The sequence below is a fragment of the Chelonia mydas genome, chromosome 12, assembly GCF_015237465.2.
Source record: "Chelonia mydas isolate rCheMyd1 chromosome 12, rCheMyd1.pri.v2, whole genome shotgun sequence".
NCBI classification, from domain to species: Eukaryota; Metazoa; Chordata; order Testudines; family Cheloniidae; genus Chelonia; species Chelonia mydas.
In genome coordinates this window covers 9,660,252-9,948,609 of record NC_051252.2, presented here as the reverse complement: position 1 = coordinate 9,948,609, position 288,358 = coordinate 9,660,252, and the positions used below count along the sequence as shown (strand labels likewise).

Sequence of the window (288,358 nt, the reverse complement as noted above, 5' to 3'; positions counted from 1 at the left end):
TCAGGAGCTCCTCAGAAAAATGATAGCATCTCTGGGATTCAAGTGGAGGAAAAAACCTACAAACTGATTGACATTCTCCATCCCACTGTGGAAGGAAAAGCCCTGCCTATCAGCAAGGCCATTATGCAGCCAACCAAAACACTCTGGCAACCCTCTTCTTCCATTCCACCTGTTGACAGACAAATGAAACATAAATACCAGGTTCTATCCCATGGGTCTGAGCAGTTCTATATACATCCCACACCTGGCTCACTAGTAGTGGCCACAGTGAAGGAGAAGAGCTGGCAGGGACAGGCTAAGGCTACTCTCAGAGACAAAGATGCCAAAAAGCTCAACCTGTTTGGTAGAAAAATTTATTCTGCAGCGAGTTTACATTGCCAATCACCATTCTCCATTGTTGCAGGTTGACTTCTTTAACTGGGAGACAATATTTCAGTTTGTGAGCAAGCTGCCAGAAGGTTTCAGAGAATAATTTTAATTACTCATTGCTGAGGGCCACCTCATCTCTCAGTCAGGCCTACAGGTTTCTTTGGATGTGGCAGATTCTGCAGCCAGGGCAATGGGTGAGTATGGGATTCCTATGGGGGTGCAACACAACTGAGGCATGTGCATTGTTCTCATCAAAACAGATGTGGTGTTGCACACGCTGAAGGACTTGAGAGTGGTTTTGAAATACTTGGGCCTTTACACTCTGGTGATGAAGAGGACAAAATATTGTTCTCAATACCAACCTAGTCAGTAGTATTACACCTTACATCAGGCCGTCCAATCTAAGAGAAGACAAAAGTACCAGATGGAGATCGAGGACTTCTGCTTCCTCGATCTCTTCATCTTGGTATCCCAAGGCCTTGAAGCAGCTGATTTGACTCTTGTGTCAAGAACAGCATACTCCCTTGAGCTGGATCTTACTGGCCCTTCCCCACCTTTCCAAGACAGGTTTTCCTATTTCCCGCACAACTGGCCTTCCATCACCTCAGACAACTGGGTGCTAAGCATAGTGGAATCAGTATATACACTGTATTTTATTTCTCTCTCTCCTCCCAGGTCCTCCTCAGGCAAATCTGTACTAAGACAAAAAATGCAGACCCTATGTTCTTTGGGAGCCATAGAAGAGGTACTCTTCTATACCGAGGCAGGGACTTCTAATCCTGTTATTTTCTAATACCCAAAGCCAGGAGAAGTGTCAAACCCATCCTAGACCTTTGGAATCTCAACAAATACAACAAGAAAGGTTCTATATGGTAGCCCTGGCTACGATTATCTCCTCCCTGGATCCAGGATATAAGCACACTGCCCTTGGCTTACAGGATACCTCCTTCCATGTGGCAATCCTTCCTGGCCACAGAAAGTTTCTGAGGATTGTCACAGGAGACAACCATTATCAGTTCACAATCCTGCCTTTTGGCCTGTCATCAGAACTTGAGGTTCTTTACCAAGCACATGGCAGTAGTGTCAGCTTACCTTTGCAAAACAGATCCATGTGTATCTTTACCTGGACAACTGATTGGTTTGCGGTTGCTCCAGACACCAAGCACAGGCCGCTGTCCATCAAACTCTGCATCTGTTTAATGCCCTGAGCCTAAAATTAAACAAAGAAAAGTTGATGTCACCTTTGCAAAGGATAGAATTAATCAGAATGGTCTTGGACTTGACCTCTGCCAGGGCCTTTTTGCCTCTCTCAAGATTTCAGACCATATGGGACCTCAGTGCATTCCTCAAGGACCATCCTCAGATCACTGAGAGGAATTGCCTTAGGCTCCTAGGTCATATGGCTACGTATGTATATGTGACATCTACAGATGACTACACCAGCACCAGAGGAGGAAGGAGAACTGGTTACTTTATGGGAGGCAATTGGCTGCTGGCCACCAAGGTGAAGAACTAGTATGTTGTACTTGCAACAGGAGGTGAGGAGTAGATCAAAAATAGGAGGCTTACAGCCACTGCACCCAAGAGAAGGAGGCATAGAGTGCTGATAATCAGTGACTTCCTTCTGAGGGGGATGGAGGCATCCATCTGCCGACCTGATGATGTGTCCCAGGAGGTGTGCTGCCTGCCTGGACCCTATGTCCAAGACATTATGGAAAGTTCGTCAAGGCTCATCAGTCCCTCTGACCACCATGTCAGGCTGCTCATCCACGTGGGCTCTAATGATACTGCCAGGCATAACTCTGAGCAGATAACAGTGTCTGTAGGGGTCTGGGAGCTGGGATGAAGGGGTTGTGTTCTTATCCATCCTCCTGGTTGAGGGTAAGGGCCCAGGCAGGTATATGCACATCCTGGATATGAATGTATAGTTGTGCAGATCATGTCGGTGGGAGGGCTTCAGCTTCTTGAACCATGGGATGCTGTTCTGGGAAGAGATGGGGCCCACTGACTAAGATGGGGAGAGCATCTTTGTGCACTGACTAACCAACCTAGTCAGGAGAGCTTCAAACTAGGTTTTAAGGGGCCAGGTGAGAAAAGCCCACAATTAAGCATAAAAAAGGTGACTTTAACAGAGGGCTCGTTGTTTGGTGGGGATATAGAATTTTACAGTAGGGTCCTAGGATCAACAAGAGGGAAATCGCCAGGGGGAGTCTGCTCAGCATCTTATATGTCCATACACAGATGCAAGGAGTATGGGGAATAAACCCAGTAGAACTGGAAGTATTAGTACATATGCTAAATTTTGATTTAATTGGTGTCACAGAAACTTTATGGGATAAGTCTCATGACTAGAATATTAGTATAGTGGGATATAGCTTGTTCAGGAAGGACAAGCAGGATAAAAAGGAAGGAGGTGTTCCATTATACATGAAGAATACATACACTTGTTCTGAGGTCCAGAAGGAGGTGGGAGGCAGACCAGTTGAAAGTCTCTGGGTAAAGATAAAAGGGATAAAAAATAGTGGTGATATCATGATAGTGGCGTACTATAGACAACCAAATCAAGAAAAGGAGGTGGATGATGCATTTCTAGAACAAATACCAGAAATATCCAAAACACAAGATCTGGTAGTAAGGAGGGACTTTAACTATTCAGACATCTGTTGGAAAAGTAATAAGGCAAAACACCAATTTTCCAATAAGGTTTTCAAATGTCCTGAACATAAGAACAGCCATACTGGCTCAGGCCAAAGGTCCATCTAGCCCAATATCCTGTCTTCTGACAGTGGTCAATCCCAGGTGCCCCATAGGGAATGAACAGAACAGGTAATCGTCAAGTGATCCATCCTCTGTCGCCCATTTCCAGCTTCTGGAGACAACTTTTTTCTTTTCTTTTCTTTTTTCAGAAAGTAGAGGAAATAACCAGGGGGGATAACCATTTTAGATTTGATTCTGACCAACAGGGAGGAACAGTTAGTGAATCTGAAGTTGAAAAGCAATTTGGGTGAAAGCGACCATGAAATTGACAGATTTCATGATTCTAAGAAAAGAAAGGCATGAGAGCAGCAGAATAAGGAGAAGGGACTTCAAAAAAGCAGATGTTAACAGATTCAGATAACTGGTAAGGTTTAAGTCCCATGGGAAGGAAACCTAAGGGGAAAAAGGAGTTCAGGAGATCTGGCAGTTTCTAAGGAGACAGTATTAAAGGCACAACTGCAAACTATCCTGATGTAAAGGAAGACTAGGAAGAGGCCAGTATGGTTGCTTCAGGAGCTCTTTATTGACCTGAAATCAAAAAGAAACCCTACAAAAAGTAGAAACATGATGAATTGCTAAGGAGGAGTACAAAAGAATAGCACAAGTATGTAGGGACAAAATCAGAAAGGCTAAAGCACAAAATGAGTTACACCTAGCAAGGGACATAAAAAGCAGAAAGAAGAGGTTCCTTAAATAAATTAGGAGCAATAGAAAGATGAAGGAAAGTGGAGGTGATGTACTTAGTGGGGAAGGAGAGCTAATAACTGAGAACATAAAAATGGCTGAGATGTTTAATGCGTATTTTGCTTCCATCTTCACTGAAAAAGTTAATGGTGACCAGATACACAACACATATTACCAACAAGGGGAAAGGAATGCAAGCCAAAATAGGGAAATAAAAGATTAAAGAATATCTAAATAAGTTAGATGTATTCAAGTCCGGAGGGCCTGATGAACTTCATTTTAGAATACTGAAGGAACTAGGTGAAGCAGTCTTGGAACTATTGGCAATTATATTTGAGAACTCATAGAGGCCAGCAGCATCCCAGAGGACTTTAGAAGGGCAAACGTAATATCTTTTTTTTAAAAAAAGGATAACTAAAAGGACCCCAGGAATTATAGATGACTTTGATACTTGGAAATATTCTGGAACAAATTATTAAACAATCAGTTTGTAAGCACCTAGAGGATAACAGGGTTATAAGGAATAGCCAGCCTCTATTTTGTCAAAAGCAAATCATGCTAAACCAACCTAATTTCCTTCTTTGACAGAGTTCCTTGTCTAGTGGATAAGGGGGGAAGAACTAGATGTAATAGGTCTGGTTTTTAGTAAGGCTTTTGATGTAGTCACACATGACACTGTTGTAAGCAAATAAGGGAAATGTGGTCTAGTTGGGTGCACAACTGGTTGAAAGACCTTACTCAAATAGTAGTTATCAAAGATCCACTGTCAAACTGGGAGGCTGTATCTTTTGGGGTTCTGCAGAGGTCAGTCTTGGGTCTGGTAGTACTCAATATTTTCATTAATGACTTGGATAATGGAGTGGAGAACATGCTTATAAAATTTAGATGACACCAAGCTGGGAAGAACTGCAAGCACTTTAGAGGGCAGAATCAGAATTCAAAACAACCTTGACAAATTGGAGAATTGATCTGAATTCAACAAGAGGCAGTTCAATAAAGAAAAGTGCAAAATATACACTTAGGAAGGAAAAGTCAAATGTACATCTACAAAATGGGGAATAACTGGCTAAGTGGTAGTATTGCTGAAAAGGATGTGGGGGTTTGTGGATCACAAATTGAATATGAGTCAACATTGTGATGCAGTTGCAAAAACAAAGCTAAAATCCATTCTGGAGTGTATTAACAGGAGTGTCCCGTGTAAGACATGGGAGGTGACTGTCTGCTCTCCTTGGCACTCGTGAGGCCTCAGCTGGAGTTCTGTGTCCAGTTTTGGGTCCCACACTTCAGGAAGGAGTTGGACAAATTTCAGAATCCAGAGGAGAGCAAGAAAAACGATAAAAGGCCTAGAAAACCCTGACCTATCAGGAAAGTTTTAAAAACTTGGCATGTTTAGTCTTGAGAAGAAAAGTCTGAGAGGGGACCAAATAACAATGTTCAAATACGTTCAGGGCTGTCATAAAGAGGACTCTGATCAATTGTTCTCCATGCCCACTGAAGGTAGGACAAGAAGCAATGGGCTTAAACTGCAGTAAGAGAGATTTGTGTTAGATAATAGGAAAAACTTTTTGTAACTGGAGTAGGTTTCCAAGGGAGGTTGTGTAATCCCCATTACTGGAGGTTTTTAAGAACAGGTTTTTAAGAACATTTGTCAGGGATGGTCTAGGTTTACTTGGTCTTGCCTTACCACGCGGGGGCTGGACTAGATGATATCTCCAGGTCACTTCCAGCCCTACATTTCTATGATTCTGTGACAGGCTGCATCTCAGAACGTTGCAGGCATGGCCTGAGTAAGCCTGTCGTCCTCAGATTCACCATATAGACAAGTTGGTATGCATTCCAGAAAGGATATTATAATCTCTGACCTGATGGATCAACAGCTGCTTTTCAGTATGTTATGCTATCAAAGGGATTGCGCCTCCTGACAAACTCACAGCTCACTCAGAGCACATTCGGTGTAACATTTGTGGCACGCATCTCAATTATGGATATCCATCTGCACGGCAGTGACGTGGTCTTCCATTCATACATTCACCAGACATTATGCACTGTCTGCTGCATCAAGGGAAGGTACACGCATAGGGAAAGCGGCTCTACAGTCCCTCTTCCAATGAGATTCTGAGCCCTGCTGTCTGGAATAACAGCCTGAGCATCACTTACAGTGTAATGGACATATGCAAGCACGCAAAGGAGAAAAATGGTTACTCTCTCATAACTTGTTCAAGATGTGTTACATATGTCCATTGCACAATCCACCTCCTTTCCCAATGCAGTGAAGTCTACTATTGGCTTCCAGTACAAAGGAACTGAAGGAGAGGGGGGTGACTCCACCTTTTATACATTATTTTCAGAGCATGAGGCACTTGGCTGTCTGCAGGGCCACTCCAGCAGGTACCACTAGGGAAAACTCTCTGGCACCAGTGCACAGGTTGTATACTCACCTATAGTGTAATAGACACACACAACACATCTTGAAGGAAAAATTACAAGAAGGTGAGTAACCATTTTTCCTTTAAGATGTCTCAAATTAAACTGAGGCACCCAAAGTCGCTAGTCATCTTTGAACATTTAAGTATGAATAACCATTCTGATTTTTTTAAGAGCACAGGAATTCCTTTGCATCACCTACCTTTTTAAAATGGATGGTTCAGGGGTTAGGGCCCTAACCTACGATTTAGGAGACCTGGGTTCAATTCCCTACTCTGCCACAGACTTCCTCTGAGATCTTGGGCAAGTCACTCAGCCTCTCTGTGTCTCAGTTCCTCATCTGTAAAATGGGGATAGTAGCACTGCCCTGTTCATAGAGGTGTTGTGAGGAAAATAAGTACATTAAAGATAGAGGGCTGTGCAAGTACTGTAGATAGAAGGTTATTTTCAACATAACTAATTGCATTTCATAGAAGACTAGAGACACTATGTCCTTCTGGGTGGGTTGCAGCATCTTTCCAACCTCAGTGCTGCGTGAAAGTCCCTTGTATCTCTACAGCAGAAGCGGGTACTCAGCTGCTTTGCTGTTTCAGGAATTTACAGGAAACATCACAGTGTGTGTTCAGTAATAAGTGTTGTGCATCCAGTGTTATTAAAGTCTTGAAGCCTGTGACATTTATTTAAAAATATAGCACTGGCAATAAAGAGCATTAACCTGCGTTTTTAAGCATGTTGCTTTTATAACATAATCTACCCATGATTATGAAAGTAGGCCTTGTTATGAGCCCTGAGGGGATGCAGCTTAAGTACATGTGTGGGTAGGAGGACAATACAAAATTGATTATTATTAAAATTATTTTTTCCCTGGAAAGCCCATAAACCTCTTTGTTGTTTTAGCCTTCCAAATATACTATTGAGAGCAACACAGTGGGGGAACATTTGAACTGAACTGTACCCTATTAGATAATCTGTGACTAAAGTACTGAAACAGGAATGTTAACCATGAGGTTCCTGGCTCTTCTCAGCACCAATCAACTTTTGTTTCACAGCACTTCATCACACAGTAGATTCCGGATAGATTTCTATACTTGATAAAAGATAATATGTAGACTGGCATTGAGCATTAGTGACTGCAAAACTGCGTGGGCTGAATGGCATTCTTGAAGAGACCCAGCTATGGAAAAACTGCTTAGAATTGGTTGACTCAAATTGTTTGTTGCAATGAATTACCCAGGGAACTTCACGCTTTTTTCTATTGGAGACTTGTTTGCTGATTTGATAGATTGATTGATTGTGTGTGTGTAGACAGTGGGTCCTAAGCAAGTAGTCAAAGTGAACATTTCATAATTTCTGGTGTGTGGTTGGTTGCCCATGTCATATAATGTCATTTTTCCTGCCTGACTGGGTGACTGAAACTGGCTGAATAGAAGGATAACAAATGGTCAACAGCCAACATTCTTTTTCACCTAGGGAAACAGGGGTTGGTATTAAAAACGGCCATTCCCCAAACATTTGAGCAAACAAAACCTGCATGTGAGAATGTTTGTTTGCAAATGGGAAATAAGAGATACAAACAGAGTCAAACAGAATAGCTATTTGGAATCCGAACAAAGGTTCGCAAACATGGGGTTTTAAAAAAATATTTAACCAGCTTTATTTTGTATGTCCTATCACAAAGACAAAACTAGGAAGTATCTGTTTTCAGGTGTGTCTAGTAAAGAAAGTTCTGAGTGCTGCAGAGAATATTCAGTGTGACAATATTTAACCTAATAATTAATGTTTGATTTTAAAGAGAGGATTTCCTTCTTGGACAAAGTTTTCAGAACATACCAAATTTAAACACTAATCCGTAGCATTTGCGTATTGCTGCTCTTTGTTTTTCTTTCTCTTGTAATTTTAGTGGTGTATTTATACATGTATGTTCATATGTGTATATAATATATATCTTGTACATGTACATAAAAGTCATGGAAAGGCTACAGATAATTATATACAAAGAATCATGTTCAAGAGCCCTTCGAATAGAAGCAACCATGCTTAAACATGAATGTTTCTAGGCTGCTGTTTATCTAGGTTGGAGTTTTCAAAGAAGCCTGTGAGACTTGGGTGCCTAAGTCCTTTACACTCTGAAAATTTCAGCCCTAGTGAGGGCATGAGCAACAGCAACATCTTACTGCCTTTACTGCTCACTATCTGTGCCTCTTTGCTTCAGCGAAGTCACAGGGCTCAGCTGGTGATGGAACAGTCACTTCCAAAGATCTTAATCACAAGGTGATGAATTCGTTGCATGCTCAAGACAAGATGTGCTAGAAGGAAGAGAATTTTCATTAGAACATATCTTCAATAGCAATACCAAAGGGAACAATTAAAAATGCTGGACAAGAAAAAATGTCCTTTGGTATGATGGTTCATAGCTTAGAGACTGGATGCTTAGGCAATTGCTAATGGGCAATCCAGCCTTTTATCTCTGTCATCTGTTCAGTCCAGCACAGGCAGTTATACCCAAAAGTTGAACCAGCTGAAGGCTGTTTAGTGCCCCATGTGAGTTTATAGTCTCCCACTCTAGTCCTCAATAGATAGATAGATGTCTATCACAAAACTATTTAGCATTGCCTGCTAACAGTGAAGGAGCATGGAGATAACTACCTTCTCACCCTCAAAAAGGGCTCCACAGATCATGGTATAGAAGTACATGTATAATATACAGATTTGGGGCATGTCTTTCAGTGGCTGGACCTAAAGATTTTAACAGCCTGCTACATGCAGTCAAGGGAGTTACTCCTTTAGGTCACTTTGTAGTAGCTTGTACTTTTGGTTCTGAGCATCCAAGTTTGTTCTGTTCATGAAAATGGTTTCTGCATGTATGTGGCCATGGCACACTGGACTTTCAGGTATTTCATGTACTGTGGATACACTTCTCTGTGTTCTCTGTGGATACACTTCAGTTCCTAGTGCTGAAAATCTAGCGCTTGTCAAAAGCTAAATTCACATGATATATTAGGACTAAAATTAAATAAGGGTTCTTCTTTTGGCAGGTTTGCTCTTGTGTTCGCTCCAGTTTTTGTTGTTGTTTTTTCAGTCTTATTGGTACACTTGGTGAACCCAGCAATAATTATCTCAGATAGAAATCTACTGTGTTTGACTCCCATTGACAGTGAAGCTCATTAGACCCCTATTATAATTATTACCCTCTTTATGTACACCTTGTTAAACACTTAAAAAGCTAGGATTCCAGGGGATGCTGTTTTAAGAATGTATTTAAATGATCAGGTTGAATTATGTAAGGTGCTTAACAGTATGTTCCCTCCACTTCACTTACAATTTTACAGAACTCAGGATGTTTAATAATCAGTTACTCTGCCTAGCAGTGCTCTGATGCTCAGTATGCATTTGCTTCATTAATGCAAATTTGTCTCTGGAAATAATCCCTGTAAAGGCTGTGTGGGAGATCTAGGCATGACCAACAAAGGGCTTCTTTACTTGCAGCATTTATATGAGTGTACCTGATAGGACCTGCAAAATACAGCACAGGCCAGGGCAGTTCCCAGCAATGGCACTGCACACACAACCATAACAACTATCGCAGAGAACTGTTATGGCCATTAAAAAGCCAACAGATGTCACTTGGTCACTATCATTTTAACCTATTCAAAGTACAGTGAGACAGTCAGACCACCAGTAGGTGGTAAGGGTGGACTTTTTTAATGGCAACCACTTAGATGCCAAATGGAAGTGCATGCTCAACGTTAGGTTTGGCCGAATCTGATTTTTTTTAATATTATTTCAGCAGCAAATAGCGATGTTTATTTTTAAGCATTTTTTAGATTTAAATTGATGAAAACTTGCACAGTTGCATGAAATTGTGCGTGTGGTGGGTGGGGGGAGCCAACATCACATGTCAAAATATACAAAGTAAATTTCCTTAATTCAAACTCTAGTACATTCTCAAGCATTATTTTCCTTACTTTGCCTATCTGTACATTCAGATGATCATCTGTGGAAATATTTTGTCTTCAGTTTGTGTGTACAGTGAAATTACTGTTTATTGGCATTTACCAATACAAATATAATCCTCTCAAGCCTACTCATAATGGAATGGGAGTTCCATTTCCACTTGGTTTCATGACCAAGGTATCTTATGGCAGAGTTGAGCATGTGACATGCACAGCTATCTATCCTAATAAAGAATCTGCAAGGATTCCTTAATACTTTTAGAGATGCATTTCTGCTACATAAATTGACTCTTTAAAAATTATATGGGGTCCCACATTTACCACAGCTTGGTGATTTCCAGATTAAATTTGTTTAGTTATAAGTAAAAACTTTCAACACTGCAAGCTTGTCACTGGATTTGGAAATCCGCTATCTCTATGGCTCATGCGTCACCAATAATAAAGATTCTACAGGGAAATGCTGCCCTCATTTGTACCTGCACAAACCCATTAACTTCAATGGTGATTTGCAGATGTTACTGAGGGTACCATTTGACGATAATGGGCCACACAAATGGCCTGGTAAATTTTACGTAGTTGATTATTATACTGATGATCCACATGCCAAGAAAAAAAGATCAACTTCAGTCCCAGAGCTGTGCTGGCTCTGTAGGGGCTGATTAGTAAAAACAGAATTTTTCACATTAAACTTAGTTGCTCTGGCTCTGAGTATACACACAGAAAGCAGCCCTGTTGAATAAAAAGGTGCCATTTTTACATTGTCACTCTTTTGACCATCGTCAAACTTTAATCCACCACCATCACTTTTTCAATTAAATAATTATACTACCAAGATATTGTTTTCCCAATGGCTCCTCTTCAATATCATTACAGCAGTAGAACCGCAATTGAGAAAACAGGGGTCTGGGAGATGTTTGTATGCTAAAAGTTCTGTGAGGACCATACTGTTCATATTGGGGATAAGCCCGCGTCTAAATGAAGATGCAGATTTCCAACACCTTAAAAATCAGTGTTGTTTTGATTAGTTGATTTGTTGAGTTTGATTTGTTGTCTCATCTCCTACTCTAGTTAGGCACATAGCCTCTGCTGATTGATTATGTAACAACTGCTATGTTAAACATTTTACTTTCAATTGCAAGTAAAAGAATTTATGACAGTGTTGGCACAGTAAAATTTTAAAAACCCAGTGTATTAAATATTAACCATATTTACCTTCAGTGCTACTATATCTTCATATGATAATGCTAAAAGAAAACTGTAATTATTAATTTTAAATTGCTAAATATTCTCTAGAAAGAGTATGTTTGTATATAAATATATATACACACAAATATCTATAGACATATATAGAAATGATATTTCGAAACAGTTTTTTAAAATTCTATCATTTTTCACTAAATCTATTGTGGAGCTGTCTCTGAGTCTGATATTTTGCTAATACTTCATTAGATGGGGGTCACCTCTTCCGAAAAAAAGTGAGAAGGAAAATGCACCTCACCATTGGAACAAATGGAAGATTTGACACCTTCAAGGCTCTGTTGCAACATGAATTAAGAAAAAATAGAACTTCGGTCAATTTAACAATTGGTTAACTCATGGTTATAACCACACTTAACTGAAGGACAATTAAAATGACAAAATTTAAGAAACGTATAGAATTTAACCTCCAGAAACGTTGAGACATCTAATTTCCAGCTGATGACAATACTGAGATGCATTTCCTGTGCTCTAACACGCAACACCAAATTATCTGAATAGTTGCTTATTGTTTGCTTGTTCGTTAATCTTTTTATTATATTTAAGATGCCAGTAAACGTCTCATACTGATATATTATTTTGTATTATGTAGTGTGGTATAACGACTAGGCTGCTGCTGACACAGTTTTGCTTGCCTGTTTTCTTTTAAACAAGGATCACTGTTCAAACAACAGAAATGAGCAGTAGCAAGATTGCTCTTATTCTTGCTTTTCTTATACAAAGATTTAAAATATTTTGAGTGGCTGGCACCAGCAGCTATAAATGAGAAAAACACTTCTGAGGTTCCACTACTATTTGGTTGTGCTAAATGCGCCCACCCATTCATATATATAAATACAATGGGACACATGGACTAGGAACCGCTGGAAATTTGAGACTGAAAGGCAGCACTGTAATGCAATTAGAGACATTCTGACATGAGCGAGTATCTGTTAGCAAGCAATAAGAACAGAAGAGTTATAGGCTATTTAGTGGAAAGTGCCAGAAACCTGGTTCTTGTCAATCAGTGTTAATACATTTCCAAAGATGCTTTATTTTTGAGCAATGCTTCCTATACTAAAGCACTAACAGCATCCGATCATACGGAACGTATATTTTGTAATTTTTCAGGATTTCTAAACAGGATTCCTAAAGGAGAGGAACAGACTTTATCTATACTGATTTTGTCTTTTGAAAAACTGTAAAGTTATTATGCTTAAAACTGAAAAAGAAATTTACCTTTAAGAGCAAGTAGGAGTATGTTGCGATCAGCCATTTTTTCCTGTAAGATGTGAGAGTCTGGAAAGACTGTTCAAGGATGCTCTTTTGGGAGCATGAATAAAAAGTAAATAATTGAGAGCAAAGCTGATGCTGGATAGTGTATCAAAGAATTTCATTATGATGGGGAATTGAATGGGCAGCTGCATATGCAAATGCTAATTACCCCCTTTGTATGTATAAAAGACCAGAAATGGGTCTTTATCAAACCCTTGGATCTGAACCCATGTGAATGTCACACATTTTATGATCCAGTTCCTGTTCCAAACTGTATAGCAGGTCCTCATCACTACACTAGGCCCCAGCCTCTTAACTCTGGCTCTGGAATCCTGCTAATTTTGGGAAAGTTCTGTCCTGGATTCTGATCCAAACTTTGTGATTCCAGTGTCCCTTGATCAAAATCAGATGGGATTATCTATCAAATATTGTAGGCACCAGCGCTTAAGAGCAAAATATTTTGTAAAATCTGAACAAAATTCAGCCATAGCTTGTTTAAAGATGTCAAGAAATCCCTCTGTTCCCCCGCCAAAGTACAGGTAAACCAGACTGAATATAAAAATCCATTATGCTATACAGTAGCTCCTCACTTAACGTTATAGTTATGTTCCTGAAAAATGTGACTTGAAGCGAAACGATGTTAAGCGAATTCAATTTCCCCATAAGAATTAATGTAAATGGGAGGGGGGGGGGAGGCTAGGTTTCAGGGAAATTTTTTTTCACCAGACAAAAGACTATATTATATATATGTATATACACACAGTATAAGTTTTAAACAGACAATTTAATACTGTACACAGCAATGATAATTGTGAAGCTTGGTTGAGGTAGTGAAGTCAGAGGGTGCAAGAAGGTGGGATATTTCCCAGGGAATGCCTTGCTGCTAAATGATGAACTAGCACTCGGCTGAGCCCTCAAGGGTTAACACATTGTTGTTAATGTAGCCTCACACTCTACAAGGCAGCACAGATGGAGGGAGGGGAGACAGCATGGCAGACAGAGACACACACCCTGTGTGAGAGAGAGAGAGATGTGCATTGCCCCTTTAAGTACTCTGACCCCACTCTAAGTACATTGCCTTTTTAAGTTGAGACAGCAGCTGCTGCCAGCAAGCTCCCTCTGTCCTGAGCCCTGTCATGTTTCTCCCCGCCCCCACCCCACTCTGTGGAGATGGGGTAAGTGGGGGCAGGAGCAGGGGGGAGGGGGACACCCTGACATTAGCACCTCTCTCCCCCTGCCCCTCCGCACCGCAAGCAAGAGGGTCCCGGGAGCAGCTCCAAGGCAGAGGGCGGGAGCAGCTCCAAGGCAGAAGGCAGGAGCAGCACACGGCAGTGGGGGGAGGGACAGCTGAACTGCCAGCAATTGGTAGCCTGCTGGGCGGCTGCCACACAGGGAACTTAGGAGAGTGGGGAGCTGATGGGGGGCTGCCGGTTCACCCTGGTTCCAAGCTCCAATGGGCTGCTGTTTCTGCAAGCAGTAGACAAAGCAGGCGGCTGCCAAACAACATTATAAGGGAGCATTGCACAACTTTAATCGCACATGTTCTCTAATTGATTAGCAACGTAACAACAAAACAACGTTAACCAGGACGACTTTAAGTGAGGAGTTATTGTATATCTTCTCTGTTGCATATATGGATATGAAAGAATTAAAACAATCCAGTCTAACAATGTTACAGTGATGGAGTGGGTTTAAAAACAAAACAAAAAATCATTTCTGATAGAAACTGGAACAGATTTGAAACACCATGATGCAAGAAGTAGTGCCCTAATCTTAATCAAATTCCTGATTTACGGAAGGTCAGTGAGCTGTGTTTGGTGAATCTCAAAAATTTCAGTTTAGATGAGAATTTCAATGGTTGGATAGTTCTCTGGAAATCTGTCATGAGGACTGCAACTCATGAAAACAGGGTATCTTGAAAGATTCTCAGTACATCCTGTTTCTGAGCCTGAACACTATGTGGTGCATTTTGGCAAGTGCTGACTCTTTTATGATCACCACAGTACAATATTAATTCTATCTGCTCAGAGGCAACACGATCAGGATAGGATATGGGAGTGAGAGTCAGGAAACCTGATTTCCATTACCAGCTCTGACTCAGACTTTCTGTGACACCTTGGCCAAGTCACAACCTGTCTGCCTTTCAACTTTTCTATATGTGAATAATTGTAATTAATTTCTCCTACGTACTTTGTAAGCAGTGGATGAGAATCTCTATAGAAGTACTATTATTTATTAGCAAGGACTCGTGTGTTTACTGTAGCTTACAGTAACTTCTTACCAGGTGGTAAGAACCAGTTCAGCAGTATAAAGAGGCCAGTGCTATGGAGAATGACCACTAACTGACCCATAGTTGGCTAATGAGAAGCTTGAAGGTCATGGGTGTCATGTGAGAGTGTATACCCTCGCCGCTTAATGGGAAATCCACACACAATGTATGTCGCAGATGTTGTATTCTGGCCTCTTGTTGGTTTTAGCAGAGATGGTGACATATGAACAGGAAAAGTTTTCTCTCCAATTCTGGCTCTGGCAGCCAAAGTTAATATTGTTTTCCTTCACTAAGATTAATTAAACAACCTGTCTGCAAAGATCAGATTTATTTGGCCATTATTGAGTTACACCAGCTCCTGTGAAAGAGGAGGCTAAACCAGACCAGAAATGATTTTGTAAATAGAGCCCATTCCAGTTCTATTGAATAAACAGAGCTTAGTAGCACAGATTCACATGCTTCCATGCTGCGGTTGGCCTACTACCACTCTGCACCAAATAAGGACTCAAAATAAAGATCGTTCTACTTTTCAGGTATTCAATGAGATCAGCAAGTGGGTGGATGAGATTTTTCCAAGTCCTGCCCAATAGCAAGTCTCCCTTGAAACTCCTAGTTGTATGCCTGCTGTTTTTCCACACTTGGCAGAAATATGTGTTATGGAGTCTTACTTCCATCATTTGCCAGTCCAAGAGACCGCGAGAACCTTCTTAAGATTTATTGTAATGTGCTACTATAGGAGCATTCTGAGAATTTGAGAGGCACTTTATGTGCAACAGCATAATATATGAGCAGAGGTAGCTTTGGGTTAATTTTTTTTGGTCTATCCCCTTCTCAATTTGTATAGAACTGCGCACCCTAAAACGCAGGTTTCCACGTGGCAGATGTCTAACTGCTCAGGTTGTTTGTACAAATTCCTGGGGCACACACAAACTTGGATAACGCAAAATTATAGGCCATTTTTGCAAATTTAATACTATATTTTCAAAATGCCTTACAAAACTGCATCATTAATAATCATTAATAAAACACGCTTTAACAAAAGCCATTTGCTGAGTTCTCTGGCCTAAGAGTATATACTCTACACTGCTATGCAGGAGTCAGAAGTTTGCATCACAGTCCCAATCTCTTGCTCTTCAGGGTGGAAGGGTTTGGGAGTACTGTGGTAGAAGGATATCCATCTCTTGGGGCTGAGAGAGGAGTATCCTACATCACTCAATCATAATGCTTCAACTGATTAAAGAACAGCCTGGGTGACATCCCATAAAGACTTCACGTGGAAGAAAAAGTGTAATGACATCACCCACAAAATAAGGGTTTTAATAATGAAGTATGTATCCCTGGTCTTTATACATCACTAAAAGAGTTGAGTGTGCATGTCTGTTTTCATGTCCACATAACTTGGGGCTTGCATTTTTGAGGCACTTCCATTTGGAAGGTTTAAATTATAGAGATTCATTCATAGGGCAGAGGATTTTGGTAAAATTAATGGCCAAAATTCTTTTTTCAGCAGTGAGGTTAACTGAGAGCCTCCATTCTCTGCCATGCTAAACTCTGTGAAGTTCTACAGATAATGCTAAGTTAGTTATTTTTGACACCTTATCAGCTGCTCATTCTAGTGTCTGAGAAAATGCTTCTATCCTTTCTCTTTCTTGTATGGAACTCATGCAGAGCTCTCCAAGCAATATCACAACCCAAACAAGTGATATGTTTGTTCTCATGCATTGTCCAAATGCACCTGTGTTCAAGGTAGTGTCCCCAGCCAAATGAAAATTAGTAGTTTTCTCAAGCAATGCATGTAGCTCACTTATGACGTTTATTCAGGTTTCATGAGACAGTTAGCAAAAGAATAAAAAATGACATTGCACAGTTTTTACCTGGAAACATGCTTCCTTCTTTTTTGTTATGATCCTAAATACTGCAACCTAATTTGCATGGACAGACCCCAATGAAATCAATAGGGCTCCATTTGGGCACAGGATACAATGGTAGTATTAATGCCCAGATTATGGGGGCACTGGTTGTGATTCCATTGTTAGAGCTGAGTTTTACATTTAAAGCAAGGGTTAAATCTCTTATGTCTGAATGATACATTATGTCATCTCCAAATTTACAGCATTTAGAGTACAGAAATAAATTCCCAGAAAATTTAAAATAAATCTGTTGCAACAGGGCAGAAATAAGGCTACTTGCAGGGCTGGTCGAACATTTTTAGCAATTTTGATAGAAAAAAGAGTGACAATTTTAATGAAAAATGTATCCCATTTTTCAGCTAGCTCCCATTATTTGTCTTATAAACATATATTTTCATACATTAACATGTTGGATCTTAAATCTAATCTTAACTCTGAATTTCATAGATATACAATACTTGTATTCTGGTTAATTACCACAGTCTATCATTTAAAGTTAGTGATATGTATTTTCAACCTTAACTCCAGTTTGATATAGGGTTTGGGGGGTTTTTGGTCTGAGAATTTGTAGAGAATTTGGGACTGATAAAAATACCTGATTGAGAGCTCTGGAGATGGTAGTAGCCTCCTGTCTATCCACACAAGAGGCAAAGCACAGTGCAAGCATCACCATTTTGACCACCAATAGGTCTCAACCCGGAAATAGAGAAACCCACCTCTAGGTGTGAGAGAGTAGTTTAGGTTCCATGCCAATTCAGTGCTTAGTTTCTTGCTGAGACACAGAAAGGATGTCAATTAAAACCAAATGCTCTGCTGAGTGAACGCAACTGCAACCGCCAACTCATGTTATATAAGGTGTTAAGTAGCCAACAGAAGGTAACTTTCTCTTCCTACTGATCTGACTCTAATAGAGTTGGACAGTTACCCCAGGACTGAATTAGATCTATAAAGTTGGTATGCTTCGTATCCCATTCCGAATACCCTGAGCTACCAAGGCTGTGCCACAGGGAATTAGGTGCGCAGCTCTTATACAAATTCAATAGTAGTGATGTGCCTGATTCCTTTAGGCTCCTTTGGAAATTCCAGCCCAAGTCCTCAATACCTTTTTGTTCTTATAAAAGGTTGCAGAGTGCATAGCACTGAACTCCTCAATAAGCATGCCAAATGCAGTGCTGGGTCAATTCATTTAAATAGAAAGTGATCTGAGCATTTGTGGATTTTTGCTGTGGACCTTCATTTGCTGGCTGACAGCCCTGGCTAGGCATACTACAAGACTTATGAGTACACATTTAAATACGTTTTTACAGGATAGCTCAGTTAATTTTAACAGCATGTTTACAATGGGTTATGCCTGACGGTAGCTTATAGGTTCAAGTTACAGGGCATTTGGAGATTGTTGGATTAGCTCATTTTAAAAGATCATGAAAAATGTGCCAAATACATATTAAAATTCAAGTCTATAACAACACTCCTTCCTCCCTGCATAACAAATCCTTAAGTGGACTGTATGCAGCTTTATTCATCTGCGTCAGTAATACTCTTATTTCAATACCATGTGCCATAGACCCTGTGAGAATTCGCATCCAGGAGTTGGTGGTGAGTGGAACTTGCAAAAGCTGTAAAGTCTCATTGACTTCAGTAGGAGCAGAGTTATGGTGCTTTTGAAATTCTCTCACAGTATATCTACGATGACTGCCTAGAGCTGCATCACCATGTCATGTTCTCATATAGGGCAACAGGATCTCAGTAAAAATTTTGGGTCTGTAATGATTTAAGATAGCAACTCCTATCTTTAGGGTGCTCAACACTTTCCATTATAAAAGATACTTGTGACCTTGTCTTTGAGAAGGTGTCACAGCCTATTGTTTGGAGACTTCTATAAGTGTGATGCATATGCAAATCTTCCAGCAGTCCCAGTTTTTGCAGGACTGTCCTGCTTTGACCCACAAATCCCCTTGCCCTGCGCTGATTGAAGTGGCTCCTGTCCTGTGGGGCTGGCTGGGTTTAGCTCCCCATTCCAGGCATTGCAACCCAGCTCCAACAATGGGGTCATAGTGCTGCTTGGTTTGGGGAGGGGAGGGTGCCAAATTTGAGCAAGTGGCATTGTGACCTTCTGCGCCATGTCACAATGTCATGCAACTCACTTAAATTTTGCTTGGCTGGCCCCCCATCAGGGTTAATAAGAAGAAACTCTTTGTCTAGAATTAACACACAATCTCTAAAAAATCCAGGTAATATTTACTGAAATATTCCAGAGATGTGCCCTTTTTTCTCACCAGTTTTAAATCTGTGAACAATGAAATAGTACAATACGATTGAGGTATAATATGGTATTCACAATGTAGCTGAGCAAATAATTAAGACTAATTGATTCAGTTAACATTTTCTCTTTATTTACATTTTAGAAACTCTCATCACTAATGAATCATTAGCAAAATACAAGTATTATACTAAGGAAAAATAAGAATATATATAATGTAATTTTGTCAGATAATTCAATTAGCAGTATCAACTCAGGAAAAAGACCTGAGCATCGTTGTCTTGCAATGCCAGAAGGACAGGAGACCCTGGATGTGGTTTAATTAGGCCACAACTTTATTATTAACTGTCTGGGAGTGTACTGTGCAGGTAAAAGTGTACAGTGCATGATCATTTCAGTATATACCTGGGGGACTTCTGTCAGCCCTCCCCAGGGCTGAAAGTAAGTTAGAGGACTTACTGGTATGCTGGAGTCCTGAGCAGGGGGCGTGGCCTCAACTGGAAGAGTCGGGGCCTTAAATCCCTGGCCCTTTAAATCTTGATTTAAAGGGCCAGGGCTCCAGCTGCGGTAGTGGCGGCTGGGAGTCCGGGGCCCTTTAAATCACCCCCGAGCTACCAGCTGCAGAGGCGTCTGGGAACCCCGGGGCTTGGGGGCGATTTAAAGGGCCCAGGGCTCCAGCTGCCGCTACCACAGCGGAGCCCCGGGCCCTTTAAATCACTGAGGAGCCCTGGGGGCTCCCGGCTGCCACCGCTACCCCCGGGCTCAGGCCCTTTAAAGCTCTGCCAGAGCCCAGGGGCTCCACTGTGGTAGCAGCTGCCGGAGCCCCGAGCCCTTTAAATCCCCACCTGAGCCGTGCTGCCCGAGCCCTGGGGTAGCAGCGACTGGGCTCCATCGGGAATTTAAAGGGCCCCGGGGCTCCAGCCACTGCTACCGCCCCTGCCCTTTAAATCCCTGCCACAGCCCCTCCACCCCCCACCCCAGGGCTCGGACAACAGAGCTCAGGTGGGGATTTAAAGAGCCCTTTAAATCCCTGCCGCAGCCCCGCCGCCGCTACCCCAGGGCTTTAAATTGCCCTCTGGGAAAGCCGGTCCCGGTGCAGCACACCGGCTCTTACCGGTACGCCGTACCGGGGCGTACCAGCTTACTTTCACCTCTGGCCCTCCCCCTTTGCCATCCTGGTCCCCAGCCTAACCACTACTTGGACCTTACTATCCCCCCTTCAAGTGAGGGTTAAGGTGAGCTATAAAGGAGAGGGGCTGGCTCCCTGCCATGCCAGTCACAGGAGCCCAGATCCTCCACCCCCCATTTCTACTCCTTTAACAAATACCTTCTTTAAATCCTTTACCAATGCATTTATCGGATCACTGTATCCCTTCACTGTGGACAGTTCAGTGAAGACATCAGCTCAATGTGTAGCAGCAATCAAAAAAGCAAACAAACTGTTAGGGTGCATGAAGAGTGTCATGGACAATAATATCAAAAATGTCATTATGCAAATTAATAATATACCCTCGCCTGCAATACTGTATTCAGTTCCAGTCACTCTGTCTCACAAAGGATATAGCAGAAATACAGGGGGTTCTGAGATAGGTGGCAAATGACTCGAGGTATGAAAAACTCTCGTGAAGACAGATTTAAAAGATTGGGACTGTTTAGAGAGGAGATGAATAAGAGGAGACATGATAAGAATAACCGTCAGCATGGATTTATCAAGAACAAATCATGTCCAACCAACCTGATAGCTTTCTTTGACAAAGTAACAAGCCTTGTGGATAGAGGAGACGCGGTGGATGTGGTATATCTTGACTTTAGTAAGGCTTTTGATACTGTCTTGCATGACCTTTTCATAAACAAACTAGGGAAATACAACCTAGATGGAACTACTGTAAGGTGGGTGCATAACTGGTTGGAAAACCGTTCCCAGAGAGTAATTATCAGTGGTTCACAGTCAAACTGACAGGGCATATTGAGTGGAGTCCTACAGGGATCAGTTCTGGGTCAAGTTCTGTTCAATATCTTTATCGATGATTTAGATAATGGCAAAGAGAGTACACTTATAAAGTTTGCAGATGATACCAAACTGGGAGGGGTTGCAAGTGCTTTGGAGCTGGGAGCTGCGGGCAGCTGTGCCTGCGGATGGTCCATGTAAACAAACTGTCTTGCGGCCCACCAGCAGATTGCCCTGATGGGCCGCAGGTTGCCTACCCCTGATGTAGACAAACACCTGTCAGGGATGGTGTAGATAATATTTAGTCATGCCATAAGTCCAGGGCACTGGATTAGGTGACCTCTTGAGTCCTATGATTCTGTGATAAAAGTAATATATACAGAAGGTAGATTGGGAACTTCTATTCTCCCTGCCTAATAAAGATGAATTCTGGAAGTAAAATATAAATCCTCATGCTTCAGGGCATACATCAACCTCTAATTACTTGTGATTAAAGGTACAGCTGGACAAAATTTTTCATCCAGAACTTTTTTTCACTGAAAAATGCAGATTTGGACTGATCGAAACATTTTTTGAATTTGTGTTGAATCCGCTGAATTGTTTCAGTCAAAAAAAATCAAAATGTTTCATTCTGACAGCCTGGAAACAAAACATTTAATATTTTTGATTCAAAATGATTTTTTTATAAATTTACTTAGTTTAATTTTTTTAAAATTAACATCTTAAAAAGCTGAACCAAAATGTTTAGTTAGACTGGAAACAAAATTTTAAAGACTTTTTTGGTTCAATGAAAAATTTGATATTTCTTTATTTTGGGTCAATCTGAAACAATGGGAGTTTTTTTAGTTTTTTGTAACAGCTAGTGAACCAAAAGATCAGTTATTTACACAACTCTAATTTGTAGGAAACCTGCCCCCAGGCAAAGTTATCTCATAACTGCCTATTGCAGGGGTTCTTGAGCACAATTCTGAAGCTGCCAGCCCTGGCCATAGTCAGAGCTAGGCTATTGAATGAGATGGACCACTTGTCTAATCCAGTATGGCAGTTTGTGTGAGTCAGCTTCACCACAGAGAGACACATCGTCTATAACATTAACACCTTTAAGGTCTCTGAGTGTATCATTCTGTATTCAAACTTTGTGTTACTATATTCTGATTTATTTATAAGTTAATCAATAGATTCCAAGAGTAAAATTTCCAAAAGCTTCCAAGCTAAGTTCCCTCTAAGCTGCGTGGCCGTGCAGCTGCCCATTAAGCGCTGCATAGGCACTCAGGGCTGCAGCGGGGAGAGATGCCTCTCCCCAAGCCCCGGATTTGCTGCAGCGTCCCGACCCAGCCCAGTCCTGGACCTGCTGCAGCTGGGGGACAGGTGCCCCTCCCCTGGCCCTAAACGAGCCTGGCCTGGACCTGCCGTGGCCAGGGGACAGGCACCCCGACCCAGCCTGGCCTGGACCTGTCACGGCCGGGGAAGAGGCGCCTCTCCCCCCCCAACTCAGATGCTGCTGGGGGGAGTCCTCGGGGAGCCCCACTGCACCCCAAACCCCTCATCCCCAGCCCCACCCCAGAGCCCACACCCTAAGCCGGAGCCCTCACCCCCCTGCACCCCAACCTTCTGCCCCAGCCCTGAGCCCCTCATCCCCAGCCCCACCCCAGAGCCCGCACGCCCAGCCAGAGCTCTCACCGCCTCCCTGCACCGCAACCCTCTGCCCCAGCCCTGAGCCCCCTCCCACACTCCGAACGCCTCGGTCCCAACCCGCCACATGAATTTTGTTATGTGCACCAATATGGAGGTGATATGTCACACATCACCACCATATTGGTGCACATAACAAAATTCATTCCACACATGGGTGGGAAAAATTAGAGGGAACACTGCTCCCAAGTTGCTTAGGAGCTTAAATCTCATTGACTTGAGGGATTTAAGAGCTTTTTAAAATTCTACCCTTTACAGTCATGCAAATTTGATTGTAGAATGGTAATTCAGAAACCTTAAATGGTATTATGGTTACAGATGATGCTTCTCTTTGTGGTAAAGCTGACTCACATAGGACCTGCCATAGTGGATCAAACCAGTGGCCTATTTATTTCAGTAGCTTAAGTCCCATTTTCAAAAAAGGCAGTTCGGAGACTAAACTCACTGTAAGCCAATTTGATGTAACCTTCTAAGTCACTTAAGTGCTTTTGAAAAGGGGACGTATGCTCCCAAATCATTTACAGTAAAATTTTCAAAAGCTTCTAACTCTTCATCAAATCACTATGCAAGTAGATAGGGAATTTTTAATTTAATTTTTTAGTAGGTGCATCTATTGTTAAATTAATAAGACATGCAAATAAACAACCCAATGAACCACTAGAGCTTGTCTCTCTCACCAAGAGAAGTTGGTCCAATAAAAGATATTACCTCACCTTCTCTTTAGTGCACTTTTGGGGCCACTCTAGATAACAGAAAATACTAATTCTAAAAATCTTTAGTTGAAATCTTTTCACCAGATGCCTTGCTATCACTTTAACCAAGAACTTCCACACCAGCAGGTTTAAGAAATAAATTAAGTTCTTTTTTTAAGACTTCAAACACTTAGTAAACGACTAAAGACAACTGCTGTTTACCTTCTGTATGCTTTAAGAATACATTTCTTTGCACAATCTTCAGTTCTCCTTAATCCCTCCAACCCCTGTGAATAAAGCATTGGATTACCAAGTAATATCCCTCAACATGAGGAATTATGCACTTAGCCTCAGGTTCCATTTAAACCACTGCACTAGGAGAAATATTACTGATGTCACTGTTCATGTTTTCAAAACCACAAACTGCCGCTGACACATACAGAGCCCTTTCCTTCTTAGCATTGCAGAGAGCTGGAGTGGCACAAATTTCACATTTCTTCCCCTGTTTTGTTCTGTTGGTTCATTTGCTCTTCGTGCATCTTGGAGGTGATGGGTGGGTGGGGGCACGTTCTGGTGGCTAGGGTACAGGACTGAAAGTCAGGAGATCTAGGGTCTGTCTGTTCCTGGCTCCCACTGATTCTCTGGCAGGGAAATCACTTAACTTCTCTCTTTGTTTCTGTAAAATGAGGATATTTTACTGTCTCAGGGGTATTGTTCAGCCCTTCCTCTGAATTGATTTGCTTTTGCCATCAGAAGTCATAGTCAACAATATTTTTGTACAAATCTCCTTTTTTAAAAAAAATAGCTATACAACAGCATATTGAGATCATGTTGAATGCAAGAGTTCTTTATGCTTGTATAATCGACTCAGTGAAGCCATTTTCATTGATCATATTATGGCTTACTTGAAGAATACTTAATATACAATTTATTGACGCTTAAGTCCATAACAGACTTGCATTGAGTGTGTGAAGGCCTACTCTAGTTAGCTTTACTGTGTCCTGTCATCCAGTAGGTGTTGACTATATTATTTACAAAATTGACACCAGGAATCATATGTCCTCCTGGGAGCCATTTGATCTACCATGATCTATTTAAGGATGCTTTTGTCCAAGGAAAATCGATGTGATAAATTATGTCTCTATCATAGTTGTACTTGTTTGGTATGGTATTTTTAAAGAGGTAGAAAAGAGAGGAAATATTAAATTCAAATTGAGTTTCTAGTGTGGAACAAAATCAGTCCCACCAAAATGTTACATATCATTAGACAGAAAACTGGAATATAAATCCATGTTCTACCCTCTCTTCCCATGCCCCAAACAATTGTGTGTTATTTACCCAGGAGACAGTTGCAGATTAGAGCCTTTCAGGCCTACTGGGTAATTATGTAATTAGGCAGGGGTTTTAAAAAAACATTTTAAGTACCCAGTAGATTAGAGAGGGTTCTTCACACATCTTCTGGTCTACTGGATAATTACATAATTGGATGGGATTTAAGTTACTTTGATTTGTACATACCAGACTGGAAAGATGCCTTTCTGTGTAGTCTCATTACATTATTTTAAAAGCCCTAAAATCTTTTGGAAAAATTCAGGAGAGCAGATTTATTAGTTTTTCTCCATCAGCACCACCCCAAAGTGCCAACAACCGTTAGATGGTAAATAGTAAGTCAGTTGCTTGACACTTGCAAAATAAGACTTTTCTTTAAACTGAATAACTGATTTTATGTTATTTATGAGATTATGAAAAAATGTGTTGAGCTGATTTTAAAAAAAATTTACACTTCTCAGTCAGACTCTGGGAGGCTGGAGCAGTTCCATCGGCCCAGAGAACTGAGAGACTTGTAGGGCTCACTGAAACTCCAGTGAATAATGTTGGCCTCCTGACATTAGCAAAGGGTGTGGTTAGCTTTTGAGTGATGGGGAGAATATGACTCTTCTCAAAGAGAGGACTTGGTGTCAGCTATTTAGGGAAAGGGACTCCTTTTAATTTTTCATTTGAACCCTCTTCCTAGTGTCGCTATATCCGTACTTGTGTGGAGCATTGTTGGTGGGCCAGATTCTCCTCTCAATTTTTTCCTGATGTATTACCATTGACTTAAATAGTTATTCCACTAGTGTAAATGAGAGGAGATTCAAGCTGATGGAATTTTGGTTGAAGGGGAAACCCCTGCTTTTATGAACACTCTCATGGGATCTTTACTGTTCACATAGAACAGAAAGAACTTCAGCTTTCAGGCATCTTATTCAGCAGAGCATTTAAGCATGTGGTGAAGTCCCATTTAAGTCAATAGGAGTTTTAGCATATGCTTAAGTGCATTTCTGAATAGGAATTGACTTGAAGTCTCATCCATCTGACCTCCACACAGTAAAAACTGAACGGAGTTTCTTGCACACCTTGCTTCAAAAGGTTGAATAACTGAGCTGATGCTGAAACTTTAACCAGTGGTCCCAAGGAATCTAGAAACAGATTCAGATCTGATGCTTAGACTTCTAAGCTCTTTGCTCCAGAGAAGGATCAGACAAAGATTTGCAAAAGTGAGTCTTATTGCAGCCTCCAAACCAAGCACTCTAGACATCCATTTTTTAATTAAAATAAGAGGGATTGTTCCACATCCTTAGTAAAGGTTCAGATCCTCCTGTACTATCGCTAAAGTCAATGGAAGTTCAGCCTTTTACCTGCGTGGAAGAAGGAGTAGGGCTGAAATGTAATTTTTGGGAAGAACCTAAATTTCCTCTTTAATGTGGTGGTCGGATTTTGCAAGGCATTGTCATATAGAAAGAAACTCAGCCTAATGACTGGGTAATTTAGATTTTCGTTTGCACTTCCCAGAACAAAACAGGCTCATTGCTGATGGTAGTTTTGTGTGAAAAGAGAGGAATTCCAGTTCACCTTAGTGATCATTGGTTTCAAGACTCCGATTTTAGAAATGTGATGTGAGGGCCTTATCACAATGGAAAGAAAACCTAGAACTAGGGAAGAATTTCTCATCCCTTTTAAACGAATAACATGGCTGGGAAAGAGGAGAACTATTGACACCACAAATTATGACGGTGTTATTTTTATTATTACTGTTGACCTGTACAGGAGACTCTGAGGCTGCACTCTGGTTCTTCATATTAAGCACAGCAAAGAAATGTGTTAGCGGTGGCAACATAAATCAATACTAAGAGCTTGGCCCAATGGGAGGGAAATTTACATAGTGAAAGAAAATTGAGGAAATGTGTTTGTTTTTCCTCCAGTAGTATATCAGTGCAGTGCCTAACCCAAGCTTCTGCACGTGTTCACTCTCTCAATAGCTAGACTTATTCTTCCTATACAGTTGTTTTGCTTGCTGTAACACATTTAATAGAAATGCCCATTAGAAGACCTAAATATGCACTAAACCACTTAAATTCACTGTCAGTGCTCAAGCAGTCATCAGTGGATCCAGCCCCAAATATTAACTCTGACCATGCCAATATTCATTCTCTTGCAATCCTCATCTTGTCCCCTCCCCAAGTACGAAAGGAAAGAGATGAGCATTGTAGCATAGTTCACTATATCCCCTTTCTTTCTCATTTGGTAGCTATGCCTTTAGTCAGCATGGCTTAATACTGTACAAATTCTAGGTTTTAGAATTATAGAAATCAATTATAGAAGGGAATTTTATTCCAAAAATTAATAAACACTTGTCACTTCACAGTCTTACTAGCAGTGCTGACAAAGACATTGATTTGAATTTGTTTAGCCTAAGGTAAAGAATATAAAATCCTTTTATCCGTGCTCTTACTCTCTTAGAATCATAGAATATCAGAGTTGGAAGGGACCTCTGGAGGTCATCTAGTCCAACCCCCTGCCCAGAGCAGGACCAATCCCCAACTAAATCATCCCAGCCAGGGCTTTGTCAAGCCTGACCTTAAAAACTTCTAAGGAAGGGGATTCCACCACCTCCCTAGGTAATGCATTCCAGTGTTTCACCACCCTCCTAGTGAAAAAGTTTTTCCTAATATTCAACCTAAATCTCCCCCACTGCAACTTGAGACCATTACTCCTTGTCCTGTCATCTGCTATCACTGAGAATAGTCTAGATCCATCCTCTTTGGATCCACCTTTCAGGTAGTTAAAAGCAGCTATCAAATCCCCCCTCATTCTTCTCTTCCGTAGAGTAAACAATCCCAGTTCCCTCAGCCTCTCCTCATAAGTCATGTGTTCCAGACCCCTAATCATTTTTGTTGCCTTTCGTTGGACTCTCTCCAATTTCTCCACATCCTTCTTGTAGTGTGGGGCCCAAAACTGGACACAGTACTCCAGATGAGGCCTCACCAATGTCGAATAGAGGGGAACGATCACGTCTCTCGATCTGCTGGCAATGCCCCTACTTATACACCCCAAAATGCCATTGGCCTTCTTGACAACAAGGGCACACTGTTGACTCGGCAACAAGGGCATGCTTATTTCATGCTCCTTTATCATGGCTGTACTGATTACTTACCTTTTCCTGTCTTCACTGCTGTCCACCTGTTGGTTAACTCGCCTGTTTCTCGGTTTGAGCAGAGTGGAGTTGCCATAACTGTTGCTACTCTAATGCAAATTTTAGAGAACAGTATAGCTAAGACTTTTTCATTTTGGTAAACAAGCATCAAATTGTTCTCAGCCCTTTATCACAATGTGCCTTTGCCTTCAAACCCTCATCACATAAATATTTTCTTGTTCATCCAAGGACTTTTATGTCACTCCAAGACAGATTAACTTAAGTGATAAGATGCTAAATATAATACTGTTTTACAACTACCTACAAATAACTGGCAAATAGAATTTGATGAGATGTAGATATATTTGATTTAAATAACAGTGCAGGCTCAAGGAGAGAGAGATTATAAAATTTAAAAAAACCTGCTAATGTAGTACTCAGGTTAAGACTTTAAATTTGCAACAGCAGAGAATTCAGTGTTATAATTTTCATGAAAAGAAAAGGAGTACTTGTGGCACCTTAGAGACTAACCAATTTGAGTATAAGCTTTCGTGAGCTACAGCTCAGCTGTAGCTCACGAAAGCTTATGCTCAAATAAATTGGTTAGTCTCTAAGGTGCGACAAGTACTCCTTTTCTTTTTGCGAATACAGACTAACACGGCTGTTACTCTGAAACCTATAATTTTCATGGTAACCTTAAACTTATTTGCATTGAATGGGCCAGATTCAGAAGTACAAGTGAATGGAGTTATTGCAGATTTACATCATATAACTGAAAGAAGATATCACCCAATGTTTAGCAGACAATCACACATTGCCATTTAGAATGAAATGACAGCAACCAAAAGGAAAATAACCATTGACTTAGAAGAAAAACTGGTGTGAGTGTGGGGGGAAGGGGGGAGAACATGCTTCAAACCTTGAGTAAATATTAAGTATATTTTTACTTTTTTGTCTCTACAGGTTTTTCATCTGCCCCATCTGCGATTCATTATGGTACCTTGCAGTGAGCAATGACCTCCTCTGAAGACTATAGGTGCCAAAAAGAGAGAGACAGTGGCCTTGTTTCCCTCGTACTTGACAAAGTGAAATGGTGCTCTTAAGGTGATAAGTGTTTACTACACTTGCAAACCCAAACTGTTGGCTGGACAATTTTTCCCTGACCTCCACCGCAGTGTTCTGATGGACGGTTGACGGTGACATCATGTAGTAGTCCCTGAAGTGTTGTCATAACTGAGTTGCAATGGTTTTATACACTTCCCCATTTCCCAACAGCTTTCTATCAGTTCTGCATTCCTTTTCCTGGGGCCTGATTTTCCCATGTTATTGGTTTGCAGATAGGCTTGTGGCCTCCTTTGTTCCTACCACCTATGAGAAACGTCAAAGGGCAGATGATCCATGCTACTTTCAAGCACTCTGCATCATTATTACCACTCCCATCTACTTGGCACTTCTGGTGGCATCTCTTCCTTTTGCCCTGATTGGCTTCTTGTTATGGTCACCTCTCCAGTCAGCTAGAAGGCCATATATCTACTCCAGGCTAGAAGACAAGAGCCAGGTCAATGGAGCTACACTACTTACTGAATGGAAAGCTACAGGCAATGGGAAAAGCTTCTGCTTTGGTAGTGCCAATGTTTGTCTGCTACCAGACTCTCTGGCAAGATTTAACAATGTGTTCAACACACAGGCACGGGCTAGAGAAATTGGGCGGAGAATCAGAAATGGGGCAAGCAGACCACAGATAAAAATATATATAGATTCCCCCACTAACACATCCATCAGTGCAGCCAGTTTCAGCAGCTTGGTCTCTCCCCAAGTTGGAGATAGCACTAATCGTGCTGTCAATGTAGGCATCAAAAGGACATCATCTATGGAGTACAAAGGAGACAATTCTGGCTCAAATAACAGTGAGGATAGCAGAGATGCTAAAACTGGAGGGGAACTAAATGAGGGAGAGGACAACAACACATGTATCGTGCGCATAAGTGGGGAGGATAATGGCCACATTTCAGACCCAGAAGCGGATGCCATTAGTGGCCAGGCTCATATTAGTAGCCCAGCAGAACACTCATTGGAAGGTGAAAGAGAGAGCCCAAAGGGTCAAATACCCAACCATAAACAGAAAGAAGGAGATTCTGGGAGTTTAGACAGCTACACTGCCTCACGAGAGTCCCTGGTTAAGGTTCGCATTGGAGATGGAACAGTGGACCAAAGTAACATCAACAACAAGCTCCTTTACAAAGCTTCGGTCATGAAGAAGACCTCTGTGAGGAAAAAGAAGCATATGGATGAAATCTTTGACCATGAGATCTCTGCTTTCTTCCCTGCCAACTTGGACTTCCTGTGTTTGCAGGAAGTGTTTGACAAAAGAGCAGCAGAGAAGTTGAAACAGCAGCTCCATCACTATTTTGAATACATTCTATATGATGTTGGGGTCTATGGCTGCCATGGCTGCTGTAGCTTTAAGTTTGTTAACAGTGGCCTGCTTTTTGCCAGCCGCTACCCAGTTATGGATGCTGCCTATCACTGTTACCCCAATGGAAAAGGAACGGACTCCTTGGCTTCCAAGGGGGCCTTGTTTCTCAAGGTAAGGCCCTTTCTTTTTGAAACCCGTAATTGTCTCTAGTGCACGCTTGGTTATAAATAACCTGTACTGTTGGTCAATAAACTTTGTTAGAGATGGGTCAGAGAAGCAGTTTTCAGATCTGGATTACATTTAGGCTAGAATTTGTGGTTTAGGGAATGTACTAAGGTGATAGACGTGCATGAAACGTTGAAGATTTGGGGGTAGAGTTTGAGTTCAGATTTAAGGGTGTCAAAGTATCAAGCTGTTCTCTTGAGATTTTGCTCTCATTTTGACGAAATCTCTTTTTAATAAAACATGTATGCTTTAAATAAGCCTCGAGAGACTCATTAACAGGTGAGGGATAATGATGCTACCATTCACTCGCACTGTGTGTTTACAGAGCAAACTGGGGATGTTTGAGGGACAGGCAGCCTCAAAACAAAACAAAAACTAAAATTATTTCAAGAGATATATGAACTGTCTTTTTAGCATGTAATGATGCCTCTCCCATTGTGTGAGGTGACAGTTGATAAAGAAGTAAGCAAAACCAAAGGAAAATGTTTGGCACTGAAAATTATGATAGTAGTTTATGCAGAGTAAAAGATGTAGTGGAGGACAGTGGTGAGTACCAAGTGCAAAACGAGTGGACCAAAAAGTCTGGGGAGCCTGTTTCACGTAGTGACTATTCAAGAGGGTTGTCTTGTAAAATTTTCCAGGCTTTGGAGAGCAGGTCTGAGATGCTTCTCTTTGGGAGGACAGTTTTCTACAATCAGAGTGCAACTGCCCATTCTGTTTTCCACATCAGAAGTTTGGGAGCATTATGTTTTTTTCACTTTCTTAGGACAATTAATTTAAATAAGATGATAGTTGTGAGAATATATGATCTGAAGTAAAGAGTTGTGCTTGTCAGAGTCAGAGGAGGCAGATACTAGACATCTCCATAAAATGAGCTGGTTTTGCAAGACTGGCAACATATTGTGTTGAATTCTTATGAGACTGGCTGTATATCTCACCGGAAACTACAAAGCACACCCCTTCTCATTTTGGATTTGACCAAGAACCAAAACTGTAAGGCTAGACTCAGATCCAGGGTTTCTAATCCAAACGTATCCAAAAATCCCCAGGAATATTAGATTTTAGGTTCTGGCCTTTGACATAGTGTGAGGAGTTTTCCCAGGGTGCAACCTGGACTGTGGGTCTGCTGAGTCATCCTGTCCCACCAACCTGGGCTCCCTCTTACACTGTGATGCTATTGGAAAGCTAAAAGCCTCTGGCAGGTAGTGCACTTATGCAGACATCCACAGGCAGGGACACACCCAACTGAGTTGCACGAATGCTTCTCCTAGCCGCTCATGAACCAACAATAGAGAGGCTCCAGCAAATTCCCTCCAGCTCCCCAGCCTTGCACCCCTGAACTGTACTATCTTGCCCTGGACAGAAGCCTGACCAGTGTAAGTTCATTACCCAGTCTGCCCCTTCCTCGATGTGGAGAGGACACACAGTAGCCTTTGTAAACTGAGCTGAGATTTCCCAAACACTTCATCCAAAACATACTGTTTTAGGTAAAATATAAAACAAAGGTATAAACTACAGAAATATAGATTTTAAGTGATTATAAATAGTAAGTATAGAGCTCAAGGTTGGTTATCTAAGAAATAAAAGTAAATTTGCTATCTGAGTTCTAGAATCTAAACAGGATTTGAATCGAGCAGTGTCTCACCCTGACAGTATAAACAGGCCACAGATCTTCAGTACTCAGGCTGGAACTCTCCTCCAGCCCAGGACCACCCTCCCCAGTTCAAAGTCTTTGTCCTCCAGACATGTTTCCAGATGTTGAGTTGTGGGGAGAGTGAGGCCAAGTCATAATGTCACTTCCCCTCTTGATAGTTTCTTCCAGCTTGCTGGAAAGATATATGCTTGTGACATGGAGATCCACCCCCATTGGTCAAGCAGCCTCCATAGTCTACATGATGTCTCTGAGAAGTCTTCTGGGATGGTTGGGAGTGTGGATTCCCTTTAACAGACCATGAGCACATCTGGCTACTCCATTGTTGTACCTGAAAGGCTGGTTGTGGGTGTTCCCAACCTCAAACATATTTCAGTAACACACATAGCGCAAAACTTCATTACTTCGCATACAATGATAGCACATACAATCTAACAGGATATTAAAGTTCAACAGATCAAGAATTTTAAAATGATACCTCACAAGGCATACCTTGTACAAAACATCATCATTATGTGTCAGTGGTGAATATGGGGGTTCCAGGGTGCTGCTTTAAGGTACAGAGTGCCACACATACCTCCAGTTTAAGAATTTTCTCCAATAATTTAAGTCCAAGGTTTCATTTACAAACAATAAAATGTTTCAAGTGCTCAAAGCAGATACATTTTTCTTGCAGAAGTGCACTTTAGATTGTTCAAAATCCATTGTTGTAGTAGTCATTAAGAATAAGAGACTGAAAGTACAGCTTAATAAGGTTCAACGCAAGTAATGAACAATGGGAGCTCCTGTAATTTTTTCTGTAAGGTCTATAGGTGAATGGATAGCTGATAGAATGTTTTGGTAAACCCTAATAACAATCAAATCAGAACCTTTAAATATGGGAATTAGAAGACAAGCAAACATACACATACATACGGTATATAATTTGTAATCATTTACGATTCCTAATATATATTACATATTACAGAACCAAAATCCGAGGTCTGTACACCGTGAGCTAATGAGGTTCACATTTTGGACCTGAATTTTGTAGCCTGAGGTATGTTTATCAATAAAAAAAGAACTAAAGTTTGTTCTGTCATCATTCAGAGCTGCATACATAAAACAAGTATAAACTCTCTACAATATGGAAACTACTCAGGTCACAATGATTCCACTTCAATTTGTGCATATATTAAGGATTAAGAGATTGTTTTTAATCTGCTTTCAGCTGCCCATTGCTGCGTCATTGATTTGTTACCCTGCTAGGAAGTCAGCAGTGTTTCCATTCCCCTTGCAGAAAATTAAGCCTCTTTTCCAGATACCATTGGGATAATAGACTTAATTATTGATTCAAGTTCTTAAAGTCACAGTTTAGCAGGGGATGAGGGACCAATTTATTATAAAGACTCCAGAAGGGCCAAGATCACTTAAATTGGTACACATCTCAGACCCAGCTTGAAAACAATATTTGTTTCATGCCTGTGTGATTCTGACATATTGTATTTTATTCCCCAAATGTTTTTATTCTGAATTAAGTGTACTCTGTATTATGAAATGCTTTTCAGTTTGAATTGTACATTAATGGTTACTGGTCATTTCTTTCATGAGAAGATGCAGGATGATCTATATAGTTTAGCTTTGACACAACTTATTTAGTAAAAAAAAAATTTTTAACACTTCACAAACAGCAGAGTTTATGTATTACTGAAACGATAACCTACAACAAATGAGGGGCTTGGATATTATGGGCCTGAGCCAAAGACCACTGAAGTTAGCAGGAATCTCCACTGATTTCAGTGGGCTTTAGATAAGGGTTTATATGGGGATGTCTGCATCTGTACAGAACATATGGTCCTGCAGACATCTCTGCAGCTGGGAAGTGTATTTCCTGCAGGAAGCAAATACCATGCAATGGAACACACCCTGGAGGACAATTGGTGTTGTAAAGCTCTAGAGCTCTTATCACGGAGTGACATAATTCATTTTGTTGTGTTTGGAACAATAGTAATGAGATTTCATAGGACAGACAACTGTGTTTTTAATAAGAGCTTAACTAGACTACATGTGAGGAGAGGCCATTCTAGGTAGTTTTCAGCAGATATCTGTCCCTAAAAGTCATCCAAGTGCCAGTACATTAAACCAAGGGAGCACTAAGTTATATCATCACATCATCAGCATAAAATCTGTCTGATTGTAAAATACTGGTTTTTTGCCATACCTGAAAGTTGTCTTTTCAAATTAACTATTTTATAGAAAATATTGTGACCATGCTTAAGAGTAATACAGGAGAGCAGCATCTGAGCTTCTCCCTTGACCATGGGGGAGCCACATGGCCATGAGGTAATCAGCTGCCTATTTCCTTCAAGCTGGAACATGGTGTGTCTTACAAGAGTTATAACATGGAAAATGTCCCTGACATAATGCCAGGTGTCTGGCAGTCCTATTCTCCACTAATTTTACAGGCTTCATCATCTGGCTCTTCTTAGTCTTATCTCATTCTTCATTCTCAGCCTCCAAATGCTCCCTGGAACCCCTCTTCAACTTGCTGTCCCCCACATGCTTATTTTGCAAATATATTCCCAAGCAATCCTCATCTATCTTCTCACAAAGTACATTCTTTAGATCCTGTTTTGATTTTCCATAGTGATTTGGGAGCCCCTGATTGGAACTGGATGTCACTAGTTTCCAGATTAAGATTTTCATTTGCTAGTAGTTATTCCCACATTGCTTTGGACCATATCCAACCTAATCTGATTTAAATTAGGGGTTTATCTCAGCATCAGTCCATGTAGTCTTGTTGAGGAAGAGCCTAGCTGCTCCCCATTCTAATTTCAGGGATGGAGTTAAAATTATTCTTTATGCAGGCAGGCATATTGCAGGACTGTGTGATTAGATTCTGTCTGCTTCATGTGGAAAGGAGCACATGCTGCCATTTTAGGAAGAGGAAAGCTATGTCTTTCAAAAACAGAGTAGTACTTCAGAGTCTTCCTCTTACCTCTCCTGTACCACAGATTCAGCTCTCAAGATAAAAGAGGAATGACCTCCGTACTGTGGGGGAGAGGCTGGGGGAGGGGGGGGAAGAAGAGTTGATTGGGGTGAGTGTCATGGGGTTATGTATTTAATCATGTACAGTTTCCAGCCATCATGATGACAAACCCTTAAACCTTGCAGAATCTCAAAAAAAAAGCTAGCTTCCAAAATCAGAAGAATGTTCACAGGGGAATGGAGGGTGTGGGTGTGTGTCTTATTTTATTGGTATCATCTGTCCCCTGCTATAGAGCAAATGCAGCATGAAGCTAGATAAATTTAAATTAAATTCAAAACTGTTTGAAATTTGAGTGGCTTTTGCATTACAAAATGAGACTATTTCACCAAAAAATTCCCTACATTTCACACACTTGCATCTTTGAAATAAGCCCTTTTTCCAGTGAAGAGGGAGCTCTGTTATAAATTAGGATTACCCTGCCCCCGATTGTGAAGTTCTGGATTTTGAGGGGTTTGTGTAGACAAACAATATAGTTTATCTGGGGCTATAGATAGCTGAAGTATCAGTAGTAGTATCTGTAAAACACTCAGCTCTTACCTAGTGCTTTTCATCCATAGATCTCAAAGCACTTTACAAAGAAAGGTCTGTATCATTATCTCTATTTTGCAGAAGAAGAAATTGAAGCACAAAAAGCTGATGTGACATATTCAAAGTAACATAGTAGGTCAGTGGCAGAGCTAGGCCTAGAGAGAGAAAAATGGAATCCAGAGCCTTTTAATATTGGTTCAAACCTAGTCTTGACCAGTGGTGGCTGACTTGATGCCAGCTGACCGCTTTTCATAGGCCTGTGTAAAGGCGGATTTTATAGTCCATCACAGAAGCCACCATCATCCTTGGCACTTTGGCTGGCAATTTCATGAGCTAGACCATGGATTGGGCATGGAAGCTTGAACTAATTTCTCCTCCATAGAAGGTGATATCTCCAGGTCAAGATTAAGGCATTCTAATAGGCTTGGCAGAACTCAATTTCTATTATTTTTCAAATTTTGACAATTGGTACTGATTATTTTATTTTTCCTGATTTTTAATTATTTTTACAGTTGTGGGAAATGGAGGGGGTAGAATTGGGATTAGGGCTAGGGCAGCGCTGACAGCAGGGCTACAGGGGGTTGCCAGAACTGATAGCAGGGTTGCAGGGGGCTCCCTGTTGGGCAGCGGGGCTAAAGACACCTGGGCAGAATGTGCAGGGGAAACTGTAGTCCTGGGCCAGCAAAGCAGAAACCCTGGGCCAGGGATGCAAGGAGGAAAACAAGCTCTGGGCTGCAGGGGAGGCCACCCCACTGCTGAACAGTTCCTGCCCAAGGTGGGCTCCAACACTCTTGGCTGGTGAGTAAGTGAGCAGGGCCATGACAGCAGAGCTGCAAAGGGCTGATGACACTTGATCCCAGCAGGTGCAAGGTGTAGAGAAGGCTGCAGTCCTGGTGGGGCAGAGCAGACACCCCTGGCCAGGATTGCGAGGAGGAGGAGGAAGGGGGAGATGAGCCTCCAGTCACTGGGGATACCTCTCCACTTGAACGGCTCCGTCCCTGGGCAGGAGCCATTCAGCAGTGGGATGGCCTCCCCCACAGTTGAGGTTTGGCCTTCTCCTGATGTCCCTGGCTTGGGGTCTCTGCTCTGCCAAGACTGCAGCCTTCCACACACCTTGTGCCTGTAGGATTCCAGTGTCATTGGCCTGTGGCTGTGCAAGGAGCTGTCTGCAGCTCCATTGTCCTTCCCTCTCTCCCTCCCATAACTGCAGGGCTACAGAGGGTTCTCTCTACTGCTGCAGGGTCAGTAACACCCAATCACTGCATGCGCAAGGTGTTGCACCGAGTCACTGTTGGAATTACTGTTGGAATTTTTTTTTGTGATTTCAGTGTGTGAGCTGAAATCCATGTTTACTGACATCTCTCAATTTAAATAGAATCCTGCCAAGCCTATGTATTAGCAAGACAGTGAGGGGCTGTTGCTTCCTGTATGCTCCATGTTCTGTTGGTAAGTGGAGAACTTAAGTCTTCAGAACTGTCAATCCAGCACCTTGTTCCCTTGAACCTCTGGCAGTGTTCTCCATCTCAAACATGAGGGTCCCTTTGGTACATAATAAGAGAGATCTAGGAGAAAAAAATTCTACTCACATCTAAGAGACAATTTAGTAGGTAATGCATTAAATCAACTGGTCTCTGCTGCCACTGAAGACTAATGAGAAAAAGTTACCAAACACGCCGGAAAACCAATCCATTTTCATACTCTGACAACTTGGGCCCTGCAAGACTCTGCCTTGGATTTGGTGACATTGTGTTCTAGCACAGAGTTCCCCATTTGTTCCCTCGGGAAACAACCTCGGACTCTTTTGCAGATTTTACATCTACTGTCATAGCCTTTAATGTTGTTTCACTACAAAAAGGGGAGAGATATCTTTGCAAAGTATGACTGTCTCACATGGTTTTCTGTGCTCATGATGATGTCTGATAAGCCAGATTGCCTCCTGATTGGATGAAAGTAAATACAAGTGGGACCTTGTGAACGTCCATGGTAGTCATGAACTTTGCTTTAGCGTGAGTGCATTCACACACACACACACACACAAGAACACACATTTTTTTGTCCTACACTCAGCTGAAGAGTAACTTAGTATCATAAATTTCATAGAAAAGAGAATGTGTTATCTCCACTAGGTAAGGGGAAAAAATCAATCCATTTTTATTCTGAACAAACAGTGCACTGTATTTGTCAGAAGGTGAGGTCTTACCCGCAACCTCTTTTAAGCATGGACTTTGTCTTATCCACTTGTTCTACCCAAGAGTGTATGCCATAAAATTTGTCCACTTCCCTGCCACTGAAACGCCAATGCTCTTCCAAGCTGGGTTCTGATATTTGATATTTTTTATGTCTGCATTGTGATATCATTTTGTATCCTGTGACCTAAGTTTCTTTCCTACCACAGTACAAGTTGGGGATCTCAATAGGCTGTTAGCTCCCCATCTCACTATAATACATTCTGGCTAATATTAACACCCTGTCTCTCTCCTCTTCTGAACAAAGAATAGCACAGTGCTGTAATGAAGTGTCCTGGTATGTGGACATCTTTACTTACATGCAACATGCTACAGAATACAGCACGTCCTCAGTTACTATGTATTTGTGTCTATTTCACAGATGCTTACAAATACAATGTTACTGCATAGAACAGGAAAATGGCTTAAAATAAACAAGTTTATGTAATGGTTTAGATAAACTCAGAAACTTGTATATTTCTCTATTGATAGTGGCCTGTTCTTTATAAATCAAAGTTTTTGCTGATAGGACAAAGATAAGAATATATTTGTGAGTTCTCATCAGGGATCCTAGTCTTCCATGAAAAAAAAACAAACTTCTTCAATAAAAAAACATAAAAATCTGCATTTTTCCACAACTAAAATGAAATCTGACCGTGGGAGCCCTGCCACCCGGCCCTGAAGCATCAGTTTCCCATATTCCTGTGTGAGCACTGGTGGTATGGGGTTCTACTGTATATGTTTTTTTTTTTTTTTAAACCAAATGTAAAAATTAAAGATTCTCTGTAAAAACGCACATTTTGCATTTTTCCATGGCGAATAGATTTCTAGGATCCCTAGTTCTCATCGACATAAGATATTTCTACACTGTGACAGCGCCTGGATAAGCTAACTTGGGCTTGTGGGGCTTGGGCCACAGGGATAAAAATAGCAGTGTAGATATTCAGGCTCAGGCAGGAGCCCTGGCTCTGAGACCTATCTTCCTCATGGGGTTCATGGAGCCTGGGAACCAGCCCAAGCCTGACTGTCTACACTGCAATTTTATAACACCCCTGAACCCAAGTCAACTGACTCAGACAAACTGCAGCTGTCTTTTATTGAAGTGTAGATACATCCATAGTTTTTCTCATAGAGCAGTGTGTTCTATGGCATTTTGCCCTGCATTTGTATGGGAAAACTATGCCACCGCCTAATCTTAATTCAGAACTCTCCGAAGTGGAAGTTGCTTTGAAAAGGAGACTCCAGTTGTGTGCAATTTCAATCAAATAGGTAATGGAGCTTTCATCCACAGTGTCTACTAATAATTGTTTCGTAGTAGCAGCAGAAGCATGACATATAGAAAAGGAGTGTAGTTTCCTTGCAGATCAAGCACCATCTGATCCATAGAAATATAAGGTTGAAGGGACGTCAAGAGGTCACTAGTCCAGTCACCAGCCCCATGTTGAGGTAGGGCCAAGTAAACCTAGAGACCATCCCTGACCTGTGTTTGTCTAACCTGTACTTAAAATTCTCCAATGATAGAGATTCCACAAACTCCCTTGGAAGCCTATTCCAGTACTTAACTATCCTTATAGAGAGTTTTTCCTAACTCCTCCTAGCTTGGTGTCATCCACAAATTTAATAAGCATACTCTCCACTCCATTATCCAAGTCATTACTGAAAATGTTGAATTTTACTGGACCCAGGACTGACCCCGGCAGGATCCCACTAGATATATCCTCCCACTTTTACAGGGAACTATTTATAACTACTCTGAGTATGGTCTTTCAACCAGTTTTGTACCCACCTTATAGAAATTTAATCTAGACCACATTTCCCTAGTTTGCTTATGAGAATGTCATGTGTGACTGTGTGAAAAGTCTGTGAAAAGACCCCGGCAGGATCCCACTAGATATATCCCATCTACTGCTTTCCCCCCATCCAGTAGGACAGTAATCCTGTCAAAGAAGGAAATTCGGTTGGTTTGGCATGTTTTTTCTTGACAAATCCATCTTGCCTGTTATTAATTACCCTGTTATCTTCTAGGTATTTACAAATTGATACTGTTCCAGTATCTTTCCAGATATTGAAGTTAGGCTGACTGGTCTATAATTCTCATTGTTCCCGTTTTTAAAGAGAGGTACTATATTTGTCCTTCTCCAGTCCTCTGGGACCTCACCTGTCCTCCATGATCTCTCAAAGACAATCGCTAATATTTTCGAGATTGTTTCAGCTAGTTCCTTAAATACTCCTGGGTGAATTTCGTCAGGTTCTGTGACTTGAATACATGTAACTTATCTAAATATTCTTTAGCCTGTTGTTTTCCTATTCTGGCTTGTGTTCCTTCACCCTTGTTAATATTAACTGTGTTAAGCATCTGGCCATAATTAACCTTTTTAGTGTCAAGTTAAACAAAATAGGTATTAAACATCTGAGCCTTCTTGATGTCATACATTATTACCTCTCGTTCCACACCAAATAGTGGACCTGCACTTCCCTTCTTCTTTCTCTTGCTCTGAATGTATTTATAGAACACCTTCTTACTGCCTTTTATGTGCTTTGTTAGGTGTAACTAATTGTGTCCCTTTTTGATTTTGTCCCAACATGCTTTTGCTATTCTTCTGTATTCACCTTTAGCCATGTTCCCACTTTCTGTAGGATTCTTTTTGATTTTCAAGTCATTAAAGAACTACTGATGGGACCATATTGGCTTTATGCTATTTTTCCTATCTTTTCTTTGCATTGAGATAGTTGGCTATTGTGTTTTTGTGGTGTTGTCTCTTTGAGGACTTGCCAGCTCTCCTATATTCCTTTTTTCCCTCAGACTTTCTTCCCATGGGACCTTACCTACCAGTTCTCTGAGTTTGTTAAAGTCTGCTTTTGTGAACTCCATTGTCCTTACCTTGTTGTTCTCACTCTTTCCTTTCTTTAGAATTACATATCCTTTCATGTTCGCTTTCACCCAAATTGTCTTCTACCATCAGATTCACAACCACTTCTTCCCTGTTAGAAGCCAGTCTAAAATGGCTGGCCTCCTGGTTACTTCCCCCACCTGCTGAACCTAGAAGTTGTCCCCAGTACAGTGCAAGAACTAAATGGAGATTTTGTATTTTGCTGTATTACTTTTCCAACAGATATTTGGGTAGTTAAAGCTGATCTCTGTCTAGGGCCCTCCGATGACCTACGTGGATGTTGACTCCGTTTCCATTACTGGCAATCTTATCATGCAACCGAAGCTTTTGGTGACCATGTGATTGTTGACCCTGTAGCAGCATTTCTTGATAAACGTGTTGTGTAATTTGTTGGATTCCATCCTAATAATGCGTCTGTATCAAGAAAGCCGCTAAAACCGATCTAGTCCTGATGAATTGCTGGTTTCGGCTACAAATATGATCACCACTTCACAATTTGCCAGAATAAATACATATTTCCCAGACAAAAGCTATGTTTAAGTAGAGTTAAAGGTAAGAGTAAATATCCACAATTTAAGGTAAATTACAGGGATGTTGTAATTGTTCCAAAAATAAGCTTTATAGCCCCAGGAAGTTCACAGGTTAAACTTAAAGGAATTCCAAACATTTTAAGAGTATGTAAATGTAGAGTTAAGACATTCAGACAACCACTGAGAACAATGAGCGCAGCTGTGGTTTCAGTCCCATTGAGAACGATGGAAGATGGCTGCCATTTTGAAAGAAGGCAGTTATTTGTGGAATTCTCAGCAGGAAATTATTGTATCCTTCAGCCTCTCCTGAAAGAGAAACTTTCAGCTATGAAGAATAATGAGAAAAAGTGACCATATGTCCTAAAACAAAATATTCAAATGTAAACAATGCGCAAGATTACAGTGAGTTTTAAGTATATCAGAAGTTTGAAGGTGTTTTGTTACTGAGCCATTGGGGGAAAGAAAAAATAAAAAATAAAATAGAGTGAAACTGGTTGCTAAATTTCTTTATGAACCCATAGGAATTTCAATTCCTAAAGTAAGGAACAGATTTACTTGTAAATTCTCAGAAATTCATGCTGTACTCAGACTCTTCAGAGTAAGTGCTGTAGTTTTAGTGAGGATACACTATATTTTTCATACATTCAAAAGAAGAGTTTTAATCTCTACTTCAGGTGTACAGCACAACACATCCTTAATTATGGATTTACTACTAATATCTCCATCATAGATTATAGGATAGTCAATGACTCTGAATGCAGCTGATTCTATTCCAAGTGTGCTCTGAAATGCACTTTTTAGCATTTGTCACTCCCTGGAGGTTTCTTGTAGCTGATCAAAGAGGAGTTCCTTGAATCACCCTCTAGGGAGAGATTTTCTTTTTACGTTAGTGATTTAAATAGCTTTTACTTTGATAAAGTTTCTTCACTCTCCTTCACCAGCTCTTCCTGTTTCTTTCCAGACAGACTCCCTGTTTCAATAGCACATTCAACAAATACCTATGTTTTGTAGAACAGTAAGTGGTAATGTGATTACAGATACCATAAGTTACCATCATTTAGTTTTATTTGTATGATTGATTTGGAAACTTTCTTCCTGAAGTGTGGAACATTCATTAGGTGCTTGTACTTGTAATGGGTTATGGAAATTGTACTATCTTATTACCCTATGTTCTAAGTTCACAAGGTGTAGTTTGGATATTTATTCCAATGCATTTGAACCATTTGAAGTCTCTCTTTCCCACCTCCCAAGCCATCTAACTTCTTCCTTTCCACCTGACCTTATCTCCCATTTCCCAACAGCTCCCGTAACCCCAGTCCCTAGATCCCTTTTCTCAAGCAAAGAGCTTCCTCTCACCAACACCCAACAAGTTTCTTGACAACCAGCTCCCCCTTTTTGACGCTCAACATGCCCCTCCTTCAGTGACATCATATTTTATTATCATCTTTATTATGATAGTGCCAAAGGGCCAACCAAAAATGCATCTCCACTGTGCCAGGTGCTGTACAAACACATCATAGTAGATGGTCTCCACCCCAAATAGCTTACTATCTAAATAGACAAGGCAGACAAAAGATGGCAAAAGTTGTAGAAACCACAGGCAGAAAGAGCAGTGTGATGGCAGCAATTGTACTGTGGTTTTTGTTGCACTGTGGTGGGTTTTCTTAGGATGGAATCAGCTGAATGGAAGAAGGAGTGAAGAGGACAGGGCTGGGGAGAAGAGAGTAAGGAGGGGCAGGTGTGGAGTGAAGTTAAGATCAGTGGTCTCTGGAACTCGCAACATTCAGGAAAGCAGCCAACCCAGAGTAGGTGTTTAGATTTGCTGGTGCTCCAAGATGGATTTCAGCATTGGTAGGAAATCCATCTTGGATTTGGGACTGGGAAGGGATGGGAATGTATGTATAAAGGTAGCTAGCTTACTTATTTTGTGAACTGAATAAAAGATTATTTGGGGATCTGGGCTGAGGGCTGGGATGGTTCTTGAGTTTTTTTATAAATTTGTTACGCCCATACCTGCAGTTATCCTAATATGTATAAAAGGGGCATATACTGCCATGCATGGTTTTGTTTAAGCAACTTTTAAAAGCAGTTCCATTTAAGTCAGGTAGGTGACCTAAATATTTTCTACACACTCAACTTGTGTCATCATATAGTTTTAATGCAAAAAATATTTAGCGTCTGCTAGGCCTGGATGTGTCAGACACTGGTATATTTTGGGGGTTTGTTTGTTTTTAATACCATGTATCTCCACCCTGTTACAATTAATATCTTTAAGAAGGATATTTTTCCCTCTTTAGTGACAGGAAAGTCTGAATTACCGGCCCCATCCTTTCTCTTTTTGCGCTTGGGAGAAGTTAAAATGCCACAAGGATAGAGCATGGGTGGAGAGATTATGGAACATAGGTATATCCTTTCCACAGCCAGTAATTGCCAGTTAATGGTATTGATCATATCCAAATAGTTTCACTTTCCCCCTTCACTCCACTTTAAAACTCCTGCAAATCTTGCTAGTCCTATTCTCCCTTGCAGTTGTTTCAGCATCATATTTTCCCCCCAACTTCAATGTGAAATCAACTGCTGTGACATGAACTCAGAGCAGTAGTTGGTAGGATGGGTACCAAAGAGAGTTTTGAGCTAATCTCACTAACATTTTAACTTAAATGTAATTTATTTAAATTTAATGTGCTTAAATAATATAGTAATAATACATTAATTATGTTATGTTAATAATTTATCTCCTTTAGAAACTACAACAGATCCCTGAAGGCGAGAGAGACAGAAAGCTGCCAAAATAGTAAAATAACGATTTTTTCAGATCTTGTAGAACCTATCTAAACTAACCAAGAGAGACTACAGGCAGATAGTGTAGGAATAAAATATATCTTCTTTGGAAGCTACGCAGAGTCATTAGGCGTGGTCACCTAACCCATAGGATAGCAATGCAATGGAATCACCAGAAGAACTGGTGGACGTTTTTCCATTGCAGCTGTTTTTCAATAGAAAATTTAGTTTTGACTAAAAGAAATTTTTATGAAAAAAAGACTGCTTTCTGCAGAAAATTTAGACTTCTAATCAAAGAGCAGAACAACCAAAAAAATTTAACTGAAAATTTCCAGACAAAACTCAACAACTTAATTTGGACATGTTGAAATACTTTTTTAGACATTTCTGGTCAAAATGATGTGGTTCACCATTTGTAAATCAAAATATTTTGACTTGTTTCAACCTTAAATCAATTCCAGTATAGGAGAATTCTTTCCTGCAATATATTTTAAGTGCTTTTTCTAATCTAGTTTAGATATTCCAAGCAATAGGATTTCCACCACTTTTCTTGGAGATTATTCCAGTCTAATTGATCTATGAGGAAGATTTTTCCAGATATGCAATCTAAATTTTCTCTTCTGGTAGTTTCATCCCCTTATGCTTAATTATACCTCTCAATAATCCCTCTGCATTATTGGTTTTTACAGGAATTGTAGATGGCCATCATGTCACCCCTTAAATATAGCTTGGTGATGGAATGTGTATATAGCCCTTCACTCATGCCTCATAAGTGAATCCCTCCAACCCAGCAATCATTTTGTTATTCTTATCCTTGCCAATATGTTTGTACCATTCTGGTTCTTAGGTGCCCAAAGCAAATTCAGTATTGTATTCGATTTATGGTCTTGCCTCTTGACTGCGAGTTGAAAAGATAGGTTGTAACTTCAGCATCCTGCAAGATTTCTGAACCCAATCCTGAAAGTGAAGTCTTCAATTAAATATAAAAATAGCTTTGCCTAGTCACAGGAGCTGAGATAGCATCAGGAGAAGCAATTACTTGAAAAAGAGAAAAGGAGAAATTGAAGGGAGAAGATAGAACACATCTCTTAACAATAGGAATTAAGGTTTGTCTACTGGGAAGAAATTGCTCAGATATGCTGGTCAATTTCCCTGGCTTAGACATGTCCCTTAGAAAATGTTTTGCCATGGGAAATCGTTGAGGCACTTTTGATAGAAGTATTCATTAGGTGATTTGTTGAAAAAAATTGAGAGATTACTATAATGGAATATTCTTACTCCAATCACAGGGATAAACTAGATACTCCAGTTTTTTTCCTTTACTACGTGTGTTGTCTCTCAATATGTATCTGTCTCTGTTAGCTTTTATAGATAGATAGATAGATAGCTTTTATATATAGATATACAGACTCTCTCTCCCTCTCTCAATAGCTCTGTCTATAACACATAGTTCAAACTCATATTCTGTGTTCTTCTCGAGATTTCTCAGCATTCCCTTGCATTTGAGCCACGTTGACGGAATCTTATTGGGAGGATTTTCCTGTAGTGGTAACCTACTGTGCTATATATTATAAAGTCCTATTTATGTGTCATGCTCCTGTTCTTAATCTGGGATGCTTTATTTCCATGGAAAATAATAACACCATTGAGTCTACTTCTATATCAGAATGGAAAGCCCCTGTTTGAGTAGTTTGTTTGAGCAGCAGTGCTCCTAAACACAATTTTTGTCGTTAAGGAGAGAGTATTATTGCTGTAATCTCATACCACTATGCTTGTCAGCTTGAGCTAGTCTTACCTCACAGTATTAAGGTAACTGTCTGGAGTTTTGCCATGATGTTAGGCAAATTTATCATGGAGCTCTATCATTTGGAGGTAAATCTTCAAATTAACTCGTCACTATGACAGCTTGTGTTTTGTTACTCATTATAAAGACAAATTTAGAATCTGAATGGCAGCCAAACCCTATAAAATGAACGATTTTTCTCACCCTAACAGAGGGTGCTGGAGTATACTGCATCGCACAGTTCTGTCTTTTGGTGAGATTTGTGGCATTACATTGTTTTCTCCCCTTTTCCAACTTGGGGCTTGTAGCGGGGCGGTCACCCCGCTCTGGCCCTGAAGGGGTTAAAACAGCCCTGGGAAAGGGCTGCCCCAGTGAACAAATAGGGTAGGCTGATTGCGGAAGCAGCCACAGTTTGGGCCACACCCCAATCAGGCCACAACTGGCCCTGTATAAGGGCTCAGGGAGGAGCTGGGGGACACTCTCTCTCTAGCTCTTGAGAGAGATGGACCTGGCTGCCTGGGAGAAAAGGGTACCTAGAGTGGAGCAGGGCTGGGGAAAGGCCAGAGGAGCTGGGGAGCTCCAGCCTGGCAAGGCCCCAGGCTGAGGCCTTGTTAAAGGCCTATGCACATACTGGGGCTGGGAGGTGCAGCCCAGAGATAGGCAGAGGCACCAGGTCCAAACCTCCTTGCCAATGATGAGTTTACAGACTGCAGTCTGCCCCGGTGAGCGGGGGCTAGATGATGACTGGCAGTAGCCACTGAGATGAGGTGCGGATAGAGGGTTGGGGGTTCCCTTGGGAGGGGAGACCCAGACTGTGGGGTACTGCAGTGGGCAGAACTCTGAGGTAAAGGGGACTGGAGTCCGGGAGGGACACGGGGCCAGCAGCAGGCGAGAGACCTGCCTGCAGATGGCGTTCCATACGCTGGAAAGCTAATTCCCAGGATGACCAGCAGGAGGCACCACACCTGTGAGTCGTCACTTCGCTACAGTGCTCCTCGGAAATCAGTTTTTAATTGCATGTGGGTATTGTGAAAGAACAAGAATTTGTATGTTAATTTAATAGTAGCATGGAGATAAGTGATGCCAACAGTCCCTGCTCAGGAGCTACAGTGCTTATTGGTGAGCAAAGAGTTTACCATTCCCCCCCAACCTATGCTAGCATATTTCAATATGGGTTTAAAGTGTGTGTACCTATTTCCCACCTTTCTTATGTCGGCACCTAAAAGATACAAAGATGTGATAGAATTTGACTGTTATTTTGCAAGTAATATCTTGGGGACTTCTATGTATCCCCCTGGGAGGCAGGATATCAATGTTCTCCAGCTCAGTATGACAGTCATGCCAGGATATGGTAACTCCAAGTGACGCTAGATCAAAGAGCAGCTCAGAAAAATCTCACTATGACCAGTCATGTGATGAAATAAAAGTGGCTCCCTTAGCTCTGGCACTCAAATAACTGTTGCTGTTAGCAAGCATTGTGGATTTTTTGTTGCTGATAATGAGTATCTGTTTTGTCACAAGCTTTATTGGCTTGATTTCATTTATGGGAAGGAAAGAGGTAAGTCACTAGGGAATGAGTGTCTTATTCTATTAGGCCCAGAGTCAGTGCTAGGGTATTTTGGGGGAGTAGTGTAGGAAAAGAAGGAATCCCCTTTCTAGGGCTTTTTATTGATTTCAGTCTCCTGTGAATCAAAATGAAAGAGTACCAGAGCTGTTCACTGATTTTATAGTTCACAAGTGGAGATCCAATGTAAACAAGGAGCAACAGAGACTTATGCTTGTTTCCTAATAGAATTGCCTCCTAAACCCTTTTTGAAATAAAAAGATCTTTTCAGAGCCTTACTAGCTGAGTAACTAACAAGCTTCAGATTTCCAACGGTGTAACAGAGATCAGAATCTGTCCTTGGATCTTTCCATACCTGTCTTAATGTTTGATTAGTGGGTGTGCATTTATATCTTGTTTTACCTTTGCAGATGTACTATGAACTGGAACATGTTTTGTATGTTGCAGTATAATACTGAGAGAGGTACTAATTTTGCATTTGTCAATGTATAATTATATAAGCAGGTCACTTTATTCAATCACATACACATTCTCTCAATTTTAATTCAGCTTTAGATAACGTCAGAGTTTAGCAGGATGCTATGTATGGCCATTATAAATTAGCTCCTCTTGCTGTGGTTTATCTAACCGAAAATGGTTTGGAAGCTTTAAAGGCATATTTTAATATTAGTTTATTGGAATTTTCCTTAGTAGATACAGTTTGAGAAAGAGTCTATATCTCATACAGATACACTTCAGAAATGTCCACATGAGCAATATTGAGCCTGATACTGCAATGGGATTTTGAATTTGCATGGGAAGCTGTTTTAGGCACTTCTTCACAATCCCATGCCATTATAACAGGAAACTCAATAGAAGGATGCAATGGCAGGTGACAATAAATTATGCATTTTAAGCTAGGTTTTGCCTTTAGGTACATTCCAGAGCAAGGGTTGGTGTGAAAATGGCACCACCACAGGAGTGTAGCCCTGAGAGGCACTGTGTACCTCAGGCACCCTTCTGCAATGCAGTTCCTGTGGTCCTCTGAGCTGGTGCTGAGGCAGAAGTAATCTGTTACAGGCCTGTAGAACACAGCATGCTCCCGTCTCATGTCTTGCCAGCTTCACGGTGGGGAGCATCAGAAATGGAACCCTGGTCTCATCCCCACACCTGGAATCACAATCTGAGCAGTTCTAATGCAACTAGAGTTAAGGGTCTTCCTCTCCCAGATTGCCCTGTGTGGCTGTATTAGACCCAGCCATAGCACAGCCTGTGATATAGTTTTCCAGAACTGCCTAATTTGGGGTTCTTACTCTTGCATTGATCAGAGCAAGATTTTTCCTTTAAGTTCATATGTGGTATAAAATATTCTCTGTAACAAGGCAGAAAAGGAGACTGAAAGGCCATTCCTGAGATTATTAATACCAAACATTTGTTTTAGTGAGCGTACCCAGGATATTTCTTTGTGATAGTGGTCATATTTGACACTTATGACCCTTAAACCTGAAACATGCCAAAGCACTTTAAAAACTATTGCGTAAATGCTGCATCCCTTACTATGTGAATAGTCCACTGACTCTAATTGTGGTGCTTTTGGATGTGGTCTGCAATCACACTGTGCAGACCCTACTATTTTGTTTTGTAATCTAGGCTCTTGGGGTCCCACATCCCCATCCTTATGCACAGTCAGTGTATCTCATTTTACTGGTAGTCCCACTGAATACACTACAGTATTTTCAAAGGAAAGGTGGGAAGATTGGGCCCTGGGTGCCAGTAAACAGGATTTATGTGAACTTCAGCCTGTGGACTATCTGACATTTTTGGAAAACACTGTCTAGGATAATGCCTCATGGGACAGTCTTCTAGATTATCTGTTATGGCACTGACCTTCTAGCACCAACAATGCAGTTCGGGTAAAGTGAATTCCTATTTGAGTGATTTTGAATTGGGTTGCCCTAGTATAATTGCTATTTTCTGTACAAAAGTGGATTAGAGAGCACCTTCTGTGTTTGGCAGCAAGAACCAGAAACATACACTTATTTCTTGTCCCAGACTTGAGCAATCTGCTGGTCAAATACTGACCATATGACTGAGTTCTGTGAAGGTGGAAACTCCTTCCAAAGCTAAACTAACACACCAAGATGTGTGTTGCAGGGACAGTGAATGCTCTGGGTTGTTTTCCCACTGTCCTGCCTGCAGAGCTGTCCAGATAGCGTTCTCACAATATAATATAGCCATTAAAATGGAGCACTCTCAGGGGAGTCACAGTATTCAGCAAAACAATGCACTGCTTACGTACAGAATTATAGGGTTAGTAATATTATGGCTGTCCATACTTCAGTGCTTTTTCATTTACAGAATAACAAATAGATATGTAATCAAATTTTACTTATTATTTAGTTTATTTTTGTGTTTTTGTTTTTTGTTTTTTTTTTCTGTACCGGGCTAGAGGTTGCAAGGATTTTGTTTTCACATTGTAACCACAGATCTTTTCTTCCATCATGACTGCTTACAGGGACCCTGCCCAGTAGTTTAGGGTAATGGTGCCACTCAGTGAAACAGAAAAATCAGCTCCCTGTTACAAAATGGCAGAATTTTAGGTTTGGGGAATGGGCTATTCAGCAAGCACTCGAACATTGATACTTTCCATGGAAATATTGGCCATGTTAACTTTTTGGCTGTTACTTGGTACTATGTTTTTGGAAACTTCAAAAACATTTAGAGAGGTCCCTTCCATTTCTGTTCACACACATATTATTCACACACATATATATTATATTCACACATATACATATACTTCGTGTGTCTGTGTGAGATATGTGTATAAAAATAAATTTGATATATAATGTAAATACAATTACATGTACATACATACATCGTAGCTGTGCTTCTCAGATCAATTAAAAGGTAATGTGGCATAAGTGATTCCATTCTAACGGGCCTTTTCAGCTGGCTATAAAACTTACTCAGACTGACCTTTGAGACTGAAACTTTCCACGTTTGGTCAGAGCCTGAAAGTGAAAATGGTTCAGACAGTTTTAGACACCGAGGTGTAAAGTGTACACTCTTGCCATAATAAAGAACAGTTTTGCAACTGCTGTTTTTCCCTTTGCAGAGTGGAGTGGGAGGGTTGTCTCTCCTCAGATGTGGGAGAAATGTATAATTTGCCAGAAACTCTAGAGGTATAGATGTCCTTTTTGGTAGTCGAGTGAAAAATCTCATTTCACTTGGCTGCAGGTAGATGGCTTGAAAAATATATATTGCGCCCTGGTTTGTGTTATAGGATAGGGGCTTGTTGTTTTTAAAGTAAAACAATCCCACAATGTTGTACTGGTGCTGCACCTACTGCATAAGAGACTCATTTAATGTGCATGTGGAAAATGGTGTGTATGTAATGAGGCAGCCTGCAGAAACATCCGCAGCAAGACTCCTGCAAGAGTCAGTGGCATCCAGCCAGGATTCCCCAATATCCCTGTGGGTCTGCAAGGATCTATTGGCTTTGGAGTAAAGCTGAGTTAATTCCAAATCTCCCCTGTCCTTGTTCCCCTTCCACTTCAGTGAAGAACACAAAGTAAAGTCTGAACACTGAATTTCTCTACCGCTGTGCAAGTGTAATCCATCAAGGGCAATGAGAGTAGTTTCTATAGGAATTTATATACTATTATAGTAAAATGCCTTTAATAGACACTTTCCATAGAGCCACCTATAGGTTCAGCATAGCATCTCTATAGAAAAGCATCACTTAGCTGGAAATGATCTTTACCATTCATACACAGTTAACTACTCTAATGAGCTCCAAAAGTCCAGTTGGAAAACTGGCTAAAAGATGAGTGAGAAAGCTAGGGCCAGAGCAATGTAAGATTTTTATTATGTGCTTTCTTTTTCCAGATGGAAAAATAATGAACATTGACAGGAAATTATCAAGCATAAATGACCTGTAAATTCACTGCCTGCAAAGCCTGTAAAATTAATAGGATATTTCTCGGACAGTTGGAGAACCTGAAAATCCAAACAAATGGACAAAACTCTACCCATCTTAAAACTAGGTTACATTTTTATTTAAGGTTGTCAGATGAAATTTACGGCGGCTTCATCAAGTCCAGTGATACAGGAGTCATCAGCAAAGCTATGGGTTTGTTTGTTTTTTTTTGAGGCTCAGATAAAACTTTCCCTTCCAGGCATTTTCTTTGATAGACATACTGTATTACCGTACTGTTTTAAATCCTGAGTAGGAAAATCAAGCACCTGCAGCAGCTTCTCTGTTCCATCCATCTAGAGCCAAATCCTGATCTCATTTAAGTCAGTGGGAGTTTTGGCATTGACTTCAATGGGGCCAGAACATATTCTGTACACATGCTCCACCCTTATTCAGTTTAAAAAAAAAAATCCATCTGAAGTCTGTGTCTATCAAGTGATTTTCATGATGTTTTCTTGTGTTATTGTGCTCTGTCATAAGTTCTATGCAAGCGGACCTTCCTCAGAATTTTGCTCTTTAGAAATCTGGTAGAGGGTTGGTTTGATGTGCATGCAGTATCTGTGCCCTCAGTCTATAAAGCATAGCTGGTAGGTTTCATTTTAGTCTTGTCATTGGTGACTATTTCCCCATTAAGAGCTAAGTTATGTCTGCTGACCACATGCCGTCACTGGGGTTTTACAGAGGTGCACCACCCTATGGGGAGAAGTTCTCAGACTCTTAGGAGGAGTGTCCACATTACTGTACTCTTTTAAGGAGCTTAGCATACTTCCCCATCTTTGGGTACAGCTGGCCAGTACTTTGGGGGAACAAGCCATGACTCCATCTACACTCATTGAGGGTCCAGGGCTCCCACAAGAACTAGCCAATGACCAGACCTTGTGCTTCAATGAAGGCAGCAACTGCAAATCTGCCTGACCCTTACACAGATCATATAAAGCATGGGGAAGTTCCTTACTTCATAGATTCTAAGGCCAGAAGGGATTATTATGATCATCTAGTCTGGTCTCCTGTACAACATAGGCGATAGAATTCCCCCAAAATAATACCTAGAGCAGGTCTTTTAGAAAAACATCCAATCTTGATTTTAAAATGGTCAGTGATGGAGAATCCACCATGAACCCTGATGGATTGTTTCCATGGTTAATTACTTTCACAGTTAAAAATGTACACCTTTTTGCCAGTCTGAATTTGTCTAGCTTCAGGTTCCAGCCACTGTCTCTCATTATACCTTTTCCTGCTAGATGGAAGAGGCCATTATTAAATAGTTTTCCCCACGTAGGCACTTACAGACTGTAATCAAAACCCCTTAACCTTCTCCTTTTTACGCTAAATAGACTGAGGTTTTTGAGGCTATCACTGCAAGGCAGGTTTTCTAATCCTTTAATCATTCTCATGGCTCTTTTCTGAACCCTCTCCAATTTATCAATATCATTCTTGAATTGTGGGTACCAGACCGGGACACAGTATTCGAGCAGTGGTCACACCAGTGCCAAATACAGAGGTAAAATAACTTCTCTACTCCTACTAGAGATTCCCCTGTTTATGCATCCCAGGATCGCATTGTCTCTTCCAGTAACAGTCTCACTGGCTGCTCATGTTCAGCTGATTATCTACCCCTCAAATGTTTTTCAGAGTCACTGCTTCCCGTGATACAGTCCCCCATCCTGTGAGTATGGCCTACGTTTTTTGTTCCTAAATTTAGCCATATTTAAAAACTCATATTATTTGCTTGCACGCAGTTTACCACGTGATCCAGATCACTCTGAATAAATGACCTGTCCTGTTCATTTACCACTCCCCCAATTTTTGTGTCATTTGCAAACTTTATCTGTGATTTTATATTTTCTTCCAGATCACTGATAAAATTGTTAAATAATGTATGGCTAAGAACTGGTCCTTTGGGAACCCACTGGAAACACATCCACTTGAGGCTGATTCCCAGTTCTTAATCCATTTGTGTGTGCCATGTTCATTTTACATCATTCTAGTTTTTAATCAAATTGTCATGCGGTACCAATTCAGTACCTTGCAGATGTCTTAAGTATATTATATCAACACTATTACTTTTACAACCAAACTTGTAATCTCATGAAAAAAAGATATCAAATTAATTTGACAGGATTTATTTTCCATAAACTTATGTTGTTTAGCATTAATTATGTTATTCTCCTTTAGTTCTTTATTAATCGAGTCTTGTAACAGCCTCTCCATTATCTTGCTTGTGATCAAGGACAGGCTGGCAGGCCTATATTTAGCTGGCTCATTCCATTTTCCCTTTTTAAAAAATTAGCACAACATTAGCTTTCTTGCAGTCTTCTGGAACTTCTCCAGTGCATCAAGAATTATTGGAAATCAGCATTAATGGTCCAGCAAGCTCCTCATCCAACTCTTTTGAAACTCTTGGATGCAGGTTACCTCGACATCCTGATTTAAAAATGTCTATCTTTTGTAGCTGATGTTTAACATCCTCCCAAGGTACCAGTGGAATGGAAAGTATGTTATCACCATCTGAGGAGACTATGTCATCTGTCTTTCCCCAAATACAGAACAGAAATATTTATTGAGCACTTCTGCCTGTTCTGCATTATTACTGATAATTCTAGCATTTCCATCTAGTAATTGACCAATAACATTGTCAGAATTCTTTATGTTCCTAATATATTTTTAAATCTTCTCTTTATTATCCTTCTTTATTCACCACTATTATTTGGTGGCTGAATAAGGCTGAGGCAGATCTAGTGTTAAATAAGATGAAAAGACTAAAGCACAACTTAGTTCTAGTGCCTGTGTGTCCTCCAACAGGTTTGTCTTACAGATCTACAGTCTAACATGTGTGGGGGAGAGACGGAGTACATTACACTGTAGCAAAATGGGCTTCCGAAACCCCCTCTACATTTACCGGGGAAGTAAACACTTGTAAGGAAGAATCCCCTAGCTGTGTTTTAGAGGGTGTGGAATGCCCTAGTTGGGGGGGAATCTAGAAGAGCAAGGAAAAAATTACGTTTTCCCTGCTCTGTTTGACAGGTACAGAGGCTGCTGTTGTGAAAATCTGCAGGAGGAAAATGTAAATGTCTAATTGAAACACAAAGCAAAATTCTCCAACACCCTTATTCCCTCTCCCCCAACAACAAAAATAGAGAAAATAATGGGAAAACATAGTGTATAATTTTGTTTTTCAAAGCCTCCTTCCCTTTTTCTGAATTCCAGTTTTCTGTAAATGTCTAGATTTTTGTGTGTGTGGAGACTGCTAATTAGTCTCATGGTGCTTCTGAGTGGGGCTTTAATCCTGCACCCGCCAGAAGGGGCTGGGAGGATTGGGGCTGGGAAGTTGTTTGCAGGCAGATAACCAGTGAGATGTGGATGGGCAAGAGAGAGTAACAGGGAATGCTTTGCAGTTTGAAGTAGCAGTGGACAGAGAAGTTAGGCAGTGAACAGACAGGGAAAGTAGGACTTCTATTAAGGCAAAATCTCCTGTGGTTTTTGCCTCTCTCAGATCCATGTAAGTGCTTTAAGTGGTATTGGATGAGAGCGGGAAGGAGTATTTTCAGGGGTGTAACTCAAGAGCTTCTGTTGAACAACTGAAATCTTATATGCTGCACAAGACAGAGGGCCTTGACCATAGTAGTGACATGTTCATTAACAGCCTTCTTTCTTCCTTTCTCTTAGGTGCAAGTGGGAAATACACCTCAGGACCAAAGAATTGTGGGATACATTTCTTGCACTCATTTGCAAGCTCTGGCAGGTATTGTCTGGATTTTCTTTTCTGAGTGTTGTTCTCATTGTGTTTCTAGTTCTGTGCCAGAAGTTTCTCTAATCAAGTGCAAGAGCAGTACATCTTTCCCCATTCTGCATTTGTAACAATGTCATGCAAGTAGCAAGGGAATGGAAAGAGAGAGTAAGATATCTGTAAAAGCCATACACATCATAGATTCTTCAGCCACTTCTTGAAACACAAACAAAGTTGCACACCAGTAAAGATTTTAGTGATGGTATGTTGGGACCTGAACCTGTGCAGCGCTGAGTACCCGCTACATTCAGTTGGCTTAAAAATCAAGGGTGCTCAGCACCATGCAGGATCAGGCCGATAATTATCAAAGTAACTCCCAGGCATTAGGTACAATGGAGAAATAAACCATTTCTTTTCTGAAGCACCCGTTGGTGATCCAAAACTGTCACCATTTTTATATATTACGCTGCAACTCACACTGCTGCACCAAGAAGAAGAATAAAATAAAGTTGTTGATGACAGTACCATAATTGGTCAGGAATTTTCCATCAAAATGTTTGAGACACAAAATACAATTTTCGCAAAATTGCAACATTCTCATGGGAAAATGGAAATTATTTCAGTTTTCTGTTGGGAAAATCTAAAGAAAATATTTAGTTAGGGTCAGATTAACCCAAATCAAAACACATTTCTGATCAGGCAGACACATTAATGTTCCTGGCCTGTAGAGGACAATAGCAGCATGAAGACAGCAGACCCCTATGGAAAACTGGGGGCATGAGACTCCTGAATTTGGCAGCTCAGGGAGGACACAGATTACTGTCAAACCAAGTCTACACAAAATATTTTGATTCCCAAATGAAATTTTTTCTGAATTCTCCAGTCCATGAAAAATTTTGAATTTCTCATCCCAAAACTTGGGGATAAAAACAAAAACTTTGAAATACCAAGTTTCTGACCTGCTTCTATAAAGACAGGTTTCAGAGTAACAGCCGTGTTAGTCTGTATTCGTAAAAAGAAAAGGAGTACTTGTGGCACCTTAGAGACTAACCAGTTTATTTGAGCATGAGCTTTCGTGAGCTACAGCTCACTTCATCGGATGCATAGCATATCGTGGAAACTGCAGAAGACATTATATACACACAGAGACCATGAAACAAAACTTCCTCCCACCCCACTCTCCTGCTGGTAACAGCTTATCTAAAGTGATCATCAAGTAGGGCCATTTCCAGCACAAATCCAGGTTTTCTCACCCTTGGATTTATGCTGGAAATGGCCCACCTTGATTGCTGTGCACATTGTAAGGAGAGTGGTCAGTGTGGATGAGCTATTGCCAGCAGGAGAGTGAGTTTGTGTGTGTGGTTTTTGGAGGGGGGTGTGGGGGGGGGTGAGAAAACCTGGATTAGTGCTGGAAATGACCCACCTTGATTATCATGCGCATTATAAAGAGAGGTTTCAAAGAGGGATGGGCTATTACCAGCAGGAGAGTGAGTTTGTATGTGTGTGGGGGGGGGGGGGTAAGGGTGAGAAAACCTGGATTTGTGCTGGAAATGGCCCTACTTGATGATCACTTTAGATAAGCTGTTACCAGCAGGAGAGTGGGGTGGGAGGAAGTTTTGTTTCATGGTCTCTGTGTGTATATAATGTCTTCTGCAGTTTCCACGATATGCTATGCATCCGATGAAGTGAGCTGTAGCTCATGAAAGCTCATGCTCAAATAAACTGGTTAGTCTCTAAGGTGCCACAAGTACTCCTTTTCTTTTTGCTTCTATAAAGATATTTCCCAGAATCCAAAGGAACAGTGTTTTCTGAGACTCATTCTAACGCACCAGAAAATCATCATAATAAAAGTTTATAAATAGAATAACTTCCTGCACCCTGAAAAACCATGCTAAGTGAAGCCGATCCATCGTCACACAGAGCAGTTCAAGTAGAAATCAAAAAGTTGGAAGAAGCCCAGATTCTCTGCCTGATTTTTGCTTGCCATCTCCAACATAAATTGTTAATAAGTTTATGCTCTGTTTAGAAAATATTACTGGTCCTATTTTAAAAACATTTTCCATTTCTTCAGCTACTACCATATATAGTGCTTGCTATGTTATATGCATTGTTTCATGAAATACTTTCCTACATCATGTAAAACAGACTATATAAAATACAATAAAAAGCCCAGCAGTGGCTCGGAGACTACGAATTGTATATGTTTTTGAACTCTTTTGAAAAAAGAATGGGGAAGATGTTATTTATCAGTAGATTTCTCAGCTCTTCTTAGTGTATGTATATCATTGTGGATCCCACTGTAGGTACATATGCCTCTTATGTACATGAGACCAAAGTCTTGAATAGCAGTATGTGTTGGGGCTGTGCATGTGCCCTGCGTCTCCTTAAGCTCTTTCTGTACAGCGAGACAGAACCTGGTAGCGGTCTGACGAACTAACCTTTACCACCCACTGAGTCTTTCTGAAATTATTTGAAACGTTCAGAACTTTTCTGATCCATTGATAAAGAACCACCACAAACAAAATCAAGCCATCTGGTAGAGCCGGGTAAAATTCTGACTTTTTTTTTTCTTCAAACAATTCAGATTTGGATAACCAAATTATTTAAAGAATTTGTGAATATTGGCTAATTGTTTCAGTTGAAAAACCATTTCAATGTTTGACATTTTCAAAATAAAATGTTCCAACTTCAATTCAAAATGACATTTAATTTCAAAATTACCTTTTATTTTTTAATTAGAGGTAGAAAAGCTTGAAATTTAAATAAAACATTGTTTTGGATTGAAAGAATTTTTTTCCAGATGTTTTTGGACTTATCAGCTAACCAAAAAATGTCTACCATCTGGAATGAATGTTGAATGTAGACTGACTTGTATGCTCCCAGTCGGTACAGAGCACCTGAACATGGCAGATTCGACACCTGCGGACTTTAAGCCCTGCTCTTCTTGCAAAGGATAATTCCCCTGTAAAATGGATACAGCAGATGCCTCTTCTGTTTAGGAGAGACCCATATACTGGAGAGGTGCTTGGTATGCTAGTCATTCTCATTGAGTATGCACAGTTGAAGTTTCATCTACTAAAGCAATCTCTGAAGATTTGGGAGGAGACGGCAAAACTCAGATACCAGATAAACAGACCCTCTTGAGTGCCCCAATGAACAAACATGCCACACCTCAGACCAGCATAGAAAACAAAATGCCCAGAAAAGACCCAGTGCTCATACTGATACCAGCACTGATGCAGAAACCAATGCCTCTGGTATGAAGAGAGGCCATCCTGAGCACAGGAGCAGAGACTCCAGGTGAACTCAATGTCTTTCTACGGGGACAGACCACACACTTTCTGGGAAGAAAATCACTAAGCCCCTCATGGCATAAAACCCAGTGGTAAAGAGCAGCCTACCAGAACAGCACAGAGTGAAAGCTCCCCAGCACAGACCATGGTACTGGCAACACATCCTTTGATGTCAACAGCTGAACCAAGGCCACCTGAGATGCTCCTGAAAAAACTGAAAGTGGCTTTGGTGCTGGACACCTTCCAATGTCAGTGTAGACCTTGGTACAGAGAGCACCATATGCCTTAGTGTTGTCCATAGAGGAGATGTATTCCTTTTCACTACCAGAGCACACATTGTCACTTTTCTCAAAGTGGAGAACCCTCTCCTGTTAGATCCATGGAGATATCCTAGAAAAGGCAGCTGGCTCTTGTTACAGGGCTCAGCCATTGTCACATCAGGAATGGTACGGAATCAGATAAGCCATACATATCCATTCAACATACCACTGTTTCCCTGTTGGGCTTACTGGGATCCACCTCATACTGGGTCTATCTAGCCCAGTATCTTGTCTTCCCACAGTGGCCAATGGCAGGTGCCCCAGAGGGAGTGAACAGAACAGATAATCATGAAGTGATCCATCTCCTGTCGCCAATTTCCAGCTTCTGGCAAACAGCGGCTACAGACACCATCCCTGTCCATCCTGGCTACTAGCCATTGGTGGACCTAAATGTTGAGATGTTGTAGTTAGCCTATACAGCTACAGCGAGACCTATGTTGTCTCCCCATCTCTTGGTAGCCATGTCAGTCTCATCCAAAGGCCAGGCCTCTTGTGACAGAGAATCTAAGTGGATCATGCAGTGTAATTCCACCTGCTGCCAGACAGTTGCTCCCTCTAAACGTCAAGGCATACTCCCCGGGGGCACAGACAGCGCCTTCCGCCTGCTTTAGACACATGATCTGCAACATGGAGCAACTCACTGACCTTTTTGCCCTTGGCATGGCAGCTAGAGCTGATGCTGAGTTTGAGAGAGCCGTTCTGCAATTGTGATTTGACTGATGCAGCGAAACACCTCTTTCCCACCATCTAGTGAGATCCAAACTGACACATACTAGAAGAAAAAAAATAAGTTACTGTGGTTCTTCAAGGTGCTGTAGTCAGTGTGGATCCAGTGGCCTGCCCTCTGTCCCTGCTTTTCATAGTTCTTGGCTAGTGCAGACTTTGAATTATGAGGAAACAGAGAGTTGCAGCCACTCCACCCTTTGTGCCTTCATACAAGAGCACAAGGAGGTAAAGGGTATATGAATGGCCCCAATGAACACTGTGGTTCAGAATAATTCAGTCTTGTGCCCACGAGGAGCACTGACCCCTACAGCTGGTTTCACTGCCTACAACATCTCAGAGAATCAGTTACTGAAGGGTAAGTCAGTGTTCCTTAGCAAAATAAGTTATTTGTTCAAAGGTGGTTTCATTTATTACACTAACTGGATTCTAAGGATTTGATTTGTAAAAGTTCATAATATATTTTGCAATATCAGCAATTCAGGTTTGGAAAATAAGCTGTGAGAATTAGCTGCCCTATCTCTAAAACCAAAAATGTCCTGTTCAGGTTAGAATTTATAGTAGTTGCAATAATAAAATAAAGGACAATCCTGCAAACCCTTACTCAACACATAGGATCAGACCCCAAGTTAGCAGGAGCTGTGTATGCCCACAATGAGCTGTATTTTACTTAATGTGGCTATAATTGTGCTTGAAGTAGATGGGAAGAACACTGCATCCCTTTTGGGCTGCACTAAGACTACTGCAGATATGGCCTTATGCAAAACATAGATTTATTATAAATGGATGGAACCTTGAACCTATGCTCCAGGTCAGAGCATGTTCACATTAACCTAGTCAAGGACAAGTAGCACACATTTTGTTTGGTCAGTGTTTCAGCAACAGTGAGACAGTCTGGAACAGAAGTGGCAATCACTATAGTAAATTGAAGAGACTGAATAGCTTTAAAAAGAGACATGACTTTTCAGCTCCATTTTAATAATGTAAGATTCTTCTTCAGTTTTCTATTTTTATCTCTGTATTCTGGTAACATCTTGCTCTGAGCATTCATTTTCTGGAGCCTAGGGTTGCAGTTGTTCTGAGTCCTGATTTAGATTCTTAGCTTCCATTTAGCTCTGGTCCCTTTTCACCACCCAATAACCCACTCTCTCAGCTAGGTTTTGACACCAGTGCTATCAGATTCCATAAAAGATTAGAGGACAAACAAACAGAATGGAGAAAAACATGTTCACTTCTCAGAGTCCGAGCTTCTCCCTTTAAAAATAAGAAGTACCCTTCGTAGTTCTACTTTCGTATGTTTGCTTCATATTTTCAGGCTTATCTGTCAAGCTATATCAAAGACAACAGAATTACATTTAAGAGCCTACATGTCCTTCAGTTAGTCATATTAGTTTATGTAATGAAATGGAAAACAAACTCCTAACAGTTTGGCACAGCTGTTTTCTGTTAAATGTGTTAATGACTTGATTCAAAACATTTCACCTTTTTAAAAAAGAGTAATGATAGAAAAAGAATAAGTGTGGCATCTATTAAAAAGACAAACATTTTAAAAGGTTACCATTTAATTCAAATAATAAGATACTGCTCAGGGTAATTTGGACCCCCTTCTAGGATATATAAACTTGCACACAACAGCTTTGATGTTTGGATAAGATGTAAAATGGAGGGATCTGAGCCCTTATGGCTATTAAAGATACTATAGCACTTACTGCAAGAGATGTCCTGGCCAAATTCTGTTGTAAGCAGTTATATATCTTTTTATACCTAAAATTCACCCTTTTCATTAAAATGGAACTGGATATAGATTTTTTTTTTTTAATTTACTGTCCTGGACCTGTTTTGTAGTGTTTCTGTTATTAAATTGCTGCTTAGAATCATTCCAGAAGTAGCTGCATTTCAGTGGTAGATGGAGTGCTCCTTTAATGAGGCTTGAACTTCTTACCTACCTACCTCACAGGGGGATTATGAAGCTTGATTAGTTCTTTCATGCCTGCAAAATGTTCTGCTATTCACTGATAAAAACTGCTTTAGAAATGCCAGGTATTATTGTTTGGAAGGTGGGGTAATCATCTTCTGGCTTGGCTGAAGTCAGAGACCTTATTGCAAATGTAAGGATCATTTTTTTTCAGTGAAGTACAACTAACACTTCAGTTGTTAATGGTCCCGGAGGAGTTTGCATGTCACTATGCATGTGGACAAGTGGATCTCCAAATTGTATTATTAATTTGTTTGAAGATGCTTCCTGTTTACAAGGTAACAATAGTCCTGAATGAACTCTGAGGTTGACATGTTGACAGCAAAAACAAATCAACCAAAAAAACCATTTAAATCTTCAAGGATGCAGGCTGAGGAGTTTTAGCACAGGATATGGTCGTTACCCAGTGAACAGACAGTACTCCAAAACTATTATTATTGAATTACAATTTGTAAGTAAATATTCATATTTTAAATGAAAGAAAAATACAAATATCAAGATAAGCGAAGTTGGTAAGGGATAAGTTTTATTAAAAACAAAAAAATTAAAATCCACATTTCACTTTTCTTTCGTTCCCCACTTGTCGCCAGGCTTCACCAACTCCTATGTTTTTACCACCTTATTTCCTTCTTAAAAACAGCATAGTTTCTCCCTACAGATAACCAAGGCCCTCCTCCCTAGCTTTATATTAATCAATGGGAGCTTTGCCAGTGACTTCACTGGGGCCAGGAACTCACCCATTGCTTTTCAAAAATGAATGGAAAGGAGAAGCTGTGAAACACAAACAAGCCATTCATTCTGGGCAAAAGGGACTCGCTAACCTGGAGGAAGTGGAAGAGAGAACCCAGAGGGTTTTTAAAAAATTTCTCTTTCTGTGGTTTGACAGTTTGGTTTTCGTTGCTCTTTGGTGTTTCCCACCATGTTCTTCCTTGAAAATGGTGGAGTTGAAGGGATTAGGAAGCATCTTTCTTGGTGGCAAGAGCTTGAAAATGTTGAATGCAGGAACCAGTTAAAACAGAGGATTTTGTCTTTTTCTAAATCAGTTGTAGAGACATAACTGTAGAGCAATTAGTGCAAATCTCTGTACTCTGGTTAAGTACTGATGTTAGCCAATCAGAACACAGAGAGTCTGAGTCTGAACAGTTACTGAGAATTGCATGCCTGGGGGCAAAGAAATTACAGTTTTTAGTTACAGTCCAGCAACCCTATTCTGAGATTTGCTGGGACAATTTCGTTTAGTGAACAGTAAGTGAGTGGTTTGTGGAATGACTACTTGGCTGGGTACTCTGTATTCTGGCAGGACTTCTCCACTCTTAGTTGTCATTAGTTTTGCATCAGAAGCTATTGATTGCTCAGGTCTGGTAGGACTGGGCACCACCAATAGTCCCCCTGCTGCTAGATGCACAGTGTAGAGTAGCTGTTGTGCAGCTTTGGACTTCCTGCATTCCTGAAGAAATTCTTGGTGGGGCTGGCCTCTGCGGATCAGTTAACCTTAATCTCTCAGATGTGGGGAATGGGGCTTCTTCAAGGAGTGTCCCTATGAGTGCACCACTTTAGGTGCGCTAGCAACCCCTGCACCTTTGATCAGAGATTTCTCATAGCAGTGTCTGTTTGGCCCGTGCATGCGTGTTAGTCAGTCTTAAGTGCCATTGTTATATATCACTGCATGGGTGAACTGCCCTCAGTACTGCTGGAGCTCTGGCAGTTGTCCTATTGAGATTTCCACAATCAGTTTCTCGGTCTTACTGATATTAGTTGCAGTGGTAGTTTTCCATAATTAGTAAATACTTTTGATATAGATTTTTTCTTTAAAAAATTATTTTCTTTTTTCTATATGGTATTTAGATGTTTGATAGTTACTACTACTTACTGGGAGGTAATGCCCGGTTCTCCTGGCTTCAGGCACTGTCTGTTGTGCTGGGAGGTGATCCCGGTCAGCAGTGGGCACTCCTGCTGTATCCATTTCCCCAGGGAATTGCACATTGCTCAAAAGTGCAACTTTTGTCTGGCACGGAAATCAAGACTCAGAAAAAAAGAGAGAGGAAGTTTCATCTCCTTATGATGGAGACCTCTCTACATCCAGCCTCTGACCCAGGCCAAGGAACAATCCCCGTCCCCTGTATGTTGGTCCCCAAGCAAGTCTGCTGCCTCGGAACCCCACACTTCCAAGGCATCTAAGAAGATGACACAGGACTCCTCTCATAAGCCTTTGAAAGAACATGCCCCTGGCTTGCCAGGTAGAGAACCTACCTCTAAAAAGCAGAGGTCATTGGTTTTCTCAGCTACCACGGCACCACTAGCTCTTCAGTCAGGTACTGTTGAGGCTCACAGTTCCTCAGAACCCACGGCACAGCTAGACTGCAAGGCAGCAAAGCCACAGGCCCAGAGAGACCATCAGTACCATTATCAGACTGAGACAGCAAGAAGAGCTTTTCCTGTGCTTCCTCTGACCATGCTTCCCTTGGAGCTCACGAGATCTTCAGTACCATCAACAACTGCTCTTCCCTCCGAGAGCCCAAAGCCTGGGTACCTTTAGTGTCCTTGGTCACAACTACCTCAGCAGAGACTTCAGCCTCAGGAGTTCTGTTTTCCCTGGGACCTGGCTGTATCTGAGATGCCCGGCTCTCTGCTCCTCGGCTCCAATGTGCTGTCAGTACTGAGAACATCCAGATTGCCTGAACTTCGCCCGATACTAGCTGTTTCACCTCACAATTCTCCAGGCACGCCACCATTCCAGAGTGAACTTGAGGAAGAGGATTCTGATGAAGCCCTTGCCTCGTTCTCTCAAATGTCGGCTCAGGGCTCTCCTCCTAACTCCAACAGAAGCCCTTTCCTAGAAGCCTCTGCTGAAGCTGCAACTGTTCGTGGCCCATGATTACCTCCAATGCCTCACTAGTATGAGCGCCCTTGGGTGGCTCCTCCTATGTCTTATGCACCTCCTCCATGTCCATATTGGGACCCCGGGGCAGCTTATCACCAACAGTTTTCCAGAGCATCAAGTTCCACCCGTCATAGACAGAGGCATCTAGCATCACCTATTCCCTCCAGGGGGCCTGATCCTCCAGGGGAATCCTTTGAAGAACAGGAGGCTAGAGCTGATGAAGGGATTTCTCCTATGGCTAACATTTCCTTTTCATCGCCAGATGAAGCACTTATGCCTCCTCCTCCTCCATCCCTGGCAAATGATTTTAAACATTTCCAGGATCTGGTTAGGAGGGCTGCAGATGCTACAGATGACCTTCATGGAGGTGACAGAGCCTCATCATAAACTGTTTGGCATCATCCATTCACCCTCCTCAACCTGCAGAGCCTTGCCTGTTAATGAGGCTCTTCTGAACCCAGTGAAGACCATCTGGCACACCCCAGCTTCTATTCTGCCTACATACAAAAGAGTAGACAAGTAGTATTATGTCCTAGGAAAGGAAATGTTTATATTCTTATCCATCACCTACTCTTTGATAGTTGACTCAGTGAATGAACATGGTAGTTAGCACCATGCTAAGACAATGCCTCATGACAAAGACCACAAGTGTAGGGACATACTGGGGAGAAAGTTTAGAATTGCCAGTTATCAGGCTTTGATGGCAAACAACCACCATGTGAATTACACCAAACCGACCTCTTTTGTGGACCATCTACTGACAGAATACAGGGAACAGTTCCAGGCAGTTATTGCAGAGGGCCAGCTACTTCCCAGGACAACCCCACAAGCCTCCTCTGAGCCGCTGATACCTCCACCTGTTCGATTGCTTCAGCGGTGGGAATGAAAAGAGCCTCCTGGCTCCAACTCTCTGAATTTCTGAAAGAGGTCCAGAGTACAGTACAGGACCTTTTTTTGATGAGTCCAGCTATTTGCAGATGGCATGGAGGAGTCTCTGCGAACACCGAAAGACTCTAAAGCTACCTTAAAAAGAAAAGGAGTACTTGTGGCACCTTAGAGACTAACCAATTTATTTGAGCATAAGCTTTCATGAGCTACAGCTCACTTCATCGGTTGCATCCGATGAAGTGAGCTGTAGCTCACGAAAGCTTACGCTCAAGTAAATTGGTTAGTCTCTAAGGTGCCACAAGCACTTCTTTTTGCATACATTTTGTTTCTTCTTCTTTGAGTGTTCAGGTGTTTGGATCCACCAGTTTTTTCCCAGAGGAACGTCATTCTTCAATGATGTCCTGAATGGATGGAGTATTATTGGCAGCACAGGGCTGGTTCTAGAAAATGATAAATTATCTGAAAAATCAGGCCCCAGGGCTCTCGAATTGGGTACCCATTTTTTCACATGAAGGTCTGTGCTTTAGTTGCCCTTGAAAGAGGAGTTGTGAAGCTAAATCCGTCAGTGTCTGTGTAACACGCAGATGCTAAATAGGACTGAAAGGGACTTCCTGGATCATCTCATGCAGACCCTTGCTATTGCAGGGAACCGTGTCATACAATCCTTTTCATAAATTTATCAAGCTTCATCTTAAAACTGCCCAAAAGTGTTGTCTATGAAAATGAGAGAGTCCAGAGATGTCCAAGAAGACAGTGGTACAATACAGTATATAAAGCCATCCTAGCAACCCCCAACAGGCTCAAATGCTGGTTTAAAACAGACTTGCATGGAATCTGCTCATAAGATTGGCCCTACACAACCTTGGCATAGGAAAAAGGAGATGATGATCTGTTGTATTAATTTAAATGGAATATATGGGCCCACAGAGTCAAAGGTGTTAATATGATCCTGTAGCTGTTCAACATTAAATGATTTTAAACAAAGTTTGATATACAGAGACCTCAGCCTGCTAAATACTATGGCAAACAATTAAAAATCCTTTTAAACCTTTTATTAAAGATACAGAAAATGAAGAAAAACAGTTAAAGCATTTGAAATGTAACATATTAAGTAAGGCTTTCATTTTAACAACATCCTTTGTTCCCTTTCCTTTTCTCTGGAGTTAGTCTTTAGAGGGTATTCTTTTGGGGGGGGGGGGGAGAAGAAGTTAATTGAGAGAGGCTGGAGCTACCATTGTTGTTAAAGTCCGATCCTGTTTCCTAGAAAGCAAAACAAGACACACACACACACAAAAGCAGAAGAAAGAAAGAAAATGCAGGTTCTTTCTCTGGTGTTTACTCTCAATTGCAACTTCACTGCTGGAAAAACATGGGCACAGCATACAAGCTTTTCAACCACTCCAAGAACTGGCAAATTTATTCAAGCATCAGGCTGTTTAGGGGATTGCTTTTATCTGCCTCTGCTCACAGGCTTACAGTAATGTTGCAAAATATGCAGTCTTGGCCAGCTAAGCCAGACTCTTGTTAGAAGACAAAAGGAGAAGCATAGGAAATAGAAGAAAAAAGGTGGGGAAGAAAAAAGACACATTGGATTGGGGTGACAAAGTCTCACATTCCTGGTGGCAGTAAGGATTCAGCCAGAACTGGTGGAGGTGGCAATGTCATCCGAGTTCCTCTGTTAGATCGGTCTGGTAAGGACAGCTCTTGGGATCAGGACTACGAAGGCCCACTGATGGTACAGTGGATCTCAAGGATAAATGACGGTGGCAGCCATGATAGTGAAGCTTGCTCTTTCCCCTTCTTTTAGTCAGCAGTTGTCCCCCTTCACTTCCTCTGTAACAACTTTGATCTCAAAGCTTCTTTTATTTTAAGGACACTGAAAGGGAGTGAAGGGCAGAATAGTCCATCCTCCCACTATTTTGTCCACCAGCAGGCCTAATTTCTGACACCAATTTTGATTAATTGATTTCTGGTCTTGCATTGTTCTTGTTTATGTGGCGTGCTCGTAACACAGTCCTTGCATTACATAAGTAGGTGTTTTTGTTTGGACTGATACAGTCTGTCTCTGTCTCTTTTTTGCATCTTTTCCCACCAACATTTGTTATTATAGGTTATTGTAACATTTTATTAATTTTCATTCAATTTTCAGAGATGAGCTCTGTCAAGGTTCCTTCCCCACTCTGAACTCTAGGGTACAGATGTGGGGACCTGCATGAAAGACTCCCTAAGCTTATTCTTACCAGCTTAGGTTAAAATTTCCCCAAGGTACAAACTGTTTTACCTTTTGTCCTTGAACCTTTATGCTGCCACCACCAAAGTGTCTAATAAAAATAACAGGGGAAGTGCCCACTTGGAAACGTCTCCCCCTCCCCCCCCCCGCCAATATCTCCCCTTGCACTACACCCCCTTTCCTGGGGAAGGCTTGATAAAAATCCTCACCAATTTGCATAGGTGAACACAGACCCAAACCCTTGGATCTTAAGAACAATGAAAAAGCAATCAGGTTCTTAAAAGAAGAATTTTAATTAAAGAAAAAGTAAAAGAATCACCTCTGTAAAATCAGGATGGTAAATACCTTACAGGGTAATCAGATTCAAAACACAGAGAATCCCTCTAGGCAAAACCTTAAGTTACAAAAAGACACAAAAACAGGAATATACATCCCATTCAGCACAACTTATTTTATCAGCCATTTAAACAAAACAGAATCTAACGCATATCTAGCTAGATTACTTACTAACTCTTTACAGGAGTTCTGACCTGCATTCCTGCTCTGGTCCCGGCAAAAGCATCACACAGACAGAGAGGACCCTTTGTTCCCCCCATCCCCAGCTTTGAAAGTTTCTTGTCTCCTCATTGGTCATTTTGGTCAGGTGCCAGCGAGGTTATCTTAGCTTCTTAACCCTTTACAGGTGAAAGGGTTTTTCCTCTGGCCAGGAGGGATTTAAAGGTGGTTAGCCTTCCCTTTACATTTATGACAAGCTCACAATTAGGGTAAATTAATTAGGTTGTTTGCGCCCACTACTCCAGTTGGAAGGCTGTTCCAGAACCTCACTATGATGTTTAGAAACCTTCTAATTTCCAGCAAAAATTTATTCCTGGCCAGTTCATACCCATTTGCTCTTGTGCCAACACTGTCATATAGCTTAAATAGCTCTTCTTCATCCATGGTGTTTACAGTGGTGCATGCCATAGTAAAGCCCCTGGGGAAACTAATAATTCTGTAGTCTATGAATGGTTTGAATGGTTAGCAAGCCTATAGCTTCATATCAAACAATGAGTATAAAATGACCATCCATTCTGAGAACTGAATGGAGTGGAGGTCCTGTGGACAAAATAGTTTGCAATCATGTAATTAAAGACTGTATCATAATGCGTATACAACCTTAATTCTGGAACTTCTTAACTTGCTTTACTTTGCAACCTTAATATTATACAAATTACATATAAAAACTACATTTAAAGAGAGTGTAATTCACCCCTTTGCAGAGAGCCAGCAGAAGGTCTACAAACCATTTAAGTCCCACTTCAACCTTATGTCAAGGACTTACACAGTGTATAGGCTTTGTGAAGGGTCTCTGCACAGAGGGTGAATTTTATTCATACTGTCCAAAACAATACCAGCCACTTTACATACAAATAGTAAGATATTCCTTTCCCCAAATTGTTTAAATATACACCCTGCAGTAGGGGAAAAGATGAAATACATGGGCTTGTTTGGGGAGAGGGTGGGTAGGAGGGGTTGGAGTGGGTTATGCTTTTATTCTTTTTATCTCCCTCCTGCGTATTTTGCTTTACGTCCCTAACAGTGTTCGTTAACTGCACGAGAGGCATGCAGCATTCAGAGTATCTATCTGTAAAGTTAAATATTGTTTTAAGCACATTCCCTTGTACTCAGGCTTTTTTACTTCATGCTTCCCATAGGAGACACTACTGTTCGATGTGAGCAACTTGATCTGCTTCAAGATTGGCTGGCTGATTTCCGAAAATCTACCTCCTCCTCCAGCACAGCCAATCCAGAGGAGCTGGTGGCTTTTGATGTGATCTGTGGAGACCTCAACTTTGACAACTGCTCATCTGGTAAATCAAGCTTTTTCCCTTCCTCTTGAATACGTAGCATCACAGTGAGCTAGTAAGTTGTTGTAATGTCACGTCTAACTGCTTTAGAGCAGTGATCTGCCATTGTATATGGCTTTTGCAATCACATTTAATAAGAATAAACTGCTATAAAAACTTTTAAAAATGGGAGTAAAGATTGTTAATCTGAGTGGGCAAACCCAATGTTTAAGAGATACCTGTTCATTAAAGGGGAGATTTCTAAGGCACAAAGGGCAGTTCTATCATTTGTGCCTTTGACAATCTCCACCAAAGTCTAGAAGAATCAGAAAGGTGGCTCTTATCTACTATGCATTTTTATTGTCACTATGGCACCTATATACCCTTTCTTTCTAGTTACTAATATATATCAACAGGCATATCATCACGGGGTACCTGTGGAAAAAATCTTACATAACTATGTAATTGAAGACTGTATCATAATGCATACGCACAAGGGGGCTGAATTAATGTTCCGAAGGCAACTTTAATTCTGGCATTTACTAACTTTAAGGACTTGAATTTGCAACTTTAATATTCTTTTAACTTATTTTTTGGAAGTTATTCCTTATATGGAGGGCAGAGGGCACCATTAAAAATAGACATTTACTACCAATAGATGTTAAATTTACAGTGGAATTAGGAGTAAAGAATATCTCACACACTAGGATAAAGTCAAACATGGTACAGTAAATGTTGTGTTTAATGGCATGAACTGTATGTGTTTGTATAGATTTGCACAGTGTGTATAGGCAGTTACATAAATAGATGTGAATTTATTTTAACTGGCTCATCACTATACTAGCTGGGCGTACCACAGAAATTAAAAAACAATTATTACCAGCAATTGGCACAAATCAAAAAATCCATCCCAGCTTCTACCACTAGTGCCAGTTAATGCGGGATCCCTTCCAAAATATGTTCTAAAAGTAAGAAATATTCCAAGTAAAAAAAGTCTAGCATTATGTTCCAAAAGTACGTGAACTTGGACTCTGGTGGACTGTAGGAGAGAGCAAATTCCAGAACCAAAGGCTGTCTACTAGTGATGTCCTACTGCTTGCTCAAAGGAGTTTAACCCTGGGCCCAAACAACACAAGCTTTGCCAGAACAGCAACTGCTCTGAAGAGTATAGGGAGAGGGGTCGTCTAAGACAGCCAGCTTTATAGATACTAGCTACCACCACCAAGAAGCAGCTTGGAAGCCAGGACAGGGTGTAAAGCACAGGTGTGTGTGTGTGTGTGTGTGCGCGCGTGCCCCACTAAATAGGCAGGTAATTGCAAACTGCTCTTGCTGAAGCATCCAAATGACTTCAAATGGTACCCTAAATAGAACACATTATAGCAGTGCAGCCTGGAGATGGCAAAAGGCATGGAGAGGGCTACATCTGAGAGGAAAGGTCAGTGTCTGAGCTACCACTACTACATGGGCATACAAAGAGATGGATCCACTAGGATCCTCAGAGTGTGAACCAGTAAGACAAGGGGTGGGAAGAATCATGATCACCACGAGTCTCTTAAAATGTTCTCTATTGTGCATATTGGTTTATACTGTGCTTTTAGTCAGCTAGGTTAGAGATAAATTCAAGTGTTCAGATTGGGATCTAAAGTTTAGGTCCAGCAGGTTTATGGATTCGTAGTCACTGTTCATGCCCATTTGCTTAGTGGAGATATTAGTGTCCATAGGGAATCTATCCCTTCAAAGGAAGCTGGGTGTACCAGTTATGTCAAAGAAAAAGATACCTCCAGTACAGTCCAAAATAAAGACTATCCTCTCATATCATGTCTTTGAATGTGCTTTTCTTTTGAAATGGCTGATGAGATCAATATACTCCTGATCACCACTGAAGAGGTTAATTAATCTGGTTTGGGTAGATAGATGTTCAAATGAAAAAATTCAAAATATTGACTGCCCCTGCATTGCCTAGTCTGGTCTCATTTGTGCTACCACTTGGCAGCCAGGATTGTCAGGAGATGAATAACCTACCATGCTCAGCTTTGGATTAGATGCTCATGGTCAATTTAATTATTGCATCTCCAATCTCAAATGAACCCTGAAGTTGAGCAGAAAGGTATCTGAAGAACAGAACATGAAGTTGGCAGACACTCTGAGCTGGCATCTGGAATTATGAATCAGCATTCTAGAAATGAAAGTCAAGATTTATTGACCGGAGTTTATTAGTAAAGCAAAAATTTCCCTATACTTTATTGGCTCAGAGGTAAATCAATTTTAGCTGAACTCAGATACAGCCAAATCAGAATTCAGTTATTTACATGCTTGTGTAGCTTTGCTCCAAATCTTAAATAAAAGAAGCTTCCTGGCTTGTAAACATGATCATTTCAGTCAATGAATGAGCTAGAATAATCTTTTTATACACTATGTAGCAATTGTACAATATAGTATGTGCATTCTATCCAAGTGTCAGATGTTACTTGGTTGACAATCTATTTTTATACTTGTGAAGCTGGGTTACAGTGGTTGAGTTTTTGTAGGCATGTTTGCATAGGGGTTTAAATTATTGAAACTTAACCATTGTTAAAGGGGATGCTATCAAGGTAAAAGCTGTTCTTAGATGTGTTGCTAACAATTAAAATTATTAAAAGCATTTAAAATCTTTTACTTTTGCTAGCTATGAAGTTTACTATTTTGCACTTTTGAAATGGAAGTTGAAATTAAGTTGATCACTTTCATTTTCTATTTATAGTCAGTCTCACTTTTTGGTTCTCATGCATTAAATTAGAACAATGCTGCAGTATTTGTGTTTACAACTTTGCAGGGGAATGTTTTAATTTAAAAAGTCACAGATCTTTGTTAGGTAATGTACTTTAGACCGAAAATGTAGGTTTTGTATTTTTAAGTACTAAATCTTGATATTTACCAATTTTGCCTGTAAAGAGTCTGGAAGGTTTTAAGGAAAAAAATATTAACTGAATATTTTTAGACATGCCAACTTTCTTTACAAACTGTGAAATTGTAGAATAGTTTGTTTGCTCCCGTGAAAATCTAGCTCTAACTCTTTGTTGAAAGTTATACCATTAATCCATCTTACATTCGCAAGTTCCTTGGTCATCCCATGTTTTAGGGCCATTTGCAGCAAGTCAGTTGTACCCTAGTACTAGAGAGTTATCACACTTCTAACATCAGTACATTGAATTCTCAGTTATCAGGAACTTTATTATAAGGCTGTCTTTAATGTCAGGCCAATGTAGTATGACTCTGATGGAAATCTATTATATTTTAAACCGTTCGCTATGAGATAAAAAACCATTCAATGAGAGGGGCTAGGCTGTACTTCTCAGCCATGAATAGTAACAATTGCTGTATGAAAGTGGATTAATCATCACAGAACATTATTCCTTTCCATGGCTTCGCTGATGAAAGTTTATAGGCATATGAAACCTTGTGACAGAGCAAAACTTGGAGAAATAAAATTGTACAGATTTCATCTGGTCCTTAAATAAAAATACCTGAACAAAATCAATAACCTGATGAGATAGGAGGGATTTGGTTTAAGAGTACCTGTCAAGTCTTAAATACCCTAGTTTTCTGATCCTCTCCAATTCCTCCAAGATGTCACTGCTAATTTATTACCGATTAGCCCCAGAATCGTCTTGTGGTTCTAAAGACGGCAGCTGAGATATTGCGGGTGCAATAGTTGAAATAGGGGTATTAGTTCTCAGCTCAGTAAGATACACTGAACAAAATGCAAGAATGGGATCCTGTGGCCCTATAACTAGGGACAAAACAGATACAATGACATAAGAGCCTGTAACAGCCCCGGGTTAGTAGATGGTTAGTACGAATGTGGCTACAGACTGAACATTCGTGTTTCCATTTTCTGGCCCCTTCTAGTTGGAATTGAGATTGTCACACAGCATCATCCCTTGCCAAGAATAATGTTGCTGTCCTGTAGAAGCAGGTCTGGTTTGCTCTTGTTGATGCAGATCAATGTCCTCCTTAGGTGATACATCTAGCTCAAACTTCAAAGAAGTTCCCCCTCCCTCGTTTTTGAGTGTGTCCATTTTCATACACATTTATGGATTTTGTTGCCTTGACAATAGACTGTGACAAATGACATCATTAGTTCCAAGTGCAGGCATTTGTGAATGTTCCAAGGATCCCTAGAGGGAACTTGAACTGTTGATAAGAAATTCTAAAATCTAAAACGGTGGAAGTGCTGCAAAGAAGAAAATTGTCAAGGGACGCTTTCAGTTTAAAAGGTTTTAAAAAATATTATTGGATTTACAGCAGTGTTGGTATTTTCAGTCTGAGGGTCTGATCCTGCAAATCCTACTAGATATGAGATTTACTATAATAAATAGTGTACCCTGAATTACAATTCTCCTTGATCCAGTGCCAATAGTACTAGTTTGTTACATTAAATAATCCTAGAGGCATATATTTGCTATTAGACTTGAAGTAGAATAATTGGTACTAATTGTGCTATGACAGAAATTAAGCATTGAAAATGCATGTAGTATTCTGGTTGTAATTTGTACTACTTTAATACTCAGGATAACAATATGACAACACAAAATACCATTTCTCTGTCTCTTTCAGCCTGTTATGTAACCTAAGTATTTCATGAACAGTGCATCTTGTAAGGCAGTCATACCACAAGCTTCTAACTTCAACAACTGCACTGCAGAAACTATATGCGTACCCAGCTCACCATATGTATTGTCAATATGAAGCCAGCGGATCTAGTTCTGCACTGCCTAACATTTAATACCTACATTGTGTAGTCATTTACATCAGTACATAGTGCAAGGCAATGGAGAATCAGGCCCATTAATTGCTCCCAAAAATCAGATGGGCAGGATTCGGCAGTGAATCACTTTTTGTTGTTGTTTAGACATTTTCTTCTGTTTTAGAGTGCTATATTTTCCAACAGTAAATCTTTGTACTTAGTGGAGTTTTGTTGGCAGGGGCATTTGGAGAGTTCAGGAAGTTGAGAATAGGATATTAACTAATTGTATACAGTAGCAGCAACCAGCTCCAATGACATTAGGGCTCCATTATGCTGGGTGCTCTATCAATGCATAGTAACAGGAAGGGCTAGATTTTTAAAAGGTATTTAGACACCTAAAAATGCAGATAGATGCCTCGTTGGAATTTTTCAAAATTAGGCAATGCCTGACTCCCATTGGGCACCTCTAGGTGCCCAAGTACCTTTAAAAATCTGGCCCTAAAGAGTTTAGGCTCCTAATTAAGACAAGATGCAACAAGGCAGTATAATGAGGAAGTAGAGGCTTGGGGTGGAGAGGACCAGGGATAGGAAAGTGGCCTATTTTTCATGATTTACAGTTTTGGAGGATTTGAGATATACAGATAACATTTTTAATGCCATTAATCTCAACGGGCCTAAAGTCTTTCACCTTTAGGTCACCAGTTCAAATCCAGCCCAGGTAATTAGTGCCCAAAAGTCATCATTTGCTGTCTGTTCAATGGGCCAGTTGAAATGAGTTATATTAACCCAACATGTGCCACCCCCACAACTGGCACTAATTGGTATGCTGTTGGCAGTCTTGCAGAGACTAGAAATTGAAAAGGCATGGAGACTGGTCCCTCCAGGACAGGGGTTATGTAAATTACCCAGGCAAGGTGGGAAATCTACATTGCCATTGCCTGCAATCAAACCTGTTTTGAAGATAAATAAGGGGCATCAGTTCCTTCAGCTGTCGACTTAGCATTAAACTAGTGATGAAAGGGAGACATTTAGGAAATACTTTTGTCAAATCTGAGGACTAAGATTTAGAGAATTTATAAAATGTAGCTCATAGTTAAGAATCTTGACTACTATTGTGATTTTTTTGTGTGTGTGTTTTTAAAATTCATTACAGAATGTTGCTTATATCACCTTAGAAACCAAAATGAAATCAGGTTCCAAATTAAATTAGTGCTGCTGTAGTCTTGAACAGAGAGGTTGCTTCAGAGTGATGGAAGGACCCTCCTCTCCCCTCCAGGGGCACGAGCTGAGGACACAGACTGGAGAGTCAAGTTTTGCTTTTGCATGGTACCAGTTTTTGCACTGTATTTTAAAGCTTGCACTATGTGATTGATTTGCTTTTCCTTGGACCTGTTCTTTCCTTGCAGAGGACAAGCTGGAGCAGCAGCACTCCCTGTTTACACGCTACAAAGATCCATGCCGGCTTGGTCCTGGGGAGGAAAAATCATGGGCAATTGGTAAGGTTTTGTCTCAAAACTGTCAGAGGCAACCTATTTTATCCTTATGTGGCCCTGAGACACCACCTGCAGGCAGCATATGGTATAATTAAGTGGGGACTAAATATTTACAAACTATGGTTTAAAAGTACTGTCCTCAACCCGTGTCATATCTTTTGCAAACCTCAGAGTGCTTTATTGTACTATACACTGTACCCAGATAGTGGATGAGGTGATCTCTACCAAAACGCAGCCCCTACTGGAATTGAACACGGCATCAGTTTCGAAGACTACTCAGGTACCCTGCCACAGCTTAGCGACGTTAAAATTAGTTTTTAAAACCCAGTTGAACCATTGTGGTTTCTTTGTATTCCAATTCTAATCTCTCAGTTGCACCAAGCTATTTATACATAAACTGAAGTATTCAGCTTATGATCTGACTCTTCCAGCCCCATTAATTGCTGATATGATAAACCATTATTTGTGACAAGGTAATTAAACAATTCCATTGGCACTGTTTTCATTTTCACATCCAGTTCAAACGGCATACCTTAGGAAAAAATTTATTCCTGGTGTAATTCCACTGATTTCAACTGAGTTACACTGGAGATTACTTTGCCCACTGGACTTCCACTGAAAAGCTTTAAAACAGGAGTGGAGGAGGATTCACTTTAATTAATTACCTTTATTTGACTGATTGAGGAAGTGGTTGTATTTAGTCACATGTGGAAGAAAGTAGACAGCATGATTCAGGAAATCCGAGACTTGGAAAAGCTAAAGAGAAGCAGATCCCTACAATCAAGACCCAGGGATTTCAGTGGAGATGGAGTCAAGGCAGTGGTTTACCCAGACAGCATTGCAGAGGTGGTGATAGAAAAAATTTCAGATGTGGACACTTGGCTGCTTTTAAGGGTTAGGTAGAAAGTACAAATATACAGGGTTGGGAGGAGGGTTTCTGGCAGTTGAGGGGGAGTCTCACCCCAGCTCCCTGCTGTTGAAGCCTTTTGCTGATAGCCTGTATACACTAAACCCTGCCTCCCTGCAGCCAGTTTTCAACTTATCAGGGCCTGGAAATAGCAACAGGTGAGGAACACTGAGTGTACAGCTCTGCTGTGGGGAAGAAGGAGGAAGAAAAAAATAGACCATGTCTGCAACAGAGTGGGGGGTAGGTCAGATTGGGTAGTTTGCCAGGAAGGTTTAAAAAGCTCGGGAAGGGGGAAGAGGTTCTGTGCAGGAGGCAAGGGAGAAGAGACACAAAGGGATCAGAAAGAGGGAGGATGGAGGAACTGAGTGCAAGCATTCCCATCCTCATTGCAATTAGAAGGTTTTTTGCATTCGTTCTGAAATGGAAGAGTCCCATTAGATCAAAAGCATAGCCTGCATGGGCAAGATACAGTCCCTGAAGGGAGGACATGTCCAAAGCAAATGCAGTCGGTTTAAGATAAGGGTGCTAAGTGAGTATAAAATGCTATCAAATCAGAAAGGAACACTTTCTGATTCCACTCCCTTTGCACAGCTACAAGTAATTACGCAAGGTGCAAGTAGCAATAGATATGCTGAGTTAGTCACGTGTCCTGTTTTGTTCACAGGTACCTTGTTAGATCCTGAAGGATTGTATGACGAAGAAGTGTGCACTCCAGATAACCTACAGAAGTATGCACTCATTCTCTCTTTCACTATTAATTGAAAAGCTAGTTTGTCATTTTCCATTTAATATTTTAATTCAGGTTATAAGTAACTAAAATTTATTATCTGATGGCTGTTTGGTGGCCTTTGAGAAATGTTGCTTACCTTTGATTTGGCAACAGCAGCAGAGGTATTAAGGATTTAATTAATTCTAGAAACTGTACTTACTTTGCATCTCCATAGGTGGTCCTGCCTGACCCACAGGAATACTGTGAATGTGGCATAATGTAAATATGTATCGATAATAAAAGGTTAAAGCACTATAGTATTACTGCCCAAGCCAGATAGGGGAGTCATGCTGTCTTATAGCCAAGTGGAAGACTTCAGATTCTAGAGATGTAACTCTGACATCTTTAACCAGCACTAGATTTACACCAAAACAGTTAAAAAATGAAATGGGTGTGTGGGGGGACAGAAACAGGACTAAGTAAACTCTGGGTTTAACCAACCTTGAATTTTGAGGAAGTTTGGATCGTGACTCCAAAACCTGTGGCTATTAACCATATTATCAAAAGAGGTATGCACTATAAAATTCAAAGCTGGCTAATATTCAGTGAATTCACACCTCTGTATACATTCGGTTTGTTGGAACAGGACAACAAAACAAAGGTCTGAATGCTACTAGACTGGCCCTAACACAGCCTGTTTGAAGATCTCTCCACACCTGACCAGTCCGGTGGACTTGGTACTAACAATGAGGGAACTGGTTGAATAAAATAACTGGCCCAAGAACTACAACTCAACCCAGACTAACCCGGTGAGGTTATGTAGATGCTGTCATAGTAGTAGAAAGCTCCCATAATTCATTGTACATAAACCAACCCGGGGGGGGAGGGGGAGAGAAGATGATCATTACATCAAACATGCCATGGGGTGGGGGGCGGGGGGAAGCTGAGTATCAGCCAATAGTACTGGCCTGTACTTGCAGTTTATTTTCATGGTATGTTTGATTTAGCTATATGTCTTGGGCATGTTCCAACTCACTGCTGCAAAAGACCACTTACCAAAGGCTGACAAAACCTGAGGAGACATTTCTTTAAGGACTATACGAGACCTTAGATAATATACTGTTGAAGCAGTTCCGATGCTAGTTTAGTACTTTGCTGAGCAACATCTTTAACAGACAAGCATGTGCTTGTCCTTTGGACATTGTCTTCATTAGTAGATTGTATAAATCATAACAATAAGTACAGAAGATCCAGCTGCTGCATGGTATCAAAACATACTTTCTACAGAATTTCTGGAAGCAAGTCTATAAATGAAATATACTACAGTGATAATAAGGTTGTTTGAAACTTGGTTAAATATGTGAAACAAGGGTAGACATGAAACTTAAGTAAGTTAAAATTTAGTTGTATGGAACTTACAGATTTTAAAAGGTAAAATCTGTGCCTAGCTTATATTCAACAATTTACAAGCTGTAGCCTGTTTTAGGAACACCTTATTAATCAGCAGTTAGGAGCAGTTATTAAAGGTAAACTTCTCAACAGGCCTCCAAAATCTACAAATCTATTTACATTTGCATATTTGCCTGTGCAAGCCAAATGACCCCTCTCTTACATGCACATTTGCAGGCACATCCATTCAGATGTACAAGATGCAAAACTATCCTGTACTAAAGGCATTTATGCAAGTAAAAGAGGGGTCCAGTTGGCCTGCACAGGCAAATCTGCACATGTAAATATGCATGTGCACATGATTCCCCATTTTTTGGCTCCAGGTGCAGGCAGGGAGACTTACAAACTGGAGCTCCCTAAAATTTTTGTGGATTAATTTTCAAGGGCTCCTTTGGGACAATTTGTCATTGAACAGATTTACTGTTCCTATTAAAATAAAAAACAAATATACAAAAACCCCAACCATAAAAGGAGCTATTTGCATTTAGTAATGAAGGTGGGTCACATTGATAAATGGTTTATAAAGGATTAATACTTATGTTACATACATGAATAGGTGAATAGTATAGATTGTTATAAGCAACCCACTGAACTCTTAATTTATTAGCCATTTATTCAAACATCTGTCATTTATTAACTATCTAGAAACTATTTATGTGCAACCGTAATATAAAGTATGACTGAAAGAAAGGGTTCAGGAGTTTTGTTACAGGATTAAATGAAAGACCTCTTACCTGCCAAGATTAGCATTGGGGTTCTTCTTCTCTTGGAACACTTAGCAATTCCCTCATCCTCTGAAGTCCTCATCCAAAGCCTACTGAAATCAGTGGAAAGAAAAGGAGTACTTGTGGAACCTTAGAGACTAACAAATTTATCTGAGCGTAAGCTTTCGTGAGCTACAGCTCACTTCATTGGATGCATTCAGTGGAAAATACAGTGGGGAGATTTATACACACAGAGATCATGAAACAATGGGTGTTACCATACACACTGTAACAGGAGTGATCAGGTAAGGTGAGCTATTACCAGCAGGAGAGCGGGGGGGTGGGGGGAAACTTTTGTAGTGATAATCAAGGTGGGCCATTTCCAGGAGTTGACAAGAACGTCTGAGGAACTGCGGGGAGGGTGGGAAATAAACATGGGGAAATAGTTTTTACTTTGTGTAATGACCCATCCACTCCAAGTCTTTATTCAAGCCCAAGTTAATTGTATCCAGTTTGCAAATTAATTCCAATTCAGCAGTCTCTCGTTGGAGTCTGTTTCTGAAGTTTTTTTGTTGAAGAATTGCCACTTTTAGGTCTGTAATCGAGTGACCAAGGGGATTGAAGTGTTCTCCGACTGGTTTTTGAATGTTATAATTCTTGACGTCTGATTTGTGTCCATTTATTCTTTTACGTAGAGACTGTCCAGTTTGGCCAATGTACATGGCAGAGGGGCATTGCTGGCACATGATGGCATATATCACATTGGTAGATGTGCAGGTGAACGAGCCTCTGATAGTGTGGCTGATGTGATTAGGCCCTATGAATAGATATGTGGACACAGTTGGCATTGACTTGAATGGACTTTTAATCAGGCCCTAAAGGAGGACAGGGATTTTCATAACTTTTCTGAAAGTGATTTAAGGCTTTAGAGAGGCCATCCCCTATAGGAGGGAAGCATTGGAACTTGGATTCTTCTTCGAGTAGTGTCCCTATGGGTGCTCCACTTTAGGTGTCTGTGAGCCCCTGCACCTCTATTCGGAGATTTTTGGTAGCAGTGTCCCGTTGAGCCCCCGCATGTGCTCTCCCTCCCTCGGGGTCTGCCTCTTAGCACTGGGGGGGAGGACCCCCCTCACTTCCTTCTCTACCGCCTTTGGCCTCTGAGGGAAGGAGCAGTTGTCCCTTCCTTATCTGTGTCATTAGCATAAGTAATGTTTGTTTTGTTACCTTTGTTCTCCCTAAAAGTACTCAGGCTAGTATTTTGTTTTATTTTATTTTATTCCTTTGGTTTAAAAAGAAAAGAGAAAAAGGAAAAGAACTTCACTTTCCTTCCCTGTCTGGGGGCATTCCCCCCCTCTCCCCAGACATCTAGTAGACTCATAATTATTTTCTTTTTCAGTTTAAAAAAAAAAGTAAAGACGATGTTCTTCTTCGTATTCCTCCCTGCTAGGGGAGGACACCCCCTGTCCAGGGGCTTGCCCGGCTCTCTCTGCCCCAAGCGGTGCCTCTCCTGCCAGGAGTCAGTTCCTGTAATGGCCAGACACTCACTGTGACTGGGAGACCCTCACAGAAGTGCTTTACCTGCCACACCTAAAACTGCAGCCTCACAGGAGCTGGGAGCTGAAGTAAAAATTCTTCCCTATGGAGAAAACACTTCAGTCTGCAGGGGACTCCGGTGGGTGTTGACCTCGGATCATCCATGGAGCCTTCACTTCAAAAGGGGTTGAGTGGTGAAGAGGAGGAGAGAGAGAGAAGAAGGAGCCTCCAGTAGACTCCCCCTGGAAAAGCTCCTCCGAGCAATTGGCCAGGCAGAGGGGCGTTCCCCAGTGCGGCCATCTCGGTAGGACAATACCAGCAGAGGAACCTCCTGCTGTGAGCTCAGCTGCCGCTGGGGGTCAGCACCGAAGCTCTGGAAGCTGAAACCTGAGAAGGGGCTTCCTGCTGTGAGCTCTGCCCTGCTCTGAGCTCTGTTCTCCGCACCTACAAGGGGCTTCTGTAAGCTCTGTGCTGCTCTGAGCTCTAATCTGGGCAACTACTGCACCGAGAGGGCACAGTTACAGTACCATCTCTAAAAAAGCAACACAGAGAAGCCCTGCTGTCAGCTGTGCTTCGGCACAGACACACCAGAGGCTTCCACCTTCATGCTCTGAGGCAATGGTACCATCCCCTAAGGAGAGGGGACAGTTACTGTACCATCTCTAAAAGAGCGGCATAGAGAAACCCTTTGGTACCAGATGCAACAAAACTCCCATCTAGGAAGTGTTCTGTACCTTCCCAACCACTGATACCGACTTCAGACACTCCTCCGGGGTTCCGGATGAACCCATGGTAACACAGGTACTCTGATACTCTGGAGACCTGTGGCCTCAGTACCCAGAGAGAGACAATTACCATACTGTCTCTAAAAAAGTAGCACCAACAAACTTTTTGTACTGGGCAAAACTCTCATTTAGGAGTGCTCTGCCCAACTATCGGTACTAACAATGTACCACGGACCCTTCTCTGTGGTACCAAATGAACCTGTGGTACTGCATGAGCTCTGGTACCGTGGAGACCTGATGATTGGGGAAGAGCCACAATCCCCATTACTTGGTACCAGGACCCCGGTATCGAGCACATCCCGGCACCCAGAATCGCTCTTAGCATTGGGCTGTATACTGCCAATACCCCAGTCAGCAGCACCCTTACCCACTGACGAATCTGGCACTGGCAAGGAGAAGATCATTCCCTGGCCCCTCAAGGTGGCCCACCACCACACTACAAGGGTCATCCCCAATTCCATCACGCCAACCGCCCGTGCCTGCCTTCCTGCCTCTTCGTCCCAAGGCCATATTGTAACTCTTCGGGTATATACACGCACATGGCGCGACCGTCTCCGGTGTCTCTCAGGGAGAGTCCACCAGATGGTTTGCTACAACCTGGCACCTGAGCCAGGGCAGGAGAACACCTGAGCCAGGACAGGAAAGAAGGGGGAAGGGGGAAAAAAAAACACCTGAAGAGGAAGCTACCTCTTCAGCACACTTCTCCTCATCTCTCCCAGATGAGACTGTGCTGCCCACCCCTCATCACTAGGTGAAGATTTAAGAACTTTCTGTATCTTATCAAGAGGGTGGCAGACGAGCTGCAGATTCCCTTACAGGAGGTGGCAGATACACATCACAAGTTGGTGGAAATTCTGCACACTACCTTCTCATCTAGAACTGTCCTCCCAATTAATGAGATGATTCTAGATCCTGCCAAAATCATCTTGCAGAGACAGCCTCCATCGCACCAACCAGCAACAGAGTGTAAACAAAAACAACCCTACATCTCTACCCAAAGAGGCAGAGTTTGTTTTCAACATCAGCAACCCAACTCCATCATAGTGGATGTGGTTAATGCATGAAGCAAGCAACATAATGCCAAGTCAACTCCCTATGATCAGGCTTCGCAAGTTGGCGTATTCATCAACGGCATTACTGTTTAGAGTCATAAATTACCAAACTGTCATGGCAAAAACAATTTTGTTAATCTTGGGAAACCCAGGATGTTTCTGAAACATTACTGGAAACACAAAAAGAACAGATTCAGACCATTCTTAGAGAAGGTCAGTTAATAGTTAGACCGGTCCTAGAGACACCACTGGATGTAGCTGTTACAGCTGCCCGCCCAGTCTCCATGACAGTGGTACTGAGGTGGGTTGTGGGGTGTTTTTTTTTTTTTTTTTTTGTTCGCCACACCTCTCTAGATTGCCCAAAGAACTACAGACTTCCAATTTGAAGGGCCAAACTCTTTGCGGAGAAGACAGATTTTCTCTCCACATCCTGAAGGATTCTCAGACCACACTACACTCCCTAGGAATCTACGCTGTGGAACAGAAGAGAAGATATACCTCTCAACCACACCACAGATCACAATCTTCTCAGTACTCACCATCTCTGTGCTGTTATGAGCCACAGTGTAAGAGGCCCAGGTCTCAAAAGTGAGAACAGTCTGTAACCCAGTCCATGACCTCTCAAACTGCCTCTTATAAGCACTTTGAGCTGGTCGGGGGCCTGAACAATGATAGCATCAGCTGCCATCTATACACCTGTCACACCACTCAGAAGTCACCTTACTTCACAGCAGTTAGGACCAGCTCTAGAGCAAAGAGATTGATTTCTAGCCCTGAACTTACAGGGTGCCTACTTCCATATCTCAGTACAATCATCGTGCAGGAGATTTCCTACTGCTTACCTTTGGGGCAGGATCATTATAGGTACAGACTGCTCCACACAGGGTAGTCTCCAAGGTTCACTTCATTGTAGTGGCATACTAACCCCGGTACAGTGACTGGACTTTATCAGCACCAACCTGATGTAGTACAAGCGAGAGTGCTCCTCTTACTACCCACGTTCACCACCCTGGGACACATGTCTCTGTAATATGCTGGGGAGCTCACCTACAAAACAACAAGGTTCAGGACAAATGGCCTTCCACAGAAATGACCTTCCATATCACTCTTTTGGGGCTAGGGGCTGTCAGGAGTGCCTGTGCACAAACTCTGCCTTTCATTTAAAAAAAACAAAAAAAAAACAACAACCCACACACACAAAGGTTATGATAGACTTTATACAAAACATACAGGTCACATTAACTGCCAAGGAGCTGCCAGATCGCCCTCCCTCTGCAAGACAGCATTCAAACTTTGGAATTGATGCACCCATCACAATGTGCTCATCTCAGCTGTCTGTCTACAAGGGATACTGAACGGGATAACCAACAGTCTCAGTTGGAATTTTCTCATGACAATGAGTGTATACTGAATTCACAGGTGTGTCAAGATATAGCCCCCATTGGGGAAACATTCACTAATAGTTGCCCTCATCTTCCCAGTGGACAGGGCCCACTTCTATGTCTTTTCCCAGTTTCCTACCCTATCCAAGATTCTGTTGAAAATTCAACGAAACAAAGCAAGAGTTATTGTGATTGCCCCTCGTGACTATGACAAGTCTGGCTCCCTTACCTGACGTAGATGGCAACGTGCCCTCCTGTTCCTCTGATGTCAGCCCATTCCTCACCCGCTCTCTCAGAACAATGAGCTGACCCTTCACCCCAACCCATGGGTCCTCCGCCTCCAGGCTTGGATCTTTTTGTTCCAAGGCTTAGAAGCAGAATGCTCTGACAAGCTGAAACACATGTTACAACACAACCACAAGTTGACCACTCCACATACCTATCTACAGAATGGAAATGACTCCAAAGTTTGTACCATTCCAAACGGACAGACCCAACCTTTTTTTTCCTCCCTCTGATTTTTTCATGACGTTTTAAACTCTCACTCAGCTCCCTTAAGGTACATCTCATGGCGAAAATGGCTTTCCACTTGGAGTTTGCTCAACCACTAATGCGTAGACTCTTTAAGGGCATTGGAACTCTCTTCCCCCATGTGACACCATCCACTCCAGCCTGGGACTTTAATCTAGTTCTCAGGGCTTGGACTAGACCTCCCTCCGAGTCCAGGGCAACTTGTTCTCTCTTACACCTGTCCATGACGACAGCATTTCTAATTGCCATCACCTCAGCTAGGCACATAGGAGAAATAGCGGCCCTGATGGCACACCCATCATTCACGGCCTTTGTCTTTAAAAAACAAACAACTCTAAGGCTATATCCCAAGTTTCTCCCTACTTTTTCTGCACTTTCCATATGAATCAACAAATCCATCTCCCTGTTTTTTCCCAAAACCACATTGTGACAACTGGGAGACAATTGTGCATATGCTAGATATTAGAAGGACATTAGCATTCTACTTGGACAGGACTAAGGACTTCAGGAAATCCCCTAAACTCTTCCTTTCATCCACAGAAAGATAAACTCTGTGATAACTCCTCAAAGACTATCCAAATGGGTCTCTAGTTGCATTAATTGCTTAGCAAGGGCGCAACTTGCTTCCGTCCATACACACTCCATGAGATCAGTTCCTACCTCAATCACATTCCATAGGGATACCCCTATCTCCCCAATCTATAGAGTAAGGATTGAGGCCTCTGTCCAAACTTTTTGCAGAACATTATGCGATCACTGAATATTTGGCCGCTGACACCATCTTCGACTCCACAGTACTCTCTGAAGTAAAAGACTCCGCTCCGAAGTCCCAGCCTCCAGTGGTGGGTACTGCTCCGGAGTCACCTAAAGTGGAGTACCCATAGGGACACTACTCGAAGAAGAAGAGGAAGTCACTCATCTTGTGCAGTAACAATGGTTCTTCAAGATGTGTGTCCCTATGGGTGCTCTACAACCCACCCACCTCCCCTCTACTTTGGAGTTCTCTATAGGGCTCTGTGGTAGAAGGAAGTGATGGGGGGTTCTCCTGTGCAGTGCTAAATAGCCTCGAGGCAGACCACGAGGGAGGGAGAGCACATGCGCGGCTCAACGGGACAGTGCTATCGAAAATCTCCAATTAGAGGTGCAGGGGCACACAGACACCTAAAGTGGAGCACCCATTCGGGTACAAATCTTGAAGAACCATCATTACTGCACAAGGTGAGTAACTTCCTCTTCAGGCCTTGGCCAGTGATTTGCAGGTACTATTAATAACATTTATCTGTAACTTTAGAATCCACATTACATTAATGATTTTAGATTGATTAGATTTTTAAAAGCATTTTAATTAACTTTTACAAAGCTCATTCATAACTGATATGCATAGAGAATCTAAAATGGTATCATCAGCATAAAGATGGAGAGGAGCTTCCAGCTGTCCGACTTATATTGTTAATGTAGATGGGAAACCAGATTGGGCTTAAAATAGATGCTTGCAGAAACCCTTCAGTAATAAAATTTGGCTGTGATATAAACCCATCCAATTTAACAAACTGTTTATATTGGCATAGGTAGCTCTGGAAACAGTTCAGCAAATCACAATCAATGCCAGTCTCCTACAGTCTATTAATAAAATCACCGTCCACATCATTAATTGCTTTAGACGAGTCAATGAAGGTACAGCACAGACTTGTCCCTTATTAAAAGGATAAGTAATGGGAACTATCATATGAGTTAGAACAAGCCTGACCCCCTCATTAGAAGAATATAATAAGCATAAATAGTGAGCAAGCTGTTTATTAACTAATCTTTCCGTAAAACTGGGACAAGTTAATAAGGTAGATATTGATCTTTTACAACTTGGACTCTACATTGCACTATTGTTCAGAGGTGAACACACTTCCATTTTGAAAGAGCCTTAGCTGTAAAGCTGAGCTTTTAATTTAGGGCAAGTAATTTCTTCTCTCAGAAGGTGAAAATTACCCTGATTCAGAGGGCCAACACAAGGCCATCTGCATCATTTAAACACCACACAAGGTCTGTGGGGGTGGGGTGGCGGGTGGAGTATTCACTGGTTTTACAGAAGTACCGGAGCTCTATACTGGAACAAGGTCTCCATAGTCCAGCACAGAAGGCCGCATTAGGGACCAGGCAAGAGATGGGATTCAGATCTACATTTATGAAGATTCAGTGGCCCCAATGCAATGTGTGTGGAGAGTGTGTGGCCCACAATTCCATGCCACAAGCTGGAACAACATCAGCAGAAGGGCTATGGGGCCTACACAGTTTCCTGCCCCCCTGGGTTGTGGGATGGCTTACCCAAGCTTTGTGCAGGTGGAGTGAAATTGACTCCAGAATGTCAGATACCAGATCACATTCTCTCACTCATGTATCATACTTTTTGCAGGTGTTGTTTTACTGTGTGGATTCATCAAACAGTCTGATATTCAGTATTAAAAATGAGCTGTGTGGATTAGTTGTGATTGGCCACTATAGTCACATGCTCTAATTGGAGGAGTCATAAATTTTGTAATAGGCAAGAAGGTTTTTAAAAAAAGCCTCCTGGGGGTATTAAATCTCTCAAGGAAAAAAGATTCGGAAGATTTTTTTAAAACCCTTTCTCCTTCCTGTGTCCTAGGTCCTATCTGAGGCATCAGCCCTATAAAGTTTAGATTGCTGTGTATATCATATTGGCATAACTTATTACATTCACATGGAGTAGTTATGTGCTACTTCTGTGGCATGGCATACACCCTGCTGTATCAAGCAGCATCCCCTCACATATAAATTATACGAATTTTACTGAGCATACAAATTTAAAATTCATTGTCCTGGAGTATTTGAGATGAAAATTCCTTTTCCATAAACATTTGTGCAGATAACTCAGTCACTGAAACGGTCACAGGAAGTGAATATAAAAGTGTGTGTGTGTGTCCCCATCGCAGTATTTGTCCAGCTCTGCGCAGCTTTTGCTCAACTTCATTATTTAATTTGCGCTTCCCAAGTCTGCGTGGGCTGCTGCTTTTCAATAGAGGTCAGCTTGATTATAGCCAGATCACTTTCTTGAATCTAAATGAGACTTTCACAAAGAGCACAATTTTCAGAAACAAGCTGTAGAATGAACAATCTGACTCTCCATGTAACAGGATCAGAATGTTTAATAAGCTAATTTAACACAATTAAATTACATGACAGTCCAAATTTGAAACATCCTATATGAAAGAAAATTTCCCTTTATAAGATGGTTACTAAAAATAATCTGTCTGGTCTTAGATAACTATCAGAACATTCATATTTAAATTAATCAGAGGAAACAAATGAACTGCAATACATTTATATTCCATAGACTTAATAATCCACCATAACATGGTATGGTTCGCTATTACCTTGTAAAGGTGGGTAAAGTGCTTCTTATAAGAATCAACTTTAGCCAATTATAATTTGCATTTACTCCCAACTTGCCAAAAAACTAAACTGTCCTCTTAAGTGTTGCAGTTCTTGCCTTCTCCCAGTTCAGATTCTTTTGAAGGAGGGAATTTTGAGAGATGATGATAAAACCAGGGACTATTTTTCTTCCTAACATCAAATCATTTCATAAGAGTCCTGTACTTGTCACCTTTAACACACACACACACACACAAACACTAACTACTAAACCCTTTCATGATCATTTTAAAAAGCCAGGACATCAAAATGTCATTTTTTTTCTCAAGATGAATTTAAAGGCTTTGTACCTGCTAGGACCCAAGTTCATGGCTCAGTGTTTCTGCTGCAACAGTTGATGATGTAGCTTAATGATGTAATCAACTTTTACAAGGGAAACCACAGACCTCTGAGCTCAGGTTCTGGCAGGTAAGTAAAGTAAATCATTTTCAACTACTTGGTTTTGGAAATCATTTGTTTGTACATTGTAGCCCAGATTTTCATAAGATTGCATGCACAAAAGGGTGTACCTATCTGCATGCCTAAATTAACACTCAAAATTTCTGTGATTGCACGTGCTGATGACCAGTTAAGTTTGATAGCCTGCAAATGGAGTTGCTGCAGGTATCTGCAAATGCAGTAATTGTATATACCAAATTCACATGGTGGATCTTTATACCAATATTCTACTTTCCTTCCCAATGCAAAACTCCTAGTGACATCAGGGTCAGATCCACACACATAGTGGGATATCAGTATTGAGACTCATTGTGAGAACGTCCAAGCAGAACTGTCCCCTCAGTCAGCTGTAGATTAATATAATCTTATGCTGTAATGCATTCCTGAAATAATGGATTTCACTCCACTACTATTTACACTGTAGACTCCTCCGGACAGCATATAACGCAATGTGCGTGTGGGGAGGGGGGGCTGCATTAAAAATACTGACGATAGCTTATTCTACACATGGGGTAGAGCTGGGAGATATTTAACAGGTTTGTGTTTTTTGTAAACCAGGGTGCTGGAAAGTGAAGAAGGGAGGAAAGGATACATGGTCTATCCCACCAGCAAGAACCATAGTTCAAGTCAAAAGGGGAGGAAGGCATCACTAAAAGGCAGTGGGAGGAGGATTGACTACATGCTTTACACAGAAGACGGTGTCTACCTGGAATGGAAAGTGGTGAGTTCTACCGTGAAGTGAACTGTAACTCAGAATGTAAAGTGCTTGGATGGCACATAAGGCCCTGCAGATTTGTGCATAGGGCTAAATTCAAACTCACATCTCCAAAGGGAACTCACCATTCAGACCCTCTCTCCTGCTTCTGTCCTGGGAGGTCTGGGACTTCTTGGAAGTGAGAGGTGGTGGCTTGGAAGTGGGGTGGGGTAAAGAGGTTAACCAGCTACTTAAGTGTTTAAGCAGCCTAAGATAATGTTTGCCAAACTTCCATGAGCATGGGCTCTGTGCAAGAACGCATCAGATCTCAAAAATAGCCTCAGTTCAAATGGGTTTGATTCTAATATCTCACATAGCACCAGTAAGTACATCCTTTACTTTACCTTATTTCATGTTTATATAGTGACTAGCATAATGGAGTCCAGTCTTGGTAGGAGCCGCTAGGGTGGTAGGATTATTAGCTACAGTAATACAGATAATACTGCATACGGATTCTTGGAAAGTGGAAGGATGTTACAAAATAAAAATGGGAATTTTTTCCCCTCCAGCCTTAAATTTGGCAGGGGTAATTTTGTGGGGCAGAAGGTGCTTTGTCTTATGCCCTCTAGCATTACTCTCTAGTTTTTCATTTGATGGTCACCAATTTTTGAACTTTTTGCAAAACCTTATAGAATATCCTGGCCAGTGTAACACGATGATGATGATAAAATAAAACACTGTACTTCCAATGCACCGTGAATCTGGGAGGCCCTCAAAGTAATATTAAACCTGTTTGCTATGTGATACTATATGCGGAGCTGATAAAGCTGCCTATTCTTAAGGCTGCCCAAAATGTCTCATTATAAGGCCACTGAATGAGGCAGAAGGAAAAAAATGTGATTGCATACTTAAATATTATCATAATGTATGCGCACAAGGGAGCCAAATTAAGATGGCATGTAGTTTTTTGTGAAATGATATAGTTGGTGCAGATAGGGGCACCCTATGATGCCCGCAGCCATATGCACAGTATGAATAGTGCATACCACTGGCAGTGGTGAGGAAGAGCGGCACGGATAGCCCCGCTGCCCACTCAGGTTTGGCCTGGCAGCCCTTCAATCATGTCTTTTTGGCCAAAATTAAGTGAGCAGCATTGGGACCACAGTGCACAGGGGTTGCAGCACTCCTCAGATTTTAGCCTGTGGCTCCTTCGTCATGATGGAGGGGCTAAAATTTGAGTGGCATTATGACCCCTGTACACGTAATGTAGGGGCTGTGGGGCAAAAAGTGAGTTGTGTGGGGACGTCTTGTGCAGCATGTCGCAACACCAGTTTGGCCCTACTGTACCACCCCATTTGCTCCATCATGAGAGAGGGGCCATGGAGCCAAACCTGAGTGGGTAGTGGGTGACCAACACTGCTGCTTTGGGGCCAGCTCCCGCACTAGGGCTCCCGGCCACACATGGAGCCTCCCCCTTCTTCTAGAAGCCTGTGTCCCTCCTCAGAGATGGGAAGTGACACTGCACCTGGGCAGGCCGGGCTGCAAGGTGGGGGCTAAGTGGGGCACAGATTTGGTGGATGAAGCACTGGAATCAGCAGCTGCATTGGGGATGGCTCCACAGAGATAGATGGTGGAAAAATTGTTGGGGCATCCCTGGAAACATCAGTAGTTAAAGTTGCTCCAACACTTCCCATCAGAAGGCCCTGGTTTTGGTTCCTTATGATTTTGCCAAACTTCAGTCAATTTGGGCTGACATTCTCTGTGCCAGATGTCAGCCTGATGGAATTTTTTTGGGAAAAAAAAATAGTTCAGCTCTTTCGGAGATGGAGGTGAGGGGAAAATACTTGGTTTTGTCCGGGTTAAAGGATTTGCATAGCCATTTTGTTGACAAGCGCTAGCTCCTCCATGCTTTGAAGCAAGAGTTTGTGATTTGACCATGGGGAGGAAGAGGTGTGTGCCTTTTGCCATTCCTGTGAACAGCTATCCAAATTATGAGCCTCTGAAAGTCTCAGTTCACAGATGCTCACAGGCTCATTAAAGTTTGGCAGCCAAACTGTCTGAAGGTTCTGTTTGCACTGGGCATGCACCACTCAAGGGCTGTGGGGACTGAGCAGGACTTTCCCTGCTATTGTTCCTCCTGGCTGCTGGGGACCATTGTGACACAGGTCCAGAACTGGGAGCAGAGAGACAGTGTCTCCTGTGCTCTGAATATCTCAATGATCCTGCTGCTGAAGCCTGGGCATAGGAGGAGGAATCAACTTGACTTGAATTCAGAGGGGTCAGGAGATGTGGAGGGGAGAGCCTGGGATGAGGACTGGGACAAAGACAGATTGGAGGGCCAGGTGGCAGAAGGCGCTGTAATAAACTAGAGTACACTCCTCCAAATCTGGAACTGAAAACAGTATTCCTGAGTCTCAGTATTCTTCTAAAGCAGTCATTCCCAAACTTTAACAGCCCGCGAACCCCTTTCACTAAATTGTGAAATCTCGTGAACCCCCTCCTAAAAATGAATATTTCCAGGGATTTAAGTTTAAATTTTCTCCGCACTCCATGGGGCTCCTGCTGCTGAACCCCGTTGACCGCCCCAGTCATCTCTGAGCTCGGGCTGCAGGTCCCGCTGACTGCCGGGGCTCAGGCTGCCTGTCCCGCTCTCCGTGGGGCTCGGACTGCCAGGCCCACGCGGAGCGCTGGGGTTCGGGCGGCCGGCTCCCCTGCTGATGGGGGTAGGGCTCGGGCTGCCAGCCCCAACTGCCCAGCCCCACTCCCCCTGGGGCTCAGCCTGTCTGCCCTGCAACCAGGTCCCACCTGCTGCCTTCAATGCCCAGGATCCTCTGGCCGCCATTAGTGAAATTTTTCTAGCAAATCCCCTGTAATGTTCTGTGAACCCCAGTTTGGGAACGACTGTTCTACAGCTAGCAGATAGCTTTGATGCCCACTGGCAAAATGTGTGCCGTATCTCCCACTAGTGGCTGGCCACAGAGTTTGTCAACTTACTAGTGCTATCAAGTGTTCCTCAAGTAACAGAGGTCTGTGACATAGATTAAAAGTTCTAACCCTGTTGACACCAATATGGTTACACATGACAAACTTTGTTTTTGCCTGTTTGCTGCCTTTTTCTTTTTCTTTTTTTTTAAGGACACAGGAAGTTACATTAAAGAAGGTTTAGGTTGCTAAGCACTCATGAGTTAGGAAATTGCCAAAATTAAGATTGTCTCTGCAGCCTTAAATTCAGTCTCCTCATACATATGCAATATGACAGTCCTGAATTACATAAGCACTTGCTATTTTCCCCCAAACAGGATACCTGTCTCATCCAGTAGGTGTGTATATATTACAGGTGTAACCTTTGCACTCCAGCAGACAGAACCCCACCCCCAGAGCACTGATTACACTCTCCCCTGGAGCTTTCTGTGGCAGCTTACTCCACCTCTAGCACAGTGGAGCCCTCTACATCCATGGAATCAGGGAGATGGTTTTGGGCTTAAGAAAGTAAGCTGGGAGGAGATGTAGAAAATCTAAGCCTGGTGCATTCTGAATACCTTGCATTGATTTTTGCACTCCCCTTTTGTTCCTTTGCAGGAAGTGGAAGAGTTCAACTTTATTACACAGTTAGCAGGTTTGACAGACCACCTGCCAGTTGCTATGCGTCTGATGGTATCTACAGGGGAAGAGGATTCTTAAAACTGACCAGTTTAGACAGAAGATTAGAAGAGGGAAGTTTCAGTTTATGACTTATATCAGAGGATAGGAAAGAACTTTTCTGGTGCCACGTTAGAAAAGATTACTAGACCTGACCCAGGCTACCCCCCACAACTCAACTGGCTTTCAAGTTCCTCTCAGAATGTACCAGCATTGGAGGATATAAAGGGAAGAAATTGTGTGGGTTGGGACCAATAACAAACCACTGTCACAAGTTGGTCAGGCAACAGGGCAGGGCTGTATCTCAACGCTTTCACTGTGGACTGTAAGGAACCAAGATGGAAGTCCTTATTCCTTTTGAACCAGTGCCATTCTTACTAAACCATGTTTTTATACTAATATATAGCACAATTTAGTTTGTAATCCGTCTGTGAGTTAGTGCTGCTCAATGGATTTTTGCATAATATCTTTGTAAAACTAAGCTAAAGCTTTTTTTTTCTTTTCTTTTTCCAAGCCTGTTAATGTCGTAGTAGCATGCCTGCATCAGTAGCATGCGCCCGCATTGCATGCCACTCTAAGATAGTAGTCATTAAGATACCATGGGGAAATAAGACTAGAAATGGGAATTCAAAATCAGAAACTAGCCAAAGAAAAGCATTCTGGGACTGGCTAAACATTTTCCAACCAACTTGATGGGCTTCAAAACAAAAATCTGTATCCAATTGGCAAATAAGAATCTTACTTTTTCAGAGTCCTCCATTTAAGGATTATGATTAAAAATCAGACATTAAAGTTTAAGAATCCAGTCCTGCAATCCTTACTCCAACTATATTCCCATTAAAATCAACAAGAGTTTTGCCTGAGTAACAGCTCCAGAATAGAGCCCAAAGTTTGCTATTCACAGGATATCACTTTTACTTTAAAAAGGGGACCATATTCTCTCTCAATGTCATAGGCTTCCTTTCCCACATTTAGGGCAGTTCTGATTTACAGTATACGGTAACAGAATATTATGGTCATTTTGAATAGATTCACGTGGTACCATTGATAATACCAGAGTCAATTCACTGCCCTGACTGGATACAATGAATAAGGAAGGCTTGTAACAAACATGTGAGACATAGGGAAAACAAAAGACGCGACTATTTCAGAGAACAGATGAAGAAAGCAGAGTGTGATTGACAAAAGACTGGTTAGGACTCTGATTTTCAAAGTAACAAAAAGTGGCGGCGGAAGAAAGAAAGAATGGGGAATTGAAATGTGAAGACTTTTGTAAAGGAGAACTCTCCTCCTGAACTGAAAATAATTTTTAATGTATGGAACAAAACCCTGCATTCTTTGTGCCCTCAGTCTTCGAGACTTGGCCAGTTAATTTGTATATTTTTGGTGGTGGTTTTCTCTTTCCACTGCACAAACATGTACATCAGCCCCTCCGTTAGCAGCGAGTTCTCTCTTTATTGTCCTATCCCAGTACCCTACCCTTTTCCCCTCCCTTCCTCCCCTACTCGTAATTAAAAAGGGGATTCATATCTGAGCTTCTTGGCCCTTTGTCCATTTAGGGATGTAAAATGGGGCACGAGCAAAGGAGGGGATGGAAGCAAAGGCGAACACCACACTGAAGAAATAGGCTTTTGTTCCTAGGGAGAAGAGTATCCTACTCAAAAGGATACCTCTGGGCCCACACAATCCACTAATTACCTGTTGCTCTTTAATCCAAGCCATTGCTCTGTTTTTACAGTGTTTTCCCTATTCTCTACTATATATATATATATATATATATAAGTTTTTAAAGGAAAAATAAATATTGAATTTACATCTCATCTGGGCCCAAACATGCACCAGTTTGAACAATTTTTAGCCAACCTGATACAAACATCCTTGTGAATACTTATTGTGCTTCAGTTTAAACCTGCTACAGACTTAAACGAAACTGAAATAAGCCTGTTTAAAACAGAAATGAGTGCATGCAGATTCTTGCATCAGTTTAACTACCTAAATTTAAAAACCAAACACTCAGTTAAACCTGTGTCACTCTGCATGCAGAGAAGCCCTTAGTGTTAATGAAAGAAACAGACGGATATCACTGGCTAGAGCCAGGCAGGTGCTAGCAAGTTTTCTCCCTCACACTGCTTTGCCATTGCACCTCAATCTTGACCCGTCACATCCCTCATTTTCCAGTTCTGGGCTCCTTTGAACACATACTGCCTCTCACAACTGAATTGTGCCAAACTGCATGGGGGTTTGTGACATACAACAAATGGAGACTAGACAGAGACCAAATTTAGCCCCCCTTTTGGTCTAAACAAGAATTGAAACCAAGTGCCAAGAGGTAGAAGTCTGAAGCACTAATTATTTCTCTCCGTATACAGAGTGTGTGTGCACAGTTTCCTGCTTTCTTAGCTCTGCAGTTAACTTAGAAAGACTTTGAAAAAAATGCTCGTAATCCTATTTTCTATCTTGCTTGTATTTTATTAACGTTTTTAAGAAAAAAAACAACAGTACCAATGGCAATTTGTGTACTGCCCAGCAGCTATGCTGCCATATTGCTATCAGTAGTAGAACTAAATCTGAGGTTCAGTATTTTTAATAGCTTTCCTAACAGTGTAAATTAGTTTGATATCAAATTCACTGAGTATCAGTTACAGTTGCTGAATTTATTGACACAGTGTGGGATGTAAACATAAACAATTACTGCCAAACAATGTTATGCTATTTACAGTAAAAACTAATGATGTCTAAATTACTTTCAGTTTAGTTCTGTGAAGTCATGCTGACTCTAAAACACAGGCACTTTCCTTGCCCTTTTGGGATATGATGAGAGATCTTTTCAATTTTGAAATAAGCAGTTTCTTAGATTTTGACGTTCTTAATTTTTCAGTGCTCTCTGTTTTTAATTGTTGATTAATGGATAGTTGTAAAACAGTCTCTATTTAAAACAAAACAAAACACACCAACTAACCAGTATAGTTAGTTGTTACTAATCTTACAGATCTAACTTTGCAAGAGGATGATGCTGGGAGGTACAGTATTGTGACTCCATTGTACAAATGCTCTTTGCTTTATTGCATCGATCCTGTGCCTTCTGATGCCTTGATACACTTGAAGGATTTAGAAATACATTTAGAAGATTGTAGAACACACACTTCGCACTCCAGAGGACAGTGTGCCATGTGAAAGAGGAACAGAAACCATTTTCTCCACACTGACTCAAAAAGAACCACTCAGTAATTCTGTTGGCAGAATATTGATCCAAAAAGGCCTTAGAACCCAGGTCATGTGATGGGATATTTTTATTTTCCTTACTTTTTTTAAAAAATAACTACCACAGGAAATTAAGATGCAAGCAATTCTTCTAAAATAAATTCCAGCCTGATTAAGGACAGCATGACTAGCCCCATTAGCAATATATGATTTACAAAGGGTTTGAGTTAAACTTTCAAGAGCTACTCACCCTATTGGGCATAGGAACTTCAGGTATCTCCAAAGAGTGGGTGATAATACTTCTTTGTGTTTAATAATGTAGCATCATTGAACATCAGTACTATTTCTTTATGGGATGACTATGGACATTTTAGCAGAAGTGTCACCTCATGGCTTTTTAAAAAGACATAATACACACATGCCCTGAAGCTTCAACTTCTGCTTTTATTACACTCAATTCTCATTTTACAAGTAATTTCAGAAGAACAGGAGAAAGTTTATACACATTTAAGGAACAAAGGATAGCATTTTAAAAAAGGCCTAAGGGTGTTAGGCACCCAAATCCTATTGGCTTTCAATGGGAGATGGATGCCTAACTCCCTTAGGCCTTCGAAAATGCAAGCCCAAAAGAACAGTCTCTAGCCTTTCGGGGCTCGTTCAGATCTGGTTAATCTGTGCATTATTTGTTTGCCTGCCTGGGGCTCTGAAAGGCATCACTGGACTATATGCGATCAAATGAGATACCGTGCTACAGCCTGCATCAAGCACTGAGGAAGAGTGCTTGTGACATTATGGCTGAATTCCACATAGTGTAATGTTATACTTATGACAGTTATATTTTGGCTAATGTATTCTGATGGAGTTGGCATAGTATGTAGTTAGACTCAGAAATGGGCTGCTCAATAAAGGTGACCTAATAAAGGTGAATTGTACTCAATATTGGCTTCAAGAAGAACTGCAGGTACTCTGCATCCTGCTGAACTGAGATCTGCATCTGCGGTTACTTTGAGGAGAGGATGTTGCCTAATAAAAATTCTCTTTTACACCTCACTGCAATATCTTGTCCCAGTAGTTGTGACAGCCAGTCCCTGACTCCTACCTGTTGGATAAAGCATGAAAATTTACAATGGGGCCTGCAATTATTTTTCTTTAAAAAAAAATTATTTTTTTTTAAATTGCACTTGTCCAGTGATTCAAATTAAACAGATCTGACTGTCCTCAGATTAATATGAGCAGCTCTCAGGCCACTTTTGGTTGGCCTGAGTTCAGCCCAGCTCAGAAAGTTATTTTTTCCACTCTCCTTCTGGGTCAAGAGGGATGAGAGAAGAGGAACACATAGGAGTCTAGAGTGATGAAGAATTCCTGGCTCTCCTCCGTCATGACGATGGTCACTAAAAATAGGTATTAAGATTGTTTGTCCATAACCATCTTGTTTTAAATATGACTATTAATCTTGATGTTTTTAAAATATTGTATTAATGCTGAGGTTTAGAAACCCAATATAAAAATAACTTTTTTATTTCAATGATTTTTTTGGTATTGTATCCTTCTGGGACCTAATGTTTTTATATGGTAAGCACACACCTGACATTTTGTTATAAATGTATAAAAAACAAGAAACCAAACGTTCATTGTTTTCTTTGCCTGTAAGAAAACCACAGTCTTACACCTGATAAAAACCAGATATTTTGGGGGTAAAAAAGCTTTTTTCTTTACTGGTGCTGAAAGGAATTAATGGTTGATGCAAACAAGATAATAAAATTTCAAGGCTCAAACATTTCTCTGCAGTCCATTTATTACTTTGGTTTCAATGTGTTGGAGTCTAAAAATATTAATGCTGAAAAGAGTCTAATGCAGCTGATAGAACTATGATTCTTTATTAAGTTTTCCTATGTAGTCTCATCATGTTGTCATTATTTATATTATAGTAATATCTACTCTGCCCAACAGAGATTCCACTGTGCTAGGCACTGTACAAACACATAGGAAGACATTAGTTCCCATCATGAAGAGCTCAGCAATCTAAACTGCTAAAGAAAGGGAGAAATAAAGTATTAGCCCTATTTTACAGATGGAGGGATCAGTGGCACAGAGATTAAGTGACTTTCACATCATCCCCCAGGATATCTAGGGTATACCATATAGCATTGAACCTAGATCTCTCAAGTCCCAGTCCAGTGCCTTAGCCACAAGATAATCTTCCTTCCTCTTTCTCTAATAAATGCTACTTGCAAAGGAAAACTTCACAGAGCCATGTTTCTTGTTATATAATTGTAATCTTGGTGCCTCCGTGACTTTAGTCCAATCCCTGAACTAGTCAGTATAGATTTAGAAAAAGCCTATGCTTCCAGTCAACTCAGTTAAAATTAATAAAAAAATACACGAGTGTTCAGAGTTCAGTTTCTATTGACTCAATTCACTTTACTAAGAAGAGAATCCACTATGATGTTTCAACCCTTTTTGGCCATTCCCAAAGGCACCTGAAAAGAACCCACAGGGGCCCTACTAGAATTTTTTTTTATTCTATGATCATAGAAAAAGAAATCACTAGACCACAAGTCAATAAGAATGTGTACAGTGCAGGTATTTCTTTTAATTAGCTAGGAAGGGACCTTTTCATCTTGTGAAACAGGAAATCAGAGACTGGCCCCTGTAGCCCCCTCCCTTATTACCTCCTTGATCCTGTCTGCACCCTACTGTCACTGTTGCACCTTGGGTTGGCAGGCAGTTTGACCATTGCTGTGGTGAACCCCTGGGGTGTCGGACTTACTCATTCTTTGACATCCTTCTTGGTCTGTACCTCTTCACCACCTGCAAACTTCGCTCTTTACCAGCAGTAGTTTTAGCCCTCAGATGTTACTGTTTTGCACTACAATAGGACCTAGAGGTCCTAATCAAGATTAGGGTCCCACTGTCACAGGCATTATGGAAACATAGATACAATCTCTGTCCCAGACAGTTTACAATCTAATTAGTTAAAGGCTTATAGAGCACTTTATACATATAAAGCACTATGACAGAATTATAGCACTGCTAAGAATTATAATTCCCTCCTTCTCCCAAGTTTTTAATTTGGTTAATTATGAGTTTATGCACAGCACCCTGAGCTCAATAGAAACGGGGTTGCTTTTTGTATTTATTCTCAGTTAGCCTCAGTTAGCTTCTAATTGTCAGAAGCTGGGTGTAGATGACAGGAGATGGATCACTCAATGATTGCATGTTCTGTTCATTCCCTCTGAAGCACCTGGCATTGGGTTAGATCAGAGGTGGGCAAACTATGGCCCCCGGCCAGGGAGGCTAGCCCTCGGCCCCTCCCACACAGCCACGACACCAGGCAGTAGCATGGCTTGCACCCGCCCACTTCCCAGGCTTTCCAATAAGCCAGTCCTGCAGCTCTGATCGGCCTGGTAAGGGGGTGGGGACGGGTTACATAAGGGGCAGGAGGTCCCGAGGGGCAGTCAGGGACAGGAAGCAGGGGGCGGTTGGATGGGGCGGAGGTTCTGGGGGCAGTTAGGTGCAGGGGTGTGGACAGGGGTCAGGGAGCAGGGGGGGTTTAGAGGTTCTGAGGGGGACAGTCGGGGGCAGGAAGTGGGAGGGGGTGGATAGGGGCGAGAGCCAGCCTGTTTAGAGAGGCACAGCCTTCACTACCTAGCCCTCCGTATAGTTTCGCAACCCCAGTGTGGCCCTCGGGCCAAAAAGTTTGCCCAACCCTGGGTTTGATAGACCATTGGTCTGACCCAGTGTGGCCGTTCTTATGTTCAATTATCTCATCAACTTAAACATACCGGGCGGCTGTAGAATTCTTCACAACAGTTCAAAGCACATAGTCTCTTCATTCTCATTAAGTTGAGAGACTGCCTGAAAACTTATTTCTTGCCAACTTCAAATGGTCACTTGATTACAAAAAATGGGTCTAGGTACCTTCCACTTGCAGGTTTGCTAAAGACTGACTCCTGCTGACTGTCCCTGTGGCAGTGTTCAAAAGTCCACTCTTAACCTCCCTCATTTCCCAAATGAGCCTCTGTTATGGATTATCTCATTTACAGCTTTTGTTGTTGCATTAGTTACTTATATACCCTTCACTTGCATACCCTCTCCCTCCTCTCTTTCATGTCCATTGACCTTTGGTTCCCAGAATTTAGCCTCACTGGAAATGAAAAACATGGACATCTGCTTCAGGTGCACAGTATTTGAAACTGGAAATGACACACAGCATCCCTTTATATATATATATATATATATATTTTACTTCTGGGGGAATTCTGTGCCAAAAAATTAAAAATTCTGCACACAATATGTTAGAATTTGACAAACAAAATATGCAGAAATGACAATATAATCACACCTGTTTCAATTATTTTTGGTCATTTATTTCAAAATACCTGTCAGCAAGTATGTCTAACAATACAGACAACAAAAAAGATTCAGGAAATGTTTTTTGACAAATAGATTCCTTAGTAGGCATATTAATACATAACTCTGAGTAATTCATTTAAACTACAATACAGAACCGTATTTCCCACACCACTTAGAAGCAGTGCAAAGGTATGGGGGAGTCAGGGATAATGGAGGAGCTGAGTCATTCAGTCAGATACATCTGCCCATGTTCCTGCCCCCCCCCCGTGTGTCCTTGCATCCCCTGTCCACAGGTGTCCCTTCACCCCCACCCCCCCCACCCAACATGGCCCTGCATCCCCTCTCCCATCCCTGTGTCCCTGTACCCCCTCCTCGTGTCTGTGCCCCTACTCAGCCACCCCCTGTCCCTATGTAGCTCTGCACCCCCTCCCCAGTCACCATGTGGCCCTGCTCCTCCCGCCCCCATGGCCCTGTGCCTCCACTCCCACTCAGCCCCTGCCCCAGTTTGTCCTCCCCCACTAGCCCTTATGAGCCCCTGTCCAGCCCCCGCCCCCAGCACTCCACACTGTCTGTCTCCCCATAGCCCCTGATCTGGCCTGACAGGTGCTGCAAAGAAGGCAGGCTCTCTTTCTTCCCCAGCTTTCTGGGAGCTGCTGCTTTGTTCTATCACCACAGTGCCCTCTGGTGGGCAAAAGGCGGAACTGCAGCAACATTTCAGCGGAAGCTTTTTTTCTGCGCAAAAAATTAAAAATAACCATGGCTTATTAATTATGAGCATGTGCACTAGTGCAGAATTCCACCAGGAGTCATATATAAAAACACTACAGTAAAACCCCAAACCACCACTATCTCTAATTTATGGTGTACTATTTTTCATTGTTGCTGTAGTACAAAAGTAGTTCCTACCCCCCCCCCCCCCCAGCCACACACATACACCCATTTTTATATAAAGACCCTTGCTCAAAAATCAGTAGAATCTGAATCTGCAAAAGGAACAATTCTAGTTCACCCTCCATACCATGTGTGTGTAGGATGGGTGGATAATTCAGGCCAGTTCACTGCTGAAAGTGCTCGCCAGTGTGACAATTAACATTAGCCATAAGGATAAATTTGGTGAGGTGGATGCCTGCTGACTGCAAAATGGGAAATAGGACCAGACCATTTCACACAGCCCACCAAACACTCCCATAGTAACAACAGTTGGTTCAAATCTCTATCAGGTTAAGTAGCAAACAACAACCTAGGCTGCATCTCCCAATCCAGATCTCTAGAGTCATCCAGTTCCCCCCGAAAGAAGAGCTTTTTAAAACATTTTAAAAGTAGATGCAAATGCTCATCACCTAAATTAGCAGAGCTTTGCACAGTGATGAGCTTCCAAAATCTTAACAACGGGTTCCCTCCTCACCCCACGAGGGGGTTGTTGCCCACCCCCGCCCCCCAGGGCTCCTGCCCAATCCACCTCCCTCCCCTGTCCCCTGACTGCCCCCAGAACCGGGCAGGAGGGTCTCATGGGCCACCATAGTGGGTGCCCACCTCACCCCTAAGAGCCAGAGGCACCTGCCGGGGGGCGAGGTGGGAGTCCAGGAGGTGCTTACCTGGGGCAGCTCCCAGGAAGCATCCAGCAGGTCCCTCTGGCTCCTAGGGGCAGGGGAGCGTAGCTGGGGGGGAGCAGGGGGAGTGGCTGCTCCCCCACTGATCACATCAAAAGTGGCGCCTTAGGCGCCGACTCCCTGGGTGCTCTGGGGCTGGAGCACCCACGGGGAGAATTTGGTGGGTGCAGAGCACCCACCAGCAGCTCCCTGCCTGGCCCCAGATCACCTCACCTCCACTCCGCCTCCTCCCCTGAACATGCCGCCCCGCTCTGCTTCTCTGCCCCCTCCCCTGGCTTCCTGCGAACCAGCTGTTCGGCGGGAAGCCTGGGAGGGATGAGAAGCAGGCAGCGGCTTCCTGCTCAGGCCGAGGGTGGCGGAGGTGAGCTGGGGCGGGGTGCGGTTCCCCTACGTGCCCTCCACCTCCCTGGGCCTGAGTAGGAAGCCGCCGCCTGCTTCTCAGCCCGCCCCAGATTCCCGCGCGAACAGCTGATTCACGGGAAGCCTGGGGGGGGCGGAGAAGCAAAGCGGGGCGGCGCGTTCAGGGGAGGAGGCAGAGGTGAGCTGGGGCTAGGGGTGGGGCGGGGAGCTGCCAGTGGGTGCTCTGCACCCACCAAATTTTCCCTTTGGGTGCTCCAGGGCTGGAGCACCCATGGAGTCAGCGCCTAAGGCGCCACTTTTGGCCAGTTAAATTTAGAAGCCCTTTTAGAACCGGTTCTCCCTCGCAGAACAACCGGTTTTAAAAGAGCTGCTAAATTTAACAACTGGTTCTAGCAAACCAGTGGGAACCGGCTCCAGCTCACCACTGGCTTTGCACAAAAACCGAACCTAACACTGTGCAAATCATGATGTAACATAGTTACCTTAATAGCAGCCAGTAAGCTTGTAAACTCAACCTCAGAGTGGAAAAGCAAACAGCAGACACATGTTTGCCTCTGACACTTTTGCAAAGCACAGCAACAGGAAAGGTCAGTCTGATGAGCTTTGGAGGGAACCCTAATGCATTCTTCACTGCTGCGCTGTCATTAGCATAGTGAATATTGATGTCTCGGACCACTTTTCATCTCGCTAAAATGGAATTTGCCTCACAGATACATATGCCAAGCACTATATTAGCAAGTAATTGATACAAATCCATTTGCTTTAACTATATGAAATGCAGGGGTTATTACTAGCTTACTGCTGTATTGTGTCAGAGGAGCTGTGCTACTTGCAAATAATGGTGAAGAACAGAAGTGCATTTCCAAAGAGAAAAAGGATTACAATTTAACCTTGTTAAACCACTGACCCATGTGAATCCCAAGCAGGATAACGTGTGCACATGGTACAGTGCAGTATGCCAACTATGGGATGAGTGTGTCTGTATCAACAAACAGCTTCAATAATTATAGAAGAGTTTTAAATTATAGACAAAATGGCAGTGACACCCCACATGGGAAAGAGAAAACTGTGAAGACTTTTTTTAAATACAATGGGTAAAGGACTAAACAGTGGTTTTGTGATCTCTGAATAAGGTAGCAAAGGGTGTCAGTAGTTCAGGGTCCAGATTTTAAAAACTGGAACTACAAATATAATGCAAACTACAAGCTATGTGCCTAACATTGCCTCAATCATTTTTGTTTCTGTGTTGTAATCCTTTCCCCCACCCTTCATCTGCTTTTGTCTGTTTAAAATTGTAAACCCTTCAGGTCCAGGATCTGTTCTCTTGTAATTCTGTGCTCTATTTATATGATAAAACAATACAGTCATTTTAAACTATTGTAGTTACAACTGAAGCCATATCACGTTATGCTGGGATCCTGCTGAGCGCTCACATACTCAGTACGGCTAGCTCAGTTCTTGGATGGGAGACCTCCAAAGGATAGCTAGGTACTTGTAGAAGGTGATGTATTCATTGTTCAGTAGATGGCACTTGTCCATATAAGCATGAATTCTAAATCAATCCTGCAGTGGAACATAAGGGGCAACGTGATGGTGAAGGTGCCGTCTTTCACATGAGACGGAAGCAGAGATCCTGACTATTTTTTGTTATTAAAGATGCCAAGGAATCACAAGGGTTTTGGGGCATTGTTAACTTCAGCGTCCTGGCCAAATTACAATTTTGATAACATTCTTGCTACTTAAATTCTCTCTACGATTTCAACTGAGTACAGTATTCTTCACTTCTTAGTTTAAACTACAATCGTTTAGTGTTGCAGTGTGCTGTTAAATACCTGATGCATGCCAACCAAGATGTGGTTGCATTTCATTGGTGGTTAAAGTGATCTCTTTGGGTGAAATCCTGGCCCAGCTGAAGTCAGAACTCCCACTGAGTGTTTGTATGTCAGATGATTAAGCACATAAAGCCCTTTGGGATCCCAAGGGATGGCTGGCAGGACACATACAAGACACTAATTAGGTGAAATCTATCTTTAGTCTAATAGGATGCCAGCAACTGTGCTCAAAATACTTTGGAAAACAGTAAATGTCATTAGCAATGTACTCAAACTAATCCTCTGTACTAACCTACCCCCAAAATAAAGTTGTTTATAAAAATGGCAGTTCAGACTCTGGTAAAAATCTCTTTTTGGTTACATATCATTTCGCTTTGCCATGTTTGCTGGAAAAAGCTATTTGTAGCCATGATACACTCTGCTTTCTAATAGAGAGGGTCTTGTAGTTCACAGCAAGGACCTTATGCTGTTGTTGCTTCTTTAACTACTTGGAACGGGATTGGGGGAGGAGGACTCTTGGACACATTGCTGCTTACCCCAGTGAGGAATTCTCCACTAACCCTCAATTGGCCTCGCGTAGGTTTCAACCTCACCTTGGAACCCTTCCCAGCTCTGCTATTCTATGGACCGACTGTTTGCTCCACTGTTAAACACCACACTTACACGTTCTAACTTATGTGTTGACAGAAATAATAGTGGATAAATATTGTATTGGCCAGTCAAAAAAAACAGGTTTCTGTCCCTCCAAAGCACTCAAGTGTACTGGGTTTTTGCAGAACATTCCACATTTCAGCTGAACCAGTATGTCCACTAAACCTTAAGAGGAGCTACACACACACACACACACACAAACACGTCAAGAGGGGAAAAGGCTCATTGGTTTGCCCTGAAAAATCATTCATTTAGAGAATACCCAAACAGCTGGCCAGTCAAAGACATTCCAGGGGAAAAATCAAAGAGGAGCCCATATGCATGCATCTTCCTGCTGGGGAGAAAAGGGAAGTGTTCCTCCTGGAAGTGTTTTTTCATTTCTTTAACCATGGATAACTCCCCCCGCCCCCCCCGGTTTTAGCTATTCAGGGCCAGACCCAATCAGGGTCCAAGACAACTCAATGGAACACAGTGATTATTCTAATCAAGTTTTTTTGCTTAGGCCTAGAAAGTTGTGCCTTTACCATTGTCTCATGACAGAGGCAAAAAGCAGCAACAACCTCCGTTCTTCTTTCATATGTAGACATCAGAGCTTGATGTCTAAGTTTGGTGCCCAGTTGTGGCAACTCTGGTAGAGTCAGAGAGCAGCCTCTAGAGCCTACAATCAAGTAGACGAGGTAGATGCAGAGCTGGAATCCTGAGTTTCCTTGAGGGTGATTCCACTCTGTGAGGACATCATTTTTGGCTCCCTGGTAGCACTGATAACCTGTGCATGGTAAAGGGTTAGTGGCGCTCTTGTCCAAGAGTGCGTAAACTGTTGTAGCAAAAAGACATTGTCAGATCAGCAGTAGTAGCAGCAGGAGTGAGATTCTTCCCCTTACTATGAGCAGACCTTTTAGTTGGCACCGTATGTTACTTCCTGACTGAGAATGGGGTACCAGTCAACTGGAGATGTAATAGGTTGGTTTCATCCGGTCACAGCTCTCCAGGCAGATGTAACAGTAATGGCATCTCATCAAAGGTCTGGCAGAACTATGTGCACTAGCATGTACAGCCTGGAGACGGGTATATAGTTCAAGCAGTCAAAAATAAGAAGAGAGTGGCAAAATTCAGCTCCACGTCAGTAAGCTGAGTGTGATGACTGAGCCCCCAGACCACACAGCAATATTCAGCTGGAGCAAACTGCAGAGTCAATATAGATGTATGAAGGACTGAAGGGTCTGCTCCCCAGGAGGTTCCTGGTAGTTGTCTTTTCAAGGTGATACAGAAAAGTTCTTCATTTTCAGGTGTTCCTGGCGAGGGCAATATGTCAGGCTACAGTCAAGTTTTACGCCCAAATATGTGATAGCTGGTGGGAATGGCAGTAGCCATCCTTGGACATGGATTGAGATGAGCTGATTGGCAAGATGATTGTTTAGGTGGAAAGTAGTTGCCCCTCTCTTGGTTTCATTGCTGAAAATATGTGGACAAAGTATCCATGTTTTGTCTGAGATTCCCTCCAATCCTGTGGAAGTTGTTTCCAGTTTCACCAATACAGACGTCATTAGCATACATAGTTTTCAGCCTGTTTTTCAGGAAGGTTGTGCGTGTATATATTGAACAGAGAGACAAAATTGACCCTTGTGGAAGGCGACTGTGGAGCTCTTTAAGGCAACTTATTTTCTCCTTCACTTGCAGGATGAAACTTTGGTTATGAATAATTTCTTGGATGAACTGTACCATCAGTCTACAAGGAATAACATGCAGCAGTCTGGCAATCAAGCCAACGCAACACACAGTGTTGGAGGCTGCTGTCAGATCAACCAGGACTGCACCAATTCTCTTTCCTTTTTCAAGTGTATTTTCTATGTCTCGAGTCATACAAAGCACCTGATCTTGGGTACATCATCCCCTCCTGAATCAAGTCTGATTCCGGGCACAACATAGTAACAGTTTCTTTCCATCATTCTTGCCTGGTTTGATTAAGAAGGTGAAAATGGTCTCTACTTTTATCAAAAGCCTCCTTTTCGTTCTTGGTGTATCTAAATTCCTGGTATAGTCTGGTTGCATCAGATGACCATCCAGTAATAAATTGTTGATGAAATTGCTGAGATATACAGTGGCCAAAACTTTATTGCAGACACTGACATTTTTCTGAATATCTGATTCTGAGTCTTTACCCACAAGAGACTCCAATTTGGATTGGAACAGATCCCAGATTGCTTTCTGGAAATTCCACTGAGGTTTTTGGAGACTGCTTGTAGATGGAATTTGCATGTCTCTTGTGATCAGGCATGGCTGGTGCTGGGACCGAGGAAACTTATCAAGCACTTTACGCTCTGTGACCACCACAAGGTGTTGTCTAGATGTAGAAAAGAAAAAGTAAGGAAAAGAACTCAAGGTCTTTATGTCATTGTAGAAAGTGCGTGGCTGCATGGGATCACATGGAAGCTGCAGGCCAACCATCAATGGCTACTCCTCTTGCTTTACTTTATCCACATCATTATCAGGGTATCCAAACTGGGAATTATGTGAATTAAAATTGCCACATTATACTGAAGGTCCTGAGTAGGCGGGTAAGACAACAATAGGCCAGTTGGAAGTTTGTAGATGTTATTTAAAAAAAAAAACACAATAAAATCAGGTCCTTCACTTTAATAGCCTGCCATTCAATGACATCATTTGGATTTGGTGCTGGAATACCTTCCCGAACGTAGGATGCCATTTTGTATTGCCTGTGATGGAAGTGAGACACAACAGCAAAGCCAAGAATTGATAATTGAATCTGAGTAGTAGAGTGTGTTTCCTGAAGCAAGATGATGTGCGCTTTGTATTCTGCAGCCACTGAAATTCTCCTCAATATTGAGGTGCAGCACCTTGAAAGCTGATCCTAGCACCAAGATTCGCGAGGATAGCCTTGCAAAGCTTCCCCATATGGCCCCGGACCTAGATGCTGCCTAAGAAAGGAGTTTTGCCAAGACGATTTGATAAATCAGTGCACCTCCTTACTGCACTAGCAGTCTGAGTACAGGGCTTTTTGAGGAAGGATCCTGGTCCATGACTAGGACTCCTAGGTGCAATTCTAATACAAATAATAAATTTAAGAGGGGAAGGAATTATTTGTTGCTTTCATTTATTAGCTGGCTGAACTAATTTGTTATCTGTACAGGGAGATACAGAAGGGAGAACTACCACCAGACCACCTTCAAATGCATTCCCTTCCAGTATGCAGTAGGCCAGGCAAGTGCAAGAAGGTGGCACTCTAAACTCCCTGCTCTGGCTGGGATCAACCCAGCCCCCCTCTGCCGTGGGAGAATTCACAGATCCTGTTGAACTTCTAAACATTTTATTACAACACCTAAAACTCTTGTTTTTTAATTGAGAAAACTGTTCTCTTCTGAGCCCTGATGAAGGCACAAACCTCTAGGAATGTTCAATGCTGAGTTTCCTAGCTGCCTTGGAACCACTCCAGTTGTGCATGTTTCTGAGAAAAACAGCAGCTCTAGTTCTGCTTATGAAAAATACACGCTTATGCTCAAATAAATTGGTTAGTCTCTAAGGTGCCACAAGTACTCATTTTCTTTTTGCGAATACAGACTAACACGGCTGTTACTCTGCAACAAGTCTAAATACGTTATTCAAATGGTACCTTTTGCTTTACTATAATTTTCTTGCTATTGCTAATAAATCTTATTTTTAAACACAATTATTTTACCTGTGGTTCATTGGCTGGTTGGGCAATTTCATGCAGACTGCCTCAAAAGACAGCAAAATCCCTCAACCTCTAAGAAGAGGCAAAGCAGGCTACAGGGTATGTAAAGCCCTGAGTCCCATTGAGGAAGTCAGTTTAAGGGCCTGGACAGAGTTGTCTTCTCTCATTAAGCTCCATAATAAACGGCTATGGGTGTGCGAAGACAGAGAGAAACTGCAAGTTAACAAGGGTGTGTTGGCTATAATGCGCTACATAGCTCTGAATAGCTGATCTGTTGGGTGATTGTATGTTTATGTTAGTGTGGCAGACTGAATCACTCAACTGATTGCCTGTGTGACACATAAGGAAACAGTAGTGTTCTAAATGGGGATGTATTCTCTCAATGACTGATGCTACAACAATAGGGTACTGCCTAAAAACATAGTTAGCATAGAAGGGCCAAGCTCTAACTTTAACCTGTGCACAAGCCTCCCATTGACATCAGCATGAACTCCATTGTGGACTGAAAAGCATGGAATTCTGCATTCATGATCTACGCCACAAACCATCATTGAAGGAATTCAGCACTCTCCACAGAATAAGTCCTAAAGCCCTGTTCTAGGACCAAATAGATCCTCAGGTGTTGTAAAATGACATTGCTCCATTGAAGACAAAGGTGCAACATCGATTTACACCAGCAGAGAACCAGGCCATAGATATAAGAACAGCCCTCTTCATCAGCATTGTCTCATCCCCATGGCTGCGAGTCACACAACACCTTCTCCTCCCATTACGGTTAACATTTGGTTATTATCTATATTACATCATTGCTTATATGCCAACTAAAATCAGGGCCTCATTGTGCAGACAGTGCACAAACTTAGTGAGAGACCATCCCTGCCCAGAAGAGTTTACAATTTAAATAAAGAAGACAGACACAGAAAGCGTTATCTCTATTTTACAGACGGGAAATAGAGGCACAGAGAGATTAAGTGATTTGCCCACAGTTACACAAGAAGTCTGTGGCAGATCCAAGAACTGAACCCTGATCTGATCCCCAGTCTGATGGATTAACAACAAAGTCATCCTATTCATTATTAAAAACTAATGACAGTCTCTCAGATTCTGACTGTCTGACTTCCCCATTTCATCCTTTGGAGTCATGATGAGTTTTTGACATTTATTTCTGTGTAAATGCCTAGATCTGGTAACGGGACAGACTGGTTAATACAGAGGTTGCGCTTGTAATTTACTTATTCTGCTGTGCAATATAAACTGTGTTGCTAGTATTTCTGGGACTGTTCTTGGTCAAATGTGATCATGCAAAAACAAAATAAAAGCACCTATGGAAGAGCACACGGGGGGGGGGGGGGCGGGGAATTAGGTGTGTGTCCAATTCTCTAGCACCTTCTTACAAGACTGCGATGCATGCTTTAGAACAGGGGTGGGAAAACTTTTTGGCCCGAGGGCCACATTGACCTTGCGAAACTGTATGGAGCACCGGGTAGGGAAGGCTCTGCCTCCCCAAAGAGCTTGGCCCCCGGCCCCTATCTGCCCCCTCTCACCCCCCTCAGAACCTCCGACCCATCCAATGCTTCTTGTCCCATGACCGTCCCCTCCCGGGACCCCAGCCCCTAACCGCCCCCTGGGACCCCAACCCCTAACCGCCCCTGCTCCCTGTCCCCTGACTGCCCCAACCCCTATCCACATCCCCATCCCCTGACAGCCCCCCTGGGATTCCCACGCCTATCCAACTGCCCCCTGCTCCCTATCCCCTGATCGCCTCCTCCCCAGAACCTCCGCCCCATCCAACCGCCCCTGCTCCCTGTCCCCTGATTGCCCCCCCGGGACCTCCTGCCCCTTATCCAACCCCCCCTTACCATGCTGCTCAGAGCAGCAGGAGCTCGCAGCCCGGCCAAAGCCAGCCACGCCACCACCGCACTGCCCGGCAGGAGTGGCGGGCCAGAGCACTGCGGTGCGGCGTGCTGAGGCTGCGGGGAAGGGGGGACAGCAAGGGAAGGGCCAGGGGCTAGCCTCCTGGGCCGGGAGCTCTGGGGCCAGGCAGGATGGTCCCACAGGCCCGATGTGGCCCGAGGGCCATAGTTTGCCCACCTCTGCTTTAGAATGCTGATTTGTAAGCAGGTAGGAAGTAGAAGTCTGTGAAAGCAAGAACCACCAACATACTGTACTGGGGTCACTCTGGTTCTGTCAAAAGAGCAAATTTGACATCAGTGGAAGATCCATGCTGTATGAACGTTTCCCAGCGGCTTTCCCCTTTGAGACAATTTGATCTTAATAGAACGCTACAGCTATAAATAAACTAACACAACAAAGAAATTTTTAAAGAGAAAAGAAAAACTTGTATCAAGATAAACCTAAAACACTTATCCTCAAGACAATTCACAGGTCACCCTGAAACTCTGACCTTCACACTTCCTGTTCAAAAACAGGATTTCAGACAATGAATATACTGTAATCTGCAACATACATTGGAATGAATATCCCTCATCCACTGAGATTTTCCATTCTGAGCCAAATGCACCTTATTTGAATGGGGACTCTGTGTTAGCTTATTGGCATTCTAGTGCCTATGGAGACAAGGATGGTACATGTTTTGTTATAAACTCCCATCTACCCCCCCCCGCCCTAGAAAGTTCATGTTATTTTGGCCAGGTCAGCTCCAATGGTAGAAAGAAACGTTTTTAATATCTAACCTTGTTTGTAGACAGAGTGTCTTTTTGTTGGAGGGGAATGGAAGTGCTACACCACCTTACCGTGTTCTGGGATACTTCTTGGTTTGTGCTGCACTAATTAGTCTGTGGGGACTGTTTTAAAGGAATATTGAAAGGTACAAATACGATAGCCCCCCAGTACAGGCAAGGTCATGTGTTTCATCCAAAAATTGGATCACAAGTGACACCACCATCACTGCAAAGCAGCAGTAGAGCTCAGCAATGTATTCTGCTCCTCTCACCCTCTAGGAGAAAGAACTCAGACTCTTGTGCTCTCCCTATCAGAACTACCTTATGCAGTAAATCCCACTCTCAGCGAGGCATCTAGCCTCCACATGTGCCACCACCAATCTTAACGCACAGAGCTTCAACAACCTTTATGGTAGGAAACAACTTGGTTAACCAATGGCTTGGCCAGCTGTTGCCCTCTCATCCTCTTCCCCCCCCCCCACTCCCATACAGTGATTTGCACTTTGTGTGTGGATGTGCATGTGGACATGCATACATAGTCCCCTGCTTCCCCCACTTCCCATACACCTGGCTCCAGGGATGAAGTCCTGACTCCATTAAAGTCAATGGGAATTTAACCACTGACTTAATGGGGCCAGGATTTCATTCCAGCACTCTTCTTACAGCAGCTTCTGCATGGTGGTCCCTGTACAAACTCTGTGGACAAAAGGACTTCATGCACTACCAGACTTGGAATCTGGAGAAATGATATCCCAGCTCTTGGAGGACCCTGGGACACAGGTGGCATGTTGGAGGGCAGCGAACATTTTATCAATAAATTGGGGAGAAGCCACTCAAAGTCATCAAGCCATAGGAATGGATCTACAAGCAGGTACCTGAGGTCAATCTCATTGGCACCCTTACCTAACACACTACCAGGGCAATATTGTCTCAAGCTGTTCCTGATGGCCAATAAACTCCTGTGGTAAAAGAGACTAGGAATGGTTATGTCTTAACATAATGGACCTGCTCCCGTTCAAGTCAGCAGCAAAGCTCCCACAGGATGCAAGGGAAAGCAAGATTAAGTCCAATCTCAAAGAAATTGTGCTGCACAATTGGGATTTTTTCCCCCAAATCCCCAACCAGACCTCAGACCGCCCCCCCTCCCCAGCCAAAAGCAAAACATTCACTCCCCAAGAACAAGGGAGACTGCGAAAACATTAGCATTAGTGTGCACACAGCAAGATGCATAATTGTACGGTGCTTAAATACTGCAGCTGTAAATACTGGTGCCTTAAAACAAAACCATCTTCAGTCCTACAAGTTTGCTCAGTAACCAACCTAGCCCAAACACTATGGCTTAGATCTGCTTTCAATGGTTTTAAATGCATCTCTAAAGGAAGAGCTGAGGCTCTCCTGCAAACTGGACCCTAAAAGAAACTACTTAAACATCCTCCCCCCCAGCCCCCACCATGGAGAGATTGACCATACTCAGCAGCACATACACCTCAGAACATTTTCCTTCCCCTCACAAGCTTCCCATTGAAAGGCATGAGACAGAGGTTTCATTCATGGGAAGAATGGGGTCCCAAGAGGTGTTCTGCACAGATGTGCAACAACATCAATAAGGAGAAAAACTGACCCAGTAACATTCAGGGTGTTGATTACACAACCACACACAGGGGAGTTCTAAGGTAAGGCCACTGCCCTGTCCTTAATTCCCCCTGCTTGGTGCCGTGCCCAAGCAAACTGAGCTACACTCCGGCTGTGACATGGAGTGGGGCATTATACAGGAGTAACAGGGTGGCCGTATTAGCAGGGAACTTTCTTGCCTTTCTCAGTTTGAAAAAATCACAGTGGTGTATGTGTGTACACCCACCCCCACCCCATCCCCGCATGGACTCACACTCACCCCCACCCCCACCCCATCCCCGCTGCACTCACTCGTTCTGACCAGGGCCTGCCGCTGCACACCCAACGCACGGTGCCTCAAAGCACCAGGCCGAGCTGTGAATTCAGGCACTTCCTCAGCTTCTACCCACGGAACTGTCAGCTCCCCTGGCCCAGCCCTCATCCCGCTCTCCTGACGCTCCGTGGAGGTGCCACAGACCCCTACGAGGGGCGGCCCGTCCGTGGGCATCTGGAACGTTAAACTGGAGCAGAGCGAGCGGCAAATGGCGATTGCCACTGCTGACGTGGGCTCTGTTCCCAGCTGCCCCACACAACGTGCCCCACACGTTACCAGGGTTATGAACCCGAAGGGGAATTAGATGAGGTAAAAGACACAGACCCAGACACCCCCCTGCCCCGCCATTAACGTACCGACAGAGCTTTGCCTGCGAGAGGCGGCCTCCCGCTACCCAACCCGCCTGAGAGGGGGCCTGCGGCCGGTTCGGTCTGGAGGTTTAGCCGGACTAGCGGACCGTATGACAGCCTCCAGCAGGCTACATGCCTGTCTGGCCTCACACCAGCTCCCGTCAAGCCTACCTGGTGGCGTCGCGTGGGGGAAGGTCCGTTATTCCCTTCACAGGTGGGCAGGCTGTTCCCTCCTCCCGTGTCTTCAGGGCCACTGGCCCCCGCCAAGCCTGGCCAGCCTTGGGAGCACAGGGCCAGCAGGATCCTGCTGCCCCCCAGGCTCCCAGAGCCTGCCCATCGCCACCCTGCCACCGAGAGAGGGTCTCAAAATGGTGGCCTGTGCTAGCCCCTGAGGGCCTGGGGGAAGGCTCAGCCAATCAGGGAAAACAACCCAGGCAGCCTGCGTTCAGGCACTGAACTTTCCCTCACCACAAGCCCTCGCTTCGGGCCCAGATTGGCTGCCACTGAAGTCAATGGCAAAGCCATGTTCAGTAGGAGCAGGGGGGAGGCGCTTTAGGTTTAGTGACGTGGGGAAAACACAAGTCAGCTGGTGGCTGGCAAGTGAAGGAGGTCGTGCTTTTCTGTGCTGTAATGGGAGTTGAAATGCTGTTTTAATGCCTGGGGAAATCTGTGAGGTCAGTATAAGAGGGGTAAAGTGCCCTGTATTGAAAACTCTGCTCAAATTGTAGTCTGTTGCCTTACATTTCAGGGTTTGTTTGCTTTTTCTCCCTGGCCCTGCTTGCAGGCTGGGAAGTGTTTGTTGGGCCTAGCAAACTCAGCCTGTGTGAAGCTGGGGTGTACTATGCCCCTCAGATTTAGGGAGCAGCCTACATTGTGTCTCTGTTTTTGGATTCTTGTGTGTTAGCATTCTGAATGTTAGGACAAATGTTGCATTGCAAGCTTCCAACAGGAGTGTTTAGGTTTTTATCTATCCTTTCTGTATGTCATTAACATAAGGCTCCAGCGTTTTGCAATCACCATTGCTTGGAGATGATTGTTTAGGGAGATTTCCTGTTAGGATTCCTCACTCTCCTGCCCCTCTAGCTGCTTGTCTGCTTTATCCAAATGCTCATTTCACGGCTTCTCTCCTAGCTTGGAGTGCCAATAGAGTCCCTGGGGCACTAATGATAAATAATACAGGGCATTTCCGTTGCCCATTTCATCCAAGGGTATCAAAGAACTTTATAATCATTCATTCACTCAGCCTCACATCATGCTTGTGAGGTGGGAGGGGAATTATATATATGGCTCTCACCATTCACAGTGGAATGACAATAACGTTAACAGCTCATAAACACACTATAAGAGGGAAGGCAGGAGGATCTTGATGCAGCATTTCCTAGTGTGCTTGTTGAAGTCTCCCCACCCCTGTGGGCCCCAAAGGCTGTTGTGACTCCTTTGCTGGGTCCTAAGATTGTGGATGGTTCCTTGTAGGCTTCAGTAATGTGTGGTGAATGCTTGCTCTAACTACAGACATAGCAGGTACACTAGGCAAAAATGTAAATGGGGAGTCCTTAATCTACACTAAGTAGGATGTTGTTACAATACTGTAGGCAATCTTGCTTAAGTGAAGCCCTGTTTCACAAAAGTCTGAGGGGGAGGGCAGTCCCCTATTACTTGGAATAATTGCAAAGCAAGGCCCTGATCCTCCAGCTGAGTCCACATGGGTGCAGAAGTCTGCCCAAGGAGAGACAGTTGCAGAATCTAGGCCTAAATCTTTACAGCCAGGAGGGCAATCATCTAAAATCATTATTATTACTGTTATTCATGGAGACAAGGAATTGATGGACCATGTCATTTGTGCCTGAAGCTGGTGAAAAACAGACAGATAATTTCATGCTACTGGGTCAAACATCAAGCCCTGTGGTTAAATCCTTGTTTTCTCTGGAGTTTTTTTGCCACAGCTGAGAGGGATAAACCAATGATTTGCTGCTACCAAGCCTCTCTCTACTGCATTTCTCAGTAAAACTTCATAAGGCTGCAGTATTGTATGTGCATTAAGGAAACAAAAGATTAAAGCAGAGCAACTACAAGTCAGGGCATGAGTTTTATTCCTGATTCTGTCATAGAGGTTCATGTCCTTGAGCAAATGATTTAAGCTCTAAGGCCCTGATCCTGCAATGAGCTCTGTGTCAGTGAATCACTACACACGCACAGCACCATTAGTTTCCTAATCTGAACAACAGGGATAATACTCTAATGGTCTCTAAAATGTGTCTTTTTAAATACTACTCTCCCTTTTTTTCCTCCCGCAGCTGCAAATGTTTCAACGCTCCCCCTATCATCTCCATCCCAGAGGCTAGCGCAGATAAGAAGGGGCTGAGAGTCTTAATTCACTAATATGGGTAAAGTGCTTGCAGCTCTCTGGAAAGAAGGTGCTGTAAAGCATTATTACATTAGCATTATTGCTTATCTGTTCATTTATACGTAAGTCCATAGCAGTCTTGTTTGCAATGGTAAATTGCAGTCTTTTAGGGCCAGATTTTTCAAATTAGGTGCATGCATATATGGTGTGTCTAATTTAGCATCAAATACCTCATATACACACAAGCCAGCCAGGTGCCTTGTACAAGTCTGTCCCCTTATGTACATTTCTGAGGGGAGAGGTAAGCCTAGAACATCTCCAAACATACATTTTTTAAAAAAACCCTAAAATGGATTAGAAAGTGAATTTTCAGCACCCTCTAGTGGCTCAGTGGTGTCAGGCTCAGCTGCTCTAATAAGTATAGACTGTTCCTCCTACTAAACATGGAGACAGGTTTCAGAGGGGTAGCCGTGTTTGTCTGTATTAGCAAAAACAAGGAGTCCTCCTTGTGGCACCTTAGAGACTAACATTTATATAGGCATAAGCTTTCATAAACTATGGCAAGGATCTCAGGAACACTTATAGGAAGAAAGGATGATCTTAGAGCAGATTATTACAACCCGAAATGAAAGTTAAAACTGAAAAGTGATGAAGTTCCTACACCCCCATGTACCTTCACATCCAAAATACTCCTTATACTACCTGTTCATGATAATTTTGGCTCACTACAACATATCTGAATAGAAACTATATGCTAACTTTTTCCTACTTCCTCCATGAAAGGGTGACTAGTTAAATACTGAGCCTCCAGTATATAAAAATGTAAATTCTAATTCTCCCCAGTGGTTTCTAGTGCTGATAGCATGCAAGCTTGGGCATGTCTGAGCTGGGATCAAACCTGCTGCAGCAGGACTGACTATAGTCATTATGAAGCAGTCTGCTTATTTGGACGCCGCAGCCCAAAGCAGCTCTAGCTCAGACACTATATTATTGCAGTGCTGGTGTCAGATCTGGGAATAAATGGGAGTTTGAGCATTGCTGTTAGGTAAAGTGTGCTTTTCTATTAAAGTGTCTTATTTCTTAGTGTGCGTCATGGCATAGTACAAAAACATGTTTTTTCTTAAAGATATGTGCAATGTCAGGGAACGATAGTCTTTTCGAAGCGATGGTTATTCAAGCAATTACAGATAGTGCAGTATCATAATTCCACCTGGAAGGGTCCACAGCACAGGAAGGTCAATGCAACTGTTGGACATGAACATGTTGCATCTGCAAGCAGTCATTTCCCACCAAATCATTTAGATGCTCAGACATCAGAACAATTCTACTAGGTACACAGTAAGCATGTAATGTCTTGTTGTGTGTTGCACGTCAGAAAGGCAAACTGTGCCTCAAATTTATGCATCAGATCACACCATCTACTTTGTAGGCGTCTGCTGCCATATCAACAGAAGGGTCTCATGCAGATCTGCCAAGTCCATAATTGTGTGCATATCAGTGCTTGTCTAAATATATTGGGGGCATCTGCAAACAGTAGCGGTATTAGCCCCCGGAACTAGGGTACGAATAAGTCAACTATTTATGTGAACTATTTATTGATTCCACTGTGTCCATGTCTCACATACTTATTGCCCTTTTCCTCTGCATTGACTTTGCTTCCTGCAATTTTTTTATCATTAGCAATATAGTTTCATTCTACATTCCTGCTTGTAGCTTACACTAGTGGACAAGAATTGGGCTCAGTATCAATCCTTGTGGCATTCTGTTAGTTATCACCACATTAAACTGTTCCACAATCAAGCCAAGGTATTAGATAGCCAAGCTAGTTCCTTTACTTGTTCTAATAGATTGTGTATGTTTCTATAAAGTATTCATGTACATTTGATGTTAGAAAGCTTGCAATGTAAAGACATCTGAGGAATTCTTCCCATTTAAAAAAATTTCATTGTAATATCTACAGTGGTGGATAGCTGGTCAGAAATGGGCCCTTACATACCTGATCATTATGAATGAGGATTGAATACCCTTCTTCTATTTGGTAACTTAGCCTGCATGCGTCATCTCTGCTCCTGATTAAACAGTAATGCATCTCTATTTACAGAGAGTACGACCACCAACTTGTAATTTCCAATTTATCTTAATTAGATATCTTCTAAATTCCCATTACTCACTTCCAGTTTTTTTTTCTGCAGCAGTTTTCAGTCCACTGTTGGGTAAAGGCCTCTTCAGAGCTGCAATACCTTAGACACTGGCTGAATCCAAATGTTGTCACAAAATACTTTATCACCAACAACTTTTCTGTAATGAGTCACAACCTGCAAAAGGTTTCTTGGGTATCTTTAAGTGGTTTCCCTTTCCATATTAAACGGACTACCTCATGAATTTTCCCACATATCCCATCATGGGATTTCTACTGGTAGAGTCTGAAGTCAACATCCCATATTCTGAATACAACAGTGGCAGGTGCTATAGAAAACAGTAAGGTAAATAGATTAATTTTACTGTCCTAGCAAGGGACTAAATAAATTAACAGGTTAACTCATTTTTCTCTAATGTCAAGCAGGATTTAATCTGTTCATCCCTTAGGATGCTAAATTAATGTTTAAGATTTATTAAATTTGCTTTAGATCCCCGAAATAACCTCAAAGCAATTCCGTTCTCATGCTGTAACAGGCAATGACAGATGGATTTATAGTCCGATCGGCATTATGCCACCTGGCAAAACCAGCAGGTACTTCTCTCTCTCTCCCCTTCTCCAGTTGTGTACTTTGAAAACACCAGATATGCTTGAGGTAGGTTACAAAGCAGTCAGCTTGATCACAAAATCTTTGCTGTAAAAAGGAAACACTATCACCATCTCTCAATGTATTTATTATAACTTAGGAAAGTGTCAAGTAAAAGCAGAATGTTATGATAATGGTTTAAAACTCATCGCAATCTCGCCCGTCTTTGGGTTAAAATTTATAGCGTATGTGATAGCACTAGGGAGGTCTGTCAGAGTTTCTGGTTCAAGTGCAGAACTGAAGAAATAGACAGCTTGCTTGCAGTGAGGATTCCATTTGCAATTGCCCTGTAGACAAAAAGAAAAAATAGTCCACAACTCCAAGACACGAAGCAGTAATACCCTGATCCTCTTAAAAGAGAACAACAGTTCTTGTCACCAGTCCAAACACACAGATCAACATTAACCATTCTCTCACCTTTGATTACATCCCTGTCAACTCTTACAGGAGTGATATATTCTCCGTTACTGCTGAGGAAATGTTTTGTATTGCACAATGCAATGTGAAAAAGAAAACAATAATTTGGCCACAGAACACTTAAGGTGAGATGAAGTTAGTGAATATTTATTGTTCTTTCCCCTTAAAATGTTTTGCTTTTACTGAATTAGGCAGAGCAAGAAGAATTAATCATAACTTCAAACTACAGATGGGTCTTGAGCTGTGAATTTTAGCTCCAGAACTACAGAAGTGTTTGGAATTGATTCTGACCTCTGTTTCAAACTACCTTCTTCACATCTAAATAGACAATTCTACTGGCATTGTACTTACATAGTTTAACATAGTACTACAATGAAGTGTAGTCAGCAGCTAAATCTAATAAAAACAGCACCAAGTAAGATAACCAAGACTGTGTGTCCAGGAGAGGTGGATTTTTCACTGTTGTAATTCTATAAACTTTTTCCTTCCCCTCAAAAGAACACTGCTTAAATGAAATTAAGAAAATACCTTTTCATCTGAAATCTGCACAAGTCCTGTGCTGACTGAGATATCAGCAGTCAGATGATATTCCATCCACAGAACTGCTCCATGGCTCTTCCCAGTCCTGGAAAGAAACAAGTAAATTGATTCTTTTCTGATAACTTTATAGAACACCTGTACCTAAAACAATGTCTCTATTTTTTGTGAACACAGTATTTGTGTTATGGTATTTGCCCAGTCAGTTGCTTGGGGAGGAGCTGAGTAGCTGAACAGGTCAGTCATGGATGGCAACTGTATAACCAATTGCTGACCTGTAAATCTGACAAAATGCAGGGAAACTATATTGGAGCAGGCCATGACTGTGTGTTTGGGTCCGTGATAATTAAAAATGTGTTCCAGGTTAGTAGGTAACAAGGCACACATTGACAGGGAATCCTCCTCCTCCTGCCTGGAAGGTTGGGTGGGAAGGGGTTTCCTCTGTTTTCATACCACATCATTTCCCCCTTTTATTCTGAATCCTACAGATGCCTTCACCCACCTCCTGCTCCCAGAGCTTGGCTGGAAGAGATAAATACAGGACCAAGTCTGCATTCTATTTTCCACCGAGCCCGCTGGTGCCTCAAGGGGCAATCTCTGGCTGCATGGCTACAAAAGTCATGCTACCAGGGAACACAGCTGGTGCTGAAGCACAGGGAACGCACACAGATGAGTCTGGCCTCTCATGGATCTCCATGATCCACACAGAACTCCCAAGTATCTGCCAGCTTTGGGGGCAGACTTTACGATCTATTCTGAAAGGTGGGGACAAATTTCATCCTTGCAATAAAATGAGAATTCCTCCCCTATCAGGGGAGCCTCACAGTCTTCTCTACCAGAGCTCTGTCCTGTGAGTTTTGCCACAAGCAGGTATAATCTGGACCACATAAGTACCCATAAAGTGTGTATCACACAGAGAAAGCCAAGTTAGACATTTACATTAGCACGTTACAGTTTTGCATTTAAATTTGAAGAACAGAAATCCTGAAGTAACGGAAGTTAAAACCAAGTTTTCTTACAAGTTTTTTACACTAGTTACACAGTATTCCAGAATTATAGCCTACACCGCAGAACTATTTGAAGAGGAATGTTACTTCAATTTTAGAGACATGTGACTATGAAAAGTCAGTTGGAATTATCTCAAAATACATGTTGCATATAATATTTAAGGAAAGGTGAACTAGCTACCTACAAATATTGATAATTACAGCAAAGAATTATGTACTTACAGCTAGTAAAATGAAACCATAATTTGGAAGATAAACTATGTGCTGGTCAGAAAGAACTGATCAACCACAGAACAGATGGTTATATTTGGAAAGGGGAAATAAACATCCAGATCTTGGTCTGGTTGACCTAACCTATATATTAATTCAATCAAACTGTTAATATTTAACTCATGGCAACATACTCTATACCCGTTTGCTCATATCCTCCTTAATAACAATGCTATTTTTAAATACAAGTCCATTTTCCAAGAAATAACCTCTAATCTCTGTCCCAATTCCCTTTTACTTCAGCTGACAACTGACAGATTGCTAGCCACGAAGGTAGGTAAGTCTGGGTTTGAGGGTAGGCAGCATTAGGTTACAGTGGAGTGTAGTTCTGAGTTTTTGTGGCTTTTGCAACTTCAGGTCTCTCCTTTAATGCTATTTAAACATGGTCCTGGATAGTTACCTGTAGTAATGTATAAAGCAGTTGAGTGCAAGCAAAGGAAAAACTCATTATGCTTTTCTTAGACAATAATTCTCACCTTAACAGATTTACAGAGCCATCTGTGCTGAGAGTATGTTGTGGTACAGTCAGTCTGAAGTCAAATGTCATAACCTCTTGGGGGTCAGACAGTGATTTGCAAGGGTATTCCCACAATGGGTGAGGCTCTGCCTCCTTGGACTCCCTAAAATTCAGAGAATTCTGAAGAAAGAGAAAAAGCCTGGTAAAGACAAAAACAGACTGCAGAACTGGAATTAATTTGCAAAGTAGACACCATTAAATTAGGCTTGAATAAAGACTGGAAGTAGATGGATCATTACACAAAATAAAAACTATTTCCCCATGCTAATTTTTCCCCTACTGTTACTCACACCTTCTTGTCAACTGTTGGAAATGGGCCATCTCTAAGGTGCCACAAGTACTCCTCATTCTTTTTGCTGATACAGGTTAACACGGCTACCACTCTGAAACTCCTTAATCAGGTTTCAGAGGGGTAGCTGTGTTAGTCTGTATCAAGAAAAACGAGGAGTCCTTGTGGCACCTTAGAGACTAACAAATTTATTTGGGCATAAGCTTTCATGGGCTAAAACCCACTTCATCAGATGCGTGGAGTGAAAAATAAAGTAGGCAGTGTATGTGTGTATATATATTACAGCACATGAAAAGATGGGAGTTGCCTTACCAAGTGGGGAGGTCAGTGCTAACGAGGCCAATTCAATCAAGGTGGAAGTGGCCTATTCCCAACAGTTGACAAGAAGGGGTGAATATCAGAGGGAAAATTACTTTTTGTAGTGATTACAAAAGTGACTGGGTCACTACAAAATGATTTTCCCTCTGTCGATAGTCCTTCTTCACAAGGACTGTTTGTTTGTTTACTCCTTAATCAGTGATGCTAGGTATAATGTATGATGTGGTTTGTGTACCTCCTCGCTAAACTACAACAACACAGAGAAGCATGAAGACATCAGCCCTTAAAAGATTCCAGCTAGTATAGAGAACATGCATAAGTCTCTTCAGAAACCCAGGCTACTGCGAACACATCAAACCTGTTCTTCCCTCTCTAGACTTGCTTCCCCTAGAATATCAAGTTAAGTTTGTCTTTTCCTATCTTCAAGGCTCTCAATGGCCTGACCCAGGTTGTTTAAAAGATCACCTAAAGCTCCAGCATGGAGGACTGCGGTCAATAACTCTGGTCCTCAAGCACAACAGAACTTCCTATCACAAGGGTAAAGCTTATTTTAGACAAGAAACAGAGCTTTCTGAGCTTTCTTGGGTGCCAGTCTGAGGTTGTGGAACCAGTTCCCATCATTTTCTGTCCCAAAAGCAAGGTACACTTCTTTGACCTGCTTTCTCTAGCACACTCATTCTCTACCAGCATTTCCATAAAATTTTAAAATGTAGCATTCCAAGACTCCATTGGCTACACAGTTCTCCCCTGGGAAGAGGATAAGAGAGAGAATAACTCACACATTGGTTGCCCCTACTTTTTTGTTAACTGTAAAATCTGTATTAGAAGAACCTACCTTCCTATCCACTACACTTCATAAGGGTATTGCCAAGTTACTTATACATTCATTTAGTGTCATGAAAATTCTGCTCTTGATAGAAAGATAAAGCAACTACTGGGACCTACCTACACAAATGCTCTCATTAACAAATTTATTTGAGCGATCTATAGCTATTAAGTCTCTAAGGTGCCACAAGTGCTCCTTTTCTTTTTACAATAGATGAAGTGACTCTAAAGTCGGTCATGTTAGGGAGGTCTTTCAGAAATGCTTGAAAATGACACACAATTTTTGCAATAAAGCTGATTGGTCCTTGGGCTTTCCAAGCTCACCTCGTTACTGGTAATGGGACATGCCAGTAAAGTTAGTGTCAAAGGATTAACCACTACTAGCCACGTCTCATTGCTGGTTCTTGGAAAGCATCTTAGTTTAAGTAACTGCACTGATTACAAGTGTGAGGAAAAGAAGTTAATGAAACTATTGCTAGATGATTTGATTTCCAGCATAAAACGCAATGAACTTTGAGAATACATTTTCAAATCCCTATTTTGAATCAACAAATACAATGTTTTCTGAATGCTTGAAGACAGCAAAACAGCTTTGTCAGATCAAAAAGAAATACAAGGCTAAAAATCAAAAAAGACTAACTTAATTCCTGGGGAAAAAAATCTTAACTGAGAATACCACTGACATCACTTTAGGATGAAACAAATTTTGTGCGTCACATGCACAGATGTAAAATACATTATTCACTCATATCTTCCACTAAATTACAGCTCTTTTCCCTTGTAAAGTTAAAGATGTCACATTCTGCCTAAAGACTTTAGATGATCCCTCTTACCTTAATCATGTCATCCATAATGTGAACATCAAACCCTTCACAGATACCACATGGGCTTCGAATTCGCCACAAGTCCTAAGGAGGCAAAGCAAGTATTTCTTTTAGGCAAGAATTTTAGTTGTGAACCAAGCTCTTAACTATATGCTGCAGCCAGTTGAAAAGGCTAGGAAAAGTATTTTTTAAAAATGTTTTCAGGCTAGTTGAATCAGGGGATTAATAATGGGACATATCACCTTCAATCTTCAGGCTACAGGACAGAATACAGATCCAGTTCAGGAACAACCTAAAGCTTTTACTATCTTAGTCTGCTGGCTTTTGTTAAAGAATTGGTCTCAGTTCAGTTTCCAGAGAACAAAATACCTAAATCACAAGGGGTATCTTTTTTGCTGCCTAGACACAAAGGGCATGTGAAAGGTTATCCTTTCAGAGGTGGATCCTCCAGGTTGGGAGCTATGCTTATGGTTCAGTGTGGAAACTCTGCATTTCTTCCACCTATGCTGTTGCATCACTGTGGATTAAGAGTTCAGTCATCTGGCACTTTTCAATTTAATTTTTTCCTGTAATTCTTATGGGAAAACTGACAATTTAAAGTGCTGTAATAGCACTTCACCTCAACCATTAAATTGAAGAAACAAAACCATGCAGACCAGTGGTTTTTAACCTGTGGTCTACAGATCCCTGGGCGTCTGCAGACTATATCTAAGACTTCCAAAGGGGTCCGAACCTCCATTCAAAACTTTAGGGGTCCGTAAATGAAAAAAAGATTGAAAACCACTGATATAGACAAGCAGTTTTGCTAAATGAAAGAACATTTCTCTGGAGAATGTGTATTTTAGTTTTATTGTTGTAGCATAGGACTTCATTTTCATTCTTGCTTCCTATTTATTTGCAATAGCCAGATAAGACAAGCCAAACTGAGTTTACTGACAATAAATAGATTCTACATTAATCATATTTTGTCAACCCAAAGTATTCCAGCCTCTGAAATCAAGCCACCTATATGCACTTATGAAGTGAACATTTTTTTTCAGCTAGACTCTTTCCACTCATGATCAACAGGAAGAAACAAACTTTTCTTGAACCACATGGTCCAAATGCCCATGTCACACGAGTATTTTGGTTCATGTTTAATAACTAGAGCTACATTAATGCTAAGGCAACACTAGACTCAAAAGCTGAAACCACTGAGAACTGGAGGGCTCCACAAGTGAAATTTTTTTTTACGGAGTTTTCTTTTTCTGGCTGTAAAGTTTGTTTCATTATTCCCATCACAATCACACCAAGATTGCCTACCAAATTACCTATTCTAGCTGCTTGAATGTATTTGAAGACACACACACAAAAGTGTGCAGCAGATCTAGTTTCAAAACACTTGCCTGAAAGTTCAGAGCAGCATCTATACATTTCACCTAGTAATAAGGACCCTTAGTACATATCCTGGACACACTGTGAGATTACTAAAATCAGATTTTTAAGGAAATGCATATACTGTTTAGTAGTGTTCCTAAAAACAAAGGGAAAATAAATCCTTGAGAATGAACACCGTCATCTAAAATAAACCAATATATCAATTATATTTCTACAGCATGGAATCTGTATTACAATGATAAGCAACCCTTTTAATACAAGTCAAAAATGCTACCCTACAATGGATACAAAATTATCCTGCCCTCACGCTCTGCCTTGCCTACTGGAAATCAGGAAGCAAGGAAAGAGGGTATACTGAAGTCAAATATTTTGGACAAGTATATTAGGGGAGTGAAACAGGTTTCTGGTAAGGTGCTCTGGTCTCAAATAACAAGTTGGATGCAGGAAAAGTGTTTTGTTTATGTAGTGGACGTTTGAAGAATTTGAGATTAATGCTCAAGAGATTTTTCCATATCCTTAACAGTTTTGTTTCAAAACTAAAAACAATGCTACTGTCACTGAAGGCATGGGTGTTTTTATAGTTCATTGAACTTTTATCACTGTTCAGAGTATAAAAATAATAAAACACTACCTCTAAATGCATGTACTATATACTTAACAGAACAGATAATCAAATTGCTCAGAATATGATGTTATAGTCACAAAAATGATAATATTCCCATTGCTTTAAAACAGCTGGTATGGCAGTTGTTGTGCAACCCTGCATGCATATCCACAACCGTTCCTTCTGATGTAAGCCCTACTGAACTCTTACACAGGATGAAGCTTCTACCCAACCTTGTATCTAATGATAGGGGAATGATATTTTGAGAGATGTGGCATTAATCATATTAGAGTATGGCTCTAAATCATTAAAACTTGCATTTCTCAGATATTATGCCTTACATAAAGGCAAGATGCAATTTGTCAATGGAATAAAAATTATCTTTTGACAATAAATGCAGTATGGTCAAACTAAACGTTTGTTTGTAATTTACCATACTACAAAGAAACCACAGAACTGGAAGCACAAGTATAGTTCTGAATCTGGTCCCCTAGGGCTATGTCTTACACAGCAAAGAAAAACCCCAGCTGCCCAATGCCAGCTGACTCAGGCTACGGGGTTGTTTCGTTGCTGCGTAGACTTTCAGCCTTCTGCTCTGAGACCCTCCCACCCCCCAGAAAGTCTACACAGCAATGAAACAGCCCAGCAAGCCCGAGTCAACTGGCATTGGCCAGCTGCGGGTTCTCTTAGCCGTACAGACGTACTCTCATAGACCAAAAGGTGACCATTACGGAGCCTTTGTCGTACATAAATCCTATTCTACTCTCTAGAGTCTTGTGTTCTTCAGTCAAAAAAATATACATCTTCTACTCGGGTTGGGAGAAAAAACATTTAAAATACATGGGATTAAAATATTCAGAATAGATTTGTGTTTCAGAAGGAAAGGTCGATATATTAAAGCCACCAGCTACAGAATCTTTCATACAAGATCTATAGGCAAGGCTCTAAATGAAGGATGTAGGCATTATTGCCCTCTCAAGCAATTACCTGTAGTTTTGCTAGCTTCTTCCCCCAACAGATTTCTTTAGAAATCTGAACTGTTTTATGGTTCCTCAAAGTGGACATTACACCACCTTTGCATGTCTGGTGAGTTTATGTTACCCATCATATAGTTCTTTGTACTCTGCATTATGAACATATCATTATTCCCCTGGATATTTGACCACCACCACGCACTGAAGCCATGAAATTATTGTAAAGCAGCCTTTATGATGTATCTGCTTCTTTGCTTATTACTGTCACATTTTCCTGCAGTAGCCTCCAAAACCTGATCTCAAAAGTCCTTCTGAGTTGGGGCTCAGTTTCTTTGTTCCTCACCATACTTCTCCCTCCAGTCCACTGTAGTTCTTACCTTAAGGGTTAAGAATCCTAAAATAATTGTAATTGTAGGCTCAAACAGACACGGTGATAAATCAGATTAAAAAAAAAAAAACCTTTAAGATTGGTCTTCAGTGGCCTAGTGAACGCAGAGATAACTGCCACTAAAATCACTTAACAGAATGTCCTGGGAACATGTCAGTGTTCCAGAGGAGTTGCTTCTGTACCTTTTTTTTTTTTTTTTTTTTTTTTTTTAAAATTTAACTTATCTGAAGAACAAATGTCAAAGTTTCATAATATCCCTAACTAAAATCTATCTTATGGCATGCGTGCTGTGTACTGAAAGGTTTCTGAACCTTCAAGCAGAACACAAATTGGGTACATGGTGCTTTGATGAAAAATGCACACTCAGACAAGCCATTACAGATGTAAGTCTTCCACAGCATGATTAGCCCTTACCCTACACATCAGATCTATTACTTCAAAGAGTAGCATTACTTCAGAGACATTGCAAACTGTTCTGTATTCTCAGAGCAGCCTAGATAGGAGGAGTAATAAGGCCCTGGGAACAAAGAACAAACACACCCGATCATCAAGACAAAGCTGAACAGTCATTTTAGAGGTCCACATTATCAGATGCTACAGGAAATCTGAAAGCATGAAGACCTCTACAAAACGTGAGTGATAGTTTAGCAGAACAAGAAGTTGCACAAAGTCTTTCCTGAATTCACAAAGAACTTTTACAACTCATTATTAAAACAGACAACACATAGTACCAACTGAGGATTTGCCTCATTATTTCTTCAAAGGGGAATGAGGTGGGGGGGGGGGGGGGGGGGGATATGCAAGGCTCTATGAACTGCATATAATTTTGACATATTCTTACTAGCCTCTCCCTTTCTTGTGGCAGGATTCTATCACTCAGACAGAGGCAGAGTTATTTCCTATGAAGGATTTTACTAGCTATAGTGCTCTCAAAATTTCCCTTCAGTAATAATTGTTGGAAGACAGCAGCTCTTACTGTATCCAATGAGTCAAAGAACAGGTAGTATTTCAGTTCAACGGTCATCTATTTACAAGACTATTGTGCCAATCTTTAGTGGATAAGCAAATTAACCAGTTTCAGAAAGACTCATTTTATTCCCATTTATTGCTATAAAGAGTTAGCACATCAATGTTTCTGCTCTCACCAAGTCTTGTTTACTGAATTTCTACTTTACACAGAAGGTCACAGTTATACCATGAGCCAGATAAAGACTGTTCTAAATTAATGATGCTGAATGCATCAAAAGCTAGGGTAATTATGAAGCATCTCTAACCAGCCTTCTGTCCAATGACCTTTAGTACATTTGAAAGGATTTAGATCAATAAGTGGAACAAATAATTTAGTGCAATTCTCTGGAATGATGGTGAATTTCCTCCCCTTTATGACAGTTGTCTTTTGGGCTTTAGATTGCTCTGGATCTTCTAGGGTTATTCAACAGTGCCAAATATTAAGAAATTTACGCTTAACCTTTTCTTTAACTGCAGTCATCACTTAGGTTATATTTTATATAAAAACTGATCAAAGAAAGCCCTACAAGGCAAATGGTTTCTGCTCTCCATTCACTCATGTTGTAGGAAGAAAAAGCCAAAATCAGCACACTCTCTGAGAGAGGGGAGAAGAACCCCACTACTATCTTTAGCACCATAAGATTTATTAAATTACAGAGCTTTCTTGTACAATAAAATTTATTCAATGCAGCTTAAATTTTTCATAAGTGGCTATGATTGTTGATGCTTCAATTTTTCAGAGTATAGGAGCTCAACACTTTGTGAGAATCAGGCCTTTTCAATAAGTCTTGAGCTGGGCATCCAAAAATTAAGGCACCCCAAAATCACTAGTCATTTTGGAAAATGTAGGCCATGTCTACTTTAAAGCCATGCAGATACAAAATTCTAAGCCAAGTAAATATTCTAACACATGGGTTTCAAAACTAATATTTTCAGTATCAGTTGATTACAAAAACAAACTTGCTGCTTGACACACTTTGTTTATTCAAAAACAGACTTATATTTCCAAAACAGACAGCTTAGCAATACCAGTCAGGTTACATGGAACCTGCCCTTCATGGATTTGTTCTCAGGAAGAGGAGCTAAACATCAAATGGCTGGATATGAAGAGGAGTGTACAAGAAGCTTCAGGAGACCATCCCGCTCTAGATATGTATTTAACTGCCACTGCCAGCAAAGGGAGTTGTGCGCGCTTGTGTGCAACGAAGGGTAGATATAATCCTAAATCTGCAATATTCTACTGTGCACCTTTATTCTTAATGGAAGAAAACTCGTTTCTCTGTTGTTCTGTTCCGAGTGAGTGCAACGCATTAATGTTTTGTAATGTTATATTTTATAAACACACTATATTTGACATGACACACACTAAACAGCTCTGAACAGCTTGTCGTTCCTCAGGATAAGAAACTTTTTATATGATGGAGACAAAGGCAACACTGATTAAGGATCAATACAGATTATTTATACGTACAAAAGACATACATTTTTAACAAACTACAGGTGTCTTGTCTGAATAGCTTTTCTACCCTCACTAAGAGCGATAGGTAAGTTTGGCTAGAGATGTACAGAGAGGTAAATACACACGTGCTGTAAAACAGTGATTAATCCCAGGTCTCCCAAGTCCTAGGTAAGTGCAAAAACCTGGACCATCCTTCCCCTGGTCTACTGTAAAGCAAATCCACATGATGATCATGCATCTCCTCATTTGATCAACTTGAAAAAGTCACTTTTCTGAGTTTTTTTTTTTAAAACCTGTTGTGGTTACAAGCAACACCTATGATTCCTAAGATAGAAATGGGAGAGGAGCTAGTACATAAGATAATTAAGATGTGGTCCATGATATGAAAAGGTTGAGATTCACCCCTCCACTAGAATGTTGCTAACTTAACATTAAAAATTACTATAAGTTGCTGAAGCCTGCCCAGTCTTATAACTGAAAAGTGTCATTTATAGTTTAGCTTGCAATTTTTCAGAACACAGCACCAATTGGCAAAACAATTTTGATTTATTTCCAATAATTTCGCTTCACGCTACAGATCAATTTAAAAATATTCAAACCATTTAATTGTTAAAAAAAACAAACCCCTTCAGTTTCAAAGTGACTGAAGATCTTGGTTTCTGCTGTGCAGAGGGAATGAAAAAACTAGCAGTTTCAGGTGTTGAATTGTCTTCAAAAAAATGCAATCTTCCATCCTGAAGTGCTTTTAACACTCTGAAGCACAGCTCCTAATGAATGTGTAAAACAGTGTATGCCATGCTGACTGCTAAAAACTTAATTTGTTCTTCCAATAAAAAATAAGTTCAGTTCAAGATAAGGAATGACTGAAATGACAACACACTACCTTCAATTTGAGATGTCAAATTGCTCTCATTTTGCTCTATTGTTAAGAGCAAGACTGTGATGCTGAAAAAACAAGGTGCTCAGATATGATAAACCTGAAATGTAAAATACTGTTGAAGAGAGCCAACTTGGTTCAATTTTGACTATGTAACTATAAGCTGCATAATTCCAACCATCTCACCTTGAACTCCACGACCATCATGTAAAGGGAAGCAGACTGTGGCAGGACAGTGACACTGTTTGTGAGGTGGGCTGCCACAGCTGTCCTAGCATACAGGAAGTATAGGTTGTGCCATGGTAACAGGCTTGTAGTGAAAAACGGTTCTCCTATGAGGACTGAGACCTTGACAAAAAGGAAAGGCAAAGGCATTTAAAAAAAACCCCTCAAATAAGCAAGCAATTTACAGAACTCCTAACTTGTCATATTGCAATGTTTAGTACGTAAAGCCATCCAAAAGTGGGCCTCCCTGTTTCTGCTGCATATTCTGTACTGCAGAATAGACAAGTGTATCTGATTTTTTAGAATCCACTGGTAAACAAAGGTATTTTCCTATAATACTAAGTGTGAGGACAATTTAATTATGATTAGATGTGAAGAGAGTTTTGTAACTGAATTCTGATAATCTGCAGTATTTGAACTTAAGGATGTGAGCAAGCAACACTTCTAAACAGTCTTTGACCCTGGGTTCAGGATATTTAACAAAAAACTGTTCCATGTAGCGCTCGTCCACATATAAAAGTTGTGCCACTTTGGCTTTAACTAATCCCCTAGTGTAAATGCAGTTACACTGGTACAGATGTACTAACAACAGGATAGCTTATTCTCATGCAAGTATAAGGTACCTTTATGCCAGTAGAACTACGGCCTTGCTAGGGGTTGGTTGTAGAACTCTTGTGGTTAAAAATAAGTCAGCACACTAACCAACAGTTAGTATTACCATAACACCTAGGAGCCCTACTCATGGATCAGGATCCCATTGTGCTAGATCCTGTACACAAACAGAACAAAGAGCTGGTTCCTGGCACAAAGAGTTTAGAACTTATATATAAAACATGATATTGTTTTATCCAACAGGATGATGGATATTGACAGGCAGAGGATCACAAGGAAACAATGAGACAATACTGGTCAGCATGAGAGGCAGTGGTCTCAGCACACCAGTCACTTAACCAGTGTCAAGTTTTTTGTGGTCATCATGGCAAAGGAAAATTTTAAAAGGATGGTTCTGAAGGGGGATGAGGGAGCATTGCAGGTGTTTACAGGAAACTCTTTCCAAGCATGAGAGGCAGCGTGGGAGAAAATATAAAGGAGCTCGTTTAGAAATGTAACAAGTGAGTGATGGAGGCTGGCATCATGGGCCAATCAGAGGCAGGAGTCAACTTCTCAGTGAATAACAGAGGATAGGCAAAGTGAGGATAGGCCATAAAGGGTCTTGAAAATGAAGACAAGTAGCAAAAGTTTGATGCAACGGACAAGGGGGAACCAGCAGAGTGATGTAAAGGGGGCATGGCACAGTGAAATCAACAGGTTAGGAAAATGATCTTTGCAGATACATTCTGAAGGGATATGAGTGAAGACCAGGCCAGATTTATTTTCCAATTGGACAGAATCTGGACTACCTACTCACTGTTACACTACGGACATGAAGAGAATGGACAGACTGCTTTGGTTTTAACAGAATTGATTTAACAGCTATTCAATCCCAATAGAAAGGAAAGGTACTTTTCAGTCTGTTTATTATTAGTGTTTTTAGAGCCAAAACAGGGCAAGTGTTACCTACCTTTTTATCTTCCAAATCAGAAGCGGTCAGTAATTCAGGACGTTTCTCTATTATTTTAATTTTATCTCCTACATGGTTGGCTTTAAATATCTTGAAGAGAAAAGTAAGTCATTTATACTTTTTCTTTTAGTACAGCTTTGAGTGTTTCATATTTTGACTTTTGAATAAGCTACTATTTTAAACAATGTTCTGAAGATGGAAACCATGATCTGGAAGGTAAATTCATAAACCCAAACCAATTAGTGGTTCTTCTCACCATGTGAGCATTCAGTAAACAAAATACCAGAATATTGACAACCTTCATTTGATATTCACAAAGGAAAATACTTTTGAAATATATATGATTTTATTTTAGTTAAGTAATGATATATCTACAGACACCTTGTTTCTGGGTATGAGTGATTAAAATTTAAGTAAAAACTATGCCACACTACATCAGACCATTGATATATTACATCAGTTATCTGGCCTTTGTCAGGGCCTATGCCTGATATTTCACTAAGACAGGAGTCAGCAGATAACACTGCACCAAGCTTCAGTAAGTGTTCTGTTTGTGTGGCATATGTTTATGTTGGAGACTTCCTGCTGTTAATAGAAGAATCACTAAATGTCTACCCTACTGTAATTTTTACATGTATCTATACATGTAAACACTATACATATAAACACTTTTGTTTAATGATCAGAACTGTATTTTGTTACCAGAAGTTTGTTATCACCATTAGTTTCTCATTTTTAAGGTTGGAATCATAGGACTGGAAGGGACCTTGAGAGGTCATCTAGTTCAGTCCCTTGCACAGTATTATCTAGACCATCCCTGACAGGTGTTTGTCCAACCTACTCTTAAAAATCTCCAATGATGGAGATTCCACAGCCTCCCTAGGCAATTTATTCCAGTGCTTCACCACCCTGACCGTTAGGAAGTTTTTCCTAATGTCCAGCCTGAACTTCCTTTGCTGCCATTTAAGCCCAATTGCTTCTTGTCCGATCTGCAAAGGGTAAATGAGAAGCCCACACCTGGACACCACCATAGAAAAACTACAGGAGTATTTGTGGCAACTATTTTTCTTTAATGCAGACACTGCAGTCTGGAAACTTCGCAAATGCGAATGGTTCTCTATGTTCTTCACAAAGTCAGAGACGGACATTTCTCAGGACAAAGTTCTGAGTCAGCAAGGAGATATTAGCTAGGGTTGAGGACCATATCAACACTTCATGCTTCAGGGATTAAATCAATCTCCATTAGCGATTAGGACGAGACCTTCACGTGGGGGCAGATTATCCTCCAACTACCTACTGCACCGTGTGTTGAAGCATCTGGTGCTGGCCAATGTCAGAGGCAGGATACTGGACTAAGGGTCAGATCGAATATGGCAATTCCAATGGTCCCAGTGTTAACTGGAGTCACAAGCATAAACCTCAGTACAGAAATGACATTATCCCCAAATTTATTTTCCTTATAGTGCCTTACAACCTTGAAGAAATGATGTGAATACTGATAGCTGTTTCCATATGTATCACAAACACACTGCAATACATAGGAGATGCTACTATACTAGAATAATCTGCTTTATTACTAAGGAACCTAAGCATCAGATATCAGAGGTCAATAAATCAACTATATAAATTTTTAGACTTACTGACATCTCCTGAATTCTCTTAGCCATAAGAACGGCCATACTGGATCAGACCAAAGGTCCATTTAGCCCAGTATCCTGTCCTCTGACAGCGGTCAATGCCAGGTACTTCAGAGGTACTTCAATGAACAGAACAGGTCATCACCAAATAATCCATCCCCTGTCAGCCATTCCCAGTTTCTGGCAAACAGAGGCTAGGGACACCATCCCTGCCCATCCTGGCTAATAGCCATTGATGGAGCTATCCTCCATGAATTGATCTAGTGCTTTTTTGAACCCTATTACAGTCTTGGCCTTCACAACATCGTCTGACAGGGAGTCCCACAGGTTGACTGTGCATTGGATCATGGATGAGTACAGAATGCATGGATTAATAGTCCTTCTATATCAAAGCCCTTTTCAAAAGTAGATGCTAATAGCCACATTTTACAGAAAAATGAAACAGAGAAAGTGACTTATCATGGTCACATAACAAGCCAGTATCAGAGCTGGGAATAGAAACCCATCTCCCCACTCACTGGACCATACTGCCTCATCTCCTAATGTAGTAGTGCGCCTGATTCTGCGAGATACTGAACACACTCCACTCCCATTAGAATCAATCACCTCTAAGGTGGCACTCACCCTTTTGCAGAGTCAAGGACATTAATTGCATACTGTGACCTCATTAGAGCATTGTGGATATCATAATGAGTCCAATCACTTTGTAGGTCATCTGACCTCTCAGCTACAGATGGTCTAGCTCCAAAGTATCAATAATACTGCTGCCAACCACATTTGGTTTTGGAGGACAGATTGTTTTTGGAGGGAGGGAGATGGAGGAAAAAGATGGTCAGTTAGACACAGCTTCTGCTCAGTATGTCAGTTTTGTAACACCGACAATTTTATTCTCAAATCGTCACTGTTTCAACAGTAAGGGGACATTCTGAACACTGACTACTAGAAAATCTGAAGGCAAATTCAACAGAATTGAATGACTGATGCCACTTTGGTATAATACACAATTTTTCCAAGGAAGTCTTGTCAAATTGGATGACCAAATATGTTAAAGTGGATTTCATCTCTGGATTGCCAATGCAACCATGACCATCGTTTTTTATCTGGCATGCCGTGTGTGCTGGACTTCATGAGACTGTGAAACCAATAGGGAATCAACTTATTTGTTTAAGTAAAAGGATTAACTACTCACTTTCTCCATGAGACAATGCGATACTGCAGAGTTCTCTACTGTAAACACCTAGAGAGAATACCATATAATCAATCATACTGGCTTAATCACTCAAAATGCATTAAAAATGACTTCATATATATTCAGTGTTATGGTCTGGTGGCATGCTCATAAATATCCAAGTGAACTAAACATGCTCATTTTTAGCTCATGACAGCAATATATGTTTCACTTTTCTTTGTCTCTACAAAACTACAAGTTAAACTTTGCTTGCACAGCTGTAAAATGAACACAATTTGACTGTAGAACATTGATATTTGTTCTAGTCTTTCCCCACAGGAAAATCCATCTTATTTTCTTAAAATTAAATTGCAACAGAACCTCATTAATCCAAACTCTAGTTAATTGCAAATCCAAATATCCACACTACACAGATTTCAGAATTTGCAGTTTATTGAAGCAGAGACTACCAAGATTCTGGTACAGTTGGGGTTGGGAAGGACAGATCACACTCCCTGTGGGATAATAGATGTGTCATTATGTCAGTTCCTGGTCCCACTCCAGTACTTAATGACCACCTGAAACAGGGATAGGGCACTTATAACTGGCCATAATGCCAGTGCTCCACCACTACTGGGTCTCACTCCTTGAGTGTGGCTTCCTATGATCCTACTGTACTAGTTGGAAATACCACTGAAACGCATTACAGCATACACACCTTTTGACTTATGGGTCCCCAGTCTAGACTTAGTCAAAATTTTTCTATATTTGACATCTCATTAGTTCTCATTTTTTCTTCTTTAGAGCTTGTTATTAAGCTATAAGCGCTCTCCAAGTCTGGTGCACTTGAGAGATCTTTACATGTGTTTAAGTATTTCAAAGGAAATGAAGCGTATACCCACCCACCTGCCATGCCCAGAGGACAGCTTTACTTCACTCTGCATATCAAATTTGGACGAAATTGCCACCTGAATCCTCCATAGTTATGCCACTGCTTCCATTATTAGTCATGACTGAAGAAGACACCCAACTGTACACTTCTACCCCACAGAAGACCCTCGCTATAATCCTCCAGAGCACCAAGATGAGTTTCTCACAAATGGAAGACAGGTAGCAGCCACACACCAGCCTGTTGTCAGCCCAGGATGAGTCACAAATGAAGCTATGTGCATAGCTGAATAACACCAGATCATGTGTGTAATTTGGGCTTTGAGAAGTCGTGGAGAATTGTTGCCAGCCACTTAACTCACTGGAGTAGTGCAGCCATCATTCTTCTGCCAGACAAAAGCAAAATACTTGTATTCGCCTATTAAAGGACTTTTGTTTTGCCAGATATCTGTGCCTAAATGGCAAAACAATGTTGAATACTTTCTCTCTCACTGCATCTTTTATGATTGTTAGTTTAGGCATCAATTAGCTACAGCCTGCAGCTGTGAGAATGTCTGAGCACCTACAGCAAACTCAAGTGTTCAGTGTGTACTAACTAGGGACATCAAAGTACTATTGAAGAGGGAACATTCCCTTCCCCAATCAGGGGATTACTTTTTAGAGCACAATTTTCAGAAACTACCTTAGAGACTGAAATTAATCACTGTTCATTTTTGGGTCATCATCCTTGCTGCTGATTACAAACAATTTAATTAAATTAATTTCAACAGTTGCAAGGAAAAGTGCTGGGCAATCTGGGTGTTTTGGAATCATGAGCTAGTTAGTTTTTTGAAGAGTCACTGGAATAGGCTACCCATGGTTATGCTCACTAGACTAGAACTTAACATGTCAAAATCTCAGGTTCTGTCAAGTAGGGGGATGTAGTGGGGACTATATTGCTGTGACTGATTAGGGACTCTGCAGTTTTATTATGCACAGCCTTTTTACACTTACACTGTAGATGTAGATTTCTTAAACACTGCCCAATTATCAACTCCACAGAGCTGCATTATTTACTTTCCTCCACTAATTCACTCTCATACTTAGAGATTAGTGAAGGTATTAAAAAGTTTAATTAAAAAACCCTTAAAAAAAAAGAAGGAGTGAGAGAAAAGGTTTGGGCCTCAATCCACACATAGGTGGATCCCACAGATGGATCATCTAGCAAATAGCATAAGAAACTCATACCTGGGGTGATGAGATGTACCCAGGAATTACGTAAGTTTCCAGCTACTCAGTCTCAGAGCGAAGTATGTTTTAATTTGAATGACCCTGTCAGAAAATGAAACTAGTGGCATCACAACAGCCCAACTGGGTGTGCAACATGTAGGTAACATTAAATACTTTGAGTACTGGGTGTACCTCACTGCTACACTCACTCCATTTCTCACTAGAGAATAAACCTAACCACTCCAGAATAGCAAAGGAACGGTAAGCAACAAAAGGAGAAAGTTACCTACTCTTCTCACAGTGAAATGAACATTAACAGCAAGAGGGGTAATTCAGAAAGGAACCAATGAGGAAGCGCAGCACACAGCTGGAGCCTTTGGCTACAGTTTGGTTATAAGTAACAAAAAAATGGCAGCTGCTCCTGCTGTATAATCTAGAGTTTGGCTGTTACATACAGCTGAAGTTCACCTCCACTGCTGATCTAGTGAATTGGACCTGAATATTACTAAAAATCAACACTGAAATGTTCCAGAGGACTGAAAACATCTGTCTAAAAAACAAAGACCAGAAAAATCAACTGGAAGCAGTGAAGCGTTGTACCTTCTCTGCTCCAAGATACTGAGCCAGCAGAGGAAGAAGGCTGCCGTCACTGATGCAGAGGCAAATACTGTCTTTTTCCAGCACCTGCAGAAAATAAGACAAGTTGTCATCATTATTCTTATTCCAGATTAAAAAGTTTTCAGATAAAGAATTTCTACACTAGCTTGTTTGTCGAAACTTAAATTTTGGCTAAGACATTCCTCTAAGAAGATAGGGATTTGGGGAGCTAAAAACCAAACCAAGCCAAAAAAATATCATCTGCAAGAGTTTTCTCCAAGCAGAAATTCAGAATAGAAGATTTTAAGAGGCGTACCAGAAATGTTTATATCACCCCCAGAGTAGGTTGCAGAGAACTTACTACTCATCACACCCGTACAAAACTCATGTTTTAATTTCCTCTTGCAGTTACTAAGAGCCTGTGTCTCTTAGGGACTATTCTCAATAGCAGGGACTCTTTCATAAATAAATTACAGAACTAGAATGGGTTCACATTTATAAGGCCTATGGACATCCGCAGTTCAAAATAATTTGATACTAGATATTTCATGACTAAGTTTGATTTACAGCTGTGTTTCTAGCTCAGACAAAATGCAGTGTGCATTGTGAACAAACCTAGAACATACTCCCTTTGGAAAGGGAGGTGAACCACCCACTATTGGAGTGGAAAGATGCACATGGACACCCTGGTAGAGAGAGCTGGAGAGAGAAAGATGACGCCATCATGAGTGTGGAAGAACCTCACTCACCGTCATCAGAGCCTGGATGTACTGATTTGTTCGGTTCTGATCATTCAGCTCTCCAAAGCGTGGCCTGTTCCAAAGCAGATGAGCCTGACAGCTACAAAGAGGACTCCCAACATAGGCATCTTTTTTGTCCTCTTCATTTCTAAAATACAATATGAAAAACCTTGTATGCAAGGTGGTTGTAGCTGTGTCAGTCCCAGGATATTAGAGACACATGGTGGGTGAGATAATATCTTTTATTGGTGAGTGAGACAAGCTTTCAAGCTTACAGCTCTGTGCAAGTTCAAAAGCGTGTCTCTCTCTCACCAACAGAAGCTGGTCCAATAAAAGGTATTACCTCACCCATCTTGTTTCTCATGAAAAACATTGACTCGCGTATCAGTTATCCGCTGTTTCCAATCAGCGAATGTGTGTGTTCTAACCAATACATACTTGGAATACAGATTGCAGTTTACTAGTCATGCTTTCCTGAGGATTTTTTTTAATCTCTGTATTTTTTCATCCAATACGATCAAGCTTGTAACTGGCCTTCATTTTTAAAAGCATGAGCATCCTGCTGACTTCTATGGGAGAGACCAAGTGCTCCGACAGTGTGAAAAAAATCAGGCTGCTCGTTTAGGTGCCTAATTATGGACAAAGTCGTCTAACTTTAGGCACCTGCTTTTAAAAGTCCTGTCCCCTGTTGTCATTATGACTTAAATACTGAGTGAGTTCCTCTGTCTTCACCATGAAGTTGGTGGTCTTGCCAAATTGTGTGGGACTTACACATTAGCTGCTTTCATGCTCCCGTCATGATTTACTTGGACTTTCTAACCTTATCATAAGAATTATAAATTATAAGGCCAGAAGGAACAACTGTGATCATCTAGTGGGACCTCCTATATGACAGAGGCCATAGGACCTCTCCGAATTCATTACTGTTTGAGCTACAGGGTCCTGTTAGGAGTGGAGAAGTGTCCAAGGACACTCTTGTTCCTCTGTCACAGAACACTGAAGACAGACATGCTAAGTACCAGAGACAAGGCAAGGTCCCTTAGAAGCTCAAACTGTGCTCTAGCTACTGAGCATATTTTTCTACTCCAGTCCCACCGAGTGGCTTTCTGTTATTTGCTAGATGTTTACCCTACACCATAACTTAAGTGATATTGCTATACGTAAATAGGAAATATATAATGGTAATGAGGAACCTACAAATTCAACCCTCCACTATGAAACCTGGCGAAGTAAGTAATGACTTTAGTTTCTTGCCTTCATCATTCCCCAAAATACCCAAGCTGTACAAGCAGCAGCACAGACCCATAACTTCACGTCATTAGTTTGAGCACCAGCTCCTCTCCCTCACATCTATAGTTACCTGGCCTTCTGGAGCTTATACCACACGGAATATTCATCACGGTATGCAGTCAGGTACACATTCTCACCCTGAAGAACTGGTTCCTCATTTGGAAGAAAATATACACACTGCATCCAATGATCTCTCCACTGGAAAGGTTTGAACAACAAAAACCCAGGTATTTGTTTGTAAGTAATTAAAAGTGATCTTCATTCAACAACAAATACTTGAGTTTGGGCCAAACAGAAGTTATCCCAGTTCTAGTAAGCATAGGCAGGACTTTGCAATACCAGTCAGTAAATGAATGAGCGTGACAAACATTGTTCTATTTCAATAGCACTGAGAAAGAGGTGGATGTTGTAACTGCAGATGCTTACACAGATGATGTCTTATGCCAAATGGACCCCAAACCCATACAAATAGCACTTATAAAGTGCAAGAGAGGGCTAACCTCCTCCCACCCCCCATGGCAACACATGCTAGCCTAGTGGTTTTCAAACTTTTTTTCTGGGGACCCAGTTGAAGAAAATTGTTGATACCCGCGACCCAACGGAGCTGTGATGAGGAGTCTGGGGTGTGAGAGTGGCTCACAGCTGGGGTGCAGAGGTGAGGCCAGGAATAAGCGGTTCAGGGTATGGGAGGGAGCTCTGGGCTGGGGCAGGGCGTTGAGATGCGGGAGGGGGTCAGGCTCTAGGCTGTGGCCAAGGATGAGGGGTTTGGGGTGCAAAAGGGGGTCAGGGCTCTTGGCTAAGGGCGCAGGCTCTGGGGTAGGGCTAGGGATGAGGGGTTTGGGCTGCAGGAAGGGGCTCTTGGTTTGGGAGGAGGAGCTCAGGGCTGGGGCAGGGAATTGGGGCACGGGCTTACCTCCGGCGGCTCCTGGTCAGCGGCACAGCAGCGGTGCTGAGGCAGGCTTCCTGCCTGTCCTGGCACTGCAGAGGCTCAGTGCGGCTCTCACTCGCAGGCACTGCCCACCCCGAGCTGCCATTGGCTGGGAGTGTGGAGTCGGCGCTCAGGGCAAGGGCAGCATGCGGAGCCCCGTGGGCCCCCGCCTAGGAGCCAGACCTGATGCTGGCTGCTTCCGGGGTGCAGCGTGGTGTCAGAACAGGTAGGAACTAGCCTGCCTTAGCTGGGCAGCACCGCCGACGGGACTTTTAACAGCCCAGTCGACGGTGCTGATCAGAGCCGCCTCTACCCAGTGCCTGGGTCACAACCCGCGGTTTAAAAACCACTACACTAGCCTATCAGCACTTCCACATGCTTTCCGACTGTCTGCATCGTCCAGATAATGAAACCATCTTCTGAAAAGACTGTTTCAGACAACATTTGAGTTTCAAAATCCTTATGGAACATTGCAAGGCTTCTAAGATGGCCATTATCATGTCTGCTTTTTAACTTTCATTCAATGCAGAGGGAATGCAGGTAGCAGTTTTCATTAGCCTTTTCCCCTTCATTTTTGTCAGTTTCTCTATTGTCGTAATAGTAAATATATTCCTCGAAATGCAAGTCTGTGCTCTGATAGTGATTAATACAAATATAACTTCAACCCAATACTGGCATATAAACTCACTACTATAACCTTAGCTAACATTATCCCTTAAAGATTTAGTACAAAGATTATGCTACCAACACAAAACACAGGTGAATAATCCCCATCCTGGTTACAATACTAAAACTAAAGAAAATAATTCATTTCAGAAAGCCTTATTTCATGGAGGCAAGAATCAAGTATTAAGAATTATAACTGAAAGGAGAAATGAATTTTTAATACTTATATTACAAAAGTGAAGGTGGTCTTAAAATAGGTGGGCTTTTTGGTTAGCATACATTTAATATGCATATTTAGAATTTTGCAATAAACAGAGTGCTAGTCAAGTTACTAGACTTCAAGAGCCACCTGCTCAAGCAAGTCACCACACCCATGTCATTGAAATAAAGAACATTACATGTCTTTATTTAAAATAATAAATGGATGGTGGAAATTTACCAAGACCTTACCTGAACATCATTAGAGGTGGGTTGTATCCAGGATGGTGCCATAGTACATTTTATCGTCCCAGAGGGGTCCATGTCAACATCCCACCAGGAGAGGATCACTTGTGCCATGCCAGATTTTATGGGCTCCAATTTTGCTGTGTAATAGGTTGAGGAGCTGTTTACTTGCTTACTGAAATCCACACTGCACAGAGAAGCATCAGTTGTACTCAAATATATTTTAAATCACATATATTCATTCGGACAGTTATGCAACCTTAAGCGTGTGTGTTTTGGAAAATGCAGCAAGTAGAAGAATAAACATGGGGAGAGGAGGGTTTAAGTAATATTATACAAATGGGACTGAGACAATTTAAAAGCTGTAAAAATTGCTACCCTGAAATCAAACCATACACTAAATTTCAGCAACAGAAAGAAAATAAAAATGTCACCTAAGTATTATTCAAATGTTCAATGTCAGCTCATCCCAAACTTTGCTTGCCGTCAGCTTCTTCAGCTGAATAATATGGGGTTTTTTGGAAGGCGTAACAAAGATTTTATTTATTTTTACTACAAAGTCTGTCCCTCACCTGAACATAGTTACAACATCGCTGAGGATAGTGAAGTCACTCCGAGGCACCTGGTTTAGCTGGATATCATAGACAGAAGGAACACCAGGACAGTTCTCTATTTCTGAAGGGAAGACAATAATTTTCTCATCATCTTCTGCTTGGATGTGAACAGGAAATAGCTTGTTCCAGGACCACATTCTTTTGGATTCCACTAACTGGGCATATACTCTTGCCCTGTGAGGCACTGCCTCACTTCCTTCCTAAGCATTTAAAAACAAAGAGTAAATGCATTCAACAAAGCTGAGTTACTAACATGCAAGGAAAATAAAATAACTTATTTTGAAATAGTCCTGTGGCACCTTATAGGCTAACAGACATATTGGAGCATAAGCTTTAGCGGGTGAATACCCACTTCGTCAGATGCATGTAGTGGAAATTTCCAGAGGCAGGTATAAATATGCAAGCAAGAACCAGGCTGGGGATAATAAGGTTAGTTCAATCAGGGAGGATGAGGCCCTCTTCTAGCAGTTGAGGTGTGAACACCAAGGGAGGAGAAACTGCTTTTGTCATTGGCCGGCCATTCACAGTCTTTGTTTAATCCTGAGCTGATGGTGTCAAATTTGCAAATGAACTGAAGCTCAGCAGTTTCTCTTTGAAGTCGGGTCCTGAAGTTTTTTTGCTGCAGGATGGCTACCTTTAAATCTGCTATTGTGTCCAGGGAGATTGAAGTGTTCTCCTATAGGTTTTTGTTTATTGCCATTCCTAATATCTGATTTGTGTCCATTTATCCTTTTACGTAGGGACTGTCCAGTTTGGCCGATGTACATAGCGGGGGCATTGCTGGCACATGATGGTGTATATTACATTGGTGGACATGCAGGTGAATGAACTGGTGATGGTGTGGTGATCTGGTTAGGTCCTGTGACGGTATGGAGGCATGAAGGTAGGCATAGCAGTCGATGGGTTTTCGGTATAGGGTGGTGTTAACGGGACCCTGCAAGGTGTTAACGTGACCGTCACTTATTTGCACCGTGGTGTCTAGGAAGTGGACCTCCCGTGTGGATTGTTCCAGGCTGAGGCTGATGGTGGGGTGGACGCTGTTGAAATCATGGTGGAATTCTTCCGGGGTTTCCTTCCCATGGGTCCAGATGAGGAAGATGTCATCAATGTAGTGTAGGCAGAGAAGGGGTGTGAGTGGACGAGAGCTGAGGAAGTGTTGTTCCAGGTCAGCCACAAAAATGCTGGCATATTGTGGGGCCATACGGGTGCCCACAGCGATGCCACTGGTTTGGAGGTATATATGGTCACCAAATTTGAAATAATTGTGCGTGAGGATAAAGTCACAGAGCTCAGAAACCAGTTGTGCTGTTGTATCATCAGGGATACTGTTCCTGACAGCTTGTATTCCATCTGTGTGTGGAATCAGGTGCTGTGAGGTTTAATTAGCTAATTTTTGTAAAGTAAATACTAATGCCATTCTATATCTACAACAACAGACATTGGTGCCAAGCTTCAAGCTACATTCATTTCTTTAGTTTCATACTGAAGGTATCAGATCTACCTTAACTTTTGAAGGCAAATAACCACTAAGCTATAATCATCAATATAAAACTTACAATTGCAATGAGTTCAGGGGAGAAAAATAAGGACTCAAAATAAATGACAAAGGTTTGTGACAAATTATTTACCTAGTTAGAAATTAATACAGCCGATTGGTTCAGTAATATAACATACAAGGTCAAGTTCAATCCTCATGCAATGCCACAGAAGACAAAGGAATTACACCAGGGATGAATTCAGCACATTATCTACAACCATTCTCTTACCTGTACAAGATATTTGTGGGCGTGTTCATAGGATGGCAAAGCCCCTTCTCCTATCAGCTCTGTATCAAATAGTTCTGTTATCAGGATGTTTGCACGACACTGCATGTCTCCATCTAAAAAAACAAGTTAATACAATGATAGCCCGTGAGAGACTGTATGACCCTCCTACGAGGTGCAGCACTGAGCGTATGTGGGCTTGTCTACACTGGCAATTTACAGCACTGCAACTTTCTCGCTCAGGGGCATGAAACCCCCCCACGAGCGCAGCAAGTTTGAGCGCTGTAAAGTGCCAGTGTAAACAGTGCTCCCAGCGCTGGGAGCTACACCTCTTGTGGAGGTGGGTTATTTAGAGCGCTGGGAGAGCTCTCTCCCAGCACTCTGTCGTGACCTCAGAAGCCACGTTAAAGTGCTGCCACGGCAGCACTTTAGCGTTGCCAATGTAGACTAGCCCTAAGTCACGCAAAAGCTCATTTCTATAGTGATGTTCATATATCCATTGGGAAGCTTAAACATTAGATTCAGTGACTTCTCTTCGGGGGCCATACAATTCAAATGAAAAGTTCTGCTTTGTGTTTCAGGTTTCCAGAACACATTCCAGATTAAATGCATTTTTTTTTTTTAAATTAAGCTAAATTTGAAAAGTTAAACAGTGTGTCTCCTGGCAATTTTTAAGTACTTTAGTTAATACTTGATTTTATTCTTTGAGTTCTTCTCACCTGGCCCAACTGTGACTTCAGTGGAGTGCTTGTTGATTACCTTGATCTTGTCACTAAAGCCATTTTTCTCCACTATCTTCACTGCAGCAATAGCCATAGGAGTGAAGACCTTGAAATTAAATCAAGAATGCAACATGTTTAATAGGATTAACATCAGCATCTAATCACCACCACAAAATTAGTCTATTAACTAAACCTTGTTAAAGAAAATCCTTTATTTTAACCATACTGAAAGTCCTGTGAAAGTGTAGTACATTGTGGGAGTATTATTTTCTAAGGGTAAAATTCACTACCATGCACAGTAGCAGCATGAATCCTATGTACCATTTACACTTTCAAAACAGGGTGGAAGTGGGACATCAGAAGTGCATACGCCTTGCACTGCCTCTCTGTAGAGGAGTGAATGTCACCCTGTATGAAAAACCCACAATGTAAGTTATCTCCCACTGTGGCAGTCAGGCCAACTTTTCTAAGTTTTCAAAAGTGTGAGAAAGCTGTGTTGAGAAACTTTAAACAACAACATCTCATTTCTAGACTGAAGTTTATTTTAGAAGTTCCTCACATGAGACCTCCAAGACCTAACTGAACTGGGAACCAAAATAAGACTAACACTGAAACAAAGCAGGAGATCTTGTTAAAATTTGCACCTAGTAACAGTGTTAACAGTGGCAAAATACACTGCTTTCCATATCTACAGCTTCCATGGGAATTTTTTTTTTTATTCCTGCCAGAATGTAAGCGTGAAGACAGGGATGGAAAAAGCAACAGCTGCAGCACATCACTGGGCTAAAAATGAATGTGCTTAATACACACAGAGAATGTTTTAAAACAACAGCATCAATCTTTCTAACTAATTTCTATACTATAAAAGACTTAGTACTGGGAACTTTTAAATATCTGGTCTGGCTGAAGAACCTGATTGTTTAGGATTAGTCGCCAGTTTTGGATCTGATCCATCATTTTCAGAGCAGGTTAATGTGCGCCTAGTTTGCAGCATTAAATAAACTAAAAGGGTTGCTCCTGCTAAATTACGTTAAGCAAATGCAAAACTTTTGGAGCTACTTAGAATACTGAGCACTATTCCCAAATTGTGGTCTGCAGGCCATGAGTGATCTGTGGAGAGCTAGCTGGTTACATGGTGTTTCCAGCTGCTAACTTGCATAAAGATAACCTATTTAATGCATATTTAATGTAAGAACATAAGAGCAGCCATACTGGGTCAGACAAAAGGTCCATCTAGCCGAGAATCCTATTTTCTCACAGTGGCTAATGCCAGGTGCCCCAGAGGGAATGAACAGAACAGGTAATCATCAAGTGCATCCCCTGTTGCCCATTCCCAGCTTCTGGCAAAACAGAGGCTAGGAACACCTGGCTAATAGCCATTGATGAAACTATCCTCCATGAACTTATCTAGTTCTTTTTTGAACCCTGTTATAGTCTTGGCCTTCATAACATCTTCTGGCAAAGAGTTCCACAGACTGACTGTGCGTTGTGTGAAAAAATACTTCCTTTGTTTGTTTTAAATGTTCTGCCTATTAATTTCATTTGGTGACCCCTAGTTCGTGTGTTGAGAATGAACAAGTAACACTTCCTTATTGACTTTCTCCACACCAGTCGTGATTTTATAGACCTCAATCATATCTTTCCCTTAGTAGTCTCTTTTTCAAGCTGAAAAATCCCAGTCTTATTAATCTCTCCTCATACGGATGCCATTCCATACCTCTAATCATTTTTGTTGCCCTTTTCTGAATCTTTTCCAATTCCAATATATCTTTTTTGAGTTGGGACGACCACATCTGCATGCAGTATTCACGATGTGTGTGTATCCTGGATTTATATAGAGGCAATAGGATATTTTCTATCTTATCTATCCCCTTTTTAACGATTCCCAACATTCTGTTTGCTTTTTTGACTGCCGCTGCACACTGAGTGGATGTTTTCAGAGAACTATCCAAAATGACTCCAAGATCTCTTTCTTGAGTGGTAACAGCTAATTCAGACCCCATCATTTTATATGTATAGGTGGGATTATGTTTTCCAATGTGAATTACTTTGCATTTATCAACACTGAATTTTTTCTGCCATTTTGTTGCCCAGTCACCCAGTTTTGAGAGGATTCAGAGTAGCAGCCGTGTTAGCCTGTATCCGCAAAAAGAAAAGGACGACTTGTGGCACCTTAGAGACTAACAAATTTAATTGAATCGACTCATGAAAGCTTATGCTCAAATAAATTTGTTAGTCTCTAAGGTGCCACAGGTCCTCCTTTTCTTTTTCCAGTTTTGAGAGATCCTTTTGTGGCTCTTTGCAGTCTGCCTGGGACTTAACTATCTTGAGTATTTTTGTATCATCTGCAAATTTTTCCACCTGACTGTTTATCCCTTTTTCCAAGATTATTTATGAATATGTTGAGTAGGACTGGGCCCAGTACAGACCCTGGAGGACACCTCTATTTACCTCTCTCCATTCTGAGAACTGACCATTTATTCCTACCCTTTGTTTCCTATCTTTTAACCAGTTACTGATCCATGAAAGCACCTTCCCTCTTATCCCATGACAGCTTACTTTGCTTAAGAGCCATTGAGGAGGGACCTTATCAAAGTCTTTCTGAAAATCTAAGTACACTATATCCACTGGATCCCCCTTGTCCACATGCTTGTTGACCCCCTCAAAGAATTCTAGTAGGTTGGTCCTTTACAAAAACCATGTTGACTCTTCCCCAACAAATTATATTCATCTATGTGTCTGACAATTCTGTTCTTTATTATAGTTTCAATGAATTTGCCCAGTACTGAAGTCAGGCGTACCGGCTTGTAATCGCCGGGATCACCTCTGGAGTCCTTTTTTAAAACTGGCGTCACATTAGCTATGCTCCAGTCATTTGGTACAGAAGCTGATTTAGATGATAGGTTACAGACTACAGTTAGTAGTTCTGCAATTTCACATTTGACTTCCTTTAGAACTTTAGGTGAATACTATCTGGTCCTGGTGACTTATTACTGTTTAGTTTATCAACTTGTTCCAAAACCTCCTCTAATGACACCTCAATCTGGGACAATTCCTCAGATTTGTAACTTAAAAAGAATGGCTCAGCTTTGGGAATCTCCCTCAGATCCTCAGCTCTGAAGACTGATACAAAGAATTCATTTAGTTTCTCTGTAATGGCCTTATCGTCCTTGAATGCTCCTTTAGCATCTTGATCGTCCAGTGGCCCCACTGGTTGTTTAGCAGGCTTCCTGCTCCTGATGTACTTAAACATTTTTTTTGCTATTACTTTGAGTCTTTGGCTAGCTGTTCTTCAAATTCTTTTTTGGCCTTCCTAATTATATTTTTATACTTCACTTGCCAGAGTTTATGCTCCTTTCTGTTTTCCTCACTAGGATTTAACTTCCACTTTTTAAAGGATGCCTTTTTTGTATCTCACTGCTTCTTTGACTTTGTTGTTTAGCCACAGTGGCACTTTTTTGGTTCTCTTACTATGTTTTTTAATTTGGGGTGTACATTTAAGTTGAGCCTCTATTATGGTGTCTATAGAGAGTTTCCATGCACCTTGCAGGGATTTCACTTTTGGGACTGTATCTTTTAATTTCTGTTTAACTAACTTCCTCATTTTTGTGTGGTTCCCCTTTCTGAAATTAAATGTGACAGTGTTGGGCTGCTGTGATGTCTTCCCCGCCACAGGGATGTTAAATTTAATTATATTGTGGTCCCTGTTACCAAGCAGTCCAGCTATATTCATCTCTTGGACCAGAACCTGTGCTCCCCTTAGGACTAAATCAAGAATTGCTTCTCCTCTTATAGGTTCCAGGACTAGCCGCTCCAAGAATCAGTCATTGAAGGCGTCAAGAAACTATCTATGCATCCCATCCTGAGGTGACATGTACTCAGTCAATATGTGGATAGTTGAAATCCCCCATTATTATTTATTTTTATAACCTCTCTAATCTCCCTGAGCATTTTGCAGTCACTATCACCATCCTGGTCAGGTGGTCAGAAGCATTTGACTTCCAACCTTTAAAGGAAGTCTTTTTGTCTCTAACCGCCTCTTTTACTTTGTTTAGCCATGGTGGCACTTTTTGGTCCTCTTGAGGTTTTTTTTTTTTATTTTGGAGTATACATTTAGTTTGAGCCTCTATATAAATCCATGGCACGCTCACACTTTGAATACTGATGCAGTTCTGGTCACTGCATCTCAAAAAAGATTTATTAGAATTGGTAAAGGTACAGAGAAAGGCAACAAAAATGATTAAGGGTATGGAACAGCTTCCATATGAGGAGAGATTAAAAAGACAGACTTTTCAGTTTGGAAAGAAGATGATTAAGGGAGAATATGACAGAGGTCCATAAAATCATGAATAGTGTGGAGAAAATGAATAAGGAAGTGTTTATTGGTTCACTAAATATGAGAATCAGGGGTCACTCAATGAAATTAATAGGCAGCATTTAAAAACAAACATAAGAACATACTTCTTCTCACAAAACACAGTCAACCTGTAGAACTCATTGTCAGGAGATGTTGTGAAGGCCAAAAGTATAACTGCATTCAAAAAAGAATTAGATAAGTTCATGGAGGATAGGTCCATCAATGGCTATTAGCCAACATGGTCAGGAACACAACCCCGTGCTCTGGATGTCCATAAACCTCTGACTGCCAGAAGCTGGGACTGTATGACTGGGGGTGGATCACTGGATAATTGCCCTGTTCTGTTCATTCCTTCTGAAACATCTGGCACTGGCCACTGTTGGAAGACTGGATATTGGGCTAAATCGACCATTGGTCTGACCCAGTGTGGCCATTCTTGCGTTCTGTGCAATCACAAATAGATGGGGAAATGGTACATATAGCAGTCTCTCTATTAAGATGTGTTGCACAAAATGAAAAAGCTTGAGAACTCCTGGTCCAAGAGAAAATGAAACTTAAAAGCCACAATGTGGTTTGAGAGTACTAGCATTTTTCTGAACATTCATTAACTCCTCCATGCAACGTATCAGTCACAAGGAATACAGAAAACAGTTCAAAAAACCTAATTTCAAATAATACTAATTAAGATTTTTCTGTCAAGTTTAGAAAAAACTGTCCATCCTGAGAAAATTAAAACAAATTTCTGTAAGTTCTCATAAGGGCTCTTTCAATATGGTTTACCTCCTTCACCCACACCCCTATAGGTTATATTATAAAAGCTACCTTCAGACAACATGACACACAATGGCTAATGCACACACACTACTCATTTTGTAGAGGGAACAACTGGACTGCGGCTCTAAAAGCCGTATTATGCATACACTCCTACCTGCATACTAGAAGTTGTGCCACTTCCACCTCTTGAACAGCAGGTATATGTATGGTCAACGAAGAATTGCTCACCTCAATGGCATAGCAGAAGTCTGCACCTGCTGTAACTGCCATCATGGACAGGAGTCCTGTGCCAGTCCCAATGTCTAGGACAATTGCTTTCTCACCCCTTTCTTTCACCCTGTTTACAGCAGCACGGATGCCCTGGTAATACTTCACATTCTGTAAGAAAGAGACAGATTAAGAGAATTCCATTGGGGTGGCTAATCTTGTACAGTCAACTCTTGGGCAGAGGTCCTGCAGTCTCACTCCTTGAGAGTTTGTAGATATCTGCTTTTGCGTTCGTGGGGGAACAGTTAAACACCTAGGATCTAAACTGAATAAAGCACCTCAAAATGCAAAGAGGCAAAATTAGTGATAAGACTTTATAAATGATTTATAAGCATAGCGCTAAACTTTGAGCAAAAAGTTCCCTGGAAACCTATGTTTGGAAAAGATAAGAATATGAGGATTTTAGAGCATGTTGTTCTCCAAAACTTTTCTACTCAAAAAATAAAGGGTATGTTAATGAATATTTTAGGGTGATCCAGGTATACTGAGTTATGATATTAAAATATGAAGAAAATTGCTGACAACAAAGGCTAGGTTTTATTAGTTTAATGTTGAGTTCTATTGATGTTATGTTAACAGTTTATAACGACACAAAATGGAGAATGAAAAACAAATTATGAAAGTTTGGGTGTATGTATAATGATAAATAAAGTTGACTGGAGGAAAGCTAATGAATGTGTGACATGGAAAGGTATACAAAAGCAAGGGAATAAGGGTCCAAGTTGGAGAATACTGGTGCAGAAACGGAGGCAACCATCATGACGTGTAGAAGAGCTTCCTGGTACTCTGGAATTTGGAAACTTGGGCCCCTTCCTGTTCTGTCTTGTCTGTTTTATTATCTGTCAGATATATGTATGATGAGAAACTCTAAGTCATAATGATTCTGCCTGAAAATAAAGAAAGGTGAAAACTGGTTGAGCCCAAAATTGATAGACTCATGCCTCATTTTCCCACATTACACTTCAAAATATAGATATATGTTACACAATAAAGATCAGTAGAAATAAGTGTTTTGACAGGAATGTTCATCTGAACAACATCTGTTCCATTTACAATTGATCACTCAGTTATTTATAAAGCATGCATGATCCACATAAGTTATCTGGAACTATGGTCCTGCCAACCAAAACAAATAAACCAAAGCTTCCTTTTGAGATTACTACCAAATATTTTCCTTTTTTTTGACAGAGAAATTTACAGTGCCAGCCACAAACTGACCTTGACAACACAGGTGCTGTATATTCCTGTTGTAGCTCATTCATTTGCACTACAATACTGCATAGATATGCTGGGCAGTATTAGCAACTGATGCTGCATTTTACTCAACATTAAAATATTAGAGCCTTGACAAATATTCAATACTAAAAAGGAAAGATCAGGTTTGCTCTTCGGGGACAGAAATAGGAAGGAGCTTAGGATTAGTGGTCCATTCAGGGTGCAATATAAAACCCCATTCTAGTCCATATGGTACTAAGACTAGGGAATATGTACAAAATGCTTTCAAGTGGTTTAGCATAAGCTAGCTCTTAGCTAACAGCTCCAGTGATTTACAAAGCAGCCGTTCTGTGATTTTACCACAAAGCCTGCAAAACAGATAAAATCCAGACTCTGTGGTGCATTTCATTTTGTATGAATGTTAGTTACATAACTACTGCAACTGGCTGCATATTCTTTGCTTCTTTATAATATCAACTGGTATAAAGGCAAGTTTCTTTGTCATTTATTTTTAATGCAATATAACGAGTGATAATTATATAGAAGATAAATTTGAAAGTTCTTTCTTCCTTGGCAGATGGAAGTGTTTTGGATGGGTTTATTTCCTATACTAAGGGATGAATTTCCATTCCCAAGGTGGATATTGAGGCAACAGACAGAGACTGCAACTAATTTTCCTGCCTAAGACACAGAAGAACCTGAACCATGAGAACTTACCCTGAATTGTCTAGTTTGTCCTAATTAAGTGTTTTAGTAGCCCAGTGCCCTATTCAGTACTCCTTACGTACGCAAAACTCCAGCTGAAGTTACGGAGTTTTGCCCTGAGTTTAGAAGGATGATTATGTCTCTTGACGGTTTGAGTTGATATGGAATGGCCATTTTCCTTCTTTTTGGAGTCTTACATTTCACAGAAAACGTATACACTGACATTTGGACAGCTCTGTTGCAGGATTTTTCATTTTGATGACTTCCCATAGATCCCACGGATGTGTCCTGCACCTACTATTTACAAAAGGAACCTGACCACTGTCTAGACTGTGGCAATCTCAGTATGACATTTGGTTCATATGTACCATTTTGGTATGGAAACATGTGATAGTATATTTACCATCACTAACAACATACCTAGAAAAAGCACATTACTGAAAGGATCTGGCAAGCTTTATCTATCAGCTTAGTTTTAATGTTTCAGAAAGGCTACAACAGTAAAAAAACACCCTATGCAAGGAAAGTTGAAACACCAAGACATACATTTAAGCAGAAATAAGCTCTTCCTACTCAAGTCCTCTAATTCTCAGTACATATTGAAAACTATAAACATTGTTTAATCAGGTTCCTGACTTGCGCCCCATTCCTCCAAAGACTTATGCTCATAAGATTAATACCACTAAAGTCAATGAGCCTACTCATGCTTAAAGTTTTTCCAGGATCAGGGCCTCAGTGTTTTCACTCTGTTAGGTCACATCCATCTATATCAGAAAAAATGGTTTTGATGCAGATTAGTAAACAAAGCTTCAGCTGAATTAGGCAAACTTACTAATAGTTCTGCAGTAGTTTGGGTAGGAGTTATCAGTTGAGACATTCTGCTGAAGATATTATTAAGCAGGCCTGGGTACATTTTAAGCAAGAAACATATACTACTCAGGTAATTTTATACTTTAGAATTTTGTAGAATGGAATTTTAACAGAAAGATGAAAACTGCATAATTTTCCCTAAAGGATCCACAATGCCTGGCCAGACACTACTGTAATTACTTTGAGAGGCTGTTGTGAAACAAGTGTGTGTAACTCAAGCTTGTAAAATTTCCTTATTTAATACTGGAGAAAGTTTATGACTAACAGCTGGCAGTTTGTGAAAAGATAGTGTGTGCACTTAAAGTATATTGTTTAAGCGATGAATTTTTCAAAACTGGATTAGTCAACATCTTTGATTAATAGAACTATACAAACTAATCTGCAGGAGCAGGATTTCAGTCTACATGGCTGACAGCAATCCTCCCCCTATAAAAATTCCTATAAACACAAGTAAACAAAGTTCACAACAGAAAGAAACTAAAACACTGCCTAACCAGTCCAATCTTTTATAAAAATGGAAACCTTTGAACTGTCTTTTTAAAAAATAATAATAATAATAATGCTATTGAAAATTTACAATCTACAAACGACACCAACTAGCTTGTAAAATACTCTGCTAAAAACATTTTCCACTGAACAGAATGGAAATCTATATTTACAAATTAGAAGTTTTTCCATATTCAAGAACAAACCCAAAAAGGCAGAGTTCACAGAGGCCTTGTCTAGACTAGGATAGATGTGTGATGTTAAGAATGTTATTAGAAGACTAAGGCACACCATCTTTAACACGTGCTAAACAGGCAGAATTAAAGCCTAAAAGCAAGTCTAACTCTAGGCTTAGAACATATTAAAGTATACACCACTTCACATCAGTGGTTTAACTAACCAGTTTAGTATTCTAGCATCACACCTCTAAATCCTAGTCCAGGTAAGACCTGAGTGGCAAAGTCTTCAAACTAGGGTTTGATTAATCACAGCTAACTCATGTGATTAATTTTTTTAATCATGATTACTTTTTTTGAGTCAATCACGATTAATTGCAGGTTTAATCACACCGTTAAACAGAATACCAATTGAAATTTGCTAAATATTTGATTTTTATACATTTTCAAATATGTTGATTTAAATTACAACATAGAATACAAAGTGTACAGTGCTTATTTTATATTATTTTTACTACAAATATTTGCACTGCAAAAATGATAAACAAAAGAAATCATATTTTTCATTTCACCTCATACAAGTACCATAATGCAATCTCTTTATTGTGAAAGTGCAACTTACAAATGTAGATTTTTTTTTTGTTACGTAACTGCACTCAAAAACAAAACAAAATCCACTCAGTCCTACTTCTTATTCAGCCAATGGATAAGACAAACAAGTTTGTTTACATTTACAGGAGATATGGCTTCCCTCTTCTTATTTACAAGATCACCTGAAAGTGAGAACAGGCATTCGCATGGCACTTTTGTAGCCGGCATTGCATGGTATTTACGTGCCATATATGCTAAACATTTGTATGTCCCTTCACGCGTTGGCCACCATTCCAGAGGACAGGCTTCCATGCAGATGACACTTGTTTAAAAAAAAGCGTTACTCATAAATTTAGACTAAACTACTGGGGGAGAATTGTATGTCTCCTGCTCTGTTTTACCCGCATTCTGCCATATATTTCATGTTACAACAGTCTTGGATGATGACTCTGCGCATGCTGTTCGTGCAGATTTCACTGCAGTTTTGACAAAATGCAAAGAAGGTACTAATGTGAGATTTCTAAAGATAGCTACAGGGGTCGACCCAAGGTTTAAGAATCTGAAGTGCCTTCCAAAATCTGAGAGGAATGAGGTGTGAAGCATACTTTCAGAAGTCTTAAGAGAGCAACACTCCGATGCGGAAACTACAAAACCCAAACCACCAAAAAAGAAAAATCAGCTTTCTGCTAGTGGCATCTGACTCAGATGATGAAACTGAACATGCGTCAATCTGCACTGCTTTGGATCGTTATCGAGCAGATCCTGTCATTAGCATGGATGCATGTCCTCTGGAATGGTGGTTGAGACATGAAGAGATATATGAATCTTTAGCGCATCTGGTACATAAATATCTTGCAACGCCAGCTACAACAGTGCCATGAAAACATCTGTTCTCACTTTCAGGTGACATTGTAAACCAGAAGAGGGCAGCATTATCTCCTGCATGTGTAAACAAACTTGTTTTTCTGAGTGACTTGCTGAAAAAGAAGTAGGACTGAATGGACTTGCAGGCTCTAAAGCACTGGTGGGCAACCTGCGGCCCACACCTGGCCTTTCAGAGTAATCTGCTGGTGGGCCACCTGTAGCTCCCAGTGGCCTCAGTTTGCCGTTCCCAGCCAATGGTAGTTGCAAGAAGTGGCGCGGGCCGCAGGGATGTGCTGGCCGCCGCTCCCCACAGCTCCCACTGGCCGAAAACGGCAAACCACGGCCATTGGGAGCTGCGGGCAGCCGTGCAAATGTAAACAAACTGTCTGTCAGAGCACTAGTGGATTACCCCGATGGGCCGTGTGGGCCGCAGGTTGCCTATCACTGTTCTAAAGTTTTAGATTGCATTCAAAAATAAAACAGGGTTTTAGTTTTTTTTTTTTTTTTACCTAATTCTACATTTGTAAGTTCAACTTTCATGATAAAGAGATTGCATTACAGTACTTGAATGAGGTGAATTGAAAAAATACTATTTCTTTTGTTTTTACACCACAAATATTTGTAATAAAAATTATATAAAAAATGAGCACTGTACAGTGTTCTGTGTTGTAGCTGAAATCAATACATATTAAAATGTAGAAAACTTTCAAAATATTTGAATAAATGGTATTATATTATTGTCTAACAGTGCGATTAATCGCAATTTTTTAATTGCATGAATAATCGCGATTAATTTTTTTAATCGTTTCACAGCCCTACTTCAAATCACTGTAACCTTGGAAGGGGAAAAAAAACCCCCAAAACACAGGGTTGTTACGACCTCCCAAATCAAGTTTTACCTTGGTAGGATACACAAGTTTTTATTCACCCTTCCAATTTGATCAAAGGCCACAAAGGGCTTTTGATGTAGATAAAATTGGATTCCTGAGAAAAACCCTGAAAATGGATCTCAAGCCTATACAACAACAACTTCAGAACTTTACTCCTCAGATCAAAAGTCTGAACTTCAACAAGTAGGACATGGGTCATTATCCAACTGTTCTTCCTAGGAATTAGAAGTGTCGTACCACATTTCACAACAAAATCAAATCAATGCAGTCCCAGGAACTTGGCATCCATTTGGAAGCGCTTCTCTTCTGTTCTACTCACTGTAGAGTCCTACTAGCGATTATTTTTTAAATTCAAGCTTGCACTCCAACTCAAAGCTTTAAAACCGGTGGTATTGTCACACAAAACATTACCATGGCCATCCACTGCTGTTTCCAAAGCTTCAATGTCATTCTCCTCTGTGACCTTAAACCACTAGTCTCATCAGTGGAATTCACTGAAGCCTGCATCACATATAATTCCTTGCCAATATCCACAGAGATATTTTTTGATTAAATCACACTTCGGGAGAGAGTTTACAGCTCTGTAAAGCCAGATGCAGATGGGCATAATTCCTAGCTGGAGGCCGAGTTTGACAGCCCATTCTGATCTATTGCCATCTACAAAAAAATCTTTAAATAAATTAAAGGAATCAAATTACAAAAAGAAAATAATACATAAACTACTGAGTTACGAAACATCCCCGAACTTTGGCTTGTGAACTAAGTTTTTTTTGGGGGGTCGAAACGCTAAAAGGAAAAGAAAGGACAGAGTACTGATGATCCAGCATTTCAAAACAGCAGTTCACACCTCTCAGAGACATGATTTCACGGTCTCTGCAAACTCAAGCAGACATTGCTGTATGGGTTACACTCATTTCACATTTTGGAAGTTTTCTTTGCAACCGTACCAGCTAAACAGTTTTAAAAATTAAATCAAACTTTGGATAACAATTGAGAAGTCTGTGTGCCTCCTTGGCTAATCTATCATATGCCCACCCAAAGGAGAGGAGGGTGTAAGACAGAGCACACCCTTTAGGGAACACTGGGTTAAATGTTCAAAACACCACCTGCAAGTTAGTTTGCCTTAGTAGAAAACCGGGTTTCAGAAATTCCAATTTTGGAAGTAGCTAAATTTCCAGAGGATGGAAGACCCATGGGATGAACATGGAAAACTGAATGGTCTGGCCTGTGTGTCTAGTTTCTCAGCGAATCTTCAACATTATCCATTTGGCAATTATGCATTTTCTTATTCTTAACTGCATAATCCATGGGAGCCTCATGTATTCTCAATACCACAACTACAGAATTTCCTGCAGAACCCCCAACTTGCTGCAGAAGTATGCTCCAGAATTTAAGTTTTCATAGTTGCAGGATGATCTTCTAAACATCAGCTGAGTTTAGCGGATTCAGTTTCTTCCTGAGCCTGCAAATAGCATGAACCAATAGTTCTAAGTATAAACTGACTCTGTTAACTTTAATAAGAGTGTTAATTCTGAAACTGAATGATGACAACGTCAGTACTTCACTATTTCACTTCTGAGCACTGCAGCACAAACCTTCAGCAAAATGCTCATCTCAAAAACCCAGACCACTTTCTATTACTTCTTGAGTACTAAAGCTCCAAATAATCCCTGCACTGCCAAGACCTCCAGCTTTGTCCTTAACTTCTCTAATATAGTTACACATTTTCAAATCAAAATACTGCAGCATATGAAAGAGAAACATAGAAGAAAATGAATGCAACATCAAATAAACTAACAAAGGGGACACTGCACTGATTGTATCAGGACAAGTCTACGCTACCGCACTACATTGCCACTATAGTGCATCTGGTGAAGATGCATTATGCTGACGGGAGAGCACTCTCCCAAAGGAATAATTACTCCACCTTCACAAGAGGCGGAAACTCTGTCAGTGGGAGAGCGTCTCCCACCGGCACAGCCCAGTGTGAACACCACTTTAAGTCAATATAACTTATGTCGCTCAGGGGGTTGTCATTTTCACTCCCCTGAGCGACATAAGTTATATCGACTTGAGCGGTAAAACAGACCAGCCCTGAGTCATTTTTCCTACATTCCTCACATTTTTCATTTATCTGAGATTGCCAAGGAAATTTCCAGTGTACCTTACTGAATACCACAGAAGTTGGGTCAGGTTTGCTGCAGAGTATGTAACTTGTACTTATGGTATTTATTAGAATAAAGAAACTGCCTTCCTCACATCTTACATTGTCTGCTCATTGCAGTAAGGTATTTACATCAGTGTATGTACATGGAAACAGAATGGAAAGGTGTCCCCAAGCATGCTGAACATATATACTCCACTTCTCTGCACACAGACCCAAAATGTGTCGCAACAGACCAAAATACATAGGATTGATAATGTTACTATAACATATACAAAAGAGAACTACCTAAATCATATCTTAATTTTATTCTTAAGTAATCAGTGGTATTCGTAGTCCAATATGTTTATTATTGGTAGGCCAAGTACAGTACATTGGCCCCAGGACCTACAGAACAATCCTGTATGAATAATACATTTTAGGGCTTCTGGTAACAGGTGTGAATCTAGAGTACAATTTAAGTGTTGACTGGTTCTCCTTGGAATCATATCTACTACATTCATATCTTGTCTGTTAAGTCTGTTGCAGAAGTGATGCATTTTTTCCATTACAAGTGAATTACTGTATGTTTGTCTCTCATTTTTGTCACTATATTAAGAAACAGGAATTCCTGCCAAAATTTTTGCTTATTTGTGTTTACTGCTTTCAGAGGGTCTGAGCATACTCCGATTAATGCTAGGAAGATAAAGCAAAGTGCTGAAAGACCATTTGTTCAACTGTAATACACCTTATAGAGAAGGGTGTGAATGAAATAGTGTCTTTCAATTTAAAAAAAATCATCCTTTTTAAGGCTTCCCGCCACATGATTTACTAAGCTTTTACAAATAGCCTATGTTTCTCTTACTGTTTGGATTAACAGGGTCAGCTCTATCCTTTACCACAATCAAGCTGCATCTACACTACAGAGACTACACCAGAATAATCCATTAGCATAGACACAACCTATTCTTCCGTCGACATAGCTGCGTCTACAGTGGGGTTAGGTCAGCATAGCTACGTTGGTCAGAGATGTGGTTTTTTTCACATCCCTGATCAATTTAGCTATGTCGACCTAACTTTTAAGTGCAGACCGAGGCTCAGTTCTGCTGTGGCAATTTTTACATAATTAGAGTACAGCTATTTAACAGCTTTGTCCCACCATCTCCTTCTAAATCTTGGTATTGGAGTGCTGTTACCACTATTGGTATGCTCCCAGAATACTAACAGTAGATAATCATAAGAATCACTTAGGAGACTATTTACCCATAGATGGAGCAGAAAGATCTCCAATCCTTTAAGGCATTTTTGTTTAAGTCTTCAACTTATTTGAAGATATTTTATTCACCTCAACTTCTCCCTTAGCATAAACGGGAAGATTTAAGAACACAGCATAAGTGGAGGAGAATAAAAACAACTTAGTTACAGCCACATTTAGGCAGACAAGGCTAGATGGAATTACTGCAAAAACTGAATTTTATAAGATGAGTCTAAAGTGCCCTCTGAAGGTATGACAGAAAATTACAAGTCTAAAATCAACATAACTGAAAAGCAGCTCCTCCTTTACTTACCTGTCAAGACAAGAGGTGACCCATGCCTGCCAATGGGGGGAGGGAAGGGGGGAGTGAGGGCAGCGGCTTCAGCAGCATTACTGAGCATGCTTAGTGCAAGCCAAGCATTAAATCTGGTGGGGTGGCTGACGCTGCCCCTCCCCTCATGCGTCCCCTCTTCAGTATTTTCCCTTCAAGAGTTGAGAGCATCACTATTACTCATAGAAAAGCATTTTTCTGCATTCTCTGCTCCTTAACATCATTTCTTGCAGAATAAACAGTGTTCCCATCTATCCTAACAACATTTTTAGAAAAGTTCCCCGCTACTTCTATATTAGCAACACTGGGAGCCCTGGAAACAGTGTCTCATTGGACACCAGTGCAATTTTTAACACTGTTAATTAGATGTTAGCTAGCCAACCACGGTTGGGCTTGCATGGATATCATTGCAGGATTGGGGCCTGTGACCCAAGAACCCCTTAATGCCAACTGGGTTACAAGAATATACTGATTCTGGTTCACCAAAGAATGTCATGTGAGGTCATAAATGAAAGCTAGGGTCACGGTGGTGGTTGTTAATATCGTTGGAAAATGTATGTACAGATACTACATATGGAATTATGTATTACTCCTGGGGGGCATTCTGCAGCAAAAAATTAAAAATTCTGCAAATTTTATTTGTCAAACAAATATGGAGGCTCCAGCACGGCATTGGGGAGCACAGGCCACTGGCTGCACAGATGTGGGACATCACTGTGCAGCTCTCTACCCCATTACCCCGCCCCCGGGGACACGGACTCAAAGTTAGGCTGCACCCAACCCTGTCACAGCGCAAGGACCGGGCCTGCCCCCGGAAACACTCCAGGGCCCTGGCCCTCCGTGCCAGGTGCACCAAGTGTGGGCAGGCAAGCTCAGCAAGCAGGATCCAAGTTTTGAGGGTCTTAGTGTTGGGGGACCCAGGTGTGGGTTGAGAGGGTTCTGTGTGGGGCAATCTGGGTACAGATGGCTCAGTGAGGGGATCCAGGTGCGGGAAGAATCTGGATGCACAGGGACTTGTTGGGGGTGTCTGGGTGCAATGTAATGGGACTCTGCAGGGGGTTCCAGATGAAGGCAGTTAGGGCTCAGCACGGTGGAGTCTGGATGTGTGGGGGATAATGCTTGGCAGGGGGATCTGGGTATGGAGGACTCAGTGGGGGGTCCAGATGCTGGGGGAGTGGGGCTCAGTGGGGTGGGTGGCTAGACGGGGTGGTCCAGGTGCAGGGGGACTGGGACTCATCAGGGAGGGTTCTGAGTGTGTGTGGGGCTTGGTGGGAGGGTATGAGTATGAGGGCATCTGGATGCATGGCGGTTGGGTGAATGGGGGAGCAGCTCCCTGTACAGGGATCCCTCCCCCTGCAGCTGAGGAGCAATGGGTGCAGAAAGCAGGGGAGTGAGGGGGAGGGGAGGAAGGGGGAGTTTGCAGAACTTCCTGCAGCCTGGGGAGAAATCTTGGGGTGGATCTGACCCAGCCCCGGATGCCATACAGGAGAAGATGAAGTCCCATCCTCCACAGCCCAGCTGGGACTAGCTGAGCCCGGCAGAGGGTAGGAGCCACCAGCCAGGTAATTCCCCAGCCCCACCTCCTACCCCACCGTGATTTACCTCTGCTGGCTTCCCTAAATATACTGCCAGGAGGGTCACACAACTGCTCTTGTGGCTTCCCTTTCCTTCCCCATCAGAAAGTCATTTTTCTGAGGGGAAGCAAAGAAATCTGCAGGGGTCATGAAATCTGCGCATGCACAGTGGTGCAGAATTTCCCAGGCGTAACAAGCAAGTTTCCCTCATACTGGAGGTAGGAGGCTAACAAGGTGACTCAGAGTCCTGGGTACCCCAAGAATCATCACTGAGTCTTAGAAAGTTCAGGTAGCAAAATACTTCAACTTCCAGAGGAACCTGTACAATTATGGAGTGGGACCTGCTGAGGGGAAGGGAACACTACATTTTTTCACCATTCAAGTTACTTTCTATACTTACTCTATCTTTGTCATGCAGCATGTCTGCATAGCATGATCTGAAAACAAAACAGAATTTACAGATCAAAACACTGTAAATTAACCACCACAATATGAATTTGTTAGCAGAGAAGAATCATCACTGTGAAGCAATTATTCCTAGCGAGTGAGTAAGTTACTGTGACACAGTGATTTGTCCCTTTAAGAGGCTGTTTGGTTCCACACCCCTAGCCTCAAGAATTCAGGTCACTTTATGGTTCTGGGTTTTCCCATTTTGAGTGGCATGAGTATATGAATGAGTGGGCTATGAATTAAGTGTTACATGTAGTAGAATCTTTTGGTTTTTCTCTTAATTGCTGCAGTATACTCAATCTTGAGCATTCTTAGAAAAATCAGTACAGAGCAAATACATGCACCTATGGTGAGTTACTGTCAACTACTAATGACAAAGAATGTCAGATGCAATAGGTTAGTAATTATGAACTGGGGAAAGAAAATTGTATCCTCTTTTTATAGACACCTCTATAGAAAGGGAGTACTAACCACAGAGCACTGGGATGGAGCTGGCTTGTAAGTCAAAATCCTCATGCTATTTAAAGTGGTACTGATAATAGTCCGAGTGATTTTATCCCTATATCTATATATTGCACATACATAATCACTCAGGTTATCATCAGTACCAATTTAAATAGTACGAGGATCTTAACGTACCAGCCACTGTATTCCCCCCCCACACTTTTTCCCCAACCTGAAGAGGACAAATAAACACATGGGTTTTTTTAATTTGTCTGATTTGAACACCATTTTGAAAACGCAACAAGCTGACCCACTCATTTAATCTCTTTTATCATTACTTTCAACTACCAAAAGGTTGTTACCAGAATATGATCAATGAGAGACCATTATGGCTGGGATTTTCAGAGGAGCTTGAGAGTCAGATTCTTAACTCCCACTAAATTTTGATAGGATTCAGGCACTTATTTCACTTCAGTGCCTATCAAAATCTCAGCCTAGATAATTAATAAAGGAAATGCTTGGGTGAAGCTACTTCAATTAGTATTTTTACAATGTTTCACTTGGTATAAGTTAAAATACAGGTGAACTTAGCCTAAATGACTGTCTAAATAATGTTATTAATCCCAGGCTTTCTCTGTAAAGATAAAAGTAAGTACTATCTTAATTTCAAATTATTCTTGTTTTAACTAGTGATGCAGAAAGCCTGCTTACAAAAGTGTTTCCACCCTCCCCTCTATTCACTTATAAAAGATACACAGAGTTTCAAATAAATTGTGTTACCTTCACATTGCATTCATTTTTTTACATTTCATTAATCTGCATCTAAGGAGAGTGTCAAGTGTTTCCTCTCATCATACCTTGCAATCTCCTGATGGTAGTCATAGTTCTCATCTTCCTCTAACCATTCCACAGAACCTGTGGTTGGATTGGCCCTTCCACAGAAGACCTTCATAATGGAGCCCAGTTTGTATTCTTTGTGTATTGTGTGAAGACAGTTTTGTGGAACTGGCTTCAATTCAAATAATTGCAATTTTTGTCCTGTTATCAGAAACCTGTTTAAACAAAATACAAGTTATGTTATGACATATACTAACTCTTCCTCCTCCCTGTTTTATAGACTTCATTCCCAAGCATATCATTAGTAAGGCTGCGAGTCTTCAATGGAAATCATGGAAGTCACAGATCCTGTGACTTTCTGGGACCTCCATGACTTCTGAAGCAGCAAGTGCAGCAGATCCCAGGGCCGCCCGAGCAGCTGGGGCGGCCCAGGGCAAGCCACAACAGCCGCTGCTCAGGCAGCCCCAGGCAGCTGGTCCCAGGCGCAGCCCCAGAGCAGTAGTCTGGGAGCAGCGGCGGGGCTCCGGGCCACCCCCGGCCATAGCAGTGGTGGTGTGCAGGAGCTCCCCACAGAGCAGCAGTAGCATCGCCAGCACTCCTCACCCCCTTCTCCCACCACCTACGATTTAGTCAAGGGTATTTATAGTACAAGTCATGGACAGGTCACAGGCCGTGACTTTTTGTTTACTGCCTGTGACCTGTCCATGACTTGTACTAAAAACACCTATGACTAAACTGTAGTTTTACTGATTAGTAACCTCCTTGCTCTTCTATCTTTTGCCTTATTCTATCACACACTTAACACTTGTAACTTTCTCCTAATCATTATATGCCATCTTCTCATTTATGATTATTCACTATGATGCTCTTCTTCTGCGAACACCACCAATATGACAATCCAGAAGAGCAACATGTAAGCAAGTTTTCTAAAAAAATAAAAATACTGGTAATAAAAGGCTATTTCTAACCCCTGTGAAGTAGGTCCCTCATTCACTGTATGATGTCTTTTAATATTTTGTTATCTAATTCAAAGGATTCTTTATAGCAGGATCTTATCTTGTTTTCTTCTGTTTTTTAACAAAGATGGAGCACAACAAAAATATATATAACCTATAAAAACACGTATACGGAGAAGAAATTAGTAATTTGACATGTAAATTGAAGAGCAACATACTGTGCAACGAGAAGATAGTTGGTCCTGACGGACAGAGAAAACATACAAGGACTTGTATGCAGATGAGATCATTTAACCTCCTATAGGGGATTCTTTCAAGTCATGGCATTTATTCTATTCTGTATAGGTTCTTATACTAGGCACATCACTGTAGTGTCTTGGCATTAAGCAATGTGACTACACTTCTGTAGTGTGTTGTTTGTTGTCTATACAGTAATGGAAGAGAGAATAACACAAGTTCAATAATTTAGATACTATATCAAAAAGTCAACACCCTCTTTGTAACTTATCTATGGAAAACCATAAGTGGTTTCTTACACGTTTTGCAGAACTGTTTCTTAGAGCTTGCCACACTATCTGCAAGCAAGATTTTAAATAAACACCACGTTAAACGCTGAGCACTAAAAACAACCCTAGAATTCCATTTCAACTGCTCTTTTAATTATCAAGTTTGCTTTATGTTCTAAACAAACAAAATCTCTCTGCACGTAGCATTTCTGAAAGACACAGAAACAGCAGCCGGGCCCGTGACAAACGGAACAGACACAGAGAAGAAAATGGCAACAAAAACAATCCCACTGCCAGGCAAAACAGCCTCCGTTTCGGAGGGCTCAGGCATGCACCGGCGCTGTGGAGCCCCGAAGGGGGCAGAGGAATTCAAACCCTACCTACACTTCCCGCCCCCAGATCTCCAGGCCCTGGGCACAGAACAGCGTCAGACCCGGACTGCACATGGCAGCTGAATGGGACGCTCGCAGGCAGAAGCAAGGGCAGGGGCCTCACGGCGGGAGTGGGGGAGGGACCCCGCCTCCAGGCCTGGAAGGAAGATGGAGGCGGGAGCCCTCTGGCTATGAGTGGCCCTAGCACCAGAGCAGGGGGCTGCCCGAGGTCGGGAGGGCCCGGGGACAAGTTACCGGCTCGGGGACCTGCACGGGCGGAGGCCCCGCCTTGCGAGGGCACAGGGGGCCACGGGCCTAGCCTTATAACGACAGCTATAGCCCAACCCACCCGACGGGCCGGCGAACCCGAGCCCCGCCCCTGGCTCAGGGCCGGCTCTGCATGGCGGGGCGGCCGATCCTTACTCGCCCTGTCAGGCTCGTCAACAGCAGGCCGCCATCTTCCCAGGCTGCATTGCGTCCGTCACAAGACGGGAGACGAAGGAACCGCACGCGACCACGGGAGGAGGAGTGAAGGGGGCGGGGCTTCTAGTCCGGACCCTGCCCAATAGGGGTCGGGTTAATACAGAATAAAAAGCTCCGCCCCCTCCCGGAGGGCGGGGTCTAGGCGGCGGGTCTCTATCCCAGCATGCTGTGCGGCCTGGCGGCCGGCATGGAGCGCGCGGCGGTGCTGCGTGTGAAGCGGAAGCGCGGCGGGTCGGAGCCGGCCGAGGCCCTGGTGATCGCCTGCAAGCGGCAGCGCACCGAGCCGGGCCCCGCGCCCGCCCCGGTGGAGAAGAGCCTCTTCAAGCTGGTGGCCACCGTCTCCTCGCAGGTACCCCGGGGCCGGGGTCCCTGGCAGGCTACGCACCCTCAGCGAGGGGCCTCCCTCAGCCCAGAGCGGGGCTCCCCACAGAGCAACTCAGGGACGGAGCCCCCTCCCCCCGCCCCGGTTAGCGGAGCCCTCCCCAGCGCGCCCCCCCCTTGCTTAGCGGGAGCACACCCTCTCTCCTTTGTCTCCAGGCTGGGCCTATCTGCCTGACCCCCGCCCCCCCCCCCAAGAGACGCAGCCTGGTAGCAAATGGGCTTTTATGATGACTAGGTGCCCCTGAAACATTTCCGCGCTAACCAGTGCTCTCCTGTTTGGGCACCGGACCCCTTTGTCCTGCCCATGAAGTTCCCCTGAGGGATGCCACTGCTCAGTCATTTAATGGTCTGCCATGTTGGCACCTAAAAACCAAGCCCAGAGGAGGGGGTGGTTTCATGTTGAAAACTAGCCAACCTCAAAAAGTGAATCAGATGTTGCTTTGGGTCTTCCACCTGCCTCAAAGTCCCCCTACCCATTTTAATGTTTTTTTTCATCTATAATCCTATTTTAAATGTATTTCTTCCCCCATTGTTGGCTGTAAGTCCTGAACAAATACAGAGAAATGTACTGATGAGTTCTCTCTTACCTGATAGTGATAAGGGTCTAATGTAAAGGGCCAAAATATTTGAGTACTTGTGGCACCTTAGAGACTAACCAATTTATTTGAGCATAAGCTTTTGTGAGTGCTCAAATAAATTGGTTAGTCTCTAAGGTGCCACAAGTACTCCTTTTCTTTTTGTGAATACAGACTAACACGGCTGTTACTCTGAAACCTGTCAAAATATTTGAGTCTTTCCTGGAGGGAGTGACCCAGTGAGTAGTGATAGGGAAGCTGTACTTCCACTACTAGGTTCCTTGCTTGTGGACTCCCACCAAGCTCAGTTCTCTTTCTGGTACTTTTTGACCTCTATATACAGCCATTAGGTGAACTAGTCTGACAACATGGATTTAGATGTCAGCAATATTTAGATCATAGAATTCCAGGGTTGGAAGAGACCTCAGGAGGTCATCTAGTCCAACCCCCTGCTCAAAGCAGGACTAATCCCCAATTTTTGCCCCAGATCCCAAATGGTCCCCTCAAGGATTGAACCTCACAACCCTGGGTTTAGCAGGCTAATGCTCAAACCACTGAGCTATGACACAGTTCAGCCTATCCTTCACAACATATGACCGCCAAGATGGCCCAGGACTTGTATGAGCTCAGCTCTTGAATGGAAAAATAGCTGGCTGAATGAGCAAGACAAAGCAATGCTGGTGGACAGAGGAAAGCATTTTGAGGAGTTTGCAGCTATGATGTGGTCTCATTTGATTGAAGTTACACATCCACAATTGGTCAGTTCAGTGCATAGTTTAGGAGGGCTCTTGAATTCCTCACTGAAATGGTCATACAGCAGTATCCACGGGTAACACTTACTATTATCTCCTGTGCGGGTGATTGTCTCATCCTGGTGCACGATGACCTCAGTTATCATGCCTTTGTCACCTCTCAGCTGGACTACAGCAAGGCTTTGTACCTGGCCCCGAAGCCTTCAGCGCTTAGAAAGTTCCAGCTACTACAGAATGCTGTAACATGTCTCCTCAGCAACACAGGCTACCACAAGCATGTTGGACCTCTCCTCTGCTCTCTCTGCTGGCTTCTCATAGAACTTCAAATTAAGTTCAAGGTCCTAGCCCTTATTTTTAAAGTACTTCATGGCCCGTGCCCAGGATACATAAAGACAGTGTTTGAGAGCTTCACTCCTCTGGCACAATGGTGCTCCCTGCAATGAGGGTAAAGCTGATCTGTGCAAAAGACAGAACTTTCTCGAGGAGTAGCCTGAGACCATGGAATGAACTCCCCCAAGTACAAGGACCATCACAAACCTCACCACCTTCCATTTCAAGCATGTTTTTTGACTTTGTGGTCTCTAACAAATACATATTGATAACTTTATATTCCAAACAACCCACTGTACCGTAACAAGACGCTCCACAGTGCACACTTCTCCTGAGTGGTGGATAAGAGAACAGACATGACATATTTGTCATGTTGGTTAATGCACTGCTGGAAGATATGCAGATACAATGATGTGTGGTGTAAGAACCTATATAGAATAGAAATAGATTAGGCTGTTAAATGAACAAAGTAAACAACCAATAGTAAATTTTTTTGACTTGCATCTTTCAGTTTACTCCAATCTTGGTAATTACTTGTAACAATAATAGGCACAAAGCTCTTTCAGGGAGGCGGGTGATTCTGTTTTTAAGTCAGTGGTTTGACTTTTTTTTCCCCCTCCCCGTTTTTCTCTCTGTGTCCAGAATGAGCCTGTTCAGAAGTATGTACAAGAAGCTATTACTCGAGATAAAGCAGCAGAGATTCTGCGACCCTCTTTAGGAAGCACTCAAAGAATCATTCAGGACCTTCGCTCCTCCAAGCAGGTGAAGAGGCAGGAAAACCGGTTCCGCATCCTAACCAGCCATAGGCCAAACTGTGCTGAAAAAGAAACAATTGCACTTGGCACAAATGGCGAGGAGACAAATGAGGATGCTAAACTGGACCCTGAAGAAAAAAAAGACACTTCACAACAAGGAAGCACTGCTGCTTATCATAGTTCAAGTTATTTTGGGGAATTCCAGTTGTTTGATGTAGTACAAGAGGAGGAAGTAGCGGGAGACCCCAATATCTCTGCAGCAGACACAGAGGTTGGTATTGAGACTTGTGCACTACTGACTAGTCAAATTAAATTACATTTTGGTGCAGTAAAATTGCATAGGTGGGCATACTGGAAAGATTCTTGTATATTTGCCAGTGATTTTGAATCTATACTGTTTAGACAGTTAACTACACACTTGATAGCTGGAGGATTAAACCTAGCCTGAGCAAAATATAAAAGATATGGGTGAGGCAGGTCTTACTACTTAAATCCTAGTGAAAAGTGCAGCCTCCTGGGACAACCTCTAACAGAAATCCATGTACCCTCCCCTACCCAGTAGTGTCTTCTCTGGGCCCTATATGGGGGTTTAATCTCTCAAATAAGCCTCTGGCTAATAGATGTATAAAACGCAAAGCTTCACCCTGTTTAGTTGCTAGAAAGGAGGAGCTGTGTGTCCATGTCCCCCAACCCTTCAGAATCCCCTGTCACCTGCAAAGAAGGCTGGTGGAGAGAACAGACCTCTGCTTCTTTGACTGAGCCTCCCACTTCTGAATAACTCCAACACCTGCTTCTACTGCTCCTCATAGTTCCCTCAAGTAGCAGCAAAGTGAGATTGATATGGTACTTTTAAGGACTTGGCTGTTTTTAAATAGCAGCTGTGAAACTAATCCAAGCCTTATTTTAACTCTGCTGCTTGACAAGACTGAGCAGCAATAGAGACATGGGCTCTTCCTGTAGACTTAGGAAAACACTATCTGTTTGGTTCATGCTTGAAAGATTATTTTAGCAACTCTGACTAGAAATATTCCAAATTTTTCTGAAATTAATGCTTTAGGCCCCTGTGCTTGACACTCTTCTCACTGATGAGTAGAGGTTTTTTTTTTTTTTGAGCCATACGTGTTTTTAGTGTGATGAGAACTTTTATAATCTTGCAATTCTCTTGCATGCATATTTTAAGTTGCAAGAATCTCTGCTCAGTTTCTGGTGGAATTCTAAGTTGAGGAAGCTATGTCTGTTTCACATGGTTGCTATATGTACAGCACATCACAAATCTTCTAAACTTTCATGATTGTGGCATGTAATATTGTGCTTTTGTGGGGTGGAGGAGGGGTGATATTGAAGGAAGCATTGTATTATAGCATATATATGAGAATAAACCCATTCAGCATTTCCATTACCAATGGATTACAGCTCTGAGAAAATGAAAACCTTTCCGTGTTAGAGAAGAGAAGTAAACATCTGTGTGGATAATGAGAATGTGGTAACTGAAAAACAACTTAAAAAAAATTTTTTTACTTCCATCAGTAAAAATTGAGCAACTCCAGCTGAAAATGCTACATCTTGATAAACAGATAGTAGCTCCATGCAATAATAAATTTTTTGATTCTGAAACATTTCCATCCAAATGACTTATTTAGCCTTACACAGCATTCAATAATATTTGTACAACGGAGCACTCAAAGTACACGTTAGCTTCTTTTAAAAAACAAAACCCCCAAACATTCTGTTCAGATTAGAGTACTTGCAGCTATACCTAACTCCAAATAAACATTGGCCATTCCCCTCAGCTTCAATCTTTCTCACCCCCCCCCCCCCCCAAAAAAAAAAAAAAGCCTCATAAGCATGAGGAAAGCAAGGTGGGAAGGAGTAGTGGCTCTCAAAATGTGACTCAGCAGGACTTGCTTTTAGGATATAAAATAGGAACTATAATGTGCAGTCAAAATCCCAGCTTGTGCTACATATGGTCTCATCTGCTTACTCATCTTGTTCTTGTGTGTGTGTTTGAGATTGGACCTCAATTCAGACCTCAGGTAGAGATGCAACCTACTCCATTAATTTCTTTTCTCAAATACAGATGTGCTTTTAATATGGAAATATCATTAATAGGTTGGAAATATGAGGCTCCACAAATCAGCTTTGTCCTTCTCTGTTGCATTTAAAAGTTGCTTCTGAATTAGAACTTAAAGATTCTTTTAAAATGCATACAATGCTACCTGCCACGGGGACGGACCAAACAGAGGTAGAATTATGGCACCACAAACACCCAATAGCATTGTTACTAACAAATCTTAATTGCGAGGTGTCTAGGCAAAAAAAATTCAAACTAGGCTGGCTTTTGCTTCATTCTCCCTTTCCCCTTTAATTTTTTTCCCTTGTTCTGTAGATGTTAGGATGGGGAATGAGAGAAATCATCTTACTGGTTTCCCTATTCTCATCTCAGAATTGACTATACACTATCATAAGCCGGTTCATTTATAAGCGGATCCCTCCCAAGATGGATAAGTAAAACTGGCAAATGTTTATGACCCATTAATAAGCTGACCCTGTAATTCAGGGGTCAGCAAACTTTGGCTCCCGGCCCATCAGGATAAGCTGCTGGCAGGCCAAGAGGGTTTGTTTACCTGGAGTGTCCGCAGGCAAGAAGTAGACCTAAGTAAACAAAATATCCCAGCCCACCAGCAGCTTACCCTGACAGGCCAGGACAGCCACTGGTGGGGAAATTTTGGGGGGGGAAAGCTGGGGGTGAGGGGAGTAACCTCTGTGACCTCCCCCCCACATGACCCCTCCATGTGTAACCCCTCCCTGCCCCACTCCTAGCCTGGGACCCCCACACTCTCCCCATCCCATCTCTTCCCACCTTACCTGGGGCGGATGTCTCTGGCCCGGCTGGAGCTACTCCAGAAGGCCAGGCAGCGCTGCCACTACCTGCGAGCCCTGGAGCTGCCGCTGCTTCGGAGGCTGGGGGGAGAGCAGCGTGGCCAGAAGAGGCTAGACTCTGGCCCTGCATCTTCCCTTCTGGCTGTGCTGCCTCTCCTTGCCCCGTCTTTTGGGGCGGGGGGACTGTGTCCCACCTCTCCCCCTCTCTGTACCTGTTTGAAAGCTGACCCCCCTTCTCTGATGCTTCCTGTTTTTACTAAAAAAATTTGGCTTATGAACGAGTATATACAGTAGTTCAGAAAACACTGGAACTTGATGGGTGGAATTTCTCTTAAGCACCTATTCCAGCAAGGGGAGAGTTTGTGCCAACCTAAATGGAATTGAAACAGTGGGCCTGCCAAAGCCAACAATTTGCAAATGGCTCTGGCTATGGGGAAGAATCTGCTGGAAAGTTTCTTCTCCTGTGAATGTGGAACACAGAAACAATGGGGGCAGACTCAGTGGGTCCAGCAGCCTTTTCCTGTCTTTTGGACTTGTTCGTTGTTTTCCCTAGGAAGTATGAGACCAATCTAAACTTTTGTGTAGGTGTCATTTTTTTACCTAGTTACATAAGTGTACAATTCTACTACAACAGATGTTATTGTAACTCTGAAACCTGTAATAGAACAGTGTCATACTGTACAAAATATTTAAATATTTCACTTTAAGCATGTGTATCCACTTGCACAACTATATGTATTAAATCCTATCTGAGGCAGACAGACCTTTGTAGTGTATTAGCCATTTATTTAAAGAGTAATGTTTAAATTAGTTATTTAAGTTTTGATTACAGATCTCATGAATAAAACTGCTTTTTGCTAGATGCAACTACCATCTTTGCAAGGTGAACTCTGGATATTTCCACTTTTTTCCCAGCAATAAAGTTATAAGAATGAGGGAGCATAACTGCTAGTGATCCCCATTTTGAGGGGTGTGTTTATATATAATTTTTCCATCACTAATATGAATTTGTACATGGATAGTGGTAGTTCAGAGTGGATTATATTTTTAACCGTGGAACACATCCTTCCTTACATTGTGTACAGAAATATCAATAGCACAGATGAGGTGTTTATAGTGAGTATATTAACATTTCCATTGTAAAATATCCATTTTCAGTTTTATGTACCTTGTGCATAATTTTAGTGCTAAGATTCTTTAATATAAAATCTGTTCAGGCTCAGGTTTCATTGAGGAAAAGCCTGTGCTTTTTTAAAAATAAAAACAAAAATAAACTGATAAAACATAGAAGACAAATACCGGAAAGCAATTAGTTTTCAAATGCTTGAAAACTCTGCCTTCAACTTGCAAATGTCCAAATCACAAAAAATAAACTGGGAGCATTTTTCATGTCAGAATGAGGAAACAAGGGGTGGTCAGTGTGCCATTGGGTCCTGTTTTTTTAAATGTTAAATAGCTGCATAGATGTAAACTTAAGGCCCAAACCTTTGGAGTGGAAAACTTTTTGAAATATTAACATGAAATTGCTTTGCAAATAAATTAAGATTTCTTGCAAGTATGGAAAACCCACCAACTTTGAAACCATGAAACTCTGAAATGGAAATTGACTTCTGTTTTTGTTCAAATTGAATGATGCAAAAACCAAACAATTCTGTTTAATATTAAGGGCTACCATTGACACATGAATTGATAAAGGGGGACAGTCTGATTAGAATATCTCAGTAACTAAAGTTTTTATCTAGTGTATAGCACTGGTCTTGACCAAACACAAACAGTCCTTGGATCCTTTCTACAAATAACTCCTTGAGAATCACAGTGGCAAAACATACATACACACTCAGAATTACTTATGAATAAACCAGACACAAGACAAGGTAGCTTTCCAACCCATCCAGTTTGCTTTGAATCTGACTTACTATCCAGAGTAAACTAACTCATGTTTCACCTTTAATCAGTTAGCCACTTACACAGTAAAGTAGCAGTTGTTTCAACTTGCTTTCTTTTACAGCTGCCACTACCCTTCATTTTTAAAATGCTGTAGCAGGAAAATCACACCAGTCCTACTGCTTCTATCTATAGAAGGCTGGCCATGGCTTCACTTTCTGAGGGGGAAAACTATATTTGAATTTCTTCTGGCTACAGTTGTTGTTTATGGGTGATATGGAGTCTGAGTTACAGCTATATGCAAATAATCTCCACCAGATACCCTCTCCCTGCCTACTGAATGAATGTGTGAAGAGCCCTCCATCCAAAAACAAAAAAAAAAAACCCCACTAATGAAATTGCTCCCCAAAATCAAATGCTAAAACTGACTGGAAACTGTTTAGTTGGTACGTGGGCCTCTGAATTACTGACGTAGATTCACTTTTCAGTGGGTTGGCATTTGCCAGCAGTACACCTGGAAATGCCCATTTAAATCAGTATTTCCATTTCTAGGTTGAGGAGTTCAAAATGGACAGATTGGTGAGCTGAGCAAAATGGGTGGATTTTCTATTTAGTGTTCAATGTTTCATTTTCAAACATAACCTGAAAGTCTCAAGTTTATCATCAAAAACTGTGGTATGGACACACAATATCCATTAACTATACAGAAAATGTTTGGGTTATGGAAAGACTCTCCAGTGTGCCCCACCCCCCTCCCAGATAAAGTCATACTGCAATTTATTTGTAGTATTAGCAACCTAAAGCTTTCAATAGTAAAACTTTTAAATAACTTTCAGAATGTTTTTACTTTACCCTATTTGGGGCATTAAGGATAAATGTTTTATTTGTAGCTCACTTAAAAACTTGCTATGTGTGACTTCAATGAAATATTGGTGGTGATTTTTTTGATAACAGAAAACTGATGATCCAGATGTGATTCTTTGCAATGCAGTAGAAATGATCCGTGAGCGTTTAACTGTATCTGACAATGATAAAGGATTAGAACACTGTGTGAAGGAAGATGATTATGTTTATGATATTTACTACATGGAAACATCTACTCCTGGCTGGATCCAGAACATCCTCTCTGTGCAGCCTTACACACAGGAATATGAACTGGTAAGGACAAGGAAATCAAAAAACAGACTTTATGTAGTAATGAAAGAAGCTAATGAGAAAAAAAGCATGCTTCAATTACATTGTCCTAGTCTGAAAATCATGACCATGCAAAATGGCATTTTGTAGCTCAATGGCTTTTGTATCAAATGTGCTTTTTCTAACTACCACTCCTGCAAATTCAACCCGGGTTCTTTCCATATTGGCAGGGAAAATTATGCCCAACATAACACACCTATGTAACTCCCATTGTCTTCATTGTGTTTGCACAGGTGTAACTGATTGGAACTTGGTAAACAATGCACAGGGAGGAAAATAATCTGGTTCATACTTCAGTTGTGTGGGTCTCCAAGTCTAACAGTAGTCAAACTTGCTTCTTGTTGATGAGCAGCTGAGACTACACAAAAGGTGGCCCAAAGAGGTTGAAACTAAGGTTGCATAGGCAGCCTTATTTCTGGCATTTCCTAATTTGAGTACTTACCTTAAATTATTAAGGTTTCAGTCAAGTTTTGTGCATTATATATAATGAGAACTGTGCTTTGGTTGTGATGTGATTTCCTATTTCAACAGTAGGAGCCGGTAAGTTTTCTTTCAGTGCATATCCTCTAATCCATTTGTTCCCTTTGCCAAAATTAAACACTGATTTATCACTTTTCACTTCAAATAGCTAACTTTCCTCAAAACTACTATTCATTCAACCACTTAAGTACAGCTGGAGTGGGTGGGATTAATTTTTCAATTTCAGCAGTGCCCAAAATAGGTAATGGTGCAACCACATCAGTGGTGGTCTATTAGGATAGTTTTATTTCCTTAACACAGTACTAAACTTATTGCATGCACTAGCAACATAAGTTATGTCAGACCAGAACAGACTGTGGTCCGCCCATTGTAGCTACTACATCATTTTAACTCTTGGATGGTGTCACTGTACTTAAGTATCACTAGTGAATATCTTTTTCTTCCTCATCTTATGCTATGTAGACTGATAGAGAAATCACTTAGTTTTTCTGTGACTTTTTTTTCTCTTCTGAACAGTCCTTTCCCTATTGACATGCAGGTAGATGATGATGATATTTCAGAAGAAATATATGATGATGAAGATGATGAGAACAATGAGAATAACTGGCGTAATGACTATCCTGATGAAGATGAGTTCCTTCCTGAGGAAGATGAAGACAGAGAAGGAGGAGATGGAGGTATTTCATTGTCCGTACTACCTGCCCTGCAGGGGATGAGGCTTAAATCTTCAGATGGTACTCACTTTTGCTAACTATAATGTCACAATCTAAGGAACAAGTTAAGATGGACTCATTACTGAATGACGGGTTTCAGAGTAGCAGCCGTGTTAGTCTGTATTCGCAAAAAGAAAAAGTGTACTTGTGGCACCTTAGAGACTAACCAATTTATTTGAGCATAAGCTTTCGTGAGCTACAGCTCACGGGGATGTTTGTGGAGAATGGGAGGGTTCATTAAATTGGAGACTTCAAAGGTAGTCTTGAATGATCTGTTCCAACTATCAGTGGATGCTAGTTCCTCATTTTCATGCATCTCATACTCGAACAAGTATTGGCAAGTTGTTAACCTACAAAAAGTACAGTAGAACTTAAACTTCTCAATTCCTGTAAGTCTTTCAGTGTTGTGGAAGCCCATTAGAACTGAGGTGATGGAGACTTCTGCAAACTCTTTTTTCCATGAAAAATCTTAGGGAACAAAGGGAAAATACTTCTACCTGGCCCCTTTATGCCATATGAAGTAACCTGTATTCATGATTTCAGAATAGCAGCTGTGTTAGTCTGTATCCGCAAAAAGAACAGGAGTACTTGTGGCACCAGAGACTAACAAATTTATTAGTGGATTCTCATTTAATGTTTGTCTTAAATGGATGAACTCATATTTAATGGCTGACTGAGGAATTTCTCCTTCATTAGAAATCCATATCAAGCTGGTTGCACTATAAGGCACATGAGGTCTGGAGACTAATTCAGTTCCTAACTCTTGCCACTGATCTTGGGCAAATCCTGTTTTCCTGTTATTAAAATTGAGACTTAGCTACATTGAAACCCTCAGTTAAAAGATGCTATATGTGCAAAATTATCATCACTGCCTTAAAAAGGAGTACAACTCAAAACTCATCTGATGCAGAACTTGTAATTCTTTGGCAGTGGGCAGCTCTTGCATTACCATATAAAGTTAAGTATTTAATAGTTCCTGACTCACAGCTGATCTTGAACTACAAAGAGATTTTAACATGCAGTTTGAAGCATTTAATGTTTTCTCTCTAGAATCGGAGGATGGGAGCTTCAGTGATGAAGATGGCAGGAGTATCCGGAGCAGAACATGGGTCAAATACCACTGTGATATTCTGAAGGAGTTTGAATATGATGGTGTCCAGGACTTAAATTCTGATTAGCACTAACTAATCTGAATACCAGCATACTGCCTGCAGAGTATATTCTTGACCTTCCTGCAAAAGTCCAGAAAATTACTGCTGCTTCTGGTAGCTCTTTATGGAAATGTTAAGGTGAGACCTCAAAGAAGGGAAAAGCATTTCTTTCTGGTAAAACAAATAGCTTCCCACTCTTGTACAAAATGCCACATTTTAAAAGGAAGCTGTCCTTGTCCATCTGCTTGATCTGTAAAATTAATACTGTATTGATTATATACATTAAGCCTGAAGTGGCCATTTCCTAACCTGAGCTATTGGGAAAGTAGAAATCTGCGAAAATTGAACTTTCTGGCATAAAGTTCATTAAAAAAAATTTTGTACTTAAAATCCAGGAAGCATCTGCAATTTCAAGTTGGTAGTATTTAACTCTGAGTGAGTGTTAAGTAAAGCAAGTCATTCATAATGTGACTTTTCATCCAGTAACAAAATTTGTTTGAGTGAAAGATGCATTTTTCTCATTTGAGTATTACAAATGATGGCAAGAAGAGAAACAATCTTGGCTTTAAGAAAAAAAAAAACGCTGCATTACTATCTTAAGAGCTGCTTTCTCTGTATAAATGAAAAGAATGGTCAATCTCTAGACATGTCCTAGGGATTTTTGGCTGGACACCTTTTCCTTTGTATCACTGAACTAGAGTAATGTAAAGTATTTAATGCACTTGAATATGTAAATAAATATTTTTGAATTATTTTGCTGTAAATAGCCATTTCTTTAAAAAAGCTTGGCTTCTACCCCTTAACTGAGCTAAAAGATTCAAAATGCTGACATGTAAGCCTTCTTCTGCAGTGAGTAGCTCTAATAGGGACATCAACTTCTATACAAAGCTACAATAAAGTCATCTCTGTATAAATCAAAATCTCAGATCGTAGACCTCAGATGATTAGTATACACACCTGCTTTTGTCTTCTGCTCCTCCAATTCTGTCTTCTGTTCTCTTAACTCAGAATGGTAGATCTGTGCAGTAGTGTTTATTTAGTAAAGAAGGAAGTGGTTGGGCAATCCAGCTCGAATATATGAAGGTGCTATAGGACATTAGCTTTTCCTAACCTTCATAGTTTAATACAATAAATACTATCACATGAACCATGCTAAGTGGCTAGTGGTACTAAACTTAATTAATTTTAAGTTACTTTAGTTTGCCATCATCACAGCTGTGGGTTGTTGCTGGATTTGGGTTTTTTTTTTTTTTTTTTTTTAAACATTCTACTTACTTTCCTAAGCTATTGGACAGACTATTTTGGGGCAACTGTTCTGGGAGCTGGTGCTACATTACAGTAGCCCTTTCCCTTCCCGCCTAGGATAAGAGGATTTAATGTAAAACTCATCACTGTCTTAGGGTTGTTATGGCCTTCTCATATCAGACATTCCCATTGCTGCAGCCTTTACCACCTAGGGCAGAACTAGTTGTCAGTGCACTCAAAAGTGGTACCTGAAATCAAGGAAGAAACAAATAGAGTTTTCAGAGTAACAGCCGTGGTAGTCTGATGCATCCGATGAAGTGAGCTGTAGCTCACGAAAGCTTATGCTCAAATAAATTGGTTAGTCTCTAAGGTGCCACAAGTACTCCTTTTCTTTTTGCAAATACAGTTTTGTGGTTATTTCCCTTGCACTAGTAACTAGTAAGGCAGTAGTGATTGTAGTGACAGCAAAGCAACTTTTAGAGAAATAACGTGGTTGATCTTTCATTGGACCAACTGATGGTGAGAGACAACCTTTTGAGTTTACACAGCTCTTCAGAAGCTTTTCTTTCAAACAGAAGTTGGTTCCATAAAAGATATGACTTCACCCACCTTGTCTCTAATATCCTGGGACTGACATGGATACAACACTACATACAAACCTCCTTCTGTCAATATCAAACTGAAATACAGGTTTTTCTGGTGTTTAACTTGAAGATTGGCCACAAACATCAACTAGCATTCTCTGCTAGAGCTCTAGTGAAGTCCTGTGGGAGAAGTTACACTAAAGCAATGCCACAGATTGAATCAGGGGACAAAGAATAGAGTTCAATAAATCATTCAAAGCATTTGCAACTTGTGTGAGTGAGGTTAATGTCTTTAAAATAAGAACTTTGACTGATTTATTGAACTCTATTCTTTGTCCCCTGATTCAGTCCCTGGCATTCTACAATCAAGAGTAGTTAGGCAGCTAGTGGGGTAGCAACTGGTGCAGCATGCATGTCAGTGGTCTAGCAATGTTCACCAAATCTATAGTGAGTGTACGCTATGATTTTTGGGAGACCTGGCTTGAGGATTAGAACTATAGTTACTTTTTAGACCATGAAAGTTTGAGAAATCATCCTCTAACCTCAGTTTGTGGAATTTGGAAGACAGCATAATTTTTGACCATTATCTAAAACTAGGAAAAGGACTTACTGCCATTGTATATAAGACTTCTGAAAATGCAACTGTGGTTTAGGATCAAATAAAACTAAAGTCTCAACTCTCACAAGTCTGCCTCAAAACGCATTTTCTTTTCCTACCTTTGAACACTGCTGCTAATAATCCACTCCTACTCCTCCTCCACCCCTATCATCCTTCCTCTGTCAGTATTTCCATAGTACTACTTCTTTTTTTCCCTTTGCATTTAAGTACAGGAGAGCCTATGCAGTGGCTAACAGGACACTGATTAAGTGATTTTAAATTAATGAAAACCATTGCATTTATCAGAATCTCTGACTTATAGCACTAACTGTAAGGAGCACTTAATTCCCATCACTGAAAAGGACTTCAGCATAGTTGAATTTATGAGACTATTTTTTTTATTTAAAGTTAAAGCCTATCCTAAGCCCTCCCAGAAGGTATGTGCAAAGTTCTTAATAAAACCACAGCATGTTGGAGAGATCTTGAACTGCCTACTATAATCCTTTAAACAAATCTCCAACTTAAATGTATAGAATTTGTCATAATAGTACATTGGATTGTAATAAGCCACAGCAAGATTTAAGTGCTGAATGCCACTTTTTATTAAATGATCAGGTGAAACAAGGAAAAGGTTTGAGGTTTAAATAAACTCCTGGACTGGACTTTGCTTCAGTTTACTAGGAATAAGATGGTAAATTAAAAGTACTGCTGTCTAAACCTAGCAAAAACCTGCAAGTTTACATAAAAATAAAACTACAATTGAGACAACGTGCAAGTTATGGCACACTTAAAATAAGTGCCAGAGAACTAAATACCTCTGTTGTTTTAAAATATAGTTGGAAATGTTAGACTCCAAAAGAAAGACGCTTTCAATTCAGTGTGCTGTCGGTTTGAGGGGGATTTATTTTAAATCTCACTCTTCAGCTACAGAGAAATAAATTAGCATGGAATAGAAAGTAACTAAGATTGCAAGGTTCCCATTTACCTAGTTTAAAAAAAAAAACAGACTAATGTTTTAAATAATAAGTTGAGATATAGCTAGTAAAAAATTTAACAAGATTGCAAAACAGGCTCATCCTACAGTGTGCCACAAAGAAGGCACAACACAAGCCCCATTTTTGCAGCTGTATTTCATCTTAATTTAGCAATAGTTGTGACAAAATTGGTTTTATAGTATTTGAATCTCTCAAGCACAGGCAAGTAAGCAGACGTGTATCCATACTGCACCACAGGACTATAGTTTGCTGTCCCACTAATCATAATTTTGAACCTCTAAAACCTTTAACCTCTAAAAACAAATGATACCCAGGTGTTTCAGCTCTCAATTTGTGTTATATTTACAATATTGTCTAACATTGGTATGTAAAGTGACTAGGAGCAGACCCAGCAAGAAGGTATGATTAGAAGAACCCCAGTACCTTGAAGGTGATTTGATCTTTACCTCAGTAGTACAATTATTTCTAGCATTTATTACTAGCTGTTGAGGTGAACTAATGACACATCAGATCAAGAATATGTTTCCCCTTTCCCCATAATGTTTCCCACAGTTGAATGCTATGTACAAATAGATTTCTCTTCTGTGCCAGTCACTAGTATATATCTATTTTCAAACTGAGATGACAGCTGTGGTATTACAAGTCTTTATAATATATGTAAAAGTGCTGCCTCTGGTGAACAGCATTGAAAATCAGAAACTGAAAATTCTAGTCTCTTTGCTGTAACCGTGCTTGTAAACTCATTTAAGAAATGATTAAATATGGAAGCTTTTAAGTTTTTGCCTCTTAAGTATTTTACTTTTTGGGGTTCTATTTGAACCATTTAGAAACAAATCAATTATCACAAAACCGGTAACAATCCATACATAGATGTAACATTTTAATCAAGTCTAAGTTTTTTCTGTAAAAAGGCAATTTGGAGCATGTGAAAGGTGCAGAACAAAACGGCTTTGGAGACTGAAGTTCTCTCTCTGCAGACCCCACCACTTTTCACTGAAACGATAGTTTCTAGAGGAGAAAGGGTAGGTCAGTCTTTATATGCCGATTCAATCTGCTGCAACTGCCAGTGATGAATGTTTGTTATGGACGCTTGTCTTCTGGGATAAGGGGCAGATTCCCAGCAAGTCACTTCACATAGCCCACTGAGCATCCATCAGATATGAATGGCTTTTGGTCACTTCTGACTTGAGTTTTGAATTGTACTTAAAAGGATTCATTATTCTGCTACCTAGTTCTCCAACGTACGTTTAATTTGATCACTCAGCACTACTATTCTAGAATCTGTTTCCCCTCTTACTACTTAAATCCCATTTTTAAGAGATTTTCCATTGGCCTCAAACAATAATGAATAGTTCAGACACCGTTTCCATGTCTGAAGTGACTGGCTAATGATTACCCATAATAATGTGAATTGACAGTACTTCAACTACAGACCATGATGCACTCAAGCGTCCCCCCTCTTCAGTTTGAACAGCTGGTATATCCGTTCCTGGCTCCAACGGTTCTTCAGTTGCCACATATTTCCTGTTGATCCTTTTTTGTTCCTGTTAGTAACTCTTGCTTGGTTCTCTGCTGTTTTTGGAATTGCTTTATATTTTTAGTTAGTTTTGGTCTCTAATTTCTTATTTTTACTATCCATCTCTGTCAAAACACTGTTACAAAGTACCTGGATGTCTCGAGTGATAGCACCTGCATAGGAAATTGAAGATAATACTTTGATATTCACTTGGTTTATCATCATAAAAGCAGCAAATTATTTAAACAGAACTTTAAGCCAACTGGACTACATATAGATCAGTGAAAGTTAGAACTAAACCCACTTCAAGACTATTTTCTTTAAAATATACCACAAAGAGGATACATTTGCAACACAAGGTAAAGTTCCATTTTTGGTCTAGTCTGACTTTTTTTTTTTTTTTTTTTTAAAAACAAACCAACAGTATGTTTAAACGCTGTCCTAACGGTGACATAGTTTTTTCTCCCAGAACCCTGTAGGGTATACAATACACTGAAATTTGTTTTGGTTTTCCCTGCTAAAAGAGACCGATAAGGCTTACAACCAAAAGCTTCAAATAGTGTGTAGGGGGAAGGAGAAAGGACTTTGTATACATTGAAGAAATTAGTAAGGTTTGATAATTGATCCATGCACTATTTCATTTAATGGAGGATTTATGAACAACCCCTGTGGGAACTTTTACTGAACTGTAAAAAACAAAGCAGTAGGCTGCAAGGGAAGATTGAGTAATCCTTAACTGGACAATTCAACAAAGGGATACTAGCAGGCAAAGCTCCAGAGAAGATTTTTTTTTTGAATAGCATAAACATTACATATTTTCAAGCAGCTGATCAATCTAAGCTCCAACTAAAGTGAAGTAAGACAACATGTTTGCTTGAGTCCAGAAAGATTTAGTGATTTTAGAATTACAGCCAGCCTTGCTTTAGGATTTAGATTTTTCAATGTGTTTAGTAAGATACACGTATAATGAGATTGATAGAAGCTATAAAATATACACTAAATGTAAAATACAGAAATAATGAAATATTTTTTCCCCCAATCACTGCCATTCAGCTCATGTATGACCACTCACACTAATTTAAAATTTATTGTAAAGGTCTTCATTCAAGTCTAGCAAATAGTGAACTCCCAATCTACATGTGCTTACCTAAGATGTTGTTGATAAATGGAGGCCTTCTGGATATGGGCAAGTAGACTCCAATGAAATAGACTGGAATTCCAGATATAGCAATGCCAATTCCGATCAATGAATTAATGGTGTCACTATACAGAGGCACCACCACCAGAAATACTGAGCATATACAGAAAGCTATTGGGAAAAACAGGCCCAGCTGTAGAAAAGGAGAAAAAGATTAGGACATTCTTGGAATGCTTTCATATAGCAACAGTTACATGCATTCTGATGGGAATGCAATTTTCTGTAATTGCAATTTTCAATACATAACATTTTTCCAAATCAGGTTTTTAATTCCCATACACACAACAGCACAGAGTGGACTTGTATTTGGCTAGTTAGAAACATGTTAAGTGGATAAAAGGACAGTACTCCATACAGCAGACCCACAGAACAGCAGCTAAGATTCACATGTGCAACAGTGTAAGATTATATCTATGCAATGTTGAAAGAAGCTTTTTACTGCAGCAGAGTGGCTTTTAGACAAATCCACTGCACTGAGACATTGCCTTTCGAGAGTCAATAATGGCATGGTTAGTTTAATGAAGTGCATCAAACTTTACCAGAGAAAGGTGCTAAAGGAATTAAGAATTCAGACATACCACAACAGCTCCAAATATTGCCTTGGTAGCAAAGGTGCTACCAGCATGATTAATTTGCCCTCCCTAATTTTCACACAACAGTGCTGGGACTAAGGAAGAGGGGAAGAGCGATAGAAAGCCATAATCCATTGACCTATAATCCAAAGAGCAAGAGGAGCTCCTGATTTCAACCACATGAACCATTTTTCAGATGGCAGAACGATGGACTAGTGATTGAACTGAAAAAATGAAGAGGAATATCAGTCAGACATTTTCACCTAGTAGTTGAGCCAGTCTGCTAGAACAGGAATATTTACTGAGCACTTGACAGCAACGCATGGCATTTTACAAAATGCCCTGAGAGTTTACAATCTAACACTTCAGACATAACGCATATGGGTTCAAATTTCAGACAAGTGCTGTAGGATGTATTGAGGGAGGGGAAGATCTTAAAAATAAACTAATTCTGCTTATATTAATTCATTAATTTGTACCTTGAGAGGCCTGGGTCGATCTGGTTCCTTCCAGCGGAGGTATAATTGCCCAGCTATTGATAGACCCACAAAAAACCAGTAACTGAAACTGAAGTAGTTAATAAGCTGGAAGACGTCTTCTACAGTCAGATAAATGAGGGCCATAGTACACTGTTGGGAAAAAACATGAGTATCATGAAGAACTATAAGTGACGTTGGTTTTTCAAGTTATTTTTTTGCTTTGTATATTAATGTCATCTTTCATGCCGGAGTTCTTTATATGATTATATACTTACAGACTTCACCCTTACAGAAGTGAACTTCTGGGGTGGAAACAATTATTTCTGATTATTCCTAGAGATGGGATTTTACTGAGATTTCCCAAGGTGGTGGGGACACAAGGATTACGTTTCTTGCAATTCACCAAAGATGAAAGTGAATAAAGTGCTGAATTTAACAAGAAAGTCCAGCTACCTAGTGACCTAGTGAACGGCAGGTTTGAGCCACGAAAGTGGCCAAACTGAGGGCTGCTGTGAACCTCTGAGGTGAGCAAATCCGCCAATAAGCACAGGACCCACCAAGGCAGAGGAGGAACTTTGTCACACTAGGTAGCCGTTCACTCATCACTAGCCAGCATGAGGAAAAGGAAGAAGAACAATCCCTGCAGTCTCCGCTAATCCACCTAGTGGATCGGGGAACAGGCCAGAGACCGTCCCCTCTGGTGGAACCCACAGTCCAGGTCAACTCCTCCAGTATCAAGTAGGGAGTTGGAGGGATGGGGGAACCCGGGCCCGCCCTCTACTCCGGGTTCCAGCCCAGGGCCCTGTGGATTGCAGCTGTCTAAGTGGCTCCTGTAACAGCTGCGTGACAGCTACAACTCCCTGGGCTACTTCCCCATGGCCTCCTCCCAACACCTTCTTTATTCTCACCACAGGACCTTCCTCCTGATGTCTGATAATGTTTGTACTTCTCAGTCTTCCAGTAGTACGCCTTCTCCCTCTCAGCTTCTTGTGCCTCTTGCTCCCAGCTCCTTGCACGCACCACAAACTGAAGTGAGCTCCTTTTTAAACCCAGGTGCCCTGATTAGCCTGCCTTAATTGATTCTAGCAGCTTCTTGATTGGCTGCAGGTGTTCTAATCAGCCTGTCTGCCTTAATTACTTCCAGAAAGTTCCTAATTGTTCTGGGACCTTCCCTGTTACCTTACCCGGGGAAAAGGGACCTACTTAACCTGGGGCTAATATATCTGCCTTCGATCACTCTCCTGTAGCCATCTGGCCCGACCCTGTCACACTAGCTACTGACAAAGATGCTTAATGTATTTTGACCCTGTAAGTAAGTTTACCAGAGCATAAAGGAGTTCATAAACAGCTGGATTTTTATTTTACATAGTTCAATCATATCCTGATAGATAATACAGTCAGGCTATTTAGTCATTTGATTTGCTAACAAGAAGTCAAAGAAAATTTAAGATGGATCTTAGACTAGCTTTAGTCTTACCTTGTTCATGAGAAACGGAAGTCTGCAAAGAACTGCACCCAACAGCAACAAAGCCAAAGTATTCAGTCACTTTATTCCCGTTCCAGTTTTCTTTATAGTTAGAGACTTTGTAGTTTGACTTACATTAAGAATTTTTAGGAATTATCAACCTAATGTAACTCTCCAGAGACTAATTAATTGTTAAGTCATACAAGTGAAAGATCATTTAATGTAGTATACAGTACAGACCTTATCTGTCAGTGAACTCCAACCCAAGTAAAAAAATTCCTTTTTGGATCTATTTCATATCCCAAACACTTCCATACAGCTTAAAAGCAGCAGCAGCAACTTACATTAAAGAGCAGCGCTGGTACAGGTGTGAACCTCCCTATATGGATCATGGACAATAGATCAGGGAGATGACCTTCCCGGGATCCTACAAAAAATAGCCTGTAAAGGACACAAGAAAAAGTAAATCTTGAGCCAAGGAAAGAAAGAGAGCTGTGTAAAAATGTGTTATGAGAACAACCTCAAATAAACCTGCATGTGTATTCAACTATTCTTGTACTGTATGTAGGTCTGTATAAGTAAATCTCTACACATTAGCGCTGTTTGTTTTGTTTTTGTTTTTTTTTTAAAGGTAAACTTCTGTGATTACTGAAGTAGGTTTTCATTGTTATGAGGCACAAACCATCCACAATTACAGCTGTATACAGTTAAACATTCTGGTACAATTTTAAGTATTGACCTCAAGTTAGTAATTTTCATGACGTAACAATGAGAAATGATTTATCATCAGATCCTGAAGGAGGTGACTGTACATAAGAATTTCTATAAATAATTCTAACAGTGTTCTAAGTTTATCTATTGTGTAATTTCAAAATAACATTTCTTTCCAGTAGGGGGAGGTTAAATATGCATTTTAATGGACAAACAAGATTTTATAGGTATTATAAAAACTCTTTTGAAGCTTGTACTGGTCATGTCTGTAGTCAATGCATAGGAGAAAGTTTCCATGACATATCTGAAGCTTTAAAAGGACTGTCATACAAAGTAAAACTTTTAAAGCTTCACACACAAGATCATAAATGTATTACATTTTTACACTTTAAACACAGTATTTAAACAGGAAAACAAGAAAATTAAGTTATTAACTCCACAAGAAAACTGGAGAATAATCCAGTTCTTGACCAAGGGCATGAAACAACATTTATTATACCTTACAATGTATTGTTCATATTGCTATGCAGTCACCTTTTGGGAGTGGGAGGGGATACAGGGGGAAAAAATGGGACAAACTAGTGATACGGAATACACAAACTAAAAAGTCTATTGAGGACAGTTATTTTATTGTGATATTCTTTAATGGCATGGACATTAAAAGTGTTAGTTTATCACACACAAAATAAATGAAGTTGGCCAAGAGTGCTTATGAACATCTTAAAACACAACCAAAATGTGTATTACCTAGATGATGCTAAAATTGATGCATTAAGTCCACCAAAACATGAAACAGCTACAGCAACAGGAACTGTCCAGCTGAAAATGCCGAACACCTGGTCAGCAAATGTCTAATGAATGAAGACAAAGGGAAAAAATTAAAATGTTTGCAATGGCAGGACATAAATGGAACAGTAAAATTAAACCTGTTTTTAATAAGATGTGTGAGAAAAAAACAGCATTTAACACATACATTAATAATCTTCCACAGAACTGTATAAATTGGCAGCAATTCCTTTCACCTATTTTAGTTATACACAAAATGAAGCTCAAGTCAGGCAATTTAGTTTGGATTAACTGCTCAGTGAACCCAAGAAGTCTTTTCTTTAAACAATTCACAAAGAATTGTGCTCATAAATATAAGACATTTCTAAATTGCTTTGGTTTCTCTTGCTCACCCACATAATATGCTGTGTGATACACCTTAATTATGAAAAGTCAACATAACAGACTGGCTTCCAGAGCAACAAATAAATACGGCTCCAAGGGGAAAAACATACATACAATCTGAGATCCAAATAGGAAGGTGGTATTTCAGAAGGCAAAGCACAACTGAGGGAACTTCTCCCCAAAACCCTCACATGAGCATTTCTATAAAGTTACTGTTCTCTGAGCCAGTCTATAATCCTTATTTTTCTTTTCCCTCCTACTCCCTCCCCCTCTCCCCAAACCAGCACATTCTGTCCCTTCGGCAGCCCTTCCCCTTCTCTGAACTGCAAGGATTTGGTCCTCAAACACCGTAGCTGGCAGAGCAGCTTCCTCACTGCTGATGCTGCCAGACCACTTATGTGCCATTGCAGTGATTGCCAATACCAGTGACTCTAGAGCAAAGTGGCCAGGCGCACAGGATTTCTTAGTAGGTGAATGAGCAAAGCCTCCAGATGCCAATGCTCTGGAAACTATCATGCAAATGTTTAATAGCAGAATTTGCTAGAGAGCACGTTGGATAATGTCCTGTTCAGCATAATCTATTTCCCCCAGGTGAAGGAAATTGGAGAGAATCTCTTAGAATATCAGGTCTCAGAATATTTAAAAAAAAAAAAAAATCAAGTGGATTAATATATAATGAAAGACAATTGCTTAGATACAGTAGTTTCTCTCCCCCTACCTGGAGTGTGTGCTAGAGGATGGAAGGGAAGCTATGCCCCCTGACCCCCCGCCGCAAAAAAAAAAAATCCCTTATCCTCCCAGAGTTGTGTTCAGCTGGGGGGAAAGAAAGCCTTCATTCCAAATATGGAAGCTATCAATTAGGGCTGTCAATTAATCACAGTTAACTCACGCAATTAACTGAAAAAAATTAATCGTGATTAAAAAACAAATCGCGATTAATCGCAGTTTTAATCACACTGTTAAACAGAGTATCAATTAACATTTATTAAATATTTTGGATGTTTTTCTACATTTTCATATATATATATATATAGTATTCTGTGTTGTAACTGAAATCGAAGTGTATATTGTTTTTGATTACAAATATTTGCACTGTCAAAATTAAAAACAAAAGAAATAGTATTTTTCAATTCACCTCTTACAAGTACTGCAGTGCAATCTCTTTGTCGTGGAAGTGCAACTTACAAATGTAGATTTTTTTTTTGTTACATAACTGCGCTCAAAAACAAAACAATGTAGAACTTCAGAGACTACCAGTCCACTCAGTCCTACTTCTTGTTCAGCCAATCGCTAAGACAAACAAGTTTGTTTACATTTACAGGATATAATACTGCCATCTTCTTATTTACAATGTCACCAGAAAGTGAGAACAAGCATTTGCATGGCACTTTTGTAGCGGCATTGTAAGGTATTTATGTGCCAGATATGCTAAACATTCATATGCCACTTCATGCTTTGGCCACTATTCCAGAGGACATGCTTCTATGCTGATGGTGCCCATTAAAAAAAAAAAGGCAAAAAAAAGCGTTAATAAAATTTGTGACTGAACTCCTTGGGGGAGAATTGTGTGTCTCCGGCTCTGTTTTACCCAAATACTGCCATATATTCCACGTTATAGCAGTCTCAGATTATGACCCAGCACAAGAACATTTTCACTGCAGATTTGGCAAAACGCAAAGAAGGTACCAATGTGAGATTTCTAAAGATAGCTACAGCACTCAACCCAAGGTTTAAGAATCTGAAGTGCCGTTCAAAATCTGGGAGGGACAAGGTGTGGAGCATGCTTTCAGAAGTCTTAAAAGAGCAACACTCTGATGTGGAAACTACCAAACCCGAAACACCAAAAAAGAAAATCAACCTTCTGTTGGTGGCACCTGACTCCAGATAATGAAAATGAACATGCGTTGGTCTGCATTGCTTTGGATTCTTATTGAGCAGAACCCATCATCAGCATGGACGCATGTCCCCTGGAATGGTGGCCGAAGCATGAAGGGACATATGAATCTTTAGCACATCTGGCACATAAATATCTTGTGACACTGGCTACAACAGTGCCCTGAGAACGCCTATTCTCACTTTCAGGTGACACTGCAAACAAGAAGCAGGCAGCATTATCTCCTGCAAATGTAAACACACTTGTTTGTCTGAGCAGTTGGCTGAACAAGAAGAACTGAGTGGACTTGTAGGCTCTGAAGTTTTACATTATTTTGTTTTTGAGTGCAGTTTTTTGTACATAAATCTATATTTGTAAGTTCAACTTTCATGATAAAAGAGATTGCACTGCAGTACTTGTATGAGGTGAATTGAAAAATACTATTTCTTTTGTTTTTTACAGTGTAAATAAAACTTGTAATCAAAAAAATATAAAGTGAGCACTGTACACTTTGTATTCTGTGTTGTAACTGAAATCAATATATTTGAAAATGTAGATAACATCTAAAAATATTTAAATAAATGGTATGCTATCATTAACAATGCGATTAATCGCAATTAATTTTTTTAATCACTTGACAGTCCTACTATTAATTATTTCTTTGCTGAATTTTATCAAATGGCACATTACTTCTATTATACCATTTACTGGAACAAACTAGTAGTGATGGCAGTGGCTACCTAGTGTTTTGCATTATATCAATCAATTGCTGCACTAAATCATTCTACGTCATTTACAGGCTACGAATGCACACTTTTTTTTATATCTATAAAGGAAGAAACAGCTAGTTGGTATCCAAGTGACAGTCACAGCACACAACTAGTTGTAGGAGATATCAAGCTTCTTTGTTGCACATACAATAGGTATTTTATATTTCTGTATTTACATAGTACATATGTAGGTATGCATGGTCATCTAAACATTTCCAGTAACTCCTCCCCAAATTGTTTCTTAGCTTTCTTCTTCTTCAGCCTCAAGAGCAAGATACCAAATAGCAAGAGCCGCAAAAATCAGTCCCTGCTTCCTGCGTGTTTTCTGTCTTGTCAGCCATAAATATTCATTTTCAGGCCAACAATAAACCACCAGCTGTTAGTATTTTGACCCCCACAATACGCCCTTTTCAGGTGGCTTTTCACTCATGAAACTATGGACTAAGCCAGTCACTCAAAATGGGTAAATATTCAGCACTGCACTTTGTTCACAGTGTACAAAGACATCTGGAGTTAAAGGTGGACTGAAATATTTTTAATTGGCTTCTTCTCAACCACCACCTGAAGCAGCACAGAACGCTTCATCTCCTATCTTCCTCAGTTGGCTCTAGATGCAAGTGATCTCTCATCATGGCCAAGATATGTGCAGTTTAAAGAAATTTCATGAGGCCCAAGTTGGGCAAAATCTGAACTAGAGTTTCAGGTTTATTTTTTCATGTGACTTAATTTTTGTAAACACAAAACATAGCTTGCCTATCCTTGAGTACCCTGTCCAAACTTCTAGACAGCAAAGTGCTTTCTCCAGCATTGAAGTAGTCCAGCGAGTTTAAGGTTCTGAACTCAATTCTGCTTAGCTGCATGTGATGACCTGCAGTATAAACCAGAATGTATTCCATCTCTATGTAACTCTGAGCAAATTTAATTGAGCATCAGCACAGGGGAATGAATTTCTTGATACGATGTGCCAAAGCAAAAATGTATTCATGCTTACAGAAGTCTGCACAAACAGGTTAAAAGCTACTCAGGGCCTGACTACATGGTTGTGTAAAGCATTCTGTGGGGGTGTGATTTCTAAAATGAACTAACATGCTGAACTTGAATTGGTCCATGCAGACTTTGCTGGTAGTAGTACTACATTAAAACACACTAGGGGACCTTTAGTGTATACCAGAAAGGTCTTAATGCACAGCAACTTAGCGTGCTTTAAAAATCACACCCTCTTACAGCACATTATCCCACTGTGTAGACAAGTCCTTAGACAATTGTATAGGTAAAACTTAAAGTTGCCTTTCCTTCTTAAGTCTCCAGAAAAATTGTACACAGTGGTATAATTCCCTCATTATTAAGCAGCTACAGAGGAAAAAGTGAACGCAAAAAAAGAAGACATTTGCTTCTTTAAATGGTCAGATTTAATATCAACTATTGCCCCAAGGCTCCAAAGAATATATTTAATGGGATACCTCTTGCAGCTTCATATTACCTCACTTGTTAAAAAGCTCACCAAGATTATTCTTTGTAAAGAGCCCTCAGTTCAAAATACAGAAATCCAGACTTTATTCTGTACTGTTTGTGTCTATAACTGCTTTGATTTTTAATGGGGCCCTTTTTTGAGTTTTCATCATTTTGTTTTTATCTTTTCCAAATAAATCCTAATTAAGGTTTCCTTTGTAGGCAAAAGATGGATTAAATCTGTTCATGTTAGCCACCAGAAGGGGGAAATAGTAAAGTCAGGACAAAAGCCAAATCAATAAAACTTATAGGAAATGTGTAAGAAAACTTAGATAATGTATTAAAGGTGAACTTCAGAGTTCTCTCACTGCTTCCATGAGGGTGGAGAGACACGCAGAGGATTCTGGCCTCAAAAAGGGAGAAAACAGCCTTCCAAATGTGAGCAATGAAAACTGACCATTGCAAGGATTCAACATATAAACTTTGTATTGCCCAGCCTCTGGCTCTCCCCTGTCAACATGGTTCTTTCTGTGTGGGAAGTACAAGTGCAAAGCTGATGCTAATGTCGCTAAAGGCAACATTAATAGCGCTGCAGCTATCCGCTGTCTCAAATTGGGTTTTTTTTTTTGTTTTTTTTTTTGCAAAGAGTGGTTTGTCCTCTTGCTGTCATCCAGAGACCCTAAGGCACAAAGCTGTCTGCAGAGGTCACTCTTGCATAGGAACATGCTTCATTTGGAATTTTCTGCCCTAAATTATTTGCTTCTTTCCTTCTTCGCCTCACAGAATGAAAATACAGCGTGTAGACAAGAAATCCCCCATACTGAAACAGATCATGGCCCTGTAAAAAAGCAGTAGCATACAGGACGTCCACAAAGACTATACCCTTCAAAACAAGAGATAACTGCCTCTCTCTAAAGCCAGAGATATGATACCATGCGCAAAGAAAGCAAAGCTATTTTGGGATTTACATAATCCAGCCTCACAGAAGCTGTCATGAAAGTCTGCCAACTCAGGAGGATAAGTCTACCTATCTGTCCTTTACAATGATTGATCAAAATAATTATAAAATTTTCCTTATCCAATAGACTACCTATTGCTTGTCCATCAAAAAAGTCCTTGAGTAAAGGAGAATTATGCAAAGCTGATTACAGTCCATTATACCAGATGATAAAAATGAGTGGGAGGAAACAGAAGAGGGTACATAAAGGAACTGAATAGTGCAAAAATCTGACTGCAAAAACTGGGGGCTATTAAGTATAACAATAGATTGTTATCCCTATGATATCATTCTCCAGCCTGGATTGCCCAATTCAAATTGACTGGTAATTCCAGTGGGTATCTTTCTTGGTCTTCAAACATCCTACACATGGAGTATTGTAAACTGATAGGTGCCTCTTTTGTATCATCAGATCCATATGCCTATTGGAATTAAGGCAAAGTCAGCTCAGAGGAATCAGGTCTCCCAAGGAAGAACGTGATGGCTGATGATCGAATAATGAAGGAATTTTGAAAGATTCTTCAGAATAAATAAGCTGTGTCAAGAGATGAAAATTCTTACAGACAACTGTTGCAATAGAAGAATAAGAAATCTGGTCTCCAAAGTTGAGCAATCCAAAGACCAAATGAAATTAAGAGACTCCAAAATTTAAATCTGATGAAGGGAATGATTAAAAACCCACACACCACCGCACAACTAACTGTGGAACTCTCTTCCACAAGATGTCACAGAGACAAAAAGCTTTCTAGGAGATTACAGAGACATGATGGGTGAGGTAATATCTTTTATTGGATCACCTTCTGTTGGAGAGAGAGACAAGCTTACAAAGAGCTCTTCAGTTCTTGGAAAACTTACTCAGAGTGTCACAGCTAAATACAAGATGGAACCAATTGTTTAGCATAAGTAGTTAATACATATTTCAAGGGACCATTCAAGATGGAGACCTGTTAATATAGGTGATTTGACATTTATATGGATGATTAACAGCTAGAGTTACATTAGCTAGAGTTACAGAGATAGATGATAAATTTATAACCTATGCAAATTCATGCATTAGGATGCAAGTTAACCAACTGCAGTTAGGAAGAAATCTCCTTTCCCTCCCTGCCCCCATCTCCCAATAGGTAGGTTGTCTGTCCACTATGGATTTTCCGTGGGAGGGAACCATTGTGTTATAATTTAAGAACTCTTAAGAAGTTCAGTTTGCTCTGCTAAGCCTATCTTCCACAAGATATTTCAGCCAAATTAAGTTCTTCAAGTTTGTCAGTCACCTGAACTTTCTGGTTAAATTTTTATTTCCAGTGGTGCAAATTCAACAGACAAAGCATAGATGAAGAGCACCTATCAAATGTGTTTTCTAATTCCATAGTTGCAGTGAATAAGTCTGCCTGGTTTCTTTGTTACTTCCAAGACAAAATGCATTTTTTAGTTCATAAATGCATATTTATAAAATCTTTCACTTCCACAGGAAGACTCAATTTCTTACAACTTTTGTTGTAAATTATTCTGTAAACCAGCAGGTATCTTCAAGATTGTGCTATATTTTTCTTTGACAAATGATAAAAGAATCCCTACAGTGTTACTCATGGCAGTAAAATTTTATGGAGGTGCAACAAAACCGGCCACATGAAAAAAACATTATACTTGTATTTTGTGGGGGGATCATGGAAGGGGGGCAGAGATATACTAGAACAGGGATCAAAACCAACATCATCAAGTGCAATGGCACAAGAAAAAGGATTAGAGACTGTTTTCCATTATAGGCGTGATTACTTTTATGACAACGTATCCTCAATTAGTAAATGAGTCATGGAGCTCTCATCTGAGAGCTGACCAACTCCATTTTACCTACCACTGCTTCTGGTGAATGTTCAAGTTCATTTTTACAGACATGTGAAGCAGTAGTGTCATGGGAAAGAATGGCGCATTTGAGGGAATATGCAGAGGGTGACAGAAGGGCCTACCTGGAGACAGCTATTACAGAAGCATTTAGTCCGCCATAACAGGAGAAAACCAACATTATGGGAATGGTCCATTGCATAAATCTCAGGGTTTCTTCTGAGAAAGTCTGAAGAGCAAGAAGCATTAAGATTAAATCATCATCCTCACTATGATCTGACATGTCCTGAACTAGAACTGTTTCTATAGCCAGAAAACAGTACAAGAAATAAATGAATTATAAATCTCTTCAGTTATGGACAATGCCTCCCTCCCAACTATCATACTATAGACACACCTGTATTTGTTTCCCCCCGCTAGCAACCTTAATTCTGAATTTCATTTTAAGACCACCTTAATGAAAGAACAGAAGCCAGGAGCTTCTAGCTGTGCATTTTTCAGCTGAAGTGCTAGCATTTTTTTTCCCTGACTGAAGTGTTATGACAAATTAATCCCAGAAGAACGATCACAAAATTAAACTCTCAAAAAATCTACTTCGTTAAACACAAAAGCCTGATTTATTAAATCTGTTTTTCCTGCAGTGGGAAAGTTAGTTTGGCTTCTTGACTTTAACAGCTGGACTCAACATCTGAACAGGATTTGCAAGACTACTACGCTGCCCCCTGAAATGCTGAAATAACAGTTTGTACAAACAGTTCTATTTAAAGAAGTCTGACTGGAAGCAGTGAGAACTCCTCCAATAAAATGTTGACACAAAACAAAATTCACAGGGTACTTCCATGTTTTAGGATCTGTCCCATGTTCAGTAAGCGAGGGTTGCAGGAAGATAAGAGTCCTACATTTATTTTAGGAACGTCAACACAAGGACTTTGTCTTCACAACATTCAGTTTGCACTGTAACAAGATGACAAAGAACACCAGACACTGACAGTGCAATGAATCATGATGCAACACTAACAGTTCCAAAACACCACTGTCCTAAAAGGATAATTGGCAATAGATGTCAGCCTTTCCTGAATTCTGAACTCATGCAAAACTGAAAGACCAAAGATGATCCTACCCTGCATAAGACTGAAGACTTCTGCAGTGCCGGTTTGTGTAGCTCATTTCAGGTTTGCCTCAGACATGAGCGAGCTGTTCCAGGTTCCATTTATACAGGTTCTTATATTGCTCTCATCACTTTTGTATCTGAGCCCCTTTCAGTAATACATTAAGCGACTAACATCTGCCCTGTAGGTTTGTTCTTGCTCCTCCTCTCCCCAGAGAGAGAAAAGTGTGTGCAGTATAGCATTTTGTTTTAGATTCCCCATTCCAGCCTAGGTCTGTGTACTGGAGGGCAGAGGCAGGGAACAGAAAGTTCTGGTGTGAGAACACAGAACAGTTTTCCCCCTTTTAGTTTCCTGACCTTTGAGAATTGTTTCCTAAAGGAAATCAGGAAACTGACTCATGGTAACCTCATTTGCAAGTAGGAAAGCTGCATGTGCAAAAGACCCGAACAAAACAAAACTGCAGAGTGCATAAAATTCTGTGCCACTCTCAGAAAGCTTGTTTGTCAAAACAAAAACATTGGGTGAAGTCTGTTCAATTTGATCAAATACATTCAAGTGACCTGCGCTAAAGGAGTGACTACATCAACTGGAAATGTAATGGGGTACTCTAATTTCTGGTGGTGCAATAGATAGCAGTTTGTGTTATGTTTTTAAAGTGTCTTTCAACTCTGCTTTCAGTGATAATCCTTCTGGCTGGTCCCCACTGCAACCCACATTGCTCCTTTTAAATCATTTGAGATGGAAAATGTCTCCTCCCTTTTCCCAGGGACAGAAGATGCTGCTGCAGTGCAAGGTACAGAGTGGAATCGTTCATTCAATAAGATCTTAAATCACCGAAATCATGCATGGCATATAGTCCACTGCATGGATATGCTCTTCTGGATATACCCCAGCCTCTTTGGCCGGATCTACACTAAAAAAATTGCATACCCACCTTCCAACAGTGCAGCTACGCAGATCAGAAATTCATGACAGTGGTGTAGATAAGGCACAAGCATTTTCACTAGGGCTTACACTGCTCCTTACCCTAGCATAGGAGCTGCAACAAGGCTGGAAACGGGTACAAATTCTGCAGAATAGGCAAGGACAAAATGTGTTCCCTTAAAATTATACTAATATGCCAAGCCTTCTCCCCAGATCGGGTTCAACTCCTTGACCTCACACCTCCTGTTTGGTGTGTCTACACTCACAACCTTTGTAGCTATAAAGCATCACCATTGCAGCGTCAGTGGAAGCTGTAACAGACAGGGACTAGGTTTGAGGACTGTGGTAAAAATGCCCGAGTCCCATCTATACTATAGTTTCCATGGCTGTTTACACTGGTGAAGCTGCATAGGCAGTGAATTAGCTCTCAAAAGTTTGCAAGTATAAATGCAGTCTTCAAGGGCTAAAGTAACAGCAATATTTCTATTTACACAGCCCCAAAGGTGTGCTAGTGATTTCAGTGCTGAAAATAAGAGTTGAGGGACCTACCAATTAACAAGTAAGAACTGGTAAAAAGATCCATAAACTCAGATTGAGTGAACTCTTTCAATATGCCTATATCCAACAATCAAGGTTACATATCAAAGAAATTCTAATCAGGTTTTAAGTCAGAAAAGTACAAGATTCACAAGCAGATAAGGGAATTTTAAAAAAGGTTACTTAACAAAATAACTTTTGTTCTCCAAAATGTATTACTTCCATATATTACACTGAGAGATCATGTGCTCTTCACTGTGTGACAAACTCATTTCAGAGAATCTCACCACTGGGAAGGCATGTGCATGCACCTCTGTTCATGGAGTTTAGAACCAACATTGTAAGTCCCCAACTTACATAGTTCTTTAACTTCAGGCTCATACTTTAACTCTCCAAAGTAGAGGAGAGAAAGGAGAGTCACCTGAATCTGCAGAGGCAATACATTTGGAGAACAACTTAGGCCAGTAAGCAACCTCTTCTTCATAACACTGTATCTGCAGATACTCACAGTTAGACTAACAGTGGCAAGCCTCAGCAAGAAGGCAGAGTATGAATAACTGAAATGATAGTGAAAACACTGCTCTCCTGAACGACAACCTAGTCTGATCTGACTCCGTATTGGGAAACGAGAGAATATGCAAAAAGAAAAGGAGTACTTGTGGCACCTTAGAGACTAACAAATTTATTTGAGCATAAGCTTTTGTGAGCTACAGCTCAATTCATTGGATACATGCAGTAGAAAATACAGTGGGGAGATTTAGATACACAGAGTACATGAAACAATGGGTGTTACCATACACACTGTAACAAGAGTGATCAGGTAAGGTGAGCTATTACCAGCAGGAGAGTGGGGGGGGGGGGGGGGGACCTTTTGTAGTGATAATCAAGGTGGGCCATTTCCAGCAGTTGACAAGAACGTGTGAGGAACAGTAGCGGGGGGGGGGGGGGGGGGGGGGGGGGGCAGCGCTTGGGTCATAAACATGGGGAAATAGTTTTACTTTGTGTAATGACACATCCACTCCCAGTCTTCAAGCAGAAGATAATTGTATCTAGTTTGCAAATTAATTCCAATTCAGCAGTCTCTCGTTGGAGTCTGTTTTTGAAGAGAGAATATGCTTTGTGAAGGCATGAATCAAGCTTCAGGGAGCAGCATTGCAAATCTCAACAACCAGCACATGACAAATAGATACTGCAGAAGTTATTACTCCCCTGGTGAAAAGGGCTGTAGGTCCTTCTGGTATAATAAGCACACTGTCTGAAAGCAGCGATCCATTACTGCCTCTAATTAGAAGTTCTTAAATTAACAGGTGCCAAAGAAGATGCCTTCCTACCAAACTGGTCTTTTTGGAAGATATCAACACAACCAAAGAGAGTGGGTTGGATGCTGGCTGGTAAAGTCAATCAGGCTCCCAGTTCTACACTGCAAGAGAAGCTTGCAGTGACAGGCTTCAACACCCAAGAACAGTAATAGCCAAATGCAGAAGATGGGCCTAGAAAAGCAATCATAATGGAAAGGGAACTTCGGAAATTATAAAGCCAAAAGGATAACTGCTACCTTGGCACCAGACCACCTTGCCAACCAGAACATAAACCGCAAGGGGTACTTCTCAATGGTGCTGCAAGCACTGGTGGATCACAAGGGACATTTCACCAACATCAACGTGGGATGGCCAGCAAAGGTGCATGACGCTCGCATCTTTAGGAACTCCGGGCTGTTCAAGCAGCTGCAAGAAGGGACTTACTTCCCAGACCAGAAAATTACCATTGGGGATGTTGAAATGCCAATAGTTATCCCTGGGGACCCAGCCTAACCCTTGCTTCCATGGCTCATGAAGCCGTACACAGGCAGCCTGGACAGTAGTAAGGAGCAGTTCAACTATAGGCTGAGCAAGTGCAGAATGGTGGTAGAATGTGCCTTTGGACGTTTAAAAGCTTGCTGGCGCTGTTTGCTGACTAGGTCAGACCTCAGCGCAACCAACATTCCCATTGTTATTGCTGCTTGCGGTGTGCTCCATAATATCTGAGAGAGTAAGGGGGAGATGTTTATGGCAGGGTGGGAGGTTGAGGCAAATCGCCTGGTGTCCGATTTTGAGCAGCCAGACACCAGGGCGATTAGAAAAGCACAGCAAGGCGCGCTGCACATCAGAGAACTAGTTTCATGACTGGCCAGGCTTCGGTGTGACAGTTGCGTGTATTTCTCCTTGATGCAAACCCACCCCCTTTGTTGATTTTAATTCCCTGTAAGCCAAGCACCCTCCCACCTTCAAAATAAAGTAACTATTGTTTTGAAACCATGCATTCTTTCTTTAGGTTAATTAAAAAAAAAGGGAGATAACTGACAAGGCAGCCAGGTAGGGTGGGGGAGGAGGGAAGGATACGGCCACATTGCTTATTGTAGCCACACTACAAATCAAACTGTTTGAATGACAGCCTTCTGTTGCTTGGGCCATCCTCTGGAGTGGAGTGGCTGGGTGCCCGGAGCCTCCCCGCCGCATTCTTGGGCGTCTGGGTGAGGAGGATATGGAACTTGGAGGAGGTCAGGCGATTGTACAATGGATGCAGTGGGGGTCTGTGCTCTTGTTGGATTTCTTGCAGCTGCACCAGCTGCTTCATCATGTTCGTTTGCTCCCCCAATTAGCCTTAGCATCGCCTCCTGCCGCCGCTCTTCGCGCTCACTTAATGCTTTCCTAGCCTCTAACACTGAATGCCTCCATGCATTCAGCTGTGCCCTATCAGTGTGGGAGGACTGCATGAGCTCGGAAAACATGTCATCGCGAGTGCATTTTTTTCACCTTCTAATCTGCGATAACCTCAGGGACGGAGATGATGGGGGAGCCTAGAAACATTTGCACCTGGGGGGGGGGAGATAAAAAGGGAGAGTAAAATTTAAGATGATACATTTCTGAGAACAGAACGGAGACTCTTTCACAGTGAATCAAGCAATTCACAGCAGACAGCACATGTGCTTTAGGTACAAGGTCGCATTTTGCCTTTTATATTGAGGGCCTGCCGGTATGGTGACATCTCACACAGCTGGGCAACACAGTTCGGTTTCCAGGCAGCCATGGTAAGGCAAAGGGTATGTGGGGTTGGCTTCTTACACATAACATGTGGGAATGGTTTCAAACTGCAGCACCATCTTTTCCCATAGCAAGCAATGGGTTGGGTTTCACATTTAAAAGGAGGGGCTGCAGTTTTCAGGTGGATGTGCAGCACACACCTCCCCCCACCCCACCGCATGGCTATTCTCTGGGATGATCCCTTTTAGCCAAGCACAAACAACCCAGCATGAGCGGGGTCCTTTTACTGTTCCCTTACAAAAATTCCCCTATTTCAACCAGGTGACCATGAATGATATCACTCTCCTGAGGTGAGCACAGAACGATATAGACCAAATGTTGCTTGAATGTGACCAAAACCCAGGACCATTCGCTGCCATGCTTTGTGCTGCAATGATTCCAGAATAATTTCAGAGTACCTACAGGAGAGCTTCATGGAGATGTCCCTGGAGGATTCCCGCTCCATCCCCAGACATGTGAACAGGCTTTTCCAGTAGCAGTACTGGCCACGAATGCATCCCAATTCTTCAGGGCAAATCTAACATTAAACACTATTGCTTTTAAACTCTGTACAGTAGTTACAAATGTGCACTCACAACAAGTGCCTTCTCCAGCTTCAGGGTCGGGGATCATGCCTTCGGAGGGTATTGGCTCCAAGGGGATGAAAAGGTCATGGCTGCTGGGGAGAACGGATTCACCGCTTGCCTGCTGCGCATTCTCCTCCTCCTCCACAAAATCCTCCTCTCTGTTGCGTGAGACTCCCCGCCTTGCAGGTGTCCATGGACAGTGGTGGGGTAGTGGTAGGGTCCCCTCCCAGAATGGCATGTAGCTGATCATAGAAGCGGCATGTATGGGGCTCTGATCCGGAGCGACCGTTTGCCTCCTTTGTCTTTTGGTAGGCTTGCCTCAGCTCCTTAACTTTCACGCAGCACTGCTGCGTGTCCCTGTTATAGCCTCTCTCCACCATGCCCTGTGAGATTTTGGCACATATATTTGCATTTCTTCTTTTTGATCGGAGTTTTGCCTGCACAGAGGCTTCTCCCCATACAACAATTGGATCCAGTGTCTCCCTTTCGGTCCATGCTGGAGCTCGTTTGCAATTCTGGGGGGACTGCATGGTCACCTGTGCTGCCGAGTTCGCCACGCTGACCAAACTTGAATTTCATTTCCTAAGTTCCCGGGGCTTTTCCTGTGTACCTGGCTAGTGCATCGGAGTTCAAAGTGCTGTCCAGAGCGGTCACAACAGAGCACTCTGGGATAGCTCCCGGAGGCCATTACTGTCGATTTGCGTCCGCACTACCACTAATTTGACCCAGCAAGGTCAATTGTAGCACTACTCCTCTCACCAGGGAGGAGTACAGAAGAAGTCGATTTTAAGAGCCTTTTAAGTCGACAGAACGGGGTTGGTTGTGTGGACGCATTCATTTTAAAATCAACCTATCGTGGCTAAATTCGACCTAACCCCGTAGTGTAGACCAGGCCTTAGTTTTGTTCTGAGTAGCTAAGCTCAGACTGAGATTGAACAGATCATTTGAAATCACTGGAATCTATTTGCTGTGATGCAAGCCATCACAGTCAACACTGGGATTTAGTTTTCATAGGGGAAATTTTTTTTAAAAACAACCCCTATCCTTTGTAAACTGCTGACTAAACTAAATCTCACCCATCTCTGTTTAGAGCTTAGTTTGTTATATTTTAAAGTTGATTAAGCTTGTACAGTCATACAAATTTCTTAATAAGGTTTACTATAACAATTGCCCTTCCAGCCCAATGATCAAAATATAGAGGATATATTGTATCTGTAAGAAATTATGTTACGGAGAATAGGTGAATTACTGAATAAAACTTAGGGTACTTTAAAAAAAAAAAAATCCCCACACAATGAGCATCCAATCCTTCAAATTCAGGATTTTTTTCCCCCCTCAATTTTGTACTTCTGTTTTACAGAAGAATTGTAGGAATTGATGCAATTTTAGTAGGGCTAGGAAACAATGAGTGATAAAACTTGGTTAGAGAGTAGTACAAATATTAGCATGGCTAAATTGCAACATTATCTATTTGCAAACAGATAACAAAGCTACTTCACATTGAAGACAGATTAGTTAGTGTCTCAGTACAACATTTTTCAAACACATTTCAAGTTATTAAAAACTATAGCATAAAAATGACTAAGAACATGTTAAGTATTAATGATTCCTATTATTATTCTTTAAATACCTCAAGGAGCATACACCTACTCAGAATCTTTGCAAAATATGCCAGTGGCTTGGATTAGGTGCTGGTTTTAAATATGATTGCTATTAAGTTAAAAGAAACCAATACACAGTATGCACATTCACAATATTTGTGTTTAAGACCAGATTTAAGTATTTAGGATAAATTATTCAATTGGTCTCCTCTTCTAGATTTAGGGGAAAATATACATGGCACAGGAAGGAACGTGAGTAACCAGGGACTTTACCTACAATGTGCACAAGTAGTAAATCTCTCTCTAAAATATGAAGATTTGACAATACAGCAGTATGGTATATATATGACTTACCACCGCCACAGCATCACTAGAAAGAACAGCATTAATATCCAGCACTGTATAGTAAGCTATGTTGGTCAAAATATAGATAACCGTCACAATGGGCATAGAAATTGCAATAGCCAGTGGCAGATTCCTGATGAGACAAAAACAGCAAATAGGCTTGGAAAAATTCTAGGGTTTTAAAAAATATATATAATTTCAACAAATATCAGTATTTATTTTTAAGCATTTTTAAATTGTTTATCTATTTACATGTCTACAGTTGTGCAAAATTACAGGTTAAATTTTTTCCCACTTTTTAAATAGATTTAAATTTTCACAGTTGCAGAAAATTATGGGGGAAGTCAGACAATTACACTAAAAACACTAAATACAGATTCAAAAAGTTAACGCTTTATAACCGTTAAAACATACTGTCAATGTAATATCCTTAAATGAAACTCTAATAAGGTCTAAGTAGCATTTTTCTTACTTTGCCTATCTGTCAGTGTCAGATATCAATGGAAATATCTAAGTTATTTAGAGCTAGACTGAGCTGATTACATTTGATAAATGTTTCTAATTGAATGCAAGCTCTTCTTCTTTCAAAAACCTCCTGTCAAAACAAAACAAAGTTTTGAAAAAATTGTCACTCGTTCATGGTGGCAAAGCCAGCAAACTGGATCAATACTTAGAGAGAGTGACAAACTCCAAGTCAGCCTTTTGCATTTGTTGGATTTAATATTTTAAACCGTCATTTACCTTTTAAAAATTAATTTGGCACAGAGTAAGGATTTTTTCATTACTGCCCTAATGGCACTAAAAGGGGATTCAACACCATTACAATGTCATCACTATCACAAAGTCAAATTACTGTGGCAAAATGTCAGTGCAATACAAAGTAATTAAAAACTCTTTAAAAGATAAGAGACCATGATTCTTGGGACTGTTCTCCTAGAGAGTGACTAATGCAATGCTCATGGTTCAAAGATCTGAGCATCGTAATAGCTAGTGGCTGAGATCCATCCAGAGAGCAATTACTTACTTCAAATACCAGTTTAAGCTAAAGTTTAATGATGTGAAACAAGAACAAAAGAAAAGTGCCAGCTCCGCAGAGAACAAAGGAGAGAAAATGGGGACTATATTATAGTTACCTTTTTCTCAGCAATAGCAATTTTCATTGCACCAAAGATTAACCAATATAATTATATCCCACCACACTCTTGGAGAACAAGCAACACAAGGATCATTCCTGAAATATATATTACTAATAGACATATGTAGTAAATCTAGTACCCCAGTGTGGTGGGGTAGCTGCCCCACAAAGGCAGAAGGATTAAAGCAGCCTTGGGGAGGCTGCGCAGAACCCAGCCAATTAGAAGAGGTCTTATTGAGCCAGCCAATAGGAAGAAGGCTTAGTGGAGCAGCCAGTCAGGGTCAGGCTGGCCTATATAAGAAGGGCTGCTGAGCAGAACAGAGGCAGTCTCTCCCGGGAGGGTAAGGGAGGAGGACTGGCTACCCTGTAGGAGGGTTGAGAGCAGCGTGAACAGACGTCCCGATTTTATAGGGACAGTCCTGATTTGGGGGTCTTTTTCCCTTATATAGGCTCCTATTACCCCTACCCCCGTCCCGATTTTTCACACTTGCTGTCTGGTCACCCTAGTTGAGAGAGAGACAGCACCTCGGACAGAGCAGTGCTGGTCAAGGGAAAAAGAGGGAGCTCCAACCAGATGGCTGCCAGACTGAGGCCCTGATACAAGGGCAGAGAAGGTGCTAGGGCTGCGGGGAAGTGGCCCAAAGAAACAGATGGTGGAGTAGGAGGAGGGGCAATACATGGCTGCCAGCTATAGGGTCCCTGGGCCAGGACGCGGAGTAGTGGGTGGGCCCGGGTCCTCCTCCACTTGCCACCAAGGGGAGTGGCCAGTGCATGCACTGCAGTTTGCCACTGCGATGAGTGGACTGCACTGAGCACTGTCAGGTCCCCCCCGGGGGGGGGGGGGGGGGGGGCGGGGAGAGAACCGAGTGGAGCATAGTCCAGGGAGCAACATGGGTCCTAGAGGTGGAGGTGAGAATGATGACAGGCGAGACACTATTAGTTGAGGGCATGTTGGTGAAACAAGAGCTAATTCCCAGGACAGCCAGCAGGAGGCGCCGTGGTGGTGAGGCCCATCCCATTACACTCAGGCAGGAAATCGAAAACAGAGAGGAGACGCCTTTAAAAAACAAAACCAAACCACAAAAAACAAACAAAAAAGAACAAAACTACAGAGGGGTATTCATCGTCCCCCCTTAATCCCCTAAAAATACTATGCAGAAGATGGAAGAATCAGGGTATTTTCAAAATTTTTCAAAACTAGAAAGAAGCTGCAAGTCCAAACCTCAATGTCTGATACAATTTTAAGCCCGAGTTCTTTGACAAGAGAATGTAAAATATTCTACGTGGCTTCCCTGTGAGTATCCTAAATATTAATCAAAGGTTGCGTACTATCTCTCACATGACTGCCATCCTACACCTTGACCTGAAATTCACAAAGGCATGGCTAAAAGGGAATGCTAGAATAGGAAAAATTATCTGCTTACCTGAAAATTTCCATTGTCCAAGTAATAAGGTCCACAGATCCATTACCATGGGTACTTCAACCTGCGTGCAGCTTTCGGGCAGGATCAGACCTGTCATTCCCTAGCATCAGATGAATGCATCACCTCTTGAAATTCCCTCCAGTTGAGAAATTCCACAGCCAAGATAATTCAAAGCTACTTTTTTAATTAGAGATTGTGTTAAATATACTTTGAGGAAATACAAGCATTTCTCTTATGGCAGTGCATGGTATATTCTACCTAATCACAACAAACCCAGATACTGGGCTATCAGTTTCCAGCTGTATTGTGGATGATCCATTTGTCTCCAGAGTGAGCTGAATCTGTGGATCTTATTACACAGAAAGATAATTTTCAGCTAAACACAGATACATTTTTCTCTTCTTCATGCTAAGGTCTACAAATTAGGGTTGTTGATTAATCACAGTTAACTCACACGATTAACTAAAAAAAATCACAATTAAGAAAGTTAATCGCAATTAATCACAGTTTTAATCACACTGTTAAACACTAGAATAGCAATTGAAATGTATTATATTTTGGATGTTTTTCTTCATTTTCATATATATTGATTTCAATTACAACACAGATTACAAAGTGTATATTATTTTTGATTACAAATATTTGCACTGTAAAAATGATAAACAAAAGAAATAGTATTTTTCAATTCACCTCATACAAGTTGTCATAAATATAAAGGGAAGGGTAACCACCTTTCTGTATACAGTGCTATAAAATCCCTCCTGGCCAGAGGCAAAACCCTTTCACCTGTAAAGGGTTAAGAAGCTAAGGTAACTTCACTGGCACCTGACCCAAAATGACCAAAGAGGGGACAAGATACTTTCAAATCTGGAGGGCGGGGGGGGGACAAAGGGTCTGCGTGATGCTTTTGCCGGGAACAGATCAGGAATGCAGCCTTACAACTCCTGTTAAGTTAGTAACTAATCTAGCTAGAAATGCGTTAGATTTCCTTTTGCTTAATGGCTGGTAAAATAAGCTGTGCTGAATGGAATGTATATTCCTGTTTTTGTGTCTTTTTGTAACTTAAGGTTTTGCCTAGAGGGATTCTCTATGTTTTGAATCAGATTACCCTGTAAGGTATTTACCATCCTGATTTTACAGAGGTGATTGTTTTACCTTTTCTTTAATTAAAAGTCTTCTTTTAAGAACCTGATTGATTTTTCATTGTTCTTAAGATCCAAGGATTTGGGTCTGTGTTCACCTGTACAAATTGGTGAGGATTCTTATCAAGCCTTCCCCAGGAAAGGGGGTGTAGGGCTAGGCGGGATATTTTGGGGGAAGACGTCTCCAAGTGGGTTCTTTCCCTTGTGATACTGCATGGCCAGAGGGCAGCAGGAGAGAGTGTTAGAAGGGAGCCTTATTCCCTGTAGACGGAGAAAGTTTGCTATAGATTAATTCATAGATACTAAGGTCAGAAGGGACCATTATGATCATCTAGTCCGACCTCCTGCACAACGCAGGCCACAGAATCTCACCCACCCACTCCTGCAAAAAAAACCTCTCACCTATGTCTGAGCTATTGAAATCCTCAAATCGTGGTTTAAAGACTTCAAGGAGCAGAGAATCCTCCAGCAAGTGACCCATGCCCCATGCTACAGAGGAAGGTGAAAAACCTCCAGGGCCTCTTCCAATCTGCCCTGGAGGAAAATTCCTTCCCGACCCCAAATATGGTGATCAGCTGAACCCTGAGCATATGGGCAAGGTTCACCAGCCAGATACTACAGAAAATTCTTTCCTGGGTAACTCAGATCCCACCCCATCTAACATCCCATCAGGCCTATTTACCATGAATATTTAAAGATCAATTAATTAACAAAATCATGTTATCCCATCACACCATCTCCTCCATAAACTTATCGAGTTTAATCTTAAAGCCAGATAGATCTTTTGCCTCAACTGCTTCCCTTGGAAGGCTATTCCAAAACTTCACTCCTCTGATGGTTAGAAACCTTCGTCTAATTTCAAGTCTAAACTTCCCAATGACCAGTTTATATCCATTTGTTCTTGTGTCCACATTGGTACTGAGCTTAAATAATTCCTCTCCCTCTCCAGTATTTATCCCTCTGATATATTTATAGACAGCAATCATATCTCCCCTCAACCTGAAGCCAATTAAAGCACCTGAAGCCAGTCACCTGATAAAACCCCCCTGCTTCAATCAGACAAGGGAAGGAGTTGAAGCAGAGTGGATTGGTGTTGGAGCAGAGAGCAGTTTGGAGGGAAGCAGAGGAGAGTTTGGAGAAGTGCTGCGGTGGGCTAAGAAGACCAAGACCTAGGTAAAGGGACACCTGGTTTGTGCAGAGGGAGAGCACGAAGCCCCACAAGCTGAAGGGCAGGAGAGGAAAGTAGCCCAGGGGAAGGAACCGCTAGTTCAAGCAGTTTACCGCTATCCCTAGGGCCCCTGAGCTGGGACCCGGAGTAGAGGGCGGGCCTGGGTCCCTCCCTCTCCACTCCCATCCTCTAGGACACTAGAGGGGCAGTTAATACCCCAGTTCAGGGGCAAGAAACGGTGCCCTGAACCCTCCCCAAGAGGAGAAAGCGCGAGACCCATCAAAGTAGTGCCAGTAATTTGCCACACTCTGTTCTTTGTTTAAAAACAGTTGGTGATGGCAGCATACGGTTCAAGAACAAGGCAAAGTTTGTACCTTAGGGAAGTTTTTAACCTAAGCTGGTAAAAATAAGCTTAGGGGGTCTTTCATGCAGGTCCCCACATCTGTACCCTAGAGTTCAGAGTGAGGAAGGAACCTTGACACAAGTACTGTAGTGCAATCTTTGTCGTGAAAATGCAACTTACAAATGTAGATTTGTTGTTGTTGTTACATAACTGCACTCAAAAATAAAACAATGTAAAACTTCAGAGCCTACAAGTCCTCTCAGCCCTACTTCTTGTTCAGCCAATCACTAAGACAAACAAGTTTGTTTACATTTACAGGAGATAATTCTGCCCCCTTCTTATTTACAAGATCACCAGAAAGTGAGAACAAGCATCTGCATGGCACTTTTGTAGCCGGCATTGCAAGGTATTTACGTGCCAGATATGCTAAACATTGATATGTCCCTTCATGCTTCAGCCACCATTTCAGAGGACATGCTTCCATGTTGATGGAGCTAGTTAAAAAAAATAATGTGTTAATTAAATTTGTGACTGAACTCCTTGGGGGAGAATTGTATGTCCCCTGTTCTGTTTTACCCGCATTCTGTCATATTTCATGTTACAGCAGTCTTGGATTATGACCCACCACAAGTTGTTCATTTTAAGAACACTATCACTGCAGATTTCATAAAACGCAAAGAAGGTACCAATGTGAGATTTCTAAGATTAACAGTCCCAGTCTTTAATCTCTTCTCATGCGGAAGCTGTTCCATATCTGACAAACAATGGAAAAGGTGGCCAGACAGTGAGGCACCCTGATAAGCTTTACAAGATTTCATCCCTGCCTCATGCTCCAAGTCTGACACAGAGGCTGCAGGTCACTTTATTTATGGTTTCCAGATGCAGAGAAGCTGATCACTAGCCTACCAAACTGCCTTACCATGAATGAGATATTTCTTCGTGTAGGAGTACTCTGCTAATCCAACTTTGCCAAATGTGTTTTGATGTTCATCTCCCCTCTGGTGGGTAGAAAACTTTGCTCCACCCAGGATGGGAGAATCTGTCTCTGGAGTAGGGTTGATCATGTTCTTCCGAGTTATCATAAAGATGCTATCAGAAATGTTGATGGTCATGACCTAAACAGGTCTGTTACCAATGTAAGGAGCAGTGCTCTGAGACATCAGTGAATTATTATGTTTCAGCTGATGGATGCTTTGCTCTCCTTCTAGTACCCATTCTCTGAACTAAACCAGAGAATGGTACAAAAACACCCCAAAACCAACAACCTTAATTCTCTGCATTCACCAGTTGTGGGAGCAAAGAACATATAATGGGAAGTAGATCTCTTCCAATGAATGAGACAGGGCAAGATGCAGAAGGAGTACCCAGAATTAGTGGACAGGTATCATATCAACTCTGGATCCCTGAGGCATGCTTGCACTTGAAATCAGAATTCCCAATAGGCTTAAATAAGAAATAGATTTTTGATGTGTGACACCACTTGTTTTCCATTATGGCAATCATCTATTACAAGTCTTCTGAGATGAGACCTTTTACCTAATGCTCTTTATCATCTATCCGAGCTTATAACTGACTTCCTTAGTGTCACGCACTTCTGGAATCCAAGATACTCCAGAAACTGTATCACTGTTTGTTTCAGCTTCCTCTCTCTACAGAGCCCCAATCAGAAAGACAGTCTGGAAAGAAAAGCAAATTTCCTTTTCCCTAAAGCCTATATTGCTATCCTGGAGAGACCCTGAGAACACATGTAAGATCAAATGGTAATGACTGAAGTTGGGAAAAGAAAAAAGGCTGACATTCATCTGCAAAACATAAGACCTAAAATGGGACTGTCCTCAAAGAGGTTGGTCTTATTTGTCTCTCCATCCCCACATGGAGCCCTTCTGGATGTCTCAAGGGAGGTACTGATCTGGGGGGGTCAATAATGGGCTCCCATAAGCTCGACCCCTCTGTTGCATGGGATCCACATGGGGCGATGGATCTGTTTCCCCTGGAGGTCTCAGCATAGGATATGAAGAGGGGTCCCTGGGGGGATGTTATAGAGGTGGCAGCAGAGGGTGAGAGTTGGAAACAAACACCCCTTACTGCATTCTGGCATTGGTAGGGTCCATGTTGTGTCAAGTACCCTCCACCTGACCTGAGAGGTAGGAGGGATTCAGCTTTGCAGTTAGAGGTACGGCTGCCAGTGTGACCTCTATGGGGTCTTAGGCATGATCTTCCATCTGGCATGCTGTCTTTCTGGCTTTGCTGCCCCTCACGCAGCTAGGGAAAGAGAGGCTGCTTGCCACTGGAGCCTGTTCTTTTCCATTTTACGTGCCTCCTTTCCTGCCAGGGGAGGGAGCTGAGGCAATCCAGTCTGGCCTTGGCTGTATTTTGCCCAGCAGAGTTAGCCTCTCTAATCCAATCTGGCTCCTTTCCTGCCCAGGGAAAGGTAACAGAGGTGACTTGTCCTTCACATCTTAGCCCACGCAATTGCATTCTGCCCATAGAACAGGACCAAGCTCCAAAGTGAGACAGGCCTTTCATTTTGCCTTTTCCTCAGCTTAGCTCTGCTGCTAAAGCCTGCAGGGGCACCAGCCACTGCAAACACCTCAGAAGGGAAAGCAGAGCTGAGGGGACTTTCCTCAAAAAAAATCAAATGCAGTTCTAGGACATGGCTGGGAATTAGACAGACACAGAGTGACAGAGAAAGTCAAACAATTCAAAATAAAGAATTTTTCATCAGAAAAGCTCTACAGCCAGGAGGTCTGGTTGAACCTGCCGAGCACCATGGAGGCAGGGTAAAAAAAAAATGGAGAAACTTTAGGAGGAAGGGCATTCTCCTGTTGCCAGTGACCAAGAGGTCTGGTTCTGCCCCCAAACTGAAAGCAGCCTGAAGTACTCATTGTAATGGATCTGTGGACCTTAGCATGAAGAAGAAATGCAGACACATCACCTCATGAAACAAAAAAGCTGGAATGGCTCTTCAAGGGCATTAATCTTCAAGAAAAAAAAGCCCAGGGACCTTTTCAGATGTAATTGGGGACTAGAACTTTCACAGGACAAGTATGAGACAGGATTATGGAAAAATTCTACCATACTCAAAGACATTTCATGAGACCAAACACCTCCTTATTCTTTTGAGCATTAGTATAATATGGGCAACTAAAATTTGAAGCTTGCTTTATGAGTGAGAGTCACTGCCAGGAATAAAGCCTGCTGCATTAGAAAATTGAGCTTATGAACAACATATGGATGTAAAGGAGGTTTCATCATCTTAATTAAACATTCCTAGCAGAAAACTTGTTTTTAAATGATATCCAACAGAAAAAAGTTACTTAACTGTTAACTCAGCAGAATATATTATCTTTAAGAGGAAGGTGGAAAGATATTGCAACGGCACTCAAAAAGGGAGTTTTTAAAATCAATTTTCTCTGCCAACAGATGCAGAAAGACAAGATGACTAACGTAAGCACAGAGCATTAAATCTCTTATGGGTAGGTGTACAACACTCACTAGCAAAGTGGTTTAAAAGAGACATTGTCAACCTGAAATATAATCAGTTAAAAAAAAAAGATAGTTGCTAATTGTCATTTTGCAACAAAAATTCTTAAAGGAAAACGTGTCTCTCCTTTGCTGTGTGAATGCTCAAATAGGGTAAACTGACTAATAATGTACAAAGCAAGCCGGCTGGGGAAAAAAGGAACCCCCCCCCCCCCCCCCCCCCCCCATCTTTTAGCTATAGCAATCTTAGCTGTTACTTGTAATAGGTAAAAACTGTCAGACAGATGTGAATTTTACATTAACCATTTCTGTTTAAAGACTGACCTACACAATTAACTGACTTGTCAGTCGCACATTTTCAGCATTCACCTGTGCGTGGGGATTATGTTTTGAGACTTTGAAACTGTCTAGGCAATTGCACAGATAAAAACAATGGTGTGCACCATTTACACTGCAATATTACAGTTTATTTGTAAAGAACTATCCACGATACGTAACTGCAAAGTAACGATTGCTAATCAGCTAGAATGCTGTAGTCATCAAGACTTCCTTATTTTTAAAGTGTTTCAGCCATTAATAAACCTTATGCTTAATAATCCTCTGTTGGTGATCCAGTATAAAGTTGTGAGAGTTGTGTGTCCACACAGAGTAGTTTTACAATAATCAAATTCCTTGTCAGCTCAGAACACATTTCAGTGAAAAACAGTCACTACATTAGTGACTTAAGAACAGTACAAGTTTAATTAAATAACATCCTTAAAAAAACTGGATCCTTTACCTTTCTGCATTTTTGATTTCTTCTGTTACAAAATTAAGGGTGTCCCAGCCTGAGTAAGAGAACAGGGCCGAATACAGTGCAAGAGAAATGTCTCCTAGGTCCCAAGAAGATCCCTCAAAGGAGTTCTGAAAGTGTCCTGAATGTCCTGTGGGGGGGGGGGGGGAGAGAAATACATATATGCATTATGGTATGACATAGTAAGTAAAAATGTTTTTTAGTTTGATATGCAAAAGTTGCAAAACAAGCCAAGAACTAGGAATTTTCACATTCCTTCAAGATCACTCATTGACCCATCCTTCCATTCTGCCTGTTACAGCCTTGAGAATAAGCAGGGCACTTAATTTTATTAAAAAAAAAAAAAAAAATCTATTCTATGGAGAACTCAGAAAGCATTATTATTATGCAGCTAAAAACCTGACCTGTTCATAGTAACAGCAGAGACAGATCTGAGGGACAGTGAAGTACAGGCTTGTAACCCAAAATACAGTTTAATCATACTTGTAACAGCCTTGGCAGTAACCTTTTGGCTCAAGCCATTGTATACAAATGAAATGGTACAATTCTATGGGTCATACCATCTCTGAAATTCTGAACCACTTCGCTTGTGTGAGTCAAAACTAAGCCTTTTATTTATTTATTTAGGGGTGGGCAGGGATGACTGTCTTTCAAAAATGCACGCAGATTCATAAAATCAGTCATTTATCCAAATGGATAAATACCTGTATTTCATTTTGTTAAAGTTCTGATTGATTTGATGAGTTATAGTTACTATCATAGGTCCAGACTACTGTCCATTACATTGTAAACATTTAAATGCATACAAAAAGATGTGACGAGTCCATGAATTTGTGCGTATTAAGAGGTAGACCAATTTAGTTTAAGTATCGAAAGGGCCAAATTGATAGCAATTAAGGGAACATAAAATGTAGTTAAATAATAGTAGGGACAAAATCTTCCAAAGTACACTTAAGTCTTGTGTGCTATCAATACTGCTGCGACCAATATCATTTACGTCACCCTTCAACTTGGAGTGAGTTCTTTCCAACATGTGCTGACATTGTCAGCACAGTGGCAATACAATAGCAATATAAACAGTTTATAATATTGCCTACAGGAAGATGAGTTACTATCTTGTACATTCCAATGCCCAAATATATAGCTACAGTTCTAAACCCCTTGTACTTTTTACAGCAATATGTTGCTATTTGTAGGGTGGGAAAAGCAGTTTATAAGGCATTGCCAAGGTTGACCAGCCCAAATATTTGAGTCCTTTAAATGTGTCACTGCATTGCTCTCCTCCTCAGTATCTTGGATGACACTGAGGAAGATGGAGCAACAGTCAAGTTAGGAGCAGGGAAGAAGGCAGGCAGCATCCAGGATGTTAGTGGTAAATATATTAAGGTCAGTGGAGCAGCTAATGGTGCAGAGGTATTTTGTATTGAAGTGACACACTGTGCAGTAGTGCTCATATAGGCACGTTTTGTTCCATACCGGGCCAAGAATAAGGAAAGAAAGTGGGGTACAGTCCCTCAACAATGACTTCACACTAAACACAAAGCACAATTTGGGCAAAGGACACATTTTTCATAATTTAAAATTGGGTTGTGTACTTTTTTGAGCCAACACGGAAAGCTTCCAAAACACACAGGAGTAAAACTCAAAAAAAAAGTTTGATGGAAAACAACTTTAAACTAAAATATTATGACTAATAAGAAAAAGAACCAGCAATAAACTATTTAATGCTGAACAATAAAGAGGAGAAATCAGGAACTAATACTGGGCTGATACTCCTTCTATAGATGCAGAACAGCCACCTTCAGAGGCACACATCTAAGTGTATAGCTCCTTTTAAATGGCTTTGAGTCCATTCAACTTCACAGATAGATATCAGTGAAGGTATACTCTGAAGAGAAGTATTGCAATTATCCAAAATCCAGATTACAAAAAGTTTAGATTGAGGTTCAGTGAACCTCACAATATTACTAGACATTGGCGAGATCATATTTCTCTCTTCAAACTGTATTTTGCAAGTTCTGCATGTTGCTGCTTGCTATTTCATTCCACTAACCATTCCAAACCAGAGGGTGTAAAATTGCTTAGGTGTGTTAGGCCAATTCAAGTATGATCTTCATTCACAACATTGGCCAAGTTGTTAATATCTGGATGGATATGCTGAACCTTATTGCTTAATAGAGAGATCTGGTATTACATAAATATAAATTTAACATTACAGATTAATTTAAAAATACTGTTTTGCAGCTTCTATGAATATTCCTAATGAAAACCAAACTGATTATTCCCCAGCCTTATTGCTACACACCCAACCTCTAATTAGTTTTATAAGCTTACCCTGGCATAGTCTAACAATTCCTGTTACGATGATGACAATAAGGGCAAGGACTTTAGCATACGTGAATACATCCTGCACCCTTGTTCCCCATTTAACATAGGCACAATTTATAAATGTTAGAAGACCTAGGAGACAAAAAACGAAGATGAAAAGGAAGTTATGCATGAGCTTTGTTAAGCACAGATTTTAATTACTGTCCATGTCAGTGTATAGATGCTAAATTTAAACTATGCTAAAATAAGCTAAAGAGCCTGGGAAAATTAAACTAAGCAATGTTTACTTGTACTCACAACATTGTCTTACTATTAAGCATTGCTTAATTTATGACAAAAAAACAAGAGTGGGAAATGACAGTTCTAAAGACATTTTAGATTCTTTTTGCCAAGGACAGGAAGAAAGACCCTCCACCACATGTCAGACCTGCTGGGCCTGTTCCCATTTTCCTGGTTTTACCCCTCATTCTTGTGGCCCCATTCTGCAACTATTATTCAAGCCAAAGGCAGCAGAGAATGTCCTTTCATTTTATATTTTAAAATAATTTTCTGGTTCACCTCCAAACTTTAGGCCAATGTAAAAAATTGTAAGTTAATTATTTGGCCCTTTTCTTGGTAACTTGAAGATTAGTTTAACATGCCAGATAATTTCATAGGTTTTATAGTCTTTAAAATATGAAATTTGGAAAGCCAAAAATGGACATTGATGATTCTCTTGATATCAATTGCACATTTTAAGACAGTTGGAAAAGACAAGGTTAGAACAGATCTGACCAATTAGCAATGTAAGCTCCACAGATAAAGCAACATTTGACTGATGGGAGATTTTTTAAATTAAAACTGGTGTTAGTGTGATGAAAATGGAAATGAGGAGACACCTTGGGGAACACAAATTCACATTCGTGTATAACAGTACTTTAAGATTGGTTCTTCAAAGAGTTGAACCCCTCTGGCTATATACAATGTATTCTTTTACTTAAATTATGTAGAGGTTACCATTTTATTTTCCTTCAGTATTAGCTATTCACAGACTGCTCAATTCTAAATGATATGTTACAACATAAAGACACACAATATTTGTACCATATTAGGTAATGTTGTGTAACCTGAGGATATTTCCCAAATACCTCAATAACAGCCCTATTTGACAACTTTAAAATTATTTGAAAACATTCAGTTCTGTCTCTTTGGGAACACACTCCCGTTCCCCCTCCCCCTCTAATCTCAAGTATTCCAGCTAATTGTGGCTGTCTAAGCAGCAGTTCTGCAGAAAAGGACCTGGAGATTACAGTGAACAAGAAGCTAGATACGAGTCAGCAGTGTGCCATTGTTGCCAGGAAGACCAACGACATCTTGGTATTAGTAGGAGCATTGCCAGCAGATTGAGGGAAGTGATTATTCCCCCCTCTACTCAGCACTGGTGAGGCCACACCTGGAGTATTGCGTCCAGTTTTGGTCCCCCCACTACAGAAAGGATGTGGACAAATTGGAGAGAGTCCAGCGGAGGGCAACAAAAATGACTAGGGGGCTGGGGCACATGACTTACGAGGAGAGGCTGAGGGAACTGGGGTTATCTAGTCTACAGAAGAGAAGACTGAGGGGGGATTTAATAGTAGACTTCAACTACCTGAAGGGGGGTTGCAAAGAGGATGGAGCTCGGCTGCTCCCAGTGGTGGCAGATGACCGAACAAGGAGTAATGGTCTCAAGTTGCAGTGGGGGAAGTCTAGGTTGGATATTAGGAAACACTATTTCACTAGGAGGGTGGTGAAGCACTGGAATGGGTTACCTAGAGAGGTGGTGGAATCTCCATCCTTAGAGGTTTTTAAGGCCTGGCTTGACAAAGCCCTGGCTGGGATGATTTAGTGGGCGTTGGTCCTGCTTTGAGCAGGGGATTGGACTAGATGACCTCCTGAGGTCTCTTCCAACCTTAATAGTCTATGATTCTATGACTTGCCCATGTAACCAAATTTATCAGATCATCTCTTCTCTGATTGCTGTTGCTACACACTACACTCAGTTTGCGTTATTGCTCTATTGTATTAATTTTTTCCTCAAATATTTTAAAATATTAAACAGCCCCTCCCGAAGTACCATCGGAATATTCAGGGATTATATAGCTGTATCTTTATTGTTTTTCTATAATTCAGAGTAATTTTTGCACTATCCAGATTATAATTAATCTATTTCAATCCTGCATTTTAGGCACTTACCCAGATGTAGATATTGGCACTAGCAAACAATATATAGTTAGTGAAATTACATTGTATTTTACTAAGCTTTCTTACTGAAAAAACATGGTACTATAAGGGTTCTGACGGGGCAAGGCCAGATGGCTATAGAAAAGTAGTGGGAGATAGATATATTAGCTTCAAGCTAAACAAATCCCTGGTACCAGGATAAGTTAAATGGCAGCTGCTCCAGGTCAATTAAGACACCTGGGGCCAATTAAGAACTTTCCAGAAGGCAGGGAGAACACTAGGTTGATTGGGACACCTGAAGCCAATCAGGGGCTGGCTGAAACTAGTTAAAAGCCTCCCAGTTAGTCTGGTGGGTGTGGATGTCAGGAGCTGTGGGAGGAAGTTGTGTTGTTGGAGAGACTGAGCAGTACATACCATATCAGGCACAAGGAAGGAGGTGCTGAGGTAAGGGTGAAGTGGAGCTTGAGGAAGTGGGGTCTGCTGTGGGGAAGTAGCCCAGGGAATTGTATGTGTCAAGTTTCTAAAAGGTCAGCTACCATAGCTGATGCTATTAGGGTCCCTGGGCTGGAGCCTGGAGTAGAGGGTGGGCCTGGGCTCCCCCCTTTGCCCCCCTGATTAATCACTGAGACTGGGAGACAACAGAGACTGTGCAAGAGCGGATAGCTTCTCCTTACCTCCCTTGCTGGCTTATGATGAAAATGGCTCAGTAGACTGTGACCCTTGTCTCTAGAGAGAGAAGGGTTATGTGGAGGGTCACAGTGAGCTTCTGAGGCTAGCAAAATCCGCCAGGAAATGCGGGACCCATGGAGACAAGGACAGAGTTTTGTCACAGGGTATCTTAAACAATGTAGTCACATTAACCAAGCTTTATAATTGTATATAATTATCACTTTCAGTCAAAGAGCCACAACCCAACAAGCTAAAAAAGGGGGGCAGCACACGGAGATAGGAATGTACTTAGTCCAGTTACCCCATGGAAGAATAGTAATTCAAAATTAATAAAAAAACCAAGGGTAATGATCCCATACAAGTGAGAGACTGGTGAACTTGAAAAGTTGGCAACTGAAAAGGATGAACCACATTTCCTTCAACTTGTCAAGACTGGGAAAAACAGAGGTATCAAATTTTGAAAACCATGACTGTAGGAGCTCCTGAGAAACACTCAAGGGAAAAAAAAACTGGTATCAGATCTGCCTTCCAACATAACCAAATAGTTGTTTTTGTTACTCTATAATAAACCATACTTATGTGAACAGGATTTTTTATTCTAGTCAACAGTTTTTAGGTAATAATTTTCCATGTGCAAATGATTTTTTATGAAAAATTTTCCTATTACAAAGATGTTAAAACATTTGGTCTCTGTTTTCATGACAATTTGATTGTGAAGTGCTGTCCTATCTCTGGAGTTTAAAAAAAAAAAAATCTAATTAAGAATCTGGACAAACCAAACTATTTCATTGTTAGACTATGCTTTTTTCTGGTTACTAAGGGTATGTCTACACTTACCATGGATCGACGCTGTGGCGATCGATCCTCTGACGGTCGATTTAGCGGGTCTAGTGAAGACCTGCTAAATTGACAACAGATCGCTCACTCGTCGACTCTGGTACTCCACCAGAACGAGAAGCATAAGGTAAATCTCCCGTCGACCCAACGCAGTGTAGACACTGCAATAAGTCGACCTAAGCTACATCGACTCCAGCTATGTTATTCACGTAGCTGGAATTGCGTAACTTAAGTTGACTTAACCCCGCAGTGTAGACCTGCCCTAAGATTACTTCTATCAATTTTGTTGCAGCTGTGGTCAATTTGCTAGCTTATGTTGATCGCATTTTAAAGTGTGCCTGTGCACTTTGAGATAATATCCCACGATAGTAAAGATTTCAGAAGTGAGTGGTAAAGTGTCACAACATTTGGAATTTTCAGGAAACAGATCTTGCAGTATATCAGCTAGTAAACAATTTGAATTTGTTACTGTATATATTGGGAAACAAAATCCCCATTTTTGCACAGAAACTATCCAACAATTTTCAGACAGACACACTGCTCATGTTGGTTTTCCTTAACAGGTTAGTACCCTTCACAGATTTTATTTGATTCTCAATTTTAGGTTGCAAGCTGCTGCCAAGTAGCAAGGGAGGACTTCTGTTGTGACAGAGCTACAAATAAAAGTAGTGCAGTGGAGCGAGTTCTAGCAAGGAAGTCACGTGGTTGAGGGCAGGATTTTAAAGCACGCAACTTATTTCTAAAACAAAGCTTTTCAGCAAATGTTTGTCCCTGCTGCCATAACCACAAAGGAGACTAATTTATGACATTACTTCTCCTTCTCCAAGATAGACACATCTTAAGATCTAATGCTAGGTTAATCAAGCATGAAAGCCATGGCCTCTTCAGCCAGAAACAATCTGTCTGCTTTTCTCTCATTTCAGTCTTTAACATAAGAACAGTTATACTGGATCAGACCAATGATCCACCTAGTCAAGTATCCAGTCTTACAACAATAACCAGTGCCAGATGCTTCAGAGGGAATGAACAGAACACAGCAACTTACCAAGTGATCCATCTCCTGTCATCCAGTCCCAGCTTCTTGCAGTGAGAGGTTTAGGAACACCCAGTGCATTGGGCTGCGTTCAGGACCATCTTGGCTAATAGTCATTGATGGATCTATCCTACATCAACTTATCTAATTCTTTTTGAACCAAGTTATACTTTTGGCCTTCACATCATCCTCAGGCAACAAGTTCCACAGGAGAATGTAGGTTGTGTGATCTACTTTCTTTTGATTGGTTGGTTTCTTTTGTTTGTTTTAAATCTTACCTATTAATTTCATTGGTAACCCTTGGTTTGTGTGTTATGTGAATGAGTAAATTCCTTCCTTATTCACTTTCTCCACATCATTCATGATTTTATAGACCTATCATATCTCATCCCTTAGTTGTCTTTTTTAAGCTGATCAGTTCCAGTCTTTTTAATCTCTCCTCCTATGTAAGCTCTTCTTTACCACTTAGAATTTTTGTTGCCCTTTTCCAATTGTAATATATCTTTTTGAGATGGGGAGATCAGAACTGCACACAGTATTCAAGGTGTGGTCTTAACATGGATTTATATAGTGGAATTGTGATATTTTCTTTATCTATCCCTCTCCTAACGGTTCCCAACATTGTTAGTTATTTTGTCTGCTGCTGCACCAGAGCAGATGTCTTTAGAGAACAAGGACTCCAAGATCTTTCTTGAGTGATAACTGCTAATTTAGACCCAATCATTTTGTATGTATAGTTGGGATTTTTTTTCCAATGTGCATTACGTTGCATTTACCAACACTGAATTTCATCTGCCATTGTATTGCCCAGTCACTCAGTTTGGTAAGATCTCTTTGTAACTCTTCGCCGTCACTTTGGACTCAACTATCTTGAGTAATTTTTCCACCTCACTGTTATCACCCTCTTTCCCAGATTTATGAATGTGCTGTACAGCCTAAGTCCTTGGTGGACCTTGCTATTACCTCTCTCCATTATGACAGACTGTTTCCTATCTTTTAACCTGTTACTGATCCATGAGATCAGTTTCCTTATTGTACAAAAGGGGATTTTCAACTATCAGAGCCTTATAAAAAGCATATAATTTACAATTGTAGGCACAAAAGGTATTTTCTCTTCGGTATGATAGAGAAGGAAAGATTAGTGAAACTTTACTCACTCACCCATGGTGGATAAATGTATATATTTTTTTTTAAAATCAAAAAGTTGGATTTTTAAATTTAAATTTGAAGTCACTGGCTAAGTACTAAACCAGCTTTTGACAGCAATAGCCTCTTCTGCAGGCGCTTAAAGAATATTTTTCTTTTAAACCAGTTCAACTGAACAACTAGAGTTCAATCAAAGTTGAAAAACTGTTTGGAAGTTGAAAAAGCTTGTTTTTCTCTTCCAAATCTATCAATAAAAACAATGAGGATGAGATCTACTAGTTCTAAAATCTTGAAGGACCTGGTGACCAGAAACAAATCAGTCCAATTCATTAAGTATAGCTAATACTTTGTTTTATTAAATAGTTTTAAATAAGAAACATGCTGTGATTTTTTTTTTCTTGTGTATCCACCACACTTCAGGTAGCTTTAATTTAATAACAATTTGAAAATGCTGGTTTTGTGCATTTTTAATTTCAATGTCTTCTAAATGCAGCTAGACACATCACAAATAACTGATCACTCTCTGTAATAAATAAATGTCATTCATCTAAAGTGTAAAAATTAAGAATCGGAATAAATGTATATTAAGATATAGAATTGCTTAAGTGTGTATACATATAACATTCTCCGAGTTAGCAAAAAGTACCAAAATTAGTATACATTTAGTATTAATAAAGACTATATTTAGTTGCAAACCACCATGTTTTAATGGTTATACCAATCAACAAGAATCACTTTTTTCTTTAGGAAAAGAACTGAAAAGTACAAATGCAAAACAAGATTAAAAATCCATTATTTTAATCAAAGTTTCCTGCTTGCAGATTTAACTAATTATAGAAATCACCTTGATTTAAAATCAATCCACCCAGCACCCCCCTCAAACAAAGTTACTTGAGTCCCAAAAGATAGGCCTTTGTCAATAAAGCTATTCCCTGAAAGTGAAGTTTAAAAGTGAACAGTTTGTTTTTGAAAGCACACAAGGTTTCTAATAAGAAATTGAATTTTCTGGAAGTCAGGGAGAGAGGAAGAGACACACAAAGTTACATAAACCTGGCCTCTCTGTTTAAAGATGCCACTGCTAAATTCTGCCAGCCATAATTAAAAATTCCTCCAAGAAGAATCAGGACTTGAGCTAAGTTTTAGTTAAGAGTGAAAGATTTTGCCTTTAAGACGTCAAAATATCCTCGTCATGCACATCCAATCTATGTTGATTACCTGGAAACCATTTCCTTTCCTTACTTTAACTCAACCCATACTAGATTAAGAATGCTACAGTTCTGGAATCTAAACAGGATTATATGTAATAGATGTTCAGTCAAAATAATAATCACATTAGTTTTCACATAATACTTACATATACAAGCAGCTGCGATGAGACGACAGGCAACATAAGGAGGCTCACAAGAAGGGAAGACAGGCTGCACAATGTAGTTAGCAAAGGTTATTGCAATAATTGCCTGACTAGTTGGCTCAACAATTAATAATGAGGTCCATAAGCGAATAAAAGCAATAAAGCCCCCAAAAGCCTCCAAGATATATGCATAGCTGGCTCCTGACTTGGTAATAGTGGTTCCCAGTTCAGCATAGCAGAGAGCTCCAAACACTGAAAAAATCCCCCCAGTTGCCCAGATTATTAGCGACAATCCATAGGAGGCACTGTAGATGAGAACTCCTTTAGGCGAGACAAAGATACCTGAACCAATCATGTTGCCTACAATGAGGCTGATTCCATTAAGCAAAGAGATTTCTTTCTTCAGCTGCATTGTTTCTTTGTTTCTTTCATACATTTCACAGCTGTCACTTGAATCTGGCTTGCCTGCTTCCTTGATGGGAGAGTATCCAGCCAACGAGTTATGAGCCACTGTACCATTTGCCCTTTCTTCCATTGTGGAATTGTTGTGTATTCTCTAACACCAATCCCAATCTAAAACAAAATTACAGACAGCTAAAAATTAACAACATAACATTGTCTAACCCTTCACATCAATTCTTGTTTCTGCTTGGAGCGTAGGACTGACTTGTGTAACCTCATATCCCTCTTTTGCTACCGTGTGCTATATGATTTTGAAAGAGGGTAAATCTTTGGATGGTAAAACATGACATTTGAACAAGTGACAGTTTCAAAATATCCTAGAAGAAAAAGGTGAAAAGAAAAATAAATGGTGCTGATTTGCAAGGGGGGGAGTTGTGGGGAAGCACAGAACAGAGGAAATTCAAAGGTCATTGACACCTGTCAGTAGAACTGGAAAGATCAAAAGGGGTAATGGAGGTGTATAAAGAGAAAGCACAGTACAAGAATGAACAGAAGGTGGAAGTAGTGAAGATGACAAGTCTATTACAATATAAAACACATTTCAATTAAAGTTTTATTCTTTCCTCTTCCATAACTAATTGTTTTTAAAAGCACCCAAGCATACAAAAGTGGAAAAAAAGGTGTGGATAAAGCTTCTGAATGGTTCACATTTGATTTTCCTTGACTTCAGAGCTGAACATCTTACATCTCAAGTCTCCAGAGGCTCTTCCCCTCCCTCCTTAAAGGATCACTGCTGGCCTTAACACTTAAACGTAAGATTATACTAATATCAACAATTCTGAAATACAGACAAGTTTAGAGATGAAACAATCTGATTAAATACAAATTGATCTTTAATTTGCATTGACACTAGCTTTCATTCAAAATCTAACTTCTGATTGGATTATCAGAAGTTTCATAAGAACGAGCCTACTCCTTTCCTAAAAATGTGCTATCATTTTCATATGCCCTTGCCAAGCACTAAATCCTGAGTGCACATTTCAGTGGCCTACTGCAGAGCAGAAAGATGCAAGTCTGGGTGAGATTTGGCAAAGCAGTTGCTCTAGCAGAGAAATCAACTGTTTTATCTTGCATTATATTTTCTTTATAACAGAAACTTAATTAGGGGTATTTCATTCCAAAAGTAAACTTTTTATCTTGAAATTGATCCTGGCACTAACTTAGTGAAGAGGGAAAAGGCACATACAAAGTATTTATGGTCTGATTTTCAGTAGGTCCAACATATAATTATGCACACAATTCAGTATTTGTGCCTGAAAGTAATAGATGCATCTACCTGGGCATACAAGTATAAACATATTTGTTCATGCATTTATGGTCATTTTCACTCACTCTTTGTTCACGCAGTTACAGATTCTTCCTTTTGAAAAAAATCAAATCCTTACTTTGTTATATTGTCAACATTATACTCTACAATGTAAGTTAATTAAAACATTCTGATCTAATATACTTAGAACATGTTCTTACTCTTTCAAGCCATTTTAAATATTTTAAACCAAGGGAAATAAATATGTAATCTACATGGAAATGACATGTAAAAGCCATTTACTGGAATGGAATATAGCCTGTTCACATTATGTCCAGTATGAGCCTTCTATCTCTTTTCATAAAAGAGAAAATGCAGTAAGTATCCAAAAATAGTATTATTTACATAAATTAAAATATTGACTGCATTTGAAAGACTATAATATTACAAATAGGTCTGCTGAATTATTGCAAATCCTCCCTTAAGACTTTTTTTAAAGATTTAAAAGATTTGTTTAAAATGTTAAACTTTTATTCTGTCAGAGCAAACAGTAATGGCATAATACAGTCAAACTCAGCCATATTTGGAAAAAAGTCATCCCACACAAACATCTGTATTACAGAATATACCTGTGGCAGAGCTCCGTCCTTCTCCCTGTGGGTCCTGCGCTTCTAGGCGGTTTATGCTAGCCTCAGAGACTCACTGTGACGCTCCACGTAGCCCCTCTCTCTAGGGCCGGGGTTACACTCTACTGAGCCCTTTTCATCATAAGCCAGCAAGGAAGCTGGTGAGAGAACTCCCACAGTCTCTGTCCCTATGGGCTTATTCCCAAACAGTTTAGCCTCCTGTCCCGACGGGGGCCTGTCTTCCCCTCCCCGGAGGTGTTTCTGTAGTGGCAGGTTGGGGGGAACCCGGGCCAGCTCTCTACCCTGGGTTCTGGCCCAGGGACCCTAATAGTAGCAGCTGTTGGCAGCTGACCTTTCACTGCCAGACTTGCTACATTTCCCTGGGCCACTTCCCCACAGCTCTCCCGCTTCTCTCTTCTTCACCCTTACCTTAGGGCTCCCTTACCGATGGCTTGAGGGTGTCTTCATTAACTAGCCCTTCAGCCGCACTTCCTCTTCCCTGGCTCTCCTCTGCCTGACGGGAGTGAGCCCTTTTATAGTATCAGAGGGCCTTAGAGTCAGGTGGTCACATTAGCTTAATGGCCTCATCTGGCTCTTTGCAGGTTAATTGGAGTCAGGTGTTCTCATTAGCCTGGAGCAGCCCCTGCTCTGGTCAGTCAGGGAACAGAAAACTGTTAACCCCATGGCCAGTATATCTACCTTCTGTTATTCTGCTACACCCAACTGGCCTGGGTCTATCACAATACCATCACAAGTAAAAGAAAAGAGTTTCCAAAAAAAAATTTATTTTAAAAACTGGATTTATTCTCCCCAAATGTTAAGGGTTCTGAAAGGTTCAGGATTTCCCTCCTTCCCCATAGTATCTGGCATTTATTTTCAGAGGAAAAAAGCCCAACCAGAAAATAGGTCATGGAAAATTTGTTCCAATATAGCCATACACTCACAGTATGTTGAAACATAGCCTCTTCCCCCACTGAAATCTAGGAAGGGGAGGCAAAGCCAGGTCTGACTGTTTATTTCATTTTAGCACGGAGTGAGAGAGTCTAAGGCCCAAAATCATACCAGCTCTTCTACATTCCTGTCAGTGCTGTAAAAACTATTTGGCGAGACGATGTTGACAGTCAAGGATGTTATTTGCTAGTGAAGATATAGATAAAAGCTTTACTGATTAAGAGAGCCTACTGAGTCTTGAGGAGCTAATTCTACTGTAATTATGAAGCACTATGGAAATGGATTTGTTTAGTCTATAACTTTGTGGATGCTAGTTTAATAAGCAGTCCTATATTTAGAAAACTTTTCCATCCTCTGTTATCCCACCATTTCTCCAGTGGGCTGGGCTTGTTGACTAGCTGATGCCAAGCTTAAAGTAAGTGTCTGAGGGAATTCACATACACATAGCAAGAACTTCCATCACTACAATAATCAACATCAGTACAGCCTCTTGACAGACCCAGCATATGCCTATCCCAACCTTCTCTCCCCTCCCAACCTCCAAAAAATCAAAGGAAGAACTCAAGTTGCTTTCTCTATCCCTTGTTGTTCTACTCTGGCTGATTTCTTGTTGGTGTTGTACCAGAAATGGGCTTTGAAAAAGGACTCATGATATTTAAAATTTAGGTCTATTGGTATGCTTTTAAAGACAGATTAGACTATAAATAGTTATAATTTTGCTAAGAGATTAGACTGGCTAATCACAAATAAGAGTAAATACTCCAAAATTTGTTTTAAACATAAAAAATAGCTAACAATCAAACCAGGTGTTGTCATGACAATTTGATGATGCAAACTAGGATTGAGGGTTATCATTAGAGATCAGTTTAAAAGCTGATTTTTTTTTCTCGCTTCTACTTTGAATCAAACTGGACACCTGCTGGAACTATGTTTAAGATAGCAGCCCCTTCTGGGGAGACACACTAACCTCTAATTCAGAGGCTCTCAACCAGAGATATGCATACTCCTGGTGACACGCAGAAGTCTTCCAGGGGAGACATCAACTCATCTAGATATATGCCTAGTTTTACAACAGGCTACATAAAATGCACTAGCCAAGTCAGTACAAACTAAAATTTCATATAGATAATGACTTGTTTATACTGGTCTATATACTATACACTGAAATGTAAATGAAAATTTATATTCCTATTTATTTTGTAATTATGTGGAAAAATGAGAAAGTAAAGAATTTTTCAGTAATAGGGAGCTGTGACACTTGTATTTTTATAAGCACATAGTTTAAGTGAGGTGAAACTTGGGGTATGCAAAACAAATCAGACTCCTGAAAGGGGTACAATAGTCTGCAGAGGTTGAGAGGCACTGCTCTAACTCAGTGAGGATACTGAAACCATTGCTAGGACATCTAAATGCTATTTTGAAAATATTGGGTATTTATTCTTAGTTTTGTATAGTCAAGCTATAAAATAGTACAATATTTTAAAGCCCCCACTTACACTATGAAACAAGATGTGCTGCAAGAACTCCTCTTAAAACACAATTTCAGGAAATATTTGCAGTGTTTACGGTATTCTTACACTGGCCAATATAATTGCTTCTATTGAAACAGCTTTCAAAACATGGCCTGTTTCATTGTGTAGACAGGGTCTTAGTGACTCAACAAACATTGTTATGAACTTATTCACACACAAACCCTAATCCTGCAGAAAGATGGTGGATTTAGACTTTCGGTACCAACTCAGAACAAATGCCACTCAAGTTTACATTCAAATGCTAATCCCAGAGACATTTAAATACTGTAGCTGGAAACCCCTGGTCCAGCCATGATTCAAATCCCTTCACTTGCCCTTGCCACCACCCCAAACTTAAGTTCCTTGCCTACAAGGTCCTACACAACTTAGCTTCTATCTATCTGTTTTCACCTGTTACCATACTCTGCTTTGCTCCACACAACTGCTACAATGTCCTCTCACACTAGTCTACATTTTCCCATATAGCCCTTTCTGTGGAGAATCTCACACCTGACAGTCCGCTCCCCACCTTCAAGCCCCTCCTGAAGTCACAACTGTAAATGTTTACTAAATGGTAAATCTTGCACAAAATGTGGTATTAATACATGCACATAACAGTTCACTCAGTTAGTTAGATGCAAGCTATCCTCTAGTCTTATTTTATATTGTCAGTTATGACTGGTGGACCTTCAGCACAGGGACTGCTTGTTTGTCTATATAAATATCTAGAATGCTACTTGTGCTATGTAAACAATACAGATAAAGTGTCTCTACAAGCACTACACCTAATCTTAACTGGCACCAAAACTTATCAGTCTCCATCTAACCAAAGAAGAGTGTAGAATGCGGAAAAATTAGTGAACAAAACTGAAGCGGTGTCAAAGTTAGAAAAAACACATACTGAGAACAGAAAATATTTACTAAAACCCAGGTTTCTGCCAGAGACCATTATTAGGCACAGAAAATAGAAGGCTGGGAGAGAAGGAGACAAAGGTGCAGTGCAGTGTTTTCTAGTACATGACAATTCCAGGTTCATACTCCCCAGCATGCCCATTTAGCTCAATGCCATATACCAGCATGTCACTGGCACAGTGTTGTTTTATTGCTGAATTATTACTCTCAAATGATTTAATACCTTTTAAAATCACTTTGGTATCCTAAAGGTCAGTAAGCAGGATACCTCAGTGGGAACCCCAGACATGGAATTTTATTTCCTACAGAATTTTAAGAGGCTGGATGTAAGGAAATATTTAAAAGTAAGGAATAAGATCTTTCCCCAGTGGAAGTCTATTTGTGTGGCTCCTGCTCTATAGCATGGTAGTTTACAACACTACCAAAAGACCCATGAACTTCAATTAACTACAGTTCAAAGAAAGGTTAGGGGATGCTAACATTAAGTCCCTTGGGGTCAGGATCCCTAACTCTCTTCCAGACCTGGGATGGGAGCCACTTCCCCTTCTCTCTCTCTCTCTGGAGGTGGATTGGGTTACAGCACCTGACCAGTCACTGTCAGATCCCTCCGCAGCTGATGCCTCCCTCCCTGCCCAGAGTTATGCAATTAGCGCTGTTAAAAAATTAACACATTTTGTTTTCAGTTAATCACAGACATTAACAGTGATTAATTGACAACCCTAGCTGAAACTATAGTAAAGAACGGAATTATCAGAGACCGATGAACACAATACGGTGGGGAAGAGTCAACATGGCTTCTGCAAAGGGAAATCATGCTTCACCAATCTATTAGAATTTTTTGAGGGGGGTCAACAAACACTTGGATAAGGGTGATTCAATGAATACAATGTACTTAGACTTTCAGAAAGCTTTGACAAGGTCCCTCACCAAAGGCTCTTAAGCAGCCATGGGATAAGAGGGAAGGTCCTCTCATGGATCAGTAACTGGTGAAAACATAGGAAACAAAAGGCAGGAATAAATGGTCAGTCTTCCTAATGGAGAGAAGTAAAGTGCAGGGTTCCCCAAAGATCAGTAATGGGACCTGTGCTGTTCAACGTATACATAAATGGTCTGGAAAAGGGGTTAAAACAGTGAGGTGGCAAAGTTTGCAGACTGTATAAAATCACTCAAGATTGCAGTCTGCTTCAGATTGAACTAAGAGTTACAAAGGGATCTCACCAAACTGAGTGACCAGGCAACAAAATGGCAGATGAAATTCAATAATGATAAATGCAAAGTTATACACATTGGAAAAAAATCTTAACTACTCATACAGAAGAGAAAGATGTTGGAGTCATCATGGACAGTTCTCTGAAAACATCTGCCCAATTTGCAGCGGCAGTCAAAAAAGCTAACAGAATATTAGGAACCATTAGGAAAGGGATAGATAATAAGACAGTATCATAATGCCACTATATAAATCCATGGTATGCTCACATCTTGAATATTGCATGCAGATCTGGTCACCCTATCTCAAAAAAGATATATTGGAAAAGGTACAGAAAAGGGCAACAAAAATGATTAGTGTTATGGAACAGCTTCCATATGAGGAGAGATTAATAAAGCTGGGACTTTTCAGCTTGGAAAAGAGACAACTAATGGGAGAAATGATAGAGGTCTATAAAATCATGAATGGTGGGGAGAAAGTGTTTTTTACCCATTCACATAACACACAAACGAGGGGTCACCCAATGAAATTAATGTGCAGCAGGTTTAAAACAAAGATAAGGAAGCACTTCTACAGGTTGACTGTGCGTTGTGTGAAGAACTCATTGCCAGGGGATCCTGTGAAGGCCAAAAATATAACTGGGTTAAAAAAAAATTAAATAAATTGATGGAGGATAGGTCCATCAATGGCTATTAGCCAGTCTCTGGGTGTCCCTAAACCTGACTGCCAGAAGCTGGGACTGGGCATCAGGGAATGGATAACTTGATAAATTGCTCTGTTCTGTTCCCTCCCTCAGAGGCATCTGGCACCGGCCACTGTCAGAAGAAAGGACACTGAGCTACATGGACCATTGGTCTGACCCAGTATGACCATTCTTATGTTCTTAAGCATGACATCTTTCTGTACAATCTAGTTTTTGCATGGTTTTTTTCCACATAAAATTGGAAGATGCTGCAGGTTCACTATATAAGAAAATGGAAGGAAGAGGAGCAGTTCTCAAACTGTGGTTCAGGACCCCCAAAGTGGGTCATGACCCCATTTTAATGGGATTACGAGGGCTGGCGTTAGACTTGCTCAGGCCCAGGGCTGAAGCCAAAGCCCAAGCCCCACTGCCCAGGACTGAAGCCGACGGTGGGCTCAGGCTTTGGCTTCAGCCCTGGGGGGTGTGGCTCAGGTTACAGAGCCCCCCCACCACCACCATCTAGGGCTGAAACCCTCAGGCTTTGGCTTCGGCTCTACCCACCTTGCCTAGGATGGTGGAACTCGGGCTTCGGTTCAGGCTTCGGTCCCACCCCTCAGGGTCATGTTGTAATTTTTGTTGTCAGAAGCGTGTTGAAGTGTAAAGAATTTTGAGAACTGCTGGATTAGAATGTTAAAAACATTAGGGGAGGAAGGTTTTTAGTTGGATCCTGGGGTGACGGATTCTTCTTAAAAGTGAGGGGGACCATGAGGCTCCACCCACTCTGTGGTCCCTGCCCCTACTCTTTCCACTGAGGCTCCACACGCCACCCCCCCCCCCCAGTCAAGCCAGAATCCAGAGCCCAGCTGGGGAGCTTGGATCCCTCCACCTGCCTGCCATGTGGGGGCCCCAAGAGCAGCCACCAGCCTGCATCCCCGCCCCCTGGACCCACCCATCCAGGGCAGGTGGAAGCTCTGTGGCTCCCCACAGCTGCCTGCATGGCTCTTACCCTGAGCCGGCTCTGGCTTCCAGGCTGGCCAGGGCCTCGGGGGCAGAACAGCCGCAGCCAGGCTGTGGCAAGAGCTGCCTGGGCAGCTGTGGGGAGCCACAGACCCTCCACCTGCCTTGGGCAGGGGGCCTTTAGGGTGGGAACACAGGCTGGGGGATGTTCTTGCCCCATCCCCCCAGGCAGGTGGAAGGTCCAGGGCTCCACAGCTGCCTGGGCTCTCCGGGACACTCTTACCCCAGTTGAGCTCCAGTTTCTGGCCTGGCCAGGGGGTGGGCCCTCAGAGGGAAGAGGAGGGGCAAAGGGGTAGGCCTATTCACTTTTTAGCACCCCTGGCTGGATCACGTTTACTACTGGGGGAATTCTGTGCCAAAGTATTAAAAATTTCTGAGCACAAATTCTGCAAAATTCTCCATATTATTTGTCAAAATAACACTATATAATCACACCAGTTTCAATTATTTTGGTAATTTATTTCAAAATACCTGTCAGCAAGTACATCTGTAATAACAGACAATAAAAGTTTTTTGACAAATAGATTCTAACTAGACATAGATACAGAACTCTGAACAATAATTCATTTAAACTACAATACAGAACCATATTTCCCTTACCACTCAGAAGCAGTGCAAAGGCTTGAGGGAGTCAGGGGTAACAGAGGACCTGAGGGAGAGGGAAGTAATTGCTGGGAGGGAGAGCCTGGGTGTGAATTTGGAGAGTTGTTGAGTGTGGATTGGAGAAGTTTGGAACAGGTTTTGGGGGTAGGGTGGGGGGGAATACCGTCTCCATGTGTCCTTGCACCACCACTCAGTGAGCCCTCTCCCCCCCCCCATCCCCAGGTGGCCCTGCGCCTCCATTCCCATTCAGCTCCTGCCCCAGTCTGTCCTCCCCCAATAGACCTTATGAACCCCAGTCTGTTAACCCCCCCCAGCAGTCCCATGTGCCTCACGCTGTCTGTGCCCCCCATATCTTATGTCTCCTGATCTGGCCCCCCTGGCAGGACACTACTATGAAGGTAGCCTCTTTTCTGCCCTATCAGCAGCTAGGATTGGCCCAGGAGCAGCTGCAATGTTCTAACACCACAGTGGCCCCTGGTGGGTAAAAGGCATAACTTCTACTGGAAAGTTGCTGCAGTTATCTTTTGCGGGGGGGCAAAAAATTCTGCTCAGCACAGGAATTCTGCACATGCACAGTAGCACAAAATTCCCCCAAGAGTAACATGTTGCAAGACTGGTTTACAAGTTTGCCACATCTTTACACCATTTTAGAAACCTGTCAAAACTAGTTAACGACAGCAGTCTTACCAAAATCCAACAGAATCATATGAATTTTGAGGTTTTAAACCAAGTCTCTCTAAAGTGACAAGCCAAAAAAGAGTTAGGAAAATGTCCTATATGGGATTACTTTTTTGAACCCTTTTATATTCCACTTTTCTCATTTGATTTGCCTCAAATTTACCAGAAAAAAATCCTGACATAAGAGCATACAAATAAAATTTCTGGGAGATTGGTTTAATTACTGTGGAATTGGGGATTGAGGTGTGTAAAGCATCTTTTAAAAGACCAATTTTGGAGGAATGCTAGTCTTCTATTCTAAAATAATGCATGGGTAAAAAGTCTGAGGCAATACTAAGGTCCATTAAAAGCAGAATTTTTTAAAACTATCTTTGATATGAAACTCATTTCAGGTTATTATTTAAAGGGTGTGCTACCAAACTGGATATTTTTTAAAAGTTAGTTAATAAAAATCCAATTGTCCCTTCTATTAAGGTTCTGATAACAGCATTCATCACCCCTGTATATGCATGCAGTCAAACAGAACAACCCACATGGCTAAAAGGAAGACTAATTTTAACTTCAATAAGCATAAGAAAGATATAATGGTAGTTTCAGAACTAAAATGGCAGGGAATCTACACACATTAGACTTATTACTGGTTATGACACACCAGAAAGTTATAATGCCTAGTAACTACATTACAGGAAGAACCGTATCTACAGACGTTCACTGTAATTTGAGTCCTTTCAGTACCACAGCAACAGGGATACATCTATGAGCTTCACCCTCAATTCTGTGAAAAGATCTTTGTCACATCTCTCCTTACTAACAATCAGAAGTTGCAAGAGATTTCAGATGTTCTGAAGGGAAGCCAACTGAGGCTATGTTTACTCTGCACACCTTACAATGGCACAGCTGTGCCGCTACAGCCACGCCTTTGTAAGCTGGGAGAGAGATTGCCCAACAACAAAATAAAATCCCGCCCAATGGGGGGCGGTCGATTCGTCGGCAAGAGAGCGTCGACACCGGCATTTTTTGTCGTTAAAACTTCTGTTGTTCAGGGGTGTGTGTTTTTTTCACACCACTGAGCGACAAAAGTTTCAACAGAAGTGCAGTATAGAGAAGGCCTAAGTGCTGTAACACCCTGAGTACAGTAGAGGGTTCCCTAAATTGACCAACTCTGTGTTCCGCAGTTTAAGCGGACCTAAAGTTCTTCTATTTCAGTTTAAAAAATAAATCAGACTCAAAGATACTTCAGAGTCTGGTAAGCTCCTTACAGCAGGGGATGGGTCTTACTCATTTGTGTAAATGTAAATACTTACAGTGATATAACATGAAGTTTTCATTCCTACTACAGATCCCCAAAACTACCACAGGCCTCTCACACCATGCTTTAAACCTGCTATAGATACATATGGCTGAGAGCCCAAGCAGACACTGACAAGGTCTCAGAAATAATAAATTAAATAAATAAATAAAAGCTCCAACACATGGATCTCAGAGGAGTCATCTTGAGGTGCCTGTAGGATGCTAAGCTCGGAATGGTTTCAGAGTGGTAGCTGTGTTAGTCTGTATCCTAGTGGCACCTTAGAGACTAACAAATTTCATAAGCTTTTGTATACTTTGGCCAAACCAGGCAGTCTCTACGCAAAAGAATAAATGGACACAAACCAGACATCAAGAATTATAACATTCAAAAACCAGTAGGAGAACACTTCAATCTCCCTGGACACTCAATAACCGACTTAAAAGTGGCAATTCTTCAACAAAAAAATTGAAAAAACAGACTCCAATGAGAAACTGCAGAACTGGAATTAATTTGCAAACTGGACACCATCAAATTAGGCCTGAATGAAGACTGGAAGTGGATGGGTCACCACAAGAACTCATTTCCCTCTGCTGATACTCACACCTTCTTGTCAACTAAAATGGGCCACCTTGACTGCATTGGCCTCAGTAGCACTACAAGAGTGATTTTTCCCTCCCTTGGTATTCACCCCTTCTTGTCAACTGTTGAGACTAGGCCACTTCCACCTTAACTGAATTGGCTCCTTAGCACTGACCCCCCCCCACGGTAAGGCAACTCCCATCTTTTCATGTGCTGTGTATTTATACCCGACAACTGTATTTTCCACTCCATGCATCTGATGAAGTGGGTTTTAGCACACAAAAGCTTATGCCCAAATAAATGTGTTGGTCTCTAAGGTGCCACAAGGACGCCTGGTTGTTTACGCTCTGAAGGAATCACTTGTCCAGCCACAGAGCCTCAAAACCTGCACCCCAGCAAGGCGTCAGCGACCCAGCCCAGCTCACAGCGGGGAAAAGGTGGCTACATGAGGCGGGGGTGAGGGGCTGGTCGCTGAAGCTCAGGGCTGGCAGCCGGATTTTCCCCTCCGTCCTCAGCGCCTGGCTCCGCCGCTACCAGAGGGGAGGGTGGGACGGGAGGCGGGCTCCTCGCGGCTGCGGGCGATGCGCGGCCCGATACCGGCACTGGGGGCCCGCACGCCTCCTTCCACAGGGGGCGCTGGGAGGAGACGGCCGCGGCACCTGAACCGGCCCAGCCGGACCCCCGCAGCCCCCCGGGGGGCCCGGCCACAGCGCCAGGCGGCTCGCTTGGGCTGGGTCCCTCCGCCCGTCTCCAGCCCCCGGCCCCTTCCCTGCGGAGAGTTTTACCCGCGCCCCGGCTCCCCGTTACCTCTCCGGCTCCCCGCCGTGACCGCCCCGCTCGCCGCAGCTCGCGGGATGCTCGCAGCCCGCCCGGCCTCTGCAGAGCGGCACGTGATACCCGGCCCGCCCTGCCCTGGATAGTGGGGGTGGCTCAGGCACCGCCTCCCGCCCTCTGCGCCGGGGCCCGCACCTCAGCCATGGCGGGCGAGGCCGCCCCCCCGCCATCCTTCTCGGGTGTGTCCTAGGCTGCTCCCCACGGGCGATTTGCGACCCCGCCCCCCAGCAGCTCTGGCCTTTACCCAAGGGCGGCCTGCCCCTTTGTGGCGAGCAGCACTCGCCCGCTCTGGGGACTGGGCTTCCCCACCAGGCGCGGTAAATCCTCCCCCCAGCAAAGGTAGGGAAGGGGGGGGGGTACATGATTTTCCCGCCCCTGGGTGTGTAAGCAATCTCCTGGGGGCTCCAGAGAGCGTCCACTGCTGGCCGGGGAACCCTCGGACTGGAGGAAAGTAGGGTGACCCGCTGTCCTGATTTTATAGGGACAGTCTTGATTTTTGGGTCCTTATATAGGCTCCTATTTACTCCCCCCCATCCCAATTTTTCAGATTTGCTGTCTGGTCACCCAAGGAGGAAGGGAGCACCATGGAGTATTTAGGCCTTTCCCCTACATTGAGGCGGGACTAAGTGTTATCTAGAGCAGTGTTACTCAACGTGGTGGTCCGCGGACCGGCACCAGGCTGCGAGCCAGCGGCTGCCGGTCTGCGTGCACATTGGGGAAAAAAAATTGCTGGTCCCCCACCTCAGATCGCTTGAGAAGCGCTGCTCTAGAGGATGGTTCTCGCCTAGTGGTACGCATCCCCCTGGGGATACACAGAGGTCATCCAGGGGGTACATCAGGTCCTCGAGATATTTGCCTAAGTTTACAACAGGCTAGAGCCCTGCATCAGGACTGGGATCTCCTGGGTCCCACCGGCCCTACTGCCATAATAGCAGGAGCAGGAGAAAAATTCAAGAAACACAGGAGGAAATGGGAATTGTGGGAGAGGAACAGGATTTTTTTTTAAAAATGGTCCTTGTGCGCCAACATAAACGTCTCTGCCAGCAGCCACTACTCTCCAGCCACCCACCTTTGAATGCAGCACCGCCACCAGCAGCAGCACAAAACCATGGCTATACCAAACCATGCCCCTCTTACTTCTGCACTGCAGCTGGTAGTAGCACTGCCTTGAGCGGTCTTGCTCTGAAAAGGGTACAGTAGTTTGGAGAGGTTGAAAACCACTGCTCTAGATCATCCTGGACAGGTGTTTGTATTTGGGTAAAACTTTCCCACCTCCTCCAGGGGTAGGTAAAGGAGATTCCTAGTGTTTGTGGCATCAAAACAGCAGCTTGTGCAAACACTGCACACACAGCAGTAAAACAATCTGCTAGTGCATATGTGAGGTATATTATACTTCTGTGCAAGAGCGTACCATGAACGACAGAGGTTTACTTCCAGAGGGGCAAATTCATCCTGTTTTTACCCCCACCACAATTAAAACAGGATATATTTGGCCCTGGAGTCTAGCCACTGGTTTCTTTGACTGTTTCCTAGGAGAAGTCCAGGGAAGCCAGGCACACCAAGGTCTGCAGAACTGCTGATTAAGGTAAATGGCCTGGCACGAGGTTTAGTAAATGAGATTGCCCTCTTTTGCTGTGGATGGCAGAGGGAAGAGAAGAGTGGATGAAGGTTTACAAACTGGTAATTGGGGTGGGGTGTTATGCAGGTTCCTTACATGTTCTTCCCCTAAGTCACTGATTGTAGAAAGTCTGTTCCATAGAACTTCAGACTATCCCCTTGCTCTTAGGGTTTCCCATTACTAGCCCTTGTGCTGTTACTAGCTAGGTAGAAGGAAGGTGAGTCTCTATCTGACCTTGCTTGAGAAAGTAGCTGAGGACCTCAGGAGCTAGGGTAGTTGTGCTCTGACTTTTAAAATCATCTAATCCATCCCTCTGCCAGTCCATGGTCCCTTTCTTACATGGGTCATGGGGTGTTTATCGACCACAAACAATTGATGTGTGCCTGTCCTGCTGCTGTTACATAGGAACCAACTTGACAAGACATACTGCCTCAAAACCAGTGTAGAAACATTAGGTGGAATTCAGACAGTTCCTCCTAATGTTTAAACCCTCCCCTGACTTCTCATTTTCCAGACATGTTGAGCCCTCTGAAATGATGCACCACAGACAGTGGTAATTCAGGCTTCTCTCCCTGCCCACATGCCTTACCATTGTTTCTTATGGTAACAACTTTTAGTCACTACTGATTAACTTAGTGTTCTAGCATGACAGGAAGCAGCATCTCCTGTACACAGATGTTTCATTGCTGTACCCTTAGTTACTAACAGAAGGTGATTGTATGTAGGAAGGAGAGCTGGGGGTAGATATAAATTCTTGCTAGAGTGCCTGGATAGCTGTGTAATAAACTGCATTCATCAGAGACAATATTCAGTCCTCAGCATTCTGGGCTCATGAAATTTCAGATAATTAGAGCATTGCACCATTAGAGCTAAAAGGATAGACAGATTGTTCTGCTCATGCTGGAGATAGAGGATGAAATTTCATTTTATGACCTCAGAAGAGATTCCTTGGAGCAGGGGTGGGCAAACTACAGCCCGCGGGCTGGATCTGGCCCCTCAGGGCTTTGGATCCAGCCCACGGGATTGTCACTCTCGTGGTGCCGCCAGTCCCAGAAGCGTCCGGTACCATGTCCCTACAGCCCCTGGGGGAGGGGAGGCAGAGGGCTCAGTGCCCGGCCAATGGGAGCTTTGAGGGAGGTACCCACAGGCAAGGGCAGTGCACTGAGCCCTCTGCCCCCCAAGCCTGCCCTGGTGCATGCTGCTGCCACACTGCAACTGCTCCAGGTAAGCGGCGCCAGGCCGGAGCCTGAACCTCTCCTGTACCCCCACACCAACCCCCTGTCCTGAACCCCCTGCTGCACCCCAACCCCCTGCCCTGAGCCTCCTGCTGCACCTTGCACCCCTCCCTGCATCACTGCCTTGAGCCCCCTCCTGCACCCCAACCCCCTTCCCTGAGCCCCCTCATACACCTGCACCCCTCCTCTGCCCCAACCCCTTGCCCTGAGCCCCTTCCTGCACACCGCACCCCCTCCTACACCCCAACCCCTACATTCATGGTCGTGCATGCAATTTCCCCACCCAGATGTGGCCCTCAGGCCAAAAAGTTTGCCCACCCCTGTCTTAGAGAATATACCAGCAAGATACTTTCAGGACCTAAAGGAGTTGATAAACCCTAAACACTTGTCATATGGAGGGCTTGGGCTTGGGACAATTATTGCTCAGTAATGTGAGCCAAGAGCAGTCCCACAGAGGTACTCATAATTTAAAAACACTTATTACAAAGCATAGTGCTTAAGTATATCGGAAGCAGGAAGCCTGCTAAACAACCAGTGGGGCCACAGGAAATCGGGATGCTAAAGGAGCACTCAAGGAAGATAAGGCCATTGCAGAGAAACTAAATGAATTCTTTGCATCGGTCTTCATGTCTGATGTGAGGGAGATTCCCAAACCTGAGCCATTCTTTTCAGGTGACAAATCTGAGAAACTGAGGTGTCATTAGAACAAATTGATAAATTAAAGAGTAAGAAGTCACCAAGACCAGATGGTATTCACCCAAGAGTTTGGAAGAAACTCAAATATGAAATAGCAGAACTACCAGCTGTGGGATGTAACCTATCACTTCAATCAGCTTCTGTACCAGACGACTAGAGGATAGCTAATTTGACACCAATTTTTTTTTAAAAAAGGCTCCAGCAGTGATCAACAATCACAGACCAGTAAGCCTAATGTCAGTACCAGGCAAATTGGTTGAAACTATAAGAAAGAACAGAATTATCAGACACATCAATGAACATGATTTTGGGGGGGAAGAGTCAACGTGGTTTTTGTAAAGGGAAATCATGTCTCACCAATCTACTAGAATTCTTTGAGGGGGTCAACAAGCATGTGGACAAGGATAATCCAGTGGATATAGTGTACTTAGATTTTCAGAAAGCCTTTGACCAGATCCCTCACCAAAGGCTCTTAGGCAAAGTAAGCTGTCATAGGACAAGAGGGGAAGTCTTCTCATGAATCGGTAACTGGTTAAAAGATAGGAAACAAATGGTAGAAATAAATGGTCAGTTTTCAGAGTGGAGGTAAATACTGGTATCTCCCAGGGGTCTGTACTGGGACCAGTACTATTCAACATACTCATAAATGAGCTGGAAAAAGGGGTAAACAGTGAGGTGGCAAAACTTGCTGATACAAAACTACTCAAGAGCGTTAAGTCCAAAGCTGACTGCAAAGAGTTACAAAGGGACAAAATGGCAGATGAAATTCAATGTTAATAAATGCAAAGTAATGCACATTGAAAAACATTCTCAACTACACATACAAAATGATGGAGTCTACATTAGCTGTTACGACTGAAGAAAGACCTCTAGATAGTTCTCTGAAAACATCTGCTCAGTGTGCAGTAGCAGTCAAAAAAGCTAGCAATGTTGGGAATCATTAGGAAAGAGATAGATAATAAGACAGTAAATATCATAATGCCATTATGCAAATCCATGGTATGCTCACATCTTAAATACTGCATGCTGATCTGGTCACCCTATCTCAAAAAAGATATATTGGAATTGGAAAAGGTATAGAAAAGGGCAACAAGAGTGATTAGGGTATGGAACAGTTTCCATATGAGGAGAGATGAATAAGACTAGGATTTTTCAGCTTGGAAAAGAGATGACTAAGGGGGATATGATAGAGGTCTATAAAATCATGAGTGGTGTGGAAAAAGTGTTATTTACTCCTTCTCATAATAGAAGAAGGAAGGGTCACCAAATGAAATTAACAGGCAGCAGGTTTAAAACAAACAAAAGGCAGTATTCCTTCACAACACACAGTCAACCTGTGGAACTCTTTGCCAGAGGATGTTGTGAAGGCCAAGACTAACAGGGATCAAAAAAGAACTACATACGTTCATGGAGGATAGGTCCATCAATGGCTATTAGCCAGGATGTAAAACTATGCTCTGAAGTGTCCCTAACCTCTGTTTGCCAGAAGCTGGGAACGGGTGACGGGATGGATCACTTGATGATTACCTGTTCTGTTCATTTGCTCTGAAGTACCTGGCATTGACCACTGTTGGAAGACAGGATACTAGGCTAGATGGACCATTGGTCTGATCCAGTATGGCTGTTCTTATGTTCATAGGATTAGACACCAAAATTAACTAATTTCACAACAGTCATGTGAGGTAGATGTGTTATACCCATCTGTAAGATGGATATGGGCATAGGCACAGTAAATCACTTCTCCAGTGTCACTCATAGGCAGAGCCAGGTATAAGCCTCTAGTCCTTACTCCAGGTACCCTTCTTTGAAGCCTCTAGTCCTTACTCCGGATACTAGAGAAGGCTACCCTGACCCTTATCTTACAAACATTGACATATAAGTGTACAGACTTGAATAGTTTCACTGAGCCTATCATTTTTAGCCATTGGAATATTTACCAAGGGTCATGATAGTGATGTAGAATCTATGCCATTATGAATTTTAAAATCAAGACTGGATGTTTTTCTAAAAGATATGCTCTAGGAATTATTATAGGGAAGTTCTATAGCCTGCATTATACAGGGGGTCAGACTAGATCATCACAATGGTCTCTTCTGACCTTGAAGTCTATGAGTTAGTATTTCCAGGACTTGGAATTGAAAATTACATCTGTTCAGGATGTATGTTCTGTTAAGAATGTATAGTTTTGCAAAGACAAAATAATAGTGCCATAAGCAAGCTAAAATATAAGCTGCTAACAAAATAGCAGCTAGGAATATAAAGAATATTGATTGGATATAGGAGTATTTTAAAATGCACATCTTCTCTTGGGGGAAAAAAAGGTGTTGTCATAATGCAAGTCAGCTCATACATGACAATTATAGCAAAAAATAAGGCAGTTTGTAGTTTTTGCTTGACTTAGCAAGTCAAATTAAAGACTATGGAGAAACCTAGAATTTTCTTCACACGGCCTTTACCACATATTGGTTAACACCAGGTAAGAGCACACCTTTGTCTCCCCCCCCACAGTGAAGATAATGCCAAACAGGGCTTTGTGAAACTTTCTGATGTATCTGAGTTTTACCATTTTTATGAGCCTGTAGTTCTGCAGCTGCTACTAATCTCCATTTCCCTTTTATCAGAGTCCCCTTAAAAACTCACATTTTCCACTCACATTCTGAGCCCTAAGTCCTTTGATTCACTGTCCATCAGGCTGGCAACAGAGTTTATCAAAAACAGAACTCAAACATCCCAAAACAAATACAGTCTTTCACCAGCTCTAGTTCCACATAGTCTCCTATTGGGCTTCCCCACCTTACTATCAGACCACCTACCTCTAGCAGCCGGAGCTGCTACTTCCATCCATCCATCCAAACAAACCCTCCCTACAACCTCTGGATGCCTTTTATATTTGAATCACCTGATTCCTCTCAGATGGAGCTCATCTTGTAACTAGGGCTAGCTCAACCCCAGGCTCTCCAGCCCAGGGGCAAGTCACCCTGTTACAGAGCCAAAGATTTCCAGTTAAACATATCAACACAGAAATCAATTGAGCAAACTCAAAAAAAAAAATCTAAACATGAAAATCACTAAACAAATGAAAATAAAACTTGAAGGAAAACCAACATACAAGACTCATGAAACTAAACAAAAGATCAAAATCTGACAAAACCAGGGGAATATCTGCAAGTAAGAGAAATCCAAACACACTAGCCAATTATTTAACTGGTGAAATTTGTCCTGATATGAAGGGCCAGCATAAGCCCTTCCATACCATTTAACATCCAAGAAGGCAGGGTGCCATTGCTTCTGCATCCCCTCTATAGTGATAATCCAGTGGAAATGGGCCTGCGGTAGGCCAATAGGATTGACAGTTACATGGAACTAGATGACCCAATACCCAGTGCAAATGTCATAGAGGAGCTGCTTTTAGTGACACATTGGTGAGTACTTATCTGGCCCACTGCTGAAATTCTGCTATCAAAGTTGGGTGTTGGGGTCACTTTCCAGCTTCTGTTGATGTTCACTGGACACTCCTATAGTATTCTTGCCAGAGATTTGTCCTTGGGGCTCATAAATATGCTTTGGAAGAGAGAATGTATTACCTATGGAATGGACCAGATTTGACCAATTGGTAGATTTTCCAATTTCTAATGGGACTCCTTCCTCATAAGATGTTCACGCCAACCTCACCACCTCAAACAGTACAACCTGAGCTCAGTGCACTACTGTCCTTACAGTCTGCATAACTTTCAGGAGAGCAATGGAAATATTTCAAGCTAATGATTTTACAAGTTTTAAGTGCTTTTGTCACTATTTTGGGTTAAAGTTATGAATGGCTTTTAAAAAAAAGGAAAATAAATTAGTATATTCTCCCTTGGTGCTTCACATGCTTTTCTGGAACAAGGGTTTAACATTGGATTATTGGGAAAATTTTGAGGTTCTCTTTCCCAATACATGGGCAGCACATCACTGGTGCTGCAGTTGCTATCCTGTCCATAAATATTTATGTTTCATACCCTGATTTAGAAACTAAGAATCATTCTTGTTAGGCAATTGAAGGACCTGTTACTTGCTCTGCTTTGCTATAGATGGATGTAAAGATCATTATTCTTACTATTCACCCCTGTTCCCCAGTGCTTCATTTGTGAAACAATATTCTACACAAAACAAAGCAACTTTTGTGCCAACAACAGAGACCTTTTTTTTCTTTTTTTTTTTTCAGGAAAGTAGGTGGTTGGAATATTAGGTGTGATAGAGTGTTGCAAGAGAATCTTAACAAGACCATGTGTATGCCCACTTCAGGTAAGCATGAGTGCAAGCACCTTACAACAGACAAAATGTATGCAATGTTGAGGGGGGAGATAAAAAAAATGCAGTTGAAGATTTAAAAATATAAATGTCTACATTTGGGCTTCTAAATCTATATTTAAGCACTTATTTAAGTTGTCTGATTATTCCAAAGTACTGAGCAGCCAGCAACTTCCTTTATTCGGGTGCTTTGGAGGCTAACTTTAGGCCCTTATACTGAAAATCTTGGTCTCATTCACTAGTCTGCAAAAGTTCATAGAGGCTGTGAAATAAACTCTCCGATCCCATCGTCCTTCCTCATTTCCCACGCATCTGCCTCTGTTATCTTTCAAGTAACATTTTACTTATTATTGCCTGACATTATCCTTTTACCCATTTTTGTCCACAGTCAAAGGGTAGCTGGTCTCTGTGGACAGACAGAGCCAGGCTCCCCTGGAAATTCAGCTAATTAAAGAGAGCCAGGATAGACCTGGGCCTACAAAGGTCTGTTAGTGGACATCTGGAGGAAGGAAGAACTGAGACAGGCTGAACCCGGCACTGGCAGAGGAAGTTGTACTGGAATGGACCTAACTTCTGTGGCAGTCCCTAGAGCAGGGGTCTCAAACATACGGAGTTATTTCCTGCAGCCCGCCATAGGCATCGACTCCACCAGCAGCCAAACTCCTCTCATCCCCTGCCCCTCCCCGAATGCACTGCATCCCCGCTCCTCCGCCTACCTCCCAGTGCTTCTCGCCGCCAAACAGCTGCTTGGCGGTGCTTAGGACTTTCCAGGAGGGACGGGGGAGGAGCAGGGATGCAGCACACTCAGGGGAGGAGGCAGAGAAGAGATGGGGCCGAGGCAGGGATTTGGGGAAGGGGTTGGAATGGGGGCAGGGGACGGGTGGGGGAATTTGGGGAAGGGGTTGGAATGGGGGCAGGGGAGGGGTGGGAAGAGGTGGGGCAGTGGTGGGGCCTCATGGAAGGGGTGGAGTGGGAGCGGGGCTGGGGGGAAAGGGGGGGCTTTAACTGAAGTAATTCTAAAAGTAAATGCGTGTTTTGTCATTGGAGTGAGGTGCATTACTGAGTGTTTATATTTTATTAAAACCCCTCTTCGCATTACAGTTTTAAAAAAGTTAATACATTGACTTTTAATAGGATATTATATTACTCTTCATTTTTTTCATTTTTGACTATACTTTTGTGTTGTTGTATGAAAAGGTTTCAGTGATGCGGCCCTTGGGCCAATGTGCTAGTCCTCATGTGGCCCTCAGTTTGAGATCCCTTCCCTAGAACAAGAGGCCAGGGAAACAGCCCTGTGGCTGCTGCTCCAGGTGGGGAGTAGAGCTGAGTGAAGCTGGAAGGCTGCCAGGAACTAGAATGCCACCAGAGACCCCTAGAAGACGTGGCCCTGAACCTGGGACCAAGAACTGGGTTAAGACACAGTGTTCTGTTCATTTCTTAACCTCAGTTATGAAAAATAAACCTCCTTGACTGAGACTGGGCATGACAGTGTATGCTTTGGAGCCAGGGAGAAGCGATGGCCCTGGGTGACATCAACACTAATTAATAATTACTGGTTTGTTGATACACACAACTATCGTGCGTGAGTCCAGTTTCTACTCCTTCAACTCTATCCATGCTGTAGAGCTGAGCTGGGGAGTGACATCTTTCAAAGGCTGAACACAATTTCCAAATGATACCAAGAAGACCCTTGAGTGTTATGGGTTTGGTAAACGTTGTTGAAACTGGTGGTTGTAACAACCAACCTACATTTGGGATAAAAGTAAGATGCCCTTAAGCCCATTTATGGAACAAAGTAGCTGAAATACTAGGAGCACTGTCCAAAACAAAAGCACATGGAAGACTGGTCAGAAACAGAGCCATGTTGGTGGAGAAGTTTCACTGGTTATTGTTATAGGAGAAGTTTGTGTGTGTGTGTTTGAGGAAAAATAGGAAGAACACAGGAGAAGCTAATAGAGAAGCAGCAGAAATCCAATGACACAGCCATTGGGAACGTAGCCCTGAGAAAAGCCTAGAGAGACCTTTGGAACTAAGTGCTGGCTGGAAAGGGGCTTGGAACACTGAGCAAAGAAGATGTCACCTGCTGTTTTACTCCTGTTGTGTTAATGGAAACAGGAGTATGTACATTCTTTGCAAATAGTATTACATCAAAGACATACCTGACTCCAATATCAGTTTCTCCTAACTCAAACAACATGCTAGCCTGAATTTTGGCTAACTTCTTGAGCCAAAAAGGTAACAGAAGGAAAGCAACCAATCTGCCAGTGTAATCTATTCCTTTTAAGTCCTTCTTCAGCATCCTTCTGGGCAATGTCCAAGGCCTCTTTTTTCTTTTATAGTCTACTATTAGGTTCTTTATTGGAATTCAGTGGAATGTTTATGATTTCTTTAATCTGCTTTTGGGACTTATTTGTGCAGATCGATCACTTGTAATTTTGATTGTTTTAAGCGTGGTTGTCTTTATTATGGAGATACCTAAAATTAACTACATTTAATGAACACTATTAAACCACATCCTTGGCTCGTGTAAATTGGCATAACTAAGCTGATTTAAACCCACTGAGGATCTAGCCTACTCCAGTGTAAAGAGAGAACACAAGTATAACTTCCTGGAAAATCATATAGCAGTTGAAGCCTCTGTTTCACCAAAACTTATAAAAGAGCAGGGATATGTGCAGATAGTGTTTACTTATCCTTGTCTGACTCAAAGGCTGATGTACTAGACTGGGGTCAGGAGAATTCTCACAATTGTTTTGAAAAATGACCTATTTGCCCACAGTTAAAACAAAAGGATTTCTTTTGTTAAATCTTGGTATTGGTATTCTTTGGGTCTTTGAGGAGTGAATCGTGTATCTGAAGCGGACGTTTCAGAACTTGGCTGGGTCATCTGCAGTCCCACCAACCACTGCTCAGCCAGCAGATATTTCCCCTTCCAATCTATAAGTATATAGATAAATAAAAAACTCTGTTACAAGACAAATACAAAACTGACAATAGTGGAATATAAATGACTCTTTCCCCATCATGACATTTAAAGAAGAGAAGAATTGATAGATCATATTGGTTGAGACAATTTAACTAATACTGTTTGGCTAAAATCAAGCAATATTCCCAGTATACAATTAAAATAAAAGAAATTAGTTTTCCCCATCCAGTTTTCTGTTTCTAAACTTAACACTGGTAGGGTTTCCCTGTTGAATGGTTAATATCACTGATCTGCTGCAAAATGCTTCAGATGTAGGGAAAACCGCCTGCTTTCTGCTCCTGGGGCTCAGCGTCTCCAAACCCACACAGTACACATGGTCTTTTGCAAAGCAGCTGCCCTGACTACTGGCCTCATAGAACCTGAGTCCAGCAACAAGAAACCTATTAAGCATATCCAAAACAACCACAACCAATTCCTGAAACTTCTGAGCATGCAGTGCTAATTGTGCGTCTGCCTAGCAACAATGAACCAGACCCAACTCATTCCTACCCTTCCTCACCCATATATCTCTTCAAGAAATATTTCCCTATTAGGCAAATGGGTTACACACCTGAAACCCTTCCTTGTTATAAAGGAGTCCATTTTCATTTTTCTCTAAGCCCCTTTGTAGCATGGGATTGCACTACAGTAGGGATTCTTGTTGGGTTAGTGGTACTGAGGAGAGCTTTAATTTCTAAACATTTAAAAATCCTCATTTCTACAAGGTCCAAATTTAGGCTGTCTTTAAAAATAAACTTTTACAAAACGTAAGCCCAACAGGCCTTTCCCTAAAGTTCTGACACTGTTTGCAAATCAAAATTTGTAGCATAGTGCTACTACATGATAACCTGAACATGAAATTATTGGGATTCTTTCTCAGACATTTTCCCAAGAGCTCAGTTTGACCCTAGACTTCATTACCCAGGTATTTTTATTTGGCATACAGCAATGCTACGCTGAGTTGATTAGACTTAAATACAGGGGGATGGATACAGGGAACATCACAGATCCAAAGTTACACAGATACCCACTCTTTGTATATACATTTACACATCTCATTGCATTTACTATACATAAAGCTACAATTTTGTCACGGAGCTTGTGGAAGTCACGGAATCCGTCACTTCCAAAGACCACAGTGACTTCAGCCCTGGCAGCTGGGAGCTGCAAGGTCCTGCTGCCTCCCGCAGTTGCAGGGAGCTGTGAGGTACCTCTGCTGCCTAAGGCAGCGGGCCCCCAAGCTCCCAGCCCCCATGGACAGCAGGGATAGCCTGCAGCTTCCAGCCACTGTGGCAGGGCAGGCAGACGCCGGCAGCTCCCCTCTACCGCGGAAGGGCAGGGGGACCCTGCAGCTCCCCAATACTGCGGTGAGTAGGGGGACCCTGGAGCTCTGAGCTCTACTGTGTGATGGGGGCCCCGGAGTTCCCAGCCACCCTGCAGCTGCCCAGTCCCTTCCCATTTTATCATGGATATTTTTAGTAAAAGTCAGGGACAGGTCACAGGCTTCTGTGAATTTTTCATTCTTGCCCATAACCTGTCCGTGACTTTTACTAAAAATATGCATGACAAAATCTTAGCCTTAACTATATATGGTTCATTACACATTTTTGGATTGGCTTGGTTACATGGTAGGGACTAATCCTTGTTCACACACTGTTGACACTGGACCTACTCTTTACCTCATCTTTACATTCCTGACTTATCTTGTCCATTATCTTGTTTGTAGTAAAGGGTTCCCTCAGTGTTCTCCCTTTTATCTTGAGAGAACATTACATTCTGTCTCCTAGCTTACTTACCCATTTACTTATCTTAGCACAAATAGTCCCTTTTCAGCCTGCTAACCAATTTACCTCCCTTCTCCTGTCTTCCAAGAAATGAGGCATCCCCCATGTTTAATTATTTATGTCAGGTCAAGCCTACAATCCTAAAGAAACTAACTACAAACTGAATATAAACAAAAGTGAAACTGACGAGTCTATACTCATCCTCAAAGCTAAGTGATATGCAAAAAGTGAGCAAAGTGCATAAATAGTCTAAAGTCGAGAGTTTGAATTCTAAGTTTTAATAACCTGGGTGTTAATTGTAACATAAGGGAATGTGTGGGTTTTCACAAATATAGGATTCAATCCTGAAGACTTTTTACTTGGTCCTTACTCAGACAAAGCTCCTCTTGACTTCAAGGAGTCTTGCCTGTGCAAGGATTTGACTTGTAATGTTTAACCCAGCAGTACCCCCTTTAAAACTCAAATGTGTAACAGCATTTTGACAGTCTGGAAGATTAAGTAAATTCAGTTTTTTAAAACCAGACGAGGATTTGTTGCAGGCCCATGTATGTCATGTGCCCCTGCAGTAGGTATTACAGTCATGTGAAATGGATCCAAATTTCTGTCTCCAAGCAGACATTTTTGTTCCAACTTCTGTTCTTTGCTAACATTAAAAGGCAGTCAGCCCTAAAGTGATAATTACAGATGACTTTGCTAACTTTCTTAATGTGATTTCCGGAGCTCCCAGCACTACATTATGTATGGTCTCCCCTTTGCTCCTTTGTCCCACACTTGGCTTTTGGTTGCTTGATGCATACAGTGTGTCCCACTGAGCAAACCACAGTGGACTAATTTAAAAACTACTTCAAACTATGCAAGATCCTCACACATATGAAAAGCCTTTACAAAGCCATATGGTTGTTTACTGCCATAAAATTAAACTTTCAAAAACAAAGCGCTGTGCATATACTTCTAAGTATATTTTAGTCCAAGGAAAAAGCTGTTACTTCTGTTGTAGGTTGCTACTAATCTTTTTTCCAGTTCCTAATGGTCATTACTGAATACTACATAAAAGAGCTTTTTGAATACTGACAATTTGATTCCATCAGATGTGATTACATATAATGGCAAAACTGGAGACATTTACCCTTAAATTTACTTGATCCAGAAAATATAATTGAAGTATGGAGCCAGCATTAGTGAGTTTATATCACAGTTCAAAGAGAAAAGGAGTACTTGTGGCACCTTAGAGACTAACCAATTTATTTTAACATAAGCTTTCGTGAGCTACAGCTCACTTCATCAGAAAGCTTATGCTCAAATAAATTGGTTAGTCTCTAAGGTGCCACAAGTACTCCTTTTCTTTTTGCGAATACAGACTAACATGGCTGTTACTCTGAAACCTATCACAGTTCAGTCAGTGTGACAAGGGAAACCAAACCTCATGCCTCTGGATGTAATATGATTGCCTGAGGCGTTCAGGAAGATGTTTTTGTCTCCATATCATAATATAGCATAATTGGGGAACCTTGACCTTCTCTTGAAACTTAATGGCCACTGGAAGCAGAAAAATAGTCTAGATAGGCCATCAGATCCAGCATAACAGCATTCGTGGTCAGAATCCTGCAAAGTTCAGGATGCCACTGGCTCACTTTGTAGGATCCAGACCTGTGCTCTTAAAAGCTGAGACTCTCATGGTCCTCCTTTTAGTGTTTAGCTGTTACTGAAGTGCTTTTGGAACAGTGGGGAACCTCTCTTCCCCTCTTTGGATTTGTGAAAGTAGAATGAATTATACTGAAATTATAATTCATTAAAGAAATGCTACTTGAAGGGTTTGTTGAAATATAGTTGTCAGGAAGAGAAACATTAAGGAGTGTGAGACAATGGGTCCTCAAACTAATTAACTTAGAGCTCCTACTGAGCTAGGAGATTGGTAAACGTTAGTATGCAAATAAGATATGTATGTATATTTGTCAGTTTCTGCTTTCTTTTGTCTCTTATGTTAAATTGGCTTTGACTTAGCTGTATAAATAAGTTATCTTGAGCCTCAGAGAGGGGCTCACATCTGGGTGCATTAGCAAAGCGCTTTGCTAATAAACAGGGTGGTCTGACAAATTATGTGAGTCCTGAATCTGACTTTGACAGATTCAAGTCAGACAGTCCTACACTGGTGATGATTTTCTGTTTTGTTTACTTTGTCAGTGTGTTTACAGCTCTACAGTTGTTGTTGTTGCCGTGCAGCTACGTTCAGTACCTATGAGATCTAGCAAACTCAGCCAAAGACAAGACAGACCAAAAGATTTCATCTCATGTGGCCAAGCTACTCAAAAGTCACAAATTAAGATCAATTCCTGTGAGTCATCACCTCCACAGCTAGCATAATTGGTACTAGTTGGTGCAAACAGTTGACACTGTCACATTCTAAGAACTGTTGTAGCCGTGTTGGTCCCAAAGTATTAGAGAGAGAAGGTAGGTGAGGTGTAATATCAGAAAAGTATATGGGGAGATTAAGCTTCCCTCCCTTTCTCCCTTCCAGGTGATAATTGTAGGTAATGGGCTGAGCGAGAATGAGAGTTTACATTTCTGGTGCCCACTTTCGATTAATGGACTTTGGCCTCCTAGACTGCCAATCAACTACCTTTTACCAGGACTGAAAATTCATTTTCTTTTGTCTTAAAACCAGACAAAGAATTAGCTATAATTACCAGAGAGATTCCATTTTAAGACATGAAGGAGGGTAGCCAAGACTATTCCTCCCACTGAATTACAATAAGAAAAAGGAGTACTTGTTTGTGGCACCTTAGAGACTAACCAATTTATTTGAGCATAAGCTTTCGTGAGCTACAGCTGACTTCATCGGATGCATGCAGTGGAAAATACAGTGGGGAGATTTTATATACACAGAGAACATGAAACAATGGGAGTTACCATACACACTGTAACGAGAGTGATCAGGTGTGTTATTATCAGCAGGAGAGAAAAAAAAACCTTTTGTAGTGATAATCAAGGTGGGCCATTTCCAGCAGTTGACAAGAACGTGTGAGGAACAGTAGGGAGGGAAAATAAACATGGGGAAATAGTTTTACTTTGTGTAATGACCCATCCACTCCCAGTCTTTATTCAAGCCTAAGTTAACAGTGTCCAGTTTGCAAATTAATTCCAATTCAGCAGTCTCTCGTTGGAGTCCGTTTTTGAAGCTTTTTTGTTGAAGAATTGCCACTTTCAGGTCTGTAATCGAGTGACCAAAGAGATTGAAGTGTTCTCCGACTGGTTTTTGAATTTTATAATTCTTGACATCTGATTTGTGTCCATTTAGTCTTTTACATAGAAACTGTCCGGTTTGGCCAATGTACATGGCAGAGGGGCATTGCTAGCACATGATGGCATATAGCACATTGGTAGATGTGCAGGTGAACGAGCCTCTGATAGTGTGGCTGATGTGATTAGGCCCTATGATTGTGTCCCCTGAATAGATATGTGGACACAGTTGGCAACGGGCTTTGTTGCAAGGATAGGTTCCTGGGTTAGTGGTTCTGTTGTGTGGTTGCTGGTGAGTATTTGCTTCAGGTTGGGGGGCTGTCTGTAAGCAAGGACTGGCCTGTCTCCCAAGATCTGTGAGAGTGATGGGTCGTCCTTCAGGATAGGTTGTAGATCCTTGATGATGCGTTGGAGAGGTTTTAGTTGGGGGCTGAAGGTGATGGCTAGTGGCGTTCTGTTATTTTCTTTGTTGGGCCTGTCCTGTAGTAGGTAACTTCTGGGTACTCTTCTGGCTCTATCAGTCTGTTTCTTCACTTTGGCAGGTAGGTATTGTAGTTGTAAGAATGCTTGATAGAGATCTTGTAGGTATTTGTCTCTGAGGGGTTGGAGCAAATGAGGTTGTATCGTAGAGCTTGGCTGTAGACAATGAATCGTGTGGTGTGGTCTGGATGAAAGCTGGAGGCATGAACTGCATAGCGGTCAGTAGGTTTCCGGTATAGGGTGGTGTTTATGTGACCATCGCTTATTAGCACCGTAGTGTCCAGGAAGTGGATCTCTTGTGTGGACTGGTCCAGGCTGAGGTTGATGGTGGGAAGGAAATTGTTGAAATCATGGTAGAATTCCTCAAGGGTTTCTTTTCCATGGGCCCAGATGATGAAGATGTCATCAATGTAGCGCAAGTAGAGTAGGGGCATTAGGGGACGAGAGCTGAGGAACCGTTGTTCTAAGTCAGCCATAAAAATGTTGGCATACTGTGGGGCCATGCGGGTACTCATAGCAGTGCTGCTGATTTGAAGGTATACATTGTCCCCAAATGTGAAATAGTTATGGGTGAGGACAAAGTCACAAAGTTCAGCCATCAGGTTTGCCGTGACATTATCGGGGATACTGTTCCTGATGGCTTGTAGTCCATCTTTGTGTGGAATGTTGGTGTAGAGGGCTTCTACATCCATAGTGGCTAGGATGGTGTTTTCAGGAAGATCACCAATGGATTGTAGTTTCCTGAGGAAGTCAGTGCTGTCTCGAAGATAGCTGGGAGTGCTGATAGCAGAGGGCCTGAGGAGGGAGTCTACGTAGCCAGACAATCCTGCTGTCAGGGTGCCAATGCCTGAGATGATGGGGTGTCCAGGATTTCCAGGTTTATGGATCTTGGGTAGCAGCTGCTGCCAGCAAGTTCCCTCCGTTCTGAGCCCTGTCGTGTCATCTCCCTCCCCCCCCGCCCCCGCTCTGTGGAGATGGGGTATAAGAGCAGGGTAGGGGGACACCCTGACATTAACACCCCTCTTCCCCCACCCTCTGCACAGCAAGCAGGAGGCTCCCGGGAGCAGCTCCAAGGCAGAGGGCAGGAGTAGCACACGGCAGTGGGGGGAGGGACAGCTGAACTGCCAGGCAAGTGATAGCCTGCTGGGCGGGTGCACAGGGAACTTAGGAGAACTGATAGGGGGCTGCCGATCCACCCTGGTTCCAAGCCCCCACCAGCTAGCTGCAACGGGCTGCTCTTCCTGCAAGCAGTGGACAAAGCAGGCGGCTGCCAAACAATGTTATAAGGGAGCATTGCGCAACTTTAAACAAGCATGTTCTGTAATAGATCAGCAACATAACAACGAAACAACATTAACCAGGATGATGTTAAGTGAGGAGTTACTGTAAATGCTATTCTATTATTGTTTAAATAATAGAACATGTTATTTATTGTTTAAATAATAGAATACCATTTATTTAAATATTTTTGATGTTTTCTATATTTTCAAATATATGCATCTGTATGCATTTTTTTGCCAGTGTGACTCAGCCTAGAGGTGGAGAGCCTAGTTCTCAGATTAGATGACAGTTCATACATAGCCTTCTCTAACTACAGTCATTCTACTGAGAAAGCCACCAAAGGAGATAATTATGCTGCTTATTTACTCACTGCTCATTATGGGCACCCAAGTTCTATCAATAGCATCATGACAATCAGGAAACAGGGTGGGCAGGAGAATTTTCCTACGTGAAATACAATCATAGGGCTAGAGTGTCGACACTAGAGGGCAGTAGCTTTAGGCACTCCCCAGGATAGGGTTACTTTGACTTGCGTCTATGCACTGCAGTGTGGATACCAGAGCCCAAGGTTCAAGCCCAGGTCAGAAAATCCTCAAGCTATGGTTAGAATGCAGTGTAGATTCTCAAGGGTTCCCTGACATAGGTCAGCTGACTTGAGTTCCACTAACCATAGGCTTACACTGCTGTGTAGACATACCCACAGAGCTCTTCTTCAGGTCTGGGAAAGGAACTCCCAGCATCACAGCAAAATGCAAGGTGGAATAGAGTGTTATAAGCTAATATAAATCAGATTCCAGTTTGAGAGTAATACACATTTAGACTGCACACTCTGTTATTCCTTGAAGAACAAGGGAAAATATTTCTACCTATGCAGAGTTGACAAAAGATAAATTGTTAGAAGTAACTATTACAATGAATTGACCTTTGCATGAGGCCTAACATTCTGTTTTTTTCTGGAGTTTCCAGACTGCTGAACACTTAACTTCTTTACCTTAATGCTGTATTAACTCTGAGTAAATTAATCTTGGCTAAATTCTATGGACTAAATGGAAAATGCTAAGGCTAAAGGAAGTGCACAACTTTGGACTTTGTGCACTGTAGAATCCCAAACTGCCCTTCCTCCCTGCTGCTGGAAACCCTTGCCCATCCATTAGTCCATCTTCCCTGCTATTAGGTCTTGAACCATGCCTTTGGCTGGGAATCAGCATAAGGGCATTGTATCAGAAGCCAAGGGCAAGCAAAAACTAACTTGTCCAAGCAGAGCTAGCAGAAGTGTGAAGTGGGTGAACCCAGGGGAGGAGGTCACACTTGTCATGCAGCAGGGTGGGAGATCTCACCTTCTGTTGAGAGAGGAGGGAGAATCTTCTTCTATTGGAGAGAACAAGATTTCACTTGGTTTAGATTAGACTGAGTCATAGAACCAACCAAAAATTATAGTAGGTATAAAGGAAAAGATGGTTGCTACCAATTGAGCAATGAAACTCCCAATTCTGAACTAGCACACTCCAACTAAATGCAGAGTGCAATGTTTTCCTTTCTCACCTGGGACCCTGGGTATGTATTTGAGTGACTAGCCCATGTTGCCACCCGTGCTGTGGTTGCTTCATTGCTGTTGTTATTTGAGTTAGTTAAATCAAAGCTAGCTCCAGTGTGTCAACATGTGCTGCAGTCCCACCTCTGATTACAGTGTAGATATTCCTATCCTCTGAGTGCAACAGAATTGAATTAGTTCATAATTAACCTGCCTGTGCTCAGGACCGGCTCTAGGCACCAGCTAAGCAAGCTGCTGTGCTCTAGAATGTTAATCTTTGCGATCATAAGCCCTATGGAGAAAAGACAGAGGAAATGTTGAAAATGAGTGCTCCTTAGAACACTTCAGGCCTCAGGTTTCTAAGAGGGAATAGGTTTTTATTCATGTAAATAACTAGCCACCATTTCATTTAATCTCTTCTTTTTGTCCATTAGGTAGGGCCTACCTGAAATCTCAGCAAAGCAAATGGCTGTATGGCTCCGCATATCTCTGCAAACTGTGATCTGACTATTTTTGGGTGTGTGACCAAAAGGTAGGAAACAATTTATCACTAGTTTCAGAATAGCAGTCGTGTTAATGCATCCGATGAAGTGAGCTGTAGCTCAAGAAAGCTTATGCTCAAATAAATTGGTTAGTCTCAAAGGTGCCACTAGCACTCCTTTTCTGTTTGCGAATTCATCATTAGACACCTTTCCCAACCCCACTGTCATGCTGGGACAAGAGTTGGAGGTAAATCATCTGAACCTGATCTCTCCCCCACCATTTTTTGCCATTTTGGGATCTCACAAAACAAAAGGCTTGGACTGGCAGAAATCTTTTCTTAATAATAACACATACCAAACTTAACTAGATAGTAAATGTACCTGGCTAGTTACACTAACTTTAATATAACACAGATAGCTCATTAACTATTTGCCTTGCAGGCCTGTCAACTAGTTTAATTTATGATGCATTGACCTTCACATTCTAGGAGACCTGTTTAAGTTGGCCCCTGTCCACCTAACCACATGCTAAGCAAAATGAGTGCATTTCCAGGCAAGGAGCTACTTCCCCGGGTAAAGAGGAAAGATGAAATAATACTGAGGCTACCTGAGCACCTATATCACTGTGGAAAAAATAAATAAAGGAATGGAAGGGCAAGATAATAAGACTTAATTGAAGGAGAATGTAACTAATAGCTCTGTAGCGTTATACACATTATTAAATAATAGTAATCCAGTGTGCTAAATCTTTAGAGACAATCCAGCAGAGAAGGACTCTGCTTCAAAGAGATTACAGTCTAACACTCCCAATCCTGCTAATGCTTACATATATGCTTACCTTTACTCACACAGGTTCTCCCTGACTACTCACATGCATAAAACTAAGCATTTGTGTAAACATTTACAGGAATTGAACCTTAGATACTGGGGTGCAGGCTCTGGGAGGGAGTTTGGGGGCTGGGGTGTGTGGGTGGGAAGGGGGCGCAGGCTCTGGGAGGGAGTTTGGGGGCAGGAGGGGGTGTGTGGGAGGGGATGGGATGCAGGCTCTGGGAGGGGGTCAGCGGGGGCGGCACTTACCTGGGGCTCCAAGGCAGGGCGAACCAGGGGGCCTCCGTGCGCTGCTGATCCCAGGCACCGCCCCTCCAGCTTCCCATTGGCCGCAGGGAGGGGCCAGCAGACACGTGGAGCAGGCAGGCAGACGCCACTCAGCTCAGCTGTGCTGCCAGGGCCCTGGGCCATTTTAAATTGCCAGGGAGGGGAAGCGCCCAGGGAAGGCAGATGGAGTGAAGGAAGAGACCTGGTCCCAAAACTGCTGGAGCCCCGCGGGCCGCATTGGGGCGGTTCGTGGGCCGCAGATGGCCCATGGGCCGTGAGTTTCAGACCCCTGCTCTAACGTGTTTTGACAGAGTGTAACTTGGTCCCATGTATACTAGGCTTGTTGGGTCTACGATAACAATGGCTTTTTTGAAGTATATGTAAATATTTTATCTTGAAAGTATCTACTTGATGCCTTGCCTGGTTGCACCTAGTGTGTTCTCTGCCTTGTTCTATAAGAGGTTTGCTTCCATAAGGAAAATTGAAGGATGCAAAGTCATATGTTACGCACATCAGCCAGGAGGCAGATGATGAGAAAGGAGTTCCCTTGTGTGAGGGAGCCCAGCTGAGGAGGAATAGCTGGGCTGGATGTACAAAGACAGGAAATTGGCAGTAGGGGTGCTGCAGAGAAGTAGTCTGCAGTTGCTCCCTGGGGGAAGGGAAGTGTGTTTGGGGCGACAGAGATAGGTAGCCTACAGTTGCTCCCTGGGAGGAAGGAGTTTGGGCTGGTAAACCCAGAGAGGGGGAAAGCCAGGAAGGTAGGAAAGGCTCTGGGGAAAAGCAGCAAGGTATGGGATAGGGAACCCAGAGTAGGGGGCGGGCCCAGGTTCCCCTATCAGCCACAGGGGATAGGGAATCCAGAGTAGGGGGTGGGCCCAGGTTCCCCTACCAGCCTCAGGGCAAGTGACATGAAACAGAGAGTAGACTGCCTGGGACAGTTTGCCTTGGAAGACGTCAATACCCTGGAATGAGAGGACCATAGTGAGCTGGCAGGAGGGCCACGTTGTGAAGAGGAAGCCGCAGTTCCTGGAGAAAAGGGGGCCTCAGAGAGAGAGAGAGGACCCAGGATGGAGAGACTGCCAGAGGAGAGTGCAGTTTCTGGAAGGAGCTAATCCACCGAGCAGCCAGGAGGAGGTGCCCCTAGCAGTGAAAGGATCTTGTGACACTGTCATAAAAAGGTTTTGTCACGTTCACATGATATTGGGTGCCAATGTAAGCAATTAGATGGCTCCACCACCACAGTTCACCTCACTGAGTTGTTTGATGATTTTAAATGGCTATTCCCAGGAAGCCTGGAGTATATTCCTCCACACTGACTAGCTGACTTCTCAGCTCTTTATAACTTGTTTTCCCGTCTCTCTTTTTGCTGTTTCCTTCCTGAAAAGACTGAGCCCTGGTCTACACTAGGACTCTAGGTCGAATTTAGCAGCGTTAAATCGATGTAAACCTGCACCCGTCCACACGATGAAGCCCTTTATTTCGACTTAAAGGGCTCTTAAAATCTATTTCCATACTCCACCCCTGACAAGTGGATTAGCGCTTAAATCGGCCTTGCGGGGTCGAATTTGGGGTACTGTGGACACAATTCGACGGTATTGGCCTGTGGGAGCTATCCCAGAGTGCTCCATTGTGACCGCTCTGGACAGCACTCTCAACTCAGATGCACTGGCCAGGTAGACAGGAAAAGAACTGCGAACTTTTGAATCTCATTTCCTGTTTGGTCAGCGTGGCAAGCTGCAGGTGACCATGCAGAGCTCATCAGCAGAGGTGACCATGATGGAGTCCCAGAATGGCAAAAGAGCTCCAGCATAGACTGAATGGGAGGTACGGGATCTGATCGCTGTATGGGGAGAGGAATCTGTGCTATCAGAACTCCGTTCCAGTTTTTGAAATGCCAAAACCTTTGTCAAAATCTCCCAGGGCATGAAGGACAGAGGCCATAACAGGGATCCGAAACAGTGCCGCGTGAAACCTAAGGAGCTGAGGCAAGCCTACCAGAAAACCAGAGGGGCGAACGGCCGCTCCGGGTCAGAGCCCCAAACATGCCGCTTCTATGATGAGCTGCATGCCATTTTAGGGGGTTCAGCCACCACTACCCCAGCCATGTTGTTTGACTCCTTCAATGGAGATGGAGGCAACACGGAAGCAGGTTTTGTGGACGAAGAAGATGATGATGAGGTTGTAGCTCACAGCAAGCAAGCGGAGAAACCGGTTTTCCCGACAGCCAGGAACTGTTTCTCACCCTGGACCTGGAGCCAGTACCCCCCAAACCCACCCAAGGCTGCCTCCTGGACCCGGCAGGTGGAGAAGGGACCTCCGGTGAGTGTACCTTTTAAAATACTATACATGGTTTAAAATCAAGCATGTGAAAGGATTAATTTGCCCTGGCATTCGCGGCTCTCCTGGATGTACTCCCAAAGCCTTTGCAAAAGGTTTCTGGGGAGGGCAGCCTTATTGCGTCCTTCATGGTAGGACACTTTACCACTCCAGGCCAGTAACACGTACTCGGGAATCATTGTACAACAAAGCATTGCAGTGTATGTTTGCTGGCGTTCAAACAACATCCGTTCTTTATCTCTCTGTGCTATCCTCAGGAGAGTGAGATATCATTCATGGTCACCTGGTTGAAATAGGGTGCTTTTCTTCCGGGGACACTCAGAGGAGCCCGTTCCTGCTGGGCTGTTTGCCTGCGGCTGAACAGAAATGTTCCCTGCTGTTAGCCACGGGGAGGGGGGAAGGTTGAGGGGGTAGCCACGCGGTGGGGGGAGGCAAAATGCGACCTTGTAACGAAAGCACATGTGCTATGTATGTAATGTTAACAGCAAGGTTTACCCTGAAAGACTGTAGCCACTGTTTTATAAAATGTGTCTTTTTAAATACCGCTGTCCCCTTTTTTTTCTCCACCAGCTGCATGTGTTTCAATGATCACAGGATCTTCTCCTTCCCAGAGGCTAGTGAAGATTAGAAAGAAAAAAAACCGCACTCGTGATGAAATGTTCTCTGAGCTCATGCTGTCCTCCCGCACTGACAGAGCACAGACGAATGCGTGGAGGCAAATAATGTCAGAGTGCAGGAAAGCACAAAAGGACCAGGAGGAGAGGTAGCAGGCTGAAGAGAGTAAGTGGTGGGCTGAAGAGAGTAAGTGGCAGGCTGAAGACAGGGCTGAAACTCAAATGTGGCGGCAGCGTGATGAGAGGAGGCAGGATTCAATGCTGAGGCTGCTGGAGGATCAAACCAGTATGCTCCAGTGTATGGATGAGCTGCAGCAAAGGCAGCTGGAGCACAGACTGCCACTACAGCCCCTGTGTAACCAACCGCCGTCCTCCCCAAGTTCCATAGCCTCCACACCCAGACGCCCAAGAACGCGGTGGGGGGGCCACCGGCCAACCAGCCACTCCTCCACAGAGGATTGCCCAAAAAAAAGAAGGCTGGCATTCAATAAATTTTAAACTTGTAAACTTTTAAAGTGCTGTGCTTAAAGTGCTGTGTGGCATTTTCCTTCCCTCCTCCACCACCCCTCCTGGGCTACCTTGGTAGTCATCCCCCTATTTGTGTGATGAATGAATAAAGAATGCATGAATGTGAAGCAACAATGACTTTATTGCCTCTGCAAGCGGTGATCGAAGAGAGGAGGGGAGGGTGGTTAGCTTACAGGGAAGTAGAGTGAACCAAGGGGCGGGGGGTTTCATCAAGGAGAAACAAAGAGAACTTTCACACCGTAGCCTGGCCAGTCATGAAACTGATTTTCAAAGCTTCTCTGATGCGTACCGCGCCCTCCTGTGCTCTTCTAACCACCCTGGTGTCTGGCTGCACGTAACCAGCAGCCAGGCGATTTGCCTCAACCTCCCACCCCGCCATAAACGTCTCCCCCTTACTCTCACAGATATTGTGGAGCACACAGCAAGCAGTAATAACAGTGGGAATATTGGTTTCGCTGAGGTCTAAGCGAGTCAGTAAACTGCGCCAGCACGCCTTTAAACGTCCAAATGCACATTCTACCACCATTCTGCACTTGCTCAGCCTGTTGTTGAACAGCTCCTGACTACTGTCCAGGCTGCCTGTGTACGGCTTCATGAGCCATGGCATTAAGGGGTAGGCTGGGTCCCCAAGGATACATATAGGCATTTCAACATCCCCAACGGTTATTTTCTGGTCTGGGAATAAAGTCCCTTCCTGCAGCTTTTGAAACAGACCAGAGTTCCTGAAGATGCGAGCGTCATGTACCTTTCCCGGCCATCCCACGTTGATGTTGGTGAAATGTCCCTTGTGATCCACCAGAGCTTGCAGCACTATTGAAAAGTACCCCTTGTGGTTTATGTACTCGCCGGCTTGGTGCTCCGGTGCCAAGATAGGGATATGGGTTCCGTCTATGGCCCCACCACAGTTAGGGAATCCCATTGCAGCAAAGCCATCCTCTATGACCTGCACATTTCCCAGGGTCACTACCCTTGATGTCAGCAGATCTTTGATTGCGTGGGCTACTTGCATCACAGCAGCCCCCACAGTAGATTTGCCCACTCCAAATTGATTCCCAACTGACCGGTAGCTGTCTGGCGTTGCAAGCTTCCACAGGGCTATCGCCACTCGCTTCTCAACTGTGAGGGCTGCTCTCATCTTGGTATTCATGCGCTTCAGGGCAGGGGAAAGCAAGTCACAAAGTTCCATGAAAGTGCCCTTACGCATGCGAAAGTTCCGCAGCCACTGGGAATCATCCTAGACCTGCAATACTATGTGGTCCCACCAGTCTGTGCTTGTTTCCCAGGCCCAGAATCGGCGTTCCACCGCATGAACCTGCCCCATTAGCACCATGATGCCCACATTGGCAGGGCCCGTGCTTTCAGAGAAATCTGTGTCCATGTCCTGATCACTCACGCGACCGCGCTGACGTCGCCTACTCGCCCGTTATCGCTCTGCCAGGTTCTGGTGCTGCATATACTGCTGGATAATGCGTGTGGTGTTTAATGTGCTCCTAATTGCCAAAGTGAGCTGAGCGGCCTCCATGCTTGCCTTGGTATGGCGTCCACTCAGAAAAAAGTCGCGGAACGATTGTCTGCCATTGCTCTGACGGAGGGAGGGGCGACTGATGACACGGCTTACAGGGTTGGCTTCAGGGAGCTAAAATCAACAAAGGGGGTGGCTTTACATCAAGGAGTATTTCAGGCAGGACTTCACGGAGGGTTCCAATAAGAAATGGTGCACCTAAGTTATTGTTCTTCTTGGAACAAGGAGGTTAGTCTGGCCTCTGATTGATATGTGGCTAGATTTACCTCTCTGCACCTTCCCTGTGAGTGACTGCAGTGTGACCTAGAGGAATGAGTCCCCTAGACGGGGGAGGGGGGGAAGCAAATGAGTACAAAACAAATCTGGTCTATTTCTTATTTTGATACACTCCATCTATCTTTTACACCTTTGGCTGGCAGCAGATGGTGCAGAAGGACTGCATGCCATCCACATCTCATGGCTGCGGGGCAGAAGATGATGCAATAGGACTGCTAGCAATCCGTATCGCCTGCCTGCTCACCATAAGATGGTTCAATAGGACTGACTTCAGGACTAAAGAGAATGACTTGATCAAGTCACTCCAAATTTAGTCCCTGCGCCCATGTCTGTCCAGGCACTCCCGGCCAACGCGGCCAGGAGCACCTCGGACATGACGATGACGGCTACCAGTCCTATTGCACCGTCTGCTGCCACAAGGCAATGGGTTGTTGCTACTGTATAGCAATGCCGTACGGCATCTGCCAGCACCCAGGAGACATACGGTGACGGTTACTTGAGCGGGCTCCATGCTTGCCGTGGTATGGCGTCTGCACAGGTAACTTAGGAAAAAAGGCGCGAAACGATTGTCTGCCCTTGCTTTCACAGATGGAGGGAGGGAACGGGGGCCTGACGATATGTACTCAGAACCACCCATGGCAATGTTTTAGCCCCATCAGGCATTGGGATCTCAACCCAGAATTCCAATGGGCAGCGGAGACTGCGGGAACTGTGGGATAGCTACCCACAGTGCTACACTCCGGAAGTCAACTCTAGCCTCGGTACTGTGGAAGCGCTCCGCCGAGTTAATTCACTTAATGCACTTAGAGCATTTTCTGTGGGGACACACACACTCAAATATATAAAACCGATTTCTAAAAAACCGACTTCTATAAATTTGACCTAATTTCATAGTGTAGACATACCCTGAGACTTTTCTCTGTGCTTTTCCTTTCTACGGTACTTGCTTTCACTATTTTTGGCACTTTGGCAGTTCCCGCTGTCATAGATCCCACAGATGCTGCCATCATATGCCAGTTTCAAAGTAACTGCACCTGCGGTCCCTCAAGGGCACGCATTTAAAGATTTCTGACTCCCAGCAGTCACTTCTTTTGGGTGGAGACCCGTATCTCATTCCCTCTGTGTGGAGATTTTAAGGTTGTACAGCTCCCTGACTTACACTGATATCCCCAACAAGCCAGACTGCCTGAAAACACCAGCACCTGCGCTTTGCTTTCTCTCCGAGGGCTATGAACAATGTCTTGCCAGCAGTTATAAGATACCATATGGCTCTTTTTACCTTTAAGAATAAATGTGTTTGTTCAGAAACAGAGACAACAAACTAAAATAATAACAAAACCTACATGCATACTAAAAAGCTTACCAGAGGTCACCCTCAATTCTAACTTAGGGCTCTGGTAAATTTCAGTTGTTCAAAACCCACAACATGGGTTTTCTGCATGGAACTGTCTTAGAGCCAGAACCAGAACTAAGGCTGGGTATATCAGCTGTTCCTCATGCAGCTCAGACCTTTGACCCCAGCCTTCTGTGACAAATAATCAGCAGACAATGACCCTCTCCTCCGGGGGTAGTTTCCAAAGGCTGGGGTATTGCATAACCAGAGTTGGGGAATTTGCATTAACCTCTCCCTAGGAATTCCCCCACTTAACACTTATTGTCCCAGAAGTCCGTATATGACCAGCACATTTTGAATATAGTCTTTTGAACTTCCAGGTCTCACATCTACCACATCTTCCCCATAGAGAGGTTACATACAATCTTGGCCTGCAATAATACATAAACTTAAAACAATAAGGAATTCCAGGGATATTGCAGGAAATTGCCATATCTTTCACAATACCCTCTTGTACCTGATAATCCCTTTTCCATCTTGGTGTTTAGTATTTACGTCCTTCAGGTACCTGTGAACAACTATTTTCCCCCTCTCCCTCAGTCCTCACATCAATCCCTTTAATGTCAGTAGCTCTTCTCTGGACTTCAGGCCACATCTGTCCATTAATTGGATGCCCAGAGCTTAATGTAATATTCCAGTTGTGGTCACGCCAAAACCATATAGAAGGGAATACTACAGTCATACTCCATTACATGAAATCTGTGTACCCAGTCCCAAAATGCACTAGGCCTTTGTTTTGCTATATCACAAATTCATAGAGCTCTGCAAATACACAGATAGCCGCTTTATATCTATGGAAATCCACATCCGCGGATCATTTTCGCGGATTGCATGCAGATACAAATTTTATATCCATGCAGGACTCTACAAATTTACATGCAATTAGCTGTCCACTACTTGGTCACTATTACTGCTTACCTGATTTCTCCCACATTGCATCTCTGGGGTTCAGATTTTCAGCAGATGTATTAGACAGCATTTTTTAAAGATGAATCTGTATTATTTTCCAACTGTTTCTATCTACTTGCTCTGCTTTATTTCTGAGGATGCTAAACATTTAAAAGACCACTTAGGAAGTAAATCTATTATATTAATAGATATTTATATAATGGATTTCACTTAATATGCAGAAAATACAGTGTTAGTATGGGTTGCTGAGGTTCTCTGTAACTGCATGGAAGTAAATAGAAGTGAAAGTTTTGTGCAAATCTGAAATCTTTCAGAAACTGATAGAGGATATGGGTGGACAAAGACTAAGCTATGCATTAAAATCAGGCACTCATTTCAAAATATATCTTAAACTAGGGTTGTCTACTGCCCCATCAATGTTATATAGAAGTTTAAAAACTCCAGTACAACAGTTGAATGGATTCCTGATATTTCAGTCTTGACAATTGTGCTTCCTTTCACAGAAAGAAGGTATACAGTGGAGGGACTCTTTCCTTTTTTGACCAGTGACAACAGCCTTATGTTGTACCAAAAGCTGTTCTGTGGTCTGTTGGAGAAACAGAAGTCTCTCATTTAAAATGTAGCATGAAACATTAAACTTCTAAGAGCTAGAAAGTTGGCCCCCTTAATAAAGTAAAAAATGACATTTCTAACATACTTTGACACTGCTTTAAATTTTAGCCATTTTTATAGTCACAAAACAACCTTAAGACAGTTTGACTGAATTTTCTAAAACGTTTATTTTAAAACTTCTAAAGCATTGGTTTCAAATTATATCATGTGGAATAAATAATCCCTTGTATAAATATACCTTAAAACACTCTACTCCTGCCTTTAAAATTCCAACACATCAAACCATAGGATTACTTGAACATCTTGGAAAAGAAAAGAACAATTGCAATGCAGTAAAACAAAACAATGTAGCTTGGCATCTGAAATATCTATGTATCTTGTAATGATAATGTTCTTGGGCTTATCCAGTGCTGTGAATATTGCAGGCATCCCACTGTGCTTTCGAATGGAGACACCTTGTGCACTTCATTTTCATTTTAACAAAGATAATCTTTGATGTTAGTATCTCTGTTCACAGTTCAACGGAACTGTCCTTCCAAAGTGGTCAGTTTGGCACCTCTTATCTTACAGCTTAACTTCATATTGTTTACCTGTAACATTCATAAACGGAACAACATTAACATGCTGTATCCAGGTAACTTTAACCTGTTTAGGGCCATTTTATTGCAAAAGAGTCTCTGAATTTGCACCTGCTAAAATGTAAGTGTGCCAGTTTACAAGGACAAATGAGCATTTGTGCAAGAAAAATTTTTAAAAAATGGTTCAGTTTGCAAGATGTTAAATGTAAGAGGCTCGTTTGAAGAGATCCTGAAAACTTATTCCTTAATGATTTTCACTTTCACTGCAACAGCTTGCTTGGCTGTTCTTGGCTTCTTTCTTCCTTCCCAGGCAACAGCCCATCGTTAAGTGCCTTTCAGACTTGGAAGAGCTTACCACCAGCCTTCCTCTCAGCCGTCCACCAATAAGTCACAATCAATTTACCTCCATTAAGAAACCAGGAAATAATAAGTGACATGTGACTTGAACTAGACTCTGGCATACTCCCATAATCCTACCATCTCAGAGGTCCAAGTTGGAATATATATTACCAGGCCCTGTTATTTCTGCAGGCAATGGGTGTCTCGAACTCTTAGAGGACTAAAGTCACTGAGCAGTAGGAAAAGGAACAGACTTTTTAGTCAGTGGGTAATGAGAAATGAACATGAATTAATGTCATTCCACGTTACCAGTGCACCGATCCATGAAATATGCCATGAAAAATAACTTAAATCACTGCAGTCGTCTATTTAATTTAGCAGGGCTGTCTGTGATGTGGCTGCCTCGTGCCAGAGGGCTACATTTGCTAGTTGAGAGCACAGTCACTACAATCTGAGCTGCTCCCTCTCCAAGGCAGAGGCAAGTGTCCAACAAAGCACGAGCACGGCTGGTCAGGGTGGGAAAAGAGGTGATCATTTCATAGTCCATTTTAGACAACACTCGCTGGGAGCGAAGGACATCAAGGATGTGGTTGAGGCGCCCTTCTGTCATGCAGCTCAAGATAGTCTGTCGCCCACAGGCTAGGATCTGGCAGCAGCTGCCTTTGCAGCAAGGACCTTGAATAAAAAGGAACAAAATTAGATATGCCAAACTGTCAGACTTTTTTATTAAACTGTTAGCTAGTGGCAGCATTAATGTCAAGAATGAAGTGACTAATAGAAATGTAAATTCAGTAGAGCAACAGGAGCTGGTGAAGAGTTCATTTACTTGCAGTCTTTGTTCAAAACTAGCACAGAAAATAATATTTAGTGAGCAAGATGACTTAAGGGGAGGGGATTCCCAGGTCTGATCCTGATAATCTATCATCTGTATAACTGTTATGTAAAGTAGTTTAGCTATGTCTAGAGAGTATTAGTCTACTCAGTAGAGGATGGAAGCGCAGAAGGCACCATAGGCAGATCTGAAGGATTGTACTGTTCAGTACTTTCATTGCTTCAGTGGGAGATGGGAGCATCTTAGCAGATGCATACACCAAAACCAGATCTATGCAGAAACTCTGCATTAGGCTGCCTTCCAGTAAGGGAAAGGAAATAAGAAAAGGTCACCTGTACTTAGGAGACCATGCCTCAGTCTTCCTAGTCTGTTACCAATTGGGCCATGAGTTGAATTGTCTTAGTTTACCGGAGGTCTTTTGTTGGTTTGCCCAGAAACCATGTCCCCAGCATCCAACAGATCAGAAGAATGTCCAGCTTGTTGGAGATCACCATGGTTCATTTTGTCAAAGTGAAAAACTTGTTTTTTACAAACTTTTTCATTATGGAAAAAAGAGACAGCTTTCGCAGACCAAAAGTCAGCCTTATTCACAGCTGCTCAGTAGGAAGATTGAGGCCTTTTTTGGGTCTAGCCCAAACGAAGTATAAAAACAAGGTGGAGGGGAAGTCTTTTTCCAACTAATCTTTTGCATCCCCAAGAACTACGTTGCTGGAGGTGTGAGAAATTGTCACAATAAAAGGTTAAACTCCATACAATGTATTTTTCCCCCCATTTGTTATAAACTCTGTGGGCCTGTTTCACCACAAAACTTGCTATATTTTGTGAGGTTTTTCTTTAGACCCCTTTCAGGTGAAAGTCGACTTCTGAACAATGTGCCTATTCTGAACAAAAGTTCCCTTTGAAGGCCAAAGTCTGAGCTTTTAGTAACACAGGAATTGCCAAACGGAGCAGACTCATGGTCCATCTAGTCCAGTATCCTGTTTCTTACAATGGCAAGTACCAGCTTCAGAGGAGTTACACTAATTACCAGTAAATACACAAGAGTATGGCCAAAGTACAGTTTTTATCTGAGACATTGGGTAAAGTGTGGCAAAGTAGAATATTACTATACCACATTGCCATTAGCTTCTGGTTTTTGGACCAAACTCGACTTTAAGAAAGGATCAGCCTTTTCTTTGGAATCTCACCTGTTAATGTTTGTTCACACTGTGTGCTTTGAAATTGGCTATGATGGGGGCTGTGCTCAGGTGGCAGCAATAACTGTAGTGGCTGCTGCTGCCACACCTTTGGGTCCCTTTGACACTGACCACCATCTTCTCTGCCTGCATGTGGATCAGAGGTACAAGGAGTGGGAAAGGAATGCTGCAGAGGTGATTCTCTACTGCCTGGATGAGCTGTGAACAAATAAAGATGGGTGAGATAAGACTTTTAAACTGGACTACAGCTGAACATAATAGGGATTCATCAATGGATAGTTCTGGATCTCTAATTAAAACAGAGTTTAGAGGACTAACTTGTCGTAAATATAACATCCTGTGAACTCTTTCTGCTAGATCCTCCCTCTTACAAAGTTTTGACATTTGTTATGTACATACTCCATCTCTCAAACTTTAAGAAAATTGTTTTATGCAAGAGTATGAATGATGAATTCCCAGGAGTGGAGCATCATCTTTTCATGCAGCATACCACCTCTGTTACACTACACACAATGGGACTGTTGTTTAATGGCCAAATAATAAATTTTTATTTGTAAAATTAGAAATGTATAAGGGACACTAACTTAAATCATATATTGCAAAAAGAATTTGCATGGGTTACTGAATTAAAAGTGGAAATTTTTTTTATCTCATCTTCAATATTGTCAATCACTTTTGTTTAGTCAGCTTGTTGGTGCTGTAGTGTTTGGGTCTCATACTTTTTTCCTGTCCCAAAGAGCTACAATCTTTTTTTGTAATATGTTTGTACAGCATCTAGCACAATGGAGCCTTGGTCCTTGACGGAGCATCCTTGATACAAATAAATTAATAACATTGCAATCGAATGTCTAGCTCAAATGTTTCAACTGAGTTTTAATTCTAGAAACTCTTCTGTGGGTTGTAGATTTTATAAAAGGTTTTTAAAAATGTAAACTTTGGGCTACATCTAAGTTGTGAGTGTCCTTTTAACTTGTTGATTATAGTTGTGGACTTCTGTAAATTTGTGGATGAAGTTGAGGAAAATCCTGTTCTACCCAAAAGGAACAGCCACTAATCTATTTCAGTACTAAGTATTAAGAAACATGTATCATAAGTCCCATGTATTCAGATGTCATCAAAGATAGATAATAGATTTTCTGTGGCTCAGATCTTGTAAACAAAACCATCAAAGAACAAAGAAGAAATGTTTAAGTCAACACCTCCAGTCTGCTTATATACATGAAATACACATGGATTTAAATACTTTGTCAAACATTTGCCAAGACAAGCCCACAGTGGAAAAACAGAAGGATATGGTTAGGTAGGAATGGCTAACATGAATCATTCATGGACTTCTGAAGAGATGGGACTCTTCCAAAGCAATTACTTTCTAATGTGGAGACATTTGACAGCAGGTATTAGAAAGTAGAGAAAAGCACTGTGGTGATTGAGGGCCATATAAGTACCATTGTAGAGGGCTAGATTCACTCATGGTGACAAAGGCAAAAGAAATTGCACCTCTTTGTTCCAGCAGGGTCCACTAGACCCAGGATGGATTTGCTCTCTGAGGAAGAGCAGGCAGTTCTGCCAGGGAAGGGCAGCTTTAAGTTATGGTCAGAGCACCACCGGTGTCTTACTGGTGGAGGGTGGAGGGTGTTCGGAGTATACAGTAAATCAGCAAATTCTATGGCTGCCTGGTTTACCCCACTGAACCCAGTGAATGTCCACTCAGGTATGGGAATACACTGGCTAGCTGTGAGTTCTCCCAATGGAGGAACAGTTGCAAAAATCTTGCACCACTGCTGTTCTCAAGGCAGACTCTTCTACTGCAGTGGACTCTGTTGCTCTGGTTATATCAAGAGTTATATCACAGTTGCACTCTGAAGATGGAGACATTTGGCATGTTTTTATGGACACTGAGCCAACAAATAATTGTTTAATATTTTTATAGTACTTAGAGGTAAAAATATTTTAAGATGGTCTCAGTCCTGCATACCTCTTTTTTGTGTTGTGTTTGGCGCTGTGATATCTGCAAGTGCCATCTGATTAGCCTTCTCTCTTCCTGCAGGGCTGTCAAGAACAGTTGACAATCTCTGTGCTGTTAGAGGGACTCTCTTGTCGATAAGCCGGTTGCTGTTTTTCTGTGCACAGAGGACCTGACAGGGATGAAAATGGATAAGAAATTACTTCTATCTTCTTGATAGAAAAGACCTGCCTTACTAGGCAGCCTCCCTTAGGGAGTCTAAGTGCCTAAGTCACTGTTGATAATGGGACTTAGATACCCTCGGAAAATTTTCCTCCCCAAGTGCATATGTAAGAAAACGCAGTTTGCTTACCTCTAGATTGTGCACATGTGTCTGAAGCACATGTGGAACTGAGCCTTTGGAGGCATTTACTGCTCTCTCCTGAAACAAACAAAAAAATACACTAACTTAGTAAAATATACACAACATTCAGTCCAAATGAGACTAAAAAAATCATACATTGAACATTCATGCTGGTACTGCCAAAATATCAGGCACATACACCACATGATCTGCAGCTAGGAGTAAAATCACCCAGAGTACAGTTCTATTACCTACTGAAACAATACTGGGTTGTTTTGCCTTTCTCTACAGGTATTTATTTCATACTCATAGCTGTGGGCATTGGGGAAAGTAGGGCTTTTTTGGTGCATTACAAAATCACGTCATAAATGTCATGCCACCACAAAGACCAATGCCTGGGAGCTCCTTCTCCTTTTCTGGGGTACTTCTACATCTGGTCTTCCGCAAATCACACATCTCATTTCTCAAATTGCAGCCTCTACAACTTTGAGTTCAGAAGAAGTATAAAAAAAATCTCCCAAAATCTGGGATGTAAAACTATTCTCGTCAAGTCAGAATCCAGCACAAATGAGGTAAAACCAGGAGACTTTTCGCATTTTCACTTCACAGACTGTGAGTTTAGTACCATGAGAAATCCCAGCTGCATCAGTATCCTGCGCTACCTTCCCTTCAGGCTGTACTGACAACTGATCTCAATCCTGACATCAGATATTGCTCTGCGGTCCCAGACCTGGACCTGATGTAACTGAGACTAATATTCACTCTCAGCTGTGTGGTGGCCTGATTGATCTCGGGAATGGACACTAGAATGAAGCTGCATGTAACCTCAGACAGAAACTGACTTGGGGACTTCAGAGATGAAAGGCTAGTTCACTAACACATCTGGTTAACCTAGAACCATCCTTCTATTTGCTACTGCTGAAAGAACAGTGTGAGGGGGCCCTCCAACTGTCTGTGACTTGTGCATACTTATCAGTAATACAGTATGGAGAGTCTCACTTGTGAATCCTGGATTAGACTTTTGAAGCTGAGTTTAAATCTTGGATTGACGTATTTTAGCTCTATCTGCTTTTAGGGACTGATCTTCAAATTTTAACTTTTAGCCCTTTGAAGCAATAACAAAGAGACAAATTCCTGTTTGATTTCAAAGATGATAATCACAGAAAGCAGGCAATGCAATTGTATGGGACCAAATCTGAATTTTGCACTAACCTTTGCATCGATCAAACTGTAGATTGCACTGGAAATCTTCTCCTTGCTAAAAGTGCTCAAAATTCTCTTTAAGAGTTCCGCACATTCTTTGGAAAGAAAAATGCATTTTAAATACAGGATGTATGCGTATCCAAATAAGTAAATATCTATGCACCAATGTGCTTCCACTGATTTTATTATTCTGTTGCAATCATATTAAAAACTTTTAAATCACCTCTAAGTAACTTTGCCTTATATATTTTTATTTTTTGATCTAATATAAACAAATTAGGATCAGATTTTCAGAAATGTGCACACAAAAACCTGCATATTTGTACCTAATTTATTCATGATTGCACAAAGCAATCACAGTAAAAGCATGTGCAGATGGCTAGTTGTACACTTCTGTGTACAGGTCTGAAAAATCTTGGCCATAGTTTGTCATTCATGTTTCAGGGCTGTCTTTTTAGAAACAGAGGATTAGATCCTCAGCTGGTATACTGTAGCTATTCTGTCTTAACCAACAGTGGGATTTGCTCCAGTGGGAATGGTGATTAATTTGAGATGGGACTGTTAAAGGTAAATCAGCCATTCTTCAAATACTGAATTTAGCTGGCAATCTCCAGTAATTTCTAGCCTTTATCTATGCTAAACTTACTACACTATATTTAAACTAAAAATCTTGAAATGACTAAACCACCGGACAGGAGGGCACGGCATCTGTATTAAAAAAACCCAAAACCAAAACACAACAGTATTCTGGTGATAGTGCCCCAACCGTTTCATCCCGTGCTGGGGTTACAACATTCTGTTGTGCCATCATTACTGTAGAATGATCTAGGACATTAAAGAGACAAGGTGGATGATGTAATATCTTTTATTGGACCAACTTCTGTTGGTGAGAGAGACAAGCTATTGAGCTCACACAGAGCTTCAGGTCTACAACAACACTGCATTAATTAGGACACTCAAACTGTTTGTTATAGCAACAAGGGGAGAGCAAATACTGAATGTTACCTGCAGTTTGGGGCCTGTAATCTGGGTCTTGGTGCCAGCACAGGATGATGAGCTGTAACAGCCTGTTTCTCTGGGGCAAACTGCTCTGTATATACTCTGCTTCAGTCCCAGGCCGCAGGCCATTACAGACTCCCGTCACAACTTCCAGCAGGTTTTTTTTGCCTGCCAGAGAATGAAAAAATGTTATTTAAAAAACCCTCAGAACTATTTTAAGATGATGTTTAGTACAGGTTATTTTCTGTATTTAAAACTAAGACTACTCTTTAAAAACAAAAAATAAAAACCCAACAACACACTCTTAAGTAAAGCTGACCAACTGTGACAATACTCATTTATACCTACAGGCAGCAGTCCATTTATTTCTGGTTAGAAGGGTTGTTTAAGCAATAAGTCACAACTGGGTATGCATGCATAACTGGTAACCTGCATGCACAAATACCCTATTTGCAGTTATAGTTACTGTGTGAGAAGCCTAACCACACAGTTCTGTATGCAATTCTGCATGCAAATTTTAAAAAATTATTCTCTTCATGCACAAAAGAATCTAATTCCTCTGGGCAGCTACAAAATGGAAGTGAAAAAATATGAAAGCACTGCCTTGCATGAGTATATTGTGCATAATATTTTTAATCTGAGCCTGTAAAGTCTGTCGAAATGAAAGCTGTTACATACATAAAAAACAGAGTAATCTGCTAGGTGACTTGCAATCAGCAAAGCCAAGACACTGGCTTATTCTGAGATCATGTACACACACACAACTCACGAATGTGATTGCAAAATTACAGCATGCTGCCCCCCTCACCTCTCCCTATGGCATATGCCTGCGTATTCTGTACTTGAGAGCCAGCCAGTGGTTGAAATATACAAGTATGTAATTCTCATCTTCATTCATACTAGAAAATGAGAAGCTGAACTTGAGGAGCATTACATATGGAAAATGAGGTGTATGGGGTATTTGTTGATGAATTTTGCAGGAGCCCTGCATGTCTTGAGAAAGCACTAGGGAAATTTGAAGAGATGTAAAATCGTGAGCCTGACCACTTGTGGTCATGGCACTCTTTGTAAGAATGAGGTTGTTTGCTAGCCTTGATGTAATGGCCAGATTCTCGCTGTGGTAACTGCATCCTGCCTACCTTCATTCCGTCTGCAATTTTAAACTTTGAAATTTTTAAATTTTACATTTGAAACTATCCTTCATTTTTTGTCCAGAAGGGTTGTGCAATATTAGTGTGTGTTGAATAGTTATATGTTCCACTCGAGAGATGGTGAGTGAAGTGATTCTCATAAATAAATGTGTGTGTTAAATTGTAAAGAACTTTAGGGTCCTTTTGGATGAAAGGTGCTATACAAATGTAATGTGACTTGTTTTAGAGTAATATTTAATAGAAATAAGAAAAGGAGGACTTGTGGCACCTTAGAGACTAACCAATTTATTTGAGCATGAGCTTTCGTGAGCTACAGCTCACTTCATCGGATGCATGCTGTGGAAATCGCACAAGACATTTTATACACAGACACCATGAAACAATGCCTCCTCCCACCCCACTCTCCTGCTGGTAATAGCTTATCTAAAGTGATCATCAAGTTGGGCCATTTCCAGCACAAATCCAGGTTTTCTCACCCTCCGCCCTCCCACAAACAAACTCACTCTCTTGCTGGTAATAGCCCATCCAAAGTGACCACTGTCTTCACAATGCATATGATAATCAATGTGGGCCATTTCCTGCAGAAATCCAGGTTCTCTCACCCCCCTCCAAAAACCACACACACAAACTCACTCTCCTGCTGGTAATAGCCTATCCAAAGTGACCACTCTCCCTACAACCTGCATGAAAATCAAAGTGGGCCATTTCCAGCACAAATCCAGGTTTTCTCACTCCCCCACCCCCATACTCACACAAACTCACTCTCCTGCTGGTAATAGCTCATCCGAAGTGACCACTCCCCCTACAATGTGCATGATAATCAAGGTGGGCCATTTCCAGCACAAATCCAGGTTTTCTCACCCCCCCCCCCCAACGCACAAACTCACTCTCCTGCTGGCAATAGCTCATCCAAACTGACCACTCTCCCCACACTGTGCATGGCAATCAAGGTGGGCCACTTCCAGCATAAATCCAAGTTTAACCAGAACGTCTCGGGGGGGGGGAGGAAAAAACAAGGGGAAATAGGCTACCTTGCATAATGACTTAGCCACTCCCAGTCTCTATTTAAGCCTAAATTAATAGTATCCAATTTGCAAATGAATTCCAATTCAGCAGTTTCTCGCTGGACTCTGGATTTGAAGTTTTTTTGTTGTAAGATAGCGACCGTCATGTCTCTGATTGCGTGACCAGAGAGATTGAAGTGTTCTCCGACTGGTTTATGAATGTTATAATTCTTGACATCTGATTTGTGTCCATTTATTCTTTTACGTAGAGACTGTCCAGTTTGACCAATGTACATGGCAGAGGGGCATTGCTGGCACATGATGGCATATATCACATTGGTGGATGTGCAGGTGAACGAGCCTCTGATAGTGTGGCTGATGTTATTAGGCCCTGTGATGGTGTCCCCTGAATAGATATGTGGGCACAGTTGGCAACGGGCTTTGTTGCAAGGATAGGTTCCTGGGTTAGTGGTTCTGTTGTGTGGTATGTGGTTGTTGGTGAGTATTCGCTTCAGGTTGGGGGGTTGTCTGTAGGCAAGGACTGGGCTGTCTCCCAAGATTTGTGAGAGTGTTGGGTCATCCTTCAGGATAGGTTGTAGATCCTTAATAATGCGTTGGAGGGGTTTTAGTTGGGGGCTGAAGGTGACAGCTAGTGGTGTTCTGTTATTTTCTTTGTTAGGCCTGTCCTGTAGTAGGTGACTTCTGGGAACTCTTCTGGCTCTATCAATCTGTTTCTTCACTTCCGCAGGTGGGTATTGTAGTTGTAAGAATGCTTGATAGAGATCTTGTAGGTGTTTGTCTCTGTCTGAGGGATTGGAGCAAATGCGGTTGTATCGCAGAGCTTGGCTGTAGACGATGGATCGTGTGGTGTGGTCAGGGTGAAAGCTGGAGGCATGTAGGTAGGAATAGCGGTCAGTAGGTTTCCGGTATAGGGTGGTGTTTATGTGACCATTGTTTATTAGCACTGTAGTGTCCAGGAAGTGGATCTCTTGTGTGGACTGGACCAGGCTGAGGTTGATGGTGGGATGGAAATTGTTGAAATCATGGTGGAATTCCTCAAGGGCTTTTTTTCCATGGGTCCAGATGATGAAGATGTCATCAATATAGCGCAAGTAGAGCAGGGGCGTTAGGGGACGAGAGCTGAGGAAGCGTTGTTCTAAATCAGCCATAAAAATGTTGGCATACTGTGGGGCCATGCGGGTACCCATAGCAGTGCCGCTGATCTGAAGGTATACATTGTCCCCAAATGTAAAATAGTTATGGGTAAAGACAAAGTCACAAAGTTCAGCCACCAGGTTAGCCGTGACATTATCGGGGATAGTGTTCTTGATGGCTTGTAGTCCATCTTTGTGTGGAATGTTGGTGTAGAGGGCTTCTACATCCATAGTGGCCAGGATGGTGTTATCAGGAAGATCACCGATGGATTGTAGTTTCCTCAGGAAGTCATTGGTATCTCGAAGGTAGCTGGGAGTGCTGGTAGCGTAGGGCCTGAGGAGGGAGTCTACATAGCCAGACAATCCTGCTGTCAGGGTGCCAATGCCTGAGATGATGGGGCGCCCAGGATTTCCAGGTTTATGGATCTTGGTTAGTAGATAGAATATCCCAGGTCGGGGTTCCAGGGGTGTGTCTGTGCGCATTTGATCTTGTGCTTTTTCAGGAAGTTTCTTGAGCAAATGCTGTAGTTGCTTTTGGTAACTCTCAGTGGGATCATAGGGTAATGGCTTGTAGAAAGTGGTGTTGGAGAGCTGCCGAGCAGCCTCTTGTTCATATTCCGACCTATTCATGATGACAACAGCACCTCCTTTGTCAGCCTTTTTGATTATGATGTCAGAGTTGTTTCTGAGGCCATCCACAGTGGAGTGTACATGTACATTGGTCAAACTGGACAGTCTCTACGTAAAAGAATAAATGGACACAAATCAGATGTCAAGAATTATAACATTCATAAACCAGTCGGAGAACACTTCAATCTCTCTGGTCACGCAATCAGAGACATGACGGTCGCTATCTTACAACAAAAAAACTTCAAATCCAGAGTCCAGCGAGAAACTGCTGAATTGGAATTCATTTGCAAATTGGATACTATTAATTTAGGCTTAAATAGAGACTGGGAGTGGCTAAGTCATTATGCAAGGTAGCCTATTTCCCCTTGTTTTTTCCTCCCCCCCCGAGACGTTCTGGTTAAACTTGGATTTATGCTGGAAGTGGCCCACCTTGATTGCCATGCACAGTGTGGGGAGAGTGGTCAGTTTGGATGAGCTATTGCCAGCAGGAGAGTGAGTTTGTGCGTTGGGGGGGGGGGTGAGAAAACCTGGATTTGTGCTGGAAATGGCCCACCTTGATTATCATGCACATTGTAGGGGGAGTGGTCACTTCGGATGAGCTATTACCAGCAGGAGAGTGAGTTTGTGTGAGTATGGGGGTGGGGGAGTGAGAAAACCTGGATTTGTGCTGGAAATGGCCCACTTTGATTTTCATGCAGGTTGTAGGGAGAGTGGTCACTTTGGATAGGCTATTACCAGCAGGAGAGTGAGTTTGTGTGTGTGGTTTTTGGAGGGGGGTGAGAGAACCTGGATTTCTGCAGGAAATGGCCCACATTGATTATCATATGCATTGTGAAGACAGTGGTCACTTTGGATGGGCTATTACCAGCAAGAGAGTGAGTTTGTTTGTGGGAGGGCGGAGGGTGAGAAAACCTGGATTTGTGCTGGAAATGGCCCAACTTGATGATCACTTTAGATAAGCTATTACCAGCAGGAGAGTGGGGTGGGAGGAGGCATTGTTTCATGGTGTCTGTGTATAAAATGTCTTGTGCGATTTCCACAGCATGCATCCGATGAAGTGAGCTGTAGCTCACGAAAGCTCATGCTCAAATAAATTGGTTAGTCTCTAAGGTGCCACAAGTCCTCCTTTTCTTTTTGCGAATACAGACTAACACGGCTGTTACTCTGAAACCTGTTAATAGAAATAGTCATTAAACAATTGCCAGGAAAAGTTCCACATCTTGCTGCTTTCAAAACCCCTGATTCTTGGGTTCTGTAGTGTTTAGTGCACCGTAGGCAAGCAGGTAGTTTCCTTTTCTTGGACCATGTAGTGAAAAAGAAAGTCCCATAGGTAGATAGACCTGGAGCCCTTGCCATTTTCCAGATAGAGGAGAGTACTAACTGTAATGTAGTTTGATAATCAAGTACAGAGGCACATACTTCTTCACATATGACTGCTCAAACTGAAATCTCATTGAGCTTACATAGAGCTGTAAGAGAAGGAGTAAGAAGGATCATATTCAGGAACACGATACAGCACTGTCACTTTCATAGAACTCGAGAGAATAGAAGAAACCGATCCCTCTTTAAAGTATGTTTACTGTAAGTTAGAAGGAGCCATGCTTTAAAGGAATGAGAATGGAACAGGAATCAGCACTCCAAAGTCTAGTTCTCAGCTCTGGCTGTCATGTTAAACAAATCATTTACCACTGCCTCAGTTTCCTTATCGGTAAAATGGGGGTAATTTTCAGTCTATTATACAGTGCTTTAAAGATCTACAACTCTGTAAAATTCCATATTTTCATTTTCTGGTATAAAATATGCAGAAAGTAGCATATTTTATAGTAATTTAGGTCTAGCAGGAACTAAAAGTTCCTATTTGAGACCTGAAACTCTCACTGATTTTTAAACATGTATAAAAGCTCAGTCCAGTGTACTCACTGGACAAGATACTTGCCACTAAGGGCATGTCTACACTGATGTAATTTCCATCTTGAGTAGGCATGCCTGCACTAGCTCTGATTGACTGGGATTGTACCTGAGCAGGTAGCCCTTCCCACCAGTCAAGCTGCCATGGCTACATTTTAATTTTTATCTTGTTAGTTGGATCAGAGCTAGCATGGGTGTGTCACTCAAACTGGAAATTATACTCTCCAGCTCCAGTGTAGACATACCCTAAGATGCTGCCTAATGTCAGTATGCTGGATTGTGATATTAGTATGTTGGCTGTCACAAGCCAAAGAGCTGTTGCTATACATTAAAGTTAAGTAGAAAGGTCAAAATAACAATTTAATAGAGTGCTACAGTGAACAGGCTTAGGTAGTACATAGTAAAAATTATGCCATTAAAGCTACCCCTGAGAAGGTATCTGTTTCTTTTACAAAAAGAATCTTCATTTGGGGCTAGGACTCTCTACAGGAGATGCAGAGCTATGGAACTGTGCATTATTGGGATACACAGTTGGCAGAATTTGATTTTTTATAATTTTGACAGATAATACTGTTTATTTTTAAATTTTTCCCAATTTTATTGAATTTTTACAGTTTGCACAAAATTATGGGAGTGTCAGACAATTGACGGTAGATGTTGAGGTTCAAAAAGTTAAAGTTTTAAAACCATTCAAACACAAATTGCCAACATCACATGTCAAAATATACAAAGTAAATATCTTTAAATCATACTCTAATAAGTTATCAAGCAGCATTTGTCTTACTTTGTCTATCTGTAGATTTCAACTATCATTGGAAATATTTTTGTTCGTTTGTATGTGTATGTTGAAATCAATATTTACTGACACTTACTGATCAAAAATTAATCCTTCCAAGCACCGTAATAGGGATTTGAGATAAAGCGAGGTCTGAAAAGACAGGTCTGTTGGTATCAGTGTTGCTTAGAGGAGGATAAATTCAGAAAAATATAATTAATCATCAAGAAAGAGAGAAATACGTACCTTCAAAAGGTTTCTGTCTGCTTAAGCTTTCCCAACATAGCATTCCAAAGCTAGAGGCAAACAATAATGAAATTGTGCTTGTTAATTTGGAATCTGTGTTGGTGTTATGATTACTTACTGAAAAATTGAGTTCATTAGTTCAAGGGAAGGGTATTTTCCATGTTACGCTAAGTCAGGGGAGGGCAAACTACAGCCCGCCGGCTGGATCCAGCCCATCAGGGCTCTCAGTCGGGCCTGCGGGATTGCCAGCCCTGTGGCCAGCTGGGCTAAGGCAGGCTTCCTGCCTGCCCTGGTCCCGTGCCACTCCCGAAAGCCGCTGGCACCACGTCCCTGCGGCCCCTGGAGGGAGGTGGGGGAGCAGAGGGCTCTGTACGCTGCCCTCGCCCGCAGGCACTGCCCCCTGCAGCTCCCATTGGCCTGGAACAGGGAACTGAGGCCAATGGGAGCTTCGGGGGTGGTACCCACAGGCAAGGGCAGCGCATGGAGCCGCCTGCCCCACCCCACCCCACCCCACCCCCAGGAGCCACTGCTGGACATACTGGCCACTTCCAGGAGCAGCGCGGGGCCAGAGCAGGCAGGGAACCTGCCTTAGCCCCACTGCGTGCCGCTGCCACCCCAGAGCCGCTCGAGGTAAGCAGCATCGGGCCAGAGCCCAAACCCCTCCTGCACCCAAAATCCCTGCCTTGAGCCCCTTGCCACAAACCTCCTGCACTCCAGCCCCCTGCCCTGAGCCCCCTCCCGCACTCTGCACCCTCTCCTGCACTCCAACCTCCTGCCCTGAGCCCCATGCTGCACCCCTCCTGCACCCCAAACCCCTGCCCAGAGTCCCCCCACACTCCACACTCCCTCCTACACCCCAACCCCCTGCCCTGTGCCTCGAGCTCCCTGCAGCATCCCACACCCCTCCTGCACCCCAAACCCCTGCCCTGAGCCCTCTCCTGCGCCCCGCGACCCCTCCCACACCCTGCACTCCCTCCTGCACCCCAATCCCCAGCCCCAGCCATATATTCATGGCCCTGCATACAATTTCCCCACCCAGATGTAGCCCTTGGGCCAAAAGGTTTGCCCACCCCTGCACTAAGTCCTTCCTTATTGGCAGGATTTCCATTTTTGCATACTTTTATATTTCAGTTTCCAACTGGGCTGTCCTTATACAAAGACCAGCTAGAATTCTGTTTCAGGGGAAAGCCTTGCTCTTAAATTCTGTAGCTTATTTTCCAATAATACCTCACTAATTTCTGTTTGTGGGTTTCAAAACCTTTCACTTCCTCTTTTTCATTTTTTCCCCCAGTAATTATAAAGTGTTTGGTAGTGTTGAGCATACTGACAAGGGAATGAACTAGCTGACCCACTAAAGCTTGATCCAAAGCCCAATGAATCTTTCTTTACATCAGTGAAATTTGCATCAGGCCCTAGATCTTTTTTTTTTTCTATTTGTAACTTCTAGGATATGTCACTGTAACGTTTAAATGTACTTAAATCAACATCAATATTGGTGTAAAAACACTTGGATATATATGCAAAACAAAAAGTCAAGATGAGAATATACTTCATAGCATGTCATCCGCAGCAGTTTTCTACTTTTTTACTGTAAATTAATATTTTGAAGCTGAAGTTTGGCAATTGCTTAACCTAGAGGTATGGCCATAAATCTCAATTTTTAATATAACAAATTGTATTGAAATAATTTCCTTCAAACATTAGGAATTTCAAGTTTAACTAAATGATGCAATATTCCTAGTCTGGAATGTTATGCAGATATGATATGTGTAACAGCTGTTATTTGAATGGAACACTGTGACCTGTAGGTTTCATTGTCGTACAATTTTACAATATTTTCTTGAAAGAAACATTAAATTCAATACTATATGAATTGCTCTCAAGAAGTAGGTCTCCTTTAGCTATAACTTTCCTTTAAAAACCTGTACTAACCTGTAAATATCTCCTTCTTGTGAGGGCACACCTCCTTCAATTATTTCAGGAGAGAGGTATATCAAATCCCAGCAGCTTCTATTGCAGTTCTGCAGGACTGATCTTTGCTGCTTCCTCCAGGAGGCTAGACCATAATCTGTTATCTGTAGGGAAGAGTGAATGGTGAATTGTAGCAACAATATGGCATTATTGGTATCAAATATTGATCTGGTATTTTATATTAGGATAGATGCCTGATAAATAATCCTATAATCAAGCATACCTTTGGAGAAATTGTTCTGGTTTCATGTAAAGAAAATAATGAAGACAAAAAGCTAAGTTTAAAACGTCCCTACCTTAGCTCTGTATTGTGTATCCAAAAGAACATTGGAGGGTTTCAGGCTGTAGTGGAGGAGAGGAGGGTCTAGTCTATGGAGATGATATAATCCATCAGCCACATCTGACAAAATCCGCATGAGTAGGGGAAAAGGCAATTCTGGGTACAGGTGGTGCTAAAAATCAACATTCATTTCAGTGTAATATTCCACGATATATATAGATATGTATATATCTTTTAGAATTATAAAGCAGTCACTATTCACACTATCTATTGAGATCTACAGATGAAAAGTATTAGCAATGCTATTGCAAAATTAATACCCATAATTGAGGTACAGTTTGCTCATTTTATTATTGCCCTAGCTTCTAAACAGTTTTAACACCCATAAAGGAGCCCCTCTAAAATATCCCTACTCTTCCTTACCTCATGGATGAGTGAGTGGAGGGATCCATTGCTCATCCATTCAGTCACGACCCCCAGAAGTCCCTGAGATTGGTAGATCCCAAGAGAAGGCAGGAGCTGTTCAGACTGAATGCGTCGTGTGTTTGCTACATCTTGGAGTAGCACCTTCAACTCACTGCAAACAGAGAACAAGGGATAAAGAAGTAGCATTTCAGGCAGACATGCTGAGTAACAGTCATACTGTGTGATATTGGAAAGACGGATGACTTGGTAGAGTTTTCCCACCACTACCATTATCTGGTGCTTAATACCAACAATGTTTTCTTGACTACAAAACATCTTTTACATTAAAACTGTAAAATGTACGAGAAAGAAGCTAGTTCCATTAGTATCAAATATATATTTATCAGGATCTAAAATGCAAGGGCAGGAAGAATGTTTGGGATAGTTAAACTAACTGAAAAAATTACCTCTCTGAACTGATTTTTTTCTCTGCCTTTCCCCTAAAAATATGCTTTCCTTATGCTATCAGTGAAGTCCCTTCTACACTGCAAATTCTACCAGCTTCAGTCACAGTCTGTCTTGCCTGTATGGATGGGATCAAACCACATCAGAGAGTAAAGGTAAAGCCATGAGGCCAAATTCAGACCTACTGTAAGTGGTAGATGTAACTTTAGGGACTTCGTGGAGCTGCATCTACTTCTACTCAGACGGGATTTATTCTTAAATTCCAGTGGGATGTATTTTAAGAAGTATAAGGAAACCAGATTTTGCTAATCGGTAGAAGATTGAGACTATTTGAGAACTTCAGACAATAACTTCTTTGTTCAGTTGTACAATGGTAGCACTGATCTGTGGATCAGATCAGAATGTTCAGTTTCAAGGAAGATAAATGAACTGGTTCTGCTACAGGATCACTCCTCCTTAACTTGCATTTAACTTTAAAAATATGATCCCATCTGCAATATTTTCTGAATTGCTGATTCTATGCATGAAATCTTCAGCCGATAGAAATCAATGGTAAAATTCAATGGGACCAGGATTTCAACCCCTGTCATTATTTTAAAGACTAACCCAGTTAGTGTTTCCTGCTGAAAAACAAATCTGTATATTTAGGAAGAGGGTCCAGCTGATAGTTTGGCTTCTGATCCCAACTGTTCCAAAGTTTGGGAACTTAATTCAGTCCCAAACATTGCACACCATATAAATCACAGATTTACTATTCTATTCTTTGTGTGTTTTTAGGCTGTAGGATATATTTATTGCAGTAGGTACTCTTTGATAAATCTTAAGATCTTAACTTCAATTCCTCATGCTTCAGCAAACTTCCGTTGAACTCAGTGACAGCCTCACTGACTTCAGTGGGAGTATGCCTAAGTAAAAACTGAGTAAAGACATCAGGATTTGGTAATGCTAGCACCCTGGACCCCTGTAGTATTTGCTCCCTAACTGTATGCAATGGCTCCTGGTCCCTGATCAGCCTCAGGAGAATGCAGGAGACTCTTTGATCCCTGAACTGATACCCATTTCCTGATCCGTCCCAGGTACTGGTGTAAGAGATTGGGAGTTATCCGACAACTCCTCAAACTAGCATCTGTTTTCCAAACCAGCTCCTGTTCCCACTCCCCCCAGCAACTGCTAACAGAGGAGGGAGACTCTTAGAAAAATTCTCTAAAAACTATTTTAAGCAGGTGTGGATCAAATTTCTCACCCACCATTACACAGCCCAACACTGCTTGCCTGTGCCCAAGAGGCTGCTGGTAACTTCCCTTCTGCTGGAGCAAAGTAATGTAAAATGCATGGTGGAAATGTAAGACAGGGACTAACTGCTGTAGCCCAGTCCTATCATAGTAAAAGTTGCTTCCTGTATTTTTGCTTTTTGTTGGAATCCTCTCTGGTGTGCATGTGATATACAATTCAGGGAAGTATATAAAAATGCAGTTATAGGGAGAAGTGACTAAAAATTACACTGTGGGTTCCATATTTGGGGTCACTAATTTCCAGATCAAATATATTTGTGAATGGATATTGCACGGGCAATGGCAGTAACAGCACACTCAAGTTAGATGTGCAGCTGTGCAAGCACTTTTCGCAAATACAGTTGAACATGCATTGTTTAGAGAAATCAGGCCAGGCAGTCCAAGCTGGGTTCTTTTTTAAAGAAGGAAAACAGCCTTTCCATTGCAAACATAGTGGATATTCAGTATGGTAATGCCCGTGTTTATAAATAAATTGTGGCTCCAAAGTTTATATACAAACTGTGCTTATTTCTATCTCTTAACATCATTACTAACAATATGGATTTCTACCATTGGAACTAGATTAGCAGTTCAAATGATGGGCAGGATAGAATCCATCTTGTTCTCATTGCTGGTAATAGTGGGGGGAAAAAAACAAACAGAGACTTGACACTTAAAGAGCAGATATGAGTAAGAAGGTTCATTTTTCCATAATCACTTTTATAACTAGAGCAACACTTTAAATCCAGAAAGGAAAAATAAATTATTAGTTTTTGTTGTCTGTTTAACTTTTTTTTTTTTATTTAAACAAAAGGTGGGGGGCACACAGGGGAAAGAGGGCAAGCCTTTTAGAAAAAACTACCAAATAAATATATTTCTTATTTTAGATTAGTAAATTATTGCACTTTAATTGAATTTAAAAAATAAAAAAGCAAAACACTCAAACTTAATTCATTTTGGGCCTGATCCAACCTCCACAGAAGTCTTTCCATTGACGTCAGTGGGATTTGGATCAGGGCCCTGAGCCCTATAGAGGTCGTCACTAAAGACAGACTAGTTCTGGTTTCAAGATTCAAATTTGAATGCTGTAAATGAAAGAAGTTAGACTCAAGCACAACCAATGACCAGACGTGGAAACCTTGGATGCAAGCACCACAGAATTTTAGCAGGTGTTTGAAATCTCACTTGGATTAGATAAATTATTCCTGTCTTTGTTTTGGAAAAGCCAACCTCTCCATATACTACTTTAAGATATTTGAAATCTGAATTTTTCAGCTTAAGCATACCTCCTACAAAAAGCAGCTAAGGATCTAGACTTCTCAGATACTAAAAAGGCCATGTTCTGCTCTTGGATGCCCTTTCAAGAAACTGAGAGCCTAATGAGTGCATTCACTAGAGTGATTTGGTCCCACACCATTAAAAAAATAGTATGGGCCTGACCTCAAAATCCCTATATGCCTGTGACTCCAATGAAATAAATTGGAGTTATGTGAGTGTTAGGCTGACGTCCATTTGTGACAGAGTTCGTGGTTATGACTAATATATGCACTCAATCCTCTCTCTACTGCAATTGTCCATTCTCCCTTTCTTCTCGTATGTGTCCATTTATTCACCTATCATGTTTTGTCTAAAACTTAGATTGTGAGCTCTTTGTGTGTGTTTGTTTTGTGCATAGTACAATGGTGCACTGAACCTGGATTGGAGCCCTTTGATGCAATCACAACAGAATTAATAATGACTGCAGGATCAAGCCCCATTGTCATTACATATGTCAAATTTCTCACATAGTGCAATTCAATGTATTTCTTTCACTTTGTCTCTTTTAATCAGTTGGGAGTCACTGAAGTGGAAAGATTAACTGAGATCAGAAATGCTACAGTCCATGTTGGTACCCTCTTTGCACTACTGTCCTCCTGAGCTGTTTATATAGTAAATCAAATATGACACCTACCTCTCTGTTGTATTCTGACTGGTCAGCAGCTTCAGTGATATGTTAATGTTCTGAGGAGCATGAAAGGCTTTGAGGGTGAAGCCAGAACTTGTCCTGGTGAAGATAAAGTGATCCAGCTCTTCCTGGGCTATTACGGGCATCAGATTGGCCATTTTCTGCCGTTTAGTGGGGGAGAGAACTGAAGAAAAACAGACCTCCTTAGATTTGCTTTTGCTGTCATTGCCAAGGTACACTGAAATTACACCACTCTTTGTTCCCCAAACTACTCTTCACCCTCATTCAGAAGGTTTTGTATTACCATGCTCTGGGTCAGATTGTCCTTTAAAGATAGGGAAAAATTTTACCTACCACACAGGGGCATCCTGAGGTTTACTTACCATTTGTAAGTATGAGGTGCTAAGTGATCAATATTCTGGCCAGTTCCCATTATAATCACCTGGAAATATGGGGGCACTATTTACATTAATATAATACAATGCTTGATTTCCCAGGATAATGTTATAATTTGGGAAAACAACAGATTAAAATTCTTATAGTTCCATGCTGGACAGAAAGATAATTCCCATGAGAAACGGTAATAATGCAAAAAGAAAAGGAGTACTTGTGGCACCTTAGAGACTAACCAATTTATTTGAGCATGAGCTTTCGTGATCCATTCCAATCTACCTCCAGAGCCATGCCTTTTACAGATATGCCATTATTTACTAGGATACTGTATGTCAACAGAACAGCAAAACAAAAGGCCAAATTCACTGCTGCGGTATATTGGCAAAACCCTACTGAAGCCAGTGGAGCTGTGCCCTTTTATAGCAGCAGAGAATTTGTCCCACCATTTGTATATAGTAGATCCCTAGGGCCACGTGCATATGTGCCTTAATACCCATTGACTAGAGATAGCAACCTCCCACACAGCCACTTTGTGTTAATGTCTGAGTCAGGTGTTATTAATAACAGGTGAGGATGTTTTAAAAATATAATGAGCTTAAAGCTCCCCTATACTTTGTGCTGAAAGAAAGCAACAAGAACAGACAGAGCTGAGACAAGGAAAACAGAGAGGGAAGAAAAGGGTCTTCAGAAGTCCGTTTATGAGAATACTGCATGGTTGGAGATCAGAGGGTCATAAGAGCTCAAAATGGAATGCTCCCCTCAGACTCAGCAGATTGCCATGAAGGAATTAATGCTGCTCTAAACTGCAGATTTAAGTAGTGAGTAAGGGGTATAGATTGAGAACTCTCTTTTTAAGTTGGGGGTTCAGCTAAAGTGCGGTCTTGTGGTTAAGGCATTTAAACCAGGATGCAGGAGATCTGGTTCTAGTTCCCAGCTCTGCCATAGAAAGCCTGTGTGATCTTGAGCAAATCACAATCTCTCAGTGACTCAGCCGATCATCTACAAAATGGGGATAACCACACACCTTTATTTTATCCTTTGTCTATTTTGCCTAATTAAATTTCAAGGTCTTCCAAGCAGGGTGTGGCTGTTACACTGTATATTGATATCGCCTACAGCAGTGGTTCTCAACCAGGGGTCTGGGTTCCTCTCGGGGGCCACAAGCAGGTTTCATGGGGTCCGCCAAGCAGGGCCAGCATTAGACTTGCTAGGGCCCAGGGCTGAAGCCGAAGCCTGAGCAACTTAACTTCACAGGGCCCCCTGTGGCGCGGGGCCCCAGGCGATTGCCCTGCTTGCTACCCCCTAACACTGGCCCTGGCTTTTATATGCAGAAAAAAACAGGTTTTGTGGGGCAGACGGGTCGTGGAATTTTTATAGCATGTTGTGGGGAGGGAGGGGAGCTGAGAAAGAAAAAGGTTGAGAACCCCTGACCTAAAGCACAATGGAGCCCCAAACTCAGTTAATGCCTCCAAGTGCTACCCTAATTCATATAATAGACTAAAATGTCCATCGGTTAATCACTAAAATTTCCCCGTCTAAGTTTGATGCAACAAGATGAGTTAGACCTTTTGCTTTTTATTTTAAACATCAGCATTCTAGACTGAATCCGAAAGCACTAGCTGTGGTTCCTGCAGGAACTATTAGAACAAGGTACTCATTCAGTAGCTACATGACGGCCTCTGAGAATGACTTTGTTAGCTCAGTTCAGAGGCAGGCAGGGTTGTGACTGATCCTCTCTATGCTGCTGTGAACGAATTATTGAGCTGGATGGCAACAACTATGTGGAAGGAAAGATTTCAGACACATGAGATTTCTCTGATGCCCAAAATGAAGAGGTTAAGTACATAATCTATTTTTTCAAGCTTCAAGCAGTGTATTTTGTAAAGGACACATCCTACATCTGCTTCAAGCAGTATACTTTGTAAAGGACACATCCAATATGGCATGAGACAAACAGAGCCAGGCTAGTCATTTTATGGGCAAAATTACACAAAGCTCTTCCAAATCAGAGATAGGCAAAAAAAAAGAACCATTTATTCCTCAAATATTATGGGGATTGGATAAAGTGGAACTACCCTAAATTTAGTTTTGGTTTCTGTGGAGAAAAATAAACAATCAAAAGGTTTGCAAAACCAAAATCATTTTTCATCTCTAAAAATCTGTAAAACCAGAACTGTTTATTCAGATCTCTAAATGTTGGGGTTTGAAAGAGTCTAATAATGAGTGTTGGCTCCAAATCGCTCCTGGTTTTGCTTATTTTTATTTTAAAAAGAAAACTAGGTAAAACTGGAATCAATTATTGAAACTTTGGTGGCACAAATAAAATGAGAACCAGATCTGAATCACCCCCCTATTTTGGTTTTGCAAAATCTAACCCTGACCAAAGAGGTTTTGAAAGCCAGAATGACATCTGTTTTTACCCATCTCTGTTCTAAACCACTTGTTGTTTTTATACAAATGAACTACAGCTGGAAGCAGGATTTCCCCCCATACATCTAGAGGTTTGGGCAAGATTCTCAATTCATCTGTAAATTGCCGATTTACATCAAGTGAGGATCTGACCTTAAAATCAGAAACCCCAGTTTTGCTACTTTTACATACATTGGGAACTAGCTTGTTGCAGGAAGAGTCAGTGGGACTAATCACAGATTAAGGTATTGTTTAATGGCAGTAAGAGTGGCAGAGTCAGTCCCTAAATGGGATGCAAAAGGATCCTTGATTGGGAAAAACGCTGTTGGTGCTGCCCTCCCAACAGCTCGGCTCTTCTGGGTAGAGAGATTTAGCTCCTTCTTCTTTTAAAATCTGGGCTCATTTTACCGCCCACACTACAATGTGGTTTCTAACCACAGCTTGTCAAGGCTGGCAGTTTGAACGAAGGGGACTGCAGAAAGTTGTCAGAGGCTTTAAATGCCTCATTGAAATGCATTGGAAAATCCTGCATCATAAGAGCTGATCCTTTAAAAACTACCTTTACACTTCATTCACGGTGAAAGAGGTTCCATCCTTATGAGGGAAGTGTGGCTGGGGGTTGATTTCATGTTTCAGTGTCCAAATAAAAGAAGTGAAAACAAACATACAAAGAATATTGAGACTTACCTCCAGACGTGTGGGCATAGAGACTACAGGAGTGAGCTAGTGCGACTGCAACAAAGAGCGGAGATCTGCCTGGAACAGTGATGCAATCACAGTCTAAGCCTGGCTGGGTATGAGTCAGCTGCATTATTTATCTCCTCTTTTATTGGCTGCCTACACACATCCAAAATTTCCCCTAGTTGTGTGTGCAAACTGTAACTCCTTAGTGACTGCAGCCATCTAGGTTCTCTTCATGGGCTGGCCAGTTAATTGCTGAAATAGGCAAGAAGAGGTTATAGAAAAGGTTAGAGAGGTTGAGTGGACGCTGTGACGGCCACCGCCACCAGTACGAAGAGAAAACAATAAAACTGAGTTGCATCAGAAACATCACCTTGGATCCAAATACCTCCCAAAACACAGGGATGTTAAATCTGGATCCAGACTTTGCAAACCACGCTTATCTCTACAGTGGGGTGAACCAAAATCCAGATACAAAGCCCGCTCAGCTTTGGTAAAGTTTGAATCTGAATTTTGTGGCTCAGGCCCATCTCTAAATAAAGACATGGAAAATCATTCCCTTTTTGGTTACACTAGAGTGTGCACAGAGGAAGTGGATATGTAGTAAGGGCCTGATCCTGCTAGGTGCTGGGCTACATCCATTCTCACCAAAGTTAATGGAACTGGAGGGTGATCAGCAACTAGCAGGATGGGAACTTTAAGGAGAAAACAATCATATTTTTGAGTGTGCAGCTTTATTTACAGAGTATAGTGTAAGTGTAGTTTTGTGAATGGTACCCTCTAAAGGGTCTAATCCAAAGCCTACTGAAGTTTATGGGAGTTTCTCTGTTATCTTCATTTGACTTTGGATCAGCCCCTAAACCAGGGATGGGCAAACTATGGCCCACGGGCTGGATCTGGCCTGCCTGCCATTTTAATCTGGCCCTCGAGCTCCCACTGGGGAGTGGGATCTGGGGCTTGCCCCGCTCCGAAGCTCCAGCCAGGGAGCAGGGTCGGGGACCCCTTCGTGCAGCTCCCAGAAGCAGCAGCATGGACCCTCTCCAGCTCCTATGCATAGGGGCAGCCCGGGGGCTCCGCTCTGCATGCTGCTGCCACCCCAAGTGCCACCCCCGCAGCTCCCATTGGCTGGGAACCACAAGTAAGTGCCTGATCCTGATCCCATTGGCTGGGAACCGCAGCCAATGGGAGCTGCAGGGGTGATGCCTGCGGACAGGGCAGCCTCCACATAGGAGCTGGAGAAGGGACATGCTGCTGCTTCCAGGAGCCGCTTGAAGTAAGCGCTGCCTGGAGCCTGCACCCCTGAGCCTTTCCCTGTACCCCAACCCCCTGCCCCAGCCCTGATCCCCCTCCCGCCCTCCAAACCCCTCAATCCCAGCCCACAGCACCCTCCTGTACCCCAAACCCTCATCCCCAGTCCCACCCCAGAGCCCACACCCCCAGCCAGAGCCTGCACCCCTTCCTGCACCCCAACCCCATGCCCCAGCCCTGATCCCTGTCCTGCAGCCTGACCTCCTCATTTCTGGCCCGACCCCAGAGCCCTCACCCCCTCACACTCCCCAACCCCAATTTTGTGAGCCCGCCATACAATTGCTATTCCCAGATGTGGCCCTCGGGCCAAAAAGTTTGC

General features: G+C 41.8%; 5 protein-coding genes and 1 long non-coding RNA gene across 25 annotated transcripts in view; 3 read left to right on the top strand and 3 right to left on the bottom strand.

Moving 5' to 3' along the window:
* Positions 1-97,378, top strand: part of SMPD3 (sphingomyelin phosphodiesterase 3) — a 248,517-nt gene extending 151,139 nt beyond the window's left edge. For all 4 annotated transcript variants that reach the window (XM_043526543.1, XM_007053979.4, XM_043526542.1 and 1 more), the window contains 7 exons: positions 28,886-30,509; positions 55,166-55,241; positions 69,231-69,386; positions 75,495-75,584; positions 77,153-77,216; positions 89,071-89,233; positions 92,786-97,378. In XM_043526543.1, the coding sequence (XP_043382478.1) occupies positions 29,166-30,509; positions 55,166-55,241; positions 69,231-69,386; positions 75,495-75,584; positions 77,153-77,216; positions 89,071-89,233; positions 92,786-92,887 (1,995 nt within the window). In that variant the 5' untranslated portion in view covers positions 28,886-29,165 and the 3' untranslated portion in view covers positions 92,888-97,378. The remainder of the gene's footprint in view (positions 1-28,885; positions 30,510-55,165; positions 55,242-69,230; positions 69,387-75,494; positions 75,585-77,152; positions 77,217-89,070; positions 89,234-92,785) is intronic.
* A 21,338-nt stretch (positions 97,379-118,716) lies between these two features.
* On the bottom strand, positions 118,717-165,372 carry PRMT7 (protein arginine methyltransferase 7). 9 transcript variants are annotated; one of them, XM_037877668.2, is made up of 19 exons: positions 165,110-165,153; positions 164,196-164,401; positions 163,042-163,236; positions 161,691-161,727; positions 150,152-150,301; positions 144,790-144,898; positions 144,074-144,186; positions 142,266-142,507; positions 141,700-141,880; positions 139,726-139,853; positions 138,375-138,513; positions 137,629-137,712; positions 134,953-135,000; positions 132,127-132,216; positions 130,527-130,688; positions 123,663-123,737; positions 121,357-121,517; positions 119,595-119,691; positions 118,717-118,936 (listed from the first exon to the last, which is right to left on the bottom strand). In XM_037877668.2, the coding sequence occupies exons 2-19, from the start codon at positions 164,237-164,239 to the stop codon at positions 118,775-118,777; spliced, it is 2,217 nt and encodes a 738-aa protein (XP_037733596.1). In that variant the 5' UTR covers positions 164,240-164,401; positions 165,110-165,153; the 3' UTR covers positions 118,717-118,774. The 9 variants fall into 9 exon arrangements, with proteins under 9 accessions (XP_037733596.1, XP_037733601.1, XP_043382467.1 ...); XM_037877673.2 differs by lacking the exons at positions 164,196-164,401; positions 165,110-165,153 and adding an exon at positions 165,282-165,372; XM_043526532.1 differs by lacking the exons at positions 164,196-164,401; positions 165,110-165,153 and adding an exon at positions 165,282-165,366 and having other exon boundaries at positions 138,375-138,534.
* SLC7A6OS (solute carrier family 7 member 6 opposite strand) lies at positions 165,331-178,955 on the top strand. 2 transcript variants are annotated; one of them, XM_037878243.2, is made up of 5 exons: positions 165,331-165,686; positions 168,018-168,401; positions 173,849-174,052; positions 175,107-175,245; positions 176,332-178,955. In XM_037878243.2, exons 1-5 carry the CDS (start codon positions 165,501-165,503, stop codon positions 176,457-176,459), a joined length of 1,041 nt encoding a protein of 346 aa, XP_037734171.1. In that variant the 5' UTR covers positions 165,331-165,500; the 3' UTR covers positions 176,460-178,955. The 2 variants fall into 2 exon arrangements, with proteins under 2 accessions (XP_037734171.1, XP_043382476.1); XM_043526541.1 differs by having other exon boundaries at positions 165,468-165,686; positions 175,107-175,302.
* A 1,766-nt stretch (positions 178,956-180,721) lies between these two features.
* SLC7A6 (solute carrier family 7 member 6) lies at positions 180,722-240,156 on the bottom strand. Of its 6 annotated transcripts, none has more exons than XM_043526539.1 (10): positions 240,068-240,156; positions 221,110-221,679; positions 213,878-214,003; positions 211,529-211,673; positions 202,065-202,188; positions 186,543-186,646; positions 185,429-185,525; positions 183,620-183,769; positions 182,518-182,701; positions 180,722-181,543 (listed from the first exon to the last, which is right to left on the bottom strand). In XM_043526539.1, the coding sequence occupies exons 2-10, from the start codon at positions 221,639-221,641 to the stop codon at positions 181,452-181,454; spliced, it is 1,554 nt and encodes a 517-aa protein (XP_043382474.1). In that variant the 5' UTR covers positions 221,642-221,679; positions 240,068-240,156; the 3' UTR covers positions 180,722-181,451. The 6 variants fall into 6 exon arrangements, with proteins under 6 accessions (XP_043382474.1, XP_043382472.1, XP_037734169.1 ...); XM_043526537.1 differs by lacking the exon at positions 240,068-240,156 and adding an exon at positions 233,841-233,933; XM_037878241.2 differs by lacking the exon at positions 240,068-240,156 and adding an exon at positions 233,679-233,849.
* LOC114021187 lies at positions 233,913-253,355 on the top strand. 2 transcript variants are annotated; one of them, XR_005222319.2, is made up of 3 exons: positions 233,913-234,044; positions 241,459-241,538; positions 253,257-253,355. It is a non-coding gene; the product is annotated as an uncharacterized LOC114021187 (long non-coding RNA). The 2 variants fall into 2 exon arrangements; XR_006285298.1 differs by lacking the exon at positions 253,257-253,355 and adding an exon at positions 241,933-242,310.
* A 9,678-nt stretch (positions 253,356-263,033) lies between these two features.
* Positions 263,034-286,922, bottom strand: LOC102941377 (receptor-interacting serine/threonine-protein kinase 2). 2 transcript variants are annotated; one of them, XM_027829495.3, is made up of 12 exons: positions 286,738-286,915; positions 283,255-283,432; positions 279,586-279,739; positions 279,179-279,334; positions 278,844-278,986; positions 276,912-276,961; positions 270,050-270,211; positions 269,054-269,139; positions 267,851-267,919; positions 267,511-267,670; positions 265,527-265,733; positions 263,034-264,182 (listed from the first exon to the last, which is right to left on the bottom strand). In XM_027829495.3, exons 1-12 carry the CDS (start codon positions 286,859-286,861, stop codon positions 263,860-263,862), a joined length of 1,812 nt encoding a protein of 603 aa, XP_027685296.2. In that variant the 5' UTR covers positions 286,862-286,915; the 3' UTR covers positions 263,034-263,859. The 2 variants fall into 2 exon arrangements, with proteins under 2 accessions (XP_027685296.2, XP_043382465.1); XM_043526530.1 differs by lacking the exon at positions 265,527-265,733 and having other exon boundaries at positions 286,738-286,922.
* Between the last annotated feature and the right edge of the window lie 1,436 nt (positions 286,923-288,358).

Bases quoted from the DNA above. Each gene is read 5' to 3' on its own strand.
- PRMT7 (XM_043526531.1), bottom strand. From the start codon at position 164,239: ATGTTTTCTCTGTCCGTCAGGACCAACTATCTTCTCGTTGCACA. The intron at 137,713-138,374 runs GTGAGTGAGGTT...TATTTTCTGCAG, and splicing joins ACATCCAGGCTCTGATGACG to GTGCTGGAAAAAGACAGTAT. The intron at 119,692-121,356 runs GTGAGAATTATT...GTTTCTTTCCAG, and splicing joins GGCTCTGTAAATCTGTTAAG to GACTGGGAAGAGCCATGGAG.
- SLC7A6OS (XM_043526541.1), top strand. From the start codon at position 165,501: ATGCTGTGCGGCCTGGCGGCCGGCATGGAGCGCGCGGCGGTGCTGCGT. The intron at 165,687-168,017 runs GTACCCCGGGGC...CTCTGTGTCCAG, and splicing joins TGGCCACCGTCTCCTCGCAG to AATGAGCCTGTTCAGAAGTA. The intron at 168,402-173,848 runs GTTGGTATTGAG...TTTTGATAACAG, and splicing joins TCTCTGCAGCAGACACAGAG to AAAACTGATGATCCAGATGT.
- SLC7A6 (XM_043526539.1), bottom strand. From the start codon at position 221,641: ATGGAAGAAAGGGCAAATGGTACAGTGGCTCATAACTCGTTGGCTGGA. The intron at 202,189-211,528 runs GTAAAGGATCCA...TTGTCTCATCAG, and splicing joins GAAATCAAAAATGCAGAAAG to GAATCTGCCACTGGCTATTG. The intron at 182,702-183,619 runs GTACAAATTAAT...CCTTTTCTACAG, and splicing joins ATCGACCCAGGCCTCTCAAG to CTGGGCCTGTTTTTCCCAAT.
- LOC102941377 (XM_027829495.3), bottom strand. From the start codon at position 286,861: ATGCAGCTGACTCATACCCAGCCAGGCTTAGACTGTGATTGCATCACT. The intron at 283,433-286,737 runs GTAAGTCTCAAT...GTTTTTCTTCAG, and splicing joins CTATGCCCACACGTCTGGAG to TTCTCTCCCCCACTAAACGG. The intron at 279,335-279,585 runs GTAAGGAAGAGT...GTTGATTTTTAG, and splicing joins TCCACTCACTCATCCATGAG to CACCACCTGTACCCAGAATT.